This window comes from Pinus tabuliformis, chromosome 8 (assembly GCF_031772625.1).
Source record: "Pinus tabuliformis cultivar Carrire ecotype Pingquan chromosome 8, CPIR1, whole genome shotgun sequence".
NCBI lineage: Eukaryota > Viridiplantae > Streptophyta > Pinopsida > Pinales > Pinaceae > Pinus > Pinus tabuliformis.
In genome coordinates this window covers 1,541,717,653-1,542,006,010 of record NC_142294.1, presented here as the reverse complement: position 1 = coordinate 1,542,006,010, position 288,358 = coordinate 1,541,717,653, and positions in this window count along the sequence as shown.

Below are 288,358 nucleotides of genomic sequence, written 5' to 3'. Positions count from 1 at the left end.
ATTAATTTAAAATACACACAGTGATCTACTTTGCTTCTGGTGAAGCTAAGTCCCCGTATAAATGTTTCAAATTTCTGATACCACATCCTTGGTGACTATTTTAACCCATATAGATACTTATTTAACTTACATACTAGTTCTTTCTTACCCTTCACTGCAAAGCCTTCAGGTTGCTTCATGTAGATCTCCTCTTCCAGATCCCCGTGAAGAAATGTTGTCTTCACATCCATCTGTTCTACCTCAAAATCAAAAGCAGTAGCAACATATAAAAGTAATTTAATAGAAGTTACCTTGGCAACAGGAGAAAAAATATCACCAAAATCAATTCCCGGCACTGAGGAATAACCTTTTGCTACCAACCGAGCTTTGTATTTCTCCACTTTTCCTTCTGCATTTGTCTTCTTTTTGAACACCCATTTGCTGCCAATGGGTTTCCTTCCAACCGGCAACTCCACCAGATCCCAAGCCTCATTTTTGTGCAAATATGCCATTTCATCAACCATGGCCTCTTTTAGAGTTTTCCATCCTCTGAATCCACTGCTTCCTTCATAGTTCTGGGATCATCATCAGTAACAGACAAAGAAAAATTTGAACAAAAAGAAGATGGACTATACCTTTCTAGCTGCCTTCTTTCTCTAACTAATCTTCTCACAACCGGAGTTTGTGGCTCTTCTTCTTCTGATTCCTCCTCTGCTGTAGAGTCTGATTCTTTCTCCTTTAGCTCAAACTCTATATTTTCAGGTTCCATTGGTTGGACTTCATGTCTAATAACATATTTCACCTCTGTGAACACCACATCTCGGTTGTACACAACCTTCCTTGTTACTGGGTTCCAAAGCTTATAACCCGTTAAAACATCCTTATACCCAATAAATATGCACTTTTCAGATTTACTATCCAACTTGGTTTGTTTCTCCTTTGGAACATGTACATATGCATCACATCCAAATACCCTCAGATGTGAAAGAGAGGGTTTCTTACTAATCCATACCTCCTGTGGAGTTTTATCCTCCAACGCCAATGAAGGTGATCTGTTGACCAGGTGACATGCAGTATCCACCGCCTCTGCCCAAAATTCCTGTCCTAACCCGGCACCACTGAGCATGCTTCTTGCCCTTTCCATCAACATCCTGTTCATTCTTTCTGCAACTCCATTTTGTTGAGGGGTATATGGAGTAGTCTTCTGCTGTGCTATACCACACTTCTTAAAAAAAAATTCAAATTCTTTGCTGCAAAACTATCCACCATTATCTATCCTCGGCACCTTTATCTTCTTCTCTGTCTGATTTTCCATGAGAGCCTTAAATTCTTTAAACCTGTCAAAAACTTCAGATTTCTTCTTAAGGAAATATATCCATGTATTCCTTGAGAAATCATCTATAAATGATACATAGTACACAGACTTACCCAGTGATGGAACCTTCACAGGTCCAAACACATCACTGTGCACAAGCTCTAATATTTGTTTCGCCCTCTTACTACCAGAGGGGAAACTCACCCGATTCTACTTCCCATATACACAATTTTCACAGAAATCAAAATCCACAGAGCTATTACTCATACCTTCTACCATACCTTTACCATGAAGTATTCGAAGACCCTTCTCTCCAATATATCCAAGCCTTTGATGCCACAACATGGTCTTCTCTCCAAATACCACTAGATTTTTTGCTCCACTTTCAGGAACCATAGAACTATTGCACCGATCAACAACAGTGCTACCTTGCAGCTTGTACAGAGTTCCAATCCGAACTCCCCGCATCAATACTAGTGCTTCCCAAACCATCTTGCAGGTATCCTTCTCGAACACTATTTTTACACCTACATCATCCAATTTGATTACAGAAATCAGATTTCTGGCCAATGCAGCAATATGCAGAACACCCAGAAGTGTTCTAACCCTTCCACCTTGCAACTTCAACTTTACTTTGCCGCGACCAATGATTCTAGCCTTCTTGTCATCCCCCAAGAAGACATCACCACCATCATATTTCTCATACTTGCAGAACCACTCTCTATGGGGAGTGAAGTGAAAGGATGCACCTGAGTCAATCAACCATGCCTCATGATCTACATGTGTACTTGAAGAAGCCAAGTACACATCCCCACCTTCATCTAAGGTGGTTTTTGCCTCTGCAAAAGGAGCCTCATCAAATCCCTTTCCTTTGTCAAGAGCTTTAGATTTACAGTCCCTTTTGAAGTGGCCTTCCTTTCCACATTTCTAGCACGCCACCTTTATAGGTTTTCCTGGAGATTTAGATCTCCCACTCGATGACTTATTTTTGTTTCTGTTCTGGGACCGTCCTTGTACAGACAAGGCATCACCATTTTGGCTCTCCATATTTTTTTGTCTCATCTCCTTCGTTAGCAAGGCTGAGACTATTTCATCAAACTACAAGGTAGTTGCATTGCTACCTATTGCAATAACCAGACTATCCCACGAATCTAGTAGAGAACACAACAAACTGATGCACTTATCTTCATCTGAAATTTTAATATCAACAGATGCTAACTAACTTACCACAGTATTAAATGCATTCAGATGCTTTGTCACCGAGTCTCCATCTTTCATCCTCAAGTTATACAGCTTTTTCCGTAGGAACAGTTTATTCACCGGAGACTTAGATTGGTACAAATTCCCTAACTTGTCCCACAAGGCCTTCGCCGTAGCTTCCCCTGATACATTCAGCAATACTAAATCTGAGACACACAATCGTATTGTGCTCTTTGCCTTTCAATCCAACTTCTTCCATTCTTCATCGGACACTCCCATTGGTTTAGTACCCAAATCTACCGCGATCCACTGATCTTTACCCACCAACAAATCCTCCATCTTGAGTTTCCATAACTCAAAACTCTGACCATTAAATTTCTTGATCTCTATCTTTCTACTGCTCGCCATCTTCTTTCACCACCAGAATCAATCTTGCAGATCTCCCACTGAATAGGGTCTACCATAGGCCCGAGCAAAACCCCTCAGCAATAAAGGCGTCCCCTTGAAGCCAAAACAGCTCTGATACCAAATGTAGGTTGTAACCCCGTACAGAAATTACCTACATACGAATTCTAAAACATAAAAAATAAATAATGCAAGAGCAGAACACATAAAACACATATACACAGAGATTTTCTCCTAGATCCCAAAATCAGGACTACCAGCTTGATTTTTCGTTATGTTTCTTTCAATGTTACAATACATATTTATACATGCCGAAGCATCCAATACCATGGACCGAAAACCATCGCGTCCAAAACCATGGACCGAAAACCATCGCATCCAAAAAACATGTGCGAAAATCATGCACAAAACCATAGGTGGGTCTGCCCATCCTAACATATTGTCCAAAACCAAAATTTTCTGGGGCGCTGCCCCAGACCCCATAAAGTGGGGTTACAGGTACACCTCAAACCCCTTGTGACCTCCCCCCCTCTAACCCTCGGTTAACTATGTGGGCTAGTCATGGAAAGAATATAACACAACCCAACAGATATGCTAAGGATTTTGTTTGGAATGAGTCGTATTTTTTGTACATGCATCATCGCCCTTTATATATATTTGGGCCCAAACAAATAAGGAGACCAAAATTAAGTGAAGGGGCTTTGTTAGTTGTTGAGAAAGGAACACACATGAAACAAAATGGTACAGGTGTATGTAATGAAATGTAATAAAAAACAAATACCAATCAAAGATACAATAATGCATAAAAGTTTATGCATTGACCTGCAATGCAAGAAGATCTAAATGAAAGTAAAAGATGCAGAATGTCTATGCAAACAATGCAAAAAAGTACAACTACTCTAATAAAGAAATAAATGTAAATATACCTAAAGCCTAGTCAAATAAAAAAATAGGATGAGTTCAAGTGAAATAAAACTTCTAGTGCAGCCATTTAATTCCTCATGACCTACAAGTACCAAAAGATAATAATTTAATAGCAAGATGAAAAATGTACATAAATAAACATGTTTAACTGAACAACTTGCATAAGAAATTGAAGGTCTTTCCTATAGGAATAAATATGTGCCATAAATGCTTCCTTTAACCAGTCTACAAATTTACCTTGTTAGACAAGATGATGAGCATGCAAACCCTAAAAGAATCCCACACAAGTACCTCCATCCACATTTCCATTCTTAGCAAACATCAGGTATATTAAAACTTATTATTGACAAAAGAGCTTACCAGAAAAAATTCCTCTAGCCAATTAGACATTTAATCATGAAATTCATGCAAAGAGGAGCTCTCAATCAGTACAATCAAACTATGGAGAAAATCCTTTGAGGGAAATTTGACTGGATATTGTCCAAAAATATTGTTAAGGTTGTTAGGTCCTGACATAACCATCAACAAAAGTTAAAGTCCCTCAAATTCTTGACAAGTATCTGAACAATGAGACGATGAATCATAAAAACTTATTGGGTTGATGAGATCAATATATGTGAGCAATAAACCATCATTTGATATATTGGTGGGAAAATGATTAACTGGATGATAGTTGTTGAAGCTAATAAATCAATCAGATTTTTTAGTTAACACATAATATTCCTCCTTACTCAAATATTGAGATGAGTTGATTTGGAAAATATCATAAATGATTTAGATTGTAAAAGTCTAGTCTTCGCATGTTGATCATCAGACATCATTGATTCATTTTCTTAGGTACACGAAATCATTACCTTGTATCCGATCACAAACTTGACCAACAACACAAGAGATTAGGGGATCAAATATGATTATTGGCATAGTAAATCTGGAAACCGAGTTAGGATACAAAGAATAATGAAACCAGGCAGGAAAAATATTAGAATCATGTGTCAAAATAGATCCAATATTCATATCAGCATGGGAAATCAATTTTTCAACAGAAGGATTTTGATTTTCTAAATGATTCAAGAATTCACTAATAATCATTCACTAATACTCAAGAGGATAGATTATGCTAGAACGAAAATGATTAGCTTCATAGAATACACAAGAAATATGATAAGTTGGTAATTCACATAGGAGTTCAACAGGAAGAAGTATTTCATTCGATGATAAATGTTGTCTTGATAATCAGAATGGTTGGTTTAAAAGCTAGGTACATTCGTGAAATATATGCACTCCAAATATGGATTTATTACATGAGGCTTGTATGGAGATGAATTAATTGAACATGTATCTTCCACCCGATTAGGAACCCAATTTTGAGAGCCAAGAAAACTAACTTCAAATTGCTAAAAATCCTTTAAGAGTGAGCTCACATCTAGTGCAACAATGCTAAGAAAGGAATCACACGAGAAAATGCATATATGACCTAGGTCGGGGATCTCATGAGGCTCGCAAGAATATGACATAACCATCACTGAAATTTGAAGTTCCTTAATTCCCTAAAAAGTCCCTGAAGTTTCAAATGTTAGATAATTATATTTTGGAAGCTAAGTTAGATCATGAATTGTATGTGGACAACTACTATAATTTATTTCAACAATATCATTGTTTTCACTCCAAGAAACTCTCCTAGGTTGTAGCTCGGAGATGCTCGGGAACATACAAATTCAACTTATTATTGCAAATGGATGAGTGGAGGGAATGATGCTTGTTCAAGCCAGATAACGACTTCTACTTTGCTTAACTCTAGACATGTGTGAGCACCCCCAGACTACAAGGCTTTAGACTACCAATTACTCACAGTTTAAGGATTGGGTGAATATGGAGAATAATGACCACACCAACAGATGCACAAGACCATGTGATGGCTGGCTGCAACTATTAAAGAAGTCTGCAAATCTAATTCCCTAATGCACAGATAGGATGACATCTCTCTGGTGTTAGGTGAAAATAAACCTGAATAACTCATTCACTGATACATACAAGACTTTAACACAAAGATAGGATGACAACTTCTCTAATGCTAAACATCAAGAGCTCGAAAATATAGCATATCAGGCACAACTTAAAATAGAAGAAGAATGAAAAGTGAGAAATCAATAACAAAAGAAGCTTGTATTAGCTGAAAATGAAGACGAGACGCTGTAAGTATTAAAATAGTTACAGTCTCCAAAAGTTGAACCTTACATCAAAACGACAACCATCCACCCTGATTACATCTTGTTTCTGGGTATATATAGAGTTTGAATACAAAGGCACTTGGCCATTCTAAGTATGGAGGGGTCATAATTGACCACCAATTGCATTTAGTTGCCCGATGGAGCTTCAGAGTGCGCTTGCTTGCTGCAGTGGATGAATCTAATCCGTTTCCTTCACTCTGCTATCCTCTCGGGCAGTTAGAGTGTCGTATAGGATGAAGCTCCATAACTGTTAAATGTAGTTACACGCTCAAGATCTGTCCTTTTCCTCCTCGGCCATGCTGTCTGTTAAATGTGGTTGTTGAGGAGCCACTGCAACTGGTACTGGTGAGCCGATCACTTTCGTCCTTCAGGTGCATGGAACGGTCAAGGGACGTGGACTGCGTGGTGGATGGACAAGCTAGATGATGAAGAAAGGTTGGCCTTCGGATCGGGAGGATAAACGGTGGAGATGGATTAGCAAGGGATATCGGAAGAAGCGAGAGCAGAATGAGCATGGGCCGCTGGATCTTTGCGGAACTGATCAGACGGCGGAGGAGTGATCGGGCGAGTTGCTTTATCGAGTGCGATGGGAGTCGTCGGATCGAGGTTTTGGTAATTTTGGTCCTTTACATATGGCGATGTACGATTGCGATTAGATCGCATCGCAATATCGCATCGGTGGAAGCCGAGGGGCGCAGCCTTTATACACACATGGATGCGACTTGCGATCAGATCGCATCAGCGGAAGCCGAGGGGCACGGCCTTTATACACACATGGATGCGACTTGCGATAGTGAATAAACCTGAACACAACGAAGGAATTAATCGTTTTTAGGACTGATGAAGGGAGAATGAGTGATGCAAGGGAAGGAAAAAATGACCATTGTGAGCTTCTTTTTAGAAGAACCAAGCAGACCAAGATCATCTCTGACTTTAGAAAATCATCGTTATATAGAACAGCTAACACTGGCTCCTTTTGGGGATGAGATCCTCCCTGTGAGGTCTCAAGAATTGTAGACCATTTCCTTCTCCATAAAACAAGATTAGAAACATTGCCTAGTATTCCATTGAGCATGGAGTCTAATTAAGTCTATACCGAAACTTGTAGAAGAACATATTTAGAACATTAAGGCCTGAAAACATTAAACAACATAAATTTTCGAAACTTCCCATTTACTGGGCCATCAAAATTGTTTCTCCTTCTCTTGGTCAATATGCTTGTCAGCCAGTTCATCGAAGATTTGCAAAATCGGATTTGTTTGATCATCTACCTCAAAAATTTTAGGGAATTTGACGTTATTAGGTAGAGATGGTTTAAATTTCACCCCTTCTCTGTATGCTCTCAACCTTGGATGTTCTTCGGTTGTTACTCCCTTTATATTAGTGAACTTAGGCATATATTTCTGATACTCTCCTACAGGCATGGCATTCAAAGGAATAGGAAATACCAGGGGTCCATACCTAGCAGCTATGATTCTTTCCATCTTTGTGGGTGCTTGCTGGCCTGCCATGACTGGGGTAGGTGGGAGGGTACTGGCAGTTTGAATGGTAGGGAACAGTGAAATAGATGACAGGGACAAAGGAATGTGATGGACTGTATGGGAGACTTTCTTTGGACTAAGATCCAAAGGGGAACTAGATGAACAAGGAGCTTTATGAATCTCGGCGGGTATTCCTTCACTAACAATGCTAGGCTCTAGATCTTCAAACAGAATATTCTCAGCTATAATCTTCTCTTGTAGAGATACATAAGATTTCTTAGGCTTACCTGATCCTAATGCTCCTTTCTGTGATGTTTTCCTTTGCTTAGCAATCTTCTCAGGATCAGGCACTGGGTCACCTAGTGATTTCTGAGGATTTCTCCAGGTATGCCTTACAAACTGAGCTAGAACTGTAATGTGGAGTCACCACTAGGTTGGTACTCCAGTAGAGTCACCAAATAGATGATTACAACTAGAAATGTGTCCAGACTTTGTCTATCATCAAAGCTGGAACTGTGTTGTTCTCCCAGGGAAGTTGAGCTTCAGTATCCTCTCCCCGACAACGACGCCAATTAATGTTGTCACCCCAAGAAACTCTCCTAGGTTGTAGCTCAGAGATGCTCGGGAACATACAAATTCAACTTATTGTTGCAAATGGATGAATGGAGGGAATGATGCTTGTTCAAGCTAGATAACCACTTCTACTTTTCTTAACTCCAAATATGCATGAACACCCCTAGACTACAAGGCTTTAGACCACCAATTACTCACAGTTTAAGGATTGGGTGAATATGGAGAATACTGACCACACCAGTAGATGCACAAGACCATGTGATGGCCGGCTGCAACTAGTAAAGAAGTCTACAAATCTAATTCTCTAATGCACAGACAGGATGATAGCTCTCTAGCATTAGGTGAAAATAAACCTGAATAACTCATTCACTGATACATACAAGACTTTAACACAGAGATAGGATGACAGCTTCTCTAATGCTAAACATCAAAAGCTCGGAAATACAGCATATCAGGCACAGCTTAGAACAGAAGAAGAATGAAAAGTGAGCAATCAACAAAAAAAGAAGCTTGTATTAGCTAAAAATGAAGACGAGACACTACAAGTATCAAAATAGTTATAGTCTCCAGAAGTTGAACCTTACATCAAAACGACAACCATCCACCCTGATTACATCTTGTTTTTGGGTATATATAGAGTTTGAATACAAAGGCACTTGGCCATTCTAAGTATGGAGGGGTCATAATTGACCACCAACCGTATTTAGTTGCTTGATGGAGTTTCTGAGTGTGCTTAATTGCTGTAGTGGATGAATCTGATCTTTTTATTGCACTCTGTTGTCCTCTAAGGCAGTTGGAGTGTCGTATAGGATGAAGCTCCATAACTGTTAAATGTAGTTACACACTCAAGCTCTGTCCTTTTCCTCCTTGGCCATGCTGTCTATTAAATTTGTTTGTTGAGGAGCCACTGCAACTGGTACTGGTGAGCCAATCACTTTCGTCCTTCAGGTGCACGAAATGGACAAGGGACGTGGACTGCGTGGCGGATGAGGGAGAAAGGTCGGTTGTTAGATCGGGAGGATAGACGGTGGAGATGGCTTAGCGAGGGATATCGGAAGAAGCAGAGCGGAATGAGCGTGGGCCATTGGATCTTGGCGGAACTGATCAGATGGTGGAGGAGTGATCAGGCGAGTCACTTTATCGGGCGCGACGAGAGTTGTCGGATCGGGTTTTTGGTAATTTTGGGCCTTTATGTATGGCAATGTGCGATTGAGATCAGATTGCATCGCAATATCGCATCAGCGGAAGATGAGGGCATAGCCTTTATACACATATGGATGCAACTTGTGATCAGATTGCATCGGCGGAAGCCGAGGGGCGTGGCCTTTATATGCACATGGATAACTTGCAATAGTGAATAAACCCAAACCTGACGAAGGAATTAAACATTTTTAGGACTGATGAAGGGAGAATGAGCGGTGCAAGGGAAGGAGAAAATGACCGTTGTGATCTTCTTTTTAGAAGAACCAAGTGGACCAAGATCATCTCTGACTTTAGAAAATCATCGTTATATAGCATAGCTAACAATCACTATTAATTAGATAATAGTTGTCTACATCACTGGTTTGATCATATTTTTCAACCTCAACAAACAAATTATTCAAGTCATAAGATTCTTCTAGATGTGTATCTGAGGATGCGTAGATAATAAATATTTTTTTAATAACCTAAACTGAAGGATTAATTCTCTCCAAGGTTGGAGATTTCAAGTCAATAATTACATTGCTTTGTTACTTGTCATGGATGACCTTACCACCTTGTGTCACTTCAAAATTTGGCTCATCAGATTGTGAACTCGAAGAGCATGGAATATTTTCATTATCAATTAGTTCATTAAATGTGGTAGGACACAATGGATAGTGGGTTGAGGAAAGAATTTCCATGAGAGATTCTTCTTTGATCAAATTAGTTTCCATATCTAAGCCTTGCATGTCCAAGCCTTCTTGATAAATTGAGATATTAGCCGATGTACCTAGGTCTTCATCACCATATATAATAATGGAATAATTTTCATCAGGATGATGGTTTCCTAAGCCTTTATCTTGGTTAATAGATTTGCTTTCTTTCAGCTAATTACTATGATCAAAAGATCCTTGATCAACAAAGAATGTAGGAACACTATCTTGACATAGAGGAATTTTAAAGAGGGAAGAGAGATGGAATGTGTCTTCATCCTTATACTCCTCAACCTATGAAGTGTAACCATATTCTACCTAATCACAACTTGAACCAACAAAACGAAAATTAGGAGTATTTGAAGCAATTGCTGCTGGAGTGGGTTGATCAAACGAAGTGAGGTACATGGAGCCACAAGGTGTAAATGATAAAGGATGAAATATATCCCTTGAAGAAATATTGTTTTTATCAATTCATATTCATGGTTTAACTTATGCTCAGTAATTTCATCTTGAGGAATCAAGGGATCAATCTTCACCTCAATATCCATGAATTTATCAGAACATTCAAAGTTCTCTTGGAGATAGTCTTGATCATGGAAAGCAAATGAAGGTGGAAGAAATGGATTATAAATTTTATTTTCATATTTCCCAACTCCAACATCGGCATAAGAGACCACTTTATTTGGTGATAAAAGAGGAGGAGACGGCATAAAAGAGGGTAGTAGATTCCTCCTCTATAAATTGAGGGGCCTAATGACTGTGAGAGGTTGGAAAAATGAAACATGGGACAATATTTGTTTGATTTAAAATTTGGATATTACTATCATTATAAGATGACCAATTGTCGATAGGGAATTCATATTCAAATTGTTTCAAAGAGATTTGAACTAGATGTTGAAACTTTTCAACCTTGAAATTCCAATCCACATCTTCTTTGGAAAACAAAGGTGAAGAAATATATCAACAAAATCCTCTAATGATTCACCAAGTTTCATTATAAGTTGATTGATCCTTTACATACATCTTGATAATCATACCTATCAAAAGCTTCATGAAGCTCCTTGATGAGTTGCTCAAACAAATGGATAGAAGTGGTTGGTAATGTGTGGCACTCTTGGTGCATATAATATTTCCTTTTAGAGCTCCTAAATGCCTCACATTAATTATCGACCTGGGTAAGTCTTTTGTTTCAAGAGTGTACACAGTATGTGCAGGGGATGGAAATCGTTGTACCTATAGAAATTAATGCTTTAAGATAACTTATTGACTTCAATACAAGAGTAAACGGATCAAACCATAAACTACCAAACTTGTAACTTCAAAGAAATTAAATTATTTAAGCATCAAAACTCAATATTAATCAAAAATCTCTAATTGCAATTACAGGCCATAAGCACATCAACCGAGTGCACTATAGCAGTAACAGAGCTCTTTCAGCTAAATAGAAACTTCTGCATAATAGTAATACACCTGATCTAACCAATAATACTCTGGCTCTCAATTAACAAGAAATAACTCTTATCTAACAGTTGAATCAATCTACAACACAAATAAATGAAACCAATAAACAGTAATAAGAAATAATGTGCAGAATGCACAAACTCGACACCGGTGATTTATATATCAAGTAGATCAATTGTAAAAATATAAAACAAATTAATTAGACTTGCAGTAAAAAGGTAAAAATATAACACGGGGAAAGCAGTGAAATCCACTAGTGACCAGGCCCAAGCCGCCAGTGATTACTACCTAGTTACTTAGAATATCGCGAGAAAACATATACACAAATTATATATTACTCATTAACTCCAAATGTCATTACAATAACAATTTTTCTTCAGAGTAATACTCTGTCTCTTAAAATTACAGCCGAAGTAAAAAGGAAAAAGTTGCTCTATTCTATTCGCTCTTTCCCTCTTATAGTCAAAGAGGAAAAGAGATAATTGCGATTCCTCGGGATCAAGAGATCCTAAGGAATTCATGACCAAATGCTATTATCAGAACAATATTACATCCTGCACTGATCCTTCTGATTCACTTCTCAACTGACCACATAAGACATGCTCTTTTCTCCTCGTTTAGCCTTTGTTGTTCAATAGATTGAACAGCAATTGTCACATTCGCAAATCTCTGCATAAAAAGAAACGAAAGTTAGTTCTGACAGCCAAATCATATCAAAAGCAGTTTTGTTCACTTTCTATCGAAATTCTATCAAAACCTTATTACATCATGGCACAAATGCATAAAAAGGAGGAAAAAGATAATGTAATCAAGGGTAAATTTATACTTGTTGCGCGGCCCAACATACTCCCCTGCTTACCTTGTTTCATGTCCTCATGAAAATAAGTAGTTATTATGTAATGCAATTAAATAGTAAGCAAGAAAGACTTCTTCCTTATACAACCTAAAAACGTGCTTTTTTTATTAAATTTGCGAAGGCTATCCCTTCATGACCGTCACGCAACTCGTAATTAGAATAGTATCCCTCAGGAGGGTACCAAATAATAGGGCTCCTAAATCGACATCCTAGCCAATGTGGTCCTTCCCTCAAGGTAATATTACTGTATGTGACAAAACAGCCTGCGACAGCTTTAAAATTCCTATAGCCAAATGGTTCTCTGTTCTTGACACTATTGGTGGAGACTATCCACCTCTGTTTGGATGCAAGTAAGGACCTTTCTTGTATGGATAAGAAATACGCCCTTACCTTTTTAGGTTAGCTCTTCACCTGCATCTTTGAAAATCTTCACTGCATCATGCAACATTACATGCCTTTCTGACCACACTGCTCCTTCTACCGATAGCCCAGAAACCTCAGCTATCACATCTTCTGATACTGTTATTCTTACACCTTTTACTGTGGACTGCCCATTCTGTAAGTGCTGTAAAAATTCAAGAGCTGCTAGAGGCCTGAAGCCTGGTGAAATATGAAATCCATCCTGCGAGCACCAAGATTTCCCTAGCTCTGTCAGAAATTCCCAACACCGAGGGTTCTTGGCGAACCGATTTTCCACCCATAATGCTCGAATTCTTTCAATATTTGCTCTACAAGTTTCAAAGATTAACACAGCAAAACGTAGTAGAGAACAACAATTGCTTTGGTAAACTAGAACGAGGAGTAGACATAACAACTAAATTCCATAATGTCAAGCGGAATTTCCATGATAATTAATGATATTAACTCTAAGACTACCATACTGCCACATGCCATTTGATCATGGGATATCATAGCAATCAATCTAAAACATATCAAGTCCAGTAAGCAGAATAAATACAACGCATGCAAAGGTGTAATGGGAATCCTCCCCCTCCATAAAAAGAGAGGTCGCCCACGACCGAGTAGATAGGGAAAGGGTTGTTCTGACGTCAAGGCAAGGGGAAGAACAATACAACATTAAATGAAACAGAGTACACATATAAATGATAGGATGGCAAGAGGTATGGTTATAATGAGAGCGGAGTGTGTAAAGATAGTTATGAATAAAAGATAAGACGCCTAGATTGATGATAAGTTATGTGTGAAAGAAAAGGAAAGCAATGTGCCAAAAAGATGCTATGCTAACGATATTATAGCTAAGAATGATGCAATTGATCTGAAAACAATATCTCATGAATAAAGGTTCAAGACGGGGAAAAATTAAGGAATAACTTCTCCGATAAAAAGAAAGAATAAGAAGAGGGTAATATAGTAATAATTGACGATAAGATATAACTTCAATACCATAAGTAGAGCCTCTGCTGCCACCAGGCGTCCATAGCCTTGACAAGGTTTCTTTTTAACCCATATGAGCCAAGATCCTCAATTTATAAATGGAGAGTTATAGTGTTGTTCTACAGAAGAGATTAGTGTGCTAGTGTGGTAACCAGATGACCACACTGCCATTCACTGGGATGTAGCAAAAGTGATCAGGTTGGCTCGTGATGAGACCTCATGTTCCGAGGTTATTCTAGCTATCCAATGGATCATAACCCTGGTGTGGTGGCCATAGTGGGAATGCCACTTTGCTACAGCCTTATGAACATGGTAGGTTAGTTCATAATGAGACCCCCTCTCCTCCATCTGAAAACAAAATTTTGTTGTTATTACACATTTTTATGATAAATAGAGGGAGGCACAATACTCCTTAAGAGTAAGGATGGTGGAAGAAGTTTAACATGTCAATAAAAAATATACCAATAGTCTTATTTATTCAAGATAGGGAAGATTATAACCAGGAAGGATGGAACCAACATGGTATTAAGATGACCAATCAATATCAAGTACAACAGAAAGCTATGTAGCAAAGAAATATATAAATAATTGTGTCCCTTTCTTTAAAAGAATCTATCATCAAGAAGTTGTCATGTTAAAGATCATAACATTAATGGTATTAACTCCCCTTAATAGAATCCATAAATTCTTGTCCTCATAAAAGTAGTGTACTTCATGCCATGAAAAGAAAACAAAATGAAAAACAAAAGAAAAATGTGGCTGAGAATTTGAGTAAACATCAATCATTCAGACAAGAGAACAACAATCACAAAAAAGAAAAATTTTGCTGTTCAATTGGAATTGAACAGCAGAGATACACAAAAAGTGTTGTTCAATCATTTGAACAGCAATAACTGCAAAGAGAAAAAGTGTTGTTCAATTGGGATTGAACAATAGCTGTTCATTTGAATGAACGACAGCTGTTCAATCAAAGGAACAACAAAGCACGCACTGGGGATGTAAAAGTGGTGTTCAATTGTTTGAATAGTAGCTCTTCAATTGAATGAACAGCAAAACACACCAAAAAGAAAGTGTTGTTCAATTGGATTGAACAACGGCTGTTCAATTAATTGAACAACAAAATCACGCCAAAAAGAAAGTGTTTCTCAATTGGATTAAACAACGAATGTTCAATAGATTGAACAGTAGTTGTTCAATTAATTGAACAACAAAATCACGCCAAAAAGAAAGTGTTGTTCAAATGGATTGAACAATAGTTGTTCAATAGATTGAACAACAATTGTTCAATTAATTGAACAACAAAACAAGTAGAGAAAAAGAAAAATCAAATCAAATCAAATCAGCAATCATATTTACATATTTTATGAGAAGAAATAAATTTTTTAAAGATGAAGCTGCCGAAGGATTGCCTTCTACAAATAAAACTTGCATGGTGGGGTCCTCACGTATCTGCTAGTTGAAAGATTCTCTGGTAAGTGGTTTTTGGTAGAGGGGCACCCGATGCCCATTCACTTTAAAAGAAGAACCTGACCCATAAATGGTGGTCAGCGTAAGAGTGCCATTGTTGTGTACTTGCTTTATTTCATAGGGGCCTAACCACCTAGTTTGCAGTTTGCAAGGGAAGTCATGAAACCTGGAATCATAAAGGAGTGCCCAGTCACCCTCATGAAATGTCTTTTTCTTAATCAAGGAATCATGTCATTTGGCTCTCTACTATTGAATAAGTTTCATACATTGTAGATCCAGTAGTCGAACTTCATCTAATTCATTTATCTGCTGTAACCTGTTAACCTAGGCTTCAGTTAAATCCAGTCCCACTTCTTGGGTTGTATCTGATGCATCTGATGAAATATAGAAAGGTATATCCCAATTCAGGCCTTGTAATACTGGTGCTGTCAATACTAACTGTTTCAGATCTGTGAAAGCAGTGTCACATTTATCAATCCATATAAAATCAACATTTCCTGTCAAGGCATATAAAGGTGCAACAATTTGTGAAAAGTTCTTTATAAATCTATGATAATATCCAACAAATCCCAAAAAACTATGTACCTCTGTTTGAGTGCAGGGAGTAGCTAATAAGAGGATTACTTGTATCTTTGTTGGATCTACTTGAATTCCAGCTGCTGAAATGTAATGACCCAGAATCAGGCCCTCTATCATCATCATATGACACTTCTCATGACTTAAGCATAACCTAGTAGCAATACACTATTCTAGGACTTTCTCCAATGTTTGTAATGTTTGATCAAAGTCATCCCCATAGGGTGTGAAATCATCCATGTACACCTCTAATCTTTCATTTATCAAGTCTACAAAAATACGGAGTATGGCTCTTTGGAATGTAGCAGGTGCGTTGCACAATCCTAAAGGCAATACCCTGTAAGCAAATGTTCCCCAGGGGTAGGTGAAAGTAGTTTTATCCTGGTCTTCAGGGGTAGTTTGAATTTGGTTGTAGCCACTGAACCCATCCAAGAAAGAGAAGAACTTCTTTACTGCTAGTGTATCAAGGACCTGGTCGATAAATGGAAGGGGAAAATGGTATTTTTGCGTCACTTTGTTGAGTTCTCTGTAGTCAACGTATATCCACCATTTTCCATTCTTTTTGGGGACAGCTACTAATGGAGAAACCCATTCACTGTCAGATATAGGATAAATAAAATTCACATCTAACAGTTTTTGAAGCTCTTCTTTCACAATATCCTTTAGATGAGGATTTAATCTATGTTGTGGTTGTCGAATGGGTCTTGCATCTTTTTCAGTGTAGATGTGGTGCATGCATAACTAAGGGTCAATTACTTTCATGTCTAGGTAGTCCCATGCAAAAGCCCCTTTATATTTCCTAAGGACTTGGATAAGTTTCTGTTGTTGGTCATTACTCAAATTACTATTAATGTTCAGGATTTTCCCTTGCTTGATTTCGATAGGCTTGATATTATAGATGGTGGTTGTTGGTATCAGTTGGTCATTGAAGTCTCTCAAGCAATCTTCTTCAATCTCATTGTCAAGGACTGCTTCAATCATGTGACATCTCAAATTAGACACTACAGTAGGGTGACTGATAAAGGTGTTAATGGCATCATCTTCTGTTTGACTTTTGAATTCAAGCACATCTGCCACAGTCAACAGTGAATGAATATTTTTTTTAAATATGTTGCTGGTTGTTTTAAAGTTTTTACAATGGTCAGGCTTGGCTGAGCAGAAGGGTATAAAGCTAGATTCTTAATAGCATTTCCTCTAGTTATGGTCATACTTCCTGTTTGGCAGCCTATATAAGCATCATTTATTGCTAGCCAAGGCCTTCCCAGTATTAAGGGATGTCCATCTAGCCGATTTTTGGGGTTGATAATCAAAAAATCTGTCGGATATTCCCAAGAGTCCACAGAAACCATCACATCTTGTAATGTTCCTTCTAGCTTAACGACTGAACAATCGAAAACTTCCAGCAATGTAGTGGTTGGTTCTAAGGCTGTGATGCCAAGCACTTCGCAAGTTTCTGTTGCAAGAATGTTAATGGCTACCCCTAAGTCAACTAGAGCATTGGGAAAAGAGCGGCCATTTATTTGGATTGTGACAATGGGATTCCTCGGGTCTTTGTATTTTACAGGTGTCTCTTTACCTAGTAATAAATCAGACAAAGTTTCAACAACATGGATGGTTGGTGTTATTTTTGTTTTCCTCACAGACTTCTTTGCACACAACTCTTTAATGGTTTTAGCATATATCGTAATACCTTGAATGGTCTGGAGGAGGGGTATTTTTATATAGAGATTTTGAGTTCACCCAGAAGATCAAAGTCAGGATATTCAATTGGTCAAAATCTTTCTGGGAATGGGGGAGAAGTAATTATGCTTTTTTCGGGATCTTTCTGCCTGACTGTATCTTCTCCCTGTTTTGTTTGCTAGTTATCTGCAGTCGAAGACTTATTCAAATGCATTTTTTCAACTTTATGTTGCAGATTTTTGTCCTCATCTGGAGCAATTACAAGTCCATATCTTAAACTAAGTTCATTACATTCTCTCAACTCAACTTCAGGATCCAGACTCTCAATAATTTGTACTAACTGGATAGGTTTGTTGTTAGGATTCAGATTTCGTTGAGCTGGGAGTTGTGTCCGTATATTAGTGTCATGTGGAAAGAGTCAATTTTGCGGACAAAACCGACCTCCCTAGAAGCTAAGGCTTTCTAGTGACAAACAAGACAATTAAGCACTATCTTTCCCTAAATATGCATTTAGAATACAAGCAACCAGGTGTTTAAAACATACCTTTAGTCCAACGCTTTGTAGCAGTCCAGCCTCACCGATCCAGATGAGCTCCTCCTTCTCTTCGAAACCTGCATTCACTAACAAGCAAACGATTACATAGCACCTGAATAACTCATAAAATAAAACATATTCATCATAAAGACCAAGGAGTATATGAAACAAATTATATATAACAACTTGTTGAGAAAAATGAACATAATTGTATTAAGTGGAAACAAAAGAAACCATTACAACCAGTGCCTTGGTGTTGTGCAGGTCCCTCCCAGGGTCCAGCAAGAGTTCTCCTTTACTTTGACAGCTCACCCACTTCCAAATGAAGCTAAGAAAGGATGGGAATCTCTCCTCTCAAGCTCTATAAGGGAGTCCTAATTTCAGCATATACCCTTAGGAATGTTCAGCTTTCAACCTCCCCTCCCTCTGGCCCAATGCCTGTATTTATAATGCTTTGGAGGAAGTTAATTAGGTCCACCATCAATGGGATAAGCCCCTCTTTCAATGGGATAGCTCCCCTCTTGATGGGATAAGTTCATCTTTCATAGGGATACATGAACCATCTGGAGGCGCTCAATACACGTCAAACCATCTTCTAGAATGCTCTAGATTCGACCACAAGTAACTTTTTTGAAGTAAAACTCGCGCCTTTTGATCTTTACAGGAGTACGCACCCACCCCTTTACAGACAGAGCGTACAAGTATGTAGGTATTCTGAACTTGGGGTGCGTACACGCAGGTAAGGATAAGAGAAACTATGTAACCAGAGTTATTTGACTTTTTAAGGACTTTCTCTCTTTCTTGGAGTTTGACATGAGGGCCTAGAGCATTCTAGAAGATGGTTTGACGTGTATTGAATGCCTCCCTCTGGCCCAATGCCTGTATTTATAATGCTTTGGAGGAAGTTAATCAGGTCCACCATCAATGGGATAAGCCCCTCTTTCAATGGGATAGCTCCCCTCTTGATGGGATAAGTTCCTCTTTCATAGGGATACATGAACCATCTGGAGGCGCTCAATACATGTCAAACCATCTTCTAGAATGCTCTAGATTCGACCACAAGTAACTTTTTTGAAGTAAAACTCGCTCCTTTTGACCTTTACAGGAGTACGCACCCACCCCTTTACAGACAGAGCGTACAAGTACGCAGGTATTGTGAACTTGGGGTGCGTACACGCAGGTAAGGTTAAGAGAAACTGCGTAACTAGAGTTATTTGACTTTTTAAGGACTTTCTCTCTTTCTTGGAGTTTGACATGAGGAGCAGAGGTATAAGACTTGCCAAGGAGGATAGTATGACAGTTGATGGAGGCATACTAACTGTAGATAGTCATGGTGACAAATTTTAGCGTAACAGATTGCCCCCTAAAGTGCGAAGCCTGTAGTGGATTAGGGTTTCATATTATCTAGGAAGGGTGAAGTACTTTATCATTTCAAGGATTATCTTGTGGAGGGCCCAGTCGGAACCTACAAATATTCAACACAAAATACATATGTAAGATCATATCATCACTGAGGTAGGCATTCCCATACTCAGATTGAAAACTTTAACTAACAAACTAACTATTGCTCTGATATAGGAATGATTTCGCAGTACATCATAATCATAGACTCTTGTAGACACAGTATGGACGCAGCCATCTGTTTATAATTAGTCTACTGTATAATGAATACAAAACTCCTCGCAGCCTGGATGGTGGAGACTAGATCCAGGGTCTTCATTTCTACTTCCCGAAATGGTACGATTCTATCCATGCAAATAAATGAGTTGAGGTCGAACATGGTAGAAACCACTTGATTACCAATCGATGATGTAAACTGTTAACAAGTGTGAGAGAGACCACCAGTGATGTCAATGGTTCTCAAAGTACCCAGTACAATCCATGAGATGTGAATAAATGTGTTGATGTCGAACATGTCACGGAATCCTTCGATCGAAAGTCAATGATGTAAACTGTCGTCAAAGGCGAGAAACCTTCATTCCCCAGTGGAGTTGCCATTTTGTCATGCGGAAAGAGTCAATTTTGCGGAAAAAACCGACCTCCCTAGAAGCTAAGGCTTTCTAGTGACAAACAAGACCCTAAATATGCATTTAGAATACAAGCAACCAGGTGTTTAAAACATACCTTTAGTCCAACGCTTTGTAGTAGTCCAGCCTCTCCGATCTAGATGAGCTCCTCCTTCTCTTCGAAACCTGCATTCACTAACAAGCAAACGATTACATAGCACCTAAATAACTCATAAAATAAAACATATTCATCATAAAGACCAAGGAGTATATGAAACAAATTATATATAACAACTTGTTGAGAAAAATGAACTTAATTGTATTAAGTGGAAACAAAAAAAACCATTACAACTAGTGCCTTGGTGTTGTGCAAGACCCTCCCAGGGTCCAGCAAGAGTTCTCCTTTACTTTGATCAGCTCACCCACTTCCAAATGAAGCTAAGAAAGGATGGGAATCTCTCCTCTCAAGCTCTATAAGGGAGTCCTAATTTCAGCAGCATCTACCCTTAGGAATGTTCAGCTTTCAACCTCCCCTCCCTCTGGCCCAATGACTGTATTTATAATGCTTTGGAGGAAGTTAATCAGGTCCACCATCAATGGGATAAGCCCCTCTTTCAATGGGATAGCTCCCCTCTTGATGGGATAAGTTCCTCTTTCATAGGGATACATGAACCATCTGGAGGCGCTCAATACACGTCAAACCATCTTCTAGAATGCTCTAGATCTGACCACAAGTAACTTTTTTGAAGTAAAACTCGCGCCTTTTGACCTTTACAGGAGTACGCACCCACCCTTTTACAGACAGAGCATACAAGTACGCAGGTAATGTGAACTTGGGGTGCGTACACGCAGGTAAGGTTAAGAGAAACTGCGTAACCAGAGTTATTTGACTTTTTAAGGACTTTCTCTCTTTCTTGGAGTTTGACATGAGGAGCAGAGGTATAAGACTTGCCAAGGAGGATAGTATGACTGTTGATGGAGCCATACTAACTGCAAATAGTCATGGTGACAAATTTTAGTGTAACATATTGCCCCCTAAAGTGCGAAGCCTGTAGTAGATTAGGGTTTCATATCATCTAGGAAGGGTGAAGTACTTTATCATTTCAAGGATTATCTTGTGGAGAGCCCAGCCGGAACCTGCAAATATTCAACACAAAATACATATGTAAGATCATATCATCACTGAGGTAGGCATTCCCATACTCAGATTGAAAACTTTAACTAACAAACTAACTACTGCTCTGTTATAGGAATGATTTCGCAGTACATCATAATCATAGACTCTTGTAGACACAGTATGGACGCAGCCATCTGTTTATGATTAGTCTATTGTATAATGAATACAAAACTCCTCGCAGCCTGGATGGTGGAAACTAGATCCAGGGTATTCATTTCTACTTCCTGAAATGGTACGATTCTATCCATGTGAATAAATGAGTTGATGTCGAACATGGTAGAAACCACTTGATTACCAGTCGATGATGTAAACTGTTAACAAGTGTGAGAGAGACCACCAGTGATGTCAATGGTTCTCAAAGTACCCAGTACAATCCATGAGATGTGAATGAATGTGTTGATGTCGAACATATCACGGAATCCTTCGATCGAAAGTCAATGATGTAAACCGTTGTCAAAGGCGAGAAACCTGCCATTGATGCATGCAGATTTCAAGGTACTGACGATTTCTAGGTCATCTTTCTAGATAATGTGCTGATGTCGATAGAAAGCGACCCGTTGCAGGCAAGCCCACAACACGAAATCATAGATCAAGTTGAAGAAATGTAGCTGTAAGGACTGACTCAGGGATGGTCGAGATGGATGACAAGTATTTTGCAGATGAATGGTTTATTTGCAGTGACCTCTTGAACACATAACGACATGACAGATGGCTTGGTCACAATTGACCCAAAGTTAATACCTGGAACCGGTTGATGATTTTCAATGTGGTTTGATCAACTGTTAGGCAAAGGATTTCCCAACCCAGGTGAATGAAAAAGTGTCATGTTCAAGAGTGGTGATAAGGTTTCTTCTGAGACAAAGGATAACAAATAAGCTCATTTTTCTCTCTTTTCCCCCACCATTTCTGGCAAGTACCTCTTTATTTTTTACAAGCTTGAGGAGGATAACATATGCTTGATTATAAGCTCATCCTTCGGATGAGTCCAACTTAGTTTAGTTTCGAACCCTAAGAAGGAGTGGTCCGTTCCTGTTTGTAATCGAACAGGTCCTTTACTGTGAAATTTTAACGAGTCCAGTATAGGAGAAACTCGGCGTTTTTCAATTTTAGAGAGTCTGAAAAACTTAAGAAGACTCCAGGGTTGGACTTTTTCGTAAATTTGTGTCTCCCAAGCCCGAAAAAGTATAAAATAATACTTGAGAGAACCGCTTGATCTTTACGACCAAGGAGTACTTTCATGATTAGTGTCTTTGACCTGAAAAGTAAAAAGCGGTCAAGGACACGTCGTTTTATTTCCAATATCGAATTTGAAACGACAAAAATCCGACAATCTTTTCATGTTTTTACGGTCAGAAAAGGGCTATAAGAGGACCGTCTTTTAATTCCATTTTAACGAGTGTAAAAGAAACGCTCGGCAATCTTTTCATATTTTAGGAGTCTGAAAAGGGCTTAAAAGAGAACTCCAAGTGTTTCACTTTTTTGTAAGTTTTAACGAGTTCGAAAAAATGATAAAAATGTACTCATGGTTTTCATTTTTTCATATGTTTTAATGAGTTCGAAAAAATGATAAAAATATACTCATATGGCCGACTTTCAATTTAATTTACGAGTAGGAAAAGACGGAAAGAACTCGGCATTTTCATTTGTTTTACGAGAATGAAATATGGCAAAATAATCTCAGGATTTTCATGAGTTTAACGAGTCTTGAAAATAACTGAAATTGACTCGAGATAGGTTTCATTTTTACAAAATCTTGAAACAGAGAAAAACTATGCTTCAAAGTAGTTTCATTTTTACACAAGCTTGAAACAGAGAGAAAATTGTGCTTGATGCCCCCTAAGCGTAACTGCTAGAGCGCATAGAGAAAAATGAGCCTGTTTGTTATCCTTTGTCTCAGAAGAAACCTTATCACCACTCTTGAACATGACACTTTTCATTCACCTGGGTTGGGAAATCCTTTGCCTAATAGTTAATCAAACCACTTTGAAAATATTCAACCGGTTCCAGGTATTAACTTTGGGTCAATTGTCACCAAGCCATATGTCGTGTCGTTATGTGTTCAAGAGGTCACTGCAAATAAACCATTCATCTGCAAAATACCTGTCATCCATCTCGACCATCCCTGAGTCAGTCCTTACAGCTACATTTCTTCAACTTGATTTATGATTTCGTGTTGTGGGCTTGCGTGCAACGGGTCGCTCTCTATCGACATCAGCACATTATCTAGAAAGATGACCTAGAAATCGTCAGTACCTTGAAATCTGCATGCATCAATGGTAGGTTTCTCGCCTTTGACGACATTTTACATCATTGACTTTCGATCGAAGGATTCCGTGACATGTTCGACATCAACACATTTATTCACATCTCATGGATTGTACTGGGTACTTTGATAACCATTGACATCACTGGTGGTATCTCTCACACTTGTTAACAGTTTACATCATCGACTGGTAATCAAGTGGTTTCTACCATGTTCGACCTCAACTCATTTATTCGCATGGATAGAATCGTACCATTTCGGGAAGTAGAAATGAAGACCCTGGATCTAGTCTCCACCATCCAGGCTGTGAGGAGTTTTGTATTCATTATACAGTAGACTAATTATAAACAGATGGCTGCGTCCATACTGTGTCTACAAGAGTCTATCATTATGATGTACTGCGAAATAATTCCAATATCAGAGCAGTAGTTAGTTTGTTAGTTAAAGTTTTCAATCTGAGTATGGGAATGCCTACCTCAGTGATGATATGATCTTACATATGTATTTTGTGTTGAATATTTGCAGGTTCCGACTGGGCTCTCCACAAGATAATCCTTGAAATGATAAAGTACTTCACCCTTCCTAGATAATATAAAACCCTAATCCACTACAGGCTTCGCACTTTAGGGGGCAATCTGTTACACTATAATTTGTCACCATGACTATCTACAGTTAGTATGGCTCCATCAACTGTCATACTATCCTCCTTGGCAAGTCTTATACCTCTGCTCCTCATGTCAAACTCCAAGAAAGAGAGAAAGTCCTTAAAAAGTCAAATAACTTTGGTTACGCAGTTTCTCTTAACCTTACCTGCGTGTACGCACCCCAAGTTCACAATACCTGCGTACTTGTACGCTCTGTCTGTAAAGGGGTGGGTGCGTACTCCTGTAAAGGTCAAAAGGCACGAGTTTTACTTCAAAAAAGTTACTTGTGGTCGAATCTAGAGCATTCTAGAAGATGGTTTGACGTGTATTGAGCGCCTCCCTCTGGCCCAATGCCTGTATTTATAATGCTTTGGAGGAAGTTAATTAGGTCCACCATCAATGGGATAAGCCTCTCTTTCAATGGGATAGCTCCCCTCTTGATGGGATAGGTTCCTCTTTCATAGGGATACATGAACCATCTGGAGGCGCTCAATACACGTAAAACCATCTTCTAGAATGCTCTAGATTCGACCACAAGTAACTTTTTTGAAGTAAAACTCGCGCCTTTTGACCTTTACAGGAGTACGCACCCACCCCTTTACAGACAGAGCGTACAAGTACGCAGGTATTGTGAACTTGGGGTGCGTACACGCAGGTAAGGTTAAGAGAAACTGCGTAACCAGAGTTATTTGAATTTTTAAGGACTTTCTCTCTTTCTTGGAGTTTGACATGAGGAGCAGAGGTATAAGACTTGCCAAGGAGGATAGTATGACAGTTGATGGAGCCATACTAACTGTAGATAGTCATGGTGACAAATTTTAGTGTAACAGATTCCCCCTAAAGTGCGAAGCCTGTAGTGGATTAGGGTTTCATATTATCTAGGAAGGGTGAAGTACTTTATCATTTCAAGGATTATCTTGTGGAGAGCCTAGTCGGAACCTGCAAATATTCAACACAAAATACATATGTAAGATCATATCATCACTGAGGTAGGCATTCCCATACTCAGATTGAAAACTTTAACTAACAAACTAACTACTGCTCTGATATAGGAATGATTTCGTAGTACATCATAATCATAGACTCTTGTAGATACAGTATGGACGTAGCCATCTGCTTATAATTAGTCTACTGTATAATGAATACAAAACTCCTCGCAACCTGGATGGTGGAGACTAGATCCAGGGTCTTCATTTCTACTTCCCGAAATGGTACGATTCTATCCATGTGAATAAATGAGTTGAGGTCGAACATGGTAGAAACCACTTGATTACCAGTCGATGATGTAAACTGTTAACAAGTGTGAGAGAGACCACCAGTGATGTCAATGGTTCTCAAAGTACCCAGTACAATCCATGAGATGTGAATAAATGTGTTGATGTCGAACATGTCACGGAATCCTTCGATCGAAAGTCAATGATGTAAACTGTCGTCAAAGGCGAGAAACCTGCCATTGATGCATGCAGATTTCAAGGTACTGACAATTTCTACGTCATCTTTCTAGATAATGTGCTGACGTCGATAGAAAGTGACCCGTTGCAGGCAAGCCCACAACACGAAATCATAAATCAAGTTGAAGAAATGTAGCTGTAAGGACTGACTCAAGGATGGTCGAGATGGATGACAGGTATTTTGTAGATGAATGGTTTATTTGCAGTGACCTCTTGAACACATAACGACATGGCAGATGGCTTGGTGACAATTGACCCAGAGTTAATACCCGGAACCGGTTGAAGATTTTCAAAGTGGTTTGATTAACTATTAGGCAAAGGATTTCCCAACCCAGGTGAATGAAAAGTGTCGTGTTTAAGAGTGGTGATAAGGTTTCTTCTGAGACAAAGGATAACAAATAGGCTCATTTTTCTCTCTTTTCCCCCACCATTTCTGGAAAGTACCCCTTTATTTTTTACAAGCTTGAGGAGTATAACATATGCTTGATTATAAGCTCATCCTTCGGATGAGTCCAACTTAGTTTAGATTCGAACCCTAAGAAGGAGTGGTCCGTTCCTCTTTGTAATCGAACAGGTCCTTTACTATGAAATTTTAAGTCCAGTATAGGAGAAACTCGGCATTTTTCAATTTTAGAGAGTCTGAAAAACTTAAGAAGACTCCAGGGTTGAACTTTTTCGTAAATTTGTGTCTCCCAAGCCCGAAAAAGTATAAAATAATACTTGAGAGAACCGCTTGATCTTTACGACCAAGAAGTACTTTCATGATTAGTGTCTTTGACCTGAAAAGTAAAAAGCGGTCAAGGACACGTCGTTTTATTTCCAATATCAAATTTGAAACGACAAAAATCCAGCAATCTTTTCATGTTTTTACGGTCAGAAAAGGGCTATAAGAGGACCGTCTTTTAATTCCGTTTTAACGAGTGTAAAAGAAACGCTCGGCAATCTTTTCATATTTTAGGAGTCTGAAAAGGGCTTAAAAGAGAACTGCAAGTGTTTCACTTTTTCGTAGGTTTTAACGAGTTCAAAAAAATGATAAAAATGTACTCATGGTTTTCATTTTTTCATAAGTTTTAATGAGTTCGAAAAAATGATAAAAATATACTCATATGGCCGACTTTCAATTTAATTTACGAGTAGGAAAAGACGGAAAGAACTCGGAATTTTCATTTGTTTTACGATAATGGAAGATGGCAAAATAATCTCGGGATTTTCATGAGTTTAACGAGTCTTGAAAATAACTGAAATTGACTCGAGATAGGTTTCATTTTTACAAAAGCTTGAAACAGAGAAAAACTATGCTTCAAAGTAGTTTCATTTTTACACAAGCTTGAAACAGAGAGAAAAATGTGCTTGATGCCCCTTAAGCGTAACTGCTAGAGCGCATGCCCCCCAGCTTCCGCGCATGCCCCCCAGCTTCATTTCATTCAGCTAATTATTAGCTGGATGGAATGAAGGTTCAGTTACGAGATCATTTGAAAGACTCGACTTAAAACTGTAAGAAAATTATGCAAAACACTGAAATAACTAACCTAAATATACAACTTAACATTTATGAGATCTAGTCAAACTCTCGACTCAATTAGAGGAGGATTTGTTTCATTTTTTAATGAGCTTGACACAGGAAAAGAACTATGCTCAGATTCGGTTTCATGTTTACGCAAGCTTGAAACGAAAAACTATGCTTGTTATAAGTTCACATGCCCCCAGCATAATGACGCAAATCAAGGTACATGCCCCCCAAGCTTCATTGCATGCAACCAGGTGGATGGAATGAAGCTTTACTTTCAAGATCTTATAAAGATTCGACTTGAAAAGGGAGTTGTTTCATTTTTTAACGAGCTTGACACAAGACAAGGAACTATGCTCATAACTACTCTCTACAATCTACCTAACAAAAACTCTACTCTAAAAACCTTGATTCATTTTTTAACGAGCTTGACACAAGACAAGGAACTATGCTCTAAAAACCTTGATTCATTTTTTAATGAGCTTGACACAAGACAAGGAACTATGCTCATAACTACTCTCTACAATCTACCTAAATAACCTATCCTTGTTTCATTTTTTAATGAGGTTAACACAAGACAAGGAACTATCCTCGAGAATCCTTGATTCATTTTTTAACGAGCTTGACACAAGACAAGGAACTATGCTCTAGAATCCTTGATTCATTTTTTAACGAGCTTGACACAAGACAAGGAACTATGCTCTAAAAACCTTGATTCATTTTTTAACGAGCTTGACACAAGACAAGGAACTATGCTCATACTCACTGATTCATTTTTTAACGAGGTCGACACAGTAAAAGGAACTTTCCTCGTACAACTGATTCATTTTTTAACGAGGTTGACACAGGAAAAGAACTGTCCTCGTACTCACTGATTCATTTTTTAACGAGGTCGACATAGTAAAAGGAACTATCCTCGCTACATCCAATTTCATTTTTTAATGAGGTTGAGATGGGAACAAACTATCCTCGCACACACTTAGTCGCCATTTTTTCATGCGGAAAGAGTCAATTTTGCGGACAAAACCGACCTCCCTAGAAGCTAAGGCTTTCTAGTGGCAAACAAGACAATTAAGCACTATCTTTCCATAAATATGCATTTAGAATACAAGAAACCAGGTGTTTAAAACATACCTTTAGTCCAACACTTTGTAGCAGTCCAGCCTCTCCGATCCAGATGAGCTCCTCCTTCTCTTCGAAACCTGCATTCACTAACAAGCAAACGATTACATAGCACCTGAATAACTCATAAAATAAAGCATATTCATCATAAAGACCAAGGAGTATATGAAACAAATTATATATAACAACTTGTTGAGAAAAATGAACTTAATTGTATTAAGTGGAAACAAAAGAAACCATTACAACCAGTGCCTTGGTGTTGTGCAGGTCCCTCCCAGGGTCCAGCAAGAGTTCTCCTTTACTTTGATCAGCTCACCCATTTCCAAATGAAGCTAAGAAAGGATGGGAATCTCTCCTCTCAAGCTCTATAAGGGAGTCCTAATTTCAGCAACATCTACCCTTAGGAATGTTCAGCTTTCAACCTCCCCTCCCTTTGGCCCAATGCTTGTATTTATAATGCTTTGGAGGAAGTTAATTAGGTCCACCATCAATGGGATAAGCCCCTCTTTCAATGGGATAGCTCCCCTCTTGATGGGATAAGTTCCTCTTTCATAGGGATACATGAACCATCTGGAGGCGCTCAATACACATCAAACCATCTTCTAGAATGCTCTAGATTCGACCACAAGTAACTTTTTTGAAGTAAAACTCGCGCCTTTTGACCTTTACAGGAGTACGCACCCACCCCTTTATAGACAGAGCGTACAAGTACGCAGGTATTGTGAACTTGGGGTGCGTAAACGCAGGTAAGGTTAAGAGAAACTGCGTAACCAGAGTTATTTGAATTTTTAAGGAATTTCTCTCTTTCTTGGAGTTTGACATGAGGAGCAGAGGTATAAGACTTTCCAAGGAGGATAGTATGACAGTTGATGGAGCCATACTAACTGTAGATAGTCATGGTGACAAATTTTAGTGTAACAATTAGGTTGGGATTTTTCTGCAATGTGTAAGGTGCTGGTAAGGTTGGTTGAGGCAGAGGAACTGTTCCCATGGGCTGGTTTGTGGATCGTTGCCAATTTGGTTTCCAATTCTGATTTTGTGAGGTAGAAGGAGACCATTGAGAGGAATAGGGGGTGTTCTACCAGAATGGTGGAGGGTAAGAGGAATTTGGCCAATTATTGTTTGGATTTGATTGGTTGGGCCATGGTGGCATAGAAAATGCTTGAGGTGGCCAAGTAGAGAAAGGTGGTTGGTTCTGCCATGCTGCCCCTGAATATTGCTGAGAATTAAATTGCAAAGAAGGAAAGAACGAAGATGGTTCTATAGGCATACCTGTCGAACGTGCTTTCCATTGACGATGCTGGTTCAACAGATATATTGGTTCCACTTCCTCTTCTGCTTCCTTGAAAACTACTTTTAATCCAGGAAGCGATGGACAACTTTCCGTAGCATGATCCTTAGTGCAAATGGCGCATGTTTGTATCATATCTAACATACATTCTCTATGATTGTGTTTCTTTCTGCAACATGGATAGAAAATAGCCAGATTTTTTTATGCTTCAGCCTGCTTTTGTTTGGCTTGCATGATATCCAATTGTGTCGTCAAGGTAACCAAGATATCAATCCTGAAATCTTCCAGTAGATTGTCGATTTCAACTCTTGTAATGCTTCCTCTTGAGGCTTTGTTGTCTCTGGTGATTGCATCATGTCTGGTTGGTTTCAGCCTTGTACTGCCTCTAGAGCACCTGATGCACAATTGTATAATATCATCATAATCCTCTTGATAAATAGCACCCTTCCCCATTAAATTCAGTCTTTCTACCCATTGGTCTTTCATACCTTTGATCATCTTAGTTTTAAGAAGTTCAAGAGGCAAAGTTGCATAAGGAGATCTTTGACGATTATATTGAAAAAGTTCTACATATTCTTCAAGAGTCTCATTAGTCTTAGCTACCATTTGAATTATTTCATCCTTCAATTCTCTAGTTCAGCAATAATCTTGGTATTTTTTTAGAAATGTTATTTTCATTTGGTCCTAGTCAGTAATGGTACCTCCACCAAGCCACTTAAACCAACACAAAGCTGCTCCCTTTAGAGAAGAGGGGAACAGTTTCAGCTTCTGGGGGTCAATAGTGTAATCATATCCCCTACATAAAAAATCATATTCAAAAAGGAATGCATAAGGATCCTCTGAAATTAGCCCATGAAAGGTAGGAATATTATGTAATGGAATAGCTTTCATGGGAGCATTGATAGCTGTATCAACAATAGGATATTGTAATGTAGAGGTCTGAGGCTGTCGCTGATTATGAGCCATTTGGTAAAAAATGTGCCAATATCCTTCAGGGATATCCAGAGCTGGAGATTTATTCCTGGGGGGTTTAGAATAGACTTTTAGAATGATTTTAACAGCACTACCTTGGTCCGGAATACTGGGTGTCCTCTATTCAACCACTACTTCAGGATATTTGGGTTTTGATGATTTAATCTTTTCAGCGCTACCTGTTTCTTCTTCTCCTTCAAGGAGATTGCAAGAATTCCCTTCTTGTAAAGGGCTAGGCTATAAATTTTCAGTGTTCTAAAAAATCTATTCAGACCCTTCGGTCTTGCTGTGAATCTCAGCGTCAGCTATAGATGGTGATACTGCGGCCTAAAGGGTTATAAGTAGGATTTCTTGTAGAAACGGTTCAGGGTCCTACTGATGACTGAGACTCAGCTTTCTTATGATTTCGTCAATGAAGGTTGATTGTCCAAGGGTCACCGATCCCTTAGATTTTTCAGATCTTGGCAAAGGAATTATATCTTTTTCTACTCTTTTCTTCTTAGTCATTCATACAAAAATACAAAAATTTATTTCTACTTCAATTCCTACGCAATTTTGCTGAAAAGCGGGCAAAGGAGCAAGCACTTTACTTGCTAGTATGTAGGTTCTTACCTTCCATTTTTAATACCCAATTCTTTCACAGCAAACAAACATCAAACATTTATTTCTACTTCAATTCCTACACAATTTTGTTGAAAAGCAGGCAAAGGAGAAAGCACTTTACTTGCTAGTACGCAGGTTCTTACCTTCCATTTTTAATACCCAATTCTTTCACAGCAAACAAACATCAAACATACATCACCTTTTGTGAAATAGAAACACTCTCCCCAGCAATGGCGCCAAAATGTTGGCACATATAAGATGTCCTTTTAGAACTCCTAAATGCCTCACATTAATTATCAACCTGGGTAAGTCTTTTGTTTCAAGAGTGTACACAGTATGTGCAAGTGATGGAAATCGTTGTATCTACAGAAAGTAATGCTTTAAGATAACTTATTGATTTCAATACAAGAGTAAACGGATCAAACCATAAACTACCAAACTTGTAACTTCAAAGAAATTAAACTATTCAAGCATCAAAACTCAATCTTAATCAAAAAGCTCTAATTACAATTACAGGCCATAAGCACATCAACCGAGTGCACTGTAGCGGTAATAGAGTTCTTTCAGCTGAATAGAAACTTCTGCATAACAATAATACACTTGATCTAACTAATAATACTTTGGCTCTCAATTAAAAAGAAATAACTCTTATCTAATAATTGAATCAATCTACGACTTAAATAAATGAAACCAATCAACAGTAATAAGAAAAAATGCGCGGAATGCACAAACTCAACACCGGTGATTTATATATCAAGTAGATCAATCGTAAAACTATAAAACAAAGTAATTAAAGTAATTAGACTTGCAGTAAAAAGGTAAAAGTATAACACAGGGAAAAGCAATGAAATCCACCAGTGACCAGGCCCAAGCCGCCAGTGATTACTGCCTAGTTACTTAGAATATCACAAGAAATCATAAACACAAATTATATACTACTCATTAACTCCAAATGTCATTACAGTAAAAATGTGTTCTTCAAAATAATACTCTGTCTCTTAAAATTACAGCCGAAGTAAAAAGGCAAAAGTTGCTCTACTATTCGTTTCCCCCTCTTATAGTCAAAGAGGAAAAGAGATAACTGTGATTCCTCATGATTAGGAGATCCTGAGGAATTCACGACCAAATGCTATTATCAAAACAATATTCCGTTCTGCACTGATCCTTCCGATTCACTTCTCAACCGACCGCACAAGACACACTCTTTTCTCCTTGTTTAGCCTTTGTTGTTCAATAGATTGAACAACAATTGTCTCAGTTGCAAATCTCTGCATAAAAAGCAACGAAAGTTAGTTTGACAGCCAAATCATATCAAAAGCGGTTTCATTCACTTTCTATCAAAATTCTATCAAAACCTTATTACATCATGGCACAAATGCATAAAAAGGAGGAAAAAGATAATGTAATCAAGGGTAAATTTATCCCTGTTGCACGGCCCAACAGGCACCAATGCTTGACACGACCTCGAAGTGTGAGTGTAAACAACTTGAAAATAATGTCTTACAATGTATTCCATTAGAATTATAGAGTTGAAGAACTTGAAATATATTTCCAAGTACAATTATTCGACCCTCGCCATCCAACTTAAACTGAGAGAAGTTATGGATTATTTCCACAAGGATAGAAATATTTAATATTTTTGAAAAACATTTAGGAATTAATATTTGGGGAAGAGCCATTTCAATATGAAGGCTTCAGACCAAACTGCACAAAATTAGCTTGTCATCTGGCCCTCATTGTAGTGCCAAAATGTTTACAGTGTTGGAAGTTCGCCAACACAAGGGGGTCTCCCCGGTATGAAGTCCCAACTAGACCTCACACCATTTGGGATAGGAGCCCCATCTGGGAAATTGGCTTGAGTGCCATTATAATGATCTTAAATATTTTTTTTGGGTTGAATAAAAAAGTTAAGAGGGCATGCATATACTTATGATACAAACAAGTATGTTAGCCTTTTAAACACGCAATTGCAATGTGTATAAAGTAATTTCACGGATGGGAAAAGATAAATTGAGTCTTTAGAATAAAAGTAATAGTACCATTCTAATAAAGACACACACATAAATAGAAATAAATTTTAAATAATCTGCAAAATAGTTCGTAAAGTAACAATGATCATGAAATAAAGTAAGGATGAACAATTCAATAAGATGTATACCAAAGCCAACGAAATAGTTCATTTTATTTAGCACATATTAACACAAACATACATCAAAAACACGAAATAATACTCTTACAACATTCATGATACATGCATGAAAGTATGCCTAGCTCTGAGAGCTTCAAAATATTAAGTGAAAGTGCCAATATACACAATTACAATGATGCATCACTAGCCCCAATAGTGGAACATAAAGCCACCACTTTCTCCTCGAAAGAATGATCTCTCTCTCCAATGCTAAGATTGAGAATACAAGGCTAAAAGGTGCACTTCTTGAGTTATGAGGGCTTATTTATAACAAATGAGGTGACCTTTGACCTCGCATGTAACTGTTGACCACCCTCATGACTCTTGAGCTCCAATATGACTTTTGAGATCCCACATGACCTTTGCACTTCCTAGTGACTTTTCAAATTCCATGTGTAACCCTTGGGCTTCAAGACATTTTACATTTTCTGATTTTCGAAATTAAAAAATTACATTCTAAATTTTTTGGGAAAAACACATGTTTGCATTCATTCTTTGGAAAATCCCAATTTGACAACTGTGACATGAGGTTCCATTGCAATGAATCAATAGTAATATCGATCCTCTACTATTATGCCTTTAACTCTTCATGATAGATATGGATTGCACTTCATATTTATCCTCCAAAGGATCTGGATATATTATTAGGGCCTTCTAAATCATCGTGGGTTGTCATCTATCTATCATAGTCCAAAATTTATTTATTCATGCATGATAGTATCTATGTGCCTTATCTCCATAAGTGTATTCCTTAAGCCTCTTCTTGTTGAGCTCCTTGAATGTTATCTTCCATGTTAAAGTGGTGGACTAATCGGCTCTGGCTCAATAGTACCAAAAAATGAATCTCACTCATGGCAAGACAATATCAATCCCAAAATTACATATTCTAACTTGTTTTCTCATACAAGATGCCAACTATGATGGGACAACATGCTAGTACTGAGAGAGGATATTTCTTGGGCATAGGGTGCGAGTTTAGAAGGTAAGGGTTGGAAGTTCAGGCATTGGAAGTGGTCATTGTGCCACCATAGAGTAAGGTTCTTCAATTTTGGTGCAAGTACCATCTTCAAGAGGAAAAGGTGACATTCACTGGCTATTAGAAGTGCGATCTATGTTAAGGCTTGGAAGAAATACTTGTCTTGAGCATAGTTCGTATCAGCAAGAGACATTGGTTAGGATTTTGGACTCTATAGCTACGCAATACGCTCTTACTAGAAAAGAGGATCCTCTTGTGTACAAGTCACATCATTAGTGGACAAGAAGATACATGCTTGTTGTCTAAGAATGTGATATGCACTACATGAGGCAAGCATATCAGTGTTAAGCACAGGTCGCATGTCTAGTGGATAGTAGATTGGAGGTTGTGGCTTGGAAGTGCTCTCTCTGCTCTGAAGGATAGGCAAGCCCTTTGATGGGCGCAGGTTGTAAATCAAAGAAGAAAGGACTCATGAGTTTAGTGTCTAGGAGAGCGCAATGCACTAGGGAAAGATTGAATAATTGGGAGTTTTTGCAATACATGAAAACAAATATCAACTCAAGAAAATCAATTAAGTGTTTTCTAGAGAGAAAGAAAGGATCAACATATGGATGACAATACTAACATGCATGCTCATATATACAACTGTAATCATGATTGGAAATTATGTGAAAAACCTTTAGAATGTGATTTATGCAAGAACTAAAGTGACACTTGTAAAGCTAAAACTCAATGTGCGACCATTAAGAAATCTTAGCTAGAACATGGTGCACTAGAAACCAAGAGTGGAGAACACTCCTTGTGCTCCAAAAAATTGCAAATCTCAAAAGTGAAAGATAAGTGTGAGGAATCATCTCTAGAATAGGATCTTTATATAGGGAGAGCACAAGTTATTGTTTGAGAACATACTTTTGCATGTCGCAAAAATAGAGGGATAAGGATAAGACAACTAACGCTAGAAAAAGTGATAGTGATATCTTTAGAAAAAATGCAATGACTATCTTTGGAAAGTGTGCAATCACTATCGCTAGAAGATACACTCATATTGTCACTAAAAACTATGCTCTTACTATTTACAAGGAGTGCACTCAGACTATCATCAAGGAGTGTGCTTGGCTTGTTACCATAAAGTGCACACTAGCTATCGACAGTAAGTGTGCACTCACTGTTGACAAGGAGTGCACTCCACTGATATCATGAAGTCCGCTCCACTATCTCCAAGAAGTGCATTAAGACTATGTTGGGAAAACGTGCTACGAAGGGAATGACACTTAGGATTGTGAAATCATGGTGCAATGACGCTTAGGTTTTCTATGGAAAGACTTGGAAACTTAGAAAAATATGACCACACATGACTTCAATGACTTGAAATGATAGTTCACATGATAATTATGGGGTTCCAAAATTTAAATGGAGGAAATTTTTTTAAGGAGGGTTGTAGCATCTGCAATAACCTCTTAGATCATACCGGTGATATCCCATCTCACTGAACTTGAGGCATTGTAGTTATGTAATTTTTTCCTTTGCTACCTTCAAGCTCTTACGGCTATATGATCCTCTTTACAGAGAGAGAATGGGCCATGGATATTTCTTTGATTTCTGCAATGATTCAGACAAGCCTACGCAAAGCTGGTAGCCAAACTCTTACATAACCACTTTATCTATCGCAAATAATGGCATGATATGTGGACTTTTATATGATCCATATACTCTAATGAATGTTCCTTGAGGTGATGCAAACCAGTCCGTGACATTTGTTATCGATTCCCTGGCCTTGTCTGTCATACAAGGTGCCTCCATGCCAAATATCATCTGATATAAATTGCAATGAACTGCTTCTTTATCCTTGTGTACATCCCCCTGTAACTAGTTTCCCATCATATTTTGTAGTATATGTGGAAAAGAGGTGTTTCTTTAGAATCAGTACACTTCCACTCCAAATTTGGGAATTCTTTCTTAGCACATATTTCATCTAGAAAATAGGATGACATATAAAACTTTGGTTGTTCGCCTTGTGCCAAGTTCTTCACCTTTGCAACACATTTCTACAATTCCTGACCTATGAGGTCAAACCAATTGAAAATGATTCCCTTGGTAGCGCATGGGTGTACCATATAGACCCATCCTTGCTCGAAAAAAATTGTGTTCTTACATCCATATAACTTGCAGCAAAAGGCCATTAAATATTGGTACACTTTGTTCAATGCCTTGGTTATGTAAATACCATCGGGATTTTGGTTAAATTTTCTCGGCTCTTGACACCAATTTTCAAGAATATCCTTCACGGGTTGTCCAAAATCAACATAAACTCTCAAGTTGAGATATTCTTCAAAATTTGGGAGCTTATAGTACATAGGAATGACATGAGGTTGATATGTGGCAAGCACTTCTCCCTTTACACTTCTTACAATCATGCTTTGAGAGTCAATGTGTTGAAATATCCATGCTATGGTCTCTACACAATGTATTACTAAATAATGGAAAGCAACTCTATGGAATTTGGACCTATTAACATTTATGTATCCTCTTTGGCTTCTAGATCTTTGGAGATTTCCTTCTTGGTGAAGTCCTTAAAAACCTCTTGTCGGGTTAGCATAACAGATTTTTCTATGAAGCATGTTGTGTTTGTTAGGATTGGTACTTTAGGTTTCAGACTATCCACAACACCCTCAACATTGCTTTCAATTGTCTCTCTTACTGGTCATTTCCTTATAACTAGATACATGTTGTCAGTAGAGGATGATACATTAATATGTTGATGATTTGTGGTACCTAGAAACTAAAAATCATTCATGGAAAAATATACAAGATTAATTTCATAAGATCCCTACTCTATCTTGTTCAATTTGTGTAAAATATTTCCTGTGGAGAAATAGTGTGCTAGGGTTGGGAGTAAACAAAGAGGCTAGAGACAATGTTGAATGAACTGAGATCTAGGAGTGTGAAGTGCGCTCAAACAAGGTCAAAGAGTGAGTTGGGAACAAGCACATAAGTTAAGGATGAATCTTTGGTTGGACTGAGTGCTAGAAGAATGCAATGTGCCAAAGAAGAAAGAACATATGTACAGGGTGCAAGTGCATTGAGCAGGGATAGAGGACTCAAGACTAATTCTAAGAAAATTTATGGTGCAATGACATGGACAAGGGCTCAAGGTAGTGTTATCATGCTTTCCAGGATTAGAGCTTCATTGTCATACTCATGTCCTGCACTGATGGAATAGGTAAAGGGGTAGGCTTGACTAGGGCATAAGCATTCCCTTTAGAGGCACGTCACTGAGGTTCTAACTTATGCAAGTGTGCCCAACTCAGAAGGTAACAAGGAAATCACAAAATTGACTAAGTGTGGGAAGAATCGTGGTGAGAGAGCATAAGAAAACTTCATAAAATGAAATCTTATTACAAGCGCGCATGCACACACACACAGATATCTATATATATATATATATATATATATATATATATATATATATCACATATATCAATTTGATAATTAAATAATGTGAAAGGTCATGGTATACGAAGAGGTAAAAGTGACAATGTCAAGGAACTTAACTGATAGAACATAAGCATAATTTTTAGCTGCGAAAGAGGAGCTTACCCGAAAGAGCGTGCACACGATCGTAGATAGAGGGAATTTCTTTGTGCTGAAAATACGTGTGAAGCTCTGACCAGACTAAATGAAACAATGAAATGAAAGACGGGGTTTGAATCTATATATAACTTGTTCACACGTGTGATCTAGTTAGGGTTTTGGAGTGCGTCGTAGCACCAAAATGTGCACCAAGTGTGCTTGACTGTCACTAAGAAGTTCGCTTCTGTTGGGCTTAATAAGTGCGTTGGTGCTAGGTTGAGGAAGTGCATTTAGCTTGCTGAGAAAATTGTGCTATGAAGGAAAAGTGTGCTAAGCTTGTGAGGAATAAGTGTACTAAGACTTAGATATTTTCAAAGCAAAATCAAATGACTTTAAACACTTAGAAGATCTCAAACATTCTTAGGATTAATTGGATCACTTATACATACAGAGAAAACAATTAATAGGGGCTCTAAAACTATATGAAGTAAAAAAAATTGGAGGGTTGTTGTAGCAAGTAAAACACCAAGAAAAATCCCTATAAGTTTTTCAAAATATGGAAATCTCCAAGAAGGAAGTGTCATAGGGAACTTGTGAGGTTAGAGAGATGAATTCCTAAATAATGTTCATTCTTCGAGCTTGATAGTCTAGGACACTATTAGCTTCAGGAAACTTTAATAGTTTATTTGGCTATGGAGATTTGAATATATTTTTTAATGCTTTAGGGGTCAAATGAATTGGATTCCTCTTCACTCCTACTCTGATTCTCTTTGACCTTGGATCAAAAATGTCATGCAAAAATGTAGAATATTTCTTTGAATTCAAAAAATTCAAGAATGCATGCAACATTTGCACCATTGGTCCATATTTTTTTATTCTTCTTTTGTTTGGATAATAAATTTTCATACCATTGATATGCAATTGACTAGTGAAGGTTTTATACTAGCAAGAAACAAAATTAAAAGTATCACTACAAATTGCTTCATTGTTTATTTTGGTAGCCATCCTCACTTTGTACTTAGGAATATGTGAGTACTTATCGATGTTCTTAGTTGGTCATAGCTATCATTTCTTCGTTCTTTGATATAGTTACTAGTTTCATTGTTTGGTGTGTAAATTCCTTTGGGTAGAACAGACCAATAAATAAGGGTTTAATACATTGAGGCAGTCATTTGTAGGAGGTGATAAAAAAAAATCTCAATTTTTTAGAGCCATCACATCCTTTTAACTCATTTATTGATCTACTTTAAATATTATTTATAATAGTATTGATATTAGTACCATGAGAAACCACAAAATTGATGACTTAACATGATTATTTTGTTACGAAATATTTTATGACCATGATAGGTAGTATACAAGTAATTAATTTTGTGGAGCAGAGGGATGTGCGAGGCGAGGATGTGTGCAAAGTGGAGGGATGTGTAGAGACGGCACAAGTTTAATTTGTCTAAGTATAAAAATGTTCAAGAAAATGGAGCTTTGGCGGTCAACAAAAAAGAGAGCTAACATTCTCTTTATATCAATTGTAACTCACATGCTCAACTTAAATCATTATTGCATGATGCATATAAATGCACATTATTAGTTATACTTTTCTATATCCAATTGAAGACCCATAAACATCTATCGCCCTCTTTTAGCATTATTTTTTATCCTCGAGTAAGTGCTACCCTTCAAGTGACTCCCTACATGTTCTAACCCAACATCATTGTGAACATATGTTTGTCATAGTTATTTAGCCTCCTAGAAATCATTATCCCATCACAAGCCTCTCATGTAGGAATATCTCTTTCTTGGTAATTGAAGTTGCCTTTGTGCATGTAGAAAGAGGTGTTCAAATTGGCCCATACTACCTGTACTCACTTTTACATTTTCATGAGCATGGGAATTCCAACCTCATTTCTAAAGGATATCATATGTGTGTGTGTGTGTGTGTGTATGTGTTTGTGTGTGTGTCGGAGGACATTTTTTTTTTAGTTTTGTTAAGTGTTGTGCAGGTGACTGTGTAGAAAATAGTGTGGTGCAGGAGAGAAGCAGCTGGTGTGTAGCAGTAAGATCTGGTGTAGAAGTAAGAGACAGGACACATGGAGGTACCACGTGTAGGAAACATCAACATCCAGTCCACGTGATGCATGCTATATATATATTTGTGTATGTGTGTGTGTGTGTGTTGGAAGCCGATTTTTTTTTTTGAATTTTTGTTAAGTGTTATGCAGGTGACTATGTAGAGAATAGTGTGGTGCAGGAGAGAAGTAGTTGGTGTGTAGTAGTAAGAGCTGGTGTAGAAAGAATAGACATGACTCATGGAGGTACCACATGTAGAAGACATCAATGTCCATTTGACGGGATGCATGCATATGGATTTGGTAGTTAGCATTTTGAGGATGATCGCGAAGAGAAGGAGGATTGTTGTGGCAGGAGACACTGTATATATTTACAGAAAGGATAATTTTGGTGAAGTTGTGATGATCAGGTAAAAGATATTTCCAACATACAGTTCATAGGCATGGGACAACTAGAGAAAGGATGTGAGAACATATCCCAAGAGTTAGCCAACAGGGAGGACAGTTGGAAGAGTGAAGAAGTGAGTTAAAGGAGATTGAGAACCTATGAGGAATCAATATTAGGACTCTTCCTAGACAGATTGAGGGTTGGTAGATTGGACTGTGGGCAGAAAAAGAATAATAATTGATGTGACTATGTTTCTATGTGTTACAATGGTTCTAGATGCTAGTGTTTGTGTTTATAGCTTCTATGTAGCATACATGTAAAGGAAATAGTATATAGTGAGGTTTGTATGTTTTTTCTTGAATTGGTTGTCCCATTATACTCTAAGCAAGTAATGAAGGTCGGTGATCTGAGTTATGCATGGTCTATGTTGTAGCACCTTGAGCCTCTTTTTATTTTATGATGAAGTAATAGAAAGAACAATGGGTTTCCTCCTTTATATTGGTATATGAATGTGTTTCTATTAATATGGTTTGTTCACTTATCATTTTTTAATAATAATACACCATAATTAATTTCTTATAATATCTTGAATGGTTTAGCAAGTTGATAGTCAGGTGATAGTTTAATATGTTAAAGAATTATTGGGGCAAATGATATTTCCCTTTGTTGATGTCGAAAAAGGGACAAGATGATCTGCATTTAAACAAGAACGCAACAAATTACAGATATAATCATACATATAGAGATGCAGCAGAAATAATACTTCATTTCATTATTGTAAAACATTGAAATATTCTTACAAACATAATGGAAGTAAACTAGCTAGGGTGATGGTAACTTATCTTTGAGAAGAGATGTGGCGGCTACATGCCTTTGAACTCTATTACAATGAGGTTCGAATGCCTATTTATTGTTCAGAAACAATGGAAAACCCTAAACATCCAAAAACCTAACCCTAGAAGATGGAACACCAAACTGTGGCCCCGTTTGGGCAAATTGGTACATCAACTTCTCGAGGTCGTAACTTTGGCATACGATCTTTGTTTGACACGCACAATATCTCGTTAGAAAGATCTATCCGAGAACTACAACTTTGGGAAGAGCAACATTGGTCCATGAACCCATGTTTCTCCCATTTTTCCCAAAAAATGTCATTTAGGGCCTCAAAACAACTCCGAAAGTTCAGGACCCAAAAAACTGCTAAAAGCAGTAAACTGTGCTACAATTAAGGAAACTGAAAAGATGAAAGAAACAATGGTGGGGATCCAAGTGGACTTGGTGGGTGGCCACCAATATCCACCTGGATCATTCCTCCCCCCTTAGGAAGCAATGGTCCCCATTGCATTGAGTTCCTCCATGAGACGAGGAAACTTTTGCTGAACTTGGTCCTTGGTGAGCCACTTGCCCTGGTGAAGGAGTTGACCTGATTTCAAAAATCAATATAGTTGGATATTTTGTTGGTGAGTGTGCTTGATCTTTGTGTCCATGATCCGATAACTTGCATCTTGTTCCATGCAATCTGGATTTAACTCTATGGGTGTGAGTTGTTCTGAAATGTTGGGTGTGTCTAGTAATGGTGGAAAGTATGGTCGAAGGCGGTCCACATTGAACACTAGGTGTAGGCCAAGGAATGGGGGAATGTTGAGCTCAAATGCATTGTCTCCCAAAACCTTGGTAATGGTGTAAGGACCATATCGGAGTGGTCTGAGTTTCCGATATGCTCCAGTAAGGCATTCCTTTTGTAAATGCAACCAGACTTTGTCGCCCACCTGAAACTTGTGTGGCACTCAATGTTGATCATGTCGTTGCTTGTACTTAGCATTTGATTTCTCCAAAATGTCATGGACCTGCTGGCAAATATGTTGGATGTGCTCAATGAAGATGTTTGCCTTATCTGTTTCGGACTGGACATGATCCGAATCTGCGTGAGTAGCTGCAAATGGCATGGCCACATCAATGGGACATAGTGGTTGGAATCCCAAGCCCACCTGAAAAGGGTTGTGGCCAATCGAGTTGTGGAGAGCCCGGTTGTAGCTATGCTGAACATAAGGGAGGCTCTCATCCCATGTGTGGGGATGCCTTGAGTTGTACATGTGCAGAATGTATACAATCATCCTGTTGACAACCTCTATCTGGCCATTAGTTTGATGATGGAAGGCTGTTGACTTAGTGAGATTGGTGTCCAGCATCGACTAGAGACTAGACCAAAATGTACTGAGGAACTTGATGTCCCGATTTGAGATGATATAATGTGGGATCCCAAAGTGTATCCACACTCGTTCAAAGAAGAGTTTAGTAGTGGCTTCTGCTATGATATCCTTCTTGCAAGCCGCCATAATGGCCATCTTCTAAAACCTGTCGACGAACACAAAAACACAGTCGTTTCCATGCTTAGTAGAAGGAAGGCTCGACATGTAATCCATGTAGATGGATTCCCAAGGTCGACTAGGGGTAGGAAGCGGGGTATAGAGGCATTGCTTCTTGATGGTTGGTTTGGCAATGGCACAGGTAGTGCATGATCTGATGTACTTCCCGAAATCCTGTCAAAGATTCAACCAATAAAAATACTTCTACAATACTGCCACCATTTTCTCAACCCTGAAATGCCCAACAACCCAACTGTAGTGTGCTTCCCAAATCATCTTGGCACACTCACTTGAACGAACCCAAAGGTGACCCAGGTGGCATAACAGGGTATCCTGGAGGTGAAAATCCAGAACATGCTGACCCTCCAAGAGTGTCTGGTATGTGTAGCCGAATTCTAGGTCACTTTTGTAGAGAAGTGGCCAATCAGAAGTCTCGTGCCCATAAGAGTTGAGCATGATGGTTAACGCCATGATTAGTGGTTGACTGAGGCAATCTGCCACAAACTTTTGAATATCCGATTTAAGGCCATCCCAAAAAAATTCCTTCTTAACCCTGTGGTAAGTTTTTAAAAATCCTGAGTGCCCTCCTAAGGGAGAAGTGTGCAATTCCATAAGAATCTTTTGTTTTAGCTGGGAATTCTTACAGAGGTGTAAGCGATCTTTGTACCATAACGAATCATTTTTCCGACTAAATGTATCAGATGTACTGGAATCTTGTTGTAGCTTTCGAATAAGTGCCCACACTTCTTCATCATTCTTCCATTCCTCCCTTGCTTCGTTTATCCAATCTGGTTGGATAATAGAAATGGCGCACAACAATGCTTCCACATCCTCATCCTTTCTTGAGAGTGCATCTGCCACCACATTTTGCTTCCCTTTTTTGTAGATGATTTCAAAGTCATAACCCAACATCTTTGTGACCCACTTTTGTTGCTCTTCAGAGGATAATCTTTGTTCTAAAAAGTGTTTAAGGCTATCATGATCCGTTTTTACATTGAAGTGTCTTCCCATTAGGTAGGGTCGCCATTTCTTAAGTGCATGGAGTATTGCCAACATTTCCTTCTCATAAATAGCTTTGCTTAGAAACTTTCCCTTGATTGGACAACTTTCAAAAGCAATGGGTCTTTCATCTTGCATTAGAACAACACCAATTCCATTTCCTGAAGCATCACATTCCACAATAAAGGTTTTTGTGAAGTCTGGTGTAGCTAAGACTGGTGCTTGGCACATTGCCTCTTTAAGATGTTCAAAGGTCTTTGTTGCTTCCGGAGTCCATGAAAATGCATCTTTCTTCAATAATGTTGTTAGAGGTGCTGCTATTCTCCCATAATTCTTAACAAATTTGCGATAATACCCTGTCAACCCAAGAAATCCTCGCAGATGCTTTATGGATGTGGGGATTTTCCATTCCTTAATGGCTTTAATTTTGCTAGGGTCTACCTTAACGCCTTCATGAGATACAATATGACCCAAATATTCCACCTCCTGGACTCCAAAGAAACATTTGGATCTTTTTGCATATAATTGTTTCTCATCCAATAGTTGTAGCACCTTGTCAACATGTTCAACATGATCCTTCCAAGACTTGCTGTAGATTAGTATATCATCAAAAAATACTAAAACAAATTTTCTAAGGAATGGTTTGAAAATTGAATTCATCAAACCTTGAAATGTTGAAGGTGCATTGGTAAGGCCAAAAGGCATGACCAAAAATTCATAATGACCCTCATGAGTTCTAAATGTCGTTTTTGGAATGTCTTCAATCTTCATTCTGATTTGATGATATCCCGAACGAAGATCCAACTTGGTGAAGTAAATTGATCCATGCAATTCATCCAGTAATTCATCAATGACCGGAATGGGGAACTTATCTTTAATAGTGAGCTTGTTGAGCTCCCTATAATCTGGACACATGCGCCATGATCCATCCTTCTTGTCCACGAATACTACTGGAGCAGAGAAAGAACTTTGACTTGGTTGAATTATACCAGCCTCTAGCATTTTTGCAACCATACGTTCAATTTCACTTTTTTGGACATAGGGATATCTGTACGGCCTGATGTTTGGAGGAACACTTCCTGGAATCATATGGATAGCATGATCATGATCACACATAGGTGGGAGACCTTTGGGAGTCTCAAATACCTTGGAATGATTGTCCAGGAATTTTTGGAGATCTGGAGAAATATATGATTCCGATGTGGAAACATCTAGCGAACATAATCGTGCAATTACACCTCTTTGCTCCTTTTTTAGAAGCTTTGTCATACCATTAGAGCTGATTATCTTTCCTGGTTTCCCTGCAATACCCCTTAATTCAACTTCCTTTCCTTCCATAGAAAATTTGATGAAAAGTTCTTGAAAATTAAAAGCTATTGTACCCAAGGATTGTAGCCATTGGACTCCTAGTACAACATCAGCACCTCCTATTGGAATGGCAAGCATTGGGCTAGTCAATACATATTCTCCCATGGATAGCTTGATATTATGGCACCTTCCAGAGCAATTTATTGTTCCTCCATTTGCAATCATCACTTGAAACTCTGGTGCTGGATATAGGAAGCAATTCAATTCTTTTGCTACCCTACAATGAATAAAATTGTGGGTGCTTCCTGAATCAATCAACACTATTACCTTTTTCTTCTTGATTTGTCCTTCTATCTTGATGGTTTGAGGAGTGGTAATTCCCGCCAATGCATTACAAGATATGGTAGGATTTATTTTTTCTTCATCTAGGCTTTGTTCCTGGAGTATATCTTCTTATTTTGACCTTTCTTGCTCCTTTTCTTCTTCCTCTTCACAATCTATGTAGAATAATTTCTTCTCAGCACACTTATGACCTTTAGTGTATTTGCTATCACAACTGTAACAAAGCCCTTTTGATCTTTTTTCTTCCAATTGTTGTGGTGTCAACCTTATAGGTTATGGAAGACTAGGGGCAATAACACTTCCATCTTTATAGTTGTGAGTGGTATGCTTCCTAGTTGCCATAATTTTGCTTTCCATTTTTCTTGCTAACCTGAATGCCTTCTCTAATGAATCAGGTTCCCAAAGGCGAACATGATGTTGGATATTATCCTTTAAAGACCCTATGAACACATCAATCCTATGCTCCTCTGGAATATCTTTTACCCTTATGTTCAATTTTTGGAACTCCTCAATGTGCTCCGTTACTGAACCCTTTTGTTTGAGACTTATCAATTGGCTAAAAAAAGTGTTGCTTTTTGTATCTTCATAATGTGCTATCAATTCTTCCATAAAAATTGCCCAAGTGATAAATTGTTTACAAGAGCAAAGCCATTGATACCATACAAACTAATTTGGTTCCAAATATACAGTTGCCATACGTACCTTTTGTGTGTTTTGCACATTATTGAGATCGAAGAACTGCTCCATCTGTAATATCCATGTGGTGGGATCCTTGCCATCAAACTTCCTCATATCGATTTTTGGAATATGGTGAGTCTTCAATCCAAAATTAGCATCTATGGAATCTGTTAGTGCTTGAAATTTCACCTCAGGCTGAGAAAGGCAAACTTCAAGGCAACATCAAACCACTTAGCCTCGTAGCTAGCCCTACGGGGCAGGAGAGGGCTCTCTCCGATCTATCTCGGTAAAGATCTTCAACGGGCGAGATAACCAATAAGGAAACATTGATTTTAGGCTAGTAAACTGATAAAAAGGTTTGAATTGGAAGTTTTAAGATTTTGGTGGAAAGTTGGGGAAAGGCAATTTTGGGTGCGGGGATTGGACACAGTTTTTGCAAGGGGTTCTTTGGGGCAAGGTAGGAGACTGTATTGATGCCTTTAAGTTAAATGAATGGGTAGGAATGACCGGTGAGGAGCTAAGGAGAGCAAGCAGTCACCTTGAGTTCTCCTTAAACAGATGAAAACATTGATATTAAGCAAATTTAAAAGCAGAGCATGGAAATCATGAATTCTACTTTAACACTTCATTTGCCTAATTTCAGAAGAAAAAGAAAGAGGATGATTTCACATAACACACTTACAAGTACAAAGAGAAGCACACCATCAGTACATGTAACCACAGGAATCCCAAAAAGGACTGCAAAACCCTGGTCTTTCTTCCTTTGCCAAAATTGCAGAGATACAATGAATAATATAATAGAGCTTTCTCCCTCAACAGTCCAACCATGAAAATGACCAAGAAAGTACATAATATAGGCAATCTAACATCTTTCCTTGCCTCTAGGGGTCGAGCTCATCCTTCTAGGAGCTGTTTCAACTAATTCTAAACTGAGCACTAAAATCTAGGCAGTCAAAACAACTTGCCTCTATAAGCTAGGAAACCAGTTCATTCATTAAATGTTTGCTATTTCATGAATGAATCTTCTATAATAGGCAAATAAGTGTCATATCAACATGAAAATACATTAATTACATCAAAGAGGGTGAAAAATCTCATCCCAAGTCAAAACTGGCCAAAGCTGGGTGAATTCCTGAGCTGTAGGTGAAAAATTATGAAAATTGCCTGATAGGTCGCGCCCCTAATCCTGATAGGTCGCGCTTCTTTGGAGCTCTGTTTGAGGCACTTCTAGGTGTCCAAATGAGGCAAAAGTGGGCTTGTTGGAAAGGTCTGGATGTCTACTTTCCAACCCAACTGGAATTTCTGAATTTGGTGGCCAATGGCCCCTCCAAAATTACAATCTCCCAAGACTGCTTCCTGTTTGTCAAAAAGGTGGCAGAAAGTCAATTTTTGCATGTTTTTTGACCTTCTGGAGGCTCAAAACTTGATGAAATCTCTTGGTAATTGCTGAGCAGGTGTAACTTTGCAGGAAAAATCCAGAAATTCTGAGTTTTCCCAAATTGAAGTTGCCCATCGGATAGGTCGCGCGCGGCGCGCGACCTATCAAGGAGAAAAACCTGTTTTTTGCCCAAAAATTCATAAAAGACCAAAAATGCTCAAAATTTTTTGATATTTGTGCTGTAGTGAGGTCATTTAATATCATGCTCCTTCAAGGAAGCCTCAACCAAGATGTGAAGGGGATCAGGCCTTTTTCGTCGTTTTAGTGCCTTGGCCAACCGCCCTTGAATCACCTTCATTTTTGCCTTGCATACGTGCATTCGGGCCCAATAGTGATTTTTCATGTTCCTGAGCAAGTCCTTATCTTGGTTGGCCTTGGCCAGCAACCTCTCCAAATGAGCATTGACCCGGAGAAACATAGCCTCTCGAGAGATAAAATCCTCCCATGGGATACCCTGCTGTTTTGACTGTTTAAATGTTGTTTCAAGGGGACAAATAGCACAAGGGAAATGTTAGGGAAGGAAGACTTTGAAGGGAAATTGGGAAAAGATATATGAAATAGGGAAATAGGGAGTTAAGGGGAAGAATCATGACATACATATCATCATACAATTTCATTTCCAAGGATGTTATGGGAAGTAGGGTTTAGGGTTTGATTCTTGATTTTTAGGAATAGGGATAGGGTTTTAGGGGCTTTTGATATTTTGGTAGGGAGATTAGGTAGAAATGATATAGGAGGTGGTAAAGGGGAGTGGGAAAAAGTGGGGGTGACAAGGATGACCTTGAATCAGCAAACAAACCATAGTTCTACAAGCATTTTGACATTTTTAAAGCAAATATACATGAACTTCTCCTTTCAAATTGATGGCATTAAAACAGATTTTCATGCTCATGCAAGCTTTTGCAAGCAATAAACCTTGATGATTAGAGGCCTACCTGCAATCTTGAAGAAGTTTGGGGTTGTTTGGCAGTTTACAGGCAATTTTTTGTGGATGAATTCCCAACAGGTCGCGCGCAGGTGCTGATAGGTCTCGCGCGCTTGATAGGTCGTGCCAGTGTAATTTTTCAACTGGAGTAACCCCCCTGATAGGTCGCGTGCACTCAATAGGTCGCGCGCAAGTGTTGACAGGTCGCGCGCGGGCTCAGCTTGCCAATTTTGCTAAATTTCTCTCCAAATCGCCCAAATCGCTCTTCACTATTGCTTTGAGGCAAATGATGATGAAATAGAAGGAGAGAGGAGCTTTATAGGCTTGATTCAAATTAATTTCTCCTCAAACCCTCTTTCTAATGTTTTTAACTTGACACTTTTTCAAAATTTAAATGATGCTGACTTTATGGTTTCCTTTTGTCCAGAAATTGTTTGAACTGATGCTTTGTCTTGAAAATTTCTTGTAGGGATAGCTTCTGAGGATCTTGGCAAAGGGGACCAGGGCCGTATGTTGTCCTTTGAAATTTTTTGAATTTTTACAATTTTTTTTACAAAAATGAAAAAAAGACCTTGTCTTTAAAAACAGGGTTTTTAAATCCAAGGTTAAAATTAACTGTACAAGATGAAATCTTTGAAGAAATCTTTGAAGAAAAACTTGGATAGTCATCCCTCTAGCCTGCTGGGCATTTATTGACCTTTAAAGACATGACCTCAAAGACAAATTGGACCTAAACCCTAGAGCTAGGACTTTGACAAGACAAGGAACCTTGAAAGAATTTATAGACTGAAACAACTTGATCCAGCAGCGCCAAGAGGGGAATAAAGACACCAGCTCCTCCATCAGGGTTATGGCATGCCTAATGGAATGCAATGAAATGACACTAATGAGACACCTACTTATGCAAATGCAAAGAGTTTTGATCGCTGATGGAGGGCTACTAGACCGACTCTAACATTGGCTCCAATGGGGATGGTAGCTCCTTGGAGGTACCAAGAACCTTAGACCTCTGGGAGAGCAGACCAGTGCCTTTCGATCATTGGGCAATGGAGTCATTATTTGACAAACAATACAAGACTTTGACTCATTTATTAACTGAAACTTGATTCAAACCGACTCAATTATGAAACCTACATGACTGAAAACTGACTCACAAATGACTCATGACTGACTTAACTAAAACAAGAACTTACAAAGCTTATTGAAGGGCAGTAGTCCATCAAGATTTGAAATCATGATGACAACCACATGTGTTTATTACAAGACAATATACATCAAACTATATCAAAATGCCAATGTAACCAATCAAGCAGATGCCTTCTTGACTGATTCTCCCAATCAGATCTCATGATCAACAATAGATACTGGTAACTGGGCATCCAAAAACATAGCTGACCATATTCTCCTTCATCACTGAACACAACAATAATCGCTTTCACTGCTGACTGTAACAAATCTGCAATTGGATCCTCGAAAACATGAAGACTTGACATTGCCACCTCCTGCTGAAAGAACAAGGTATCCTTTGTTTCAAATTCTGATCTGCCTTCATCATGTGCTTCAGAAAGAGTATGTTCCTGGTCCTCAAAAAATTCTGAACAAGTAGATGAGCAGATCTCCTCTTGAAATAACATTTCAAAACATGAGACATATGAGGAAGAATCTGAAATGGAATCCTGAATGGTCTGATCTTTTGTAGTTTGAATATACGGTAAGTCATCCTCATATGATATGATAGCCAGATTCTCATTACATTCATCAATCATGAGAAAAGAAATTTCAGATGTTTCGTGAAACCTAACACTAAAATTTCTATCAGCTATCATAGATTCATCCAGAGAAACCTTTTCACTTACTTGAACGAAGATCTTGTCTTGTTTTTCACAGAGGCAATGAACTACCTCCTCATGAAGATCTAGTGTTGGTGAAATGAGAGCATTTAGGTTTGCTACTCCATTTTCTTCATTTGAGGCAGCCGCGACAATACAACTCTCTTTTATGAGATCCGGAACAACATGTTTTGCCTCATCACAATTTGTCTCTCGATCTGATTTATCATCATCACTTTCTGAAATTGGAACATTACTTTCCTGCGTTACCTACATGCTGTCTTCTTCTATGGACAGATCTGAAACAACATTTTCTCTTTCCTCATTTTCAACCATATGGAAATCTTCAGCCTGCTGATCTTGACAAGTATCCTCTAAAATTTCTGTGTGCTGCTGAAATGGATTCTCATACAGAGCCTCCATGATCTCACCATCCATAAAAGTATCATCTTCATAATATTTCTCAAGGCTTTCAATAAAAGTTGAAGCATGCTTTCAATAGTCTTGAACTAAATTTAATGATGGATAAGAGTCCTCATATCTTTCAATGAACATAGCATGAAAATCCTTTAAACAGTAAATACAGGCTTGCGGCAAATTTTCATACCATGATTGGGCTTTACCTTCTAGAGTGGCCAAGAATATCTTCATCAAGCAATCTTCAGGAAAATCCACCTTCAACTTGCGAATATGCATGTGAAATCTAACCAGATGTAGAGCAGCGTCCTTCCTACCATCATCTTTAAATGTAGGCAAATTCCTTGACCAATCTACCTTCGGAATTTTATTCGGAAAACCTGGAATGTGATCTCGGCTCATGGGAGCATATCTTCTTGTGATTTGGTCCATCTTGAAAAACTCAAAGCTACTGATCTCTCTGCAGTGAAGTCACCATGAAGCATTGATCTCTGGAGTTTTCAGTGAAGGAGTCGCCAGTGAATGATTTCAGCCTTGTCAGTGTCTGATCGTTGTCCACTATCAATAATCAGATCTGAACTTGATACATGTACTGGGGTAAAATGCAAATGAAGTGTTGTATTCAAAAGCTCACGGAGATGGACTGAAGCAGCGTTTATCTACTTCCGCTAATGCAAAGCAAAAGCGTTTCGAAGGCTACCTGGCATAACTTCAGGCTCCGTCTAAGTCTTATGAAACAAACACATCAATCCACAGACAAGTTGTTCTCCCCAGTATGGTCGCCAATATGTTAGCGCTTGAAATTTCACCTCAGGCTGAGAAAGGAAAACTTCAAGGCAACATCAAACCACTTAGCCTCGTAGCTAGCCCTACGGGGCAGGAGAGGGCTCTCTCCGATCTATCTCGGTAAAGATCTTCAACAGGCGAGATAACCAATAAGGAAACACTGATTTTAGGCTAGTAAACTGATAAAAAGGTTTGAATTGGAAGTTTTAAGATTTTGGTGGAAAGTTGGGGAAAGGAAATTTTGGGTGCAGCGATTGGACACAGTTTTTGCAGGGGGTTCTTTGGGGCAAGGTAGGAGACTGTATTGATGCCTTTAAGTTAAATTAATGGGTAGGAATGACCGGTGAGGAGCTAAGGAGAGCAAGCAATCACCTTGAGTTCTCCTTAAACAGATGAAAACATTGATATTAAGAAAATTTAAAAGCAGAGCATGGAAATCATGAATTCTACTTTAACACTTCATTTGCCTAATTTCAGAAGAAAAAGAAAGAGGATGATTTCACATAACACACTTACAAGTACAAAGAGAAGCACACCATAAATACATGTAACCACAGGAATCCCAAAAAGGACTGCAAAACCCTGGTCTTTCTTCCTTTGCCAAAATTGCAGAGATACAATGAATAATACAATAGAGCTATCTCCCTCAAGAGTCCAACCATGAAAATGACCAAGAAAGTACATAATATAGGAAATCTAACATCTTTCCTTGCCTCTAGGGGTCGAGCTCATCCTTCTAGGAGCTGTTTCAACTAATTATAAACTGAGCACTAAAATCTAGACAGTCAAAACAACTTGCCTCTATAAGCTAGGAAACCAGTTCATTCATTAAATGTTTGCTATTTCATGAATGAATCTTCTAGAATAGGCAAATAAGTGTCATATCAATATGAAAATACATTAATTACATCAAAGAGGGTGAAAAATCTCATCCCAAGTCAAAACTTGCCAAAGCTGGGCGAATTCCTGAGCTGTAGGTGAAAAATTATGAAAATTGCCTGATAGGTCGCGCCCCTAATCCTGATAGGTCGTGCTTCTTTGGAGCTCTGTGTGAGGCACTTCCAGGTGTCCAAATGAGGCAAAAGTGGGCTTGTTGGAAAGGTCTGGATGTCTACTTTCCAACCCAACTAGAATTTCTGAATTTGGTGCCCATTGGCCCCTCCAAAATTGCAATCTCCCAAGACTGCTTCCTGTTTGTAAAAAAGGTGGCAGAAAATCAATTTTTGCATGTTTTTTTACCTTCTGGAGGCTCAAAACTTGATGAAATCTCTTGGTAATTGCTGAGCAGGTGTAACTTTGCATGAAAAATCCAGAAATGCTGAGTTTTCCCAAAATGAAGTTGCCCATCGGATAGGTCGCGCGCGGCGCGCGACCTATCAAGGAGAAAAACCTGTTTTTTGCCCAAAAATTCATAAAAGACCAAAAATGCTCAAATTTTTTTGATATTTGTGCTGTAGTGAGGTCATTTAATATCATGCTCCTTCAGGAAGCCTCAGCCAAGATGTGAAGGGGATCGGGCCTTTTTCGTCGTTTTAGTGCCTTGGCCAACCGCCCTTGAATCACCTTCATTTTTGCCTTGCATACGTGCATTCGGGCCCAATAGTGATTTTTCATGTTCCTGAGGCAAGTCCTTATCTTGGTTGGCCTTGGCCAGCAACCTCTCCAAATGAGCATTGACCCAGAGAAGCATAGCCTCTCGAGAGATAAAATCCTCCCATGGGATACCCTGTTGTTTTGACTGTTTAAATGTTGTTTCAAGGGGACAAATAGCACAAGGGAAATGTTAGGGAAGGGAGACTTTGAAGGGAAATTGGGAAACGATATATGAAATAGGGAAATAGGGAGTTAAGGGGAAGAATCATGACATACATATCATCATACAATTTCATTTGCAAGGATGTTATGGGAAGTAGGGTTTAGGGTTTGATTCTTGATTTTTAGGAATAGGGGTAGGGTTTTAGGGGCTTTTAATATTTTGGTAGGGAGATTAGGTAGAAATGATATAGGAGGTGGTAAAGGGGAGTGGGAAAAAGTGGGGGTGACAAGGATGACCTTGAAACAGCAAACAAACCATAGTTCTACAAGCATTTTGACATTTTTAAAGCAAATATACATGAACTTCTCCTTTCCTATTGATGGCATTAAAACACATTTTCATGCTCATGCAAGCTTTAGCAAGCAATAAACCTTGATGATTAGAGGCCTACCTGCAATCTTGAAGAAGTTTGGGGTTGTTTGGCAGTTTACAGGCAATTTTTTGTGGATGAATTCCCAACAGGTCGCGCGCAGGTGCTGATAGGTCGCGCGTGCTTGATAGGTCACGTCAGTGTAATTTTTCAGCTGGAGTAACCCCCCTGATAGGTCGCGCGCACTCAATAGGTCGCGCACAAGTGCTGACAGGTCGCGCGCGAGCTGAGCTTGCCAATTTTGCTAAATTTCTCTCCAAATCGCCCACATCGCTCTTCACTATTGCTTTGAGGCAAATGATGATGAAATAGAAGGAGAGAGGAGCTTTATAGGCTTGATTCAAATTAATTTCTCCTCAAACCCTCTTTCTAATGTTTTTAACTTGACACTTCTTCAAAATTTAAATGCTGCTGACTTTATGGTTTCCTTTTGTCCTGAAATTGTTTGAACTGATGCTTTGTCTTGAAAATTTCTTGTAGGGATAGCTTCTGAGGATCTTGGCAAAGGGGACCAGGGTTGTATGCTGTCCTTTGAAAATTTTTGAATTTTTACAATTTTTTTTACAAAAATGAAAAAAAGACCTTGTCTTTAAAAACAGGGTTTTTAAATCCAAGGTTAAAATTAACTGTACAAGATGAAATCTTTGAAGAAATCTTTGAAGAAAAACTTGGATAGTCATCCCTCTGGCCTGCTGGGCATTTATTGACCTTTAAAGACATGACCTCAAAGACAAATTGGACCTAAACCCTAGACCTAGGACTTTGACAAGACAAGGAACCTTGAAAGAATTTATAGACTGAAACAACTTGATCCAGCAGTGCCAAGAGGGGAATAAAGACACCATCTCCTCCATCAAGGTTATGGCATGCCTAATGGAATGCAATGAAATGACACTGATGAGACACCTACTTATGCAAATGCAAAGAGTTTTGATCTCTGATGGAGGGTTACTAGACCGACTCTAACATTGGCTCCAATGGGGATGGTAGCTCCTTGGAGGTACCAAGAACCTTAGACCTCTGGGAGAGCATACCAGTGCCTTTCGATCATTGGGCAATGGAGTCATTATTTGACAAACAATACAAGACTTTGACTCATTTATTAATTGAAACTTGATTCAAACCGACTCAATTATGAAACCTACATGACTGAAAACTGACTCACAAATGACTCATGACAGACTTAACTAAAACAAGAACTTACAAAGCTTATTGAAGGGCAGTAGTCCATCAAGATTTGAAATCATGATGACAACCACCTGTGTTTCTTACAAGACAATATACATCAAACTATATCAAAATGCCAATGTAACCAATCAAGCAGATGCCTTCTTGACTGATTCTCCCAATCAGATCTCATGATCAACAATAGATACTGGTAACTGGGCATCCAAAAACATAGCTGACCATATTCTCCTTCATCACTGAACACAACAATAATCGCTTTCACTGCTGACTGTAACAAAACTGCCATTGGATCCTGGAAAACATGAAGACTTGACATTGCCACCTCCTGCTGAAAGAACAAGGTATCCTTTGTTTCAAATTCTGATCTGCCTTCATCATGGGCTTCAGAAAGAGTATGTTCCTGGTCCTCAAAAAATTCTGAACAAGTAGATGAGCAGATCTCCTCTTGAAATAACATTTCAAAACATGAGACATATGAGGAAGAATCTGAAATGGAATCCTGAATGGTTTGATCTTTTGTAGTTTGAATATACGGTAAGTCATCCTCATATGATATGATAGCCAGATTCTCATTACATTCATCAATCATGAGAAAAGAAATTTCAGATGTTTCGTGAAACCTAACAATAACATTTCTATCAGCTATCATAGGTTCATCCAGAGAAACCTTTTCACTTACTTGAACGAAGATCTTGTCTTGTTTTTCACAGAGGCAATGAACTACCTCCTCATGAAGATCTAGTGTTGGTGAAATGAGAGCATTTAGGTCTGCTACTCCATTTTCTTCATTTGAGGCAGCCGCGACAATAAAACTCTCTTTTATGAGATCGGAACAACATGTTTTGCCTCATCACAATTTGTCTCTCGATCTGATTTATCATCATCACTTTCTGAAATTGGAACATTACTTTCCTGCGTTACCTGCATGCTGTCTTCTTCTATGGACAGATCTGAAATAACATTTGCTCTTTCCTCATTTTCAACCATATGGAAATCTTCAGCCTCCTGATCTTGACAAGTATCCTCTAAGATTTCTGTGTGCTGCTGAAATGGATTCTCATACAGAGCCTCCATGATCTCAACATCCATAAAATTATCATCTTCATAATATTTCTCAAGGCTTTCAATAAAAGTTGAAGCATGCTTGCAACAGTCTTGAACTAAATTTAATGATGGATAAGAGTCCTTATATCTTTCAATGAACATAGCATGAAAATCCTTTAAACAGTAAATACAGGCTTGCGGCAAATTTTCATACCATGATTGGGCTTTACCTTCTAGAGTGGCCAAGAATATCTTCATCAAGCAATCTTCAGGAACATCCACCTTCAACTTGTGAATATGCATGTGAAATCTAACCAGATGTAGAGCAGTGTCCTTCCTACCATCATCTTTAAATGTACTCAGTTTCCTTGACCAATCTACCTTCGGAATTTTATTCGGAAAACCTGGAATGTGATCTCGGCTCATGGGAGCATATCTTCTTGTGATTTGGTCCATCTTGAAAAACTCAAAGCTACTGATCTCTCTGCAGTGAAGTCACCATGAAGCATTGATCTCTGGAGTTTTCAGTGAAGGAGTCACCAGTGAATGATTTCAGCCTTGTCAGTGTCTGATCGTTGTCCACTATCAATAATCAGATCTGAACTTGATACATGTACTGGGGTAAAATGCAAATGAAGTGTTGTATTCACAAGCTCACGGAGATGGACTGAAGCAGCGTTTATCTACCTCCGCTAATGCAAAGCAAAAGCGTTTCGAAGGCTACCTGGCATAACTTCAGGCTCCATCTAAGTCTTATGAAACAAACACATCAATCCACAGACAAGTTGTTCTCCCCAGTATGGTCGCCAATATGTTAGCGCTTGAAATTTCGCCTCAGGCTGAGAAAGGCAAACTTCAAGGCAACATCAAACCACTTAGCCTCGTAGCTAGCCCTATGGGGCAGGAGAGGGCTCTCTCTGATCTATCTCGGTAAAGATCTTCAACGGGCGAGATCCTTCCTCCATAATGCCAACAATGCATGATATGCTCCCCCTGAACCTGTGCCGTTCGATCTTTGACCAATCCACAACCCAACACATGTACGCATATAATTCAGATGAACCTTGCGTACAACCAACAATCAGAAGAGATTCAACAACAAGATGATGCATCAAAAACCCCCAGCTTTTGCCTGAGGTATTCAAAGGTCTCCCTAGGCAATCGTTTGGTGAGTATATCAGCAACCTGTTCCTTAGAAGGAATATACTCCAACTTGACCTTTTGTTCAAGCACTTGTTCTCGGAGAAAGTGATACTTGATTGGTATGTGCTTGGTTTTTTAGTGCATGACTGGGTTCTTTGAAATGCTGATTGCACTTGTATTATCACATAAGATGGAGATGGGTGGTGTACAAGTGATTTGAAAATCCTGCAAGGTCTGCATCATCCAAAGGAGTTGAGTGCAGCAAGATGCAGCAGCAACATATTCTGCTTCAACTGTAGACAAGGCAATCGAACTCTGTTTCTTGCTGAACCAAGATACTAATCTGGAACCCATAAAGAATGCACCACCACTTGTGCTCTTCCTGTCATCCACGCTTCTGGCCCAATCTGCATCAGTATAAGCATGAAGTGTGAGATCTCTATCTCTAGGATACCATAAGCCATAATTTTGAGTCCCTTGAAGATATTTGAAGATTCTCTTTACTGCCTGAAGATGAGTTTCCTTTGGATTTGCCTAAAATCTTCCAACTATTCCCACTGCATGCATGATGTCTGGTCGGGTACCTGTCAAATAAAGTAGACTTCCAATCATAGATCTGTAGGTTGCTTGATGTACTGCTGCTGATTCATCATTTGCACTGAGGCTACCTCCTGTGACCATGGGTGTACATACTGGTTTTGCATCTTCCATGCCATATTTCTTCAAAATCTGCTTGAGATACTTGGTTTGAGACAAAAAGATCCCTCCTTCCTTTTGTTGGATTTGCAGGCCAAGAAAATATGTTAATTCTCCAAGCAAGGACATTTCGAATTCTTTCTGCATCACCAAGGCAAAGCTTTGACTCATAGATTCTTCATTGCTGCCAAAGATAATGTCATCTACATACACAACAAGTATTAGCAATTTGTCATTTTCAATTTTTATATAAAGATTGCTATCTGCTGACCCTTCTGAAAAACCTTGTTGATGAAGATATTTGTCCAAACGATAGTACCAAGCCCTTGGAACTTGTTTAAGACCATAGAGAGCCTTTTTCAGTTTGCATACAAGATTTGGATCATTTCCAAGAATGAAACCATCTGGCTGCTCAATGTATACTTCTTCTTCTAAGTCTCCATTTAGAAAGGCTGATTTCACGTCCATTTGAAATACTTTGAACTTTTGAAAGCTTGAGAGAGCAAGGAACATTCGGATGGCCTCAAGTCTTACAACAAGAGCAAAAGTTTCCTCAAAATCTATTCCTTCTTGCTGCGCATACCCTTTACAAACAAGTCTTGCCTTGTTTCTAATTACTTCCCCATTTTCATTCAACTTATTTTTGAAGACCCATTTTGTCCCTATAACATTCTTATCCTTTGGTCTAGGAACCAACTCCCAAGTGTTGTTCTTTTCGATCTGCTCAAGTTCTTCATCCATTGCTTTGACCCAACATTCATCTTTGCATGCCTCTTTTACATTTTGTGGTTTAGTGGAGGAGAGTAATGCCAAATAGCTTGAAGCTTCTGCAATTTTTCTTCTTGTTTGTACACCTGCTTCTTTCTGCCCCAAAATCTGAGATTCTGGATGATTCTTTTGAACGTACCGGGATGGAGTCTTCTCTTCTATCCTTATCTATTCCTCTGGTGCTTCTTGAGGTTCTTCTTCTTCATCATTCTGTCTTTGAGGGTAGTCTTCATCTTCTTCGATATTTTCATGATTTACTTGCCTAGGAATGTATCCCTTTTCATCAACCACTACATCAATGCTGTCAACAATTCTTCCAAGTCTTTTATTGTAGCACTTATATGCTTTGTTGTGTGGAGAATAACCAAGAAGAATGCCTTCATCTGCTCTAGGTTCAAGTTTGCCAAGTTGCTCATCAGTATTCTTAATATAGCATTTGCTCCCAAAGATTTTGAAGTGCTTTACCGAAGGAGTCTCACCATACCAGAGCTCATGAGGAGTTTGATTGTTGTTCACTCGGACAATTTTTTTGTTGAGAATAACAACCGCAGCATATGCGGCTTCACCCCAGAAAGTTGCGGGAGTTCCAGACTCATCCAGCATAGCACGAGCCATTTGTTGGACTGTTATGTTCATCCTTTCCACCACTCCATTTTGCTGAGGAGTTCTAGCTGTAGAGAATTCTCTTCTTATCCCATGTTCTTCACAGAAATCGAAAAATTCATTTGAGGTAAACTCCCCACCTCTGTCAGACCTGAGGCACTTAATTTTGTAACCTGATTCATTTTCAACCAAGGCTTTGAAGGATTTGAATTTCTCGAATGCTTCGTCTTTGTGCTTCATAAGTCCTAACCAAACAAACCTGGAGAAATCGTCAATGAATAATATCAAGTATTCTTCTCCTCGAGGTGTCCTTTTCCTAAATGGACCACATACGTCTGTATGGACTAGCTCAAGAGGCATGCTAGCTGATCCTTCCTTCTCTGGAAAGTTAGTTCTGGTTTGCTTTCCAAACTGACATGATTTGCATATGGTGTTGTCTGGAATTTTGATATCTGGAAGACCACGAACTGCCTGATATTTGCATGCTTTCCTTATTTGTGAAAAACTTAGATGCCCCAACCTCCGGTGCCATAACCAGTGTTCATCATCCTTGCTCAAATAGCATTATTGTTGTCCTTCTTCAAATATGTATAGATTATTTGGAGTTCTTCTACCTTTGATCATTGTTTCACCTGTATCAAGATCATGAACACGACATCCGTTTGATCTAAATATCACCTCGGTTCCTTGATCACACATCTGGCTGACACTTAGAAGATTATGCTTCAATCCATCAACATACAAAGCATTTCCAGCTTTGACCTTTTCTTTTAACTGAGCAGTGCCTTTTCCTTTTATAGCTGCAGGAGTATCATTTCCAAAAGAGACTTTCTTTCCCTTTTCTAAAGCAGAATATGATTCAAGTTTTTCTTTATCACCTGTCATATGTTTCGAACATCCACTGTCAATGTACCATAGATTTTCTTGTCCTTCTGCATAAAATGCTATCCCACATCTTTCTGTTTGTGGTTCCTTTATTCTCCATGTTCTGGTGCTTGAGGCTTGTTCCTTTGTCTGCTGAAACCTGCTCCTACATTCAGAATCTTCATGACCAAAGTTATTGCAAATAGAACATTCAACTTCATTTTCAAGAGCCGAAAAGTTGTTATAGGTCCTTTTTGTAATCCCGATCATACTTCTTTGTTTTTGAGCTTCTCTAGTCATGATTGTTTTATATGCAACACATTGAGCTGCTTTGTGACCAAAGTTATGGCAAGAGAAACATTGCCCATTGAAGAAACTTCTGCGATTATCAAATCTACCGGCCAAATGATTGTAATTTCTATTGTCATCCATTCTTGAAGCAAATTGAGAAGATTTTACCTATGGCTGGTTGTAGCTTTTGTTCATCCTTAAGACAGATTGCCCCTGGTTTACCTGATAGTCTTTGTTCGTTCTTGATGTAATTCGTCCCTGCTTTACCTGGTGATCTCCATTGTGCTTTTGCTCATTCCTTCTTGCTGCATCAAGATAACTCTTTGAGGTGGATGCTTGAGATGTTTCTCCATTATACTGCAGACCTGTCTTGTTTAGCAGAGAACGATGTACATTGATGATCTCATCCAGAGCTTCAGATCCTTTGACAAACTTAAGATTAATAGCCTTTGTTTTCTCAATTTCTTTTCTAAGGCCAACAATTTCACCTTCTAACTTTTCAAGATATTTTTCTTCTATACATGTCTTAAGCCTAGAAATCTCTTCATAAAAACTATCCACATCTATAGCATCCATGTAATCATCTTCTTCAAATGCCATTAAAAGTTTATAGTCATTACCTCGTTCATCTTCATCACTATTTGATAGACCATCACTGTCTTCATGAGTGTAGTAGCTTTTCTTATTTGCATTTTGTTTCTTGTTCCATCTGGCAGGTTCCTTTCCTTTGTCAATCTTATCCTTATGAGGACATTTGGCAGCATAATGACCTACTCTTCCACAAGCAAAGCATTTAAAAGGTAGCTTACCTCTGAACCTTCCAGTACCCCGTTGAAGATTTCTGACAAAATTTGATTCTTCTTCTTCTTCTGGCACGTGACTTGATTCATAGTAGTCTCCTTTTCCTGAAGCCTTAAAAGCAGCTTCTCTCCTGTCTGATGGACCTCCTTTTCTCATTTCATAAGCAGTTAGAATTCCGTGTAGCTGAGACATAGTAAGAGTTCGTAGATTTTCCTTTTCTTCTATCGCAGACACTTTAGATTCAAACTTGGGGGACAATGACTGTAGTGGTTCCAGCTAGGGTACTAGACTAGACTCTATATTTAATATCGACCGAGGTGCGTAAGCTTAGAGGCGTGGTCTAAAATATATAGACATAAAGAATCTCTGGCCAAGTGATTATGATGTAGGTTACAATGCTTCTTTACGGAAGACCGGAATATGTAGCCTATCATTCACACACCTAGATTACCCTACTGATATGCTTGATTACAGTGCTTGTTATGAGATGCATCTATCAAATCAAACCATGAACCTAAGTACTGTGTATGACTGTAACAATGATTTTAACCTCCTTACAGAGATATCACCCAGAAAACCCTTGTTTGGTAAACACACACAGCATGCAAAGATATTTACACTATCAAACTATATAAAGAGAACATAAATGAACTGTGAAACAAAACAGAGTTTATGATAATGTCTCTATAAGTCACACGGGATCGAATCCCTTACAAGACTCCCTTCCAGATCCTAGTGCTGACCATTCAACATAACCATAAACCATTCATAAGCGCACACCATATACATGCAATGAAAATCAAAGGCTATGGAAATCGAAAGCTATGTAACTGCTATGCAAACCATAGGCTATGTAAATCGAAAGCTATGTAATCGTAACTGTGATGCAAACCATATGCTATATAAATCGAATCCAATATAAACACTGTGCGAACATGTGATAACCGAAATGTAACAAAACAAATGAACAGTATACCAATCGAAGAACGCAGGGCCCGTCCGCGTCCTAAGGGTACACTGGCTATAACCGATCAACTATCAAATCAATGCAAGAGGTATACACACGTCGTGACTGTGAATAGGTATTTTGTATTAACTTAAAACTCTGTTCTGAGAAAACAATTCAACGATTAACCCCTCAAACATTAACCTGACTGTATTTACATATGCGTACGCACAGCCATGTCATCGATACAATGAATGTACATTCGGCTGTTGTCGCTTTTATTACAGGATGTAGGTACTTCCTATAACCATGTCATCAAAAACTTCTAATTCTTGAACATGAAACCCCTAAATTAATTTCTATGCAATTTAATAACTATAAAACGATTAATAATCAATATTCAAGGATTTTGAGGGATATATGATGAAAATGTATGGATAAATGATATGTTTTTGGGAAGGAAAAAGGGTCTTGGGATGATACCAACATCTCTCCCCGACTTAAGGACTTAGCATGTCCTCATGCTACCCCAGAAGTACTCCCCTTGAACTCTGTCCCTGCATGGATCTCTGCTGCCTTGAGCAAGGTATCTACATTCTTCTTCACCTGGTGATCTTTCTGTCCCTTGAACTCCTGCTTTAACTTTTTATATTTTTCTTTAAGAGCCTTCTTCTGATTGTACCACTTAGTGGCCCAGTTGGAAATCTCAGTTTGCTCAGTCTCCAACTCACTGATTCTTTCCTTTAGCTTTTCATTTGTTTTCTGTGTTTCTTTTCTTTGCGCCCTGAGCATTTCATTTTCCCTTTTAATAACTTTTTCCAACATGTTAGCTTCCATGAGCTCTTCCTTCAATTCTTCAATTTGTTTTTCTAATTTCTTCTGTCTTTTGGTGGGAGGTGGTGAATATTTTTCCTGTTTGTTATGGCTCTCTACCTCCATGTCAACTTCTGGTGCTGGTAGTGAATGGTCACCACTCTCAACATCCATTTGTGCAGGTGCATGAGATTCAAATTGGTCTTCTTGCAACTGAGTTTTTGGTGTCCTCCTTGTTCTTCGTGAGTAGGTGGTAAAATTTTTGTCTTTCTCAGCCCTCTTGGCATCCTCTTTTTGCATGTTCCTGGTCCTTATGCTGCCCACAGGTAGAGGTGCTCTGCTGGCTTTGGACACTGGAATTTCCTCATCAATGTCCTTCATAAACCCTGAATCTTCTTGCACTTCCTCTTTTTCCTCCTCATCTCTGATTTGATTGACAGCTAAGAATTCTTTCCATGGCTTCCCTCGCTTCTGCAACTCATGTTCAATGAGGATTTTAATTAGGCCAAAATGGTACAGGCTTTTGTCTTCATTCCCCTTTTGCTTCTGGATAGTTTTGGCCATCTTTGTTAAACTTTGCAGCAGAAAATATGGCACACTGATTACACATTGTTTCTTTAAATGGAGGAGTAGCTTGATGTGGTATAGATAAACAATACTATACCTACCTTCACAAGTTATGAACTTTTGAAGAATGTAAACCATTTCATCCCAAGGATGAACTAACCAGCTTCTTGGAACACCCTTCTTCTAGTTTACTGAGGAAACTCTAGATCTGGACATGAACTGTGTCCATGATTTCTCCTTAAATTGTTTGGTTTTAAAGTACTTCTCTCCTTCAGGACTAATTCCAATTTCCTGAGCTATAGTATCCTCTGAGATTCTGAAGGAGAAGTTGCCTATTAGGGCCTTTTCTCCATTAAAGGTGAAGGCAAATTGCTTGGTGATTTCCTCATTACTCCCATGGAATTTTTCCAGAAAAGGTAACCACTGTGTTTCTCTAAGAATCCCAATGCAATCCTCATGGTATTGTGAGCTGTCGAATATACTGGGTTCGACCCTATTAGTCATGGTGATGGCAGAGGGTTGTGCCTCTAACCCTTCTCTGTCTATACTCTTTAAAATTTAAACACAGAAATGTCGAGTTGGTTACCTGGTATATATCGCTTCCTTCAGTCTTCAATATGGTGCTTGGCCGGTCGATATGACTATGATGGGAGTTAGAAATAGAATGGTGATGCTTTCCCTTTTCGGCGCTCACTGGTTTCACTGTGTAAACTGACCCCAAACGTTGATACTCTCCTCGGCGCTCCTTGCTTCAGATTTTCACTTTGTAACTCCACCCAAATGATAATAATCTCCTCGCGCTCCTTGCTTCTGATTCTCACCTTGGAAGTTATGGGAATCGAGGGTGGAAAGGATGGTGAAATAACCCTGTACTCACTTCACAATGTAATCATTCATTTAAAAAACAGAGTGTTGTACGCTTGCATGCATGTTACCACAAGAACGCTGAGAGCGTACCCATAGTGCTGGGCTATAATGCTGGGTGGCGAAGTTATGATTCGGCTGTGTGTGGAGTAAAATATATATAGGCCACTTATTATGATTTGACTGTATGGAGTGAAATATATATATAGGCCGCTTCCACATCTATCTCATCCTTTGTATTTAAAAATACACAGCTCACCACGTGCCCTTTTCAATTAGTATTCGGTCATATAGAGAATGTTGGTATGCCTGTAGGGTATATGACAAGGTGGATGTGTTGGTAATGGGTTTTAGGGATATGAATAGGTTAATGTAGGGGAATGATGAGAATTGGTGGGATAAGGGTGATAGATTGATGTATATAGGTGTCCTTGAAATCAATTACAACAGCTTATAGTCACCAAAGTTACATTAAAAACCAATCTAGGAAATTAAATGTTTAAGAACAGAAATACATTACTCCTTTGTTGATCATTTGACATGCTGAGTTGCTAATCCTTTTTGACTGTTCTTTTTGACAGGTCCTCTGAGGGAGATTGAATGCACAGGTCTTTTGAGAAAATTTTTTGAAGATGTAACAGGTCCCTTTGAAAAATTTGAATGTACAGGTCCCTTAGAGAACTGAAGATGTAATAGGTCCCTTAAGAAAATTTGAATGTACAGGTCCCTTGAGAAAACTGAATGTAACAGGTCCTTTGAGAAAACTGAAGATGTTCATGCAGCTCTTTGTATTGTTACAAGTTCACTGAGCTTGCCATTTGCTGAAGTGTTGGTGCCCAAATCCTTGTAAAATCTTGGTGGAAGTCTGTTGAAGTAGCCTTTCGTGTCAAAAACATTTTTTTAGCAAGTCCCAACTGAATGTTTTAAACAGGTCCCATTACTGCTGGTTGGAATGTCTTAACAGGTGTCAATTGCTTTAACAGGTCCCTTTTGAAAATCTTAAACAGGTCCCATGACTGCTGGTGTTGGACTACTGGTGTTGGTAGCATAGATGTCTGAACAGAACAGGTCCCCCTGCAAAATATTTATAACCAGGTCCCTCTGAAATAAAATCATGACAGAACAGCTTATTTGTTAAAGTCTGGAATTACTGCTGGTAACAAGCTGCTGTTGGAAATTTACAGTGAAATATAGAATAAGAAATCTGAAGAATTTACAAGGGAGAGATAAAAGTAACAGAACAGATGCCTCTCTCCCCGACTTAAAGTTTGACTTGTCCTCAAGTCATGATTCAACTGAGAAATGAAACAATGAAAGAGAATTCATACCCGCCAATAAATTGGTTTTCAGGTAGGAATTCGGGGTTAGATTGTGCCAGATACTGGTTTTCACATCTAACCCATTATTATTTTTTTTGTTTTTGTTTTATTTATTTTTTTTATTTTTTTTATTTTTGTTTTTTTTTCTTTTTATTTTCTTTTTGATTTTGAAATTGAAAGGAAATGAAACTAAGGCAGTGATACTGCAGCTGAGGGCTGCAGTATCTCAACCTCTTCTTGCTGAGATAGTGTATGGAGAAAATCTTGCTTGCTGATGGGCTTGTTGTACAGCTTCAGGCGATGACCGTTGACTGTGAAGGAATGACCTTCGCCATCAATAGTTTGGAGCTTTACTGAACCATTGTCATAAGCCTGAACAATTTCATAGGGGCCCATCCAATGGGTGGTGAACTTAGCTTTATGATCCTTGAATTTTGAATCAAAAAGCAGAGCCCAGTCACCTTCCTTGAAGTGCTTCTTATTAATGTGTGAATCATGCCATTGCTTCCTGTGCTTTTGCATGAGGATGGTGGTTTGTTCTACTTGCTCCCTCATCTCATCCAGCTGGTTCAACTGCTGGATTCTCTCTTTTTGTGCTTGATCCAAATCAGTTAGTAAATCTGCAGCTAATTTAAAAGTGTGAATTTGGAATTCAATAGGAAGCATGACATCCTTACCGTACACCAATTGGTATGGTGTAAATCCGGTGGTATCTTTCCAAGTAATCCGGTAAGCCCAGAGTGCCTCTTTGAGCTTTTCTTCCCAGGTTGATTCCACCTGCCCATTGGCCTGTGGATGGTAGGGGGTACTTTTCCTATGCTTTATTTGGTACTTGTCTGTGATGTCCTTCATGAGCTTTGAGGTGAATTGAGTACCTTGATCAGTGACAATTTCTCTTGGCACTCCATACCTCACAAAGATCTCCTCAAAAAGGAAATTGACTACTGTGTGTTCGGTTGCTCTTACCAGTGCTTTTGCTTCTGCCCACTTTGTGACATAATCAGTACATACTAGGATGTACTTCTTACCATTAGAGGCTGGGTTGATAGGTCCTATGAAGTCCAGAGCCCACTTATCAAATGGTTCTAATTGAACTTGGGGCTGAAGGGGCATCTGATCGGTAGCTGTTGGTCTGCCCATTCTTTGGCAGCTGTCACAACTCTTTACATACTTCTTGGCATCCTTGAAAATGGATGGCCAGTAGTATCCAAGAGTAAGAACTTTGAAGGCTGTCTGCTTCGCTGCAAAATGCCCACCACATGGTTCATCATGGCAAGATTTTAAAATGTCAATTACCTCATCATTTCGTACACATCTCCTAATGATCATATCAAAACCAGTGTAAAAGAGATCGCCATTAAGCCATGAATATCTAGCACTTTGTTTGATCAGTCTTTTCCTTTCCTTTGCAGTGAAATGTGGAGGTGTTCTACCTGTAGACAAGTAATTAGCTAAATCAGCAAACCAAGGAGTTACTATGGAAATTGAAAATAAGTGCTCATCCGGAAAAGAATCCTCAACAGGAACAATCTCACCTGGATTTTGCAGTCTAGACAGAAAATCTGCCACCTGGTTTTCTTTGCCTGGTCTATCTAACACTGTGATGTTAAATTCCTATAACAATAGTAACCATCTGGTAACTCTGCCACTAGTTATTGGTTTATTCATGAGATGTCGAATGGCAGAATGATCAGTATGTACAAAGACTTCATAACTAGTTATGTAATGGCGGAATTTATTCACATCATAAATGATGGCAAGTGTTTCCTTTTCTGTAACTGTATAGTTTAGCTCGGCAGGTGTGAGATTTTTACTAATGAAATAAATTGCATATGTACAAGATTCTTCTTTTTTGCCTAAGGATGCACCTATTGCAGTGTCAGATGCATCGGTAAAAATATGAAATGGTAAACTCCAATTAGGCCCTCTCAGGACTGGTGCGGTAGATAGTTTCTTTTTGAGTTGTTCAAATGCATGTTGGCAGTTCTCAGTCAAATTGAAAAGTACATCTTTGGCTAGAAGTTTAAACAAAGGTAAGGCTATCTTGCTAAAATGTTCAATGAATCTGCGGTAATAACTAGCATACCCAAGAAAACTTCTTACCTCTCTCTGATTCTGTGGAATAGGCAAATCGGCAATAATCTGGATCTTGGCTGGGTCAACCTGGATGCCTTGAAAAGAGATATAATGGCCCAACACTATCCCTTCATTTAACATCATGAAGCACTTTTCGTTGCTGAGGGACAGGTTAGCTTCAATACACCCTTTCAAAACTCTCTCTAGATTTTCTAATGCATGTTCAAAAGAATTGCCATATACTGAAAAATCATCCATATACACTTCAACACAATCATGAATCAAATCAGCAAAAATAGCTAACACAGCTCGCTGAAATGTAGCTGGAGCGTTACAAAGTCCAAATGGCAAAACATTGTAGGCATAGGTGCCCCAAGGACAGGTGAAGGTGGTTTTGTCCTGGTCTTCAGAGGCAATCCGGATCTGGTTGTAGCCACTGAAACCGTCAAGAAAGGAAAATGATGATTTGCCGGCTAGGGTGTCTAACACTTGATCAATGAATGGCAGTGGGAAGTAGTCTTTGAGCGTTGCTTTGTTCAGCTGTCTGTAATCAACACAGATGCGCCACTTGCCATTTTTCTTGGGCACAATAACCAATGGGGATACCCACTGACTGTCAGAAATAGGATATATAAAGTTGACTCTCAAAAGTTTTTGCAACTCCTCTCTGACAATGTCTTGGAGCATGGGGTTCATTCTTCTTTGTGGTTGCCTCACCGGTTTAATGGTGCTATCTGTGTAGATGTGGTGAGTGCATGTGTCGGGGTGAATCCCATGCATGTCAGTGTAATCCCAAGCGAAGGCTTTTTGGTACTTCGTCAAGAGTCTAATCAATTTCTCTTGTTGAGATGAGTCTAGGTGGTTGCCTATGTTCAAAGTTTTCCCTGGACTGATCTCTATGACTTGACTCTGTGTATTGGTGATGGATTGAACTGGAAAGATGTCATGAAATGTAGATTGCAAGGAGTGGATAGTGCATGTTTCTTGAAATTTTTGAGCCAGAAGTACATCTGCAGCATTATATTGTTCATTTCTCAAATTTTCAGATACATCAGGTTGAGAAAGAAATAGTTCTACCAAATCATTATTGTCTTCGTGGAAATCATAGATCTGGTCAATGCTAAAAACAGATTGTACTTCCTCTTTGTCATTAAATTTATCATCAAGCCACAAGTTATGTGTTACTGCAGGTGATTGTGCCGATGGATAGAGGGTGAGTTGTTTCCTTTTGGTCCCTCTAGAGATAATCATGTTACCTGATCGGCATCCAATAAATGCATCAGCAGTCGCTAACCATGGTCTACCTAGAATGATAGGATGTCCTCCTAGATTGGATTTGGGTTGAAGGACTAGGAAATCCACTGGATACTCCCAAGAGTCCAGTGAGACAATGATATCTTCCAAAATCCCCTCAGGAATGACTTTGGACCTATTAGCTAGTTTAAGAACAATCGTGGTATGTTGCAAATTCATAAGCTGGAGTGTTCTCATGGTTTCAAGGGTCATGACATTGATTGCGGCTCCTAGATCTATCAAAGTGTTTGGAATCCGTATGTTGTTAATGATGGTGGTCACTTTTGGAATGCCCGGATCAACATACTTCTCCATGGAGATGGTATTGGTCATAAGGCCTGCTAAATTTCCTAAAACATGAATGGTCTGAGGATCAATCCTCTTTCTAGCAGGTTTCTTGAGACACATGTCTTTGATGGCTTTGGTGTAGATAGGAATGTCCTTTATAGCTTGCAGCAAAGGGATTTTTATGTAGACATTTTTAAGTTCATCCAAGACATCAAATTGTGGTGGAGGCAGTGGTGGTTTTACTTGGACCAAACGGTCTGGAAAAGGTGGGTGCAGTGATTGCATCTGTTTGTCCTTGGTTTCACTGCTTGGTTTTGTTTGAGTTGTCATTTCATTTTCTTTTTCTAAGTTTTCTTCTTGCTGATCTATTATTGGAGAATCCTTTTGAAGCACCCTACCAGACCTCAGATTAATGTTTTGCAAAGGCAGTGTGGAGTAGGAGGTTCCTTCCTCTACATTATAGGCTGGCCTCTCTGCTCTATTGTTCGGATTTGGGATAGTTTGAGCAGGTATTTGTGTGGGTCTGGGAGGTTGTGGGTTAGTTGGAAATTGAAGTTGTGGTACATTTATTTGTGGAGGAGCAGGCAGTGTTTGTTGAGCAGGTTGGGGCTGATAAACAACTTGTTGAGGGTGCTGCTAATATGGCTGTGAATGTGATGGATATGGCTGTTGGTACTGCTGATATGACTGTGAGTAAGGTGGGTATGATTGAGGATATGGATGGTAGGATTGGGAATACTGTTGAGACGGTCTCCATTGATTTTGTTGTTGGTTTCCATGCTGCCATGGCATAGGTATATTCCATGAGTTTTGTGCATACATCTGATCATTCATAGGAAATTGCATATTTTGATTAGCAAACATACCTTGGGGTGCTTGCCTTGGCTGCCATGGTCGCTTTGCACCCATGTATTACACGTTCTCCATCTCTGTGCTGGCTACCATGTTACAGTTCTGCAAAATTTTAACTTTAGGACAGTTAAACATATCATGATGCTCAGTACAGAAAGCACATACTTGGATATTCTCTAGAAGGCGGTCTTTTAATGCATGTTTCTTGCGACACTTGAGGCAGAAAATAGCCATGATATTGTCTTCTTCCTCCTGTTTCTTTTTGGCTTTTAAGGTATCAATTTGGTTTCCTAGAGTGCTCAACAAATCTGTTTTGAACTCTTCTAAAAGATTACCAATTTCAGCCCGGGTGACACTAGCAGAGGCAGTTTTTGTGACCCTAGATGACAAGGTTCTCTTTCCCATTTTGGCTTTACTTCTTGAATATTTTTCACACAGTTCAGCTATTTCTTCAAAGGGTAAGGCAGAGATGTCACCTTTTCCCATTAAGTTGAGATCATCCATGTATTCTTCCCGGATACCTTTCAAGAATATTGTGCGGACTAGATCAGGAGGCATTGTTCAGTGTTTAGATTTTTGCAAGTTATAGACAAACCGTTCTAGATATTCTTCTAAGGTTTCATCCTCCTGCTGACTCATTCTAAAGATGTCATCTTTAGAGTCTTTGGATCTGCAATAAGGCTGATATTTCCTCAGAAATATTCTCCTCATGCCATCCCAATCTACTATGGCATGCTCACCTAGCCCCATAAACCATTTCAAGGCTGCTGCCTTTAATGTGGCTGGAAACAATCTGAGTCTATGAGCATCATCCGTATAGCCATAAGTTTGACATACAATGTCAAACTCGAATAAGAATGAGTCCGGATCCTCTGAAGCCATACCATAGAAATTGGGTAGCACGGATGGGGGTATATTTTTCATTTTGATCTCCTCATCCTCCTGTGGTTCTTGTATAGGGAATTTAAAAGTTGATTCCTCCTCCTCTTGATGGGGAACTGATCCAGATCCCTCCTCAGCCATTCTAATTGGTCTCTTGGTGTCTCTTGGTGGAAAACAGAGAAAGGAAGATTGCTTGGTAATGGTACTACTTTTCCCTTGTGTAGAAGATTTAGGAAAGGGTTGCTGCTGTGATTTATGTGCAAATAGAGTTTCCCTCTCAGCAAGAGTAATGTGCTGTCCTGAATAAAATCTTTCTGCCAATGTTTGAATATCCTCCTCAGATGGTGTTGTATTCCCTGGAGAGTCTGCTCCTGATGATGATGGGTTAGTTTTGAGATGGTGGGGGGTTCTTACAAATCTCCCTTGATTGTCCCTAAGTCTAGACATAAATGAACATGATTTCTAACTGTGTTTTTGTTTGTTTTTGTGTATTGAAATTTTTTTCTTTTTGTTTGAATCCTTTACGTACGCCTCCCCGGCAACGGCGCCAAAATGTAGTGGTTCCAGCTAGGGTACTAGACTAGACTCTATATTTAATATTGACCGAGGTGCATAAGCTTAGAGGCGTGGTCTAAAATATATAGACATAAAGAATCTCTGGCCAAGTGATTATGATGTAGGTTACAAGGCTTCTTTACGGAAGACCGGAATATGTAGCCTATCATTCACACACCTAGATTACCCTACTGATATGCTTGATTACAGTGCTTGTTATGAGATGCATCTATCAAATCAAACCATGAACCTAAGTACTGTGTATAACTGTAACAATGATTTTAACCTCCTTACAGAGATATCACCCAGAAAACCCTTGTTTGGTAAACACACACAGCATGCAAAGATATTTACACTATCAAACTATATAAAGAGAACATAAATGAACTGTGAAACAAAACAGAGTTTATGATAATGTCTCTATAAGTCACACAGGGATCGAATCCCTTACAAGACTCCCTTCCAGATCCTAGTGCTGAACATTCAACATAACCATAAACCATTCATAAGCGCACACCATATACATGCAATGAAAATCAAAGGCTATGGAAATCGAAAGCTATGTAACTGCTATGCAAACCATAGGCTGTGTAAATCGAAAGCTATGTAATCGTAACTGTGATGCAAACCATATGCTATATAAATCGAATCCAATATAAACACTGTGCGAACATGTGATAACCGAAATGTAACAAAACAAATGAACAGTATACCAATCGAAGAACGCAGTGCCCGTCCGCGTCCTAAGGGTACACTGGCTATAACCGATCAGCTATCAAATCAATGCAAGAGGTATACACACGTCGTGACTGTGAATAGGTCTTTTGTATTAACTTAAAACTATGTTCTGAGAAAACGATTCAACGATTAACCCCTCAAACATTAACCTGACTGTATTTACATATGCGTACGCACAGCCATGTCATCGATACAATGAATGTACATTCGGCTGTTGCCACTTTTATTACATAAGCCTTTTCAAAATGTTTCCATGCTAAGTGTTTCAAAAAGAACAAAAACTAAAATGAAAATGGAACGATGCTGTTGCTGCTTTTGTCTGTCAGAGTGCCCTGCTTTGACTTGAGTTGACCGCATACATAGGAGGTTCGATTTGGCTGGGAGATAGGTGTTTGTCCATGCTTGGACATTCTGCTTTTCGCCCATGCCTTTCGTTCTAGCTCATCTGCTGCGCCACATGTCAAACGATAAGCTCATTACAGGATGTAGGTACTTCCTGTAACCATGTCATCAAAAACTTCTAATTCTTGAACATGAAACCCCTAAATTAATTTCTATGCAATTTAATAACTATAAAACGATTAATAATCAATATTCAAGGATTTTGAGGGATATATGATGAAAATGTATGGATAAATGATATGTTTTTGGGAAGGAAAAAGGGTCTTGGGATGATACCAACAATGATCTTAGGACATTTTCAACCACAACAGCCTCTTTTATTTCTTCACCCAAGTTTTTTATACAATTAACTATCTCATCTACCCGAAGGAAATAGTTAGCCACACTTTCATCATTATACATTCTGAGATTCTCATACTGAATCCTGAGGGTTTGAAGTTTTGCACGTTTTACCTGTTCATCTCCTTCGTAGCTCAAAACAATCTTGTCCCATATTTCTTTTGCGGATTTATATTGCATAACCTTCACGAATTCAGATTGAGATAGACATCCTAGAAGAGTATTAACCGCCTTTGCATTTGTTTCATATTTCTTCTTCTCAGCTGAATCTGTAGGAGTAGCTGATGGAAAAGTATACCCTGTTTCTATAATGTCCCATACTTTTGTACCCAAATATTGAAGATAGGGAGTAACTCTTACCTTCCAATATACGAAGTTTGTTCCATCAAAAATCGGTGGCCTGATTGATGCTTCCCTCTCGTAGTTGCTCATGATGTCAGATCTTCCTTCAAGCGATCAAGCTTCTTCAGAAGGACCGGATCTGATACCAATTGTTGGAAATAATACTGAGAGGGGGGGGTGAATCAGTATTATCAAATTCTTTTCAATCTATCTTCCTTATTTATACTTTGAATAATTCTTCAAATATTGATCATTACTTTGTATGTCAGTATCATAAAATAATGAGCAGGAACAAGAAAAGGAAAATAGTCACACAAAAGAACACCAGATATAAGGTGGAAACCCAATGTGGGTGAAAACCACCTACTGCAATATGTCTCTATTTTCTTTCAATTAGAAACTCCTTTTACAATGATTTTGTACTGGTGCAGTCCTTTACCAGTACGCAGGCTACAACCTGCAGAGAGCTACAACCCTCTCTTGTTCTCCAGCTTCTCCTGGAAGGGAGCTACAACCCCCTTAGCTCTTATACTAGCCAAGATACTAGTACGTAGGTGCTGGCCTACTGAAGGCTACAACCTTCTCTTTCTTCCAGGGACCACGTTTCATAAATTTTCAGACTGGATCCATGAACATCAATCAATCATCAAGTATATCTGCATCAAACAATCTCCTTTTCCCAATTAGCACTGAATCAAGTAAACACTTCTCTGACAGCTGTACCCAAAACACAGTAACAGTAACCACACACCAAATTCTGAACCCAGAATATTGCAGCAATAGATAGAGGCAGCTAGATCATAATTTAAAGATATACGCTACTTCAACAACCTGAAACCTGCGTGCAGATCTATAAATGATAATTCCTTCTTTCAAATATTCAGACACTAATTAACCCAGATTGTCAGATTTATAGATCAAGCATGCGCCTCATATAACAGATCAAAATCATGCAAAGATACTATTATTAAAGCATAAAGATTATGACCCATCAATAGAACTTATCCTTCTTTATGCGCTAAGGTTCCTCCTTCATTCAGATCCAGATCTGCACCATAACCCAATCACAAATATTTCAGATCTAGCACTTATTCAATTTATTCGATGATACTTTGCCAAATGGTCTCCTTCCTCTTTTATAGTCTTAGGCCTTCCACAATACCACGGTCCAAAACCATAGGATCAAAAAATCTGTTGGACTAATACCATGAACCAACCATGAAAGCGCGTGAGATCAACACTTTTGGATGCAATACCACGAGCCAAAACCATAGGATCAAAAACTATAGGACTAATACCATGAACCAACCATGAAAGTGCGTGAGATCAACACTTTTGGATGCAATACCACGGACCAAAACCATAGGATCAAAAACTGTCGGACTAATACCATGAGCCAACCATGAAAGTGCGTGAACTTTTCTCTTCATGAAAGGGACTTTTCTCTGCATGAAAGTGCGTGAACTTTTCTCTACATGAAATAAACTTTTCTCTGCATAAAAGTGCGTGAACTTTTCTCTACATGAAATAAACTTTTCTCTGCATAAAAGTGCGTGAACTTTTCTCTACATGAAATAAACTTTTCTCTGCATATAAGTGCGTGAACTTTTCTCTTCATGAAAGGGACTTTTCTCTGCATGAAAGTGCGTGAACTTTTCTCTACATGAAATAAACTTTTCTCTGCATAAAAGTGCGTGAACTTTTCTCTACATGAAATAAACTTTTCTCTAACTTTTCTCTGCATATAACTGCGTGAACTTTTCTGCACTATAATTTATCATCTGAGATGAGTGGGTTGCCATCAAGTACAACATATGTATCATAATGCCAACACATAACTTTTGTTGCCACAGTGTTTAGAGAACCTATTGGATGTGGTGGAGGTGCTCTTCCCAACTCTGGTTGAAGATCAAGATGTCATACAAGTGTACCACTACAAGTGAGTTGGTGAATGGCCACAAGATGTCATCCATTAGCCTCATGAAGATTGCAGGAGAATTTGTCAATCCAAAAGGCATAACCAACCTGTTATCACTCAGGTTGTTCCCTTTGACTCCCAAGGGAATACGGCCGAGGTAACCACTAACCAATCTTTGGGTCACAGGTTCTAGCCTACCTATGACCAGAGAGGGCTCTCTCTTTATGATTTAACTTTGTTTGTACCATATTTTAGGCTAGTTATGATGCTCAAGATTTTGTTTTGAAATTTGTTGGATGATGACTTCAGTCAAGATATATATATGATTACCAGGGTGTTCTAGGCCATTGGGCATGGAGTCAGTGATGCTTAACTTGCTTGATATGTCTGTGCTAATACAATAGTGATGCTGCAAAGCCAGATAAGTGTCTAAGAAACAATTCTTTAAATCTGTGATTGGGGTGATGTGATCAGGGCATGAAAGGCAATTAAGGATCTTTCAACAAACTGATGTGGAGAACGGTGGGAATATTATTTAGAAGCAGTGAAGAATTTCTATATAACATTCATATTTATAGAATTAATGAAAACATGAGCAATTAAGAATTCATGTTCATGATCAATTCTGAAGAAAACATTTTCAGCAATAGAGATTGAGCACAAGGTGTAACCAAACATTTCCTGTACTATTCCTTTTCTCTACTGTTAGATTAGTGAAACATGTGTATGATTCAAACAAACATAAGAAGACAAAACATAGATTGAGAAAACTTATTGTTCCATTAGACAGCACAAGAATTCTGCAACAGCACGCATAGCATCACCAAGACATCAAACATTCAGGAAATCACTGAGTGTTCCAGCTTCTTTGCATTAGATTATCTGAAAATATACAATAAATTTGCCTCAGAATGAAAATCACCAACCCCTAATACGTTGCCAGGGGAGGTATATATACAAAATTTACATCAGAAAATATCTAACAAATGAGTTAATGGCTCATTAATATTGTGCCAACTCCTGGAGCGTTGTAGCTGAGAAAGTAAATGCTGTAGTAACTTCTGATTGTAATAGCTGTCCAAAATGGTCAGAGAATGTTGACTTTGTGACCGTTGGAGTCGGCTGAAGATGCGCTGCCCAAAATTTGCGCATTTTTTATATTTGGCTTGCTGCCGCTGTCTTTATGCTGAGTCATCCTTCGGCTGCCTTGTGTGTTGTCTTTATTCTTCTTTTTGCTCTTTGCTAAGTGGACGCTGACTAGGATTGATCAACTGAGATCACTGAGGCAAAATTTGCAGCATTGTCTGCCACCAATCCTCTTTGGGCAGCTGGTGCCTTCGAATTTTCACCAATGTTTCATCTGCCTCTATATATCTATAAAAATTAGGAGGAACCTCAAAAAGGTGGTGGATTTCATTTTCAATAAAAAACAGATTTTCAAGTTTGTCATAAAGGCCCTGCCCTGTTGGAGGCCCTGCTTCGTCAGAAGTACTGGCAGATGCAGTGATATGATTTTCAATAAAAGTTGACATCCTGGCAGCATATTGCTCACGGGGGAGTAGTCTTCCCGTGCTCGTTAGTAGGCTGGGCAATCCCTTTCCTTGCAGTTCTCCCATTTTGAGCTTGTATTCATCCACCTCAGCCTGTATTTCATGGCATTTTCTCTCTACAATCTGTACATAATTCCTGAGAGTCAGCACCTTTTTAGCTGTAAGGACAGCCTCTGTTCTGTTAACAATGTTGATGGCTGCTAGCTCCTCCTGGGTCTGATTGTTCAAAAAGTGTATCATTCTATTGGCCTGCTCAGGCCTATTCCCCAGTACTGTTCTGGCTTTCTGGATCTCGATCTGTGCTTTGCCAATTAATTCCATTTGTTCATGCACAGTCTTGATTGACTTCCATTGTCTAGTAATGGATTGGTCAATCCGGGCCCACAAAATTCTCTTTATTTCTGCCAGAGCACTTTCTAGCTTGAGCTCCTTTTCTAAGGCCTTTATTTTGTCTTTCAGGGCCTTAATTTCTCTAGACTGCTCAGCTACAGTCATCTTGGACTTGTCATATTTGGCCTCTAGTTCTGCCAATTTTTCCTTGGCCTCTTTGATCTCAGTAGCTTGGAGCTCCAGCTCTTTGATAGCCTTAGTCAAATCTTCCATGTTTAAACTGGACTCTGGAGCTGTTGTTGTTGCTGTTGCTTCTGTTGTTCTTGTAGTTGTTACAGGGGCTATTGCTGCCTCTGTAGTTGTTGCAGTGGTTGAAGTAGTTGGAGGATCTTGGGATGTAGATTCTCCCTGCTTGTCTTGCAGTGCTCCTTCTAGTTCCTTTTCCAAATCAAGGACCTTCTAATTGAGCTGCATTATTAGATCAAGCTGCTCATCAGCCTCCTTTTCCTTCTGCAATTCTGTTGTTTGGGGGTGCTCGGTGGGCAGCAGCTTCAACCTTTTCTTCAATGCATTAAGATCATCTTCTTTCTTTTTCATGAGGGCCCTCATGCCCTTTAGGTCATTAGGATCATGTCCTAGGTCTATGATGATGTCATCTAGTGATTTGATCCTGTTGTCCTTGGACATGGAGGACATTCTCTCAAAATCCAACTGAATGTTGGTATTCTTTAGTGATTCTTTCAGTTCATGGGCCATTGTGGCCCTGTCTACCAAGGTGGCATAGACCATTTCCCCCGTTTGTTTGTGCAGTTCAATTTGGTCCATGGGGTGAATGTCTTTTGCCATGATTTCCACCCTTGTTCTTACATAATCTGCAGCTGATTTAGGCTACGGCACCTTGGGTTTGAAGTGGCTGAGGATCATTTTCTCCTCTTGTATGTCATATACAGACATCAACCTTTCTTGCTTGGCTGGTGTTGCTTTGAGAAACTGCTTGTATACTTCTATTCTCAGCAAGTCATTCTGTGCCTTTATTTGTTTGAAGGAAGCCTTGGTGCTTGAAGGCTTCTTGCTCTGCTGAGAGGAGGAGGACACCTCCAAGCCAAGCTGTAATCCCTGCTCCTGCTGAAAGGAGCTTGTACCCGTTTGCTGGCTATCTCCCCCTTCTTTCCTTGGACTGTCAAGGACTTCTTCACTTATTTCTTCTATTACTGGGGAGTCAACCTTTTTCCTCTTGGCCTCAGGTTGCTGGGAGGATCCACTAGCAGGAGTGGACTCTTCTCTGTCTCTTTTCTTACCCCTCTCCTCATGTGCGGGAGTCTGCAATATAGGTGTTGTTGGTTGTTCAGTTTGCGGTGGAGGGGTCTGCTCTTGTTGCTGCCCAATTGAGGAGGCAGGTTGTTCTTTTACTGTCTCTTGTTCAGCACCCATTATTCCTTTACCCTTATCTGTACCTGATGCTGCTGTAGATGGCGCTTGGGTGGCTGGTGCAGTAGTTGTAGCTGAAGTCCCTTCTCCCACTGGATGTGGTTGCTTGAAGATTACCTGCTGCACAGAATCCAAGTCAAGAGTTTTTTCCAAATCCTTGACATTCTTTTGCATTATCTCTTCTTCAGTTAGTTTTTCAATTAAAGTATCTTGCAGCCATTCTTGCTGGTTGGCATACTGTTCAATATGTGGAAATTTACAGTGCTCATAGACTAACAGCCTGTACTTGACCCTCCTAGCACAGATGAAGCCTTCAGGGTCATAAGGGACCCACAGGAAGCTTTTTGATAGCTTGTACTTGTCTTTGAGGATTTGCTCAGCATCTTGCCATCCCTCTTTTTTGTTCATGATGAAGGGGCCCAGGTGGTGCTTAAACTTGAGATGGGCTTTCTTTTTAGCACTTTGGAAGTGGGTGAGGTCAGAGTGAATGAGCTGCCTATAGTACTCCAAGGCAAACAGCCTCATTGGCACATATTTTGGGAGCCTGTATGGACAGAGCTCACAGCCATAAATTTTGATGACTGTATGATCTTGGAATAGGTACCAATCACCTATTTTATAATTTTTAGAGAGTTGCAGCGTTTTCTGTATTTCAAATGACACTCTGGGAGGAGGGGACCTCATTAATAAGCAAGAGACTAGGTAGACAAACTCATCGATAAATTCACAGTATGAGTATGGTGAATCTTGGACTTTGTGATAAACTGATGTCCAGAAGATGACAGACCTTCTTTCCCCCTTAGAATCCAGCTTTTTGATGGAGCATTGAAAGGCCTCGAACTGGTAATACATGAACAAATGGTAGATGTATGATGAGTATTTGAAAATGCCCTCCCTGTCTACTTTGAACAGCTGGTCATGTATCTTGTTGGCTATGAATTTGGCAAAATTATATTTGCAGGCAGGGGGTTGGCCTGGGCTATAAGCAGCTAAAAACACCAGCACAGTCTCATCAACAAACTCACTGGTTTTATAGCCCAACACATAAGCAATCATGTCCAGCAGAAGTTTGCCTACATCAGTAAAGTGGACATACAAGTAGGGAGGTGGCCCTGTGGGCTGGCGGTCAGGCCTCATAAATGTCTGGGTGATCTTCTGAATGTCAGCAGTGGACATCTTGGCACCTGTATCCAGCAGATAGTTCATGGAGAAAGGAAACAACAACTGAGTTTGCTTGAAGTTGAGCATCTGGTTAATGGACTCAGCATTAATGTGAAAGAAGATGCTCCCAGATGGAGACTTGACAGCTCTGTGATTTGCATCATAATTCTCAGCACATAGGCGAATAATCTCTGGAAAAATGTTAACAGATGGGAGAAAGTAATATGGCAGATTTGATTCCCATATCCCATATGTATCATTGTTGTTCAAATAGTCATCTCTCAATTCCCTGAAGGTCTGCAAATGGTTCCTATCACCCACAAAGTCTTGGATGAGGTAATCCCTGTCAGCAAGAGGCAGGGACTCCAGCTCTTTATTTGGTGGATTCATGGGGGCAACACTGAGAGCTGTGGGTGCAGGAGTAGCCATTATGTAGTTTCTGAATGGAACAAGGTAAGTGCAATAGGTTTCAAGGCTTTTCTAGAAGTCAATTGGCAGATTGAATGCAGGTGCTAGATATGTTCTTCAAAGAGGAATAGGCAGGCTAGGCAGGCTTGCCTCTGCTCTGCTTTGGAAAATTCACAGGAATTGTGAATAATGAAGATGAATTGCAGAGGAGGGGGTATAATTATAGTTTGGTAAAATTTGGTCCTTCAAGTATGTACCCGGCAAAAGGGAACAATGCCGGGCGATTTGGGAGTCAATTTGCGATTTTGAGACCGCAGATTATTGTTGTAACATCGATTTTTAGAGCAAGGGGCAATGCAAGTTGCTTTGGTCCAGAATTGACTAAGAGACAATCTTTAATTTGGGAATTAGCAGGTGTTTATGGACAATTTGCAGAGAAATGGCATAAATATGGGTAAAACAGGTGAATTCTGGCAAATACCTGGATAAACGATGCCGAGAGCCTCCGAGTTGAACAGTGGATGAATAATGCAGCTAAATTGGTGAGTTGCCGCGTCTGCAGCTTTGAATTTAGTGGCTTGGAGGCAAATTTCGCAATGAACGCATAGAATAGCGACTCTGTCTTTTTCGAGTGAAAATGACACAAAAATGACTCTTTTGCGCGTTTTTAACGACCATTTTGGAAAATATGGGTTATTGGCGCTTTTCCGCTGATGACGTCAGCATGACGTCATGGCGGGCCCAGGTACGGAAAGTGACGTGGGTGCTGAGCTGGAGGCCAGCATGGCAGGACACGGTGGCGGATGGTGTGGGGTGGCAAGGTTACGTGGAGGGCCACGAGGCGCGGGGGCAGGGGCCGGTGACATGACGTCACGATGACGTGGGGGTGACGCGACATAAGAGGGGCGGTAAGCGGGAAGGTGGTAAGCGGTCTCCCTGCACCGCTTTTGGGAGAAGGCGGTATCGGGGAGGGGGGCTCCAAACACCTCCGCCGGCTGCCACGCGTCCAGTGTACGGGGGCCAAAACCACTCACTCCCCGGACGCTAAAGCGCGGCGGGTTCAAAACTCAGATCGACCGCCCACCGTTAGATTGGGGGCAACGGGAAATCAAGGGCTGGCGGGCGCCCCGATCCATCGTGCAAGTTTGGGGGGGACCCGCCGGCCAATAAAATATTTATTTAATATTTTTGGGTTTAAAACTTTGGTTAAGGGGGATTTGGAATATATACAGATTAATGTGGGCTAATATGTCAGGGTTAAAACCTTTGAATGCTGGTTTCGAGCGGGCGGGAAGGGGTTTTTCATGAATTTTTCGGGAAAGAGGGGAAATGAGGGTTTAGTATAGGTTATTACTCTGACCATAGGTTAGGGTAATCCCAAAGCAGGGTTGACTATAGTCCCTGGTGGGCTAATGTCTCCCATAGAAGTGTTATTTAGCTATAATGCTAAAGGGGGGATATTTATACATTGTTTGGGGTTTATACACCATGGTTTTATAGTAGTAGGGGAAAGGGGAACATAGGGGATTTAGTGTAGATAGAGTTAGTAGTTAGCACTGGAGGGAAATGTGAATGGGAAGTGAAAGACACTAAGCTTTTTAGGAAATAAACTTAGTTAGGGAGTAGATCAAAATGAAAAGAATTTTTACACAAGAAATGTGGCTGCTCTTCAAAGAGAGAAGTCATTTCTGACATGAAATTTTTACAAATGAGGAGTCTAAGGAGGACTAATCAGGCAGATCCTGCAGTCCTCATGGGGACGTTAGTAAGAAACTTTTGAAGGGGATGAGGGAAGTTAGTGATAGTTTAGTAGTTTGCCCAATAGGCCATTGCTCTTGCCTTTCTCCTGCTGGTGCCATCATTCTGATTTTTCCCATGTGATATGCTTAGATCTTGTTTTCTACAACCTTCAACTGCCTACCCTGCCTAATATGCCTAACATTTTTTCTTCCTTTGGATGGGTGCACTTGGCCTTGCAAACCCTGATAATTCTCTTTTCTTTTTGCTGCCCTCCTATCTAAGTCTACCCTTATGGCTTCCGAGGGCCCAGATTACGCAGTTGGGCTCCTTTATTTCTCTATCCACCTAGTCATCTGTCAAGCTTGAACTGTTTGAACAGGTACTTCCTCTCTAGTCTACAACATGCAATTCAAAACATGGTGAGGCCCAGCTTGAGCTGTTGGACCACCCATCAAAGTAGTAGTGGCAATTTGGACTAGCCACTTTCATGGTCTTTGTTTGGGGTTCATTTCTTTTATTTTTTCTTTGACCAATTCATTTTCTTGCCCTTTGATTTTTCTTTTAAGGCATACCCTCTTTACATTTTTTAATTGTCTGCTTCTTTCACAAAAATGGAACCTTAGCAGCATGGAAGGTGAACATTTTTGGCCCTTCCACTGTCAATCATGAGAGATGAAAACCTATTGGTATAGGAGGCTAACAGTGGCTCCACTTGGGGATGGCTTTTCCAGGTGAAAAGCCAAGAACAGCAGGTCAGATTGCCTGAGTTTCTGCTTTCTTGCTGCAGGCTGAATTTCTCTGTTTGTTGGAGACCATTGGCTAGGATCCTAGATAGTTGCAGGCAGCACCCAGTGAGCTGATTTGCTGTGAATTTGCAGATCTGTTTTACCTGTTTCTCAGACTTTCTCCTCATCACTTGATAGTTATCCTGTGTTTTTCTTTGCTTTCCAAATGCCAGGATCACATATATTCAAAAAAAGGGAAAAATGCAGCACCCTGGTCTTCTCAAAATATGCTCCACTCGGTGCTTTATTTATCTGTTGTAACTGAAAATACTGGAAATACAAATATTTATGTACAATATATGCCTGTTCAGTGTTTGATCAAAGGGAGTCAAAATAATGCTTGAGCATTCTCCCATTGACTGGGCCTTCCTCAGTGTTTGAGCCATCCAAACTTCTTAGAAAATAGGTATTGTTTCCTTGTATGGCATAAATGACATAGGGTCCTTTCCATAAAAAATCAAACTTACCATGTTTGCCTTTGTCCTCCCTTCTGGAATCCCATCTTAACACTTTATTTCCTATAAAGAAATCTTCAGCTTTGGTTCTTTTGTCAAATATTCTTTTGAGCTTTTCTTGTAGAACTTGGGTTCTTTGATAGACTTCTTCTCTTGTTTGCTGTAAATGAATTGTTTGATTAATTCTTCTTTGAATGTCATTTGGCTCAGCTTGTATTTCTTGCAGCAACTTGATCACAGGAATTGCTAGAGATGTAGGAAACTTTGCTTCTAGCCCATAAACCAGTTCATATGGACTCATGCCAATTGATCTCTTGGTGGTCAGTCTATCTGCCCACAGTGCATTTACCAGCTTCTTATGCCAATTCTTTTTGTTTTCTTCCAAAACTTTCTTAATGATATTAATGAGACTTTTATTGGAAGACTCAGCTAGGCCATTACCTTGAGGATAATAGGCAGTGGAATGACCTAGGGTCATGTGATACTTGTGACAAAAGTTGATCATTTTCTTGGACTTGAAAGCAGCAGCATTGTCTGTAATAATTTTGTCTGGACAGCCAAACCTGGACAAGATGTTGGTTTCTAGGAATTGTATAATAATGGAGTCATTGGCCTGCCTGCAAGGGATGGCCTCTATCCATTTGGTGAAATAATCTGTGGCAGTGAGAATCCACCTATGCTGGCCAGAGGATGAAGGGTGAATTTCACCAATGAAGTCTAAACCCCATTGCTGGAATGGTCTTTCAGTTGAAACTGGTTTGAGTGGTAAAGGTAGCAGCTTCCTCTTGCCCTCAAAAATTTGGCATTTGTGGCAAGACATCACAAATTTCTTTACATCAGCAAACAAGGAGGGCCAATAAAATCCAGCCCTTAGGATTTTATCAGCTGTGGACTTCCAATATAAGTGTCCTCCACAGTCACCTGCATGAAATTCTTTGAGGACATTGTTAGTTTCTTCTATTGTTAAGCAATTGAGTAAGATTCCTTCATGATTTCTCCAAAACAAAATATTGTCAATAATACAAAACTTTGATGCTTTCATTTTTAAGAATCTTTTCTTGGTTCTGGACAACCCTGGAGGAGCTTGCAGGTTTAATAATACAAAACATATATCAGTATACCAGGGAGATTGCATAAAGGCTTGGTTGATCTGTGGAGTCGCCATCTCCTGTTCGCTGTCCAGTTCATTAATGTCAAGGGCTTGAAAATTAGTTTCAGTCATTAGTTTAGCTAGGCCTTGTCCTTTTATCAGTTTGGTAGGTTTAATCTCAATGTCATATTCTAAGATATTGGCAATCCATTTGCCCCTCTTGCCTTCAATTCCTTCTTGGGTTAGAATATCTTTGACCACTGCATTAGGTACATAGGCAATTATATGAGAGTAACGGATATAGATTCTGAATTCCTTGATGGCTTTTACCAATGCATAGGCTTGTTTTTCCATGATCTGATATTTCAAAGGAGCCTCCCTAAGGGCTCTGCTAAAAATGCAATGGGTTTTTCACGGCCTTGGTCATCTTTTTGTAACAGAACAGCAGCAATAGTATGCTCTGAAGCAAAAGAAAAAATGATGATCAAATCTAGGGCTTGTTAGGACTGGTGTGTTTGTCAATGCTCTTTTGATATCCTCAAAGGCTTGTCTAGCTTCCATGGTCCATTTGATCTTGGAATCCTTTTTCAGCATATTATTTAACATTCTTATGAGTTCAGCCAGATTGGGAATGAACCTCCTCAAGAAGTTGATCTTTCCTAGAAAGCTTTGTAGTTCTTTGATGTTTCTTGGATGTGGTATTTGTAGGATAGCTTGAATTCTGTCTGGATCAATCCTAATCCCATCTTTTGAAATTATATGCCCCAAGAGTTTACCTTCCTCCAGCCCAAACAGTGACTTCTTTGGGTTCAAAGATATGCCATACTTTCTACAAATTGTGAAAACCTGCCTCAAGTGTTCTAAGTGTTCTTGATCTGATTTTGAAAAGGCAGTGAGATCATCAAGATAGATAACTAAGAAGTCATGAATTTCCTTGGCAAAGGCAATATCCATTGCTCTTTGGAATGTGGCCCCTGCATTTTTAAGTCCAAAAGGCATTTTGACATATTTGAATGTTCCCCAAGGTGTTGTGAGGGCTGTTTTGTCTTGATCATCCTGGTGTACTAGAATCTGATTGAATCCTGAGAAACCATCTAGTAAAGAGATCCTAGCAGCTCCCACTACTCTTTGCAAGATGTGGTCCATTTTAGGTAAGGGATAATGGTCTTTGAGAGATACTTTGTTCAGATTCCTAAGGTCAACACACAGTCTGATTTCCCCTGTCTTTTTCCTAGTAGGCACAAGGTTTGAGATCCACTCTGAGAATCTAATTGGGGCAATGATCCCAGCTTCATACATACGTTTGACCTCTTTTTCAATAAGGGGGAGGAGGACTGGATTGACTCTCCTGAGCTTCTGTTTAAAAGGCTTTTGATTTTCTTTTAGAGGGATAGTGTGCTGGATAACTGATGTATCATAAGATTTAAGGTCCTCATAGCTCCAGGCAAAGACATCTTGAAACTCTTTGAATAACTCAATGTATTTTAGTTTCTGCTCCGGTGGTAATGCTTTGGATAGCTTAACCATTTTGGGATTTTCAGGGGTCCCAATGTTACAATCTTCTATTTCAGCATTCAATGGTTGCATTTTTGGTTTTCTTGAGATATCATTTGAATCAAACAGATCCTCCAAAGGGGTTAGACCTATGGGCAGAAAATTATCCTTCAGCTCAATTACCTCATCTTCTGTTTCAACCATTTCCTCTTCATCCGATTGTTTCAACTCCCGTATGGTTTCTTTGTCAAAGGTGGTAGGATGCAAAACTAGATCAGCTATTTCAGCTGATATTTCCTGTGTAACTATGCAGACCTGTGGTTGATCATCTCTAGTGCTAGTGTCAATGTTCATGCCCGAAAATTCTTCCTTTAAAGTGAGAAAGTTTTTTATCTGAGTGTTACTCTCGAAGACTTGCCAATTCTTGATGTTATCCGGAACTGAAGGTCTGTGTTTGATTTCAGCAGTAAATGTATGATTGGTTTTGAAAGGCAACTTACAAGTGCTGGCAAAAGTTGCCAAGCTGTGAGCATGTAGATTGAGTTCTCTGGAAATTTTAGTCAACTGTGATTGTGAGAAGCTCTCAAGTATTTGAATAGCTGCCCCCTTGTATGCTCTCAACCTCAGATCATTTGTGGTGAAATTTCCCTTCATCTGTTGTATGACCAGATCTGAATCTCCCAAGATTGAGATTTTGGTTGCACCTAGATTTTTTATGAGTTTCAGACCTAACAGGAGGGCTTCATATTCAGCCATGTTGTTTGTGCATCGAAAGTTTAGTCTGTATGCATGGCCCTCAGCTTGGTCATTGTGCATATTGTGGATCCATACTCCTGCCCCAGCTCCTAGCTTGTTTACAGAGCCATCAAATTCTAGATACCATAAGGTTTCATGATCAAGATCTGGATTGAAATTTTTAGTGAGTTGGATCATGGGCAGATTTGTTTCTTGCAAGTTACTTGGTGCATCCTGTTCCTTTGTCTTCTTATCAGCTATACCCACAGTCCCTTGGTCTTTGAAAGTACATTGTTCATCTGACTCCTCGGTCTCTACTGTCATCAATAGTTCAGAATAAGCTTTGTGACAGATGTCAGCATTGTAGAGAATAAATGAATCCATGTCTGAGTGTATTGAGTAGATTGGAAAGTTTTGGGGCTTCTCTTGACTGCTTACCACATATTTCATCAAAGTTTCCCGGTACAATCTCTTTGGCTGCCCAAAGACTGAGATAGTTGCATAGGACATATCTAATTGCAGAGATCCTTGAAGTTTGGCCCCCCAGGATCTGGACAAGAGCATGCCATACTTAGGGGGTATGTCAGCTACCACTACATCCATCAAGATAGTTTTGGTTGGGTATTGAACCAGGGAGACACATAAGTCTTTAATCAGGCCTAAACACCTGACTTGGCTTGAATCAAATGAGAACAGATCTTTGTAAGGTCTTGTGATGTCCAAGTCAAGTTTTTCCATTACAGATTTGGGGATTAAGTTGTGTGAGGCCCCAGAATCAAACATTGCATTATGTAGGACCTTATCATGAATGTTTAGACTGACATAAAAGGGTGGAACCCCTCCATTTTCTGTTTTTCCATTAACCTCAGGTCCGAACAACAATTCTGGTTGGTCATCTAGGACATTAACCGCATCTTTGTTGTCTGATACTTGGAGTGACTTGTTGATCTACTGTCTGTATATATCATGTTTGGCTAATTCCGAAAGAGGAACTGATATCTTTAGCTTACTTATTTCTGTTTCCAAGTTAAAAGGTTTTTCCTTTTGAATTTTGGCATTTAGTGCAACAGATTTTTCCTTTTCAGCTGAGTTATCAAGTGTCTTTTGCTCATAGTTAGGTCCATTTTGAGTAAAACTGGTGCCATGTTTGTTTCCTGGGGGATTATCTGCCTTTGTCTTTAATGGTTGGGGTGGACCTGGCTGATTTTGAGAGGACTGTTGCTCTGAGATGTCCTCCACAGTCACCTCTGTGGCAGGTGAGTTTGAGCTGCCAGCTGATTGGGGAAGGGTAGTATTTTGATTGATCTTTTTTGGCTGCTTATTGTCCTTTGGTTTGAGGGGTGTAGGTACATCTATTGTTCTACTCCTTAGTTTGTACTGTTTGTGTACCTCATACACAGCTGCATCATACCCTTCTTTAAAATCGAATGATTCTCCTGACTTAGTGTGGAATTGATTGTCATTGTAAACCTCTTGGTCTTCTTGTGTCAAAAAGACTTGATTTTCACTGTCCAAACCCATTAGGTTGATGTGAGGGTCTTCATTAGGTTCACTAGATGTTGAAGCCTCGGCATAATTCTCTTGGAAAGGAGGTCTGACATGCTGGTCAGGATCAGTCCTTCCAACATTAGGATTTTGATTCTTTCTGAAGTTTGGGTTTCTAATATTGCTTGTTTGACCTTCCCATGATGATTTTCTTTCTATGGTTTCCACCCTGTCTCCAAGTCTATCCATCCCTTTCATGATTGCATCTAGCTTTTGCTCAAATTATGAGGGTTCTTCTTTGAAAGTAGTTCTCCTTTCAGTCCTTGCCCGGTTTCTTTTGGCAATTAGATTTGCCTCTACACTAACAGCTATGTTTTGCATGTCTGCTAGAGTTGCAGGGGCTCTTTCTCTTAGTTGATATGCCATATCAACATCAAATCCATCCGGGAATTTAATCAATGCTAAATCGGGTGGAGGCCTAAGATTTTGAGGAATGGCATTATAAATAGTGTTGAATCTAGTGCAATAGTCCAAGACAGCTTCTTGTGGGCCTCTTTTTATGGTATCGTATTCAGATAAAATGTGCAGAGGGTCCTTTTTCTTTTCCCATCTGTTGAGGAAGGACTGATAAAGGGCACCTGAATCAGCTATAGAATGTGCAGCCAGTGCCCTGAACCAGGTTCTTACTTCACCTGTTAAACTTTGGACAAAGATTTTCATCCTTACATCATCATCATCTATCTCATAGTTCTCAAAGTAGTCTTGCATTTTCTTAGTATGTTGTAAGGCAGTGTACGTACTGGTTCCATCAAAATAAGTAATTTTGCCTTGGTAATCCTGAGGCATGGCCCCAGGATTGCCAGGAAACTGAAGGGGTGCATAACGATTAGCCATATTTGGTGTGATAAGTGGGACAACAGGTAGAAGGGGAACAACTAGGACAGCAACAGCAGTTTGTGTGTTGGCTGTAGACAATATGTTTTGTGAAGTAGATGATGAAGAGGGGGAGGAATGAGTTGTATGGAGGTGAACGGCTGGCTTAGAAGGGGTTGGAATAAAACTTTGCTGAACTGCCTCAGGGCTAGTTTCAGGGGATTGTTCGGGTTCCTTCTGGTTCCTAAGAGTTTTATGGATCAAATTTGGATTTTCGAAAACAGGTGGGGGATTTGGGTCAGGATTTGACCTGGTGTGCCTAGTTCTCTTCTTAGGAGCCAGCTTCTGAACTTGTTTTTGGTATTTTTGAGGATATTTTTTAGAACTATTTTAAGGGACTGATCAGGCTTTTGGAACTACTGTCTAAAAACAGACAGCAGCTGAAAAATACGCTCTGTCCCCAGTGGAGTCGCCAATTATGTTATCACTCAGGTTGTTCCCTTTGACTCCCAAGGGAATACGGCCGAGGTAACCACTAACCAATCTTTGGGTCACAAGTTCTAGCCTACCTATGACCAGAGAGGGCTCTCTCTTTATGATTTAACTTTGTTTGTACCATATTTTAGGCTAGTTATGATGCTCAAGATTTTGTTTTGAAATTTGCTGGATGATGACTTCAGTCAAGATATATATATGATTACCAGGGTGTTCTGGGCCATTGGGCATGGAGTCAGTGATGCTTAACTTGCTTGATATGCCTGTGCTGATACAATAGTGATGTTGCAGAGCCAGATAAGTGTCTAAGAAACAATTCTTTAAATCTGTGATTGGGGTGATGTGATCAGGGCATGAAAGGCAATTAAGGATCTTTCAACAAACTGATGTGGAGAACGGTGGGAATATTATTTAGAAGCAGTGAAGAATTTCTATATAACATTCATATTTATAGAATTAATGAAAACATGAGCAATTAAGAATTCATGTTCATGATCAATTCTGAAGAAAACATTTTCAGCAATAGAGATTGAGCACAAGGTGTAACCAAACATTTCCTGTACTATTCCTTTTCTCTACTGTTAGATTAGTGAAACATGTGTATGATTCAAACAAACATAAGAAGACAAAACATAGATTGAGAAAACTTATTGTTCCATTAGACAGCACAGGAATTCTGCAACAGAACGCATAGCATCACCAAGACATCAAACATTCAGGAAATCACTGAGTGTTCCAGCGTCTTTGCATTAGATTATCTGAAAATATACAATACATTTGCCTCAGAATGAAAATCACCAACCCCTAATACGTTGCCAGGGGAGGTATATATACAAAATTTACATGAGAAAATATCTAACAAATGAGTTAATGGCTCATTAATATTGTGCCAACTCCTGGAGCATTGTAGCTGAGAAAGTAAATGCTGTAGTAACTTCTGATTGTAATAGCTGTCCAAAATGGTCAGAGAATGTTGACTTTGTGACCGTTGGAGTCGGCTGAAGATGCGCTGCCCAAAATTTGCGCATTTTTTATATTTGGCTTGCTGTCGCTGTCTTTATGCTGAGTCATCCTTCGGCTGCCTTGTGTGCTGTCTTTATTCTGCTTTTTGCTCTTTGCTAAGTGGAGGCTGACTAGGATTGATCAACTGAGATCACTGAGGCAAAATTTGCAGCATTGCCTGCCACCAATCCTCTTTGGGCAGTTGGTGCCTTCAAATTTTCACCAATGTTTCATCTGCCTCTGTATATCTATAAAAATTAGGAGGAACCTCAAAAAGGTGGTGGATTTCATTTTCAATAAAAAATAGATTTTCAAGTTTGTCATAAAGGCCCTGCCCTGTTGGAGGCCCTGCTTCCTCAGAAGTACTGGCAGATGCAGTGATATGATTTTCAATAAAAGTTGACATCCTGGCAGCATATTGCTCACGGGGGAGCAGTCTTCCCGTGCTGGTTAGTAGGCTGGGCAATCCCTTTCCTTGCAGTGCTCCCATTTTGAGCTTGTATTCATCCACCTCAGCCTGTATTTCATGGAATTTTCTCTCTACAGTCTGTACATAATTCCTGAGAGTCAGCACCTTTTTAGCTGTAAGGACAACCTCTATTCTGTTAACAATGTTGATGGCTACTAGCTCCTCTTGGGTCTGATTGTTCAAAAAGTGTATCATTCTATTGGCCTGCTCAAGCCTATTCCCCAGTACTGTTCTGGCTTTCTGGATCTCGATCTGTGCTTTGCCAATTAATTCCATTTGTTCATGCACAGTCTTGATTGACTTCCATTGTCTAGTAATGGATTGGTCAATCCGGGCCCACAAAATTCTCTTTATTTCTGCTAGAGCACTTTCTAGCTTGAGCTCCTTTTCTAAGGCCTTTATCTTGTCTTTCAGGGCCTTAATTTCTCTAGACTGCTCAGCTACAGTCATCTTGGACTTGTCATATTTGGCCTCTAGTTCTGCCAACTTTTCCTTGGCCTGCTTAATCTCAGTATCTTGGAGCTCCATCTCTTTGATAGCCTTAGTCAAATCTTCCATGTTTAAACTGGACTTTGGAGCTGTTGTTGTTGTTGCTGCTTCTGTTGTTCTTGTAGTTGTTACAGGGGCTACTGCTGCCTCTGTAGTTGTTGCAGTGGTTGAAGTAGTTGGAGGAGCTTGGGATGTAGATTCTCCCTGCTTGTCTTGCAATGCTCCTTCTAGTTCCTTTTCCAAATCAAGGACCTTCTGATTGAGCTGCATTATTAGATAAAGCTGCTCATCGGCCTCCTTTTCCTTCTGCAATTCTGCTGTTTGGGGGTGCTCGGTGGGCAGCAGCTTCAACCTTTTCTTCAATGCATTAAGATCATCTTCTTTCTTTTTCATGAGGGCCCTCACAGCCTTTGGGTCCTTAGGATCATGTCCTAGGTCTATGATGATGTCCTCTAGTGATTTAATCCTGTTGTCCTTGGCCATGGAGGACATTCTCTCAAAATCCAACTGAATGTTGGTATTCTTTAGTGATTCTTTCAATTCATGGGCCATTGTGGCCCTATCTACCAAGGTGGCATAGACCATTTCCCCCGTTTGTTTGTGCAGTTCAATTTGGTCCATGGGGTGAATGTCTTTTGCCATGACATCCACCCTTGTTCTTACATAATCTGCAGTTGATTTAGGCTGCGGCACCTTGGGTTTGAAGTGGTTGAGGATCATTTTATCCTCTTGTATGTCATATACAGACATCAACCTTTCTTGCTTGGCTGGTGTTGCTTTGAGAAACTGCTTGTATACTTCTATTCTCAGCAAGTCATTTTGTGCCTTTATTTTTTTGAAGGAATCCTTGGTGCTTGAAGGCTTCTTGCTCTGCTAAGAGGAGAAGGACACCTCCAAGCCAAGCTGTAATCCCTGCTCCTGCTGAAAGGAGCTTGTACCCGTTTGCTGGCTGTCTCCCCCTTCTTTCCTTGGACTGTCAAGGACTTCTTCACTTATTTCTTCTATTACTGGGGAGTCAACCTTTTGCCTCTTGGCCTCAGGTTGCTAGGAGGATCCACTAGCAGGAGTGGACTCTTCTCTGTCTCTTTTCTTACATCTCTCCTCATGTGCGGGAGTCTGCAATATAGGTGCTATTGGTTGTTCAGTTTGCGGTGGAGGGGTCTGCTCTTGTTGCTGCCCAATTGAGGAGGCAGGCTGTTCCTTTACTGTCTCTTGTTCAGCACCCATTATTCCTTTACCCTTATCTGTACCTGATACTGCTGTAGATGGCGCTTGGGTGGCTGGTGTAGTAGTTGTAGCTGAAATCCCTTCTCCCACTGGATGTGGTTGCTTGAAGATTACCTGCTGCACAGAATCCAAGTCAAGAGTTTTTTCCAAATCCTTGACATTCTTTTGCATTATCTCTACTTCAGTTAGTTTTTTAATTAAAGTATCTTGCAGCCATTCTTGCTGATTGGCATACTGTTCAATATGTGGAAATTTACAGTGCTCATAGCCTAGAAGCCTGTACTTGACCCTCCTAGCACAGATGAAGCCTTCAAGGTCATAAGGGACCCACCGGAAGCTTTTTGATAGCTTGTACTTGTCTTTGAGGATTTGCTCAGCATCTTGCCATCCCTCTTTTTTGTTCATGATGAAGGGGCCCAGGTGGTGCTTAAACTTGAGATGGGCTTTCTTTTTAGCACTGTGGAAGTGGGTGAGGTCAGAGTGAATGAGCTGCCTATAGTACTCCAAGGCAAACAGCCTGATTGGCACATATTTTGGGAGCCTGTATGGACAGAGCTCACAGCCATAAATTCTGATGACTGTATGATCTTGGTATAGGTACCAATCACCTATTTTATAATTTTTAGAGAGCTGCAGGGTTTTCTGTATTTCAAATGACACTCTGGGAGGAGGGGACCTCATTAATAAGCAAGAGACTGGGTAGACAAACTCATCGATAAATTCACAGTATGAGTATGGTGAATCTTGGACTTGGTGATAAACTGATGTCCAGAAGATGACAGACCTTCTTTCCCCCTTAGAATCCAGCTTTTTGATGGAGCATTGAAAGGCCTCGGACTGGTAATACATGAACAAATGGTAGATGTATGATGAGTATTTGAAAATGCCCTCCCTGTCTACTTTGAACAGCTGGTCATGTATCTTGTTGGCTATGAATTTGGCAAAATTATATTTGCAGGCAGGGGGTTGGCCTGGACTATAAGCAGCTAAAAATACCAGCACAGTCTCATCAACAAACTCACTGGTTTTATAGCCCAACACATAAGCAATCATGTCCAGCAAAAGTTTTCCTACATCAGTAAAGTGGACATACAAGTAGGGAGGTGGCCCTGTGGGCTGGCGGTCAGGCCTCATAAATGTCTGGGTGATCTTCTGAATGTCAGCAGTGGACATCTTGGCACCTGTATCCAGCAGATAGTTCATGGAGAAAGGAAACAACAGCTGAGTTTGCTTGAAGTTGAGCATCTGGTTAATGGACTCAGCATTAATGTGAAAGAGAATGCTCCCAGATGGAGACTTGACAGCTCTATGATTTGCATCATAATTCTCAGCACATAGGCGAATAATCTCTGGAAAAATGTTAACAGATGGGAGAAAGTAATATGGCAGATTTGATTCCCATATCCCATATGTATCATTGTTGTTCAAATAGTCATCTCTCAATTCCCTGAAGGTCTGCAAATGGTTCCTATCACCCACAAAGTCTTGGATGAGGTAATCCCTGTCAGCAAGAGGCAGGGACTCCAACGCTTTATTTGGTGGATTCATGGGGGCAACACTGAGAGCTGTGGGTGCAGGAGTAGCCATTATGTAGTTTCTGAATGGAACAAGGTAAGTGCAATAGGTTGCAAGGATTTTCTAGAAGTCAATTGGCAGATTGAATGCAGGTGCTAGATATGTTCTTCAAAGAGGAATAGGCAGGCTAGGCAGGCTTGCCTTTGCTCTGCTTTGGAAAATTCACAGGAATTGTGAATAATGAAGATGAATTGCAAAGGAGGGGGTATAATTATAGTTTGGTAAAATTTGGTCCTTCAAGTATGCACCTGGCAAAAGGGAACAATGCCGGGCGATTTGGGAGTCAATTTGCGATTTTGAGACCGCGGATTATTGTTGTAACATCGATTTTTAGAGCAGGGGGCAATGCAAGTTGCTTTGGTCCAGAATTGACTAAGAGACAATCTTTAATTTGGGAATTAGCAGGTGTTTATGGACAATTTGCAGAGAAATGGCATAAATATGGGTAAAACAGGTGAATTCTGGCAAATACCTGGATAAACGATGCCGAGAGCCTCCGGGTTGAACAGTGGGTGAATAATGCAGCTAAATTGGTGAGTTGCGGCGTCTGCAGCTTTGAATTTGGCGGCTTGGAGGCAAATTTCGCAATGAACGCATAGAACAGCGACTCTGTCTTTTTCGAGTGAAAATGACACAAAACGGCTCTTTTGCGCGTTTTTAACGACCATTTTGGAAAATATGGGTTATTGGCGCTTTTCCGCCGATGACGTCAGCATGACGTCATGGCGGGCCCAGGTACGGAAAGTGACGTGGGTGCTGAGCTGGAGGCCAGCATGGCAGGACACGGTGGCGGATGGTGTGGGGTGGCAAGGTTACGTGGAGGGCCACGAGGCGCGGGGGCGGGGGCCGGTGACATGACGTCACGATGACGTGGGGGTGACGCGACATAAGAGGGGCGGTAAGCGGGAAGGTGGTAAGCGGTCTCCCCGCACCGCTTTTGGGAGAAGGCGGTATCGGGGAGGGGGGCTCCGAACACCTCCGCCGGCTGCCACGCGTCCAGTGTACGGGGGCCAAAACCACCCGCTCCCCGGACGCTAAAGCGCGGCGGGTTCAAAACTCAAATCGACCGCCCACCGTTAGATTGGGGGCAGCGGGAAATCAAGGGCTGGCGGGCGCCCCGACCCATCGTGCAAGTTTGGGGGGGACCCGCCGGCCAATAAAATATTTATTTAATATTTTTGGGTTTAAAACTTTGGTTAAGGGGGATTTGGAATATATACAGATTAATGTGGGCTAATATGTCAGGGTTAAAACCTTTGAATGCTGGTTTCGAGCGGGGGGGGAAGGGGTTTTTCATGAATTTTTCAGGAAAGAGGGGAAATGAGGGTTTAGTATAGGTTATTACTCTGACCAGAGGTTAGGGTAATCCCAAAGGAGGGTTGACTATAGTCCCTGGTGGGCTAATGTCTCCCATAGAAGTGTTATTTAGCTATAATGCTAAAGGGGGGATATTTATACATTGTTTGGGGTTTATACACCATGGTGTTATAGTAGTAGGGGAAAGGGGAACATAGGGGATTTAGTGTAGATAGAGTTAGTAGTTAGCACTGGAGGGAAATGTGAATGGGAAGTGAAAGATACTAAGCTTTTTAGGAAATAAACTTAGTTAGGGAGTAGATCAAAATGAAAAGAATTTTTACACAAGAAATGTGGCTGCTCTTCAAAGAGAGAAGTCATTTCTGACATGAAATTTTTACAAATGAGGAGTCTAAGGAGGACTGATCAGGCAGATCCTGCAGTCCTCATGGGGAGGTTAGTAAGAAAATTTTGAAGGGGATGAGGGAAGTTAGTGATAGTTTAGTAGTTTGCCCAATAGGCCATTGCTCTTGCCTTTCTCCTGCTGGTGCCATCATTGTGATTTTTCCCATGTGATATGCTTAGATCTTGCTTTCTGCAACCTTCAACTGCCTACCCTGCCTAATATGCCTAACATTTTTTCTTCCTTTGGATGGGTGCACTTGGCCTTGCAAACCCTGATAATTCTCTTTTCTTTTTGCTGCCCTCCTATCTAAGTCTACCCTTATGACTTCCAAGGGCCCAGATTAAGCAGTTGGGCTCCTTTATTTCTCTATCCACCTAGTCATCTGTCAAGCTTGAACTGTTTGAACAGGTACTTCCTCTCTAGTCTACAACATGCAATTCAAAACATGGTGAGGCCCAGCTTGAGCTGTTGGACCACCCATCAAAGTAGTAGTGGCAATTTGGACTAGCCACTTTCATGGTCTTTGTTTGGGGTTCATTTCTTTTATTTTTTCTTTGACCAATTCATTTTCTTGCCCTTTGATTTTTCTTTTAAGGCATACCCTCTTTACATTTTTTAATTGTTTGCCTCTTTCACAAAAATGGAACCTTAGCAGCATGGAAGGTGAACATTTTTGGCCCTTCCACTGTCAATCATGAGAGATGAAAACCTATTGGTATAGGAGGCTAACACAACCCTTCAAAAAGGCCCTCCTTGGCTTTGAAGCCAATCTTCCACACATCGGAGGGTTCGATTGGTATCTGGTGATATTCCGACTTCAGATCGACCTTGTTGAAATATTTTTCCCCTTTAGTTGCTCCAGGAGGTCATCAATCCATGGGATCGGGTACCTATTACGAACAGTGATCTTGTTTAGCGCCCGATAGTTAATGCAGAGTCTCCAAGTCCCATCCTTCTTCTGTACCAACACGATCGGGCTCCCATAGGGTGATGAACTTGGAAATATGTGACCTTTCTGTAGTAACTCCTAAATCTGCCTCTTGATTTCATCGTTCTCCAAAACAAAGCACTTATAGATTGGTCCATTGGGCAGCAGCGCACCTGGGGTTAGATCGATGGAGTGCTTGACATGATAGTGTAGAGGAACCTCTGCAGGGGAGGTGAAGATGTCCTCGTACTCCTCCATGACCTTGTCCATATGTAGTTGTCGTGTAGAGGGGCCCTGTCTAGAGGTCATGGCCACCGTCTTCTTCTTTCCTTGAGGGTGTATCATCAAGAAAACGAATTTCCCAGTTTTGGAAATGAGCTTACTACATTGTTTTGCAATAATAAAAGAGATGGAGGTAGGTGGTGCTACCTTCGGTATCTTATACAACTTATTTCCCAAAGTAACAATAACATCACAGGGCCTTGATTCATACACAACATGTCGCTTCCACAAGTATGGTTGTCCTAATAATACATCACAAACATCAAGGGGAGCAAAGTCACACAATACCTCATCTGTGAAGGGCTTGATGTTGTATGGAAGGCGACACTGTTGACTCACGCGAAGATCTTGTCCTTGGTGAAGCCACCTGATGGTGTACGGTTGTGGATGTGTTGTGGTCGATAAGCCCAGCCACTTCACGACCTCTGCCGAAATGAGGTTCTTTTGTCTCCCGCTTTCGACAATGAATTGTAGTGGGGAGCCCTTTAACCACATCTGGGAGTGGAAGAGACGCTCCTCCTCCTCTGGATCTTTGGGTTCCTCCTTCTGGATCTTCGTGGTGGTAACGGTGGAATTGGGCTCCGCATCGATAATCTACTTCCTTTTGCCATTCCCCTAGTCGGGTTCTGACTTAGAGTCGAAACATGCATTTGATTCTGAAACCTTTAGCTCGGCTACCATTGACTGCTTGGCCCAACACTCACTTATGTTGTGAGTGGAGCTCTTATGGAACTCACATCACTTTCCTATGTCCTTTTTCGGCTTCACGACATTGTTCTTTGCTTGCAACTTTGGCAGTTTGTCTTGGGCCACCCCGCCTTAGCTTTGTCCTTTGTTTTGTAGTTTGGGGGCACCTTTCCCTTGCTTCATATTCACAGATCCAAAGTCTCACTTCTTTTGTTTAAACTTTTGCTTGATTTTGATGACATATCGATATGTTGTGTTGAGCGAGGAGATGCTCAGGAATTCTATTTCTTCCTGGATGTATTTTTGTAGGGAGTTGTGGTATTTGAGTGCCAAATGCTACTCTGAATCCTTAATACCCAACTTTGTGCGAAGGGTATGGAAAATATTGGTAAACTCTGGCATGTCTTGGTCCCTTCCCTGCCGCAATGTGGTGCACTTTATGTATTGATCCTCATAGCTTATAACAAGGTAGTACTACTCCTTGATGGCAGTCTGGAAGGAATTCCAAGTGGGTGCAGCTGAAAACTATAATGTTGTACTTTCATCCTTCTACTCGCAGTAGGTTTCCCACTAGTCCTTGACATGGGGGGTGGCTTTGAGAAGAGAAAAAGTAATCTTTTCCTGACCAGAAAAATCATGAACATAAAAATACCCTTCTAGCACATTTAACCATTTATCTATGGTGTCTGCATCTATTTGACCCTCAAATATGGGAATGTCAAAGTTAACTTGTACCTTAAAGGGCATGGTGCTTCCAGAGTAGCTGCTGGAAGTAGATGTGTCGCCCCTGGGTAGTTGTTGAAGGATATGGGCAAAGTTGTCCATCATCACGTTCCTTTGTCGCTCGAGGGCCTCTTCGAGCAAGATTTGATAGGATCTCCTACCCCCTTGTCTTTCTTTTCATTTGCCACGGGAGGCCGTTGGGATTTGCGAGGCTGGTCTTGCAACGGTTCAACCAGTTCAAGCCCTAACTCCTTATTTCCCAACCTCATTGGGGACATGCAAAGAAAGACAAAGAAAGAGCAGAACACTCTGATACCACTGATCTGGATTTAAACAGGAACAAAAAAAAATTACAAATATAGCCATACATATATAGATGCAATAGAAATAATACTTCATTTCATTACTGTAAAATACTAAAATATGCTTACAAACAGAATGGAAATAAACTAGCTAGGGTGATGGTAGCTTACCTCTGAGAAGAGATGTGGCGGTTACATGCCTCTAAACTCTGTTACAATGAGGCTCTAAGGCCTATTTATTATTGAGAAACAATGGAAAACCTTAAACATCCAAAAACCTAACCCTAGAAGATGAAACACCAAACTATGGGCCCTGTTTGGGTAAATTGGTACATCAACTTCCCGGGGTCGTAACTTTGGCATACGATATCCGTTTGATGCGCACAATATCTCGTTAGAAAGATCTATCTGAGAACTACAACTGTGGGAAGAGTAACATCAATCCATGGACCCATGTTGCTCCCAGTTTTCCCAAAAGATGTCGTTTAGGGCCTCAAAACGACTCCGAAAGTTCAGGACCTGAAAAACTGCAAAAAATAGTAAACGGTGCTACAATTAAGGAAACTGAAAAGCTGAAAGAAACAATGGTGGGGGTCCAAGTGGACTTGGCGGGTGGCCACCAATATCCACCTAGATCACAAGAAGAGTAATATACCTTGTCCATAGTCTTACTGTTGATCATAACCTGTGCACTAACTAGTGAGTGAAAGAGCCAGTGAAGTCCTATGCAACGTCCAGTCCAAGAATGAAGGATAAGTCTCTGAGTCTTGCATTGTAAGTCAAAGTTCTAGTATCTAAAGTTTGTAATAATATGATCTGAATGTGAAAACCTAGTTCTAGTAGTCCCCCATTAACATCTCGAGTGAGACTTCATCAACACTATGGGTGATGCCGAAAGGACCAATGATGAGCAGGTTTGTTAGCAAATTGCGTCATAAATCTCAGGTCTGATAAAATCCCGTGCACCAACAAATGGTTTTGTTTCCAGGACCAGGATCATTGTATGATGGGATTATTCTATGATAGGCATTTGGAAACCATGGAATCCCAAGAGGGAAGAGATCACTTAGTCGCTTAAGTGTAAGGAGAATGAGTTTGCAGTGAAAGAGATTGGGAATAAAAGACATAGGACAGAGAAATGGTTGTATAAGTACATCTTTACTTAATTCCATGAAACCTTCTTTGGATAATTTTTGAATGTCCTGATAGAGTCGGTTTAGCAGTTAAAGGAAAATAATCTGATGTATCACCATGATGAATTGAGGCAATGGACTCCAGAGGAGGTATGACAACTGCAAGTAGTAAGTAACAAAGTTTCAAGTGTTGTAGATTTTTGGTTTGGAATTAACTTGGATGGATATATTGTTGAATTTATGGTAGAAGTGATAGTGTCTTATAGTGTAGCACAAAGAGAGTTCCTGAAGGGGCCACAAGGCATATATATGGTGAGTGACATTATCCATTAAGACGTTATTGTGTGACCATAGAGTTCTACATTTGGAGTCAAACAACATGAGTGGATAAACCGCTTTCACACTAGGGGAAATGGGGGAGGACTAGGAGATAGTCTAAGAGGAAAGAAAGGAGAAAAGGTGGGAATACTACGGTAGAGGCTAACGGTGAGTAAACAATTGCATAGTTGAAGGTGAAGAGATAGTATGGAGATAGAGCAATTTTAAGGTGGCACCTTGAGGAGTGGAAGGATATTTTGACGAGGTGATGCGGGAGGAGGTCAGTCTTCATCGATGCCTACCGAGAGGAGAAGCCTAGGGAGAGGGGTGATTAAAGGCCACTGAAGGGTAAGGAGCAGTTCAAGTGATCATAGTTATAAAGGAATGCAGTTTGATGCCCCATTAACCGAATAAAATGGAGAAGAGTAGCTAATTCCATGCAACATGGAGTCCCTAGACCTTGGACAATAGAATCAGACTGTGCCTAGTGTCAAACCCGTGACCCCATGCATTTCTACAAATATAGAGATAAGTACCCAACATATTGCCATGAATAGTGTAGAAGGTAATTACAATTAGGGGGTGGAGGTATTAGTAGAACTAAAATTGGTCAAGCAGTATTAGGATTGTTGCAAGGTGCTCAAGTTCGGTTTGGTATGCAAATAAGTGCATATTGTTTTAGTAGTTCAATGGGAGCATCGGGGAGTACTTGATTAAGAAGTATTATGCAGAGTTCAATGGAAAGTGTAGAGTGAGGAATTCTTATGTTCCATGGTGTTAGGAATGAAGACCCAGATAACCATTTATTTGTGTGTGAGGTCGTCCAGATAGCTAAGTAGGTCCAAGGTAAGGCAATAAATATTGTACAGTTGGAATAAACCTTCAAAGAATGCACATTAAAATGGTATAAGCAATTTAAACCAGCAACCCCCACTGGGCAGAATAGAACATTGAAAAATATTAAGTAGGCTCTGATTAGGGAATTCCATAAGCTAAAGTTTGAATCTCAGTGTATTACTGAGCTAAAGGAGATCAAGCTAGGGTCAACTAAATCTATGTGGGATTTTAACCAGTGATTTCATATTTTCAAGGACATGCTAGAGTTTAAAATTATGGACATGAAACACAAGGAGTGGTTCATTATGGGACTACTGCGCCAAATCATAATATCGTTGACGGAACAACGAATTGGTTTGTAGTCAAAAGCATTGGAGCCTATGCTAAAGCTAGAAACCTTGCCAGCCAAAAGTGGAGAGATAAATGGTATGGCTCAAGTATAGTCATAGTTGGCTACACTAACTCTGCAACTACACGATTTTACCAAGGGAAAATATAAGCGAGAGGAAGTGTGGTGCACCATCTATTAGACAAAGGTTCACCATGAAATGAATGCAATCTCCTCATGGACTACATGGAAACCTTCAAAGTGAATCCACTTATGCAAGAAAGAGGGTTGTGGTGTGAAGTTTTCCAATTGTGGGGCCACACTCCATAAAACTGTATGATGATGCAAAAGTATGAATCCATGACCCTCACTATGTTTTGTGATTTCTATAAACTTGTGGGGCATGATATCCACTATTTCTGCACCTTAGATTTGATGTGTGAATGGAAATTTTATTCGTTTTGAGTGCAAGGACATAAAGGATTTGAAGCAGTGCCAACTGGTTTCAATCGACCAGGATACAATCAAACTATACAATACAATCATCCTGGTTGAGGATAATGACTAGATTCTAGAGGCTTAGCAGGACCATCATGAGGAAGAGGAGGATTTGGATGAGGTCAAGGAATAATTATTTTCTATAATTGTGGTTAGTAGAGACACTTCTCATGACATTTTCCTAATCCCTGTTATACGTGTACCTATTGTAAAGTGTTGGACCATTCGACTTAGAACTGCCTGCAACTGTTTACCAAATGGCAAGATAAGAAAGGGTTGAATGTGCAGATGATAGTAGTCGAGCCCCATAGAGCCCAACAATAGGTTGGTGTAATAACTTGAGGAGGTTTCATAACTGGAGAGGATGTTCTAAATCCTAGAGCTCTATAATTGCAATGGATTAGAAGGGTGCCTGAACCTCCTCCAAAATTTGGTCCTATCTAGGAAAAATAAACCTATAAGGACGCGCGTAGGGAGATATTTTCTACGAAATGGGACAGATCATAGAAGTTTCATGAAGCAGCCATGTCAGTTTTCTACGATGATACTATATACAGAGAGCCTACAATAGAGACAGGTACAGTCTAAAACCTGCTCCAAAGTTGTCTTGAGATGGTGAGGGATGCATAGGCACTCGAGAAATTTTGGAATCTGGTTGGACAATATGCCAAGGAATTTGAAGTAGCTACCATGCAAGCATCATTGTGCATTGTAAATCAAGTAGATCGCAGGAAGAGAAGTAAGGAATTTAGATTTGGCACACAGGTCAGAGAATATGAAATTTAAAATATCATATTAGGCTTGGGGTCTGGTGTAAATATTTTTCCAAAGAGTACCTGGAATATGATGGGAAAGAAAAAGTTGACCTAGTCTCCCATTCAGTTAAGATTAGCTAATAAGCACCATATCTTCCCCACTGGTAAATTGACGGGAGTGCCAGTAGATATTGATGGAGTTGTGAGTACTGTTGATTTTTAATTTGTAGAGATTATCGATGACACTAATCCATACCCTGCTTTACTAGGGATCGATTGGGCTTTCGATAATCAGGTGATTATTAATTTGAAGAAGAGATAGATAAATTTTGGAGGGAACATTCGAGTTATAGTATCTATGGATCCACAGGAATGATATTGGTATATTGAACCAGGTAGAGGTAAGTTGAGTAGGGAAGAGATGTGTTACATAGTAATTTGTCATTGTCTTCACTCTAGTCTTCCTACTGTGTCATGTTTCCAAGTTGCACATGCTCATGTTTGGCAGCATCAAAGAGCATTTGTCTAACATGAGCATGTACAACTTGGACACATGACACAGTAGGAAGACTGGAGTGAAGATAGTGAAAAATTACTGTGTAACAAGATGGATAATATACAATGTGAAAGATCACTGAGAAGATTATGCGAACCCTAGAGTGGTTGGATTATTGAGTTGGTGAAGTGTCAGGTCATGTACATCTGATTAAGAAGAAGCACTCGAAAATTGGCATAAGATACCACATGAGGTCAACACAAGGAAGTGCACACACATGAACAAAGTAGCTAGATAGGGACCAAGTTACATAATCCACTTCACTTTGATGGACAGCTTGAGGTGACTATTTTTTTTGCAGGATTTGGAGGAAAAGATACCTGAGCATATGGGGATTCCCATGCTAGATGTTGTGTTGTGTGGAAATCCATCCAAATTGTGGGTTGTGCATAAGGACCAAGTTGTGGGATGGAAACAATGTAGACATTTGATGTGCATCAGGTTTGGGAACAACTCTAGGGTCCATGGGGAGAAATATTCTTCCATGGAGTGTCCAAGGACACACTTAAAGCAATGTGTCATAGCATGTACTAGAGAACAGGTGCCACAATAGGAGTGGGTACATAGGTTTGTAAATATGCTAGACATTGTTCCTATGAATTGGTATATTGAGTTGAAGGTGTGTAGGGAAACAAAGGATTAGAATGAGATGGGATAAATTTTTAAAGCCACATTCATTTTTTAGGTGGAAGAGCTAGCACTTGATGAGGCTTTGAAATTGTTGTGACAAAAAATATTCACCATTGAAGAACTGACAGTGTTGAAAAGTATATTGTTGTGTATTGCGCACAAGAATTAACAAAAAATACGATAGTTTATGGAGTGTTATCATCCAGAGTCATCTCATTCATGTTTTTGTAATCGATGTTTCGAACCAACCTGTGTGGTTCATCATCAGGATTAGATCCATGAGTGAATAAGTCAGAACTTAAAGGGTTAATAAATAAGGCTAGGGTTGGGATGGGAATGAATATTAGCTGATAGGTTTGATAATGATATAATTCAGTTTTAGTTATAATTAATTTATTTTTAATTTAATAATCTTAGTAATAGTTTTTAATTTTTAATTTAATATCTAGTTTTATTTCTTAAATATCATTAAAAAAATTTGACAAACCTATCGACTAATATTCATTCCCATCCCAACTCTAGCCTTATTTATTAACTCTATTAATTTCTGACTTATTCACTCATGGATCTAATCCTGATGATGAACCAAAGAGGTTGGTTCGAAACATCGATTACAACAAACATGAATGTGATGACTCTAAAAGATAACACCTCACAAAATATAGATCGCAAAAGTCTCAAATCAATAGTTTATGGAGTGTTATAATATAGTGGAATAGGTTGAAGACAATGATGATCCCAGGAATATACAAATTCTGGAGGTTCAAGGGAAACATATAGTAGGTGGACTGGAATTGCAATCCGTTGAGTATGCGCAGCCTACCAAAACTCAGAAAGTAAACATTGGGATAAAGAAAATCCTCAATATGGATACCATATGGGTATACTAGGATGATGAAACAATAGAGAAGGTTGTAGACATGTTAAGTGAATACCAAGACCTATTCCCCAACAAAATCAAGGAAATGAAAGGGATTATTAGGGAATTAGGCGAGATGAGGATTTCATTGTATCCTGATGCCAAGTCTATGAAAAATGTCCCTATTGGTTAAATACTATCTATAAGGAGAAGTTCAAGTGGGATATGGATAACATGTTGCAAGAAGGAATTATTAAACTCATTGAAGAGTCCAAGTGGATAAGTTTGATGGTGGTGCAGGGTAAGAGGCAATAAAGTTTGAGATTTGTCTAGACTTCTGAAAGATAAATGATGCAGGAATCAAATGATATAAACAATTCTGCACTTTTGTATATGATTAAAGTGTGTTTCTTGTATCTTAAAGTTAAATATTTGTTGTTTTCTAGAGGTAATAGTTAACAGTAGCTAGTATTGCAAAAGCTAGTTTGGCACTTGCATGATAAAATTCCACTATGTTCTAAAGTGGAATAATGTGTTGTAGAGGGAGTTTTGTGCAAGGATGGTGTTGGAAAAGAAAACATGTAGTGTTCGAGGAATTACAGTCAGAGAAAAATTATGAGAAGAGTTTGAATAAGGAATAGGAGATCATATTTTTAATTAGGATGTACAATTGACAACATATGATAGAATTGTTCAGATCAAGGTTCATGTAAGAGTCAGGGTGATGTTGAGGTATTGTCATTGATGGAAAAGGGATATCTCATGAATGTTATGGAATGGTTTGTAATGTCATCATGGTTATAGTTGAAGCAATATTGTGATCATGGTTGTATCGTAGGCAATACTAATTATTTGCAACCACCTCCTATTCAAGCATAAGACCAAAAGATTAGTTGTTGAACCAACAGGAAAGAGGTTGCAAAACATTGAGTAGAAGTTCAATGTTTGGGCAAGATGGTCACTTATGTCAGTGTAGTTATTTTCTTATTCCATTGCAACATTTGAGTTTATGAAACTTCATAGAAATGTGAACCCAACAAAATGATTATTAATAATAGTTGTGAATAGTAATTATCGTCCTGAAACTTTCCTATGTATTTAAAGGCACAACATAATATAAATGATTGATCTATATATTCTTAGAAATTAATTAACGGAGCAGTGAAATACACAAAATATTTTTGAAACGCAAATACAAAAACACATAAAACAAGAGAGACACAGATATACGTGGTTCACCCAATTTGGGCTACATCCACTTGGAAACAACCAGTCATTCCTTTTATATTATCTAGAAAAATGAAAAGATACAACATACAACAGATCTACTATAATTTCTTCTTTTCTCTAACACAACCTCCTCTCTCTCTCTCATGCTCACAATAATATTACACATCTGCAATACAACTCCCTCATATAAACCAAGGGTTTCCTTCTAGGGTAAAAAACCCTAAATTAAAAATAACCTCCACTATGAAATCATCTGCCTAATGAATGACCCGGATTGACTAAGAAATTACAATATTTTACAAGGAGATTTTTCAACTATTTTTTGCTTCGGGGGAACTGCCCCCAAACCCCCGCCAGGAGGGGGGCTCATAAAAATCTTCATCACCCCCCACTAGACCCCCTTAGGGCAATTAAATGGTTGGTGTTGCTTCCCTGTTATTAACATGGATCCCATGCAACTGAAACAAAAAGCCTTTGAACAATCAGGAATAAATCAGGGTCGACACCCAACATTCTTCCACATGGAGACTAATTATATAAACTCCATCGTTGCTTCATTTGCTGGACAATGCCTTCACTTCGGACTTGGTTGTTTCTCATCTTCATCATCATACTTGAAGACCAATTGAAATTGAGCATGATCTCAGTCAAGGAAAATTTTAAGATGGAAATTTTTCTTGAAGTTTAAAAACATTGGCCAATCTCACTAATCCCTAATATGAAAAATATAAAATATTTATTGATATAATTGTAAAATTATTCAAATTTATAATGATTTTATGTATAGTCTCTCTATAATCTTGGCGATTTTTAAGGTAAAACAATTTTATATTCTAAAATTTGGGTGAATCATCTTTTATTAAAATTGGAAATTGGCGAATCTTTTTTGAGGAAAAATCATGGAAAATTAGCCCACTAGGCGAACATTAGCCCCTAAAATTTTCCATGATCTTAGTTTCTTCTTGGTTACAACTTCTTTTAACATGTTTGCGAGATTCTGTCTAGTGTGTATCTTTTCCATCTTCAACTGTCCATCTTCCAACACTGAACATATGAAATGATAGTTGAGTCGTATACGTTTAGTCTTGGAATGAAATTTTGAGTTCTTTGTAAGATGAATGGAAATTTGGTTGTCACTGTATAACCTACCCATCTCCTGCTTCTTACCCAACTCATTCATAAACCTCTATAACCAAATAATTTCTTTACTTCTACTGTTGAAAGTGAAACAATGTTTTGCAACTTTGAAACCCAACTAACGGTTGTTCCACCTACAGTAAACACATACCTCGTGGTGCTTCTCTTGTTATCTCTATCACATTCCATATCTTCATCAACATATCTTTATAGAGAAATGTTTAAACCACCAATGCATAATTATTGATTTGTGGTACCTCTCAAATGCCGGAGAATCCACTTCTCTACCATCCAATGCTCTTTTCCCAGATTATTCATATACCTTCTTACAACTCCCACTACATGTGGAATATCAGGCCCTGTGCAGACCATTGCATACATTAAGGTTCCAATTATTGATGCATATGGAACTTTACACATATAATCCATCTCTTCTTGAGTCTTGGGATACATATCCTTACTTAGTTTGAAATGGCTAGCCAAAGGTGTACTAATTGGTTTTTCATTCTGCATATTAAACCTTTCCAACACCTTTTCTACGTACTCACTATGAGACAACGTTAATTTGTGATTTCTCTTGTCTATAGCTATTCTCATACCAAGGATTTGTTTTGCAACACCCAAATCCTTCATTACAAATGAATTTAACAAATTTTCCTTCGAGCACATTTATTTCTTTCATGTTAGACCTGCAACAAGCATGTCATTTACATACAATAGCAATGTAATATAGCTTCTGTCATTATGTTTCTTAAGATAAAAAAAACGGTGATCAGAATGACATCTAGTATAACCTTGTTCAAACATAAACCTATCAAATTTTAGATACCATTGCCTTGGAGCCTTTTTTAGGCCATACAAGCTCTTCTTCAAACTACCCACTAATTTATCCTTCCCTTTGAACTCATACCCTTGTGGTTGTTGTGTATATATTTCTTCCTCTAAATCCCCATGGAGAAAGGTTGTCTCTACATCTAACTACTCAAGATGCAAATATTATGTTGCCACTAGACTTAAAAATAGTTCTAATTGAAGTTATTTTAAAAACAGGAGAAAAAATTTCATCAAACTCTATACCTTTATTTTGTGCAAACCCCTTCAAACCAAGTCTAGCCTTGTACTTCTGTTTAACTCCATCTTCTTCCTTCAACTTGTAAACCCATTTATTCTACAATATTTTTTTATCTGCAGGTAGCCTGACTAAGTCCTAATTCTGGTTATGTGTCGAGGAGTCCATCTCTCCTTTCATGGTTTGTTATCACTTCTTCCTAGTTTCTACCTACATTACTTCTTCATATTTTTCCGATTCGTCAGAATCAGTTAACAACACATAATATAATGAAGGAGAGTATCATTCCGGCGGTCTAATTATCATGGTAGATATTCTAACACCACTTTCAAGTGTTTTAGGTGCCTATTGTTGTTGTGGTTGTTGTTTTTCTGGTGGTTGCTGATCATTATGATCTTTAGGTACTTTTACTTTTTCTATGATCTCATCAAGCACTGCGTATTCTTTGTTTTCTTTATCTTGTTTCTTTCCCTGCATATGATCCTTATACAAGGTATTTTTATTGAATATGACATCTCTGCTCCTAACGAGTTTTTGTTTTTCATAATCATATAAGCGATAACCAAAATCATTAAAACCATATCCAGTAAAGGTACATTTCTTTGATTTTGCCTCAAGCTTTGTTCTATTTTCTTTATTAATGTGAACAAAGGCTTCACAACCCAAAGTCTTTAAAAATGAGCAGTTTACCTTTTTACCTATCCATGCAAGGAACTTGAAGTCCCTTTTTTAATTAGATAAACAACAATATCTACAACATCTACCCAAAATTGTAAGGGAAATCCTGCATGCAATATTATGCACATTGCGCGTTCCATGATTGTCCCGTTCATCCTTTATGACACACCATTTTCTTGTGGCATTCCTGGAACTGTCTTCTCTCTACGAATTCCATGTCTCATTCTCAAAATTCTCAACCAAAGATTTTGTTTTCTTGAAAGTATCAAATACATCAGATTTATTCTAAATACAATAAATCTAGGTTTTTCTAGTTGCATCATCAATGAAAGTAACATAATAGTGAGATCCACGGAGAGATGATACCTGAGTAGGTCCCATACATATGTATGCACAAGATCTAATTTCTCACTCTTGTTTTCCTTCCCAACTCTGATAAATCAGACTCTCTTATGTTTTACATAAACAAAATTTTCACATAAATCCAAATCAACATGCTTCATACCTGGCAACAAATTTTATGAGTGAAGAATATGCAACCCCTTCTCACTTATGTGCCCAAGCCTATGATGCCAGAGTGTTATATCTTCTCCTGTGGAGGTTAAAGAATTAACAAAATTAGAAATACTATTTCATAAATACAATGTACCAACCTTTTCTCCTTTTGCTATTACCAGGGCTCCTTTAGTGATCTTCCAAGTTTTGTCTGTAAAAGTAGTGACACAACCTTCACCTCCCAACTACCTTGTTGAAATTAGATTTTTATTTAGATCTAGAACATGCCTTACCTCCTTCAAGAGCCATTTGTTTCCATTATGTTTCTTTATAAAAACCTTAACCATTCCAACGATTTTATAGGGTTTATCATCACCTAGACAAACCTGTCCAAAATCTCCTTGAACATAGTTATGGAAATGCTTCCTATCTGTTGTGGCATGGAATGAAGCCCCTGAATATGCCACCTAATCATCAATAATATTCTCTAATGAAAGAATCAAATAATTTTGCAACACGTCACCTGTCACATTCGCTTCATGATCGTTCTCGTGTTGTCCATTTCCTTTTTTTCCCTTCTGATATTTGCAGTCTTTCCTCAGGTGTCCTTTCTTCCCACATTTCTAGCACACTATTCCTAATCTAGATTTGGATCTTCCTTTTCTTGACTTTATGTGATTTCCTAGGCTCCTTCCTCTTTCCATTTTTCTTCCCCTAGTCTTTGCAGTCAAAGCATTACATGATGTCTCACTTGAGCTTTTATGTTGCATTTCCTCACTAAGGATAGCACCAACAACATCATCAAACTTTAAAGTGCTAGATACAAAGGCAGAGTTACTGATAGCCATAACTAAGCCATTCCAAAATTCTGGCAATAAGGACAAAAACAATAGAGCCCTAACTTCAACCTCAAAATTTACCCCTACATAACTTAACTGACTGGTAACCATGTTAAATTCATTTAAATGATCAGCAACAAATCCACCTTCTAACATGTTTATATTAAATAGATGCTTCATAAGAAATACCTTATTTGAGGCCGAGGGCTTTTCATATAGTTTTTCCAATGTCCTCATTAAACCTTATGTTGTCATTTCCTTTGAAATGTTGAATGCCACGGATGCTGTAAGACACAACCATATTGTTGCTAGTGCCTTTCTGTTGAGAATCTCCCATTCTACGTTTGTCATACTCATCGACTTCTTTGTTTTTCCACTAAATTGAAGGTATAGATCTTTCTTATACAAACAATATTCCATCTGCATCTTCCATAACTAGTAGTTTTGATCGTTAAATTTCTCGACCCTAAACCTACCATCTTCTACCATTACTCCCACTCAAACCAGGAACCCTTCTCTCCTGTGATTTTATCAACAAAATAAACCTTTGGCTCTGATACCATTTGTTAGAAATTAATTAACGAAGCAATGAAGTACAAAAAATATTGTGGAAACACAAATACAAAAATGGATAAAATAAAAGACACAAATATATGTGGTTCTCCCAATTTGGGCTACCTCCATGGAGAAACAGCCAACCCTTCCTTTTATATTATCCAACAAAATGAAGAGACACAACCTACAGTAGATCCATTGTAATTTCCTCTTTTCTCTCACACAACCTCCTCTCTCTCTTTCGCTCATAATAATAATACACAGCTGCAATACAATTCCCTCATATAAATCGAGGGATACCTTCTAGGGCAAAAAACCCTAAGTTAAACCTAACTTATACCTTCATATCATTCGCCTAATGAACGACCCATATTGACTACAAAATTACAATATTTTACAAGGAACATTTTCATATATTTTTAGCTTCAGGAGTGCTGCCCCCAAACCCCCCCAGGGGTGGGGGGCTCATAAAAGTCATCATCATCCCCCCTGGACCACCCTGACAGAAATTAAATGGGTGGTGTTGTCACCCATTAGGAACATGGATCCAATGCAGCTGAAACAAAAAACTTTTGAACAATCAGGAAGATAATCAAGTTACACACCCAACAATCTCCCACTTGGAGATTGATTATATAAACTCCATCATTGCATAATTTGCTGGAAAATTCTTCCACATTGGACCTGGTTGTTTCTCGGCTTCATCATCATACTTGAAGACCAATTGAAACTTAGCAGGATCTCAGTTTCTCCCTGGTTACAACTTTTGTTAACATGTCTGCAAGGTTCTAGCTAGGGAAAGTTTTAAGGATGGAAAATTATCTTGAAGTTTAAAAACATTGGCGAATCTCACTAGTCCTTAATATGCAAACCATAAAAAAATTATTAATGTATTTATAAAATTATTCAAATTTATAAAGGTTCTATATATACTCTCTATATAATTTTGGTGCTTTTTAAGGAAAAATAATTTTATATTGTAAAATTAGGGTGAATCATTTTTATAAAAAATGGAAATTGGCGAATCCTTCTTTTAGAAAAAATCATGGAAAATTAGCCCACCTACGAATATAAGCCCCTATAATTTTCCATGATTCTGGGTAGTGTTTGTATTTTCCAACTTCAACTATCCATCTTCCAACTCTAACCATATGAAATAATACTTGAGTTGTATATTTTTAGTCTTGGAATGAAATGTTGAGTTATTTGCAAGATGAATGGCACTTTGGTTGTCACTATATAACCTTCCCAACTCCATCTTCTTTCCCAACTCATCCATAAACCTTTATAACCAAATCATTTCTTTACTAGCCTCTATAGCAGCAAAATACTCTGCTTTTGTTGTTTAAAGTGCAATAATGTTTTGCAACTTTGAAACCCAACTGACAGGTGTTCCACCTATAGTAAGAACATCATGTAGTGCTCCTCATGTTATCTCTCTCACCTACCATATCTGCACTAGCATCCCTATAGAGCAATGTTTGAACCACCAAAGAATAAATCTTGATTTGTGGTACCTCTCAAATACTTGAGAATCCACTTCACTGACATCCAATGCTCTTTTCCTGGATTATGCATATACCTACTTACAACTCCCACTAAATGTGTAATATCAGACCTTGTGCAGACCATTTCATACATTAAGCTTCCAACTGTTGATGCATATGGAACTTTATACATATAATTTATCTCTTCCTGAATCTTGGGACACATCTCCTTAGTTTGAAATGGCTAGCCAAAGGTGTGCTAACTGGTTTTGCATTCTACATGTTGAATCTTTCCAACACCTTTTCTATGTACTCACTCTGAGATAATGTTAATTTGTGATTTTTCTTGTCTCTAGTTATTTTCATACCAAGGATTTGTTTTGCAGCACCCTAATCCTTTATTGCAAATGAATTTGTCAATTTTCCTCTGAGCACATTTATTTCCTGCATGTTAGACCCTGCAACAAGCATGTCATCTACGGAAAATAGAAATATAATATAGTCTTCATTATTTTGTTTCTTAAGATAAACATATTGATTAGAATGACATCTAGTATAGCCTTGTTCATACATAAACTTGTCAAAGCTTAAATACCATTACATTGGAGCCTATTTTAATCCATACAAGCTCTTCTTTAACCTACACACTAATTTCTCCTTCCCTTTGATCGCATACCCTTATGGTTGTTTCATATATATTTCTTCTTCCAAATCCCCATGGAGAAAGGATATATTTACATCTAACTACTCAAGATGCAAATCTTCTACTGCCACTAGACTTAAAAATAGTTCTGATTGAAGTCATTCTAACAACAGGAGAAAACATTTCATCATACTCTATACCTTTATTTTGTGCAAACCCCTTCACAACAAGTCTAGCCTTGTACCTCTATTTAACTCCATCTTCTTCCTTCAAGTTGTGAACCCATTTATTCTGTAATGTTATTTTACCTGCAGGCAACCTGACTAAATCCCAAGTCTAGTTATGTATCAAGGATTCCATCTCTTCTTTCATGGTTTGCTCCCAATTCTTCTTGGTTTCTACTTGCATTGCTTCTTCATCTCTTTCTGGTTCACTAGAATCAGACAAAAACACATAATATAATGAAGGAGAGTATTGTTCGAGGGGTTTACTTATCCTGGTGCATCTTCTAACACCACTTTCAAGTGTTTGAGGTGTCTGTTGCTATTTTGGTTGTTGTTATTATTGTGGCTGCTGACCATTATGATTTTCAGGCACCTTTATTTTTTTAGTGATCTCATCAAAAACTGTGTATGCTTTGTTTTCTTTTTCCTATTTCTTTCCCTGCATCTTATCCTTATACAAGGAATTTTCATTGAATATGACATCTATGCTCCTAATTATTTCTTATTTTCATAATCATATAAGAAATAACGAAAATCGTTAACACCATATCCAATAAAGGTACATTTCTTTGATTTTTCCTAAATATTTGTTCTATTTTCTTTATTAATGTGAACAAAGGCTTCACAACCGAAAGTCTTTAAAAATGACTAGTTTACCTTTTTACCTGTCCATGCCTCCTCTGGAATACCACCATCCAAGGAACTTGAAGGCCCTATGTTTATTAGATAAACAATAGTATCTATAGAATCTTCCCAAAATTGTAAGGGAAATCCTGCATGCAATCTCATGCACCTTGCATGATCCATGATTTTCTTGTTCATCCTTTCTAACACACGATTACCCAGTGTCATTCCTGGAACTGTCTTTTCTATGTGAATTCCCTGTTATGAAGAATAGTTATCAAAATATTTGTTGCAATATTCACCTTAGTCGTATGAACTGAAACACTTCAACTTATTTCCTATCTCATTCTCAACCAAAGCTTTCCATTTCTTGAAAATATCAAATACATCATATTTATTCTGAATACAATAAATCTAGGTTTTTCTAGTTGCATCATCAATAAAAGTAACATAATAGCAAGAGCCACCAAGAGATGATACCTGAGTAGGTCCCCATACATCTATATGCATAATCTCTAATGTTTATCTCTTTGTTTCCTAGCCAAGTCGGATAAATCTAACTCTCTTCTATTTTCCATAAAACAAAATTTTCATAGAAATCCAAATCAACATGCTTAAGACCTGGCAACAAATTTCTTGAGTGCAGAATTTGTGTCCCCTTCTCACTCATTTTCCTGAGCCTATGATTCCAAAGTGTCATATATTCTCCTTTGGATGTTAAATGATTAACAAAATTAGCAATAATATTACATAAAGGCAATGTACCAACCTTTTCTCCTTTTTCTATTACTTGGGCTCCTTTAGTGACCTTCTAGGTTTTGTCTATAAAGTAGTTACAAAACCTTCACCTCCCAACTGCCCTATTGAAATTTGATTTTTCTTCAGATCTAGAACATGAGTTACCTCCTTCAATAGCCATTTGTTTCCATTATGTTTCTTTATAAAAACCTTTCCCATTCCAATGATTTTACAAGGTTTATCATCACCCAAACAAACCTATCCAAAATCTCCTTGAACATAGTTATGAAAATGTTTCCTATCATGTGTGGCATGGAATGAGGCCCCTAAATCTATCACCTCAAAATCAATAATATTCTCTAATGAAAGAATCAAAGCATATTACAACACATCATCTGTCACATTCCCTTCATGATTTTTCTCTTGTTGTCCATCTCCTTCTTTTTCCTTATGAGATTTGCGGTCTTTCTTTAGCTGTCCTTTCTTCCCCCAGATTTTCAGTACACTATCCCTAATATGGATTTGAATCTACCTATTCTTGACTTACTGCAATTTCCTGGGCTCCTTCCTCTTTCCATTTTTCTTCCCTAGTCTCTGTAGTCAAAGAATTACCTGGTGTCTCGCCTGAGATTTTCCATCACATTTCCTCAGTAAGGATATGACCAACAACATCAACAAAATTTAAACTAAAAGATCCAAAGATAGAGTTACTGATAGCCATGACTAAGCCATTCCAACTTTATGGAAATGAGCACAGAAATAATAGATCCCTAACTTCATCATCAAAATTTACCCCTACAGAACTTAACTAACTAGTAACCGTTTCAAATTCATTTAAATGATCAGCAACAAATCCACCTTCTGACATCTTCATATTAAATAGATGCTTCATAATAAATACTATTTGAGGCCAAGGGTTTTTCATACAATTTCACCAATGCCATCATTAAACCTTTTGTTTTTGTTTCCTTTCAAATGTTGAATTCCACTGACGCTACCAGACACAATCATATTGTTCCTAGTGCCTTTCTGTCAAGAATCTCCTAGTCTGCGTCTGTCATACTTGTCGACTTCTTTTTTTCCACTCAATGGTAGGAAAAAAAAATTGATACAGATCATCTTCCATCTACATCTTCCACAACTGGTATTTTTTGCTGTTAAATTTCTCGACCCTAAACCTACCATCTTCCACCATTTCTCTCACTCGAACCAGGAACCCTTCTCTCCTGCGAGTTTATCAACGAAATAAACCTTCAGCTCTGATACCAGTTCTTAGAAATTAATTAACGGAGAAATTAAATACACAAAATATTGCGGAAACACAAATACAGAATCACATAAAACAAGCGAGACACAGATATACGTGGTTAACCCAATTTTGTCTACGTCCACAGAGAAATAGCCAGTACTTCCTTTTATATTATCCGGCAAAATGAAGAGATACAACCTAGAGAAAATATGTTGTAATTTCCTCTTTTATCTCACACAAACTCCTCTCTCTCTCTCACTCAGAATAATAATACACAGCCACAATACAATTCCCTCATATAAATCGAGGTTTGCCTTCTAGGAAAAGAAACCCTAAATTAAACATAACTTCTACCGTCAGATCATCTCCCTAATGAACGATCCAGATTGACTACAAAATTACAATATTTCACAAGGAAATTTCTCATATATTTTTAGCTTCAAGGGTGTTGCCCTCGAACCCCCACCAAGGGGGGCCTCATAAAAGTCATCGTTGACCCCCTTAGACCCCCTTGATGGTGATTAAATGGGCGGTGTTGCCACACTGTTAGGAACAAGGATCCAATGCTGCTAAAAGAAAAAACCTTTGAACAATTAGGAAAATAATCAGGCTCCACACCCAACATATATTGATGTCAAATCTACTTTACAAGCCTCCAAAAATAGTCTAATATTCTAATACTTTAAATTTCTATTACCTTTTGTTTATGTATACCCTTGTAAGTTTTACCAATATAATTTATGTTTTCCTTTAACCATGTCACGCATTAAACAAAAATTGGTTGTGACTATAATTGGTTTGTAACTTCGGTGTGAAATAGGTCTCTTCCTTCACACGTTGCACATGCATGGACCAATTAAAAGAAATGAAGTTTCCTTTGCATTTGCCTATAAAAACAATCCAAGCCAACCCTAATGTTGGCCCTATCCAAAATAGTTCTACTTATCTAATGGACATGTTTTTAAACATGATTGCACTTGTATAAATATAACCTCATTTGACCTCATTTGGGCATCCAACTCGGTATACAAGAAGGAAAAAACAAAAGGTTTGGACTTGAAGAAAAGGATAAGTTTATAACTCATAAACTTTGTAACAAATAATAAGAAGAACTCATGATTGACTTCAGTGGTTTGAATAGGTTTTCTTAGTATATATCTGATTATTTCTTGGTGGTTTTTTCTCAAGTTTTTGGTAAAATTCTTGTTGGATTCATCGCCCTCCTAAAATAATAATAATAATAATAATAGCCCTAGGATATTAAAGTTTGGACCTGTGAAAACTTGTAAAATTTCGGCCTTGAAGCATGCACATGAATTTTTGGCCCTGAGGCATGCTCCTAAATTGTAGACCTTAAGGCATGCTCCCAAAATTTCAAACCTGAGGTATACTTCTGTAACTTTAGACCATAAGTATACTTTTGCAACTTTGGATCTGATGCATATGAACCTATGGTTCATATTTGTGACATATGGCTCAATAATTTTGAGGTACATATTTTATGTTTAGTTTGAGGAGGACACTTGGTGAATGTTGATTTTAGTAGACAATTCAAACAATCTTGGAGCTTCTGTGAGTTGACCTGGAGCACCCTTTTAGACAGATTTATAGTAGACCATGGAGAGAATATTGAAGTTGATCCTATATAATTTGTGGTGTAGCATGGTTTTGAGCAATCATTGAAGGTTTTACGATAGTCATTAAAGACATTTGTGGGAGAAACTTGTAGAAGACCTATTGGGAAGACCTTGAAAACATCATTGAAGCCTTGGTGATGTAGCATTAATGAAGAAGATGTTGCAAAGATTTTTTGTAGACCTTTGAAAGTACTATGGAGCATTATTGAAGACTTCTATTAAGCAACCTTGTGGCAGTCTTGTTGAGAAATGTGAATCATACCCCTAGTAGAATATTTGAAGAATTTATGAGCATAACCTTGAATATTTATTAAAGACATCTTTGAATTTATTGAAGCAATATTATTGAAGAAAACTGGGAGGGTAAGATCCCTAGAGGATTGGGGTCATCATACAGGGTTGGAGCCTTGTGAAAAACCAAGTTGGAGCCTGGATTGAGATTTGAGGATTGGAGTCCTTAAGTAGACCAAGTTGGACCTTGGATTCGTAGTGAGAATTGGATTCCTCACCCAAGGTTGGAGCCTTGGAAAATTTGAAGAATGTATTCTACAGGTTGGAGCCTAGTTGTTTGTAAGAGGATTGGAGTCCTCATCATTCTTATTAATAATATTATTTTATTGTTATAGATATCGTGTTCTATTTTAACTAAATATCTTAACTGGCATAATATAACAATTTTAAAGAAATATTGATTCACCCCCGCCTTATTATCTCCAACAATTGGTATCAGAGCCAGTATCTTCAAGCACAACCTAATAGCTGAAAGGTAGATCCTAAGAACAAAAATGGAAAATTCCAAGAGTAAAGCCTCCAAACCTTCTAAAGATATATCCTCCTCATTCATGAAATCAGATGTAAATCAAGTTTTCAAAACCCCTCACTCGATGGAACAAACTATGTGTCATGGAGAAACATAATGGAGTTTTTTTTATGGCTTTCCGTTGTGAATTTTGGGAACTAATTGGTACTAGAGATACAACTACATATGTGTCAAAAGAATACAATACAAAATCAATAGAATCAATCTTGATTGGCCTATTAGAATCTATAAAGGGAAAGGTGGGTCAGTATTCTTAAGCTAAAGGACTTTGGGAAAAGCTTCAAAAACTTCATGAATAATTTTTTTTGTCCATACTAATTCAGAACTAGAGCATGTGGAACAAGAGCACAAGGGTGAAAATAAATCAAAGGAAGTGGATGAAGGCACAAAAAAAATGAAAGATAGTGAAAAAGACATTGAAGAAAAAGCTGAAGAAAACCCTGAAGCAGAAATAATGGTTTCTCTAGAAGAAATATTTAGATTAAGAAAACAAAATAAAAAGCTTGAAGAAAAGAATCAAGACCTTGACTATACAAATAATAAGTTGTTACCATAAACCATTCTTGGTTCAAAAGGTATTTCGATTTGCTGATGTTGAAAAAATGGACGAGAGGAATAATATATCTTGGACATAGTCTTACTGTTGATAATGACCCACACACTAACTAGCGAGTGCAAGAGCTAGTGAAGTGTTGTGTGACATCGAGTCCCATAATGACTGTTAGGTGTTTGATTCTTACGTTGTAAGTCAAAGTTCTAGTGTCTCAAGTTTCTAACAATCCCATCTCACTGTGGAAACCTAGTTCCAGCGATCTTCCATTAACATCTCAGGTGAGAATTTGTCCACTCTATCGGTGGTGATGAAAGGGTCGATGTTGAGCAGATTTGTCGGCCAATTGTGTAGCATATCCCAGGTCTGATAGAATCTCGCACATCAACAACATCACATGTTTTTTTGTTTGTCTTGTAGGTGGTCCCCATCTCCTCTTCCTCGTAATATTTCCTCCTTGTTTATCCCTATCTATCTATATTGGTTTCTTATACAAATAAGCATTAGGTAAGAAATGCATAATGTATTTCGACTATAAGAAATGTTTCTAACCTCACACATAAGGGGGAACTATCGTCACCTTACTTTTGATCATTTACAACATTTGGATGATCATATCAAAACATGTCCCAATTCATATATAACTTGCATGATACATCATATCAAATTAGTCCATGGTTATTAGCATGTCATCAAGTAGGTGAAGCTCTTAACTAATTAGTTCTAGAATCAAACAATTGCTCATTTATTACCCACATGAATAACACAAAATCCATGTTAGGGAAAATGGAGAAAAAGTGATTGGCACTATTATCTTGAAAAAAACTCATTTTCCTAAAATCTTAAGGAGGTTAGGTATTTAAACATAGTTTTATTTTTCCAAAGCCTAGATATCCAAAAATGTTTGGATATTATTGTATGGATAAGGCCTTTTGGTTCTAATAGTCAAAGATAGATACCTTGGCCTCCTCTCCATTGATGAATGAATAATATCACCCATTAAAAAATCCTAGAATTATTCTACTATTTGGAAATCCACAATAAAACCCTTCCCTCCAATTGGGAATTGGTTGATATGGAAAGTAGGAAATGGGGATAAGGTTAGACTAGGTCTTGACCCCGAGATCAAGAGCATGAACTCGTATAATTTTCGTTTATCTCTCATCCAAGACCTCTGTTGAAAAGGATATTATATTCTTCATTACATTGAAATTAATTAAGTGGTAAATAATGGATAACAACATTGGATATCATGGAGATATGTTTAGCTTAGAGAAGATGCAGTGAAGGATTGGAAACCTTATACAAACTCTCTCAATAAATATTGTATCATACTCATTGATGCAATAGATGAACTCCTTTTTTCTATGAATGACTCAAGAAAATATGAGGCTAAAAATGGTTGCAAAAATATAGCATCTAAAGGAAACAATCAGCCTTTTATCTTATGGTGGAAGCAATTATGAAAATACAACTACCTAGTAAAAGAAAATTTATTTATGTTTCTTCTCTTAAGTACCAAAACTTTAACCTTAAATGTTCTAAAAAAAGGGTTGTCAATTAACAAGGAGGCGTGTGAAGTATATTTGGAGACTGGAAACCATCTTATTCTATCTTTCCTTTTCACAAAACAAGTTTGAAAATAAATTGGAAACCTTATAGAATTTAGTAACTTTTGGAAAGGAAATTATAATGAGGGAGATTTAAGGAAATGACATATAACAAAAATAGAAAAACATCTAAATAGTTTACAATTACTGTGGCCTAGTGAATATGGTTTTTTAGAATCACAAAGCTCTTTGAGGGTAAGGATAGTCTACCCTTCAAGTGTGCCTCTCAAAGCCTCAATATTTTAAGTGTTTTTCCTAAGTACTCGTCAATCCCTCCTCGTGCTTATATTTCAAGATGCCACATAAATAAAGCCTTACCCTAGGATTTTTTGAAGGATCCTTGAAAGATGCTCCTCCAAAGGGAGGGACTAGAGGAATCATCTTCCTTTCCCAAAACCACTTTTGTAAGTTCAAATTTAGGATTGGTCATGTTAAAAATAACTAAGAGAACTTACGACACTCAAACTAGTCCACACTTTTTCCCTAACGAAAGGAGTCTCACAAACCCAAATTCTAGGTGATTCCATCCTAGTGATATAATGTATCAAAAGGATGTCTACACTATGGAATTTCATGATTCAACCATTGATTAGAGACATCAAAAGATTGATATCTTCTTGTTATCACATTGCCTTTGCACATATATACTGGGACAAAAACATTGAAGATAATAAATTTTCCAAGGAGGACCTCGAGCTACAAGAAGGAAAATGAGAGACGTTTGAGTCCTAATGGGGGTAACTTAATTCTTATATTAATGATTCTTGGTTTTAGCTTTCACACTTATTCTTATCTAATGGTTGAATGCCCTAAATGTATCTAAGATCACTGTTGACACTTTTTTTGGGACCATTTAGTGTTTTTGTACATTGTGTATATTATTTTGAGAGTTTCCATGGGATTTGGGTAGCTTCTTAATCTACTTTAAGATAGATAATTTTCTTTTCATTTTTTCTAATTCAACACATAGTCATAAAAATATGTATTTGCATAATAAGGTCACAGCAAAGTCGAACATTAAATTGGTGTATGAGAACTCCTTGTCTGTGGGAAAAGGAACACCCCTCCATACAACAATTTGATGCTAAATTGTATGGAAGTGTGCATACTATACCCCAGTTTATATTTGAACCTAAGATCTGTTTGCAAGAAACATATGTTCTTAATCATTGGGCCCATTCAAGCTACAACTATAATCGTTTAGAGATAGACTAAAATATCTTATGGTATTCCACTATTTGTAAATTTTTTTTATCTCAAATATATATATATATATATATAATGCCTAGGACCATATTCTACCCCCTTTTATATTTGAACCTACAATCTCTTTGGAAGAAACACATGTTCTTCATCATTAGGCCCATTCAAGTTGCACCTATAATTCCTATGACCTTATAATTCGCAATGGCACTATCAAGTGCCCAAACTCCAACCAAATGACTTGTATTCATGGGGTTGGAAGTAATTTCATGGATTTTTTGATATCTGATATCCTTTTTTCTAGTGAAATTGTAAACATTTACCTCTTAAACGACCATGAATTTAACTCTGGTCATATAGCTTTAAGTTCATGGTTAAAGTTACATGATCATGGAGTTGGGTTACACTTTTTGGCAAAGTGAGGACACGTTTTGGTGAAAAAGGTATAATCAATCGAGTAATTTTAAGCGCTTGATCGAGTTGCTTATGCGCTTAAATATAGCTCGATTGATCTCCTTTCTAACTTGAGTTAGAAGCTCGATAAAAAGTTAGGGCTTAATTGAGCTATATGGTTCGATTGAGCTCTATGGCTCGATCGAGCGTTATGGGTCGATCGAGCCCTATTTCTTATTAAAAAACCGAGGCCGCAGTTTGTGCAAGCCATTTTGCGCAAATCGTGAGGAAAAAGGAGTTTGACAGAAGATTTCTACGCTCAACCGAGATGGAGGAACTCAATCCAGTTGCCCATTGACCCCCCTAATGACCTTGAGGCTCAAGACAAGGTAGGTAACCTGTCTTTTTTGTCTCTTTTATTTAATTTTTCTTGCAAAAAAAAATAAATTAATTTGGAAAAAAAAAACATACCATACAAAAACCACAAAAAACAACTACGAAAACTATAAAAAAACCGCTAAGAAAACCCTTGAAAACCACCGAAAAAACTATAATTAAGGTTTTTTTTCTCCATCGTGTAAGTTATCTGCAACCGTAAAATGTTTATTATGAATATTTTCTATGGTAAAAATATTGTTTAATTATTTTAGGTTTTTAAAAAAATTCTTAGGAATTTGGTGAAATTAATTTTCAAAAAAGGTTTATTTTTCGTTATTTTAAATGCATTTTAAATTTTGAACAAATTTGACTAGAAACATGCCCAAACAAATTCCAAAACAGAAAACAACTAAATTATAACCAATAAATAAATAAATTAGGAGCTTTAGATTGACATGATGAATATGGTTGCTCATGGTGAACCTCTATTAAATCAAATAAGAAATTTTATTTCATTTTTTTATTTTAAATTTAAATTAATTTATATTTTTAATTTTTTTTAAATAATAAAAGTAGTAATTTGTTTTAAAAAATTAATTGTACTTAAATAAAATATTAACTAAATTAAAAGTCCAAAACAAGAAAACTTTGTTCTTTAATTAAATTATATATATATGTTCAAGTTTCAACCATGCATCATTGATACATACATTAAATCCATGATGAGAAGTGTATGTAAAGTGAATATAAGCATTTTCACTATTTCTAATTTGTAGTATATTGTTTCACTATGTAGTGTGTTGTACAAGAAACATTATATATATATATATATATATGTTCAAGTTTCAACCATGCATCATTGATACATACATTAAATCCATGATGAGAAGTGTATTTATAGTGAATATAAGCATTTTCACTATTTCTAATTTGTACTATATTGTTTCATTATGTAGTGTGTTGTACAAGAAACATTGTCTTCATATATTTGTCCCTAGTACATGTCATGTGTCAAAGTAAAACATTATAAGAACTTGTATTATGGAGTATTTGGTTGGCATGAAATTTTATTAGTTTTTCAAATAAGGTTATTTCAATTTTTTACATATATTTATATATTTATGCTATATGAATAAAATGCATTATTTAGAAATGGGAAAAGGTGTAAGTTAGATTTGATGACTTCTTTTGATTGTGTTTACATGGAACTCAATACTTTGGTTAATAATTTATCAAAAAATAGACTCTAAAGTTTAGGTCGCCGACCTAGATTATTCTACATCAACATTTTTTTTAGATTAGTTTATATGTATTGTATGTAATGTTCAAAGCCCTCTCCTATACGCTCCCCAATGCAGACCATTAGAGTGTTTGGGGATCTACTATACATGTCTAGACTCATGATAAATCATGTAGCCCAACTAGAGTGTGTGTTCCACTCATAGATCCTCCCTCTAACACTAGTTGGAGTGTGAGAGGTAGTGTTTCTACCTCTGTTTATGATCTTGCTACTAATAGTCGTCCTTCCTCACCTGTTGAAGGTACACCTCTTGCATTTTAAATCCTCTTTAAACTTTATTTGTTAATGTCTTTGAATTTTCTTTAATTTTTAAATCGTCTTCAATTGTTGTGTTTGAATTTAATGTATATGTTATTATGCTTCTAGTTTGTTATATATTTTAAATTATGTTTATGATTCGTAGACCCTTAGTAGGGAAAAGATGAGGGATAAAGTTTAGCGTCGATCCCTCAGGGGAAGGATGTTATAGCTAGTATCATAGTTGAGGATGTTAGGGACCAACATACATGGATCACACGAGAGTTGGATAAAATCTTTGATGGTTCACCTACTAGGCATAGTTTGTATTTGACGCTAGATAGCATCAATAGGTTGATCGAGACATACCAAAGGGCTGGCCCACAGAGCCACCTCCTATATTCCATACATAGAATTAGAAAGTTGGAGGTTCAAGGCCACATACTTGGAAGGCAATGAAATACACCAATGAGAACATTAATGTTCGTGGGGAGTTGTTTGACATTCCTTTGGACTGTCATGGTGAACATGCTAGTTTGATTCTTCTAAAATATTTTAAGAATGTTGATGTGGCCCCTTTTGTTTTTGATCGATTCATTGGAGCTTGGGGTTAGTTCCCCCACCATGAATAGGTTCCCATTTACTTTATGCATATATATGAAAAAATCATGCCACATATGAGGCTAGATTACAGCAGCACCGGATCTAAGTTTTATGGACTTAGCTAGGGATGTAGCTATGATCGTGGCGGGGCTTGTAGGGACCCTGTACAGGTAGCACCACCTCTGAGATTTTTTCCATGATCATCTTGGAGCGTCGTATTACCGACAAAGCTAGAGCAATCATCACAGATCAATGCTCAGAGCATGCATACCATTGCAGGCAGCTTGTAGAGGACATTAGCCATTACACATGTCGCATTGCGTGGAGAGATGAGCCGACCACCTTCTTTGCCTTGTGACCCACCAATTCCATTCAATGATGATTCATACATCGATATTCTAGGGTGTGACTAGCTTTTATCATATGCACGTATGTGTCATGATACCATCTATGACACTTGGAGGGTGCACGACCCACGTGACATGAACCAGGTACATATATACACAAATTTTGACTCTTATCGTCAATTATACATTATTTATAATAATAAGTTTGTATCAGATTTCATTTATATTAATAAGTTCATGATAACATGCATACATATCCCAACTACATAGATAAGCTTCTAATGTCATTTAAGGAGGAAGTTTACTAGCTAGATTAGCCTCCTCTAGTGCATGTTTCCATGGCTCAACCTCCTCCACCTCCACCTCATAACACTCACGTGTAGGAGAATCACTATGTACAACCACATTGACCAATAGTTGTGGTAAAAAGAAATATTCCTAATATTTTAACAACAACAAAATTTAAGTTAAATGTATGCATGTTAATTAATTCATAGATTAATTATAATTTATCTTTTCCATTATGTACACAGGCCCAAATGTAGAGGTATCGATGCCGCAATTAAGTGGACACATGAGTGGGATGTTGGGTGTGGAGGCACTGAACCACGGGTAGGGGAGCACCAAACCCAAATTTATCAGACCCCCATCCCACCTGACTTCTATTTGCATTTGACTAAGCCATAGGTAGGGTACTAATTAAATTCACAATTCAAAATCATTTATTTCCATATTGTTTATTTTGTACAAATAATGTTCTAAGTAATTTGAATTTGAATGTGTTATATTGCAATACCATATTATGGACGCTTACTCTATGCAGCGGAACACAAATAAGAGTTCTAGAAGTGATACTTTATAGAGTGGATCATATATAGTTTGTATATTTTCAAGCCCATTTCATATCGCACATTCACATGTGATAGAGACTTTGTATATTTTCATACATGGACAGTTTATGGATGCATGAACATTATTTCAGTTTATGGATGCTTATTATTTCAGATTATGGATGTTTGTGTACAATGTAATTTGTATATATTTTCATATGGATAATTTATTATCATACATTCATTATTTCATCTTATGGATGTTTATTAATCTTGTTTATGAATTTTTATTTAATTTTAGTTTATGGATTTGTTAATTATTTCTCTAGTTTAAATTTTTTTCTATAATATACTTTTCATTAAAAAAGATAACCATTTTGAGGGGAGGCAGAAGTAGCAAGGTTCCTCTATAGCCTTGAGGAACATTTAGAGACCGAATATGCATGGGGATTGGGAGTGACCACCAATACCAACGTAGGGCTCTTAGCCTTGTGGAAAGGCCTAGATCTCACTATCGCTCTCGGAATAAAGAGAATAAACATAGTGGGGGACTCCACGTTGGTCATACGAATGTTCTCAAATGGACAAAAGCTCACACATTGTTAAACGAACTAACCACCAATTAGCAAAATTTGAGCAACACTTACTTTTCCATGTTCTACGACGATTGAACTCGATTTTCGATGAAAAGAAAATTGAGGGGTTTTTTTGGGAGTCGTGAGATATGAGTTGGACAGGAGAACCGACGGCTACCTCTTTATCCCTTGAATTAATGCAATACAATCTAGTAATATCTCTCAGTAGGGCTCCTGATGCTGGTGGAATGATGCAAAGGCGAGGTCGCAGATGGATGGACAGGTGGAGATTGGGCAAGACGCATAGTGATCACTCGGATCTCTATGACAACACATCATATAGCTTCAAGTGGATGTCAAAGTGGATTTGGGAGGATGTGAGGATCTCGTCATTTTAGAAAATTTTCAAGATCATGAACAACAAGAGAGAATTAATGGCAAGGAGGAATTCTGCTACAAATTAACTAAGGACATGGTTCGTGATATCCTTAGGATAAAATGTGTATTTAATGGGATTGTAGCTCAAGGACCTCCATGGGATAATGGCATGAGTAGTGGAATTTTGTGTGACAGGAGAGCGGGGATTATATAAGTCACCATCACCCTCCATTATGATGCTCGCAGTTAAAGGCCTAGTGTGCAATGGTGATAACAACGAGATTTGGGTGAGCGTAGAAATGATTACGTTGGAAGTTCATGGTGGGAATCCTTCTAAGGAGGAGCTAGCGTGCTGGAAACAACCCATCGAATTCATGTTCAATTTAATCATGGGGAGACTCAACCATTAGGGGAATTTTGAAGAGTCTAAAATGGTCCTCCTATGAAAAATGTACAACCAAAATAAACTTTATAAGAACCAATAGGAGTCAAGATGATGATGTCAACCATAGGGGATGATTCATTATTTTTGGAGTAAAAAAGTAAAAAGTTTAAAAAACAATAAAATAATAAAACTACTTTTTCAACTCGTATTTTCCACTTATCTCCCTAAGGTTTTACTCAAGTTTTTAGTGGGAGTACTCATTGGATGCAAAATTTGATTCCTCATCCAAGGAGTACCCATGTTGCATATTTTTTATGGAAATTGCGACACAAAAAATGAGAAATACATGAAGAAACGTAATTGCAATCACGCTTTTCATGTATTTCTCATTTTTCATGTAACAGGGTTCATCAAAGGTATGCAACATGGGTACTCCTTGGATGAGGAAGCTAATTATGCGTCTAATGAGTGTTTCTACTCAAAATTTGACTAAACCCATAGGGAGATAAGTTGAAAATACGAGTTGAAAAAATAGTTTTGTATTTTTCCCATCTAAAATTTGATGACGTAATCTAATATTATTTTATTATTTCCTCTATTATTTTATAATTCCCTCAGGAAGCCCAATTTAGACCTCAAAACTCCCCTAATGCTCGTCACCCATTGAGTGGAAATGTTGGAAAAGGATCGTGTTGTTAATGCTGAGAGAATCAATTTGAAATTTGAGGTTGTGGAGGCGACCATGAAGTCAAAAATCGTAAAGATGGAAACATATCTCCTCATTGCCAATTCAGAGATGGTTAGTGACAATGTATTCACCAAGATCAAAGAGATATTTGTAGGACTCCAAAGGAGGTTGTAGCCCAAGTTCAGAGCAATGGAAGAGTTGGCGATTCTGGTGCAGGACTAAGCAGCCGAGGCAATACTGTAGTGAGGACGAGGGGAATATCAACCTTGGATAATGTTTTCTTATGCTTTGTAGGTGTATTTTGTTATTAGGACTGTACTTCAGCATCTGTGGTAGATTTTAGTGTTTTTTAATAGTATATAAGGCTACTAGGAGAAAGAAAATTTCTTCAAGACTATACTGGGACATGGAAGCATATGATAAGTTTGAAGCAAGTTTTGCTATTCTAATGTAAAATGGTTATGGTCATGAAATATATATTTTGAATACAAAGTACCCATTCTGTTTAAAAAAAAAAAAAAAAAAAAGATAACAATTTTGACTTCTCAGGAAATAAATTAAGAAAATAAGTACAATCTTAGACTATGATTCAAGTCACTTTGATACTTAAAATGAACTAAGATATATCATGGTTCAATTAAAAAGCACAAATAGGACTGAAATAGATTTTAAATTCAATTTAAAAGATGTCTTCAACCAGTAAATAACAAATAAATTTTATTTCTTTTGAGGTCATCTACAAGAGCTTAGTCATAACATGATATAAGTCGTATGGATTGGAATTTAATATACCAAAAAACAATTAATGAATATGTTTTTAGATAATTTTATATAATTTTATGAACTTTCCTAAATTTACTTGTCTATCCAAATACTTCAATCAATTCCTTATCTCAAGACCTTCAATTAAGAACATTCAAGAGATAAAATTTTACAAAATAGAAAATTTAATTTCTATTTTCATAGACTAGGGAAATAAGTACTTGATCTTACTATGATGCAAGTCATTTTTATAGTTAAAATGAACTAAAATATGATCTTGTACATCAATTTAATATTGAACTTGTAAAAAGTGTCTTTTAGTGCAATCAATATATGTTAATTTAAATAATTAATGATATGTTTCTATAATTTTATGAAGTTTGCTAAACTTAATTGCCTATCCACGTATTTCAATCAATTCTTTAACTTAAGACCTTCAATTAAGAACATTCAAGAAGTAAAATTTTACAAAATAACAATTTTAGTTGTTATATTGGCATATGGAAAGTGTATTTTAGTGCACAATCAATGTATGTTAAATTACAATGATTTTAAAAGATGTCAAGATGTAAACTAAAATAAGTTTTACGTGATTTTATTTCTTTTGAGGTTATCTAAAAGAGATTAATAGCCATAACGTGATATATATATATATATATATATATATATATATATATAGTCATATAGTCTAGCTATTGCACTTTTTATAATCCAATATGAATCATGTGTGTAACACTTTCCATGTTTTATATCAAATTGACATGTGACATTTATTAATAACATATAAATATTTTAATGTTGTTCATAACCAAAATAGTTGAATTTCCATTTTAAGTAAAGTAATATTACGTCAACTTGGTTGTTACACATTGAAATGGATTTTCTAAAAATCAAATGTATGACATGTATATAGATCTATAATATTTCTTCCATGCTCAACATGAATACTATACATGACATTTAAAAAGATTTAATATCAAAAAAAATAATTAATTCTAAATTTAAATCCCTATTGATTCTAAATTTTAGATTTATGTGGTTCACATAGGGATCCTATCTTTAAAAATAAAACCTCCTTGAAATTTGGAAAACTTTATAAACTTAAGCACCTCAAGGAAACTAAAGCTTATATAACATATATGTACACTATTATGAATCCATCATAGACTAGAGGGAAACATTTCTCTATTCAAAATTAGAAAATTATAGAAGTATTCTACTATCACATTTATAAATTACAAAATTCATATGTTGATCTCTTATACTAGATTAGATTACACTTGAATGCTATAGACTTGGCTTCAAGGCTTGCCATTTGTATCATCTACTCATCTGGCCAATGGCTCATAGGAATACAAGTCTCCGTAATACGTTCATGGTTTGATTTTTTCATATTCCATCACCTTGGTTCACCTTTGTTTGTTTTTTATTTCTATGAGATCGATCCGAGCTTCAATGACTAGATGACGGTATTGTCAAGATATATATTCAGGCATAAAATCTCTATAAATGATATGATCAACCTGTTTTTTTAATTTTTCAAAAAAAATCCCATCACAGCCATGTCACCAATTTGGTATGTCAATTATCCATCTTCATATGGTCTCACCAACCTACTTTTCACCTGTGTGCATTGCATCTAATAGTAGGTCACATTCTCTTTGTTTCCTGAGGGAGCATTAACAACAAAAGCATTGCTTACAACCAAAATACAAAATATACATTAGTTAAATGTATTCAATATTTCAATTTATAGATGAAATTATTAATGATAGATGGGACACATAACTTCCCTTGCAAGATCAGAGACTCGATCATGATTAAGTGAAACGATGACCTCTTCATCATGCATCTCTTTCCACGTTGGAATTGGATGAGATCCCTTTGGATTAAGAGGGACATATTTACATCCTTTCACGAACTCGTGTTTTTCATAGTGATCAAGTCTACATCCATCAACACCAATACAAAACTCACAAAAACATGAGAGTTTTCTTGTCTCGATGGAAAATATTCCCCCATGTCTTTGTTTCGCACGAAGTATAATTCCTTTGTTTCTTCTACAATATTGCAATACCAAGGAATGGATCCATTCACATTGCCAAGTTCAACATTCCAGAATAACCTACACATAGGCCTAATAGATTCGTGACCTTCAAGTCCTAAATGGGATCTGCACTAGTTGACTACCTCTAGTGATGATTTGAGTTTATTTGCATCATGACTCATTTGGTACCTCCTAAGTACTTACTTCACACAAGCACCTGCACCATCATGCTTACCCTTTCTAAGTCCTATTTCAAAATAGCTCCAAGTATGCTGAATTATTATCTTCTTGTGTAGTTGTCTCAACCAATAAAAGCTACATGTTGACTTGCATTGCCTTGTACAACCATCTGACCATATCCAATGCTTGATGAATGATATATCATTTTTCTTTAATGATTCATAAATCAGGTCAAAGAAATGTCTCACAAACCATGTGTCATTCTCATGATCATCACTGATGTAAAAGTGATACTCCTTAATCACATCACGTGACTCGTCAATGTTATCCCTGCCATCAAGATTCAATTGTGCATGTTTGTACAAAACATGTATGAAAATGGACACTCGAACTAAGTGATAGTACTCACTCTGGATCTTTTTATGAGGAGAAAATGTGTAATTCTCAGCAAAGTCTACCACTTATAATAATTTTCTTGGTTGGAATACTTCACGTGAATGCCTAAATTCATTAGCTTTCCACCTGGACCTATGTAAGTGTTTGATATATTTATAGACCTAGTTTTGAAACACCCCCATGAACTATAAGCTAGGAATCTCCTCCTCTACATAGTTTATCCTCTTAGGCACCAAAGTTGAAGAATATAGTTGATTTCCCACAACATACTCATATCGCTTCCATGTGATAGTGACATCTGACATCCCAGACTGGTTGAGATAAATAAGAAAGTTCCTATGGAACAATTCCAAATCACCACATTCACTGCATCTTCTCCCACCTATACATATTTTATTGTAAAACAACTCTTCTGGCTCCCTTCTACAAAATATTGATGAAACAAAATCATGCATTGTAGTAGTAGGAGGGTCGTCGTGACATTTCTTCTTGTAAACTTCCTGAAAAGTGTGATAATGAAGTTGAAATTCAACAAGATTCAGAAACAACATGTGCCACAGACTGTATTAGGCCTAATAAACCATGGTTTGAATTTCTGAAATATCCTTATGGATATCTTCACATGGTAATTTCTTTCATGAAATTCCTCGAATAGTGAAACTTCTGTCATTTCTACAACATGCTTAGCATGATCCATATACTCACCTTTAGCTATGTGATGTCGTACGACATGATTTCTATCTAGAATAACGCGGAAAGAGATCTCCCAAAACTCTACCAAAAGTGCTAAAATTCTTGTTGTAAGTCTATCTTGGTAGGTTATCCTAGTGATTAGAGCCCAACAAGAAGATTCATCATTTTTATTTACTCGAACACTAAATCTGGTATGCTTGTGCAATGTTTTTCTCGAGACATGGAACAATTTTGACATTGTTGCCAACTTTTGTTGTCTTGATGTACTTGGTGCAATAATAGCAGTTGTAATTGTCCTGCGTGCAACTTGAAGATCGATTTTTCTTGATTTTCCCAACATAGTGAATACCTGTTGAGAAATGGAAACAAGAAATTCCAGTTTAATTTTTCCTTGAATTAAAGCTTGAATTGAAATTGAATTCTATTCTCATAGCAATTTGTAAATAGTTAATTAAGTTTAATTAGCTTACTTGGAAGTCTTTTTGTAGTCATGTATATGTTCTCCCTAAATTTTAGGGGTCCAGGATGAGTTTATTTGACTTGTAATTAGATTAACTCATTCTACTGAGTTATGGTCAGTTAAATTAGCTCTAATTGTTTGCGGAACTAATAGAGGACTAACAACCAGTTGGTGCACTAGTGCATCCACAAGTGTTACTCCAGTTAACTAAAGATTCCCTCATGAGAAACTCATGCATGTTAGTTCAGAAGAAGACCTAGTTGAGACTAGAGTGTAGGGACAGTGTACTATCAATTGTATGATTTACTGAGTTGTAAATATCATGCATGCAATTAGAGAAGGACCTATGTTTGGATTGTGCAGTTTTAGAAGCATGAATTCCCTTTAAATACGAGTTATTCATCCTATGAATTACACAAGGAAATAGGGGCTTGGAAGGCAGTGGAAATTGGCTAAGTGTTGGCTAAGAGTGGGCTTGTGAGGCAGTGAATTGAGCATACTTTTGCGGAATTGTTCTTGTGAGAAAAAGATTTGTATCTTCACTCATATTTTTTATTAATGCAATATAGATAAGAGGGGTTTTGAGAAGTGGCTTTCCCTAGGAAAACTTATTGTGTTATGTGCCATTGATTTGTCTTCTTCTTGTTCACATTGTTTTCATCGATTTATTGGCTTCCGTTGGTTGGAAGTAGAAGTAGATACTTGTCTTGTGCTTTGGAAAATTGCATGAGCTTGTGAATCTACAGGAAAATTCTAGATGGTATTGGAGCTAAATTCAATATACCAGAGGAGATTTCAAAGTTTTGAGTTTTGGGTTACAAGTGAAATTCAAATTTGCAATACATACTTCGGGATCAACAAATGGCATTCTACGGTTTGCAGCTTGAGTATGCCTTGGAAGGAAGCTCAAATTTTATAGCTTGGAGGGACAAAATGGAGGCTGTGCTGGTGGATAATGGCTTGAAGGAATTCAATGATCAAGACATTCCTAAGCCAGTAGCATCAGATGCACAGAATTTGGCCAAATGGAAGAAGTGTGTGGCGAAGGTGAGGCAGATAATCCTTGAGGGAGTTCGAGACCACATTGTCTCGAGTCTCCATAGTAAGGAAACTCTGTATTATATGTGGAAAGCATTAATAGACTTGTATCAAAACAAGAGTGACCAAAGGAAATTGGAACTGAAGGGAAAACTTCGAAAAATCAAAATGGAGAAAGGCGAGACTATTCCAAAATACTTGACCAAGTTCACTCAATGTCGTGATGAACTTGGAAGTGTTGGAATCACGGTTGTCGAGGATCATATGGTGAGTCTCGATCTTCTGGAAATCCTGAAGAGTTGGAATAGTTATCAAGACTCTGTCAATGGTCGGGAGAAGCTACCAGATTGGGAATGATTGTGGTCGGATTTGATGCAGGAGGAGATCATGAGGAACACCGGGGATGGCTCTTTATCAAAGACTGATGATGAAGAGAGTTGTTCCTTAACGATTAAGGCGAAGAAACGGAAATTGAAAGCTTCCCATTCCAAATCATATTCTTTCCATGGAGGTAAGAAGAAGGACATGATGAAAGTGAAATGCTTTCATTATCAAGAGCTGGGCCATTTGGCTACAAATTCTCCACTCAAGAACTCCAAGAAGAAGTCCTTAAGAGGAGCAGTGGGTGAGGCTTTGGCCTCTCAATTCTAATTGGAATTTTCCCTCATTGCATGCATGGTGTCATTGATGATGGGAAGTATATGGTACTTAGACAGTGGAGCTCCATTCCACATGATTGTCAACAAGGAGCTATTAAGTGACCTGGAGGAGAAAGATCTCCAGATGCATATCAAGATGGGTGACGACGGGAGGTATAGTGCTACAGGATTGGGCACGGTTACTTTTCAGAGGGAGCATGGGGCTCCACTCACCTCCAAGAATGTTATGTATGTGCCTGGGCTGAAGAAGAATTTGGTATCCATTGCCATGCTCGAGGATAGAGGATATGATGTGATCTTCTCAAAAGGAAAGGCGTTCCTTCGACACATAGCCATGGGTTAGTTAAAGAAGATAGGGATTCAGGTGAAGAACATCTATAAAATGGAGGTAGAGGATTTTGTTTCTTTGAGTAGGAAAGAATAGAAGGTGCAGAGTCAAGACGTTGGCAAGTTGTGGCACAGGTGATTGGGCCTCTTGAATCATGGGTCTTTGAAGATCATGTAGTAGATCTCCATCGGTTTTCCCAAAGCTACACTAGAGCCACTTGATACATGAAATGGGTGTACTTTGGGTAAATACACCAAGTCTTCCTTTCACGACAGAGACAGTCAAACAGAGGCTATTCTAGAGAGAGTTTATTCAGATGTGTGGACCATTCTTGACAACATCCATGGCTAAAACAGGTATTATGTTATATTTGTTTATGATTTTTCTCGTAAATGTTGGATATTTTTCATGGAAAAGAAGGATCAAAGTTTCACAATTTTTGTGAATTTAAAGCATTGGTTGAGAAAGAGTCAGGCTAGAAGCTTAAATCTCTATAGAGTGATAATGGGGTGAGTATGTCTCAAATGAGTTTAATAACTTTAGTGTAACATAAGGGATTAAATTAGAGTTGACGACACCCCATAACCCAAAACAAAATGGGGTGGCCGAGAGGAAGAGCATAAGCATAGTAGGGGTAGCAAGGGAAATGTTGCATGATTAGGGTCTCCCAGTACAATTAAGGGATGAGGCATGCAACACAATGGTTTATCTTCAGAACTGTAGCCCTCATCAGATACTTGGGATGAAGACACCGGAGGAGGCTTATTTTCGTAAGAGGCCAAACGTTGGTCACTTCAAGATTCTTGGGTCATTGGTATATTTCCATATGGCCAAAGATGCATGGAAGAATCTTGAGCTGACAGCAAATTTGGGGATATTTTTGGGGTACACTGATACACCTCACAACTATCGAGTGTACTTGTCAACCACCAAGATGACAATGGTTTGCAGAGATGTCAAATTTGATGAGGAGAAGGCCATGCGAGTTTCCCTTGAGAGGGAGCTTCATCCACATGCAGTTGAGGAGATTTTAGCTCCTAAGGTTGAGGAGCCTCATATTGATGTGGAGCAGCCACATGCAAAGGATTCAGGAGTGGAGACATCCACTTAGGCAGAGTCTTCCAGAGATGGGAGAAAGCGCACCAAAGAGGCGGATAGATTGTTTTCGGATGCTAGAGAGAATGTGGGAGCACCCACATCACAGCACAAATAGATGAGGTCACTTGACAGGTACACTAGATACATGGCTCTTATGAGCGAATGTGTTGTGACAGAGCCATCTTCCTTTGAGGAAGCAGTGCAGCAACTGACCTAGGTTGATGCCATGGTGGAGGAGTATTACTCCATAGTTTGTAACAGTGTTTGGGATGTGGTTCCAAGACCAGAGGAGAAGTCCGTGGTGAGCTCCCATTGGCTTTACAAGGTAAAGCCATCTACAGATGGTAGTGTGGAGAAGCATAAGGTTATCTTTTTGGCCTATGGATTTTCACAGGTAGAGGGGATTGACTATAATGAGACGTTTTGTCTTATTTCAAGGTACACATCGATCAGATCTATATTGGCACTATCAACACACGTGGGTTGGAAGATACATTAGATGGATGTGAAGACAACCTTCCATAATGGCACGATTGAGGAAGAGGTGTACATAGAGAAGCCTAAAGGTTTTGAAACCTTCGACCGTGAGTCACATGTGTGTTGGATCAAGAGAGCGTTGTATGGGCTGAAGCAAGCACCTCATGCTTGGTACAACATGACAGATAGCTACTTCACCAAGTTGGGCTTCACGAAGAGTGAAGTGGATGTGAACCTGTACCATATAGTGGTGGAAGGTAAACTGTTGATCATTGTAATTTATGTTGATGATGTCATACTGACATGTGATGATCAGTTGATCAATTATTGTAAGGAGGACCTTGCAAGAGAGTTTGAGATGAAGGACTTGAGGCTCATGCATTACTTTCTGGGCATGGAAGTATGGCAGAGTGATGGATAGTTTTTTATGTCTCAAGGCAAGTATGCCAACGAGGTACTCAATAGATTCCGCATGGAGAGCAATAAACCCAAGGAAAATTTTAAGGATAGATATTTATCTTAATGTTTATAAACCTTGGTGAATCTTACTAGTCCCCAATATGTGAAATGTAATGTGTTTGGTGATATTCCTCTAAGAATATTCAAATTTCTAATGATTTTATATATAGTCTCCATAAAATAATGGTGAATTTTATGGTAAAATAATTTGATCATATAAAATTTGGGTGAACGATTATTAGGAAAAATGGGAATTAGCAAATCTTTCTTTTGGAAAAGGCATGAAAAAATATACCGCTTGCAAATATTAGCCCCTAAAATTTTCCATGAATAAACCCATTGAGACTCCTCTACCTGGTAACTAGAGGAAGGAGGATGCTACTTCGGGAGAGGTAGTGGAAGTTGTTATTTATAGGAAGCTTATGGGTTCACTCATGTACTTCATGAAAACACGACTCGATTTATGCTATGCAATTAACCAACTGAGTCAAGCGATGGTTAGGCCCACCAAGATGTATTGGAAGGTGGTAAATCATGTATTGAGATATCTCAGGGGCACTACTTAGTACAGATTATGGTACAGACAGACAGAGGGAGTGAATCTTCTAGGCTTCACAGATGCAGATTGGGCGGGGAGTCCATCCGACTGGAAAAGCACATAAGGAGGGATTTTCAGTATTGGGTCAATGGCAGTTTTTTGGTACATAAAGAAACAGAGATCAATTGCACTCAGTCTGGCAGAGGTAGAGTACATGGCGGAAAGTCAGGCAACATGTGAGACCATCTGGATGAGGAAGATCATGGTTGATCTATTTGGTCAACAGATGGATCTGACAGTGAGTTTGTTAGGTCCCTATAATACTAATGATTCCCCCATTACCTTTTTCATTGTATCCCTTATCGTTATTATTGTGCCCCTATTGTCCCCATATTGTGATTAGTGTGCCCCATAGAAACCCACTATTGTTATTATTGTGCCCTTATGTTATTACTATTAGGTCGGCTTGATTATATTGTGACCCCTTAGACTCCTATATATAGAAGGGAGGTTTAGTCATTTTTATCATCCAAGAATTGTTCATTTGTGTAATGTAAAGGAGGTTTCCCCCTCGAAGAGGATAAATTCTAAGGCATTGATCTATATTTTCTATCTTTTTGTGAGTTGGCTTCCTAACATTTGGTATCAGAGCTTTGGATTCTAGGGTTTTGCTGCTCCAAACAGGTCATCATGGCATTTTTGCTATAATTTTTTTTCTGCGATGTTTCAGAAGCTAAAAAAAACCCATTTGAGCCAAAATCGTTCTAAACTTCAGGCCTAAATTTCAGAGCTTTTCTCGTTATATTTTCGGAGATATGATCTGAGGAAGTTAGGGTTTTTGTAGACTCATGAATTACATTCCAAGCAAGTGACCTGGGGAAAATTATCATAATGTTTGTTCTGAGTATCATATTGAAATTTCATAAGAAGTTTCAGAAATAGGACGGCCTGTAGTTTTCTGTATATCAGTTTTAGGTACTAAGGTCGAAACAGTGACACATGGCACTTCGTACAAGTTCGCTCTACTGAACTAGTCTATAATCAGGTCACCGTGGGAGATTTGACATAACTCTTCCTTGGAGAATCCAATATTGATCAAACTTACGGGGTTAGAAAGAGGATTCAAAGGGATACTGCAAGACACAATTTCAAATATTTGAGATCTGCAGTTACAGAGATACAACAGATTCAATATCGAGCTCTTACAAAGTGAAAAAAAGGTGTGTAGTTTTTTTAAATTTTGCATAAGATTGGTTTGAAAAATTAGTTTGAAGGAATTCAAAGGGAATAGTGAAGAATTATTAGCATTAATTGATGCCCCGAAGAAAGAAAATGTAAACACCTAGTAAGAAACCTGAAATCTCTAGCATGACTCATGAAGAAGAGGAAGAAATGCAACATGATATATCAAAATTACAAGACTAAGTACAACAAATTTCACTCTCACAAAAGGTAACTTAAGCCAAGATGAATGGTGTGGAAGCTAATATGAATGTCATGCAAGTTAAGATCAATGGCATGGATGCTAAGATGAATGGCATGGACGTTAAGTTGGAAGAATTGAAGATAAATTTGAATAAGTTGCTACAAGAAATGGTTACTAATGGTTATCCAGGAACATGGATACTACAGATGGAGCAATTTTTCGATCCCCATAATGTGAAAAACACACAAAAGGTATGTATTGCAACTTTATATTTGGAACCAAATCAGTTTGTATGGTATCGATGGCTTTGCTCTCGTAAACAAATTGTCACTTGGGCAATTTTTATAGAATAAATGATAGCACATTATGAGGATATAAAAAGAAACAACTTTTTTAGCCAATTGATAAATCTCAAACAAAAGGGTACAATGATGGAGCACATTGAGGACTTACAAAAATTGAACATAAGGGTAAAAGATATTCTAGAGGAGCATAGGATTGATGTGTTCATAGGGACTTTAAAGGATAATATCCAACATGAGGTTCGTCTTTGGGAACCTAATTCATTGGAGAAGACAATCAGGTTAGCAAGAAAAATGGAAAGAAAAAATATGGCAACCAGGAAGCCTACCACTCACAGCTATAAACATGGAAGTGTTGTTGCCCCCAGCATTCCACAACCTACAAGGTTGACACCACAACAATTGGAAGAAAAAAGAGCAAAAGGGCTTTGTTACAGTTGTGATAACAAATACATTAAAGGTCATAAGTGTGCTGAGAAGAAATTATTCTACATAGATTGTGAAAAGTAGGAAGAAAAGGAACAAAAAATGTCAAAAGAAGAGGATATACTCCAGGAAAAAACCATAGATAAAGAAGAAATGAGTCTGACCATATCTTGTAATGCATTGGCTGGAATTACAACTCTTCAAACTATCAAGATAGAAGGATATATCAAGAATAAAAATGTAATAGTGTTGATTGATTTGGGAAGTACCCATAATTTTGTTCATTGTAAGATAGCAAAGGAATTGAATTGCTTCCTATATACAACACCAAAGTGTCAAGTGATGGTTGCAAGTGGAGGAACCATAAATTGCTCTGGAAAGTGCCATAATATCAAGATATCAATGGGAGAATATGTATTGAATAGCCCAATGCTTTCCATTCCAATGGGTGGTGCTGATGTTGTACTAGGAGTCCAATGGCTATAATCCTTGGGTACAATAGCTTTTAATTTTCAAGAACTTTTCATGAAATTTTGTGCAAAAGGAAAGGAAGTTGAATTAATGGCTATTGTAGGGAAACCAGGAAAGACAATTAGCTCTAACGGTATGACAAAGCTTCTAAATAAGGAACAACGAGGCATAGCTTCACAATTATGTTCTCTAGAGGTTCCCACATCGAAATCATCTATTTCTCCATATCTCCAAAAAGTTTTGGACAATCATTCCAAGGTATTTGAGACTCCTAAAGGCCTCCCACCTATTCGTGATCACGATCATGCTATTCATTTGATTCCAAGAAGTGTTCCTCCAAACATCAGGCCATACAAATATCCCTATGCCCAAAAGAGTGAAATTGAACGTATGGTTGTAGAAATGCTAGAGGTTGGTATAATTCAACCTAGTCAAAGTTCTTTCACTTCTCTAGTAGTATTGGTGCACAAGAGTGATGGATCATGGCGCATGTGTGTGGATTATAGGGAGCTCAACAAGCTCACTATTAAAGATAAATTTCCCATTCCTATCATTGATGAATTATTGGATGAATTGCATGGATCAATTTACTTCACCAAATTGGATCTTCGTTCACGATATCATCAAATCAGAATGAAGACTGAAGACATTTTGAAAACAACATTTAGAACTCATGAGGGTCATTATGAATTTTTTATCATGCCTTTTGGCCTTACCAATGCACCTTCTACATTTCAAGGTTTGATGAATTCCATTTTCAAACCCTCCCTTAGAAAATTTGTGTTAGTATTTTTTGATGATATACTAATCTACAGCAAGTCTTGGATGGATCATGTTGAACATGTTGACAGAGTGCTCAAACTATTGAAGGAGAAACAATTATATGCAAAAATCTCCAAATGTTTCTTTGGAGTACAAGAGGTGGAATATCTGGGTCATATTGTATCTCATGAAGGTGTTAAGGAAGTCCCTATAAAAATTGAAGCCATTAAGGAATGGAAAATCCCCACATCCATAAAGCATCTACGAGGATTTCTCAGGTTGACAGGGTATTATCACAAGTTTGTTAAGAATTATGGGAGAATAACAACATCTTTAACAACATTATTGAAGAAAGATGAATTTTCATGGACTCCGGAAGCAACAAATTCCTTCGAACATCTTAAAGAGGCAATGTGCCAAGCATCGGTCTTAGCTATGTCGGACTTCACAAAAATATTTATTGTGGAATGTGATGCTTCAAGAAATGGAATTGGTGTTGTTTTAATGAAAGATGAAAGACCCATTACTTTCAAAAGTCATCCAATCAAAGAAAAGTATTTACACAAAACTATCTATGAGAAGGAAATGTTGGCAATACTACATGCACTTAAGAAATGGTGACCCTACCTAATGGGAAGACACTTCAAGGTAAAAACAGATCATGATAGTCTTAAATACTTTTTAGAACAAAGATTATCCTCTAAAGAGCAACAAAAATAGGTCACAAATATGTTGGGTTATGACTTTGAAATAATATACAAAAAAGGGAAGCAAAATGTTGTGGTAGATGCACTCTCACGAAAGGATGAGGATGTGGAAGCATTTTTGTGTGCCATTTCTATTATCCAAACAAATTGGATAAATGAAGCAAGGGGTGAATGGAAGAATGACTAAGAAGTGTGGGCACTCATTCAAAAGATACAACAAGATCCCAGTACATCTGATACATTTAGCTAGAAAAATGATTCATTATGGTACAAAGATCGCTTATACCTATGTAAGAATTCCCAACTCAAACAAAATATTCTTATGGAGTTGCACACTTCTCCCTTAGGAGGAGGGCACTCTGGATTTTTAAAAACTTACCATAGGGTTAAGAAGGAATTTTTTGGGATGGCCTTAAATCGGATATTCAAAAGTTTGTGACGGAATGTTTGGTTTTCCAACAAAATAAAGTTGAAACAATTAAGAGACTAGCTCTATTACAACCTTTATCCATTCCAAGCCAACATTGGGAGGAGGTTTCAATGGATTTTATCACAGGTTTACCAAGTCCGAAGGAAAGATTGTCATCATGGTGGTAATTGACAGAGTTACCGAGTATGCACACTTTTGTGCATTATTGTATCCATTTAAAGCCAGTACAATTTCTACTACATTTATGGAAACAATTCAAAAGCTACATGGAAACCTAAAGATTATTGTAAGAGGCAAAGATCCCATTTTCACTAGAAATTTTTGGACAGAATTATTTTCTTGTCTCGGTACTCAGTTAGCTCATAGCTCATCTTATCATCCTCAATCTGATGAGAAAACTGAGATAGTAAACAAATGTTTGGAAGGATATCTTTGTTGCTTTGTATCTGATAAACAGACACAATGGGTCAAATGGTTGCCTCTGGCTGAATGGTGGTATAACACTTCCTTCCATACTGCAGCAAAAATGACCCCATTTATGGCACTTTATGGATATCATCCACCATCCATCATATCATATTTAAGAGAAAATTCTAAGGTTCAAGCAGTGGAACCTCACATTGAGCATCAACAACAAGTTCTCCAACTCTTAAAGGATAACCTCACGTTGGCGCAGAATAGAATAAAAGAACAGGTAGATCAACATCGCAGCGAAAGAAGCTTTGATGTAGGTGACTGGCTATTCCTACTACTACAACCATATAAACAAATGTCCCTCGAGCAAGCTAAGAAGGATAATAAATTATCACCAAAGTATTATGGTCCATACAAGGTGTTGCAAAATATTGGTATTATGGCATACAAATTGGATCTTCCTGCAGCTTCCCGAGTGCACCCAGTTTTCCATGTTTCATGTTTAAAGAAGGTTATAGGTGACAAGCTCCTAGTTCAAACAATATTGCCAAAATTTGACAAGGAAGGAAAAATCATATTGGAACCGGAAGCAGTCACAGAAACAAAAACTCGATAGCTATGAAATCGATCAATTTCGAAGTATCTCATCAAGTGGAAGAACTTATCCGTTGAAGATTCCACATGGGGGGATGAGAATTTTATACATAAGCATCCATGACTACTCAAGCGTTGAGTACAACGCTTTTCGAAAGGAGAGGAGCATGTTAGGTCCCTATAATACTAGTGATTCCCCCATTACTTTTTTCATTGTATCCCTTATTGTTATTATTGTGCCCCTATTGTCCCCATATTGTTATTAGTGTGCCCCATAGAAACCCACTATTGCTATTGGTGTGCCCTTATGTTATTACAGTTAGGTCGGCTTGATTATATTTTGACCCCTTAGACTCCTATATATAGAAGCGAGGTTTAGTCATTTGTATCATCCAAGAATTGTTCATTTTTGTAATCTAAAGGAGGTTGTCCCCTTGAAGAGGCTGAATTCTAAGGCGTTGATCTATCTTTTCTATCTTTTTGTGAGTTGGTTTCCTAACAGATTTACTGTGATAATCAGAGTTGTATCAAACTATCTGAAAATCTAGTTTTCATGATATGTCCAAGCACATTGATATCCAATATCATCATCTCAGATACTTTGTATCGAGTCGAATCATGTTGTTAGAGTGCATTCCCACAGAGGAGAAAGATGCTGACATTTTGACAAAGGCATTGTCAAGATGTAAATTCTAGTTTCACAGAGACAAGATTGGGATAGCAGATAATCCCTTTCTTTTTGAGAGGGAGTGTTGAGAAATGACAACAAGAAATTTCAGCTTAATTTGTCCTTGAATTAAACTTTGAATTAAAATAGAATTTTATTCTCATAGCAACTTGTAAATAGTTAATTAATTTTAATTAACTTAGGAATTTCAAGTTAGAAGTCTTTTTTCACTCATTTATATGTTCTCCTTAAATTTTAAGGGTCCAATATGAGTTTATTTGAGTTGTAATTAGATTAACTCAGTTTACTTTGTTATGGCTAGTTAAATTAGTTCTAACTATTTGTGGAAATAATAGAGGACTAACAGTCAGTTGGTGCACTGGTGCATCCACAAGTGTTACTCCAGTTAACTGAAGATTCCCTCATGAGAAAATCATGCATGTTAGTTCAGAGAAAGACCCAGTTGAGACTAGATTGTAGGGACAGTGTACTATCAATTGTATGATTTATTGAGTTGTAAATATCATGCATGCAATTAGAGAAGGACCTATGTTTGGATTGCACAATTTTGGAAGCATGAACTCGCTTTAAATATAGGGGATTTATCCTAAGAATTATGCAAGGAAATAGGGGCTTGGTAGGCAGTGGAAATTGGCTAAGTGTTGGCTAAGATTGGGCTTGGGAGGTAGTGAGTTGAGCATACTTGTGCAAAATTGTTCTTGTGGGAACAAGATTTGTATCTTCACTCATATTTCTAATTAATGCAATACAGATAGGCGGGGTTTTGAGCAGTCGATTTCCCCATGAAAACTTATTGTGTTATGTGCCATTGATTTGTCTTCTTCTTTTTCATATTGTTTTCATTGATCTATTGGCTTCTACTGCTTGAAAGTAGAAGTATACTCTTGTCCCGTGCTTTGGTAAATTGCATGAGCTTGTGAATCTACGGGAAAATTCTACAATACCTTTGATATATTTTCAGTGACATTCATATGTGTCTTCTTGCTTTTAGCATCTTGGACACCCAAAACCTTTGTGGCATGTTTTTGTAGGTTTTAACCCTATATATAAATTACCTGCAAACGAATTCTTAAAACATAAAAATATACAAACCAAGAACATAAAAAAATATATACACAAATATTTTACCCTAGATCCCAAAACCAAGACTACCATATTGATTTTTCATTATATCCTTTTAATGTTACTATGTGTGTGTGTGTGTGTGAGGGAAAATTTTAGGGGCAAATATTTGCCCATGGGCTAATTTTCTATACTTTATCCAAAAAAAAGATTCGCTAATTTCCATTTTTTTGTAAAAATGATTCGCCCAAATTTTATAGAATGAAAATATTTTACCCTACAAATCACCAAAAAAATATGTATAACTATATAAAAATGCTATAAATTTGAATATTTCTACCAAAATATCTCCAAACATTTTATAGATTTCATATTATAGACTAGTGGGATTCACCAAGGTTTATAAACTTTAAGATAAATTTCCATCCCTAAAATTTTCTCATGTGTGTGTGCGTGTGTTAAACCATTCATAAATCCCAATCCACTAACCTTGGATTAGAACATAACCGTATTTCCCTTGATCAGATCTACAAAATACCATGGGCAGAAAACCATCATGCCCAAAACCATATGCAAAAATCCATGGGTAGTTCCACCCAAATATTACTGGGTCTATATAAAATGAAATAAAAATATGGACCCCATTATGCGCGGAAATAATATAACACACACCCAACATTCTCTCACTTGTTGTTTTCTTTCCACACAGGGGGGTGCAGGAGATCTTAGTCATTGGTCTATGGATGCAATTCCCATTGTTTCCCTACACCAAGAGAACTTATCAATGCTCACGGAATTTTTCAACGCATTTGAAACATTCTTCAAAGGGTCCACCTTTACCAGTAACACCTTTTTGTCTTCAACCATATCCCTCACAAAATAATATTTAACATCAATGCGCTTTGTCTTCGAACAATAAGAAAGGTTATTTTCCAAGAAAATTGCACTTTGGTTATCACATTCTATCCTTATAGCTCATTGTACCAACACCATACTTGTACACAATCTCTGCAACCAAATTTCTTCCTTGATTGCAGAGTGGCATCCATGTATTCAACCTTTGTAGTTGAAAGTGCCACTACAAATTGTCGCTTTCTCATCCAACTGACCACTCCTCCAAATAGGTTAAATGCATACCCACTTGTAGATGTTATCTAATCTAGATTTCCAACCTAGTCTGCATCAGCAAAGCCATGAATGTCCAAAACTCTATCCAATCCTAGTCTTCCTTGGTAGCACATACCATAATCACTAGTGCCACACAAATACATGAAAACTCACTTTCACAGCTGTCCAATTTTCCTTCCCTAGTTTTGACATAAACCTGCTCAATACTCCCACTACATGTGAAATGTTAGGTCTAGTGTAGACCATTTCATACAACAGGCTACCAACTCCACTCGCATATGGAACATGTGACACGTCCTCTCCCTCTTCTTGTGTATTGGCACAGTGTTCAACATATAACTTTACACCTATAGGAATAGGAACCTTGATTAGTTTACTATCTTACATATTAAACCTCTGCAATATTGTCTCCACATATTTTCTTTGGTTTAACCAAAGCTTCCTATTTTACTAATCTTCTTTAATTTCCATGCCCAAAATATAGTTTGCAACAACAAGATCCTTCATATCAAATTTAGAGGACAATTGGGTCTTTAAATCTTGGATAATTTATTTTTCATTTTCAATCAACAACATATCATCCACATACAATACCAAATAAATAACATGATCACCAATTAATTTAAAATACACAATGATATGCTTTCCTTCTTTTGAATCCAAGTCCCTGTATATATGTATCAAACTTCTAATACCACATCCTTGGTGACTGTTTTAACCCATACAAAGCCTTCTAGTTGCTTCATGTAGATCGCTTCTTCCAAATGCCCATGAAGAAATTTATCTTCACATCTATCTATTCTGCCTCAAAATCAAAAGTAGCAGTAACAGATAAAAGTAACCTAATATAAGCTAACTTGGCAACAGGAGAAAAAATATCACCAAAATCAATTCCCGACACCTAGGAATAACCTTTTGCTACCAATCTAGATTTGTATTTCTCCACCTTGCCTTTTTCATTCATCTGCTTCTTAAAATCCCATTTTCTACCAATGGTTTCCTTCTAACCGGAAACTCCACTATATCCCAAGCCTCTTTTTTGTCCAAGGATGTCATTTCTTCAACCACGGCCTCCTTCCAAAATTTTCCATCCTCTGAATCCACTGCCTCCTTGATAATTTTGGGATCATTATCAGTAATAGATAAATGAAACTTTGATCAAAATGCAGATGGTCTATACCTCTGCAGCTTCCTTCTCTCTCGAACTAGCCTTCTCAAAACTGGAGTGTGTTGCTCTTCCTCTTCTAATTCTTGTTCTGTTGTAGAGTCTAATTCTTCCTCCTTCAGTTAAAACTCTATCTTCTCAAGTTCCTTTGCTAGGACTTCATGTTTAATAACATCTTTCACTTCTCTAAACAACACATCTCAGTTATACACAACCTTCCTTTTTTCTAGGTTCCAAAGTTTATAACCTTTTAAACCATCCTTATACCCAATAAAAATGCACCTTTCATATTTACTATCCAAATTGGTTCTTTTCTCCTTTGGAACATGTACATATGCATCACAACCAAATACCCTAAGATGTGAGAGAGAGGGTTTTTTACCAGTCCATACCTCATGTGGAGTCTTATCCTCCAACGTTCATGAAGGTGATTTGGTAACTAGGTAACATGCAGTATCCACTACCTTTACCCAGAATTCATTCCCTAACCTAGTGCCACTAAGCATGCTTCTTGTCTTTTCCATCAATGTCATGTTCATTGTTTTTGCAACTCCATTTTTATGAGGTGTGTATGGAGTAGTATTCTACTATGCTATACCACACTTCTTATAGAACTCTTCAAATTTCTTCTTGCAAAAATTTCCACCATTATTTGTCCTCAACACATTAATCTTCTTATCTATGTGATTTTCCACCAGAGCCCTAAATTCTTTAAACCTGACAAAGACTTCATATTTCTTCCAAAGGAAATATATCCATGTATTCCTCGAGAAGTAATCTATAAATGAGGCATAGTACATATATTTACCCAGAGATGGAACCAAAATAGGTCTAAACACATCACTATGCACAAGCTATAATATCCCTTTCCCCCTCTTAGCACTAGAGGGGAAACTCATCTGATTTTGCTTCCCATATACACAATGTTTACAGAAATTGAAATCTAGAGGGAAATTATACATACCTTCTACCATACCATTACCATGCAATATTCAAAGTCCCTTCTCTCGAATGTGTCCAAGTCTTCGATGCCATAGCATGGAATTTTCTCCAAAGACCACTAGATTTTTAGATCCACTTTCAGGAACCACAAAACTATTACACCCATCAATAATAGTGCTACCTAGAAGCTTGTATAGAGTTCTAATCATAACTCCCCAAATCAATACCAGTTCTCCCTGAACCATCTTGCATGTATCTTTCTCGAACATTGTTTTTACACCTGCATCATCCACATTTCTTAAAGAATCATATTTCTGGCCAATGTAGGAATATTCAGAACACTAGGAAATGGTCTAATCCTTCATAACTTCAGCTTGAATTTTCTATGTCATGTTATTTTGTCCTTCCTTTCATCTCCTAGGAATAAATCACCACCATCATATTTCTCATACTCGTAGAACCACTCCTTATGGGGAGTAAAGTGAAAGGATTCACCTGAGTCAATCAACCATGCCTCAAGATCTACATGTGTACTTGAAGAGGAATCCTAGTACACATCCCCACCTTCATCTTAGGTGGTTTTCGCCTCTCCAAAAGGAGCATCATCAGATCCCTTTCCTTTCTCAGGAACTTTAGACCTACAATCCGTTTTGTAGTGCCCTTTCTTTCCACATTTCCAACATAACTTCTGTTAGGTTCCTATACCAATAGGAGTCATAATTTCGAATGACTAGGATTAAGCCTTATAATATCGTACATACCTTTGCTTTCTATAAATGTTTTCCATATTAAAAAATTAAAAAATGTAAAGAGGGTATGTCCTAAAAGAATAAACAAAGGACAAAAAGAATAAGAATAAGGTCCAAAAAAAATGAAAATATATGAACCCCAAAAGACAAAAAGAGACCATGAAAGTGAGCAAGTCAAAATGCCACTACTATTTTACTTTCTTGCATAATAAAATATTGTGTGTAGCTTGTGACTCATGCCACAATCCATGATAGTCAAATTGTTTAAACTTGGCTATTTCATGTTTTAAATTTTATGTTTATAGTTAGAGAATAAAATCTGACCAAACAGTGTAATCTTGGCAGATCATTAGATAGGTAGAGTAAATAAAAGGTGCTCATTAGATTAATCTGAGCCCTTGGATGATATAAGGTTAGAATGAGATATTCTATGTTGTAAAGAAAAGGAAAATTTTGATAAGGGTTTGCTAGCCTAAATGCACCCAAATAAAGCAAGAAAAAATGGTAGGTTAGGTGAATGGGTAAGCAATAGAAAGGTTGCATGATTACAAAGATCACTTGATAAAAGCACATCCATTATGCTTAAATGATATGTTTCGATGTACAAAAATCCTTTACAAAGGCAAAAGCAATGGTTCACCAGTTCAAAATGATTAATTCCCCATCATTCATTTTAACCCCTATAACACTCACTAATTTCCCTTTCATAATAAAAATATTAATACCTATAGTTCTTTAAGTCAAAGAGGCTCAGAGCCTTTCTCTGAATTCTGGTGGGACCGGGCCCTCGGCTTGATGAATTAAGAAGGAAAGGTGTTAAATTCCCTTGCAATTCATTCATCCCCCTCACAAAACCCCTTTTCGTAAGGTTAAATTCTTTTTTCCTAAGAAAACCCCATGATAAACATATTTTATGCAAAAACCCATCACATACATTTATCCTAAGTACTAAGTGTATGGAAAGTGCATAATATTTTGTATACCTAAGTACAATACCCCTTCTACTCATTTCACCTCATATTAACTTTTTAATTAAATATATAAAATTCCCGAAAAACCCATTGGCTCATATATGTTTAACTCCTTTATATAAAGTAATTCCACCCCTTAGTTTATTTATAAACTATATGACTACCCCATATCCCACAAAGTATATTAAAACCCCTCCCTCAGTCCTTAATCCTATATTAAATTGCCCCCGATGAGATTAAGTTTTAATTTAATCCTATACTGCTAGTGATTAGACCCATGGGCCCCCCGAAAACATTTTGTGTAAATCGCCATGCAACTCCATCGCCTAACTCCCATACGATCTCCCCCCCCCTCATCCTACGGCTCACGTCCATATCGGTCCAGCTTGATGTCCATCCTTTACCCACCCGATAAGGCGATTTTCCTCGACCTCCAGAATGGTACATGTCACGCGCTCGACTAGATCGGGTGAGCCCCCCTCAAAACCACTTCCCTCTCAAAAGCGGTGCGATGACCCCATTAAACCACCTTCTAGTATAACTGAAAAGACTACCCACTTTTCATCAATTAATGAACCTGCCAAAATTAACGTTTTTTCTATATAAGACCAATTATCCCTCTTTTCACTCTTTTCACACATTTGCTATTGAGAACTCAGAAAACCGTTGCGACCCATGCAAACAGCGAATTTTCTCATAGACCTCCACCATTGCTCCACAAACGCTGCAAACAGCCCATCTCATTCATTAGTCTGTACCAGAACCGTACGAACCTTTGTAGCCGCCATCAACCACCATTTACAGTCGACTTCGCCCCATTCCAGGTATTTAACTGTGGAATACCAACTCCATTATCAAATTCCAAGTAAATTCACCCTCATAGCACGGTTAATTAAGTAAAAAATATCAAATTTACTCTAATTTTAACACTCTGAGCCATAACCATCTGCAAGACCTCCATTTACTTAAAACCCTCTAAAAGTCCCAAGAACCTTTGTTGAAACCCGAAGAGCATAATTCAAATCCACAAGAACTGAATTATGGTTGCCCCCATTTCCATGGACATTAGATCAATTACAACTCCCCATTTGGACCTGGACCACCTTCCCCTAGCTGACAGGGACTTCCAAATAAAAGACATTACTACCCTAGAGCCCCTGCTCAAAATGCATTGCCAAAGTAGGGGCAAATTCCTTAACCATGCTGATGAGATTGGCCTTTAGGAGTCAAATTTTCCCAAATACCAGTTCCCCCAAGTTCACATCTTTCTAGAAAGTGTTCATATGTGCTATGCATGCTACGTCCCCAGCCATAGAGCCATAATGTATTATGACCAGAAGGTCCTATTCACTATCACAGCTGAGTCCATTAATGAAATGTTGTAGTTCCAACCAGGGCCAAACCTAACCCCACTCTCAATTGGAGACCTGTTTGACCAGTATCCCAAGCTTAACCCTGCAAAATTGGCCCAGTTATTCCAAACCTTCATTAGAGAGGAAAAACACATCCTCAAGACTCCCCTCCATATGTATCAACCATTTTCTCTCCATGGGGCCAAAACATTGTAGCCATGATATAATGTGTTTTGGGTTACACCACAAGTGAGTACATTGATGAAATTATTCTTGCTTTCATGTCCATCTACACCCTAGGACAACCTCCTGCAACCATATATGGCTTTGCCACATTCGTAGCTGATAGAATGCATGAGTAGTTCACAAGAATGGGAAATGAGAGGGTGTTCAAATACTCCTTTGTATTATACCATCTATTTCTATATTATTAGTCAAAGAAGTTTCCTTTTACCCTCCAAAATCTTAACACCAGGGGCCAGCCTAGATCTGTTATTTTTTGGACCCCACTTTTCCATGAGTTTGGATCACCATATACCTACACAGACTTTGTAGATTCTTTTGTGCGTCCTGTTAGAGTCGGTCTAGTATCCCTCCACCAGAGATCAAAGCTCTTTGCATTTCATGATTAGGTGTCCCATCAGTGTGATCATGTTGCATTCCCTTAGGCATGCCATAACTCTGGTGGAGGAGTTTGTGTCTTTTATTCCCCTCCTGTTTGGCACTGCTGGTTCAGGTTTGTTTAAGTAAATAAAATCTTCAAAGGGTCATGCATCTTGTTTTAAATTTCGAGGTCTTAGGTCTAGGGTTAAGTCAATTTTTGTCTTGAGAGGTCATAAAGGACCAGCAGGCCAGAGGCATGTCCTTCATAAAACATCATTTCAATAATTCTCATTATTGTACAGCTAAATTTTCACCTTGTTTTCAAAACTCTGTTTTTGAAAAACAAAGGTCATTATCTCGTTTTTGTAAAAAATTGTCAAAATTTCAAATTCTCCAAATGTTGAACCGCAGCCTTGGTCTCCTTTGCCAAAGCATCTCAGAATCCATCCCTGCAAAAAATTTCAGAAGAAATCATCATTTCAACCAATTTTTTTCAAAAAAAGGAAACCAGAAGTCAGAGCCAATTAATTCAAAAAGTGTCAACACTCAAACATTATAAAGTGGGTTTTGGGCAAATAAAAATAAAAAAGGAGCCTATAAAAGCACATCACTCTTCTTTAGCAACTCATTTTCCTCTCACAAGCCAAGTGAATCCTTGCAAAGGCTATTTCAGGAGTCATTGAGCAAATTGGGCAGTTTCAGGGGCGCGCTACGTATCAGCTGAGGTGCGCTACGCACCCAGGGCGCGCTACGCATCAGCGCGACTTTTCCAGTGCATTTTTACTCAGGCGCTACACACCAGAGGGGCACTACGCGTTGGGCCAGGTGCGCTACGCGTTGGGTTTTTCGCCCAATAAACTGCCAGCAAGCTACCAAATCCTTTTTTCTCTCAAGCAAATTTCAGGTAGGCCTCTCCTCCATGGCTAGTTTTGGTTTTGCAAGATGAATGAGAAATTAATATGTTAAAAATGCCATGAAAATGAGAAGTTAAAACCCCACATTGCTGTGGAAAATTTAAAGACTTAGTTGTGCTAGGGTTTCAAAGTATTTTGCTGTCCAAGGTTGCCCATTTTTGATCCCTCTTTTCCCTCATCTTCACCAACATTCTCCTTCAAATTTTCCCATAAAATTTTATAATCTTCCTCTCTAAAATCCCTAAAACCTACTAAATTCCCAAACCGTACTTCACCTTAAAATCCCAAAATATTATGATTTCCCATGTTGCCTTCCCTAAATTCCTTATTTATGTTTATTGTCCCTAATTCCCTCATGTTCCCCTTTCCCTAACAATCCCCTTGTATTTATGTCCCCTTGGTGACAGCATTTGAAAAAGTCAAACAACAATTAATTGGGTGCAAAGTCAGCAATACATTTCAGCCATCTTGCCTTCAAAACCATGTTAGAAACTGAATCAGATTATGAGCAGAGTTATGACAGTGATTCGACACCGGAGATAGAAGTGCCAAGGAGGCATCATAAGGGTGGTAAAGGTGGTCGGCATGTCAGGGAGGAGCCCACTTCTTTGGCTCAGTTGCAAGGTTGTCCACTTGCAATGACATGTTTTCAGTATCAATCATGCTTTGGATATTGTGAGCGGATCTCGCAAATTCAACATCACAGAGAACTAGTCCGCTTGTTTGTCCTACATTTGCACAATGGTCAGGTGAACCTTGCAGGAGTGGACTTCACCCTATCACCCGAAATTGTTGCTCAAGCCACCGGGATACCAAATGTTGGGGAGGAGTGGAACAAGAGCCAGCAACTAGACAGATTTCATTATGAACCATATATCAAACCTGGGTGTATGAGACACCTAACTACTGTTTTTCCCTTCAGATTCCTAAGGGATGAGTATGCACCCTTGATGAGGCTCATTATGCGCTATTTCACTTGTGAGGGCAGATTTTCACGTTTATATTCGTACCACATCCGTTTGTTGATGCATTTCACCCAGGTACGAATGATGAACATTCCATTTTTCATGTGACGAAATATAGAGAGGATGGTGCCCTTAGTGCAAAGGAAGAACCCCGCACAGCAACACAAGAGTATATATCATTATGCACTGATCGAGATCATAGTGATGCATCAGTTGGCACAGCAGGGTATTGCTTGGGAGGATTTCATCTCTCGCGACTTCTTCACGGTGCCACAGCCACCCCCTGAGATTGTCCATGATGAGGGAGGGCCTTCACATCAGTTTCACATTCCAGAGCCCGAGCATGTCAGCACTCCAGCATGTGTTACATATCAGAGAGGCCACATGGCCTTATTTGCATCTGCACGGCGAGTATTATCTCCACACCAGGTGGAAGGGGTCTCGCTTTCTTCAGCAGCACAGCGAGTGTTATCTCCACATCAGGTTGAAGGGGCCTCGCTTTCGACAACAGCACAGGTACAGGAGAGAGGCAAGCAGCCCATGATTGATGAGGGACCATCAGGTGATCCGGACATAGACATTATTGACCTTGACATCAGTTCTCCTAGCTCGGAGCTAAAGGAGATCATTCAGCAACAGAAGTCTGAAAATCGCTTGTTGCAACAGAAATTGGAAATGGCCAATTGGAAAATCAACTACTTGGAGCAGCGTAACAAGCAGCTAGAAGATGAACACACTTTTGATGAGTTGCGGCGAATCCGAGAAGACCGAAACTTGGCCCGCAAGAGACCCGGTGATTTGACACCTATTGAGCAAGGGTCTATGCTCATCTGGGTGAACACTCATTTAGAGAAGTTGCTGGCCAAGGAAAATAGGGACAAAGATATTCTCCGCCACATGAAGAATCATTATTGGGCCCGCATGCATGTGTGCAAAGTGAAAATGAAGGTACTCAAAGGACGATTGGCCAAGGAACTAAAACGGAGGAAAAGGCCCGATCCACTTCAGATTTTGGACGAAGCCTCCTTGAAGGAGCATGGTGCTCAATGATACACCCCCAGCTCAAAATTCAGAAAATTTGGAGCAATTTTGGTCAATTTTGAATTTTTTTTTGCTAAAAACCGGTTTTTGCCCTCAACGCGTAGCGCGCCGCGCGCTACCCTGAAGATGGGGAAGTCCATTTCACAAAAACTCTACATTTTTGAATTTTTCATGACAAATTACACTTGCTCAGCCACTGCCAAGACATTTCATTGAGGTTTGGGCCCCCAAAAGGTCAAAAAACAAGCAAAAAATGACCTTCTGCCACTTTTTGGACACACAGGAAGTAGTCTTGGGAGATTGCATTTTTGGAGGGGCAAATGGGCACCAAATTGAGAAATTCTACTTGGGCTAGAGATTAGACATCCAGACCTTTCCAACAAGCCCACTTGAGCCTCATTTGGATTCTGGGAAGTGCCCCAAAAGTAGGCTCAAAGGCGCGCTACGCGTAGAGAAATGGCGCGCTATGCATCAGGGAAATTTGCCAGTTTTTCATCTACAGCTCAGGACAACGCAGCTTTTGACTAGTTTTGACTTTTCATGGGATTTTTCACCCTCTTTGATGTAACTAATGTATTTTCATGATCACATGACATTTTTTTACCTATTCTAGAAGATTCATTCATAAAATAGCAAAAAATTAAAGAATGAATTGGTTTCCTAACTTATAGAGGCAAGTTGTTTTGACTGCCTAGATTGTAGTGCTCAGTTTAGAATTGGTTGAAACAGCTCCTAAGATGATGAGATCAACCCCTAGAGGCAAGGAAATGTGTTAGATTGCCTATATTGTGTACTTTCTTAGTCATTTTCATGGTTGGACTCTTGGGGGATAAGCTTAGACTGTATTACACATTGTATCTCAACAATTTTGGCAAAGGAAAGACCAGGGTTTTGCAGCACTATTTGGGATTCCTGTGGTTATTTGTGTTGATGGTGTGTTTCTCTCATGTACTTGTAAGTTTGTTATGTGTATCATTTTCCTACTATTCTCTTCTGCAAATTAAACAAATGAAGTGTTAAGGTAGAATTCATAATCTTGTATGCTCTGCCTTTAAGTTTGTTTAATATCTATGTTTTCATCTGTTTAAGGAGAACTCCTAAAATTTTCTCGCTCTCCTTAGCTCCTCACCAGTCATTTCTATCCATTCAATTCCTTTAAAGACATCAAGACGATTGCCTACCTTGCCCCAAAAAGACCTCTGCAAAAACTGTGTCACATCCCCGCACCCAAAATTGCCTTTCCCTGTTTTCCAACAAAACCCTAAAAATATTAAATCAAACTATCTTATCAATTTACTAGCCTAAAATCAGTATTCATATCGGTCATCTCAGCCCCTTTGAAGACCTCTTGCCGAGATAGACCAGGAGAGAGCCCTCTCCTGTCCTCGTAGGGCTAGCTACGAGGCTGAGCTTGGTTTGATGTTGCCTTGAGTTTCGCCTTCCTCAGCCTGAGGCAAATTCGAGCGCTAACATGTCCAGTCATGACCATGCTCACTGGGAATCCTCCACCTAGGATAAGCCCCGAAATAAAGAGAGTCCTCCAGCTTTCCAAGCAGACCAAAGTGGGTGATTGGTACCTTTATCAGAGCCACACAAAAATCAGAATATATGGTTGCCTGCTTGCACCATATAAGTTGCCAAGATAGCTCCCTATGAAGTTTTTTGCCTTAGAGTATTACAGACAAATCATCAATGCAGATGAAGTCAACTTCATCAATGCCAAGAAGAATTCCTATTTTAAATCAAAGATCAATTAGGTCCCTTCATATACAATAATAGAGTGGCAAGGAAAGAGGCAAACCTAATCCTGCAAAGAATGAAGTTCCAAAGGAATTTTGTATGGAAATATGACCCTTTGGAATTCATTACCAAGAAGAGGAAAAAGGTCAAGCTAGGACCCTTCATCCACCACCCCATACCAGAAATAGAGACATATGCCAATCAAAAAGAATGGGTGGAAGGTACTCTAGTAGACAGAGATAACACCAGAGTAAATGTAGAAAATTCTCTGATTGATTTGGAAAAGAAACTTGATGACAACTCTTTTCTGCAAGTAACAGAAGAGCAAGAAAGAACCATGAGTACCCCTCCAGTCATGCAGACTCCTCAGAATGAGGAGAAAATTCCAAAAAGAATGAAGTTCCAAAGGAGTTTTGTATGGAGATATGACCCTTTGGAATTCATTACCAAGAAAAGGCAAAAGGTCAAGCTAAGACCCTTCATCCACCACCCCATACCAGAAATAGAGGCATATGCCAATCAAACAGAATGGGTGGAAGGTACTCTAGTAGACAGAGATAGCACCATAGTAGATGTAGAAAATGCTCTGATTGATTTGAAAAAGTAGCTTGATGATAGCGCTTTTCTACAGGTACCAGAAGAGAAAGAAAGAACCATGAGTACCCCTCTAGTCATGCAGACTCCTCAAAATGAGGAGAAAATTCCAAAAAGAAATAGAGAGGGAGCTTCCACTTCAGGAATGGACACCTCAAATTTGCAACAGGAAACAAGCAAGAGGCAAAGGCTCAATCCAGCCTCTGAACAGGAATACACAGAAGAATCAACACAAGTTACAAACAGAAGTAGAAAGAAGTAGGCCCACTACTCCATCTGAAGGCATGCAAGAGCTTTCCACATCACAAACTCAGATGTTGGAAAGGCAGCTTAGTGTGGAAGTGTGGTCCTTCAGTAGGTCTGCTGATAAAGACCAGGACATAAAAGACAGGTACAAAGAAATCAAAGCGAGAAATTAGAGGCTTAAGGCCCAAACATATGCTCAATACCTAAAGCTAACTCCTACAAATCAAACAAGGCTAATGTCAACCTTTGACATTAAAGAGGGAAAGCTGCAGATGTCTTTCATCAAACCTACAACTCAGCAGCCCAAGACAGCATTTGATTTCAAAAAGGTTGACTTTGAAGTGTTGGCCAAGGATATTCATCCCATAGACCAGATTGAACTGAACAGGTTGGAGAGATGATATACTCCACCCTGACAGGTAAAGCCATAGCTGGTCATCAACTACAAAACTATTTAAACAACATCTCAGCACAATTTCAGTTAGAGAAGGCCTCCTCACAGGCAAAGGATACAAGGATCAAGTCCTTAGAGGACTTACTGATTGAATTAAGACATGATCCCAAGGATATAAAATCTACAAAGAAGCTTATAAAGAAGAAAAACGATGATATTGCTGCACTTAAGAGGCAATTAAAAATACTACAGCTACAACATCCTCAAACTCTAGAAGTTGTATAGATCCAAACCAAACATGAGGAGTTGATCGACTTGGTCCTAAAGTTGAATGATCAATTAAAGGAGACAGAAAAGGAGTTGGACACTTTAATTCAATTGAAGCAAAGCGACTTGGCCATAACTTCTAAAGATGACACCCCTACAATATTCATAGCAGTCCCTTCTACACTGGCAGCTTCACTGGCACCTACTGCTCCACCTGCCACAGCATTGCCAGTCACAGCACAATCTACAACAATAGGTGCATCAGGAGAGAAAGCAATAGAACTGGTTAAATCCATGGAAGAGATGTCTATCCAGGCACAGAGATGAACATGCTGAGAGAAAAGGTGGAAAGTTTGGAAACTGACTACAAACTTGCCCAACTTATGCAAAAGCAAGAAGCACAAAAGGCCCAAAGAATGAGTGAAAGAATAAAAGTCTTAGAGAAAGACTTAACACTGGAGAAACCCCTTGGGAAAACCAAGGAAATTTTGTGGGCCAATATCATTGAATCTGTCAATGATATTTGGCCATCAATCCAAGTTATTTTTGAACAAACTGACTTAATAAAGATAGCTACAGAAGTTATCCAAAAAGTAAAGGAGGAGTTGGGAGATAAGCCTGAGGAATCTAATAGACTCATCCACTTCCTCAACAACAAGAATAGATATGAGCTCCAAGAACTCAATATAGAAGACAGAACTAAGACCATTTTGGAAATAAGGAAGGTCCTTTCCAAAAGGAATCTTATGGTTAACTTAGAAGAAAAGTGCCACAACATGCAGGTAGCCATTGATAGGTTCATGGCTAAATTCTGATTTTTGCAGGAGAAAGGTCTTCCCAGTACTTTGGTTATCAATGACAGACTCATGACACAGTTAGACTATGGTAATAAACTCAGACAGTTGGCTAAGGAATAAGCTAGCACTTCATCAATAAAATCCCTGCCAACCGGCAAAGTTTTGTACAACACATTTGAAAACTTGTTTTTTCTTGAGCATGAGATAAAATATTTATTCCTCACCAAGCCCAATTTTTCCAAATATACTGAAGTCGATGAGATCTATAGGAGGATGATGAATGTCAAATTACCTAAGGCAGAATGGTGGGAAAATATGACTGATTTACTATTATAAATTTATAGCAAAAAGTTACTACATAGTAAAAATGATAGCAGCCAGGTAAATAGATGAAAACAGAGAAAAATGGTCAAAGAGTATCAGGTGAAAGATAAAAATTGAAGAAGATTCCAGCGTGAAACATCACAACTGCAAGCCAGCACAAAGGGCTACAAACCCAACCATAAAAGCCAACAATACCAAATAAAAAGGGACAACATGAAACAATTCATTAGCTGTCTCTATCTTCTTGCAAGAAGATATTTGTATTTCCTAAACTAAATCTCAAGTTAGTTTGAGATATTTTTTAATAAATTTTTGCATAAATACTTCACAATTTGAATTATGTAGTGTGGATTCTTAGACATTTCTATAGACTTTCTTGATCAAAGACTGTAATCTATTATATCATTGTTTGGACCAGCGAGCTGGATTAATGAATAAAGCCAAGACATTTCATAGGATTCATGTGTAGTGCGAAGTACAGACAAGTATTTTCTCTTGTGTTGTTATCTTTCTTTAAAAGTTTTTCCATAATCTTTAATGTATCTGAAATCTGAATGCTATAATATGGAATGATATCTCAAAATTTTCTTCATTGCACTCTGTTTTAACTATTATGCATTTTAATGTTTTCTGCTAATTATCTAAGTTAAGGAATTCTTGATTGCTCCTTAGTTTAGGTAGTTTCCCTCTAATCTATAGTAAAGGATTCTTAATTGCCCTTTGCTCATGATTATCCTTTGTTCTTCATTTTAATCCCGGTCTAAGAATTCTTAAGTGCTCTCTCACCCTGGTTAAGATCATTTCACCCATCCGACCTAAAGACCTGTACTTCATTCTGCTATCTTGCCCTTTGAACACTCCCTTTAATGGGTTAATCCCAATTCTACTGTCCTTCTTTAACTCCATAGCCCAATGGTCCAAAGACTTCATTCTATCCATCTGGTTTAAGGATTCCACCATCCAACCTTCAATACAAATCAAAACCCCCTAAACTTTAAGAACTAGCCTAAAATCCCAGCAAACAAAGCTAAATCATATAGAGAGAGCCCTCTCTAAGTCATAGGTTGGCTAGAGCCTATACTTAAAATATTTGTTTGTGGTTACCTCAGTATTTTCCTTCTTCTGATAACTTCTAGGGAAAAATTTTGAGTGATAACATAGTGGCGACCATACTGGGGAATCAAACCCTCAATCCTAATAAATCTTTAAGAAATTTTTGAATCTGTATTTTGAGCCTCTTAAAGTAATTTATTAGAAGTTATTTTAAAAATATCACGAAAAGAAAACAATTAGAAAAAAAGTTTAAATTTTAGCTTCAAGGAGAACTCATTATACTAGGGCTAATCGAGATACAAACCCTGCCCCAGTAGTTGATAATCCCAAACTAATTTCAAGAAAATCCAAAAAAGAAGAAAGTTCAGCTAGTTACACACCCTTAGTTAAAGCTAATTCATGTCCTAATGAGTGGTTGTTTTTAGAAGATCTTCCCTCTGATGAGCAATTTGATTTGTCATTATTTAAAGCAAAGTCTGAAAGTGAAATATATGATACTGTTCTAGACCCTGATTTCATTGTAGACCTTGAAGTCCAAAAGGCCAACCAGTCAATTGATGAATACATTCTGAATTCTCCACAATCATCCCTTAGTATTGCTAAGATCCTTGAGCTTTTTGAACAATTGTCAACCACTCTTAGTTCACCATTGTTCCCTTCAAGTTCTGAAGTCCATTCTCCACCCGCATTTGTACCTACTCTTCCTCCCCAACCTATTATATCCCATTCACCACCTACTAGTCCTGGTTCTTCATCCATTCTTCATCCACATCTTAACCCCTCCCAGCCTACAGCCATGGAAAACAGATGTGCTCCTCTTTTTTTTCCTGCCCCACTCGGTGCTATGCCAGAAGACTACCAAAGTAAAATTGTTCAATTTGATGGCATAGGACATTACATTGCACAGCACCATGTCAATAAGATGACAGATTATTTTGAACTACATGAAATTGATATTGTGGATGTTCAAATGAAACTATTTGCTCATACTTTAGCTGGTGATGTTAGGAAATGGTTTAGAGCATTGCCTGATAATAGTATTGATAGTTTAGAAGCATTACATTAGAAATTTTTGAACAGATGGGAAAAGAAGAAAAATCCCCAACAAATCCTTTCAGAATATGAAAATATTAGAAGGGGGCCTAATGAAACTGTCCAAGATCACTGCACTAGATTTAACAGTATATATAACGCAATCCCAGTTAATCTTAGACCCCCACCTAACTTAGCATTAATAAAGTTCCCTGATGGTTTTGACACAGATATGGCATTCCAAATTAGGGAAAGAAACCCCCCAACATTAGAAGAAATGGAAAGTGTAGCTATTAGTGTTGAAGCTAATCTGTTGGCTAAAAGAGCTAGAGTTAGAAATGAAAAGAGGGGAACTACTAAAGACAAAGCTTCACCATCGGACATCAAAATAGATAGTTTAGCCAAAAGTATGGAAAGACTAATGGATAGAATAGATAACATAGAAAGGAAACCCCAATGGGACAATCAACAAGCACCTCCAGTTAGAAACCCAAATTTTAGAAAAAATCAAAACCAAAACACTAGAAAAAAATGGACCTGATCAGAATATTACTCCTCCTTTTCAAGAAAATTATGCAGAAACATCTCAGCCAGATGATCCAAAACAAGATACACAAATTAACCTGATGGGATTAGATGATGAAGATATTGTTTTTCTAACCCAAGATGAGCAGGAACTGCATATGCTGTAGCAATTGCAAATCCAATCCGGAGAGTCATTTGATTATAAACAAGGATATGATTCTGCCATCTTTGAAGTGCATAAACAGTATAATATAAGGAGTAAAAAGAACTCTGGTATACCTGATCAAACCAAGAAAATAGTGTCAAATCAACCCAAGAAAATTAAAGAAGCCCCAATTTCCAAAATCCTCCAGATTCTCCCCAGACAAAACTAGAACCCTTCCAGCCCACCATTGTAGATATAACCCCTACTCAACCTTTTGATCATCAACCATCCACTTCAATTCCCCCTAAAGAACCAGTGGACAAACCTCAAAACACCAGATTTGGAAAACCACATAAAGAGTTCCCCAATAAAGGAAAAGAAGACCATCCTACTCAAATCCCTGCTATGAAAATTCAAAACCCTCAAACAGAAAAAGCTTCTTTACCATTTAATCTGGGAGCAGAGGTAGCCAAGCTAAAATTTAATAGAATTAATCAAGAATGAAACCTACAAAACACAGATAAACCAGACTTTAAACATTGTTGAAAATGAGGATTTAGTCAACTTGTTTGATGACCAACCAAACTTATATTTGGTCCAGATGTTAACGGAAAACCACTAGAAGGAGGAGTACCACCTTTCTACATTAGCCTTAGCATCCATGAAAAAATTCTACACAATGCAATGTTGGATTCTGGGGCCTCCCACAACTTAATGCCTAAATCAGTAATGGAGAAATTAAACCTAGACATTACAAGGCCCTACAAGGACTTATTCTCATTTGACTCAAGTCAATTAAAATGTCTAGGATTGATTAAAGACCTGTGTGTTACCTTAGTTCAATATCCTACCAAAAGCATCTTTACGGATATTGTGGTTGCTGACATCCCACCAAAGTATGGCATGTTGTTATCCAGATCATGGGGAGCCAAACTTCAGGGTTCTTTACAACTTGATATGTCATATGCTACAATCTCTGTTTTTGGACAACCTAAGAAGTTGTATCGAGAAACTTTAATGAAATACATGCTAAGTAGCAAGGATCGGCCTCAAAAATTTCATATCTACTCCATGCATTCAGACATCGATTCCTTTATCCTATATAATGCTAATCAAACACAAGAAACTCTTTTAGACGGTATTGATACAGAACCAAAAGAAATTGCAGTTTCTATTCAAAATGAAACTAACCAAACTTTAAGCCCCACGGGGGTAGGCAAGTTGGTAATCACAATGCAGTGAAGTTCGTTAGAAATGCGGGCTCCGTACTGAAGGTCATGAGTTCAAATCCCCTGGACTAGCCCGGAGCTATGGAGAGGGGCAGGCGTAGTTCCTAGGGGTTATAGTGGTAGCGGTCAGAATCGACCCCATGTAATGCGAGTTGTGAGGCTGCTCCAGTTGTCGATTCCTCTATAATCAAAAAGAAAAACTAACCAAACTTTAGAACTTTCCAATAAACAAGGTGGCCAAATTACTATAAATAAGGAAAATTTTGTTGCACCAGATGATGAAAATTATGAGCATGAGATATTATGGCATCTTGAGTTTGATGGGTCAGTCAATAAGTTTGGAGCAGGATCAGGAGTATGGATATACAATCTGGAGAATAATCACTCAGAAGGCCATGCATACAAACTGAATTTTAAATGTACTAATAATATGGCCGAGTATGAAGCATTAATTTTAGGTCTTAAATTAGTTATAAATCTAGGAGCTAAAAGATTCTCTATCATGGGAGACTCTGAACTAGTTATAAAACAGATTGATGTTGTACATATGACAAAGGACCCAAGATTAAGTTGTTATAGGCGAACCATTGTAGAAATACTTAACACTTTCTTAGAAACCAAGCTTGCAGTAATTCCCAGAAAGCACAATATGCAGGCTCATAGTTTAGCAATGTTTGCCAACACCTGCAAATTACCCTTCCAACCTAACCATAAGTACACTGCTGAAGTTTTGCACAGACTTGCAATTCTAGATAATTTGCAGAACTAGCAAATATTTTTTGATGATAAGAAGATAAATAACTTTTTAATCTCAGAAGAAGAGTTCGTAAATAGCAATATAGATACTGACACATCAATAGATCCTAATATTAAAGATGAGATAGAACTAAATCAGATAGAAGGTGAAGAAATAGATAGATTTCATCCTACTACATTTACTAAGTCAGATGTAGAAAACCTAGAGCAAGTTGAGATTGATGAAGTAATTAACGAAGACACTAAAGTAATTAATCTCAAAGATAATTTCTTACCTAACGGATTAACCCATTTGGAAGATTTGTTTGATTCAAATGATGTTCCTAGGAAACCTAAAATGGAACCTTCGAAATCTGATATAGAGGAGTGTAATATAGGCACTGATGAAAATCCAAAATTAATCAAACTTTTGAAATCATTACCTCCAACTGAAAAGGTGAAATACATTGAATTATTAAAACAATTTCAAGGTGTCTTCGCTTGGAGTTATGAGGACCTCAAATCCTATGACACCAACATCATACAACACACCATTCCTATAAAATAAAATCAAAAGCCTTTTAAACAAAAACTTAGAAGGATTAATCATGTCTTATTACCTGCAATTGAAAAGGAAATACAAAGGATGTATGATGCTAAAATAATTGCACCAATCATATTTTCTAATTAGGTCTCAAACTTGGTACCAACTAGGAAGAAAACTGGTGAGATCAGACTCTATGTGGATCTCAAAAACCTCAACAAAGTGTCACTAAAAGACAATTACCCTCTCCCAAAAATGGACCACATTTTACAGAGAGTAGTTGGATCATCCAAAATCTCATTATTGGATGGTTTTTTTGGTTACAATAAGATCTTAGTTCATCCTGATGACCAACCCAAAACTGCCTTTACTACTCCTTAGGGCACATTCATGTATGTGAAAATGCCTTTTGGACTAATGAATGCAGGTGCCACTTTCCAGAGGGCTATGGATATATCCTTTGCCAAAGAAATTCATGAATTCCTTGTGATATATCTAGATGACATTAATTTATTTTCAAAATCTGACAACCAACATTTGGATCATCTAAGGCATGTTTTTATTAAATGTAGGAAATATGGAATTTCTTTGAACCCCAAGAAGTCTTTGTTTGGGTTAGAAGAAGGAAAGTTATTAGGTCATATAATTTCAAAAGATGGTATCCGAATAGACCCTGCAAAAATAGAAGCCATCTTACATATACAACATCCCAGGAACATTAGAGAATTGCAAGCTTTCTTAGGAAAAATTAACTTTCTTAGAAGATTTATTTCTAATTTAACAGAATTAATTAGATCACTAAATAATATGCTGAAAAAGGATTCGACCATAAAATGGACTGTTGAGGCTAAGAAATCCTTTAAAGACATTAAACTGGAGTTAACTAAAATACCAGTGTTAATCAGTCCGAAATTTGACAGAGATTTCATTTTATTTTCCTTTGCTTCTGAGCACACAATTGTTGCAGTCCTACTACAAAAAAAATGACCAGGGCTATGAACAACCTATTGCTTTCTTTAGAAAAGCCCTGAGAGATGCCCCCTTGAAATATAACATAATGGAAAAACAAGCCTTTGCTTTGGTCAAAGCCATCAAGGATTTTAGGGTATACGATTTATATTCTCATATAGTGGCCTACGTTCCTAATTTAGTAGTCAAAGACATCCTAACTCAAGAAGGTCCAAATGGTAAGAGAGGAAAGTGGATTGCTACTATTTTAGAATATGACATAGAAATCAAACCAACTAAGTTAATCAAGAGCCAAGGTTTAGCCAAACTCATAGCTGAATCAAATTGTCAGGTCTTGGATATAAACTTCATTACAGCAATAGATGAGGAGGAGGAGATGGCGACTCCACTAATCAACCAGGCATTTATTGAATCACCATGGTATGCTGATGTTATATACATTTTACTGAATTTATAAGCTCCTTCTGAATTATCCAGGACGTAAAGCAAGTTTTTAAAGATGAAATCCTTAAAATTTTGTATATTAGACAATGCTTTGTTTCGGAGAGATCATGAAGGCATTCGTCTCAATTACTTATTAAAAGATGAAGCTGACAAGGTGTTGCAAGAGTTTCATGCACGTGACTATGGAGGACACCTTTATTGGAAAACCACTGCAAATAAAATTCTTAGCGCTGGTTTCTACAAGCCTACTTTGTTTTCTGATGTCAAGAAATATGTGACCTCCTATGACAAATGTCAAATTTTTTAGGGAACGAAAAAGCTTTTACCTTCACCCCTAAAGCCAATCTCTACTGAAATACCTTTTCAACAATGGGGTTTAGACTTCATTGGCAAAATTCACCCACCCTCCTCTTCCCAACACAAATGGATCCTTACTGCCACAGACTACTTCACAAAATGGATAGAGGCCATACCTTCAAGGCAAAACACTGACACTGTTATCATAACCTTCCTTGAAACCAATATTCTGTCAAGATTTGGATGTCCAACTAAGCTCATTACTAATAATGTAGTAGCCTTTAAATCCAAAAGAATGATAGATTTCTGCAAAAAGTATCATATAACCCTAGGACATTCCACAACCTATTATCCTCAAGGAAACGGACTGGAAAAATCCTCAAATAAAATCTTGGTAAACATCATCAAAAAGTCGTTACAGGACAATAATAAAACATGGAATAAAAAGCTAGTCAATGCATTATGGGCAGACAAACTAACCACTAAGAAATCAATTGGTACTTCTCCCTATCAACTAGTTTATGAGATGGAAGTTGTTTTTCCATCTTCCTTGGGAATACCAGTGATGAAGTTGCTTCAAGAAATGTAGGTTGAACCAAATGGTATCCAAAGAAGAATCAACCAAACAATTCATATTCAACAAACCAGGGAGGAAGTATATATCAGGTCTCAAGTTGTGCAGGAAAGGATTAAAAAGATTTTTGATAAGAGAACCAAGGCTGAAGATTTCTACCTTGGTGACAAAGTCCTAAAGTGGGATTCAGGGACGGAAGACAAAGGTAAACATGGGAAATTTGACTTCCTATGGAAAGGTCCATATGTCAGTTATGCTTTCAGGGGTAATAATTCTTTCTTCCTAAAGGAAATGGATGGTACAGAAGCAAAAGGTGGGCCAGTGAATGGTCGAATGCTAAAACACTATTTTGAACCTGGTTACTAATTTTCACTTTAAATTAGAGCATATTTTATTTTCAAAAGTCTAGATTGGATTGGAAGGTGATTTTTTGAAGCTAAAGCGCAAAGAGAAGGCCCTAAGCTTTGAAAGATTCACTATCATAAGTATTAAGAATGCAAAAGCATAGAGGAATATTTTGCAAGGTAACATCAACAACAATTCAAAGGCTACTGATCTACAAAGTTCTTGAATTTCACTAGAAAATTCCATCCCCAAGTGGAGCCACTGTTAGGTTCCTATACCAATAGGAGTCATAATTTTGAATGACTAAGATTAAGCCTTGTAATATTGTACATGCCTTCACTTTCTGCAAATGTTTTCCATATTAAAAAATTAAAAAATGTAAAGAGGGTATGTCCTAAAAGAATAAGAATAAGGTCCAAAAAAAATGAAAATATATGAACCCCAAAAGACAAAAAGAGACCATGAAAGTGAGCAAGTGAAAATGCCACTACTATTTTACTTTTATGCATAATAAAAGATTGTGTGCAGCTTGTTACTTATGCCACAATCCATGATAGTCAAATTGTTTAAACTTGGCTATTTCATGTTTTGAATTTTATGTTTATAGTTAGAGAATAAAATATGAACAAACAGTGTAATCTTAGCAGATCATTAGATAGGTAGAGTAAATAAAATGTGTTCATCAGTTTAATATGAGCCCTTGGATTATATAAGGTTAGAATGAGACAATTTATGTTGTAAAGAAAAGAAAAAGATTGATAAGAGTTTTCTAGCCTAAATGCACCCAAATAAAGGAAGAAAAAATGGTAGGGTACGTGAATGGGTAAGTAATAGAAAGGTTGCATGATTACAAAGATCACTTGATAAAAGAACATCCATTATGCTTAAATGATATGTTTCTATGTACAAAAAACATTTTCCAAAGGCAAAAGCAATGGTTCACAAGTTCAAAATGATTAACTCCCCATCATTCATTTTAACTCATGTAACACTCACTAATTTCCCTTTCATAATAAAAATATTAATACCTATAGTTTTTTAAGTCAAAGAGGCTCAGAGAATTTCTCTGAATTCTGGTGGGACCGAACCCTTGGCTTGATTACTTAAGAAGGAAAGGTGTTAACTTCCATTGCAATTCATTCGTCCCCCTCACAAAACCCCTTTTCCTAAGGTTAAATTCTTTTTGCCTAGGAAAACCCCATGATAAACATATTTTATGCAATAACCCATCACATACATTTATCCTAAGTACTAAGTGTATGGAAAGTGCATAATATTTTGTATACCTAAGTACAATACCCCTTCCGCTCATTTCGCCTCATATTAAATTTTTAATTAAATATATAAAATTCCCGAAAAACCCATTGGCCCATATATGTTTAACTCCTTTATATAAAGTAATCCCACCCCTTAGTTTATTTATAAACTATATGACTACCCCATATCCCAAAAAATATATTAAAACCCCGCCCTCAGTCCTTAATCCTATATCAAAGCGCCCCCCATGAGATTAAGTTTTAATTTAATCCTATACTGCCGGTGATTAGACCCATGGGCCCTCCAAAAAAAAATTGTTTAAATCATCGTGCAACTCCATCACCCGACTCCTGTACAATGTCCCTCCCCCTCATCCTACAGCTCACATCCATATCAGTCCGACCTGATTTCCATCCTTTACCCACCCAATAACGCAGTTTTCCCCAACCCCTAGAATGCTACATGTCACGCGCTCGACTAGATCGAGTGAGCCCTCCTCAAAACCACTTCCCTCTCAAAAGCGGTGCAGTGACCCCATTAAACCACCTTCCAGTATCACTGAAAAAACTTCCCATTATTCATAAATTAATGAACCCGCCAAAATTAACGTTTTTTATATATAAGCCCAATTACCCCTCTTTTCACTCTTTTCGCGCATTTTTTATTGAGAACTCAGAAAGCCATTATGACCCCTGCAAATAGCGAATTTGCTCACAGACCTTCGCCATTGCTCCACAGAAGCTGTAGATAGCCCAGCTCATTCATCAATCCGTACCAGAACCATACGAACCTCTACAGCCACCATCAACCACCATTTATAGTCGAATTCACCCCATTCCAAGTATTTAACCGCTGAATACCAACTCCATTTTCAAATTCCAACTAAATTCACCCTCATAACACAGTTAATTAAGTAAAAAATATCAAATTTACTTTAATTTTAACACTCTGAGCCATAACCATCTGCAAGACCTCCGTTTACCTAAAACCCTCTAAAAGTCCCAAGAACCTTTGCTAAAACCCCCAGAGCATAATTCAAATCCACAAGAATTGAATTATGGCTGCCCCCATTGCCATGGACGTTAGACCAATTACAACTCCCCATTTGGACTTGGACCACCTTCCCCTCGCTGACAGGGACTTCCAAATAAAAGACACTACTGCCCTAGATCCCCTACTCAAAGTGCATTGCCAAAGTAGGGACAGATACCTTAACTATGCTGATGAGATTGGCCTTTGGGAGTCAAATTTTCCCAAATACTGGTTCCCCCAAGTTCACATCTTTCCAAAAATTGTTCATATGTGTTATTCATGCTACGTCCCCAGCCATAGAACCATAATGTCTCTCGACCATAAGGTCCTATTCACTATCACAGCTGAGTCCGTTAATGAAATGTTGTAGTTCCAACCAGGGCCAAACCTAACCCCACTCTCAATTGGAGACCTGTTGGACTAGTATCCCAAGCTTAACCCTACAAAATTGGCCCAGTTATTCCGAACCTTCATTAGAAAGGAAAAACACATCCCCAAGGACTCCCCTCCATATGTATCAACCATTTTCTCTCCATGGGGCCAGAACATTGTAGCCATGATATCATGTGTTTTGGGTTACACCACAAGTGAGTACATTGATGAAATTATTCTTGCTTTCATGTCCATCTACACCCCAGGACAGCCTCCTGCAACCATATCTAACTTTGCCACATTCATATCTGATAGAATGCATGAGCAGTGCACAACAATGGGAAATGAGAGGGTGTTCAAATACTCCTCTGTATTATACCATCTATTTCTGTATTATCAGTCAGAGAAGTTTCCTTTTACCCTCCAAAAGCTTGACACCAGGGGCCAACCCAGATCTGTTATTTTTTGGACCCTAATTTTCCATGAGTTTGGATCACCATATACCTACTCAAACTTTATAGATTCTTTTGTGCATCCATTCATGACCATGATTACTGGGAATCCTCCACCTAGGATAAGCTCAGAAATAAAGAGAGTCCTCCAGCTTTCCAAGCAGACCAAAGTGGGTGATTGGTACCTTTATCAAAACCACACAAAAATCAGAATATATGGTTGCCTGCTTGCACCTTATAAGTTGCCAAGATACCTCCCTATGAGGTTTTTTGCCTTAGAGTGTTACAAACAAATCATCAATGCAGATGATGTCAACTTCGTCAATGCCAAGAAGAAGAACTATTTTAAAATCAAAGATCAATTAAGTCCCTTCATATGTAATTCCAGAGAGGCAAGGAAAGAGGCAGACCTAATCCTGCAAAGAACGAAGTTCCAAAGGAATTTTGTATGGAAATATGACCCTTTGGAATTCATTACCAAGAAAAGGAAAAAGGTCAAGCTAGGACCCTTCATCCACCACCCCTACCAGAAATAGAGGCATATGCCAATCAAACAGAATGGGTGGAAGGTACTCTAGTAGATAGAGATAACACCAGAGTAAATGTAGAAAATTCTCTAATTGATTTGGAAAATCAGCTTGATGACAACTCTTTTCTGCAAGTAACAGAAGAGCAAGAAATAACCATGAGTACCCCTCCAGTCATGCAGACTCCTCAGAATGAGGAGAAAAATCCAAAAAGAAACAGAGAGGGATCTTCCATTTCAAGAATGGACACCTCAAATTTGCAACAGGAAACAAGCAAGAGGCAAAGACTCAATCTGGCCTCTGAACAGGAATACACAGAAGAATTAGCACAGGTTACAAACACAGAAGTAGAAAGAAGTAGGCCCACTACTCCATCTAAAGGCATGCAAGAGCCTTCCACATCACAAACTCAGATGTTGGAAAGGAAGCTTAGTGTGGAAATGTCATCCTTCATTAGGCCTGTTGATAAAGACCAGGACATAAAAGATAGGTACAAAGAAATCAAAGCAAGAAATGAGAGGATTAAGGCCCAAACATATGCCCAATACCTGAAGTTGACTCCTACAAATCAAACAAGGCTAATGTCAGCCTTTGAAATTAAAGAGGGAAAGTTGCAGATGTCTTTCATCAAACCTATAGCTCAGTAGCCCAATACAACATCTGATTTCAAAAGGGTTGACTTTGAAGTGTTGGCCAGGGATATTCATCCCATAGACCAGATTGAACTGCACAAATAGGCTGGAGAGATGATATACTCCACCCTGATAGGTAAAGCCATAGCTGCTCATCAGCTACAAAACTCTTTAAACAACATCTCAGCAAAATTTCAGTTAGAGAAGGCCTCCTCACATGCCAAGGATACAAGGATCAAATCCTTATAGGACCTAGTGATTGAATTAGGACATGATCCCAAGGATATAAAAGCTACAAATCAGCTTATAAATAAGAAAAACGATGATATTGTTGCACTTAAGAGGCAATTAAAAATACCACAGCTGCAACATCCTCAAACTCTAGAAGTCATAGAGAGCCAAACCAGACATGAGGAGTTGATGGACTTGGTCCTAAAGTTGAATGATCAATTAAAGGATATAGAAAAGGAGTTGGACGCTTTAATTCAATTGAAGCAAAGCGACTTGGCCACAACTTTTAAAGATGTCATCCCTACAGTATCCATAGCAGTCCCTTCTACACTGGCAGCTTCACTGGCACCTATTGCTCCACCTGCCACAACATTGCCAGTCACAGCAGAATCTACAACAATAGGTGCATCAGGAGAGAAATTAGCAGAACTGGTTAAAGCCATGGAAGAGATGTCTATCTAGGCTACAGAGATGAACATGCTGAGAGAAAAGGTGGCAAGTTTGGAAATTGACTACAAACTTGTCGAGCTTAAGCAAAAGGAAGAAGCACAAAAGGCCCAAAGAATGAGTGAAAGAATCAAAGTCTTAGAGAAAGACTTAACACTAGAGAAACCCCTTCGGCAAACCAAGGAAATTTTGTGGGTCAATATCATTGACTCAGTCAATGATACTTGGCCATCAATCCAGGTTATTTTTGAACAAACTGAGTTAATAAAGATAGCTACAGAAGCTATCTAGAAAGTAAAGGAGGAGTTGGGAGATAAGCCTGAGGATGCCAATAGACTCATCCACTTCCTTGACAGCAAGAATAGATATGAGCTTTAAGAACTCAATATAGAAGACAGAACTGATACCATTTTGGAAATAAGGAAGGTCCTTTCCAAAAGGAACCTTATGCTTAACTTAGAAGAGAAGTGCCACAACATGCAGGTAGCTATTGATAGGTTCATGGCTAAATTCTGAGTTTTGAGGGAGAAAGGCCTGCCCAGTCCTTTGGTTATCGATGACAAACTCATGACACAATTGGACTATGGTAATAGACTCAGATGGTTGGCTAAGGAACAAGCTAGCAATTCATCAATAAAAGCCCTGCCAACAGGTAAAGTTTCGTACAACACATTTGAAAACTTGTTTTTTCTTGAGCATGAGATAAAACATTTATTCCTCACCAAGCCCAATTTTGCCAAATATACTGAAGCCGGTGAGATCTATAGGAGGATGATGAATGTCAAATTACCTGAGGCAGAATGGTGGGAAAATATGACTGATTTACTATGATAAATTTACAACAAAAAGTTACTACACAGTAAAAATGAGATCAACGAAGTAAACAAACAAAAACAAGGCAACATGGTCAAAGAGTATCAGGTGAAAGATAAAAATTGAAGAAGATTCCAACGTGAAACATCACAACTGCAAGCCAGCACAAAGGGCTACAAATCCAACCATAAAAGCCAGCAGTACCAAATAAAAAGGGACAACATGAAATAGTTCATTAGTTGTCTCTATCTTCTTGCAAGAAGATATTTGTATTTCCTAAATTAAATCTCAAGTTAGTTTGAGATATTTTGTAATAATTTTTTGTATAAATACTTCACAATTCGAAGTATGTAGTGTGGATTCTTAGACATTTCTATAGACTTTCTTGATCGAAGATTGTAAGCTATTGTATCACTATTTGGACCAGCAAGCTAGATTAATGAATAAAGCCAAGACATTTCACAGGATTCATGTGTAGTGCGAAGTACAGACAAGTATTTTCTCTTGTGTCGTTATCTTTCTTTAAAAGTTTTTCCATAATCTTTAATGTATCTGAAATCTGAATGTTATATTATGGAATGATATCTCAGAATTTGCTTCATTGCACTCTATTTTAACTATTATGCATTTTAATGTTTTCCACTAATTATCTAAGTTAAGGAATTCTTGATTGCTCCTTAGTTTAGGTAGTTTCCCTCTAATCTATAGTAAAGGATTTTTAATTGCCCTTTGCTCATGATTATCCTCTGTTCTTCATTTTAATCCTGGTTTGATAATTCTTATGTGCTCTCTCACCCTCGTTAAGATCATTTCACCCATCCGACCTAAAATTCTTGTACTTCATTCTGCTAGCTTTCCCTTTGAACACTCCCTTGAATGAGTTAATTGCAGTTTTGCCATCCTTCTTTGAATCCATAGTCCAATGGTCCAGAGACTTCATTCTATCCATCTGTTTTAAGGATTCCACCATCCAACCTTCAATACAAATCAAAACCCCCTGAACTTTAAGAACTAGCCTAAAATCCCAGTAAACAAAGCTAAATCACATAGAGAGAGCCCTCTCTGAGTCATAGGTTGGCTAGAGACTATACTTAAAATATTGGTTTGTGGTTACCTCGGTCTTTTCCTTCTTCTGATAACTTCTAGGGAAAAATTCTGAGTGATAACACCTTCACATATTTTTTTTGGAGATTTGGATCTCCCACTAGATTTAGATCTCCCCCTTGAGGACTAATATTTGTCTCTATTCTTGGATGGTATTCTCACAGACAAGGCATCACTCATACAAAATAGCTAATTAGTTACTAAAAAAATGACTAAATTTTGCATATAAATGACCATTTTCAGTCGGTGACCAATAGTGGGTAATTTATAGTATCTTATAATGAGACCAAATTTTAGTCATATTTAGCTTAATCATTGGTTGTTTCAATTTTATCGTCTAGTAGTATATTTAGTCATTGATTTATTCATTAATTTTCACAATTAAGGACCAAATACACAACAAAATATACTACTACATGGTCACCTAAGAAAACCAATTGATGACCAAAATATTTGTTGTGTTATAAGATACTATAAATTAGCTACTAATAGTCATATATATGCCAAATTTAGTCATCATTTGAAACCAATTAATGACCAAAGAAATATGACTAAATTTCGGTCGTGTTATAAGATATTGTAAATTAGCTATTAATAGTCATATATATGCACAATTTAGACATCATTTGTAATAAAAAATTAATCATTTACAGTTGTAATTTATCCTTTATGGTAGTTTCATATTCATTATATAAATCATTGATTAGTAGTTTATATTGATTTCATTTACTTTCATTAATAATCATTATAAACAACTAATTTAGTTGGTGTATATCCATTTTATTTGCATTCATCATTACTCAATATAAACTACTAATTTATTATTACTAAATCAATTTTATGTGTTCATTATTAATCAACATAAATTAATTAGTATGATTTTGAGACTAAATTTAAAAAGTTTCATACAATGTGCATGTTCATCTAATATAAAAATGCAAAGTTACATACGTTAATTACAATACTAAATAATTTCAACCATAAATTATATTATATGAAATGTCAGGTATTACAATATGACTTTCTAACATAATATTAGTTGGACTACAATTTACATATGAAATATTGTTTCATCACTTCAAAACATTATCATTGTGTTTTGAAGGCATTACAAGTGAATTCACCAACTCTAAAGACTTGACCATTAGTTTGTATGTTTGTGTCTCATGTAGGATATTGGCTTTAAGGGTATCACTAGACTAGTTCTCTTCTCTCTGTCTTTCAACATTTGTCGCTTCATTTTTATTATTCTCCTCTTTCTTCAATTTATGCTTCTTACCATTAATACTTAGTTCTTATTCCAAAAATGAAAGAAGATACAATGCAATGTATAAGACATGAAAGATGGTGAACATTGGAATATAAACTAAAGTAGACTATAAAGGATTTATAAAACATTATATACCTCAACATCAGGAGTGTCAATGCCATTTTTCTTCGGAAAAGCAAGAAACTCGAACAAGTTTTCTTCAGTTGGGCGATAGTGGCCATTATGTGACCAGATGATCTGTATAAACAAAGAAAATAAAATGTCAGCATAGAAAAGAACACCTTAGGAACCTAATATTCAACCTTCATGAAAATATTAGGCATATTCAACCATGTTAAACCATTCATGATAAGATATAATCGTAGTAATGTAGGTAAATTTTAGTAGAAATAAACTTACATTATCCAAAAATTGATAAATTACAGGCTAAACCTGTAAATTGATAAAAAATCCAATTTTGGTTCCCCAAAAAAACTTGGGAAAAAGCATGGAACTTATGAAGTTTGAATGATCAGGGCTATACTATGAATTGATGTGTGAAGATGGTTGCAATAGCACCTCAAATATGATGTTGGGCACATGAAGTCAATAGACTTGATATATCAAATTTTCCATTGAACAACAAAACTAGAAAGGATTAGGTAAATAAAAAAATTATATATACCACAAAAGAGAAATGAAAAATATTAAAAGGAGAGAAAAGTTGTGTGTTATCTTTTTCATTCTTATTATTAAATCAGGTCACTTCAGGGCAAATATAATTAAAAAAATAATTAAGTAGAAAACATGGCAATACTATACTCAGAGATCATGAATGGAAAAATGACCAACAAAAACCGAAAGACAAGACTCAAGGAACCAATTTAGCAATCATTTGAGGAATTTGAATTTTCAAAATAAGTTGCCATTAATTCATTTGGTGAATTTAAGTGCTTAAAGAAAAAATGTAATGGAAAATATGCTTAAATTGTCGAAGAATTTCTTGATCCTTTTGTCTAAAAATCTTGTTTCAACTTTCAAATTCTTTCCCCCATTATTCAAGGAACATACTGAGAAGAAATGTAGCAAGACTCAAGAGATATGCAAACTCGAGAACTAAAGAGCTAAATAAAAAAAGGCAACTCAACAAACAACAAAAATTCACCCACTAATATATTATGTAAGTTATGAAAAAAGAAAGGGGAGACAACATTGTTCGACGAATCAATATCGATATGTGATTGACAGTCCCATTGGCACCTATCTCCTTGGGTGGGAGAGATGATGTTATGATAGCCATTATAGGTTGCAAATAGTGGTATTTTAGATAAATCTCAAAGTTGTCCATAGAGGCCTTGTACCTTTAGTTAGAAAAAGCCCCAAGATGTAAATTCAAAAGTGCTAACAAGCCTTTTTAGATGGAAAACCAATATAAACTTCCACCCTTAAAAAATGCAACGAGAGTTATGCCAACAAAGGTTGACAAAAAACATGTTTTCCACTCAATTGGAAAATATAAAATCACTTGTCTCAGTAGTAGACAACTCATATAACAATAGGAAACTTTTAGGATATCTTTGTAACAGGATTAGCCAGAGTCAAAACTTTCAATTTTCTTCTCGTAATTGTTATACACTTAATATATAGCATTTTTTAGAAGACAATGTTTATATTCCTAGAAATATTGGAGAAAGAGGACATTTATATTAAAGAAAAGAAAATTTGTCACATTTCTACTTATGACAAATGGGCCAAACTCAAAATCGTTGAAGATTTTATCTATTAGTATGAAAATTTTCTCAAACAATTTCCTTCTTAACAGATAAGGTGGAAAAGTTAAGTATGAGTAAAAAAATTTAACTTTTTCAAGAGTCAGCATCGTTATGTGATTAAAAGTCCCATTGGAACCTGTGTATCCTTAGGCGGGAAAGAGGTTATTTACAATAACCATTACAGGCTGCAAAGAGTAGTATTATGAATAAATCTCAAAGTTGTCCATAGAAGCCTTATACCTTCAGTTAGAAGAATAAAATTCCAATATGCAAATCCAAAAGTACTAACAAGCCTTTTTAGATGGAAAAACTAGTATAAAATTGCTCCTTAAAACAATGCAACAAGAGTTGTGCCAACCAAGGCTGACAAAAGCCACATTTTCCACTCAATTGGAAAATCAAAAGCATTTGTCTTGATGGTAGACAACCCATATACCAACATGACTTTTTTAGGATGTCTCTGTAGCAGGTTTAAGAGTTGAACCTTTTCATGTTTTTGTGGTAATTCTTATGCACAACACTTCATATTTAGAATTTTTAAGAAGGCAATATCTATATGCCTTGCAAAACCAGAGGAATAAGGCATCTATATTAAAGCAAGGAAAATTTGTCACATTTCCACTTGTGACAAATGGGTTGAACTCAACATTGTTGAAGATGTCACTATTAGTATGAAAATCTCCTCAATAGGTATATGTAACATTTAGGCAAAATCTACTAATGTCTCGAGAAGATTGCACCTAATGAAAAGGGCATAGGACCCTAACGCACAAGTAGAAATTGTGATAATATGGTTTTGGACATATTCCAATTTTTTCTTGGGGAATTTTTCACCATATACACTTAAGAAGTAATGAGAACATAGCCAATCTGAAAATATTAACAACATTTACATAACTATTTGGGTCTAAAATTATTTTTAATAATTTTCCATAAAAATGTACCAATAAATGTTACAAAACATTAATATGAGAGATTCAATCCCTTAAATGTGGAGAATATTAATTGTTTTCCTAGTATTGAATTTGACCTACATAATATGATTTTATGTTTACAAGATAAAAATAGACATTAGGATGCTATTGACTAGTTGGTTGTAGGAAACTTAAGAACTAATCTTGGCGTTAATAATTTCATAGACATATTATGCGCCAAGGAATGTTTTTGAAAGAGGACATCAAAGACTTATAGTAGAAGACTTTTCCAATAATGAATTTGAGGATCGCAGAGAGGAGGCATAGTTTATACAGGAAAAAGAATAATAATTTGAGGCATGATTAGTTATGGTGGGTAAGGTTGCACCAAAAGAACCAAAAAAAAGGGGTGTAAAATGTATAGGTAAAACTAAACACAACATTAAAAATCCAAGAAATTTCGATCAAAAACATGTTGAAAACTAAGAACCTTCCAAGTGTCCACTATCAACCAAGTACCCATAAGAAAACCCACCAAGCATCCACCAAACACTGAAAAGAACCACCAAGTGCTTATCAAATTCTTATTTCAAGTCCAACGTGGGGGTAAATGCACAACGAGAAACTATGACAAAGGATATGTAAAGGTAGACACTACCATATTCTTGTTTAATCGATTGCATGAGGCTTATGAGACCCCTGTAAGTATCAATAATATCATATAACATAATTCACCACAACATATTATGGAAACTAGAAGACACTAAAGACTTGGTGGAATATTTTTTTGTTATGGAAAGAAGAAACTAAAGACTTGGAGGAAGACTTTTCTATTGCACTATTTGAGGAGTAAGCAGAGGAGGAATGGCATAAATAGCTAGAGACATAATAAATTTTCCTAATGATTTATAGATGGGTAATATGTATGGAAGACAAATTATGTGAAAAGTATAGGTAAGACTCTATACCATACTAAAATTTCAATGGTTTCCATTAGTAATTTGTTGAGGATTGGAAACCCATCAAGTGTCAACCAAGTTCCCATAGATAACACATAAAAGTACCCACCAGTGCTACTGGGAACCACAAAGTACCCGTAAAATTATGACTTAAAGACATCCTATTGCCAAAGAATACTCAAGAGATACATTTTAGCACTGGTGAAGGTACTTCAACATTTTTAGGAAATGAATCTAGAGAATTAGTTGTAGATAATATGAACAATTATGTCATGAGAATCAATCTCAAACAAAGAACTGTTTTGAACGAGAACTAGTTTGAAATGTTGATTCCTTTGTTGTAGTTCTTCTTGTTGGAGCTGTGACTTGAGGAAAAAGAATAATAATTTGAGGCATGATTAGTTACGGTGGGTAAGGTTGCACCAAAGGAACCAAAAAAAAAGGGGGATGTAAAATGTATAGGTAAGACTAAACACAACATTAAAAAGCCAAGAAGTTTCGATCAGAAACATGTTGAAAACTAAGAACTTTCCAAGTTTCCACTATCAACCAAGTACCCACAAGAAACCCACCATGCATCCACAAAACATTGAAAAGAAGCACTAAGTTCTTATCAAACGCTGACTTGAAGCCCAATGTGGGGATCGATGCACAATGAGAAACTATGACAAAGGATATGTAAAGGTAGACACTACCATATTCTTGTTTAATCAATTACATGAGGCATATGAGACCCCTATAACTATCAATAATATCATATAACATAATTCCCTACAGTATGTTATGGAAACTAGAAGACACTAAAGACTTGGTTCAATAATTTGTTGTTATGGGAAGAAGTCACTAAAGTCTTGGAGGGAGACATTTATATTACACTACTTGAGGAGTAAGCAGAGGAGGAATGGCATAAATATCTAGAGATGTAATTAATTTTCCTAATTATTTATAGGTGGGTAATGTGTATGGAAGACAGATGATGTGAAAAGTATAGGTAAGACTTTAGACCATACTAAAATTTCAGTGGTTTCCATTAGTAATTTTTTGAGGACTAGCAGTCGATCAAGTGTCAACCAAGTTTCATCCGGTAACATAGAAAGTATCCACCAGTGCTAATGGGAACCACAAAGTGCCCATCAAATTCTAACTTAAAGCCATCATGTTGCCAAAGAATGCTCAAGAGATACATTTTAGCACTGGTGAAGGCACTTCAACATTTTTAGGAAATGAATCTAGAGAATTAGTTGTAGAGAATATGAACAATTATGTCATGAGAATCAATCTCAAACAAAGAATTGTTTTGAACAAGAACTAGTTCAAAATGTTGATTCCTTTATTGTAGTTCTTCTTCTTGGAGTTGCAACTTGAGGAAAACGAATAACAATTTGAGGCATGATTAGTTACAGTGGGTAAGGTTGCACCAAAGGAACCAAAAAAAAGGGGGATGTAAAATGTATAGGTAAGACTAAACACAACATTAAAAATCCAAGTTTCAATCAGAAACATGTTGAAAACTAAGAACCTTCCAAGTGTCCACTATCAACCAAGTACCCACAAGAAACCCACCAAGCATCCACGAAACATTGAAAGTAACCACCAAGAGCTTATCAAATGCTGACTTGAAGCCCAATGTGGGGGTTGATGCACAACGAGAAACTATGATAAAGGATATGTAAGGGTAGACACTACCATATTCTTGTTTAATAAATTGCATGAGGCATATGAGACCCCTGTAAGTATCAATAATATCATATAACATAATTCCCTACAATATGTTATGGAAACTAGAAGACACTAAAGACTTGGTGGAATATTTTTTTTTTATGGGAAGAAGACACTAAAGACTTGGAGGAAGACTTTTCTATTACACTACTTGAGGAGTAAGCAGAGGAGGAATGGCATAAATAGTTAGAGATGTAAGAAATTTTCCTAATTATTTATAAGTGGGTAATGTGTATGGAATACAGATGATGTGAAAAGTATAGGTAAGACTCTAAACCATACTAAAATTTCAATGCTTTCCATTAGTAATTTGTTGAATACTGTCATCCCATCAAGTGTCAACCAATTTCCCACTGATAACATAGAAAGTATACACCAGTGCTAATGGGAACCACAAAGTGCCCATCAAATGCTGACTTAAAGCCATCTTGTTGCCAAAGAATACTCAAGAGATAAATTTTATCACTGGTGAAGGTACTTCAACATTTTTATGAAATGAATCTAGAGAATTAGCTGTAAAGAATATGAACAATTATGTCATGAGAATCAATCTCAAACAAAGAATTGTTTTGAACAAGAACTAGTTCAAAATGTTGATTCCTTTTTTGTAGTTCTTCTTGTTGGTGCTGTGACTCGAGCTGAAGAAACTAAATTTTATCCTCTGCATCTTCTAAATAGGTTCGAACATAAATACGAGTGCCTTTAATGATTTTGACTATGTAACAACCCCAGGTTAAAAGTTCATGTAATAAAGTTAATAAAGGAAAAATAAGACCAAGGTCAAGGGACAATTATTCCATGTTGAATGTTGGGAAAAATATCCTAGTGGGCATCACTTGTTGTGTATTATGGATTAAGGGAAATCGGAAAAGGCAATGGAAAAGGCTTTGAAAAGGAAAAAGGGTATTATTGGCATTTTACTTATCAAACTAAAGGAAAATAGGAGAAAAGGGAGGTGGAAGGTCATAGGTTTCATGTGAGGAGGAAATTGAAGGAAAATTAAGGGAAAATGAAGAAATTAGAGGCATCAATAATAAAAAGACATCAAAGCATAAGTTTGTAGCCTTTTTTCAGTTAAGTTTTGGAGTTGGTTTTTCAGAGAGGAGAAGAACACCAAGAGGATAAGGAAAGAAAGAAAGAAAAGGAAGGACAAGGAAATAAAAGGAAGGCAAGGATCAAGCAAGGAAAGGTTGAACGAAGTGGCTTTGTCAGGAATACTTGTGGGTAACAGGTTGCATGTATGATTTCCTATTTGGTTTTGGCATGCATGGTATGTGCATGTGTATATTTGGTTTCATTGTTGTCGTTGGCATGGATTTTTTCATGTTTTTATAGTGGTTTTTCTTAGCCTTTCCATTTCCAGATAGACATGGTGTGATGGGATTCTTTCTTGGTTGAGATTTTCGATTTTTGTAAGGTTTTGGATCCAGATGAGGTGGTCTCAGGAAAATCCCAAGGATTGGGGGTGGAGATGGTTTTCTCCAGGAAGCCATCAACAAGTGGGTGGAGATAGGAAAATTCCTCAAGGGATGGAGAAGGAATTCTTAGGCATCCAATCTCAGTTTGTTTTTGTGATCTCAAGACCGGTTTAGGTGAGATCACGGTATGGTGAGGGTGGAGCTGGTTTAACCTTTGGATTCCCTTGGTTGTTTATGGATTTATTTATCCGATGAGATCCCACATTCATGCTTGGAATATGCAATGGAGGTGATTGGTTGAAAGAAAGATTTGGTTTAGCCTAATATATGGTTGGGTGGTACATGGAAGTATCTAACTTGGTTGGATTTTTCATATGGTTAATAAGAGCTAAGTTTCTCTTGTTTTTTATGAGTAAATGTACTTTTATTATGGGCTTTATTGGTTGTTCTATCATTGTTATTTATATGGTTATATGTTAGTTATAAGCATGGTTATTTGATAGATCTAAGTATGGCTCTCGTCACATTTCAATTAATGAGTGTATGGTTAATGAATGCATGACCTAAATGGTGTTATGATAGCTATTGTGAGAAGGCATTATTCCTTCTTGTTTAACCTCAAATAAGTTTTCATATCTGTATGTTCAAATATCCATTCATGACATGTAGGTTGCATGTTTACGATGTGTTTGATGGAATGTCAATCCTGGTTGGGAAAGGTCAAGTCAAGTCCTAGTTTACTTTTTGGTTTATAAGATTTTTTTTCTATGTCATTCACCATTTTCGGAAGTTTCACTAAGTTTTGGGCAAAGGCATGAATTTTGGCCCTAAAAAGTGGCTTAGAATTTTGGGTCGCTAGCATAGAACTGACTGAAAAAGTCCATAGTCACTGGCAGGAAGGCCTATGGGAGCGACTAGAGTCTCACAGTTTCTTGCATTCCTTGGAAAGCGAGCGGCGAAGGCTCTATATCAGTGAAAAAGAGAGTTATCTTGGGGTTTGGATACCTTGAGGGATTGGGTTTCTCATGGAGGTCTTGTAGAACCTAAGGGAAGTCAGTAAGGTCTTAATTTGTTGACTCCATTTCCTTAAGGTCACATAGGAGGTTGAAACTTATCATAGTGACCCTCAGCTCATGTTTACCTAATAAAACTAGTGAAAGTGGATAAATGTGGGACGAGGCGGTTACAAACTATATTGTGAATAGTAGAGAGTATTAGAGTATTAAATAACTCTAATAATCCATATATTTTTTCCATTTTCTCAATAAATCAAGCAAATCAAGGATGTTGTCTTATTTGAATATAAGACTAGCAACCTTCTCACTAGTTTTGAAAAACTATGATAAAAACTTTCCAGAACTTTAAGAGGTCTGATATAATGACTATTATTGGACTACAATCCAGGAAATATGAAAACTCCCAACTTTAATAGGTGTGTACAAACTCAACAAAATCATTTAACTCTATTGTTTATAGTATCATTTCAGTTCTTTGATTCTAGAGGATGTTGATAACCAATGCCTACACTCAATGGAAAAAATTTCATTTCCCAAGACTAAGAACAAAATGGAACACAACAACCAAGTTTCATTAAACATTTCTACAATGTAACACATGTCTTACCTACAACTTCTTAAGCCATTAACCCAATAGCTAAACTTTATCTCACTAAAAATACTTGTCACCCTCCATAATAATGCTCTTTTAAAGAAATATGCATATTCATAATGTCTAGGGAATTAGAATGTGCATTAAGGAGAACTTGGAAAAAACGATCATATCGAAAATAGTTGAGATAAGGATTTTGATCAGTGATTTCTCAACAAAGATTTCAAGCATTAGATATGGAGGTCAAGCTTCAAGAAACTATAGAAGGCTTGTTATCACTTTTGAGCATTCAAACATCCCAAACATTAACTCCGAAGTTGAATTGAGTTCAACCTTCAATGTCACCCAATATGTCATAAAAGTTCAAAAAACACAACATTATCAAGCACCCATAGGCCTAATTTTATAATATTGTATTTCATCCCAAGTTGCTTGTAGACAATTTTGAACTGTTCCAAAATAAAATAACATCCTCCAGCCTAAAATCCTTTTGTTGGGTTGTGTTATATTCTTTCCACGTAGTTAACAGGGGGTTTGAGGGATACCCATAACCCCACTTTATGGGGTCTGGGACAGCGCCCTGGAAAATTTTGGTTTTGGACCCTATGTTAGGATGGGCAGACCCACCTATGGTTTTGTGCATGCTTTTCGCACATGTTTTTGGACGCGATGGTTTTCAGTCCATGGAATTGGACGCGATGGTTTTTTGGTCCATGGTATTGGATGCTTCGGCATGTATAAATATGTATTGTAACATTGAAAGGAACATAATGAAAAATCAAGCTGGTAGTCCCAGTTTTGGGATCCAAGGGAAAATCTCTATGTATATGTGTTTTATATGTTCTGCTCTCGCATTATTTATTTTCTATGTTTTAGAATTCGTATGCAGGTAATTTAAGAAAATTGCACTTTGGCCGTCACAGTCTATCCTTATAGCTTCCTGTACTAACCCCATACTTGAACGCAATCTCTGCAACCAAACTGCTTCCTTGCTTGCATGAGTGGCTGCCATGTATTCTGCCTCTGTAGTTGATAGTGCCACTACAGATTGTTTCTTACTCATCCAACTGACTGCACCTCCAAATAGGTTAAACACATATCCACTTGTAGATCTTCTCTGATCCAGATCTCCAACCCATTCTGCATCAACAAAGCCACGAATATCCAAAACTCTATCCAATCCTAGTCTTCCTTGGTAGCACAAACCATAATCACTAGTGCCACGCAAATACCTGAAAACCCACTTCACTGCTGTCCAATGCTCCTTTCCTGGTTTTGACATAAACTTGCTCAATACTCCCACTGCATGTGCAATTTCTGGTCTAGTACAGACCATTGCATACATCAGGCTATCGACTGCACTTGCATATGGAACACGGGACATGTCCACTTCCTCTTCTTGTGTCTTGGGGCACTGTTCAACGGATAACCTCACACCTACAGGAATAGGAACCTTCACCGGTTTACTATCCTGCATATTAAACTTCTGCAATATTGTCTCGACATACTTCCTCTGGTTTAACCAAAGCTTCCTCTTTGCCCGATCTCTTTTAATTTCCATGCCCAAAATATAGTTTGCAGCACCAAGATCTTTCATGTCGAATTTGGAGGACAATTGGGTCTTCAAATCTTAGATATGGAGGTCAAGCTTCAAGAAACTATAGAAGGCTTGTTATCACTTTTGAGCATTCAAACATCCCAAACATTAACTCCGAAGTTGAATTGAGTTCAACCTTCAATGTCACCCAATATGTCATAAAAGTCCAAAAAACACAACATCATCAAGCACTCATAGCCCTAATTTTATAATATTGTATTTCATCCCAAGTTGCTTGTAGACAATTTTGAACCGTTCCAAAATAAAATAACATCGTTGAGCCTAAAATCCTTTAGCGAGATGTATAGGGGTAATGGCCTGGGGGTGCTTCCCATTAAGGACAAAAACAAAAAGTCATGTTGCCTGAGAAATCCTTGTTAAGGATCATTTCAACAAAATACTGCCATGATTATGGCATGATTACCATCACTCAAGTGTGCATTAAAAATTGTTGGGGTTTCAATACCCATAACCCACAATAGTGAGCTTAAAGCTTAGGTAATTATCTTGCACACGAGGTTCAAGTTCCTTCCAAGAATATTTATGCATAGTTAATTTACCTTTCACTGTTGAGCTAACTGTGTTTTGAACAACTGATGTAGTGTTTACAAGTGCCTCAACCAAGTCATTTTGTAGCAATGACCAAATCAAATAGACGAGTCCAAGAGGCTTAATATGAGACTATTCCCTAGTATTATATTGTTGAACTCCGAAAACACACAATAGAACCACTTCTTTAAGCATCAATGATTTCCGGGTTCAAAATAGAGCCAACACCTAGATGTCCTCTATTGAAAATAGCAACAAGAAATGATAAAAATAGAATCCAGTATATTCCAATGTTAATTTGTCCTTGAATTAAAATTGTGAATTAAAATCGAATTTAGTCTCGACAGCTGCTTGGAAATAATTAATTAATTCATTATGGATTAATTAGTTGGATAAATTCAAGTTAGAAGTCTTTTTGAAGTCATGCAAGAGTTATCCCTTAAATTAAGGAGATAAGATTGAGTTATAACTGAGTTGTAATTAGTTAGCTCAGCTTACTGAGTTAACTCCAGTTAAATTAGTTCCAAACTATTTGAGGAACTAATTGTGAGTTATCAGTCAGTTGATGCATGCATGCACTCAACTAGTGTGCTCCAGATAACTGAAGATTCCTTCATCAGAAACTCATGCATGTATATTCTGAGAAAGACCCAGTTAAACTAAATGTCAAGGATAGTGTACTATCAGTTGCATGTTTTCTCCTGTAAAGGAAACTCATGCATACAGAAGGAATAAGGTTCCTTGAGGATTGCACAGTTTTACAGTGTGTAAGAGCAGTGTTCCACTTGGTGAGGTGAGAATCATCCACAAGGAATAGCGCAAGGAAATAGGAGCTTGGAGGGCAGAGAGGAAGGCTTGTGAGAAGCTTTGATTGCTTGTGAGCATCTGAGGATTGTACTGAGAGCTAAGGCTTTGTATAATTCCTATGTATTTCCACCTTGTATGATAATACAGATAGTGGGGTTTTTAGCTGAGGCTTTCCCCAAAGTATTTTCATGTGTATTGTGCATTGATTATTCTTCTTCTGGTTATATGTGCTCAGCTCGATCTTGCTCAATCTTTAAGCTTTTGTAAATTGATAGTAGAGGTAGATTATAGTATTTTTCTTTGGCATATTGCATTATCAGGTTAATCTACAGTCAAATTTTCTATATGGTCTCAGAGCGAGATTTGTAGAGAATTTGCAAAATTTCTACATGGTATCAAAGCCTAGTTTATCAGAGCTATGAACAGTATATGGAGAAGAGAATTTGAAGTTTGAAGTTCGGATTTTCAAGTGCAAATCGAATTCATATCATACTTCAATTAAGATGGGACATTATGTGACTAATTGCCCATCGAAGAAGTCCAAGAAGGGATCCTCGAATGGATCAGAAGGTGAGGCATTAGCCTCTCAGTTCGAAATGGACTTTACCCTCATCGCATGCATGGTGTCATTGAAAATTTCTACATGGTATCAGAGCCTAGTTTATCGGAGCAGTGAACAGTATACGAAGAAGAAAATTCGAAGGTTGAAATTCGAGGTTACAGGTGCAAATCGAATTCATATTATACATCAATTGAGACGGGACATTATGTGACTAATTGCCCATCGAAGAATTCCAAGAAGGGATACTCAGATGGATCGGAAGGTCAGGCATTAACCTCTCAATTCAAAATGGAATTTACCCTCATCACATGCATGATGTCATCGCTCATGGGTTGTGGTTGGTATCTTGACAGTGGAGCTTCATTCCACATGACCAGCGATAAAAGTTTATTCAGTACCATGGAGGAGAAAGACCTCAATATTCGCATAGAGATTGGTGACAATGAAAATTTTAGTGTTTCAAAAGTGGGCACGGTTTCTTTTCAAAGGGAGCATGGAGCTCCTATCACCTTGACAGATGTGAAGTATGTGACTAGACTGAAGAAGAACTTGGTATCAGTCACATTGTTGGAGGACAAAGGCTACGATGTTATCTTCAGTAAGGGAAAGGTTTTCCTTAAACACATCACCACGAGACAAGTGAAATAGATCGGTTCATGAGTCAAGAACCTGTATGCTCTTGAGGTTCAAGATGCATGCAAAGCCTTGAGGAGCAAGGCAGAAGTTAGAGACTTGGCTGTTGAGAGGGAGAGTAAATTACCTCTCAACATGCAGTCCCAGAAGAATTCTCAGACAATTGTGGAGGAGCCACAATTAGAGTCAATAGAGGGATAAAATGCAGCCATAACTCTAGGTGTGAGGTGGGGTGATGTGAAGCGATAGTTCCATGAAGGCTGAAATTGGGCAGGGTCTATTGAGAGGTTTTATCTCATGGATCGTACCTTGCTACGGGAGCCCAAAGTACATAGTAGAGGGAGGAATCAGTGGGATTGATGCATTCAAAGATCAAAGTGACAGTGGCTAGAGTAGTCAGATACTGAAGAGCACAGAGAAGGATTGACAACAGTGCAAAAAGGCAGAGTCAGCCGAAGCGCAAAGTTTTTAGTTGACAGAGGCAATAGCAGTTAGATACTTTGATGACAGATGCATCATACTGATTCAGGTTGGAAGTTTTTTTGTTTCTGAAGTTGTTGGAGCAACAACACTAGTGAGAAGTGTTGCATGCATAACATTCCAAAGGTTCACGATTGGGATTGAGTTGAATCCCTGTCTTGTTGAGAGGGAGTGTTGAAAATAACAACAAAAAATGATAAAAATAGAATCCAGTATATTCCAATTTTAATTTATCCTTGAATTAAAATTGAATTTAGTCTCACCAACTGCTTGGAAATAATTAATTAATTCATTATGGATTATTTAGTTGGAAAAATTCAAGTTAGAAGTCTTTCCGAAGTCATGCAAGAGTTATCCCTTAAATTAAGGAGATTATCCCTTAATTAAGGAGATAAGATTGAGTTATATTTGAGTTGTAATTAGTTAGCTCAGTTTATTGAGTTAAGTCCAGTTAAATTAGTTCCAAACTATTTGAGGAACTAATTGTGAGTTATCAGTCAGTTGATGCATGCATGCACTCAACTAGTGTACTCCAGATAACTGAAGATTCCCTCATCAGAAACTCATGCATGCCTATTCTGAGAAAGACCCAGTTGAACTAAATGTCAAGGACAGTGTACTATCAGTTGCATGTTTTCTCCTATATAGGAAACTCATGCATGCAGAAGGAATAAGGTTCCTTGAGGATTGCACAGTTTTACAGTGTGTAAGAGCAGTGTTCCACTTAGTGAGGTGAGAATCATCCACAAGGAATAGCGCAAGGAAATAGGAGCTTGGAGGGCAGAGAGGAAGGCTTGTGAGAAGCTTTTATTGCCTATGAGCATTTGTGAGGATTGTACTGAGAGCTGGCTAGTTGTGAGAGCTAAGGATTTGTATAATTCCTATGTATTTCCACCTTGTATGATAATACACATAGTGGGGTTTTTAGTTGAGGCTTTCCCCAAAGTATTTTCATGTGTATTGTGCATTGGTTCTTCTTCTTCTGGTTATATGTGTTCAGCTCAATCTTGCTCAATATTTAAGCTTCCGCAAATTGATAGTAGAAGTATATTATAGTATTTTGCTTTGGTATATTGCATTATCGGGTTAATCTACAGTCATATTCTCTATATGGTCTCAGAGTGAGATTTGTAGAGAATTTTCATAATTTCTACATCCTCCAACCTTTTTGGCATCTATTATAGTGGGAACTACCACTATGTGGGTTGAAAATCCTCTTGAAACTATAGTACCTTCATTATCTTGAACATAAGACAAGCATGTAGATGTAGGATGGTCACTAAAAAGTTTAAGAAGCCAAAAATGAGTATGTGGAATAATAACAGACCGAATCAAGGTGAAGAGATTGCCAAATATTACCCAACTTGTGAAAGGAGGAGAGAGAGGGAACCACAAATGGAGATGTGGAGAGAATTACACAGATGGTTCCAACCATGAATATACCATGTTAGAGGTGAGAGGAATTATTGTACTTCGCAGAATGGAAGAAATTCATGTATGCAAAGGTCATAGAGGCTAGGACTTAAGCCTTCTCTGATGCTATTATTAGACTCATGAGAATGCAAAAGACAATTAGGTAAATCTGAGATAAACTTTATTAACTGATATGCATATCAACACATGATGTGTGACCCTTGGATCATATTTCAGGAGGTCCCTTAGACTTCCTGTGGTTGTTCATATTCCTTCACACCAAGCCTAATGGATTACGTGTCCAACAAAAACCTTAATACAACTTAAGAGTGCTTGATGTGGAAAAGACAATGGAAAACTATGTTTTGTTGGAAGTGTAGGTGCCAAACAGGACCTATTTCTTTGTATTCTTGCTAGTTGTGGATCTTTGGTGGAACAATCAGCGTTGGATGGGAGCAACTCCTAGAGCATGAATTTTATATGCTTGTATTACATTTTTGGTATGTAATTATAACTTCATCTTATGTATATATGAAGTATGCTTTGTTGTCCAAACATTTTATCATTCCATATCTAATTTTTAGCTTATGTTCGCATGAATATTGAGTAGTTTCTAGTGTTGGTTATGCATGTTGATTTTACATAACAAGTGCCAATTTTTATTAAGTGATTTGACAAACATGTAGAAGCTATGTGGGAATATTTATGGCCATAATAAATCTGTTGTAATAAGTATTGTTTAGATTTTTTTATATGATCAAAGGTATGTTGTAAGGGTTGTAAGCATTATACCCTTAAACTACAATTGTTGTGTATTTATTTTCTTGGGCTACCAAGTGTATTTTATTAGATATAAGTGAAATATACACTACTGTAATTTATTTTTTAGATTTAGAATTGAGGCAGAAAGTTCACAGGAAATAGATCAATTATATTTTTAGAATTATGCCCTAAGAGCTATAAGCATTGTTCCCTTGAAGTACAATTGTTGTATGTTTATTTTCTTGGGATATCGAGTGTATTTAATTGGATAGAAGTAAAATATATACTATTGTAATTTACATTTGAAATTCATCCCTAAGACTAAAATTTCACAAGAAATAGATATGGGGATCCTCGAGGTTAGAGTCAGATTTCTAAATTTGCATTGAAACTAATTTCCAAGAAATTTCAACATGTGGCCCTACTCCTTGAATGTGATGGTAGGTTTTGGCTAAAAACCCCTAATTCTCAACCCTTTAGTTTTATAAGAAGGGAATAGTCACAACTAATGATTTGTTTCACACCCTTTTTTAGGAGTGGCCCTCAACCCCACTATGCTTGATGGTGACACAAGAAGTGGGACAAATTCAAAACCTTCCCAAATACAAGCATGTCAACAACTACAATAGGATTTGCACCAGACCAATTCTTGATGGCCATTTCAATCATATCTAGCACCTCAGATCCAAGCAAAATACATGACTCTTCCCACTATGATGCATGTGGAAGGCAACATTAGAAACCAAGAAAGATTTATTCATTTGGTCATTAGTCGAAGTTGGGTCTATCTATAGATATAAGACTCCCTTATCTTGGACTCTTGAGTTTAAAATCTATGTTATCTCCTCCATAGGAAAGTTGAAACCTCAAAATGCCTTTTTTCGTTTTGTCCCTTAGCCAACTCTTCATGGCCCTGAGCAGACTCCTTGTGTGGAGAATACCCTCTCATCTTCCATTTCTTGGAAAGCTTCCCAATTAGGATATTTTCTTCCTTGGGCCTTAGAGTTTCAATATGCTTAGAGAATTTTTTGTGTTAAAATTATTTTATTTTTGTGGAAGAAACACAATGAGTTTTACTTGTCAACGGCTTAACATGAGAGTGTCTTCTTTCTAAAATTAAGATTAAGATTCCAAGAGGGTAAAATAGGGAGTTTTCATTGATTGGAAAGAACATCGTGCATTCCCACATCTTGACAGCTAGTCATGTGCATTACTCCTCCTTTATTCCGCAATGACTCCAAGTAGTACAAACTTGATAAGGTCCTTCAAAATAATCCATGGGACATGCAAGAAGGGTGGAGAGGCTTACCTATTGTTTCTTGGTAGATCTGTAAACTGGATAAAGAACATGAAAACCTTAAGCTATTAGATGTTAGCACCCAAGGCTTTTGTTTTAGTAGAAAAGTGGTTAGGACGATAAGTGGGAATTTTGCATGGAAAAAGCAATGAGACATCGTATTATTTTTCCCATGATTATTTTTAGTCTCAGAGCTACATTTCTCTAATGGATAGTACTGAAGAGAATTACCAAATTTTGATTCTTGTCCAATCATACCTTTTCACATGAGTTAGAATATATGGGGATTTATAGATGGCTTGAATTTTAGTAGCAACAATATCCGGTGTTCTTGGACTACTTATGGCTCTCTTGTCTCACTTCTAAAGTTAGATAGCAGTTTCCTCTTAATTAAAGGACATTGTAAATGGAACGAAATATGAGGCCCAAATCAGATTAATTAGTTTGCATGGAAATATATTTCCAAGAATCTGATACATAGTAAGAAGCAGAAGATTGATTACTTGGAAAGAATCAAAATGTTTGAAACTCATGGCAGACTTAAGGTAGCCATAATAGGCTTTGATTCAATTTGTAAAAATAAATTTTGAAGTGTGGCATAATGATCAATCTATATTATACTTTAACTTTCATATGTCATACTATCATTCGAACCCCAAGCCCAATAGTATCATTGCAACATTTAATTCTAGATGGTCAGGTATAATTGATGTTGCAAACACTAGCATCAAGATAATATCAGAGAGAGAGAGAGAGAGAGATATCAGTAAAATTAAGATTCCACCAAAATATCAGTAAAAATCGATAAACATCAGCCAATCCAAAAAATCGTGATTTCACACATTTTTCATGATAAAATTGAGATCTTTGCAACACAGGCTATAATGATGAAAACTCATGGTTGAAAAGAAAATAATCCTAAATATTATATGCTCAACACTAAATATTTTAATATTAAAATACTTTTTTGATGAGAATCGATTTTAGGGCTACCTAAAAATTATAGAATTCCTAGAATTGGTCTTAGCAATGGTTTGTCTGTGCACTGTGGAGAGAGAGAATTTAATGGTCTCATATCAATTGGTGGTTTTCAAAATATCTTATCTAGCTATTTTCATTGGAGGGAAGCTAATTTCAACAACCCTTGGTTGCATAGGAATCTAACTCAGTGGTCCTGGTCTGTTGTTAAATGCACTTCTCTCTTATATGGAAAGTAAGTTGCAGTGTGACTTTTGATAATCCAAAAAGTTCCTTAACATGAATTTTAGTTTTTTTGGTGAAAAATATATGCGATCAGTTTTTGAAAAGGTATCAACATTTGTGAAAGATAGTCTACCAAGGAGTACAAAAAGCATACAAAATATTTGAGATTCTATCTTGTAGGAAATTGGCCAAACCAATCACAAGACTATTTTGAAGGTTTCTCACTATGGCAATATTAAACAGGTTTTATTTTATAGATGTTTGGAATTAAACAAGTACATTTATGGTCAATATAGTCAGCTAAATTATCTAATGCTTGTCCATACAAAACTTGGAGAAGTTAATAGAAAACTCAATCCTACCTCCATCTTCTTGCAAATTAGAGGTCCACAAAGTGAGATTATCCCTCAAGAGTTGCATGATTAAATTGTTATCTTTGTATGACTCTTCACTCAAGGTGTCAAGTTCTAAAATAGATTCATCAAAAGCTTGCTCGGCCAGATGACAAAGCCTACAACACACATAATATATATGAAAAAATGTCATGGAAAATTTGGTATATACTCACTTCTAAAACTTTCTAAATGCACTAGGCTACTTAAGAATGCTTTTTGTATCAGTACAAAAAGGGAAACATGCATACCTTTTAGGTGAATTCATTATTTCATAGTAGATAATAGAAAATTTCAAGGCCAATCCAATCACAAAAATAAGAAAAAACAAAAAATAAATGGTTAATTTTCCCTTTAATTTTAATGTGTGAAACAATCAACAAAAAAAAATTGTGATGTTTTGCGTATGAGAAAAATTCCTAAAAATAGCTAACATCCTTCTGCTCACTTCGTAACTTGGCCTTATGAATATTTTAGAATATGGTACTGGGTCCATGTCATAAATGTCAATGACGACACTTCCAACATCCAAAAAAACAACCAAAGTATGGAGAGGGTTATAATAACCAGACATACTAGGGATACATCCCGAAAGAGTTGGCAACACTTCCAGTATCCTAAAAAAAATCTCCTCATGTCTAAGTTCTCCTGCAACTCAACCTATAGGGAAAGATGCATTAATATTTGGCCACTAATTTACCTACATTCAGTGGGAATGGATGAATATCAGCTTTCGATTGTCATTTTTGGACCCAGAACCCCTACCATGTGACGGGATACAACATGAAGGTTCATGATAATCCACAACCTAAGGCTTACCCCCTTCACGGATTTCTTTCCATGTACTGGATTTGTCACTAGATGGTGCAGGATTTTAAGCTCCCTGAAAGACAATTGTCTATGTTTTAATAAGAAAAACAACCATGATGGCTTATGTGTTTCTTATCAGCATGATCCTAGCCTGAGCTATAAATTATTTTATGGCCCTTATGGGGAATTTAGTCTGTTTAGGTTAAGGTTAATTTTAGAAAGCCTTTGCTTCACTTACAGTGTGCAACAAAATATAAGCTCAAATAAACTAAGTACAAAGATTTTGGAAAGAGGATACCCTTTGAACAAAGTTTAAGTGAGCTTACTGTGTGAGGTGAGTGTGTGCGCAAGTGAAATTGTGAGCATACAAAGTTTGAATTGATGTGGATATGTTGTGATCCTTTATAATTCCCCTAATTGCATTATGTGATGTTTGTTCCTTGCAAGAAAAGAAATTATGTGTGGATTATGGGCCACTTACTTATTTCCTAATTATATTGTGTGAGCATATAGGGAGATGGAAGCTTTAGTGTTTTGAGAAAGTGTCCAGATGCCACCAAAGGCTTGCCACAAGGACACAAGGGAGGTAATTCCTAATTACTTTCTTTACTAACACAAAGTCCTGGTCCCAAAAATAAATGAATGGAATAAAAGCTTTGGTTAGCAAAACAAGTAAAAAATATGTGTGGATGATGGGCCACTTACTTCTTTCCTAATTGTACTATGTGATCATATAGGGAGATGGAAGCTTTAGTGCTTTGAGAAAGGGTCCAAATGCCACCACAGGTTCACCATAAGGACGTAAGGGAGGTAATGCCTATTTTCTTTCTCTACTAAAACCAAGTCCTGATCTTGAAAATAAATGAATGAAATAAAAGTTTTGGTTAGCAGAATAAGTAAAAACGATTTGTGGATTTAGGGTCACATACTTTCCTCCTATCTAAGCTAGGCGTTTAATGAATTGGAATGAACAAAACAAGTAAAAAGATATGTGGATTAGGGCCACTTACTTAAATCCTTCTAGTTTTAAGCTATGTTTGTGTGCAAAATTTCAAAGTAAAATATAAGCAATTACTCTACCTGTAATGGTTAGTAAAGAAAATTGGTTAGTAGTGATGGTGTGTGCAAGGTGAATAGTGCACGTACATAGTGTTTGAATTGCAAGAATATGGATATGTGTTTCATGAATCCTTTAATACAACTCCCCTAATTGCACTATATGATGTTTGTTACTTGCAAGAAAATAAAAGATGTGTGGATAATGGGCCACTCACTTTTCCAAATTATGTTATATGTGAGCATAATATAGGGAGATGAAAAATTAGTACTTTGGGAAATATTATATTTCCATTACCAACTAAATTGAATTATGTAACTTGATTTAATTAAACAACTAAAATTTGTTGCTCATGCATAAATCATGATTTAACTTAAATGGATGTCACAATTGAGAACACCAAATAGAGGAACCCCCATGTAAAGGATAAGAAATTTGAAAACTTGTTGAAGGTATGCAATTTGTAAAATATTTGCACTTAAAAATTTATATTTTATGTTTTAAATATGATCATATGTTAACAATGAAAAAATAATTATTTTATATATAAATTTTAATGATAAAAAGTAAATTTATATTTTATGTTAAATCATGACTATGTTGGAAAAAAATAATAATTAATTATATCTAAATTTTAATGATATGTTATAATTTAATTGTTTAAAAATTTTCATTTGAAATATGTATTATATAGTTATAATGTGTGGTTATATATTTCTATAAACGGTTAATAAAATACAATATTAAATTTTTTTTAAATAACTTTTCTTTTTAATTTATTTTTATCATTTTTCCAATATCATAATTCAAAATTGTTAATATATTTTAATGTTCTTTATATAAGACTATTGTATTTAATCAATTATTTCAAGATCATGTACCATACTAAAAAAATTGGAATTGTTTTATTCATGTAATAATGTAATAAAAAAAAAATCATAAATATATATATATATATATATATATATATATATATATTTCAATATTTTAGATTTTTTAATATGTCTACCTCCATCTCTCTATTTACCAAGTGAATCATTTGACCTTTTTCAAAATTAGTTCATCTTAGTAACAATTTTTTGTTTCTTCAAGAGACTATATATATCCTAAACTAAAAGTGATCTATACAATAAGGATGGTGTTATATTTTTGTTCATACATCTCATTCACCAAACATTTGAATTAAAATCGAATGCCAACGAAAAGGGATTATGAGAAAAGAAGGAAAGAGAAAAATTATTTAAAAAGAATAGGTGGTAAGAATAAAATTAGAGAAATTGGAGAGTTTGAAGGTTTGTTTGGTTTCACAAGTCACATTTACCAAGTAAAGCATTTGACCTTTTTTCAAAATTATTTCTTCTTAGCAACAATTTTCCATTTCTTCAAAATACTATATAAATCCCAAACTAAAAGCGATCCCGATTGTAACAAGGATGGTATTATATTTTTGTTCATATATCTCATTTACCAAACATTCCGATTATTTAAATCCAATTTCAACTAAAAGGGATTATGAGAAGAGAATAAAATATATATTAAGTGATTAAAAACTAACAGGTGTTAGGAATAAAATTAGAAGATTTGGAGGGTCTACAAAAGAAGCCAAAGAGAGTGGCTCAAAAATGAGAAGAGGGTGAATATCTTGTAAAGTTGATGAAGAAGATATTGTATAATAATTTGCAAGGTTCTTGAACTAAAGACTAATAGAAATTAAGTTTAAATTCTTATGTAGGAAGTCTAAATACATATTTTAGAGAGAATTATTACTAGCTTAATGATATGGTGAATCTTTTGAATTTGAGAGAATGGGAGATTCTTGAAAACTCAAATGAGTGATTACCAAATTAAAGGGTTGAGTTCATTTCATGAGAGAAAACAAAATCTATATCTATAAATTTATACAAATTTAATCAACTATAATACAATTTGTGATTGAAAAACCATACAATACATAAATACACACTCAGTGATACAAGAAGGGACCTATTCAACTAGTTTTTACGTTAATATTTGAAAGCCTACTATACAATATCAACTTCGATGGAAAAAATAAATAAATAAATAAATAAAATCTTCATTATAAGTGCCATATCATTTAGCGTTTTAAAACATTTAAATAAAATTACTATAAAACAATAGTAACAAGAACTTTCTTAAAGGAAGAAATTATCATAACTACATAAAATTTCACAATTCCAAAAAAAAATGGAAGAAATGTAGGATGACAAGTATGAGAGGGCCAATGAAATTGTTGATAAGGAAACAAAAAGAAATCAATAGATAGAGGTTTTAGTGGATTTAGATAACAAGGAAGATGCTTCAAGGTCTTATCAACAATGAATGTACATTGTTATCATTTGTGGTGAAGAGGAGCAGAAATGATTTGACTATTTTTTTGGGAGAACGTACATGGAAATTTTAGCACAACAATCAAGTAGGGAACAAGGAGGGGTAAGAGGATTTAAAAAACTATATTCTTCTACAAGGAACCTTTTTTATGCACATGCAAAGATGGATATCCAATGTCTTTTATGTTTTCAAATTTTTCATCAAATCTTGACACAGTTTAAAACAAGGTTCCTCTTTTTTACTTTTGAACTATACTTTGCAATATATTTCACGATCACATGTTGAGAAACAACTAGATGAATTTAATCGACATTAGATTGCCACAGTCTAGGAACATTAACATTGTAAACATTTCTAGCATATCATTAATATGTGCAAGCTAATTTATTTCTTTTGCATTTATTGTTTTTGAATTTAATATTGATTAATCACATGAGAATTCCATGGATAATTATAGTGATATGAAACAATACACTCTTTTTTGTGCAAGCATGAATCTACACTACGCTTTGTATGTATTTACAAAACTTGTTCTCTTTAAAAAATTCTTATAAATTTCATGTGAGAATTGAAAGAATAAACTTGTGAGGTTTTCAAAAGTAGGGATAATCATTTACGTTTCAAGAAACCACTAAACGTCATATATGATGATGGATGTCACAAAAATTTAATGTTGCTATATATGTTTAACAAAGAATGTATTCTCAACATGCAATATGGAAGGAGGGATACTCTTGATCCTTCTAGATCTTGACACATTTTATCTCTTTTAACCCCTGCAAGGATATCAAGCATCAATCAAACTAATGTTTATAGGTTTTGGAGCACTTATGTGACAACCATTTTTGTTAATCCTCTTGTACATGAATTGTAATTCATGTAAATAATATATGGAAATTATGTTGCAATGGTTTTATTTCGTTAAATCACATCCTTAGTTTTTGTGGCTTATCCTAAACCATTACTATTTAAAATTAGTTCATAATTTGCATGAATTCAAGTGGTTTTAGAAAATTCCAACAAACCATGGTTTCAAGTTGTTTTCTTTAGTTGTTGTTACATCTCAATTTTTAACTAAATGGTATTACTTTCAATGCTTATTTTATCTTAGTTTTATTGTTTCATTCTCCATTTGTTTCTTCTTTTCAATCATATTTCCTAATGCATAAAATATGGAGCAAGTAATATGAGAAGTGAGACAACTCGAATTACCAATATTTGCATGAATTTCTTGAATTGCATGACCTTCTTTTTCTCTCAATGCCTGTCGTCTTTTTCTCATCCTTTCTCTAGATTTTTCTTGCATTTCATCTATGATTAGAATTTTTTTTTTCTTTTCTAGATCCAAACCTCCAATTTCCCACATTTGTTGTGAATTCTTGTGTAATTTTCATACTATGATATTTCTCTATGAATGAATGTTTGTTTTTATTTTTTCATGCATTCGAATTTAGATAATTTTATTTTTTTAGGTTGACAACAAACGCTCGATCGAGCTGCTACTCCGTAGCATTTAACATCAACAGCATTAATAAAAGTTGGTGAGTGATTGGTGGGTTGTTAGATTTCTAATGGCTCAATCGATTTATTTTAATTTCGAACTCAGATTCTTGATAAAGTGTTTTAAACACTCGATCAAGGTCCTAAGGTCCTAAAAATCATAGTTTTAGCACCCCTTCTGCAGATTTCTTGCAACCCCATTTTGTACCCTAGCGGGTTTAGGGTAGAATTCGTCATTAAGTGGTGGAGTTGATCATGTTGGATTCATGAAAGAATCCTCTATCTAATGGTATATGAGTTTGACACTTTCAAATTCATATGATATTTTTCATCTAATTTATTTTAAACATAATGCTTGAAATTTTTTGGACAAATTCAAAGGGGTTGAATAACAAATCAATAACATAAAATATACAGAACAAAAATTTTCAAAAAATACCACTATCCTTTTTTATGAATCCTCTTCAAAAAGGCACCCTTGGTTTTTCAATTTATTTAAAGAGTTGAAAAAATATTACGCAAACACACGTGTCTACAAAATGCAATTGAAATATTACTTCCCCAACATCGAAAAATAAAAAAATATATAATTTTGCATAAAAAAATAATTTTTTAATATGAAAAACTTAGTTCTTTCCATGTATATCATGCTTTTAATTACACATTTTAGACTAAGTTATGATATGCTAACACATGCATACGTCTTAAGATGTGCGAAAATTTGCAAAGACAAATATTGCATTTAATGGAAAATTAAGAGATTATACGACACTAATTTTTTTTATAAAAAATATTGATGACAATGAGTATTGCAACAAGAATGTTGCAACTCTTGGGGCTACCATCGTTTCTTTATCAACTCGGGGTTCGTACAAACTTGGAGGTGACAATGTTGTATACACAAGTAAAAGTGATGGTTACGCCTTTTTTCATTGTTCAGCTGGGGAGAGACCACTAGGGTTTTCAAGCCAGACTTCTATGGATTCAAAAGAAGCTTGATTACTCACAAAAGAAAGAGAAATCTACTCTAGGAGAAATCTTGTCTACTGCAATGAGGAAAAGGATTGAAATTCAATGCTAAAAACACACCATTTCCTAACTAACTTCTGAGAAACTATGCTTTACAAGAATGCCAAGCTAACATGTATGAAATGCTACTGTCCTAAGTATGGAAGTTCAAAACATCAAACATCACTACTGTGCATGTAAAGGACTGAAATAAATCAGTTTTTTTCTTTTTATTCTTTTTATGGAAAAACAAGTGTGAAAGCTAATCTCTTTTGGTGATGTGGCAGGTGGCTTAGGGATGCTGGTGGATGGTTAGAAGGTTTGGGAAACCCTTAGGTGACATCGTGTGGCTTCCAGGAGGATTTCCCTCAATTCGGACTCAAAACAAGCCACTACAGGAAAACCTACAAGATGTCCTAAAAACCTATAGGATTCCCTGTATTTCTACAGGATACAACCGAGAGAAAAATGATGGGTGTTGAAGGTGATGGAAGGCTTAGGGAAGGTGTTTGGTGGATGGAATGGAGTGATAAAATGCCTAGGATCACTCAGAACTCAAAACCAAGGTTGGGAGATGGTTGGATTTTCTCAACATGCTTGAAGAAGTTTCCTTGAAGAATGATGAAATTGGTGAGGGTCTTAGTGAAAGTGAGGAATGATCATGGATGGATGAAGTTGGAAGGAGGTTGCTTTCTATGAAATCTTTCTCTACTTATGAAACACCTGCACTACATCAAAAAATGATATTTGCCCAAAAATCATGTAAACAATAAGAGTTTCAATGAGCTAGAAAATAGAGTTTAATGAGCTAGTTGTCTACTTCATGCATGAGGAAAATTTGCAGAATTAGATGAACTCATTGATGAGATATACTGTAAGACCAAAGATGTAAGAAATGATGGCTAATTCCTACACTTGAAAACTGATCAAATGCTGGCTTAAGCACAGTAAACTCTAGATTCTATGAGAAAGTAGAAATCTATCTTTTTGGGGCTGCATAGGGGTCCTTTCCTCAAATCATGATCCCTGAAGGAAGTAGTGAGACCAAGACACCTATTGACAGCTTTTTGGTGTTCATTTTATCCTTTATAACCTACTGTTGAAGTAAATCACAAATGGAAGCAAACTGATAAACAAACTAATCAAATCTACACTACTTGCAATAAAATACTTCTAAGGACAATTTAACCATGAATCTATGAAACTAATCTAAGCATACAGATACAAGAAGAGGAGCCTTTGCTGCTAGGGTTGGGCCCTAACCCAAGAGATTCAACCCTCTGAGTTAACTCAGTATTGGATCATGAAAAAGTTCATTCTCATTATCAAAACATAAAATTACATAGTAATGCCTTCCATAAGTCTGGAGCTCAAAAATAACTAGTGTTTTTTCAAATCAATCTGAATCCTAATGAGGCTCTAGGCCTCTTTTTTTATACAACTTCAGCCTCCAATGACTTCCTTAAATCTAGGGAGGATCAGCTCCCAAACTGAAGATGAACTAACTCTTTCACTATCACTTGCTCAGCTGCCTTTTGATCTTCATGGCTTGGCTGCTTGTAATCCGAGCTAGTGTGATTGATGGAGGAATATTCAAATGAGGGAGAAGTAAATGAGGAGGATTTACCTCCTACAATATCTCTTCCTTGTCCCATTCGAGTTTCAGCCTTTAATCTTGCCAAAATTCCTTGATTTTCTCTCACAAAACTGCATTCAATGCACATTAGTCCACTAGGCATAATATCTCACTTTAACTCATCTCATTAAACAAAATATAATCAAAACATGTAATAAATTGTGAGAAGAGTTGATTTGACTAAGCTAGGAGGTGAATTAAGGTCCATATATTTATCCAATGATGAGGCTCATCATTACCCCCCTACTAAAAGTGTTTCTCATACTATGAGCAACTCAATCAATATCCATGTCTTTCATAGCTCTAGTGGCTTCCCTGACATCCCATGCTTTTGTTGTGGTTTCTTCTTCTTGTGCATAGAATCCTGCCTCCTTTTCTATATCCTCCCACTGCTTTCTTTCTTCCTCTTCCTTCCTTCCTTCTAACATCCACAAGATCAATGGTGGACTGAGTCTCAATCCAATCCAATTGACTTTGAGCCTTTGGATGGTTTGTTTTTACATGGGTGTCATGTTCAGTGCTTCTCTCATCCTTTGAGGAGAATGGTACTCTCTGATTTTCAAACTGTATGGCAAAGTATTCTGTCTCCTTTGGAAAGCTTACATGTTTTCATCCCCTAACAGTCTGAACATATCCTCAAATTGTGTAATTGCTTACTCTTGGGCGGTAAGATACCTGGGTGCAAGTTGAGGATCATTTGCAATTAAATTATGTGTTTTGATGATAGCCATTGGATTATACTGCTCAGCTCTTATCATGAGAGGCTTTGTTTGTTCCCTTGCCAATATCTTCTTCATTTCTGCAGCCCTTGCTTCCTCATGGTTCATCCATAATGCCAAATCCATCAACTGTAAATCCCCTAGCTTTGCATTATAGTCCCATACATTCAAATATATCAAGGCCATGTTATGCAAGTAGAACTCAGACTTATTAGCCCTATCCGCTAATGTACTTTGATCACAAAGATCAATGAACTGTCTATAATCTGGAATGGCATAGTGCCTCTTTGTGCTAGGGTCTTGATTTGGAACTGCAGCCATTATTCCTTAAGGTATAATTCATAGGACTTAGCTGGCATCCTACATTGGATTGCTTCCAAAGATAGACTGGCCATGGATTCCAATTGATTCTCTCTTTTTTTTAGCTGTCCTTTCAACCATGCACTTTTTGCCTCCAACTAAGCCTTCATTATGGCCTCTCTATCCCTTAGACTACTTAGTTCTCTGCCCATCTCTTTGAAATTTTCCTCCATGTGACCAATGTCATCCACTCCCTTGGACTTGGCAATCTACATCCATCTATGTGTTCTCGCTCTTTGTTTCTCAAGCTCAAAAAATAATGGGATGGAAAATTTTTGTGGAATGACCCTGCCCCCTTCAATAAATCTGTAGTAGGAGTCAAGGTTAGGTTGAGAGCTAGGTTCCATTAGCTCTGGGTCCTCTCTCTTTATTTCTTGCTGCATACTTCCTGCCTTATCCAATTTCTGAGTTTCCTGTAGGTTTAGCAGAGTTTCCTGTAGGACTTCCTCTGCTTCCTGTAGGTCCTATTAGGTATCCCTTAGGATGTCTTTTCCTTTGGATGAGGTAGATCTAGTCACAGTGCTCCTCTCATAAGTGATAGGAGACTTAGGGGAGGTTTGTGCTGAGGATTCTTCTCCTTGAGTTTTTGTAAGAGGATCCATCTTCTACTACTGTTTAGGTGAGTCTTCAAAAACAATGGGAACCTTGGTTGGAGTTTGAGGTTTTCCCTGCCTTATCCTTGTACTTTTTCTTGTTTTGAACTATAAGGGGGTTTTCCTCTGTCTTTTTCCTTTTTGTTTGATAGGGGTACTAAGGGCAATGAGGGAAGGTGTTGCCTCTTTCTCAGTGAGTTTTGGAGACACTCTGGGTTACTCCTACTTGTCCTCTGCCTCCTCTTTTCCATCGCCCTTTTCACCTTTGTCCTTCTCCTCTTCTTCTCCCTCTAGATCCTCATCATGTTTATCAATTTCCTCCTTGACATCTCCCTCTGTTTCTTCATCACTTCCCTTCTCTTTCTCTTCCTCTTCCTCCTCATTTATTTCCTCTTCATCCCTCTCTACTTCTTCTTCATCTGTTTCAGTCTCTTCTTCATCCTTTTCACTAACAGTAGGGCTTCTATCATATGTGAGGGCCTTGATATCCTCCTCTACCGGCATGTCTCTGAAAATTACCCAAGTGATAGGAATTCTAAGGTTTTGGAAGGAATCTTCTATGATGATTCTAATTAACCCATGGTGGGATAGTTGTTGTTAGTTTCCTTCCTGCACCTTCATGCTTGTATCTATCAGTGATTTCAGAAGAAAGTATGGTATGTTGAGCCTGTGGTGAGGAGGTGTTTCTGCTCCAAACCTCAATTCTTCAAGAAGCTTAAAGTGATATCCATATACCACACTATACCTACCTTCACATGATATGTATTTTATAAGGTGGTAGCTTACCTCATCCTAGGGGTATGGTAGGCTTGCTCCCCTCACTCCATTTTTGTCTTCAATGTGCTCCTCTCCCTCTAAAGAATTTCTTCTTTGCAGTTTGGTTATTTCCCTTGTCTTCCTTTCTCCAAGGCACTCCTAAGGGAAGTGTGGTAATTATGATTACGAGTTCAAGGTTGAGCTCTATGGAGATGCCTCTCACCAAAATAGTGGCATGGGTTCTGTTCAGTGGAATTAGGGAGAGAGCAAAATCTCGTGCCACTTTATCATCATACCTCCTCAATTTCTCAAAGTACCCCATCCAATTATGCCTTGTGAATATTTCTAGCATAAGAGGGTGTTGGTGAATCCTTACAGTGTTAATGGGCTCCCTTCTATTAAACCCCCCTATCATTTTGTCTGGTGAATTTGAGGAGCAGAGATGTATGATACAAAATTTTAATGAAGGAGGAAATGGGACTGAAATTTCTGTGGATACAATTCCCTTATACAACTATCAATTTCAATCAAACTAGGATATTTTTCTATTCTTTTTACTTGGAAAAATGGGAGGAAATGTAGAGCCTACCTCCTCATAGTGCTTGATGTAGCCAACCCCTGTGTTTCCCCCTCTAAAATTGCTCTTTGCCAATCCTGTAGACTGCCTGACTGTATCCTGTAGGATTCCTGTGTGATCCTATAGGAAGTCCTCCACAAGAAAAAATGAAGTTTTCCTCTCCTGTAGGTTGCTTGGGGATGAGAGCGACCTTGCTAGAGTGAGCCTCGAGAAGATGAATGCATGAGTGCATGGGGATCAACGTTTATTTCCTCTTATGGTTGGGTTGAGTGAGGTGGTGTTCTGGCATCCGGTACGAATTTCTATTTTTGTACCATTGGTCCCCACTACCACACAATCATTCCCCTCACCTCGTAATCAACTCCCACTTCGGGCATCCATAGTCTCAACTACTTCTAACCTCATTCTCCTTTTCTTTGACTTGAATGTTGCCATGTATGTGAGGACTAACTGTTTTGTCCTCGTTGACTGAACGAAGGTGGCCAAGTTAACTGGCCACTTTTCGCTTATAAACTAACTCGTCCACAATCTTTACATATTTTGATTACATTATGCAAATGTGAGAGTGAAGCGAGATACTTACATGTGGTAACAATACCTTGCTGTAGTTTGTTGAAGAAATGAGGTTTTTGTTGTATGTTGGTTGCATGTGATCTCTCCTTTTTTTTATTGTCCTTTGATGATTGCCTTGATATGCAGGTACCTGGTATTGAAGATGATGGTGTTTTTTCTGCTCTGGAGCTTCTTCTACCCTTGGATCTCCATGCTAGAAACTTGCTACAACTTCTGATTTTTATTTTGTGAGATAGGCTACTACAGGATGCCCTGTAGCTGCTTCTCCATCAAAAAATTTAATCATTTCTATTGCTGGGACTTGAGGATGATGAACATGGACAGAGAGGAGGTCTAGGGGTGTGTGAATAATGAGAAATAACCTTCAAGTGTTGTTCCCCTTTTCTCTCTGTCTCATTTTTTCTCTGTGTTTTTTTCTTGAAGACTGTATTTTTTTTTAAATTGATTTTTTTAATGATGAATGCAAGGGTGATCAAGGTGGAGAGAGGTATTGTAATGAAGTGGTGATGTAGGGATTTTATTTCTTTTTACATGGGTAGGTCATTTCCTTTCCCTAGGGTTACTTCCTTTAGGATTCCCAAGCCACTGTAATTCCTATAGGATCATCCTATAGGTTTTCAGGGGATCCTGTAGGTTTACAGAGAATCCTGTAGAAAACACAGTACCCTTGCAAATTGAGGCAAATGAGTGAAAAAATAACAAGAATGGTGGAATGATGAAGGATAATGGATGGAGAAATAAAAATATGAGTGGAATAGGTCCCTTTTTATTCTCCTTTGATCTTTGATCGTCCTCCCACTTACCTGCAAACAATTTTCATGATTTTTCTTTTCTCCTTTTTTTTTTAAAACAACTAGTCTTCCTCCAAGAGGTTTTCATCCTTGCTACTTTCCCTGGGCGCCTCAAGAGAGGTTTTCATCCAGAGATCTTTTTATTTCTCTTGTTTTTTCTTGACACCATTGCGCTGCCTCAAGAGGTTTTCAACCCAATAGTGGGACTCAAGCACCTCATGGAGGTTTTCACCTAAGTTCCCTTATTTTTTCATTTCTCAGTGACTTGATGAGGTAGGAGCTGAGACTTTCTCCACCACCATCATTGTTTTATTGATATTATCAATGAAATCTTTCTTTAACAATGGCTTTTTGTAAATTTTCAATCTTTGCCCATTAACAAGTAAAGGAATGGCCTTTGCATCTATGGTTCTAATCTACACTAAACCATTATCATGACATATTTCTATAACATAAGGCCGTAACCATCTTGTCCTTAACTTTCCCTTAAATTTTTTATACCTAGAATCATATAACAAAGCCCAATCACGTTCTTGAAATTTCTTATCCTTGATGTTCTTATCATGCCAGATCTTCCTCTGAATTTGAGTTACCTCTATGTGTAGGAGAGCCTGCATTCTGAACTCATCTAAACCATTCAACTATAGTAATCTCTCTTTTTGTGCACTGTTGAGATATAGATCTAGCTGGGCTACCATCCTCAATGTATTATACTCAAACTCAATGGACAATAGGGCCTTTTTCCTATAGACCAGCTCATAGGGTGTGAATCCAGTGGTGGTCTTCCAAGTGGTATTATAGGCCTAAATGGCCTCAACTAGTCTATCTGCCCAATCTTTCATGTTGCTGCTAACCACTTTGGTCAGGATTCCCTCCAACGCTATGTTGGTCACCTCCAATCGCCTATTAGCTTGTGGGTGATAGGGAGTGGAGGTTCTATGCTTGATCTTGTGCTACCTTAGCAAGTCTTCAATCATGTTGGAGGTAAATTGGTTGCCTTGATCAGTGACCAGTTCTCTAGGGTACCCAAACTTGTAAAATGCATTCTCCCTTAAGAAGTCGACCACCTTCTCCTCTGTTACTGCCTTGATTTCCTTGGTTTCAGCCCACTTAGTCAGATAGTCAATGCATACAATGATATACTTCTTTTTCTTAGAAGGAGGGTCAATAGGTCCAATGAAGTACATGCCCCACTTGTCAAATGGCTCGAAAGTCACTTGAGTTTGCAGAGGCATTTCATCTCTTGGAGTAGGCTTTCCCATCCTTTGGCACTGATCACACTGACTAGTATATCTTTTCACATCCTGATGAAGAGTGGGCCAATAATAACCAGCTTGTAACACTTTAAATGTTGTCCTCTTTGCTACAAAGTGACATCCACAAGGTCCATCATGACAAGTCTGAAGGATGTCAAAGACTTCCTCCTCGCTAACACATCTTCTCAGAATTTGATTTGTGCCTAGTTTGAAGAGGTTGCACCCAATCCAATTGAATGGGGAACTCTTCCTCACAATCTTATTTTTCTCTTTGCAGGACAAATTCGGTGGGAGTTGTGCAAATACAAAATATTTTTCTATGTCAGCAAACCATGGAGAGAGAACTAAAATGGAAAATAAGTGTTCATACGATAACTAATCATCAACCATTCCTTCCTCACCTACAGGCAAAGTTAATCTGGACAAAAAATCTGCAACAACGTTTTCTTTGCTAGGCTTATCAACAATAGTTAGATCAAACTATTGTAATAAAAGTAACCATCTAATAATCTGGGCATTCACATCAAGTTTATTCATTAAATACTTGATTGCAGCATGGTCAGTATGTACAAATTTTTGATAGCCTATAATATAATGCCTAAATTTATTCAATGAATGCACAACAACCAGGAGCTCCTTTTCAGTCACTGTGTAGTTCATTTCGGCCTTTGATAAATTCTTACTGATAAAGTAAATGGCATAATGAAATTTTTCATCTATCTAGCCTAGGACTACTCCTATGGCTTTGTGTGAGTCATCAGCATGTATATGAAAATGAAGGACCCAATTTGGGCCTCTAAGAATCAATGCATTGGTTAACTTGTCCTTCAGGGTGTCCAGGGCCTCTTGACAACTTTTTGACCATACAAACTCAGATTCTTTGGCCAACAACCCAAATAAAGGAGAAGCCAACTTGTTGAACCCTTATATAAACCTTCGGTAGTATCCAGCTAACCCTAGGAAACTTCTGACATTTCTCTGCTTTTGTGGAGGTGGGACCCTTTGGATGATAACTATTTTGTTTGGGTCCACCTGCAGTCCTTGCTTGGATATTGAACGACCTAGCACAGTCCTTGCAGTCATTAAGAATTCACATTTTTTAGGACTAAGAGATAGGTTCATCTCAATGCATTTGTGCCGCACCTTACCTAAGTTTGACAGAGCCTCCTGGAAATCACATCCATAAGGTGTAAAATCATCCATATAAATCTCTACCGCATCATGGACTAACTCGGCAAAGATACTCAGGACTGCTCTCTGGAAAGTGGCAGGAGCATTGCATAGGCCAAAAGGAAGGACCCTATAGGTGAAAGTACCCTAAGGACAAGTGAAGGTGGCCTTATCCTAGTCTTCTGGGCTGATCTCGATTTGATTGTACCTGCTAAATCCATCTAGGAAAGAGAAAAAAATTCCCTGCCAAGCCATCTAACACTTGGTCGATGAAAGGTAGAGGGAAATGGTCCTTATTTGTGGCTTTGTTTAACTCCCTGTAATTGACACAAATCCTCCACTTACCATTTTTCTTTGGAACCAACACCAAAGGAGAGACCCACTCATTGTCTGAGATAGGGTAAATGAATCCTGCATCTAGCAGCTTTTGCAGTTCTTCTTTGACTATATCTTTAAGAGTTGGATTCATCCTCCTTTGGGGTTGTTGGACTGGCTTGCAACCTTCTTTGATATAAATGTGGTGAGTACACACCGAGGGGTGCACTCCCTTCATTTCTTTGTAACTCCAAGCAAACGCATCTAGATGTTTCTTTAGAAAGTTGCACAACTTTTCTTCTTGTTGAACAGAAAGAGATGGGTTGATTTTCAAAGTTCTCTCGGGGTCGAATTCTATGGTTTTGACATGGATAGGGTTGGAATCGGCTAAGCATAGATCAATCTGATGGTTGTTATGGGTTTCCTTTACTACTTATTTTAAGGAAAATGTATTGGGAGTTGGACTTAGGATTATGTGTTCATTCAAATCATATTCATCCTGTTGTCCCCCTCCCATGGTTGTTTCTAAGGTATAGAGTTGGGCGGAATAAACTTCATCTTCCTCCTCCTCTTCCAGCCACAAAGTTAAGTCATGTTCTAGATATGGTTGAGCAAGAGGGTAAAGGACTAACTACTTGGACATATGCCCATTCTTGATAGTCATATTTCCATCCCTGCAGCTAATATAGGCATTGACAGTGGCTAACAAGGGCCTCCCAAGGATGAGAGGGTAACCAGTAAGCTTAGCCTTAGGTTGGAGAACTAGGAAATCTGTAGGGTGTTCCCAAAAGTCAATGGAGACCATCACATCTTCCATAATCCCCTCAAGGGTCACTGTGGAGCAGTCTACAAGTTACAGAACTGTTGTGGTCTTTCTCAATGAACCTTGGAGGTTGAGCTTGAGCATGGTGTCCTTTTTCATCGCATTAATGGCAGCCCCAATATCGATCAGAGTGTGTGGGACAATGGTTCCATTGATGTTCACATCTACTATAGGGCTTCCAGAGTCCAAATACTTCGGACAGCTTACCTGCCCCAGCATTAAGTCGGACGGTTGTCCAATGACATTAATGTTAGGGGCATCTCTTCTTCGCCTCCCTAGATTCTTGAAGCACTTCTCCTTAATAAACTTGTTGTAAATAGGTACATCTTTAATAACTTGGAGAAGTGGAATTTTGACACATAGTTTTTTCAATTCTCCTAGAATTTCAGTCTCTTCTAGGCTAGGCTGGAGTGGTTGGGTTAATCTCTTAGGAAAGGGTGATGGATTTACTTTAAGCATGCTTTCCTCTCTTTCTTCCTCAAGCACCCTAGGTGGAGGTAGAGGTTGGTTTTCCAGGAGTACTCTCCTAGATCTCAAGTTGATTTCCTTAATTCCCATAGCATAAGCGAGATAGGATGTCTCTCCATTGTATACTTGTTGTTCCAGTCTGTTGTTCAGGTTTGGATTTGAATGGGTAGGCATCTGGGGTTGTTTAGGTGGAGCAGAGTGTAGAAGTTGTGGTTGATCAAGTGGTGAAGGCAATAAAGCTGGGGCATTGTTGTATGGGGGCCTCCACCCTTGGGGCGGTGCGTTCCACTGAGGTTGTGGTAGAGCATATGGTTGAAATGACTAGTTGTTTGGTTGGGAATGATACTAAGGTGCAAAGGACCAAGGAGGAGGTGTAGACCAGGAAGGATGAGTTGGGGGGGGGCAAGAAGGTATGGATGTGGCCTGGTTGGGGTTGTAATATGCATGGGATGACACGTGCATGCCCTGCTGGTATGGCCTAGGCCCATGGGGTATCCTTTGGTTTATGTAGCAGAGCTATTCATTTACCCCTTCTGCTCCTTGATATATAACTTTTAGTCCAGGTAAAGAAGGGCACTTGTCTATGGAGTGGTTTTCTTCACAGACCGAGCAAATGGCTAAGGCTCTCTCTTCTTCCTCCTGTTTTCTCTTAATGTGCATAGTTTCCACATGTAGGGCAAGGGTTTGTATCATCTCACTCTTGAAATTCTCCAACATGTTTCCAATTTCACCTCTGATGGATGAATTGGAAGAGGATGGACTGACCATAGGTTGACTACCTCTACCCTTTTTCCTAGATACCCTAGAATGGATTCTAAAGACAGTATTAATATCCTCATAGCATAACTAGTAGATGTCCCCTCGTGCTAACAAGTTTAGGGTATCCAAAAGATCTTCCCTTACTCCTCTAAGAAGGACTAACTTTAGTGACTCAAGATCAAGTGTACACCTGGCCCTTTTGTAGCTAAGATGGAATCTTTCTTTATAATCTTCTAGGGATTCATCATTGCCTAAGGTCATCTTAAAGATTTCCTCTTTAGTGTCTTTAGACCTACAATAGTCTCGATACTTGTCATTGTCATCTCCAAGTAAACCCATGAACCAGCGCAAAGATGCATCCTTCAGAGTGGATGGAAATAGTTTCAACTTCTGCTCATCATTGGTGTAGTTATATGTTCGGCATATGACAACAAACTCAAATAAGAAAGTGTCTGGATCTTCTGAGGTTAGGCCATGGAAATGAGGAAGGGTAGAGGGGCTTATATTTTTCATCTTAGTATCCCCATTGGTTTCCCTAATGGAGAAGGCACCCTCAACTCTTTCCCTATTTCCTCTGTAATTTATGTTTTCAATTATTGGTTCAGTAGGAATGGGTTCTTATTCTTCTTCTTCCCCTGTAGGTTCTTCAAATATTTATGGTTGCTCACCTAAGGGTTCCTCCAGTTCACATCCACTGAAGAAGAGGGAAGGTTGGTTGTTTGAAGCAGTGGGGGTATTTGGCAAAAATTTCCCTAAGTTATCCCTATTCCTACGAGGCATGAAAAGATGTTTTTGTTGTGTTTTGTGTTTTTTTCAAACTTTGAAAGTAATTGCAGAGTTGAAATTGTAGACTGAATGAAAACTACTGACTGAAAGAAAAAATAACTGCTTGATTGAAATATTACTTGCAGAATGGAAAGTAAAGCAAAAAATGCAAAATGGAAAAGGAAGCAAACTAAATTACTTTTGCAGAAATGAAACTACTAGAAGAACATTAGAAACAAGAAATGGAAGAAAGAAAGCAATAATCACATATTACTTAGACACCTCCCCGGCAACGGTGCCAAAAAGTGATGAGCACCATTATTACAGCAAGAATGTTGCAACTCCTGGGGCTACCAGCTTTACTTTATCAACCCGGGGTTCGTACAAACTTGGAGGTGAATGTACTGTATACACAAGTAAAAGTGATGGTTCTACCTTTTTTCATGGTTCAGCTGGTGAGAGACCACTAGGGTTTTCAAGCCAGACTTCTATGAAATAAAGAGAAGTCTACTCTAGGAGAAATCTTGTCTACTGCAATAAGGAAAAGGACTGAAATTCAATGCTAAAAGCACACCATTTCCTAACTAACTGCTACGAAACTATGCTTTACAAGAATGCTAAGCTAACATTTATGAAATGCTACTGTCCTAAGCATGGAAGTTCAAAACATCAGACGTCACTACTGTGCATGTAAAGGATTGAAATAAATCTATTTTTTTTTCTTTTTATTCTTTTTATGGAAAAACAAGTGTGAAAGCTAATCTCTTTTGGTGATGTGGAAAGTGGCTTAGGGATGTTAGTGGATGGTTGGAAGGTTTGGGAGAACCTTAGGTGACATTGTGTGGCTTCATAGAGGTTTTCCCTCAATTCGGCCTCAAAATAGGCCACTATAGGAAAACCTATAGGATGTCCTAAAAACCTACAGGATTCCCTGTATTTCTACAGGATACAGCTGAGAGAAAAACGATGGGTGCTAAAGGTGATGGAAGGCTTAAGGAAGGTGGTTGGTGGATGGAATGGAGTGGGAAAATGCCTAGGATCACTCAGAACTCAAAACCAAGGTTGGGAGATGGTTGGATTTGCTCAACATGCTTGAAGAAATTTCCTTGAAGAATGATGAAATTGGTGAGGGTCTTAGTGAAAGTGAGGAATGATCCTAGATGGATCAAGTTGGAAGGAGGTTGCTTTCTATGAAATCTTTCTCTACTTCTGAAACACCTGCACTACATCAAACAATTATATTTTCCCAAAAATCATGTAAACAAGAAGAATTTCAATGAGCTAGAAAAACAGAGTTTAATGAGCTAACTGTCTACTTCATGCATGAGGAAAATTTGCAGAATAATATGAATTCATTGATGAGATCTATTGTAAGACTGAAGATGGAAGAAATGATGGATAATTCCTACACTTGCAAACTGATAAAATGTTGGTGTAAGCACAGTGAACTCTAGATTCTATGAGAAAGTAAAAATCTGTCTTTTTGGGGCTGCATAGGGGTCCTTTCCTCAAAACATGATCCCTGAAGGAAGAACTGAGGCCAAGACACCTATTGACAGCCTTTTGGTGTTCCTTTTATCCCTTCTCATCTACTGCTGAAGTAAAGCACAAATGGAAGCAAACTAATAAACAAACTAATCAAATCTACACTACTTGAAATGAAATACTTCTAAGGACAATTTAACGATGAATCTATGAAACTAATCTAAGCATACAGATAGAAGAAGAGGAGCCTTTTTCTCTTGGGTTGGGACCTGTTGTGCTCTACAACAACCCCCCATTTCATATTAAGTTTATTCTCAAAACTATAATATGAAATGGGTCCCTTTTTATTTTAATTGGCATCAACTTAGTGTTATTCAAAAAGATCCGAAAACAAAATGAAAACATTACAAAACCTTTTTGATAAACCAATTAATTAATATATAAATGAGTAATCTTTTATCATTGCGATAAAGCGATCACAAGATTGCATGTCGCAATGACAAAGGAGGCATAACTTAAAGACCCATTGGTTTTCTCCGACGCGACAACACGCAAAAGGCTATCGGATATCGGCAATAATGAGTTATCATAACAAAAGTCCCTTTCGCTCCGATGCGATGCGATATCGCTATCGGCGATCGAAGATGTACCATGCATGCTTTTCAAAGTTCTCAGTTAATACTCCCGATGCGAATTGGCGATATCGCTATCGGCAATCAGGGATTCCAAAAGGAACCAATATAACGATTTAAGTTTTCCCTGACAGCTGATTGTGATAAAGCTAAAAGCGCGAATTTCAAAAAAAATTGATAAAGCAGGGATATTTCGGTTAATTCGTATTAAAGGCCTTATCTTCCCAATAGCGATTCACTTGCGCTCAACCGCCAAAACATCCAAGACACGCTTAAACGAATCATTCGGCCAATAAACGATATGATGGGCATTTAAAGGATTGACAGGTTTTAACAGCCATTTAATGAAATAGTAAGTCTAAAAAATCTTTTCACAAATTGTATCCGCGGCCACTTTAAGTTAATCCTTCATCATGCATCGATTAATATATCTCGCTCATATTTGGTTTGCACTACCAATTCTCTGTATTACGTTCATTTTCACTCCTGTGCAGATCTCTTCCGAAGCAGTAGATTTAAGCAGAATGGGGAAGAAGTCTAAGAAGACTGCAATAGCTTCCGCTTCGCCAGCCACAAGACAACTCATCGCTAATCCAGGAGCTAAAAGAAAAGGATTGATATCCGACACTACATGTCTAGGACTCGGCAAAACTACTTGGCAAAGTACCTATAATTTGATTGAGGTCGAAGAACCCGAGGTGACAGCAGTACAAGCCACAGCAGATACGACTCGAAAATCTGATGCTACTATAAAGGATTTAGCCGACTCTTTCCTTCATCGGATAGCAGCCCGAGAACAAATTCTCCCATATACGGATGTAGTGAGGTGGGCAATTGAAGAAATCCCAATTACAGACAGAACCTTTTGCACCATGGATGGGAGAATCTTCGGTTCATTTCAACCTAATGATTTGAGGCAAATGTATCATTTGCCTGTACCGGAGAAGAAGTACAACAAGGCATTCCTGGAGAAATTCAGAGATGAAAACGAAATTGAATCCGAACCCATTCGGGATTGGAGGCAAAATCTAGCAAAACACAAGCATGAGTCTTCGGGTAAGTACTCTGTTGATTCTCTATGTTCTCCTTAATGTTATGCTGGGATAATGATGTGTAGATTGTGGGGGTTACATGATTCCGCAAATTTCACCATAGAAATGGTTCCTTTGATGGAGGCAGCATGTAATAGTGAAATAATGGATTTGGCAACTGTACTGTCGGATAAGTTAGCAACCGCAGTTCTTGATTTTAGAAGCAAAACCCGCATAACTGAAAGGTTTATTCCCCCATTCTACTATAGTGCTTATATCTTGGACACCCTGTGTTTTAATTCTGAATTTCCTGTGCTTGGATGGAGGTGGACTCCACAAGATCCCATGCCCATTCATATATACCATCAGAAGTTGTGGAAAACTTACTATAAACACCATTTATATCAAGTTTTCAATGGTTTTATGTTACCCATTCACTACTCTATTTTTGATAAACCTGCTCCTAAGATTTCCTACCAAGCAGGAGTTGATTTGACATCCATAGGAAGATGGTTCGGAGAGGAAAAATTTACCTATGTAAGAATTTTCGGCAGCCAAGCCAAACCTCATGTCCTCCCTTTGTACATACCTGATAAACTATTGGCTAGGGAGATAGCCTATCAGATTACATCCGAAGGAGTGACACAAACTCTAAAGAACAAAAAGAAGCAGGTTTGGCCCTCTTTTCCTCTAAGATGTGGTGTCTACGCTCTGCATGACTTTAAACATGCAGAGAAGGAAGCTGAAAAAATGAAGGCATTAAGTCTAGCAACTCTTCCTAATAGGCGATTTGATCCAAACAAAGTCGCCTATAATGCACTTGAACAGGCAAAATTGACAAAATTTGATCATAAAGAAGATATGTTCGATGACTTTTTCTCCTCAGCTGAGTCAATGTCCCAAGTTAAACCACTGGCCAGAATGGAATATAAGGATGACGGGTTAGTTGAATTCAACAGACTTAGAGAACAGAGGTTGCAAACTCTACCTCTAGATCTGTTAGCAACAACCCCACCGACAGAATCAAGCGAGCCTGAGCAGCGACTCACTAAGGAACCTCCTGTTACATCAAAAGAATAGGAGGAAGTGCATATGGAAAAACAAGAGGAAACCCAGACAAAAGAGCAGGAACAAAGCAGCACAGAGGTGAATGTAGATGCCTAGATTGACCCGAAATTGCTCCAGGGTTGGCAGCAATTCGACTCAATCATTAGCAATCTTGAGTGCTCGAAGGAAGCCGAAACATCAAAAGCGGCCGACACACAGGAGACAACTTCAAAACAGGTTCCAAGTGGAACCAGCGGCCTACCCAATTCTAAAGAAGTAGAGATAATCCCTAAGGATCCCTCCGATCAGATTATTTTGCAAGTAGAAGAAATTCCTCCCTTAGATGTCTTTTACAGCCCAAAACACAAGGCTGTGGTAAAATGACAGCGGAAAAGGAGAAGGACTGATCAACCTTCCCTATTCCCTGAACAAACAGTGAAGGGCAACGTGGTTTGGAAAGAGGAATTTGATCCCTCTGATGACCTAACAAAACTATCCCAATATGTTGGAGCCTATTCGGCAGCTACAATAGACAAGGCATCAGAGGTGAGTAATTTATTAAAAGGAAAAGACCAGGAGATCTTTTCACTACAAGCACAACTATCGGAAGCACAGCAGAAGGCAGAGCAAGCAGAGCGGCAATTGTTTACACAGCAACAAATAAATAATCAATTAAATAAACAATTGCAGGAAGAGAAACAAAGGATTGATTACAGTGCAACTCAAAAGCAGAAAGAGCTGTCTGAGGCATTGGCACAACTAAAAGCAGCGAATGAACAAATGCTGAAGTCGAAAGATGAGCAAATTGCTCAACTATCAGCCCAGCTTGAGAAAACAAAGAATCTTCCACAGATAGATGAATTCAGAGCAGAGGCATTACAGATAAACAAGGCATTGATAACACAGATAAAGCTTTTATGTCAACAAATCGCCCAGGCGGAACCTTTATGCGACTTGACGACATCAATAGGTGAAAATCGGAAAAAGCTAGAACAGACTTGGATCAAGCCAATGAAACACTAACTAATGTTCTTGAGTGGCAAGACACTGATGAGGGACAGGCGGCTAATTTGCCAAAAATCCTAGAATCACATAACGAGATATTATTTACGGAATGGCAGTCCCAGTTAATGAAAGCAGAGAGAGCAATTTCAATATGCAAATTAACCACAAGTAATTTGGTTGAATTGGTTAATGATACTCTCTACTTGTATAACATGATTTCTCAATGTACCCTAGGTAAATTGACAGCGGCTAAAACATTGGAGCAGTCATGTTATCCGGAACTAGAGAAAAATGGGAGATTAATCGCAGGAATTAACAGTTTGACATGGGACACCTATTGGTTCTTCTTAGTCAAACCATACAGCCAGAGAGCTGCCCTCAAATGCCTCACAGATGCAATCGGGTATATCATTCCCGATATACAGGATGCCACCTATGCTGCCCAACTCAATTCTCGTCTCAACAGACCACCAGAAGTGGAACCAATGCTTGCGATATGCCAGCTCAGGGTTAAAGGCAAACAGCCTAAGTGATGATTCATGCCAACGACTGCCAGATTTCCATGAAGGAGATATTCAAAATCAAGTTATACCAATTAAGTGGGATTTTAGTTTCATAGGTAGTTAGCTTAATCAAGTATTTATAGACCCTTTCATGTATTTAGAAAGGGTCGTAAGTTTTGTATATGACTTAAAACATGAAGTTGCACTACTGTACTTCAGGTATATTCTTTTATAAAACCGGGCCGATCATTCTGATTTTGACAAAGAAGCTTTTATGCGGATGTGCACTACTGTCTTTGTCTGAAAGTATTTCTGAGTCGGAAGAAGAATTTCAAATAGCGATTGATATTGGGAGTGATTAGCAGCTCATATGGTACTATTATCTGTGTCTGAGTTCATTCTTTTTATATGAATTGTTGTTTGATCGCTTTTGCTATTATCGGATATATGCATGTGTTTTTAACAACATTCTTTATTCCTTCCACTATTGGATGTTTACAGCATGCTTTTCTTTTGATCATATATATATCGATAATATAAATGATAAGTGTAGCAATATTGTGTTAATCAATTTGTTTAACTATTTAAACAAAGTAATCATTGAATGAATAAATGTCTATGTTTATTAGATAGAGTCATCTATATGCCTGTCAATAAACAAAGATCATCAAGCGCTACATTTCAAAGAATAATAGTTCCCGGGATTAGTAGTAGTTCTTTTATTTTTGCTGATAGATTAAATTATTCACCTATCGTTAGATTAGATAATCAATTGTTCATCCACCCCTTTTATTCATTATAGGGAAACTGGTCCCATTATACCCAGTCGGAGCCACCATTCCAAATGGAAAAGGAGTTGTATTAAGGTCCGGACCGGGTGGTTATCCCCCAATGTTGATACAACGATTTTCGGGGCATCAACAGGACCTAACCCAAGAGCTTCAGCTGTTGACTTTTTGGGGCCTGACCCAGGTTCGGAGTTAGTTAGCCAAGCAAATCCCTGTACTACTAGCCCTTTCGGCAACAGTCCACGGAGCACAAACTGAGGTCTCACCCGAGGTAGTATGGGGGGGGGGTGTTGGAACCAGGTTTCTGCACCATTAAGATGTTTGAGGGGTTGGTTCGATCAAACTGTTAGTCCCTTCGCCCAAGTTATTCCGCGCACTTCCCTGTCCCTCGTGCCCTGATATACTTGCCTTTGCACAACCCTAACTAGGGGTTGTGGGGCTTTCGCATTGTTGTAGCGGCGCTCTTCACTATTTCCCTAAGTCGCACCTGAGATCTTACTTATCTTCCTACACCAGTTAGTTATCTTCGCGTAAATGGATGCCTTACGTTATATTTATTTATACAACACATTCGTATGAGTTCGTGCAGCAAATAAATAGTAAACTTGTAAACTATACCCAACAATACATAAAACAGGAAAAGATACACAGAATTATGATAAAACTTCTCTTTATTAATGCTTCCAACGGTTACAGACTCGACCTACCCTGCGCACTCAGTTGCAGGGACCCGCGCACTCAGTTGTGGACTACTAGGCCTCTACGCACACAGTTGTAGAGCCTTCTCCTACTCTCCGACCCAAACACAACTTACACTTCGACTCAATCCCTTAGACTCATCATACCTCTTCCTCTTATCTTCTTGATTGATTAGCTATCTTAGAGCCTCGCTCTATCTATACAATATCACGGTCCATGGACCATGGGTAGGTCTATCAAGCCGACATTACATTACAAAAACAAAGGCGGACAACCCTGTGACTCTATTATGACTTCGCGCTCTGCGCCCCCACATCGTGGATCCTTTACAATGGACTTGGTCAAAACTTGGGCTTTAAGCCCCAAAACATGCCTTGGGGGGATTCCATGCCCAACAGACCCCCAACACAAACATCATGACTCGCCCTCAAGTCACTCTGTCGGTGTGGAGATCTTCGCGTGAAGTCCCTCCAACTCTATTCAAACGGCTGCAAGGTCGACAGTGCACTAAGCAACTACCTGTTGAATCTCTTGTACCCTTTGTTCCGAGACTGCGATGTTAGAACTGCTTCCTTGGACTTGTTCGTGCATCCCCTGCCTCCATTTATAGTCCCGCGCCTTCGTCTGATTACTTGGAGCGCGATGACTGTGCTTCTGTCGACTAGTTAGATAGTCAGGCCACCCGTGTAGGGCTTTAATCGACTGTCATTTACTTTGCTTGGGAAAGGTTCTCCATTTAGCTTTACCAGCTGTACCGCGCCTCCATATATGACCTCCTTAACAACGTATGGTCCTAGCCAATGCATTCTGAACTTTCCTGGGAATTTATCAAAATTACTATCATACATTAACACTAAATCATTTACCTTGAAGGTGCACAACTTAATATGGCGATCGTGTCAGGCCTTTTCGCGCTTCTTTTGTACCTACTGATGAAAGTCAGCCAGGAACCATTCCTCTTTGAGTTCCTCCAACTGCACAAGCCTCTCTTCTAGGGCTTCGCGATCTGTCATACCTATGAGTGTTGTTATGCCCGGACTAGGCACAATATACTCCATTGGCATGACAACCTTCATGCCATAAAACAATCAGAAAGGTGTCTGTCCCGTCAATTTCTTGCACGTTGTCCTATAAGCCCATAGTACTGCAAGTACGCATAGGTCCCAATCACTCCACTGCGCATTGCAGACCTTGTTCAGCGTAGTCTCTAGAATTTTGTTAAATGCCTCTACTGTCCCATTGGCTTGGGGGTGATACAGTGTGCTTTTCTGATGATACACCTGAAACTCTTCTGTTAGTGCACTAATTGTTTCATTCAAGAAATTTGTACTACGATCGCTCATCAAGATCTTTGGACATCCAAATCGAGTCACTACGTGTTCGAACAAAAACTTTATAGCTGTGGCGACCGTGCAATCTTTTACTAGTTGTGCTTTGGCCCAACGAGTCAAGTACTCTATCATGGTGATAATGTATCTCACACTCGTCTTTGCTTGAGGTTTGATAGGTCCTACAAAGTCAATTGCCCACTTTTCGAAGGGTTGTAGCATCATTTGTGGATTCAAAGGCATCTCGTCCCTTCGCGATGGTTTACCTGTTCTTTGACATATATCATATCCCTTACAATGTGCTTTTGAATCCTGATGAAGGGTTGGCCACCATAACACTGCGCGGAGAATATTTTACGCGATCGCTCACCCTGCATAGTGCCCCCATGCACTTCCACGAGGATCTGACTTCGTTCAAATTCAGGAACATACCTTCACAGTATCTCGTCATTTCCCATCTTATATTGGTGCCCCACGATGACAGAAAAATCACCTGCACACACCACCAGTTCCTTCTTCTGCTAGATGGAGTATTCTTTCAATGCAGCCCCCCTTGTTAGAAAGTGGATTATATCTTCAAAGTGTTTGTTCGCTACGCGCATAGCATGTTAGAAAATTATATATTACGGAGCAATGGAACACATAAAATACTGCAGAAATATAAACATAGAAAATGCATAAAACAAGAGAGACACAGATATATGTGGTTCACCCAGTTTGGGCTATGTCCATAGAGAAACAACCAGTCCTTCCTTTTATATTATCCAGCAAACTAAAGAGATACAACCTAGAGCAGATCCGTTGTAACACCTTCTTTGCTCTCAATCTCCTCTCTCTTCCTCACTCAGAATACAGATATGCATAGACGCAATACAATTACCTCAGATATAGTGAGGGGTTGCCTTCTAGGGCAAAAAACCATAAATTAAACATAACTTCTACCGTCAGATCATCCACCTAATGAACAGCCCAGATTGACTAGAAATTACTAAACTTTTACAAGGCAATTTTACATCTATTTTTTAGCTTCGAGGGACCACTGGCCCCCGGACCCCCTAGACGTGGGGAGATTAGCCCCCCCAGACCCCCACGGGGGGGACAAGTCCCCCCCGCGTGGAGGGGTGTATAGTCTTCCTGGGGTATACATCCAGCTGAAGCCTTTGAATACAAAAGATAATCAGGCTCCACACCCAACATAGCAAAGAGTTGTGCATCTGGTAATCCTTCCTCCAAACTAGTATTTTCCTCTCCCGTCTCAATTTGTGACAAGTGATCTAGTCATGCGTTCAGGCATACAGGCTTCACAATGACCTCAAAACCATATTCTTGGAACAATAAGATCCACCTGCATATGCGCCCCCCCCAACACAGACTTATTGACCAAGTATTTTAGAGCGGAATGGTTTGTATACATCTTGAAGTGTCCCCCTAGCAAATAGTGCCGATATTTTTGGAGCACGTACACCATAGCCAACCCATCGTGTTCAATTGTGGAATAGTTATTTTCTGCTTTAGACAATCTCGGACTTGCAAATGTGATAGGGTGATCCAAGCCCTCTCCACCCTCTTATGTTAGTACCACTCCCAACGCTATACATGACGCGTCGACATGGACATGAAACTCCACATCCCATTTTGGGAAGACCAGGATTGGCGCAGAGGCCAATTTCTCTTTTAGTACATCCAGGCTCTTCATGCAATCATCATTCCAGCAGAACGTGACATCCTTTTTCAACACTTTCTCCATTGGCGCAGTGATCTGGGCATAGCTTTTGATGAACTTCCTGTAGTACCTCATATGTCCCACGGTCGCATGCAGTTGTTTAACACTTTGTTGTGCTTCCAAATTTAGAATTACTGCAATCTTCATGGGGTCTACTATCAGTCCCTTTTTGCAGACCACATGTCCCAATAGGTTGCCAAAGGGAACAAGAAATGTACACTTCTTAAGGTTTAGCACGATTTGGTGTCATCGACAAGTATCCAGCTTCAAGCGTAAGCTCGCTACATGGTGCTTAACCAATCCAAATATAGTCCAATCATCTAGATAGACCTCCAGGAATTTGTGGATATATTCTTTGAATGCTACAACAACTATGTGCAAAAAGATGGCCAGCGCGTTCTTCAACCCAAATGGAATAACTGTGTATTGAAAGCAGCCCCACTCAGTTGCGAAGGTGGTCTTTCTCCTGTGTTCTGGTGCGATTTTGATCTAGTGGTACCCTGAGAACCCATCAGTAAAAGAATATACTTCTTGCCCGTCGACATTTTCTAATACTTCATCTATGAACAGAGTTGGGAATGGGTCGTGCAAAATGCGTCATTCAATTTCCTGAGGTCCACGCATATTCTTATCTCTCCCTTCTGCTTCTTTTCTTACACTACCATAGGGTTTACCCAGTCAGATTCTTCCACTGGCTCAATGATTCCAACTGCAAGCATTTTTTCTAGTTCTACGCAGACCTTTTCCTTCAATTTCAAATTCAAGCGGTAAGGCCTCTACTTAACTAGCTTCACGTCGAGTTTTAAAGTGATCTTCATCATCCCTAAATTGCCAACGATTCCCTTTAAGTCTGTGATCTTGGTCGGGAATAAGTCTTGGCACTCGCGGAGTAACTCAGCGACCTTATCCACTGTCTCGTCATCCCAGTAGTCACTGAGCGTTGCATACTTAGGTTTGGCCCCGTACCAATGCTTACCTGCTTTGTCTTTACCAGCGTGGTTATGTCAAGGTCCTCAATCAATGGCCCTTGGACCTCGCGATAGCCTTCAGTTTCTGGAATTTTAACTTTTTGCAGATCGTCGTCATCTTCTTTAGTATTCACACTGTAACACTCCAACGCGAAGCTCAGCTGGGTCGCCCATTCAGGCTGAATCACATCTATTGGCTCCTGGGGTATTTTAAAGATAGTTTCTTTTACTGCTTGTAGCTCATCATCAACAGTATTCCACCAACGATCCTCAAATGTGAAGGTTAACAGGAATCCTTCATGTAAGATATCCCATTCACTCATTCCATGGGGGAGCTCCATCTCTATATACCAGTTCATGGGTATAATATCTAGGGTATGATAGAACAGGTGCACCCACTCAGGTTGTGGCTCTTCCCCATAGACCTTTGTCCATTTGGTGAGGTGCGCGCGTGGATCATCTCATCCATAATATTTGTCTTTTAATCGCATCTGACGCTTCCTAAACCACATGCGAATCATCCTCCTGCATTCGCGCTAGTCCTCAAAGCTTCTTTGGTGCGTACCCCACCACCTCACGGGCGTGGCGTGTAGTACCCATTTCAAAGCTTCGAAACATTTTTGTTCTGGCACCTCTCTTTCAAATCTATTCAAGAAGTCATCCACCTCACTTAACCCATCATACATAGGCAGATCCCTTACCTCCGTTGATACACAACGCATCGATCTCGTCATCATGTTATAGTTCAACGTGGTTACCTCATGTAACCGATTCTGCCATTGTTCTATCTCCTCGTCAGAATCCGATGTGCAGGAGCTTTCGCGCTCCCATGAGATTCATCCATCCGTGGTTGGATTCACCCAGTCTTGTTCTCGCGCAATTATCTTATAGATGCAGTCCAAATCGTCGTCGTTATCGTAGTCATGCACTGGCTCCATGTAGCGCGATCCTTCTATAGGGTCCAAAGGTACAACTACGCACAAAGACTTTTTCTCAGAAATCATCTTGCACTTCTTCAGATTTATCACCGCATTCATGTCAGTGGCTCAATCTATTCCTAATAATGTATGGTAGGGATTGCTGTCATCAACAATCTTTATAAATTCGAAGTCTACTAGCATGCTTGCCCCTTCGATATCCACTGTGATTCCCTGTAATCTTCCCATAGGTAGGATCTTTTGCTGGTTCACCATTCACAGTTGGATAGGAGACCATTGCAGCGTAGGCCTTCCCATGCGCTCCCATGTTTGCTTCGGCAAAACGTTCGCGTCTAATCCCAGGTCCATAATCACTTGGTCCATATCATATTCTCCAATCTACACAGTCAATCTCATCTCCCTTCCTGTCCTATTGTGTGCTGTCAGAGCTTCCGAACTACGCGCGGTTCTCCTGGTGTGGTCCCATCACATCTATTTATGAGTTCCTGCAGCCCCTTTACAGCCTTGCTGTCATGCAACAGCTTCATGCATGTTTCCAAGAACATTGTGAGCATTGATGGGTCCATTTCTGGCTCCGGTCTGTCTTTGCTTCCTGAAGTGGAGGCATCAACAAAGCTCTTCCTAGCTTCCATGAAGGTTTCCTTAGCGCACTCCAAATCAAACTCTAGTTTTTTCGTCGAAGCCTTGTGAACCTAAGTACTCTCTTCATGCTTCTTGCCTTTATCATCGCTTGTTGTAATTCCACTTCGGAGCACAATATTCACATTAGAGTCTTCCTCGTGTGGCTCAGACCTCATCATTTGCAGGTTCTAAGTCGGGGGAGGTTGGAGTGCTCCTTTTTCGCGTAACCTCGCTATCAGTGTGGGACAATCCTCCATCTCATGATCAAATAATGCACAATACAAGCATGATGGCCGCGTTGGATTCTCACAATCACAGGCATAATTTCCTGGCCCTCCGTAATTGTAACATATCAGTTATCCATGACCTCTTCCAGGTCCTCCTCCACCTCGGCTTTGTCCGCGCCCATGAAATCCAGTTCATGCCATCGCTGTGTTTTGGTCAAGGGGCCGCGTTTCAGCCTAAACTCTGTAGGTAGGAGTCTGATCCATCATCAGCTCATAACTTCTACAGGTGCACTCATCATGTCCCACTGATCTATAGAAATTACAAAACAACTGCTATGAATTCTACGTGTACTTCTGCAATAAATGGCAGTTATTTGTAGCATGCTTTCCTCCTATTTGACAAATCGCGCACCACAATGTAGGCGTTGCGCTAGGTCCTACTTGTGCCTCTGGTCTCAATGGCATTGGTCCTCCTCCCGCGAGGTAATTCACGAACACTAGGCAGTGGTCCTTGTCATGTCCCTGACCCTTGCACTTTACGCACCATACCTCGTCGCGCACTTCTGGGCGAGCTATCCTGTCTTGTTTCAAACTCTACATCTCAAGGCATAAGTTTTTCAACTGCGCGTGAATCTATTGAACTCCTAGGTTGGGATCCTGTATTGGGGTCTCATGCAGTCTCATCGCGATCTCCAAGGCCTCGGCCTAAGTTGTTAGCCTTTGTTGTGACAGCGCGTTCCTTAAATGGAATGTCAACGATGCTATAAACCATTCGCGGTGTTGTCCATCCGTAAACATCACGTTAGCTTCACGAATTGTGAACTTCAGCCTCTGATCCAACTCCCAAGGGGTCTCACTTGGTAGCATTTTGATTTCCTTAAACCTAATGATTGACTGCACCTCTGACTTCAGCCTGCTAAATTCTTTGTTTAGCGCAGTTTGGATATCCATGATCCCTGCATTTGGATTGTCATTGGAATGCTTAATGTACCAGGTCAGCGCGTGATCCTTTAGAGCATTGACCAATGTTGCCTTCTTTATATTTTCATCCGTAACTCATTCTGCTTCCCATACAACTTTTATCATGAACCAAAATTGGTCCGGATCTTCATTTCCTACTCCCTTGAACACCGGTAACTTTATCGCGCTTGCCATATTGACTCGCGGAAGTGGCGGAGGTGGTATGGGTGAAGATGGGGATGAAGATGGTGAAACTAGTGGTGGTGTGGGTGGGGGTGGTATGCATGGAATGCTCTGCCTTATCAAATTGATCGCACTTCTTGATGAGACCTTCGCGATCTCTTCCTTGTCCCCTCACGGAGGTCAAATCAAGGGGCTAGTTTCTAGTTCTGCACTACCTTCGTTTTTGTAAATTCTCCCACTCGTGGTCCTTTGAGGAAGCATCGTTGTGCCTTGCTATAGTTGACTAAAGTGTCTACCGCGAACACAGTGATGAATCCTCCTATAATTCGATCGAGCCAGTGATTAACAGCGTGCATGATCTTATCCTTTGATGCTTCCAATCTACGCACCAATTCTAGAGTCCACACAATAGGTTTGTCGAGCTTGCACCTTCCTTGGCTATCTTCTAGCCTTGCGATCCACTCGTATAGCTCAGTAGGGAAAGATGCAAAGAAAATTTCATGGATCTATGTGTATAAGTAGTAGTCTAAGCACTCCTCTTCTGATAGTCGCAGATTCCTCTCTTTCTGCGCCACGAACTTGTGAATCTTCCCATCCAACCAATCCTCAATTCCTTTCTTAGTTGGATTCCAATGATACGACATCAGACATCTCTATGCAGATCCTGGTCCCAGAAATGGAACCATTTGTTCGCTTGTTGGGGTCTGACCTAGGTTTGGAGTTAGTTAGCTAAGCAAATCCTTGTACTACTGGCCCTTTCGGCAACATTCCATGGAGCGCGGACTGAGGTCTCACCTGAAGTAGTATGGGCGGGTGTTGGAACCTAGTTTCTGCACCCTTGAGATGTATAAGGGGTTGGTTCAGTCCAACTGTCAGTCCCTTCACGCACTTCTCTCCCTCGTGCCCTGATATACTTGCCTTTGCACAGCCCTAACCAGGGGTTGTGGGGCTTCCGCACTGCTGGAGTGGTGCTCTGCACTATTTCCCTAAGTCGCACCTGAGATCTTACTTATATTCCTACACCAATTAGTTATCTTCATGTAAATGGATGCCTTACGTTATATTTATTAATACAGCGCATTCATATGAGTTCGTGCAGCAAATCAATAAACTTGCAAATTATACCCAACAATACATAAAACAGGAAAAGATACACAGAATTATGATAAATCTTCTCTTTATTAATGCTTCCAATGGTTATAGACTCGATCTGCCCTCCGCACTCAGTTGCAGGGGTCCACGCACTCAGCTACAGACTACTAGGCCTCCACGCACACAGCTGCAGACCCTTCTCCTACTTTCCAACCCAAAGACACAACTTACACTTCGACTCAATCCCTTAGACTCATCATACCTCTTCCTCTTATCTTCTTGATTGATTAGCTATCTTAGAGCCTCACTCTATTTATACAATTCCATGGTCTGCAAACCATGGGTAGGTCTATCAAGCTGACATTACATTACAAAAACAAGGGCGGACAACCCTGTGACTCTATTACGACTTCGCACTCTGCGCCCACACATCGCGGAGCCTTTACAATGGACTTGGTCAAAACTTGGGCTTTAAGCCCCAAAACATGCCTCGGGGGGAATTCCATGCCCAACATTGGCCCTCTAAGTTAACTCAGTACTGGATCATGAAAAAGCTCATTCTCATTATCAAAACAAAAAATTACATAGCAATGCCTTCCATAAGTCTAGAGCTCAAAAATAACTAGTGTTTTTACAACAAAAAATTGAATCCTAATGAGGCTCTAGGCCTCTTTATTTATACAACTGAAGTCTCCAACGACTTCCTTAAATATAGGGAGGCTCAGCTCCCAAACTCGAGATGAATTAACTCTTTGACTATCACTTGCTCGGCTGCTTTTTGATCTTCATGACTTGGTTGCTTGTATTCTGAGCTAGTGTGATTGATGGAGGAATATTCGAATGAGGGAGGAGTAAATGAGGAGGATTTACCTACTACAATCTCTCTTCCTTGTCCCATTCGAGTTTTAGCCTTTAATCTTGCCAAAATTCCTTGATTTTCTCTCACAAACCTGCATTCAATGCACATTAGTCCACTAGGCATAATATCTCACTTTAACTCATCTCATTAAACAAAATATAATCAAAACATGTAATAAATTGTGAGAAGAGTTGCTTTGACTAAGCTAGGAGGTGAATTAAGGTCCATATAGTTACCCAATGATCAGGCCCATCAAATATCATTAAGACAACAACATAATTCTCCACATATTGTATTTTTACTCAGAATCAAAATTTAAAATTCTTATATGAATTTTGAGGGCTTTAATTTGATAAAAGAGGAAAATTTTGAAATTCCATCGCCACGTTTAACCCAAAAGTGTAACCCATCTTCACGCATTCACCCATTAACTCTAAATTTTCCATGCAAAACAAAAACATCCATAAGAATTATGAGAATAGAATCCACCTTCTTTTTGACACGAGTAAAATGGATCTATTCATAAAATATTTAAATAGGGATTTACACCCCTTAACTTATAAGGATAACATTTAGAGCCTCTCACATAATATTATTACAACCCTCTCCACTACCATTAGCAAGTTCTCTACCATGGTGTCATATAAAAATAATAATAGAACTTTCAACCCTTGGTACGATAATGATTGTAAAATTGCTAGAAAAGTAATTAGGGATGATCCTAACAAAACGTTAAAAATTGATAAGATATATATGTACAAAGCTCTTTTAAAGGAGATAAAAGATACTATATATGTAAAAAGCAAGAGCATTTATTGCACCTACCTAAGTCTAACCTAAAAAATTTTGTAGAAATATTATGGTTTGTAAGATTAAATAAAGTCATTTGATTCCATTGAAGAACTAGAATATTTTCCTTAAAATCCTTTATGAATCCCCTAACACCTTGGATTCCATTTTCAATGCCCCTATAAAGGATGATATATACTTGGAGTAGCATGATCCGGATTATCCACAGTATCATGTTCATTCTGTCGACGTTTCAAACCCTAAAGGGGGTCCATCATCAGGACTAATTTTAGAATATGATTGATAGTTCCTTGAGAGAAGAATCTTGATGGACCCCCTTTGGGGTTTGAAATGTTGACAGAATGAACATGATACTATGGATAATCCGGATCATGCTACTCCAAGAAACAACCACAAAAGCTTAAAATCTAACATGATATATACTCTTTAGAAGACATTGAGTTTGGGATTAAGTAGCTCGCCAATGGGAAATCTAAGGACATTGAAGGCTACCAAGCTTAAATTTTTAATATGGGAGAACCTATTCTCGTCTTGCACATACACAAGCTCTTTAATTTGGTAGTGAAACAAGGATTCCCTAAGTCTTGGATGCGTAGTCTTATTGGGATTATGTTTAAGAGTGGGGATAAAACCATTCCCTCTAATTACAAGATTATTATTATTAGCCACATTTTAGCTAAGTTGTATGGGGTTATTTTAGAAAAGAAAATTAGCCTTTGGCTTGAAGCCATGGTAAAAGAGCTAAAGGCCAAGCTGATTTTAGGAGATATCAATCAACCATGGACCATATATTTAATCTTAGGATAATTTAAAAGGAATATTTCAATAATAAAACTAATCCCTTCTATTGTTTCTTGACTTTAGAAAAGCTTTTGACATCATTCCTAGAACAAGGTTATGGAAGAGGCTAGAAGAGATAATGGTTCCTCTCATGTTGAGGGTTTTTGTGACAAGGTTGTATGAGAATGTTATTTCCAGGATTAGGATCATTGAGAGTTGGTGGGAAGAAATTAAATGCAATATTGGAGTTAAGAAAGGGTATTCCTTAGCACATACCCTTTTTGGTATATACATTGATAAGATATAATAATGTTTGGAAGATGCAGGTTTTGCTGACCCCATGTTCACTGGTATAGTCATAACTCTTCTCCTTTATGTTGTTGATATTGTTATTTTGGAAATGAGTCATTACAATCTTGGCAAGAAGCTTAGAATCCTCCAAGATTTCTACTCTAAGATGTGTATGATTGTTAATACCCAGAAAAACTAAAGTCATAATAATTAAATCCAAAAGATCACCTATGATACTTTCATATCTAAAAACAACTCCTTGGAGGAATTTTCTTCATACAAATATTTGGGAATCGACATCCATCATAAGTTGAATTGGAATTATAGCATTGAGAAAAAGATAATTGGAATATGGAAAACTTAATATGGGCTTGAAAACAATTGTAGGTTGATAGGTATTTGGATTTGAGATTTTAAAAAACTCCTCTTTGAGACTCTTGTCACTCCTATTAACTTACATGGATGTGAGGTTTGGAATTCTAGTATATCCAGAGAGTTGTGGAGGGAGATCGAACAAAACCAAAACCAATTTATAGCCTACAACTTCATGATTAAAGGAAATAATACCAACCCTATCCTCCTAATTTAAGCAAGTATTCCCCCCATTGGAGACATGGATATGAATAAGTATCTTATGTATAAGAAGAAGTATACAACATGGATGCTAGGAGGTTTCCTAAAATTGCGCCCAACTCTAGCCAAAACCCCCACCTTCGACTCAAACGAGGGTGGAATAAGGATGTGTTGCCTTCATTGTACCATTGGGGAATAAAGGAGGAGATCATCTTACATAATATGGATAATATAAAAAATATTATTACTTCCACATTTAACGACATATTGTGGGACAATAAAGAGCTAGATGCAAAAGGGAAACTATGATATTATAAGGAGGTGATAAACCCCAATCTTGAAAACCAAAATCACATTTTTGTCTTGACTAATGTTAAGAAGAAAATGAACATTTCCAAGATAAGAACTAATTCTCATGAGCTTCATAATGAAACTAGGTGTTGGTCACAGGGAAATGAACCAACTTTCCGACAGTCTATCCAAGGAAGCAACACAATAGGTATTTCATTATTGGTTGATCACAAAACATAATGGTTTAGATCACTATCAGTATTATCACAAAACTTTTGCTAAGAACCAAACACAGGATGCAGCTCCTACATAATCCCTCACATGCATATTCAAGACAGTTACTATTTTTGTTATACAAATGTAATTATTATTAGCTGATAGCATATGTATATTTTTTTATGTTTTTTTATCATGGACTTGGTACTTGGACCGTCATATCATATTGGATATTATTATATGAGCGTGATCAACCATGGTCACCCTTTTTGATATATGTTCATTGAAGCATCTACAATATGTAATTTTCAATATTTTATATAATGAAAGTTATGATTTTTCCTTGGGGAAAAAAGAAACTAGGTGTTGGTATGTTCCTAAAACACCATGGGATAAAAGAGTTTATCACATGTGCAATCCTAACCAAGTTGAAGATAAAAACACTTTTACTTAGAGTGTCCATATTGTACTCACATTCAATCAAAATTTCAAAATATTTGTCATACTACCATCTTTCTTGACCTTTTAAGTTAACAAAACTATGAAGATTTGATCTCACTTCTTTTTAAGTATAAAAATAAAATGCTAAAGAATTCTAGATCATCATTTACTTTTTTAAGGCCCAATAAACCATATAAATCTTAATAGCCATAAATCATTGCCATCAAATATATATTGTTTTAGGAATTTTCAAATAATATATATAATAATATTTTCCAAAACTGACAAGTGATAATGCCATATCGCATTAGACAATTCATTTAACTTCCTGCAATGTTTAGGTGTATGAATTAACATATGTCATAGGAAATAAAAAAAAAATATTAAAATACATCCATGTTTTATATGAATAATCAAAATTATATTGAAATGTTAGTATTATTTAATAAATTTATGAAATTTCTTAAAGATTTATAAATGAATAGTAGTAATTAGGAAGTAATAGTGTAACCAAATGGATAATAAAAAATATATTATATTCAAATGATCAATTTTTTAAATGTTTTTTTAATAGTAATTAAGAGATTATTTTAAGAAGAATAAAAAAAATAAAGTTGATAAGCACAGTTTTAATATAAAAAGGTTACATTTTCAAGATTCTTAGGGGACTTATCACAACTTAGCAAGTTTATTTGTTACCTTTTGATTATCCTTATAACGAAGTAACTAATTATTCTTGTATAAACTTTTATGGAGCAACTCAAAAACATTGTCTTTACTTGCATTATCTCTATTGAGATTAATCATCAATAACAATTATCTGGGTCATCTGCCACCTAATTCAAATTTGAGATAATATGGGATATTGAGTTTGTTAAAGATATGTGAATTGATTGACTTTGATCTTGGTGTAAATTCATAAAAATGTAAAATTGTGTTTAAGGGTATTCGCATCTTGTCTAAGCTCAACAATCAAGGAACCATTCGCATGCATCATGTTGAGTGCCATGTCTAACTAGTTGGATAGTTCAGTAATCATTTGAATGAGATTGCACACATTCATCCTTAAAGAATTCATAATAAGGTTTCTAGTTTTTGAGAGATATAGCCAATCTCTTAAAATATGAAAGTGGTTGAAATTCCCCTCAGTCTTCCTGAGATCTCAATGTATTTTCCCAAACACAAGTCCCAAATTCAAGTCAACAACAACATCAGTCAGGACAATTTTGAAATTTGATATAAAGACCACCCAGAGGAGCTACAACATCTTTAAGTATCATACCCCTCTTTCTTCGAGTGGACCCACTACCTTATAAACAACAACGAGACCTCTTGCATGAGCTCTTCTAGCATCAAATACATAAGTCACCTTACATCTATACTTTTCAACCAACAATTTCACAGACCATTTACCCCTAGGAGAGACCTTGGTTCTAAATTCGAAGGATATGGGATCATTAAAATCCTCAGAGAGTGGAAATTCTCTTACAAAACCTTACGACTTCCCCGACCAACACAACCAAGACAAAATGCACATGCAACCTCTAACAGGCTAGACACTCCAAACTAGAACATACTAGGGACTCAAATCTATGTAAAGGCCCGACCAACTCCACGCAAACGAGAAAGATAAGTAACAACCTTGGGGCATAAAGTAATCAAGGAGTTCCCCAAAGTTGACTAAGGAATTAGAAAAGAGGAAAAAAGCAACAAAAAATTACCTTGTTGACAAGCATATGTTTGAGAGAGCTACACAAATAAAACAATCAGAAAGTATAAATCAAAATCCCCTGCAAATCGTTCCAAGGAGTCCGCCACCCAAAGTTCCACCACTGTTGGTTCCAAGACAAAATCCAGATTGGGAGTCCCATGAAGTAGAGCCCAAACTCGTCATGGGTGGTTAACATAAGTCGCATATTGGAGTACAGAGTCTATCATTTGCCTTGATTTCACATAAATGTGTTTGATACAAGGAAAGGGGAGCATGTATGAGGGAGGTTCCTTCCCAAGTAATTACATTGATTTCCATTTCGGTTCGACATAATTTGAAGGGGAGGCCATGTGTGTCCCCCATAAAAAAAAATAGATGTAAAATTATAATATTGATTATGTAGTTCATAATAGAATATTAAGGGATGGGGGACTCTATAAGTGACCAATTAATAATGTTCCCTAAGATAAGAGAGTAGCCTAGCTTTCCATTGAATCCATTGTGGAGCTATGTTCTCTAAGAATGTGAAAATCTTTGAACCTACCAAGGGAGGAGATCTAAAGTTTAATATTGGCTAAGATTGAAGCAAGTGCCAAATTTGAGAGCATGGTACTAAGAGCAATGTGTTGGATAAGATTTTGAGAATCCCCCATAACTATTAGAGAATTGACTTCCCTTTCTGAAGCTAGGCCAAACCCCTTAAGGAGCCCAGAACATTTTACTTGATTGTTTGTGGTCATTCCTAAACCCCATGCCAATACGATTTGTCCTTCACACATCCACTCCCTCTCCCCTCCCCCAAATGGTAAAATGTTATTTTAATATAATACACACGCACACACACATATAAATAACAAAAAATAATTAAATATGTATTTTTAGTTGAATGTGAATATAAAAATTATAATATATTTAAATTTTAAGATAAATGTGATTTTTATAAGTAACTATGAATTATTTGTTTAAGTAAGTAGACACCTTCAATTTTATTTGAAATAAAATTCTATATTAAATTGTATATGAATTTTGTTGAAAGCTATAGTTTTTTAATTGATTAGGAGTTTTGATTATAAATTTTGATTCATTGTGCTGAGAGGCACTCTCTAGCCTAGTATGGAAGAGATGTTGTAATGTTATGTAAACATTTTGACTCAGTGAAATTACATTAAAAAAATAAAAAATAAAAAATTTAATAATTAAAATAAAATTGAGATAAAATAATCAATTTAACATTCATGGTTTTTGGGCTTCAGGTTTTGACAACCATAGTTTTTCCGATGGTAAAATACACACACACACACTATAACAACCCTGGTGAAAATTCCATGTAATAAAGGTGAAAATAATAACCACGGTTGAAGGGACATTATTCCAAGTTGAATGTTGGTCAAAACATCCTAGAGGGTGTTGATTTGGTTTATTATGGCTAAGGAAATTGGCAAAGGAAATGGCTAAGGATTCGGAAAGGAAAAATGGCATTTTTGGCACATTTATTTATGAAAATAATGGAAATTAGGAGAAAGGAAGGTGAAAGGTCATAGGTTGCATGTGAGGAGGAAAATGAAGGAAAAAAATGAAAAATGAAGAAAATAAAGGCCTAATTGATGAAAACAATTATGATGATCAGTTTGTAACCTTTTGTAAATTTAATTTTGGAGCTCTCTCATTATTCTCTCTCTCTTTCTCACTCTTTGACACTTGGAGTTTTCTTGGAGCACTTTGGCATTGGATCAAGAAAGGCAAAGAAGGCAAGAGGAAGGAAGGAGCAAGCGCAAGAGAAGGATCAAGCAGCTACAACAGTATTCTTTGGTTCTCATGTTTTGGTTGAGCTAGATTTCTAGATGGATTTGAAACTGAGTGAGGTGGATCTCTAAATGATAGAACACATGTCCTAGTAACCCCTAAAACAGATAGTGGGTTCCGGTAAAGCCGGATTTTGTGTTGCCTCAATGGGCCTAGGAATCCCTGATGATGATTGGCATGAAATACAGTAAAGCTAAGAGGTGGATTGCTCTCCATTGGGCCTGGTAATCCCATGTTGGAATATGCAGTAAAGCCTGGAGAGTGGGTCTTGGTTTAGGGCCTATTGATATGGTGTTGATTACGGTAAAGCCCAAGAGACTAGGAGACAGGAAAATTCCTCACGGTGTAGGTGGATAAATCTGGTGGCATCCATGCTTGTTTGGCCTAGTGATTAGGTGGATATCATGGTAAAGCATGCTATTACATGTTTGCGGTATTTGCCTAGTGATCTGGGATGGATCATGGTAAAGCCCGGTTTCTATTTATGAGGGTGAGGTGGTTTAGCCTCAGAATCCCCCGGTTGGTTATTTTTGTTTGAGGCCCACATTCATGCTTGGAAGATGGCACGAGGGTGAATTGTTGAAGAGGGATTTAGCTCAGCCATTCTATGGTCCGGTGGAATGTGGTAGTCCCATCCCAGGTTTTGATTTTTCATCTTCAATATGAGGTTATTTATCCTTGTAATTCTATGAGTATTATATTGGTTTATATGTGGATCACCTGGTTTTGATTTCCTTGGTATTTTTGTTGCTATTATGCTAGTTATATATATGTTTGATGACAGTGACTATGTATGGATCTCATCACGGTTTTACTAGTAAAGGAATGAACAATGCATCTATGACCTCATAGATGATAATGTAACAAATGACATAAGGGAACAATGCGTCATTGTGATTCTCAGATAAGTATGAGATACATATGCTTAAATATGTTGTTTACACCTGTAGATTACATATTTGTGATATGTTTGACGAAATGCCTTTCATGGATAGTATGGGTCTGATTAAGGGTTTTTTCAAGTATTTGCATTTGTATATTTCCTTGCTATCTTTCCGTTTTGGATGTGTCATTCAATTCTGGGCAGGGACCTGGGCTTTAGGCCTAAAAAAGTGGCTCAAATCACGGGAACACTCACACAACATTGAGAAAAATACTCCCTGGATGCTGGCATGCCTTGTCATGAGAGCATCCAGAGCCTCCTGGATGCTATCAGGTCCATGTATCATGGGAGCGTCTAGGGGTCAAGTGGTTTAAACTTCAGTGGGACCCAGGGGCTAGCTACCTTAGTGGTTGAGATGGTTCTTGTGAGTCCTGTAGCTGATGTGGAAGGTGTGTATGTTGTGTTTCCATCGATTCCATTTACTTAAGGTCACCTAGGAGGTTGAATCCAATCATAGTAGCCTCTCGTCACATGTTTACCTTGGTTAGTTGGTTACTTGGGTAGATGTGGGAGGAGGGTGTTACAGAGTGGTATCAGAGCATCGTTCACCCATCGGACTGGATGGGTGGTGTGTTGTTCATGCATTCATGTTGTTTCCACGTGTGTTAATCATCCTTGTGGTCTATTTCCTTGTTTCATATGCATGTTGTTGTTCATGGTTGTAATGATGTCTCCTTGTGAAAGAGGATGTTGTTGTTATGAAGTATGTCGTCATGAGTGTATGATTGGTTACATGTTTTTTATGCTTGTGTATTGTCAGTGTACATTGGTATGGTTGTGTTGTCATGCATGAGGTCATGGTACGTGTAGTTGACATACATGTATTATGATGATTGGTTATTCTTGCAGATGAGATATCCTCCCTGAATTTTGCTAAGGTACATTAGTTTTTTTGTGATTTGGTTTAGCTGACATAGTATGCCTTGCAGGAAAGAGATCAAAATTACTAGCAAGATGGTAGACTACAAAGACTCTCCCTATGAATCAAATGAGTAGCGTGGTGTTGGGCACTCTTCTGATTTGGCAGACACATTGAGTATCTTGAAGGAATAAAAAAGGATTTGTAAGGCAGACAATGACAAAAGTATGCAAGCACAAAAGAAACAAGCAGAAGTTAATGCTACACTCCTTCAAAGTTTGTCAGAATTACAGCAACAAGGGCCACTTCGGATCAACCATGGATAGGAGGACAGAACTAATGGGACATATGGCAATAGGTCTCATTGTGGTCATAGGTCAGATAGAGATGACACATTTAGAGACGACAAATTGTTAGATACCCGATAGGAGAGGTGATGGATACAGGTATTATTCTAGTTCTAGTTCTGACAGGCATCATCATCGTCATCGTTATCATCCTTACAGGAGAAGTGATAGGGGATTCTTTCCAGATGAGTTTAAGAAAGAAAATCCACCTACTTTTGATGGATATGTGAACATATGGTAGTAGGTCTCATTGTGGTCATAGGTCAGATAGAGATGACACGATTAGAGATGACAGATTGTTAGACATCCGATAGGAGAGGTGATGGATATAGGTATTATTCTAGTTTTGGTTCTGATAGGCATCATGATCGTCATCGTTATCATCCTTATAGGAGAAGTGATAGGGGATACTTTCCAGATGAGTTTAAGAAAGAAAAGCCACCTACTTTTGATGGAGATGTGAAGAAGTCGAAAGATGTAGAGGATTGGATACTTGGGATGAAGAATTTCTTTGAGTTTCATGAGTACAAATATAATATCAAGGCCAGAATAGTTATTTTCAGCCCGAGAGGTAAAGCAAACATCTGGTTAGAAGATGTGAAGCAGGTTAGAGACATGAATACATATGACTTGACTTGGCATGAGTTCAAGAGGATTTTAAGGAAAAAATACTTGTCAGAAAGGTACTACGACAGTAAGGCCAAAGATTTCTATGAGCTAAAGATGGGATCAATGAAAAATGAAGAGTACACGACCAAGTTTATGGAGCTATTAAGGTATGTATGGTATCTTAAAGATGAGAAGACTAAACTTCAGTGATTTGTCAGTGGTTTCCCATTTTAGAGATCAAATTGAGTATGATGAACCTAGGTCTTGAGGAAGTTATCGGGAAATTGAAGCATTGCTATGAACAGTCAAAGAATAATAATGAATCTCAGCAAGGATGGAAAGGGAAAGGTAAAGGTAAAGGTAAATGGCAGCCGAAAATAACAAGGCCTCAAAACGCAAAGAGAAATAAAATGTGGCACCACAAAAGAGGTTCAATGCAACTAGATAGGGACATGGATCACAACAACAACATAGAGGTGAGGGAACTGGTTGGTTGGAGTGTTGGACATGTAGTAAGGAGCATCTTAAGGGAGATTATCCATAGAATCAGAGTGGTAGGCCTCAAATATAGTGAACAGGAGGCACAGACAGTTGGGGATGTTGGTCAGAGTGTTCCTCGTATTTATGCAGCATTGGATAACAACGAGGCATCTATCATTGAGATGGACTGTAAGCTTTGTGATAAAGTTATTTCTATTTTGATTGACCCTGGATCTAATTATAGTTATGTTAGTTCTAACTTGGTGGATAAGTGTGGTTTGAGTAAGGAATTGCATGCAGAATCTTGGTTAGTGTGGTTGGCTATAGGTACAAAGAAATCATTTCATAATTAGGTAAGAGCTTATGCATTTAATTTGAATGGTATGCCTACAGTAGCACATTTGAATGTATTATCGTTGGAATCATACAGTATGTTGTTGGTCATGGATTGGTTGTACCTTCATAGGACCAAGGTGGATTGTTATGACAAGGTCATTGAGTTCTTGGATGAAAATGGGGAATTGAGAGCGTTACAGGGAAATAAAAAATCCACATCAGTTAGGATGGTGATAACTATGCAAGCAAAGCGTAGTCATAGAAAAGGGCGTGTTTCATTCGCAATGCACATTTCTGGTGACAAAGGTAAGGAATTTGAGGATGAAGATGTTTTGAGCAAGTACCCAGTTCTACATTAGTTTCAGGACATCTTTCCTGAAGAGATTTGACAGTTTCCACCTCACAGGGAAGTAGACTTTTCAATTGAGTTAGCGCCAGGGTAGCTCCAGCATCAAAAGTACCTTACAGGATGAGCACACATTAGTTGGTAGAGTTGAAATTGCAGTTGAAGGAAATGTTGGACAAGGGAAACATCAGGCCAAGTGTATCATCATGGGGCGCATCGGTATTGTTTTTGAAGAAGAAGGATGGTACTCTCAGATTGTGCATTGACTACAGGCTGTTGAAGAAAGTGACCATCAAAAATAGGTATCCATTGCCAAGGATTGATGACTTGTTCGATCATTTGAAGGGAGAAGCAGTGTTCTCGAAGATTGATCTGAGATCATGATACCACCAAGTACGCATCAAAGAGGAGGAAATTTACAAGACAACTTTCCGGACCAGGTATGGGCAATATGAGTTTGTTGTAGTTCCATTCGGTTTGACTAATGTTTCAGCTACATTTATGTGCTTGATCAATACTATGTTGTGTCTGTATTTGGATAAGTTTTCTATTGTATTCATTGATGACATATTAGTATAGTCTAAAAATGAGGAAGAGCAAGTTGAGCATTTAGCAACAGTGTTGAGGTTGTTGAGAGAGCATCAGTTGTATGCTAATCTCAGCAATAATAGTTTATTTCAGACTAAGGTACACTACTTGGGACATGTTGTTTCCAAGGAGGGGATAACAGTGGATCCAGAAAAGACAAGGACCATCATGGAGTGGGTAGCTCCCAAAAATATGGATGAGGTGGGATCTTTCATGGGGTTGGCAGGTAATTACAGAAGGTTCATCGGGAACTTCTCACAGATTGCTTATCCTATTACATCATTGCAGAGGAAAGGTAAGAAGTTTGAATGGACAGAGGAGTGTGAGGCTAGTTTTGAGCAACTTAAGTAGTTGTTGACACATGCATCAGTGTTACAAATTACAAATATGAACAAAGAGTTTGTAGTATGTACAGATGCTTGCAAGAAAGGACTTGGTGGAGTCCTTATGCAAGATGGACAGGTGGTATAATATGAGTCACGAAAACTAAACGAGCACGAGCAGAACTACCTGACATATGATCTTGTGTCAGCAGCGATCATACATGCATTAAAGATATGGAGGCATTGTCTTCTTGGCAAGAGGTTTGTGTTGATGAGTGATCACATTGGGTTTAGGTATTTGTTTAAACAAGAGAATCCGAACACTCGATAGGCTAGATGGTTGGCCATGATCAATAAGTTTGAATTTGAGATCAGATACATCAAAGGAAAGGATAACAGGGTGGTAAATGCTCTTAGCAGGTGGGTATAGGTAAATCACTTAACAGATATGAGCTCCTATGGGACAGGCTTACAAGATAGGATCTTGCAGGTAGGTCAGCAGGATGTCAGGTATATGGATATTGTGCATAGGTTGCAGCAGAGTACAAGTACAGGTAGTGGTATAGGTGCAGGTGCACAGGATGTGGACTATTGTCTTACAACAATGAAACCATATTCAAGTCACCCAGGCTACCAGAAGACATTGACCGCAATGAAGAAAGTTTATTATTGGTTGAATCTGAAGAAGGATGTAACATAGTTTGTGGCTAGGTGTTTTGATTGTCAATGTGTGAAGGCAGAATGTGAGCATCCAGGTGGACTGATACAGCCGATTGTGATTGCAGAATGGAAATAGGAGGTCGTTTCCATGGAATTTATCACAGGTTTTCCAATGAAAGTGAGACAACCTGATTCCATCATGGTTGTTGTCGACAAGTTGACAAAGTTTGCGCACTTCATTCCAATGAAGTCTACATTCTCAGCAGTGATGTAGCATAAGTATTCATTAGAGATGTGATCAGATTGCATGGTGTTCCAAAGAAGATTGTGTCAGACAAGGATGCAAATTCCAAGTTTTGGAAAGATTTGTTTGTAGGTTTTAGCACAGAGGTGGCCTTTAGTACAGCTTATCATCTGCAGACAGATGGAAGACTGATAGGGTCAACAAGATATTGGAGGACATGTTGAGTATGTACTCAATGCATCAGCAATGAAAGTGGGAAGAGTATCTTCCACTGGTAGAGTTCGCTTATAATAATGGGTATCAGGAATCTTTGAAGATGAGTATGTTTGAGGCATTGTATGCGCGGAGTTGCATACTCCTATCAATTGGAACGATCCAGTTAATAGGGTGTTGATTGGACCGGATATTTTGTCGAGCATAGAATAGGAAATGCATATTATAAAGAAGAATCTAAAGGAAACACATGATAGGAAAAAGAGCTATGTAGATCGGAACAAGTTGTTAAAGGAGTTCTAGGTTGGGGTACAGATGTACTTGTGTATCAAACCAAAGAATAGTTCCTTACGAATTCGATCATGTGCCAAGCTAGCACCACGATTTTATGGACCCTTCAGTATTATTGAAAGGATTAGACCAGTAGCCTATCGACTTACATTGCCTTTGACAGTGAAAGTCCATGATGTTTTCCATGTGTCATTTCTTAAGAAGTATGTTAAAGATGTTGATCATGTGATTGATTGGTTTGTATTGCAAGTGGAACCAAATGGAGAATTCTCGTCAAAGCCTCATTGTATATTGCAGAAAAAGGTGCTCATGCTTCGGAACCTAGCAATCGAACAGGTTAAAGTGCAGTGGAAGCACTTTGGGCCAAATGAAGCTACATGGGAGATGGGGAATCAGATGTGGGCCATGTATCCTTCATTGTTTTCCGTTTGAGGCAAAGAAGTTTTGGTATGGTGTTTTGGTATATGTCTTTAATACATGTTTGATGATGTTTTGGTATGTGTACATATGTGTATGGATGTAAATACCGCCATGAGTTGTGTTATAAAGCTCCAATAAGAGGTATGGGTGTCATGTCATTATAGTTTTCATGTTGTTATGTTGTCATGTTGGTTTGCTTTTCAGCAAGGTGATCATTGTAAATATTCCATCGAGCTATGTTATAAAGATCCATGAGCAGTATGTTTTCTTTTAAGTGGTTTTGCTTAGGTATAGGTGTGGTTGAACATCAAGGACGGTGTTCCCAAAGGGGGAGGGTTTTGTAATAGCCCTGGTGAAAACTCCAAGTAATAAAAGTTAATAAAGGCAAAAATAATAACCACAGTTGATGGGACACTTATTCCAAGCTGAATGTTGGGAAAAAGATCCTAGAGGGTGTTCATTTGGTTTATTATGGCTAAGGAAATTGGAAAAGGCAATGGCTAAGGCTTTTGAAAGCCAAAATGGCATTTTTTGCACATTTATTTACGAAAATATTGGAAATTAGGAGAAAAGGAAGGTGAAAGGTTACAAGTTGCATGTGAGGAGGAAAATGAAGGAAAATAATGGAAAATGAAGAAAATAGAGGCCTAATTGATAAAAATGCTTATGAGGATTAGTTTGTAACCTTTTTTCAGTTTAGTTTTAGAACTCTCTCATTATTCTTTCTCTCTCTCTCACTCTTGGACACTTAGAGTTTTCTTGGAGCACTTTGGCATTGGATCAAGAAAGGCAAAGAAGGCAAGAGGAAGGAAGGAGCAAGCAAGGAAGAGCAAGATCAAGCGGCTACAATAGTATTCTTTGCAGGTATCGATTTGCATGTGTTTTCCTTTCTAGATGTGGCATGCATGGTATTGCATGTGGTTCTTTTGTTGTTATGGCATGGGTTTTTCCAAGTGTGACAGTGTTTTCAGCCTACTCTTGCCATTTCTAGATAGCCATGGTGTGATGGGCTTCTCATGTTTTGGTTGAGCTAGATTACTAGATGGATTTGAAGTTGAGTGAGGTGGATCTCTAAATGATAGAACACATGGCCTAGTAACCCTTGAACTGGATTGTGGGTTGTAGTAAAGCCAGATTTTGTGTTGCCTCGGTGGACCTAGGAATCCTTTGTTGGGTTGTGTTATATTCTTTCCACGACCCTATATTAGATGGGTGGACCTACTTGTGGTTTTTTGCATGGATTTCGCGCATGCGTTTGGGCGCGATGGTTTTCGGCCCATGGTATTTTGTAGATCTGGTCAAGGGAACTACGATTATGTTCTAATCCAGGGTTAATGGATTAGGGTTTATGGATGCTTCAGCATGTATATATGTATGGTAACATTGAAAGGAATATAATGAAAAATCAATTTGGTAGTCCCGATTTGGGATCCAGGGAAATCTATGTGTATATTTGTTTTATGTGTTATGCTCTTGCCATTGTTTATTTTTTGTTTTTAGAATTTGTATGCAAGTAATTTCTGTGCGGGGTTAAAACCTACATCCTTGCCAGTGATTGACACGATATATAATAAAGCCAAGAGGTAGATTTATCTATGTTGGGCCTACTAATATCGGGTCAGGATATGCAGTAAAGCCTGGAGAGTGGGTCTCGGTTTAGGGCCTAGTGATCTAGCGTGGATTGCGGTAAAGCTTGAGAGACTAGGAGACAAGAAAATTCCTCAGAGTGTAGGTGGAGAAATCTGGTGGAATCCATGCATGTTTGGCCTAGTGATCGGGTGGATATCATGGTAAAGTCTGTTATTACATGTTTATTGTATTGGCCTAGTGATCCGGGATGGATCACGGTAAAGCCTGGCTTCTATTGATGAGGGTGAGGTGATTTAGCCTCAGGATGCTTTGGTTGATTCTTTTGGTTTTAGTCCCGCATTCATGCTTGGAATATGGCATAGGGGTAAATAACTGAAGAGATATTTGGCTCACCCATTCTATAGTCAGGTGGAACGTGGTGGTCCCATCCTGGGTTTGGATTTTATATCTTCAATATGAAGTTATTTATCCTTGTAATTCTATGAGTATTATATTGGTTTATATGTGGAACATATGGTTGTGATTTCCTTGGTATTTTTGTTGCTATTATGCTGGTTATGTATATGTTTTATGATAGTGGCTATTTATGGTTCTCATCATGTTTTTACTAGTAAATGAAAGAACAATGTATCTATGACCTAATAGATGATAATGTAGCAAATGATATAAGGGAACAATTCTTCATAACGATTCTCAAATAAGTATGAGATCCCTATGCTTAAATATGTTATTTACACTTGTAGATTACATATTTGTGATATGTTTGACAAAATGTCTGTCATGGCTAGTAGGGGTCTGGTTAAGGGCTTGTTCAAGTATTTGCATTTACATCATTGTTTCCTTGTTATCTTTCTATTTTGAAGGTGTCATTCAATTCTGGGCAGTGACCTGGACTCTGGGCCTGAAAGAGTGGCTCAAATCTCGGGGATGCTGGCACAACACTTAGCAAAATAGTCCTTGGACACTGGCATGCCTTGTCACGAGAGCGTCCAGAGCCTCGTGGACATTGTCAGATCCATATCATGGGATCGTCCGGGGGTCAAGTGGTCTAAACCTCAATGGGACCTAGGGGCTAGCTACCTGAGTGGTTGGGATGGTTCATGGGAGTCATGTAGTTGATGTGTATGTTATGTTTCCATCGATTCCATTTCCTTAAAGTCACCTAGGAGGTTGAATACAATCATAGTAGCCTCTCGTCATATATTTACCCCAGTTGGTCGGTTACTTGGGTAGATGTGGGAGGAAGGTGTTACACACACACACAGCTAGTCTAGATCTATTTTAATTCCAGATCTACCAAGTGTCGAGAAAGATCAAATCTCTTAAGGTCTAAACTTTTATTAAAATGAAAAGAAATTTGATCTCTTAATGGTCGATAGATCCATAATTAATATAAATTAAAACTGATTTAAAAAAAAAAAAAAAAACAAAAAACAAATCACCAAAATCTTAAAAAATAAAAAAAACAAAAATTTATATTTTCCAATTTTAATGATAATTTTTTTTTACCAAATTTCAAAAAATAAAATAAAACTTTATCCCAAGTTTAGAAAACATAAAAAAATTCAAAAAAATAACTTTGCCCATTTATTAATTTATTTAAATTAAAATTCCTTCTTGATAATATTATCGTCTTCACGTTTTTTTAGATTTTTTTTTATTATTAACTAATACATTTTTTACAAAGCCTTAAGAAACTCCACACCACTGGATATCTATAATAAATTCTATATCTCCTGAAACGTATTACATTATTAATAATATAATCATCTTCATGTGATTTTGATTTTTTATTTCCATCATTATCAACAAATATGTTTTTCACTTTTTTTTTCGAATGCATAAGAAATCACCCCACGCCACTAGACATTTATACTTAATTCCATATCTGAAGCTCAGTACCTCTTAAAGTCCCACAAGACCAACACGGCAAACATAAATATCATGTGAACCTACCATGAAATCTTCAAAGTGACATGTTTCTATTAAGTTCAATCTTGAGTAGGGCCCATCAAATCTAATAAAGATGCCCAGAGAATCACACAAGCATATCCTCAAAACCAAAAATTACCAGGGGCTATCATTTCAAAAAAATCATGACCCATTGTTTAAGTATTTACTTTTCCTCGTGAATTGTACTTACGTGACGTATTCCTTGGGATCATTGGGATCAGTGTGAGTTAGAGATTGTATATGAATTCATAATTAAAGGGTGTTTTTTTTGCCATAGTTTAACTAGTTGGAGGAATTGTTCTGAAAGTTATGGAAATTCTGGTTATATTTAGAAAAAATCCGGCAATGATTTTTATAAATCCAGATTATAGTTGTTAAATTTCAAAATTTTAGGTGTCCTAGACATTTTTTATGATGCTGAATCCATTTCCACAATTAAAAACACGATTCAAACACTGTCGCTACAAAATTTTTTGAAATTTTTTTTCCCTAGATTCCAGCCACTTTCGGTCGCCCGGGCAATTCCTCTGCCTTGGTAGACGATTCCTTTTTTTTATGATTGAGTGGTTGGTATTTTTTATGCTCATTTTTAAATTTTAGGAAATATTTTGACCCATTATGATAAAGGAGTAGGCTTCTTCACTCTTATGTAATTTCGGTTCTTATTAAGTCATAAATTCCTGATAAATCTGACTTATAGATTGTTGATGTATTTTTTATATTTTAATAGCAACAGCGAGATTTAATCTTAAATCTCTACAATTACTTTAAAAAAATATCAATTAATAATAATGATGAGAAGAAAATGAATGATAGTAAAATTGTAGTAACTCTTATTTTCACTGAAGAATAAAAAACAACCCAATTCACAACGTTATTAAAGGTTACAAATAAGTTACAAATAGGAAAATAGCAAAAATATTTTAATGACTTGAAGTTTGAATGTATGTACGTATCTCCTTCATGAGGATACCTCCAATGAGAACAACCCTTAAATATGCTAAATGTGAAAATATGTGGAAATATTCCTGGATGTAAACAAATGGATTTTGAAAACAATTACCATATATGCACATATTTGTGCATACTCACGATTTTCTTTTATTTTAAGAGATAGATAATCTAATCGAGTGAATGGTTTGAATCTAATGAAGAATTATAAGTGGTTTGAATTTGATTATAGAGCTAGATTTGGTAGGGTAAAAGGGATGGCTCAAGTGTCAAGGATTACATTTTACATGGCTATATATATTTTCTTCTCTACTGTATTCTAGCAGGGATGAATATGACGATGATTATTGGTAGGTTTTGGGTGAGTTTATGAAAATGTTTGTATACCACATGATGAGCAAATCCTTTTTCATTAGAACAGATCTAAAATCAAGTTAATTGTGAAAGTGCTCCTTTTGAGAAGCCCTTGTAATTTCCTTGGCTATAACTTCGAGCATAACAATGCTCTATAGATTCCCTCAATGACCACAAGATTATTGTTTTCTTATAACGATGAAGGCCCAAAACATCCAATCACTGGTGGTAGAGAGAGGGTGTAGGGGCCCTACTAGAGGTGTCATTGGTAGTGGTACGATGGATGGCGTGCTAGGAAAAATTGGCTAAGGGTGCATAACAAGTCCATACAATTTGGTAGTCTTGGTAACCTACTTGCAAGTGGCGGATTTAAGGTGGTTAGGATGGTGTACTAGCTCATAGGATAGGAGGATGAAGAATGTTTAGCTTAGTAGGGTATACAACTAATGAGGTACCACATAGCACACTTCAACAAATAGTGTTGCAATTTAGCAATGGGACAAATCTATGTTATTAATGGTAAGGAAAAAATGTTGAGAAGTGTACTAAAGGTATGTAAATGCTTGGTGAATCAAGGACATGATTTTGAGGGATTATCAAGTGTTGGGGTAGATGGATGATAACTCACTCTCACATTAGCGATCAATAGTTCAAGTATTGCTAGCTCAAGGGAAGTAATGGTGCAATGTTTCCTATGGTTGCATAACAATGATGTAGCATCACCAATGGTGAAACAAGAACTTCAACATTTCTTGTTGGCATTGTTGTCATTGATGAAAAAGGAGCAACAAAGTATGAGGGAAAAGGATGTCAGTTGATGTATAACAGCAAGGTATGTTGCAAAGTAGCTCTTATGTTGATTGGCGTTGAGTAGGTGTTGTTGATTAGAGGTGGATTTGAGTAAGTATGTATCTCTTATTGTTAGATTTTGCTTACATATGTTGCACTTGCATATGTTGTGATGTTTCTTGATTAGAGGTTGATTTCTTATGTTGTGATGTGAGGTTGATTGTGTGTATATGATGGTTGAGTTGATTTTCTTGAAGAGATGTTGTTTAAGATGCATGAAAAATTTGTGATGCAAGGCAATGGAAAAAGTTATGTTGTAAATTTGAATATTAATTTGAAGTTTGATTTATGCATTGTGTAAGGGACTATATTAATGCATAATAATCGAATATTTTGAAATTTATCTTATGTATTTATAATATTCAAAAGTTGAATGAGTTTGGAAACGAAGAGACAACCTTGGAATGTGAAGATGCAAGATTGTTCAATTCATATTCTTGTGTGGAATACTAACAACCAACAAACTTTGTTTATAAAATATGTGAATTTGGAAGGCTGAAATGTTAGATAGTATGATGGAGATTTGAGTTGTTATGAGTTTTTATTACCTAGCGCAAAGAAGAGAAGATGTGAAGCAAATCCGAGGATGACAAAAGGCAGAGATAGACATGGAGGTATTCATAATTATTTTCCAGGTAAACCAACACATTATAATTTTTATGTATCAGGGGATTGTAGTCTCCTTTCAAGTTGTAGCTTGAAAAAGTACAGGGTGGAGCATGATGAGGTTGTAGCCTCCTGTGGGTTGTAGCCTACAAAAAATTTATGTAACTGGGATTAGGAGATTCCCAACAAGTTGTAGCTTGCATAATAGAAGAGAGGTTGCAACCTCCAAACTTTGATGTAATAGAGGAAGTAGGAGATTTCCTTTGCATCACAACAATAACAAAGTTGTGGTTTTCTCCCTTTATGGGTTTCCGCTTATATCTGGTATCCACGTGTTGATTTTGTGTGTTGATTTTTATATTGTGGTTTACACCTTACATGTTGTTTGTATTTTAAATATGTTATTCATAAGGTGTTACGTTTCTTATTTAATGATTTAGACAAATATTTAAAGGAAAAGTAAATAGAAAATTTGATGTCCATGAATGCACTAAATTGATTCACCCGCCCTCTCAGTTTAGTAAATTTCCAACATTTCACACACTCTAAAGTGTGTGGCTTGAGTTCGATCAAGACATGTAAGTTAGCTATAGTCCTAGTAAAACAAGTAGTGGATGGTCCTACCCAACTAGCAAGGTAATGTTGGTGTTGAACAATGACTAGGGTCCTTGACTGGTATGTGATATTTTATCAAAACAAACATTCAAGCCTAATGACAAATACTACCAAATCTACATTTGACTGTGGAAATTGTAGAATCATCTCTTCACCAACAACACCATTTCATTAAAGGAGTTAATAGAACTGTGTTGGCAAGGATGTAAACAATTCAAGTAGAGAAGAATGTAAGGACCTTACCTGAGGTACCACTAGAAGTGGCATGAAAAATGGCTTGCTAGTGAAACTTAGTTAAGGGTGCTTAGTGAGTCTATACATTTTGGTGGCATTGGTGATTGACTTGTGGGTGGAAACTACAAGGTGGTTGTCATGATGTACTAACCCATAGGCTAGAAGGACCAAGGATATCTAGTAGAGTAGGATAGGAAACCAACAAAGGGTTGCATGGTAGGCTTTGACAAAGTATAGCACAATATGGCAATGTGATGGATTGTGTGTTATCTATGGTAAGGCAACAATGTTAATGAGTGCACTAAAGGTATGTGAATGTCTAGTGAAATAAGGACATGATATTTAAGGTTGATCAAGTGTTGGATTAGATACATCATAACATGATCTCACATTAGGTAGTGGTTTGTTTAAGAATTGCTAGCCTGTTATGTAACCAGGTCACAAAATAGAAGAAAAGATAGATCAATGACTTCAAAATCATCCTCTTTGAGGGGGAAACCTCCTTTACATTACACAAATGAACAATTCTTGGATGACACAAATGAAAAAGCCTCCTTTCTATATATAGGAGTCTAAGGGGTCACAATATAATAAAAGCCGACATAACAATAATAATATAAGGGCACAACAATAAACAATAGTGGGCTTCTATGGGGCACAATAATAACAATATGGGGACAATAGGGGCACAATAATAACAATAAGGGTTACAATGAAAATAGTAATGGGGGAATCACTAGTATTATAGGGACCTAACGTGCCCCTCTCCTTCAGAAAGTGTTTTCCTCAACGCTTGAGTAGTTATGGATGCTTATGTATAAAATTATCATCCTCCCATGTGGAATCTCCAGCGGGTAAGTTCTTCCACTTGATGAGATACTCCAAAATTTATCGATTTCATAGCTGTCGAGTTCTTGTTTCTGTGACTGCTTCAGGTTCCAATATGATTTTTCCTTCCTCGTCAAGTTCTAGAAATATTGTTTGAACTGGGAGCTTGTCACCTATAACCTTCTTTAAGCATGAAACATGGAAAATTTGGTGCACTCGGGAAGCTGCAGGAAGCTCCAATTTGTATGCCATAGTACTAATCTTTTGCAACACCTTGTACGGACCATAATATTTTGGTGATAATCTATTATTCTTCTTCGCTTACTTGAAGGACATTTGTTTATATGGTTGTAGCTGTAGGAATACCTAGTCACCTACATCAAAAATTCTTTCGCTGCGATGTTGATTTGTCTGTTGTTTCATTCTATTCTGTGCCAAAGTGAAGTTATCCTTTAAGAGTTGGAGAACTTGTTGTTGATACTCGATGTGTTCTTCCACTACTTGAACCTTCGAATTTTGTCTTAAATATGATGTGATGGACGGTGGATGATATCCATAAAGTGCCATAAATGAGGTAATTTTTGCTGCATTATGGAAGGAAGTGCTATACCACCATTCAGCCAAAGGCAACCATTTTACCCATTGTGTTTGTTTATGAGATACAAAGAAACGAATATATCTTTCCAAACATTTGTTTACTATCTCAGTTTTCCCATCAGATTGAGGATGATAAGATGAGTTATGAGATAATTGAGTACCAAGAAAAGAAAATAATTATATCCAAACATTTCTAGTGAAAATAGGATCTCTGTTGCTTACAATAATCTTTGGATTTCCGTGTAGATTTTGAATTGTTTCCATAAATGCAATAGAAATTGCACTGGCTTTAAATGGATGAGATAATGCACAAAAGTGTGCACACTTGGTAAGTCTGTCAACTATCACCATGATGACACTCTTTCCTTCGGACATGGGTAAACCTGTGATAAAATCCATTGAAACCTCGTCCCAACGTTGGCATGGAATGGATAAAGGTTGTAATAGACATGGGGTCTTAATTGTTTCAAATTTATTTTGTTGGAAAACCAAACATTCCGCCACAAACTTTTGAATATCCGATTTAAGGCCATCCCAAAAAAAATCCTTCTTAACCTTGTGGTAAGTTTTTAAAAATCCTGAGTGCCCTCCTAAGGGAGAGGTGTGCAATTCCATAAGAATCTTTTGTTTGAGTTGGGAATTCTCCTTTGCTTCGTTTATCCAATCTGGTTGGATAATATAAATGGTGCAAAGAAATGCTTCCACATCCTCATCCTTTCTTGAGACTGCATCTGCCACAACATTTTGCTTCCCTTTTTTGTAGATGATTTCAAAGTCATAACCCAACATCTTTGTGACCCATTTTTGTTGCTCTTCTAAATATAATCTATGTTCTAAAAAGTATTTAAGACTATCATGATCCGTTTTTACCTTGGATTGTCTTCCCATTAGGTAGGGTCGTCATTTCTTAAGTACATGTAGTATTGCCAACATTTCCTTCTCATAAATAGCTTTGTGTAAATACTTCTCTTTGATTGGATGACTTTCGAAAGAAATGGGTCTTTCTTTTTGCATTAAAACAACACCAATTCTATTTCCTGAGGCATCACATTCCACAATAAAGGTTTTTGTGAAGTCCAGCGTAGCTAAGATCAGTGCTTGGAACATTGCCTCATTAAGATGTTCAAAGGCCTTCGTTGCTTCTAGAGTCCATGAAAATGCATCTCTCTTCAATAATGTCGTTAGAGTTGTTTCTATTCTCCCATAATTCTTCACAAACTTGCAATAATACCTTGTCAACCCGAGAAATCCTCGCATATGCTTTATGGATGTGGGGATTTTCCATTCCTTAATGCCTTTAATTTTGCTAGGGTCTACCTTAACGCCTTCATGAGATACAATATGACCCAAATATTCCACCTTTTGTACTCCAAAGAAACATTTGGAGCTTTTTGCATATAATTATTTCTCCTCCAATAGTTTGAGCACCCTGTCAACATGTTGAACATGATCCTTCCAAGACTTGTTGTAGATTAGTATTTCATTAAAAAATACTAACACAAATTTTCTAAGGAAGGGTTTGAAAATGGAATTCATCAAACCTTGAAATGTAGAAGGTGCATTGGTAAGGCCAAAAGGCATGACCAAAAATTCATAATGACCCTCATGAGTTCTAAATGTTGTTTTCGAAATGTCTTCATTCTTCATTTTGATTTGATGATATCCTGAATGAAGATTCAACTTGGTGAAGTAAATTGATCCATGCAATTCATCCAATAATTCATTATTGACGGGAATGAGAAATTTATCTTTAATAGTGAGCTTGTTAAGCTCCCTATAATCCAGACACGTGCCATGATCCATCCTTCTTGAGCACCAATACTACTGGAGTAGAGAAAGAACTTTGACTAGCTTGAATTATACCAGACTCTAGCATTTCTGCAACCATACGTTCAATTTCACTCTTTTGGGCATAGGGATATCTGTAAGGCCTGATGTTTGGAGGAACACTTCCTTGAATCAAATGAATAGCATGATCATGATCATGAATAGGTGGGAGGCCTTTGGGAGTCTCAAATACCTTGGAATGATTGTACAAGACTTTTTGGAGATCTGGAGAAATAGATGATTTCGATGTGGGATCCTCTAGCGAACATAAATGTGCAATTACGCCTCATTGTTCTTTCTTTAGAATATTTGTCATTCCATTAGAACTAATTATCTTTCCCGATTTCCCTGCAATACCCCTTAATTCAACTTCCTTTCCTTTCAAAAAAAAATCATGAAAAGTTCTTGAAAATTAAAATCTATTGTACCCAAGGATTGTAGCCATTGGACTTCTAATACAACATCAACACCACCCATTGGAATGGAAATCATTGGACTATTCAATACATATTCTCCCATGGATAGCTTGATATCATAGCACTTTCCAGAGCAATTTATGGTTCCTCCTCTTACAATGAATAAAATTATGGGTATTGTCCGAATCAATCAACACTATTACCTTATTTTTTTTTATATGTCCTTCTATCTTGATAGTTTAAGGAGTGATAATTCTGACCAATGCATTACAAGATATGGCAGGATTCATTTCTTTTTTCTCTAGGGTTTGTTCCTGGTGTATATCCTCTTCTTTTGATATTTCTTGTTCATTTTCTTCCTCCTCTTTACAATTTATGTAAAATAATTTCTTCTCAACACACTTATGACCTTTAGTGTATTTGCTATCACAACTGTAACAAAACCCTTTTGTTATTTTTTCTTCTAATTGTTGTGGTGTCAACCTTATAGGTTGTGGAAGGCTAGAGGCAACAACACTTCCATCTTTATAGTTGTGAGTGGTAGGCTTCCTTGTTGCCATAATTTTGCTTTCCATTTTTCTTGCCAACTTGAATGCCTTCTCCAATGAATCAGGTTCCCAAAGGTGAACCTCATGTTGGATGTTATCTTTTAAATTCCATATAAACACATCAATCTTATGCTCCTCTGGAATATCTTTTACCCTTATATTCAATTTTTGGAAGTCCTCAATGTGCTCCATCATTGAACCCTTTTGTTTGAGATTTATCAACTGGCTAAAAAAGGTGTTCCTTTTTGTATCATTATAATGTGTTATCACTTCTTCTGTAAAAATTGCCCAAGTGACAATTTGTTTACGAGAGCAAAGCCATCGATACCATACAAACTGATTTGGTTCCAAATATAAAGTTGCAATGCGCACCTTTTGTGTGTTTTTCACATTATGGAGATCGAAATATTTCTCCATCTGTAGTATCCATGTTACGGGATCCTTGCCATCAAACTTCCCCATATCGATATTTGGAACATGGTGGGTCTTCAATCTAGCATTAGAGTCTATGAAATCATGATTAACATTTCTTTTTTTCTCATCGTGAGTTTCCTTTACTACCCTTTCGCCATTAGTGAGCATTTCTTATAACAACTTTGTCAAATCTGTCTTCAAATATTCCATGTTGCCTTTAAGTTTTTCTTCTATACCATCCATCTTAGCTTCCACGTCATTCATCCTAGCTTCCATGCATTTCTTTAAACCATCCATCTTAGCTTCCATGTTTAAACAATCCATCTTAGCTTCTGTTACTTTTTGTGAGAGTGAATTTTGTTGCACTTGGTCTCGTAATTTTGATATATCATGTTGCATTTCTTCCTCTTCTTCATAATTCATGCTATAGATTTCAGGTTGGTTACTAGGTATTTCCATTTTCTTTCTTCAAAGCATCAATTAATGATAATTATGCTTCACTATGCCCTTTGAATTCCTTCAAACAAATTTTCCAAACCAAACTTATGCAAAATTTAAAAAAAATACACCTTTTTTCCACTTTGTAGGAGCTTGATATTGAATCTGTTGTATCTCTGTAATTTCGGATCTCCAAGGTCAGAAATTGTGTCCTGTGGTAGCCCTATGAGTCCTCTTTCCAACCCCACAAGTCTTATCAAGATTGGATTCTCTAAGGAAGAGTTATGCCACATCTCCCACAATGACCTGACTATAGACTGGTTCAGTAGAGCGAACTTGCACGAAGTGCCATGTGTCATTGTTTCAACATTAGGACCTGAACCCTATACAATGAAAACTACAGGCTGTTCTATTTCTGTAACTTTTTACAAAATTTCAATATTAGGCTCAGAGAAAAGGTTATAACGATTTTCCCTAGTCACCTGTTTGAGATATAATTCGGGAGCCTGCAAAAACATAACTTACTTGGATCATATCTCCGAAAATATAGCGATAATAGATCTAAAATTCGTACTTGAGATTCATCATGATTTCGGCTCAAATGGGTTTTAATTTCAGCTTCTGAAACGTTGTAGAAAAAATTATATAGCAAAAATTCCATGACGACCTGTTTGGTACAGCGAAACCCTAGAATCGAAAGCTCTAATACCAATTGTTATGTAACCAACTCACAAGATAGAAGAAAAGATAGATCAATGACTTCAAAATCAGCCTCTTCAAGGAGGAAACCTCCTTTACATTACATAAATGAACAATTCTTGGATGATACAAATGACAAAACCTCATTTCTATATATAGGAGTCTAAGGAGTCACAATATAATCAAAGCCGACATAACAATAATAATATAAGGGCACAACATCAACAATAATGGACTTCTATGGGGCACAATAATAACAATAAGGGCTATAATGACAATAGTAATGTGGGAATCACTAGTATTATAGGGACCTAACATAGCCTAGGGAAGGCAATGGTGCAACATTGCCTATCATAGGGTGGAGATGACACAACATCACCTATGGTTAAAAGAGCACTTTGATATTTTGCACATTTTAAGGTGTTGAGTTTGGGTTTAGTCAAGACATGTCGGTTAAGCATAGTTGAAGTGATACAAGGAATTGATGGTCATAACAAACTAGTAAGGCCATGTTGGTGTTGCACAACAATTAGGCTTGTTAACTCTTGAGTGATAAGGGATGCTCAAGAAAAATGAAAAGTCTAGCCTCATGATAGAGGGAAGATCCTAGAATCACTCTCTAACATTAGCCAAGAGAAAGTGCAATTATTAGATTCACCCTCTTCCATCACAATGAAAAAGATTGGTTCTCATAATCATCCTCTCTTTCTACTAGGATGGAAGAGGGTGATTCTCATAATCACCCTCACACTTAGCCAACAATGAAGGAGGTTAATTCTTATAAATTTCCTTTCTCTTTGCAACTATGAGAGAGGTCTATTCTCATGATTGCCCTCTCTTTGTAAGGATATAAGAGGGTGATTCTAATAATCGCACTCTCTCTTTCTATTAGGAATGAAAGATAACAGAGTGATTTTAAGGTTTACCAACAAAGGAAAAGCATGATTCTCAAAATTACCCGAACATAACTCAATTGCATATTGTAAAATATTCTATAACATAATTCAATTGCAGATTCTAAAATATTCCAGAAATGAACATAAATAAAATCAATATTTGATTTAGTCCAAATTCGTTATATTTCCAAAATACTCCATAATTTACAATCAAATTTACAAATGTAAAATAACCAAAGATGATGAAAAATGGCAATGATAGGAATCACGACTCTAATTTATATAATACATCCATAATTTCCATAAGAAGATTGGGAACGCTGAATTATTTTTGTTGGAGGGCTTGGTAGGGGAATTGACTTCGCACAAGTCATAAGTTGAATCCTGCATCTAGGTGCTTAAATGCTTTCATGATGTGCCCTTTTAATCTTAAATTTTTTAAAGGACAGTTTGACTTCTAACGTAAACTATTATACATGAGATCCAAGTTTAAGATAATTTTTTAAATTTACTTTTAGGTTAAATTATGAATTAATTTATATTGGTTTTTTTATTAGTGAAATTACATGTTGTAATTTGTTTTTTTTTTTTGTATGTTTGGAAGGACTATATCTTCATCATGTTTAATATATCACTCCAATCAAGGCAGGAAATTGAACATGTGACTTCATATCAAGGAGGGTACTAATAGAACACTCAATCACCATCTATCCAAGACCCCATGGACTTTGCAATTTGGTTTTTAAATAGAAAAAATTATTAATTAAATTCATGTTAGAGATTAAAGAAAAAATATTGTATTGTGATGTTACAATTGTTGATGATGATGATGATGGTTAACGTCCACTAAGACCAAAAGTCACGAATTATTTAGTTTGATTTAAGATTTTATTCCTATGCTCAAAAAGCTTGGAGAGAAGCCTCCCAAGCTCACTATAATTTTGACATCATAAAAAGGAAAAGGCGCTCACTATAATTTTGACATCATAAAAAGTAAAAGGCTAAGAAAGTCAGTATTGCAACAAAAATGTTTAATGAAACTGAGATCTAATGTGGTTGTATGCCCGACACTCTAAGAAGAAGATTCTCACAAAGATGGCAAATCCTTTCCATCCATGGTGTTTTAGGAACGATGACCCGTTTCACTATGGAGCTCATGAGAGTTCCTTCTAATCTTGACTATATTAATTTTCTTCTTTGAGCTAGTTATATCTATGGCAACATATATTATGCATTTAGTTTACGCTGGCTTTGAGTTAATTGAGTCAAAAATAACAAATATTTTTCTATTTAGTAAAAATATGCTTTATTTTTTTAAATTTTCTTTATTCATATTTATCTATTATCTCTGATTTATTTACTTGCCATTACTTGGAAATCTGTATCTACTTTTATGTTCAAATATTACATGGGTACAATCCAACAAATTCATAGGTTTTTTAACATGTACACATACATTAACATGTATGCGTTTTCTCATGCATATTAATGTATGCGTTTTCTCATGCATACAGGTTAATGTAATCTTCGGTCATCCTTTCACACCTTGTTTTCCATGTATTCATCTAACAGATGCCCGAGATTGCTGAAACAGACATACTTCAAATAGATGGTAGCTGTGGATATTAATGGCGACTGGAACAACCCCGTAGTGCGCCCTTCGGTCATCCTTTCACACCTTGTTTTCCATGTATTCATCTAACAGATGCCCGAGATTGCTGAAACAGACATACCTCAAATAGATGGTAGCTGTGGATATTAATGGCGACTGGAACAACCACGTAGTGCGCCCACGCTTACAATGGAGAAGCAATGAAATGGCTTGCATTTTCTATTTTGATGGAGGAACATTCCAGTGACCTAGAATGGAAACCATCATAATGTGGATTTCTTAGGAAGACTGATTGTCCAGATTTTTCAGCTCAGAGAGTCGAAGCAAACTATTGCATTTTACAACTTTATTGAAATGCACGTAACAAGCGTGGCTACTGAAACTTACCCAGTTGTCAGAATTATGATAGAAAAGGTTAAAAAAATTTATGACTTTTGAATTTGGATTGATTTTTTTAATGACAAAAATTCATATCAGATTTTGAGGAAAAAAAATCACATTATTAATCGATCATGTTAACTCATTCCATGTTTTTAGATTTTCAGGAATTAAATGGTTTTGGAACTTCAATTTTCCATGAACGTTGATTTTATACTATTTTTCCAATGATATAAATTTATTTAAAATTAAACAAAATAATTAAAACTCTTAAAAATAATAAAAACATTTAAAAAAAATTTTGCAAATCATGATAAAATTCTAAATATGGTTATAATTGAAAATTATTAAATATATGAACAAATTTCGAAGATAATCACATCAAAATTCATTTATCGACACGTTTTGAACCAACCAATATGATTTATCGTCAAAATTATTAAATTTATCAAATCAAAAACTTATTCTAAAAAACTTATTATTTGAATGATTAACTTGTTTCTTAGCTGGAATTTTGAGACTTCAAAAATTACCGCAATTTTAAATTATAATTTTAAAATTTAATTTTTCCTTCGCGAAGTCTTTACATTGCATATTTTCATAATTGTAATTAAAATTCAATGTATTGAAGTGACGTTTGTGTAAGGTTGGTTGTAATCAGTTATTTTCTGAATTTATTTATAATTTTTTTTAAATAATTTTAATTTAAATTCTTGTGTATTTTTTAATTTTATTTTTCAAATTTTATTTGAATTATTAAGAGTAGAGGCATTTTTTCATTTTCTTTCCCTATTGTATTTATTGAGCTAAAATTTCACATTTTACATGGGTGTATTGTATTTATTGAGCTAAAATTTCACATTTTACATGGGTGTATTGTATTTATTGAGCTAAAATTTCACATTTTACAGGATGTTTTTAATGTTTGTTGTAAACAGTTATTTCTGATTTTATTTAACTTCTTTTATTTTTATTATTTTAATTTAACTCTTGTGTGATTTTTTAATTTTATTTTTCAATTTTTGTTTGAATTATTAGGAGCAGAGATTATTTTCATTTTGGTTCCCTATTGTATTTATTGACCTAAAATTTCACATTTTATATGGTGTTTTTATAGAGATATTAGAATTAGCTATAGCTATATTATTATCAAGTTGACATTATGTTAACAAATTTCTTACTATATTTAAACTAAACGACACATATTAATTACTATGTACCAATTATTTGAATTACATTCTATTTTTATTTTAATATTTTTATAAATTTATTTGGATTAGTTTTTGTAATAGTATTTTTTTACTTGGATTTTAAAATTATTATAAATTTATTTATATTAATTTTTATAATGATTAGTAATTAGTATGGGTGTAAAATGAAAATAATTTTTTAAAATTTTTATATTTATATTAAATTTAAATTTCATAATATTTATAAAATTAATCAATAAATATATATATATATATATATATATAGAAAATTGAACCTAATTTATTTTTAAACTTTCATATTTATATTAAATTTAAATTTTAAAATATTTATAAAATTAATCAGTGTTAATTAACTCAACTAAACTATGTTAATTGAGGAAAAAATCTAATGTCAAAGTAAATCAATTGTTTGTTCATAATTTTTTATAAGATTTATTACTTTGAAATCGTCTTAAATGCATGTTATATAACCTCATTTACTTTTGGTAGTTGATTTTAAAAGGTATAATTTTAAATCTAATGTCAAAGTAAATCAATTGTTTGTTCATAATTTTTTATAAGATTTATTACTTTGAAATCGTCTTAAATGCATGTTATATAACCTCATTTACTTTTGGTAGTTGATTTTAAAAGGTATAATTTTAAGCATAAAGTAAAGTGTGGTGCTAATAAGATTATTTTTTCAATAAGGTTTTAAAGGAAAGAATACTAATCATTAAAGATATATTTTTAAATAAAATTTTATTTTATTTTTGAATTTAAAAATGTGTAATTAATAAATTTTAAAATTTTAATATAATAAAATTTGTTTTTTAAATAATTTTTTCAACGAGTTGTAATTTTAAACCCAAAAAATGATACTACAAATAAACTAGTTTTTTATTTGATATTATTTAAAGATTTTATTTATTTATTAATATTATGAATTTTTATAGGGATGGCAGGAGGGGAGGGGTATTGTATAGTCCTAAAGAAAAACTGGTAAAACTACATGTATGGAGTTTGGAGCACATGAACAACAACCAGGGAGAAATGCATAGCCTATTGCAAGGTCTGCTTTTGGTCAAAGCTATTGGAGTGACCAACGTTAACATCATAGGGGACACGTTCATTACTATTCAACATTTACATAAAAGAACTTGGCTGAGAGACAAACACTTGGAAAACCTCCCGAAGAGAATAACAGGGCTTCTAGAAGAATTTCCTCACATGTTTTTTTCCATATTCCAAGAAACCAAAATATAGAAGCTAACCAGAGTGCTAATCAAGAATGCTAGTCCCAAGTCGAGCAACTTGAAACCAATGAAGAACAAGGATGGTGTAGTTTACTGTAACCCCTCCTTAACAATCTAATGAATAACTCTATGGCCTATGATAAAAAACAAAAAAAAAACAAAAACATCCTCCATAAGGGGATCACTTAAATAATACCATATTGTTTATGAGAAATATCAATAAAAAAGGAGGAAGGGGGCTTGAGTGATCTTGTGGCACTCTATATTTATTTGCAACATGCAGATGACACAAGACCAAATCCATCGCAACAAAGCAGTTTAATTAGGTGGCCACAGTATAATTATAGAGCAAGGAACTTGCTTCAAATGATGATTACAATCCATAGGCAATAGATTATAAAGAGTGGTGTGGCCATTACTCCTCTTATGTGGGTTAGAGAGGCAAAGGCATAAATTCATGGATCATAATCATACAGACAAAAGGGTATTTCCAGCTTTGTTTTTACATTAGTGAGGAAACGATGTCTGTTATGGAAAATTTTGTGGCCTCCATGGTGATGTTAAGCAAGTGATATGCAACTTGTAATTGAGATTTTTATAGTTGATTGAGTTTTATAGTTAATTTTGCCTTGTGTTCTGAGTTGAATTTTGTCTTTGAGTTTGAAAATTGCACCAATGGGCCAGTATTCGAGCAATTCCCAAATTTTGTTTCTCTGGCTCAACGGGGAAGGATTTTTTCGCAATTGGGCCTAGGCTTGGCCTTTAGAACGACAAACATATGGAATTTATGCACATGCGAGTATGGCACTGTGAAGGACATGTTGAATTGGGCAACTCTCGATGTAAGTGTATTAGTTCCAATGGCTTACCCACTTGCAAACAAGCATAGGCTTATTATTGACTTGGAAGGGATATGTGTCCCTGGGACGAACTCCCAACAACAATTGAGGGGATGAACCTGCTCAACCAGGGACTTGGGGCTCTCCATTCATGATGCACCTCATTCCTTTAGGAAGAAAGGATCTAGTAGAGGGGTACAACCATGTGAAGCTAAGAGGATGGCAGGAAGCATAACATGGAGAGGCCAAATAGGAACAACATGTAATAGCAGTGGAATTAGGCATACCAATTGTGGTTTCCTAGATAAAGTCAATCAATTGATGAAGAAAATAGATGTGCTCTAGGTGTACTTGATTGTAATGAATCTGATACTCAAGGATCAAATTATGACCAAGGTGCAAGCACTGGAGAAGAGCCAAACTTTGACAACAAAATTGGCTTGGCACGAAGACAAGATGGAATGTCTCCACGACCAAATAGTGGATCTCCAAGAACAGGTTAATCTTTTGAATACCAAACTCAAAGACAATGAAATGAAACTTGGAGACAAAGTGGGCAGTGTCTAGATCTCAACCAACCGGCAATTGGGGAAGAAGACAATTGTAACTAATACATGTTATGCTGCAGATTTTATTTTTTGTTAAGTAATTTTTGTAGAACTTACGCCTTCATGAATATATTGAATTTTGTCATAATATGCAGTCCTATAAAAATGTTATTAGAAATTTTCAATCCCAAAAACTCACAAAGCAACCACATTGTAAAATATCCTATATATTTATTATGACTAAGCACAAATTTAATAAAAATTATATTCATTCCTGTTAAAAAAAATTATTATTGCGAAACCATTTTACAATTTAAAATTTGATTTTTCAAGTTTTTTAATAAAAAACATAAAGTAAATTTTCTCATTCGAAAATGACAATGAAAAGCATTAAATTGATGAAAACATTCCATAAAATTCATAAGTTCCAATTAATTATGATTAAATAGAATACTTCAACAAAAGAAAATGTCCATTGTGTGTTGTCCCCCGCGGTCGGGATGGTCGGCTTGCCGCCTCCCCATCCGGGTTCTATTCCCCTCGCTGTATGTTTACGGCGGCTCCTGCAGCTATATGTTGTTGATACTTGCTCGCTCCACTGCTCTGCAGCAGATATTTGTATTATCTCGCTTCTATAAAAATGTCACTGGTGTGATTGAGATAGCTGTATATAATGTAAATATGTACTCTGGGCCTAATACAACTTCTAAAGAGACTAGCCCCCCATTTCCTTTTAACTCCATAAATTTTTCATGAAAAAGTGTGACAGGGCAAATTTGACACTTGAAAGTGGTTTCCTAACTCAATTCTCAAGTGTGATAAGAAAGGATTAATCTAAAAGTGTACTGCCTCATGCTTTAAAATCATTGTTAAGATCGATAGGAGTGTAAGTTTGAGGGTCAAATCAAATATCAATTAAAGGCATAGTAGTTATACTACTCTAGTACTCATTTTAGGCAATTAATGTCAATTAAAAGGTAGTTGTTATACTACTATAGTACTCATTTTAGGCAATTAATGTCAATTAAAAGGTACATCATATATCAATTAGTGTCGACCTCTTATAATTATTCAGGACCAAGACCAATGGTAAAGTGGCATTTGGCATTACAGCATAGTAGTATTCATTATGAAGAGTTAACCTTAATAAAAAGGAACATGTAAGTTATGAAATGGTATAAAGCTCCATTAAATTTGCGGTAACCAAGGTTTCTTGAAAATTCGGGCTTTTGTTCAAAGCTCATCAACTATACCACTATTGTCCTGCCGCTAGCAGTATATCGTATTAGATAAATACTTTGACCATGAATTATTATTAGTTGTTTATAAATTATTAAACTGAATTTTAAAAGGTTTACATTAGAGAGAGAAATTATTTATTTTTAAAATTATTATTTATTTGATTTTTATTTATTTTATTGGCTGAAATCGTTGGAGTTTTATTTTCTGCTCATGACATCTAGATATGGTAATAGGTTTATATTGAGGTGGCTTGGATCTGGTATGCTAGAGAGAAAAATGTTTTTACTATTTAAAATTTAAAGTAACATTTTTAAATTCTAATAAAAAGTTTATTTTAAAAATATTTTAAACCATTACTTCATTACCTTGAACGTTGCGTAAATTTAGGGAGTTGTTGAGAGGCCTTTGCAGCGGCCGAGGGAAGACTAATGACAATCACATGGAAGATTTTCAAGTAGCCAACGACTATTCAAAATCACCATCAAACTAAACATCAAATTTAAATTTTTTTTAGTAGTCAACAAATAAATGTCAATGTCTATCATATTTTTAAATTTCAATAAATATCGAATTAAAGAGTTTTCTCATTTAATATACATCAATTGGTTCGATAGAGGATCGAATTAAAGAGTTTTTTCATTTAATGAATCATTAATGGAAACACATTCATTGAAATTTGATTAAATTATAATTGTATCATTAATGCAATGACTTATTAACAACCTAAATACAATATAAATTTGAATTAATTAGTCACTGGTTTGAATTTTTTATTTTAAAATATATTTTCAAAAAATATCTTAAACATGCCTTGCTAGGCTGATAGGCCTTCTTTTGAATCAGTTTAATAGTCTATACTTTCATTTTCTGATTGACATCTAGCATATGATTTTATCTTTGACCTCTGGCTACCGTATTTATGTTGAAGAGGACCATCTCCTTGTTATGCTATCACCAGTTCCTAACAATTTCTCCCTCTCCAAAATCGCATGGATACATTTTAGGCCGGTAGCCATAACCATTTCTGTTGTGCACATGACCTGTTTCTGGTTTTTGTTGTGCACGATCTGCTTCCATGACAATGAACAATTATGCTGTCGTCTGGCCTTATAGCTCATTAGCTACCCAACCCTTTATAGACCATGTTCAGTATAGCAGAGCGGCCCGTGTTCAGAAGTTTAGTGCTCAAAATCTCACAGACAACCCAGGGAGACCAGAGAAGGAGCCCGTGTTCAGTATAGCAGATTCGCTGGAGGCGTTAAAGCTCTTTAGGTAGGCGCTAAAACATTTTTCTCTCAGAACTGTTGAAGAATCCAACTTTGTTGTGTTAGTTGCAAATGACCTCTTCATATTTTATCTTGAAAACAATCTTCTTTCCGAGGGTGCCAAAGTAGAATAGATCCCCTGTACTAGATTTGTTCATGTAACATGAGACCAGTCATGTTATTCTTTTGCTTCCTTCCAGAACAAAGCATTCGGAAGCCAAAATTAAGGCCCATCTTATAAATTGAATATTATGCAAATAAGATCCATTTTATGTCTGTTGGGATGTATTCTAGGGCCAAGTTAGAGCACTTGTGAGGATGACCCAATTTCAATTTCTAGTGGCCAGGCTCCTATAGAAAACTGCATTCAAGACCACGTGAAAGTCCCAGAAACATTGACAACACACAGATGCAAAGATTTAACACTGTTATTTTGCAGGGTTTGTCTGCAACATTCTCGTTCGGTATATTTAAAAATTTACAGTTAAAGAAATACATAAATTATTTTAAATTTCTTGCTAATCATTATTGAAAAAGCAGTAAGGATCAAGTTAACATGTGATTCCTCCCCAAAATCAATCATAATGAAACATCTCAAGACTCCGGGCGTGTTTGGCATGTTCTATTTTAGTGTATTTGGATAATCTTGAAATTCAAGAAAGAAACCCCAACAATTCTAGTTGATTCCAATTTTCCAAAAACCCCAATGATGTTGCATTATGGATATATCTTCAAATAAAATCTATTCACGTAAACATAAATTATTTTAAATTTATTGCTAATCATTATTGAAAAAGCGATGAGGATCAAGTTAGCATGTGGTTCCTCCCCAAAATCAATCGTAATGAAACATCTCAAGACTTCAGGCATGTTTGGCATGTTCTATTTTAATGTATTTGGGTAATCTTGTAATTCAAGAAAGAAACCCCAACAATTTTGGTTGGTTCTAATTTTCTAAAAACCCCAATGATGTTGCATTATGGATATATCTTCAAATAAAATCTATTCAATAAATTGGAGCGAATACGATTCTTATTCCTTTCGAAGTCATTTCCTCTGAATAATGACGGTTGAAGTATTGGAAAGAGAAAATGTAAATTATAAAGCCAAAACATAGCAAGCTTAGAGAAATCTAGTTTTAAATCAATGAATAAATTAGAGAATTAACATCATCAAATTTCCCTCATTAACATTTCTTTTCTTCTTACTTTTCTCAATTTTATGTCTAAATCGTTGGCTTTGTAGTCATGGCTACACCGCCATTATGTACACATTTTTTATATCTTCCTTCCGTCGAAGTGGTGGCGGCTGGGAATTGAACTTGAGACCCAAATTCCCAGGGTTAAAATGAAATTCTATCCTTATTAAGGACACCCACATCTTCTCCGAGGTACAAACTACAATTTAAAGAGAGGTCCTAGCTGTAGTCTATATGTTAGTTTCTAAATGGTCAAGTAAGTGGTCAAGTAAGGTAGACTAAGTCTGAAAGTCCAAATTATAGTTTTATACTTTACAAAAGGCCAAATTTACAAAAGTCCAAATTGTAGTTTTATACTTTAGATGGTAGGTTCTTAAGTGCTATGTTTCACTAGCTGGAATATGAATATAATCTTACATATTATAAAAACTCAATTCACTGATTAACTATTTTGAATTTAACAATCACAAATCACACCCAAAGATGTTTCAGCGCAACAATCTTATCTACAATCTCTATCTGAACTGTCATGCATATGCAAGCATTCGAGATAAAGCAGCAGGATTTTAGATAACGACCTACACCAGTAACCGTACCACCTGTTCCGATACCAGAAACAAAAGCATCTATTTGGCCAACAATGTCTTGCCAAATCTCAGGTCCAGTAGTTTCATAGTGAATCTGCAGAGCCACCAAAATTCTTTTAATAAGACATGTTTTCTAATTTTAGCAAAGCTTGTAGTTTATATTCAAGTGATCAAATTACCTTTGGATTAGAAGGGTTCTCAAATTGTTGAAGCATATAAGCATTAGGAGTTTTTTCTACTATTTCCTCTGTTTTTTTGTACAACACCTTTCATACCCCTGGCAGGATTTGTAAGGACCAATTAAGCTCCTTATAAGAGTTTTAACTGTTGGGATGTATTCTATGGCCACATTAGAGAACTTGTGAGGATGACCCAGTTTTAATTTCTGGTGGCTAGGCTCCCATAGAAAACTACATTCAAGACCAGGGGAAAGTCCCCACAACCTTGACAACACACAAATGCACTACAATTGGCCACCATAGAAAACTACATTCAAGACTAGGTGAAAGTCCCGACAACCTTGAAAACACACATATGCACTACAACGTTGAAGAAATATAGTTGTAATGTGAAATATACCAAACACAAAGATTGGCAACCATTCGTATAGGTATCTCATGGGAAATGCTAGCTAGAAAAAGACAAATGAAGCCTTCAGTAGTGAGTTACTTCGTCTCTTTCTCCATGGCATGTAAGGAAAATCGCATATCTGGCACATACCATGGAGGGAGATTGTTGGGTAAAAAATTATGTTGTTGTTGTTGTGGTGATTTTCCTATTAATTTCTGCTGCATAATTTTTATTGAGAAGTTAAAAATACTAGCGAATTTATTTTCCAGCAGTTTTTAGAATTAATTGGAGTAAATAGTTTTCTGAGAATAAAATAATTGATGAGGTAAAACTGATATTAAAAGTTAACATACCTGGCTTGCCTCCAGATATAACAACACTCTCAAATGGCTCCACACCATAGATCTGCCAAAATACGCAGCAATTATTATACACGACTCAATACATAGTTCAAAACAAACAAGGAGAGAGATGATCTCATGTTTATGATCCCAACATGGAGTTGACAGTGATAAACACATAACACTTTAGGTTAGGCTTTCATTCCAATTTATGTTGGAGTAACTAAGGTACCATGTATTGCAGGCATCACCTGATCCATCACCACTGTTATTTTTCATAAACAATTGTAGTTACCCCACCATCATATAAACAAAAAATAGAAAAATGACTAAACTTGTTATTCAGGTATTTTATAGTTTTAGAAAATCTTGTAGTTTAGTTTCAAGTGATCAAATTACCTTTGGATTCGAAGGGTTCTCAAATTGCTGAAACATATAAGCTTTAGGAGTTTTTTCTACTATTCCCTCTGCTTTATGTACAATACCTTTCATACCCTTGCCAGGATCTGTAAGGACCAATTCAACTCCTTATAAGAGTTTTAGAAACATCGTTATAGTTTTGATAAGGTTATACACGTACCTTACATACATAGCATGGAATTTACATAAAGCAGTTTTGATTTATGCAAAAACATGTTAAAAAATTATGTGCTAAAAGGTTAGCCCATATTTAATAATGGTGTGAATGACAATGTGACTCTCATGTCCTATGCCCTTATTATTGTTTCACCATGAAAATTTAGCCTTGTTAGATTACATTACACATTCACATTGCTTTAAGCAGGTTTTCTTTCCTGAAGATAATATATAGCTAAAAGTAGTTTGCCTTTTGGGAAATCGTTAAATAATACTAATAAATAGTTTGTGGTATCGTTCTACACCCAAAATTTGTTGCCACAGTTCTCCTTGTTGGTTTTGAGGTAGAGGAGTTCCTGAAATGGGATCAACTATATTTGCTTCACTATTTGAAGACAACAAGCCAATCGTCCCATAATGTCTACTTTCATCTTGACTGTCTGTGGATGCTCCTACTCTCAATGTAATTGTTAGCCTACAGCCCTGCAAGATTTCATGTAACCTTGAGAAAAAGCATAACCTCGTTGTAAGCCTTTAGATGGATATCCTCCAATAATATCCATGACGTCCAAAATGCACAAAGCATGATTGGTGTAGTTGTAGATTGCCTAAAACTGTAATTTTCAGTGAAACATAGTTACGCTCAACTTTGACATCTTTCTTTACTAGAATTTTGTGCTGGGCGGAGGTAGATCAATTCTAAATTTGTAATTTGTTTAATTCAACTGTATGAGAAGTAATTCTAATGCCATGAATTTATGATTATAGATTTAAGTCTTCAGGTTCTATATGAATTTTATTATCAAATTGATATTATAGATAATATTTCTCTGTTGTAACTAACATTGCAAAGAAAGTCATTTTAGTTAACTCCATTCACTCAATGAACAGTGCAGGATGTAAACTTAATGTTGATTGTTGATAGATAGAATTACCTTCACCATTCAATTATTGAGATCATTTCCTCTTTCATGGATTCTCTAAATTTATCCGATCAAGTTTCTTGACAACTCTTATACATGTAACTATCAAACTTGCAAATAGAAAATTGCATTCAAGACCAGGTGAAAGTCCCGACAACCTCGACAACACATAGATGCACTACAACGTTCAAGAAATATAGTTGTAATGTGAAAGATACCCAACACAAATATTGGCAACCATTCGTATAGGTATCTCATGGGAAGTGCTAGCTAGTAAAAGACAAATGAAGCCCTTGAGTGAGTTCCTTGGTCTCTTTCTCCATGGCAAGTAAACCAAATCGGATATCTGGCACATACCCTGCTGCTTCCATCTGCAGTTGCAATTTCTCCAACATGGGATAGATTCTGCCAACCAGTGGATGGGATCTATCTCCTACCACAAATATATGCACCCTCTTTTTGGTTTTAATCCAACTACATCCTGGCTCCTTTTTCACCCCCCGTCTTTCATCATTTTCCTCACCTTTACTACATCATCCCACTTTCCAGCAACAACATACATGTTTGAGAGCATCACACATGTTCCAATGTTATATGGTTCCATATCAATGTGGTAAGTTGTTTAAAGTTCTTTGCCTCATCCATGTTCCAGACACGAGCATGAAGATCAATCAGGCAGGTATAGTGGTTTGTATTTGGTTTAACCCGTGTTGGGCACATGCACAAATCATAGTTGTCCATGAGACAACATGTTCAGGCAAATTCTGAGCACTTTATAAGAGTTTTAGAAAAATTGTTATAGTTTTGAGAAGGTTTAGACACATACCTTACATACATAGCATGCAACTTACATAAATAATTTTTAATTTATGCCAAGTCATGTTAAAAATTTATGTGCTAAAAGGTCAACCTGTCTTTAATAGTGATGTGAATGACAATGTCATAAGCTCATGTGGTAAGTTGTTTATTAAGTTCTCTGCCTCATCCACATTCCCAACACGGGCAAGAAGATCAATCAAGCAGGTATAGTGGTCTGTATTTGGTTTAACCCGTGCTAGGCACATGCACAAATCATAGTTGTCCATGAGACAACATGTTCAGGTAGATTCTGAGCATATTATAAGAGTTTTTGAAACATCATTATAGTTTTGAGAAGGTTTAGACACATACCTTACGTACATAGCATGGAATTTACATAAATCATTTTCAATTTATGCAAAAACATGTTAAAAATTTATGTGCTAAAAGGTTCGCATCTCTTTAATAGTGGTGTGAATGACAATGTCACTCTCATATCCTATGCCCTTATTATTGTTTCACCATGAAAAGTTAGCCTTGTTATATTACATTCTACATTCACATCACATATTTTTTTACTAGAATTTTGTGCTAGATGGAAGTAGGTCAATTCTAAATTTGTGATTTGTTTGATTCAACTATGTGAAGAGTAATTCTAATGGCATGAATTTATGATTATAATTTTAGGTATTTAGGTTCTATATGAATTTTATTATGAAATTGATATTATAGATGATAATTCTTTGTTGTAACTGACATTGCAAAGAAGGTCATTTCAGTTAACTCCATTCACCCAATGAAGAGTGCAGGATGTAAACTTAGTGTTGATTATTAATAGATAGGATGACCTTTACCGTTCAGTTATTGAGATCATTTCTTTTTTCATGGATTATCTAAATTTATTAAATTAGGTTTCCTGTCAACTCTTATACATGTAACTATCAAACTTGCAAATGAGGTGAGGAGAATTATCATATTTATAATGACCATGATTTTTTTAATACAACCCATCCCCAATGAGGAAACATTGTTCTACAATTTTAACCATGTTTCCTTATAGATTCTAAATTGAAAAATAAAATTAGATGATCTATTACTATCCTTCCAACTTGGTGAATTTGGTGAATTACAGGTATTACTATCACGGAAAAAATATTTCCCTTTGCTAATATTATGGAGCCAGCCTTGACTATGAATGCCATTCATTTGTTGCTGAATGGTTCCACTCAGACTCAACCACTACTCCAGATAATCGATATTGGTTTTGTTACCTCATTAAAACCTACATCCACACACTTCCACATTACTCTCTTTGATGGAACACATTAACACAAGACTCTGCTACCATCTTCATATAGCCCACAAGTTTCATTTGAAGACATCTAAATTGGCTCAATCATTCTGCTTAAAAAAGTAGCTTGCAAAGTGCTTCAAAACTCTTCGTACGGCCCAACATTTGAATTTACCCTCTTTTATTTTTTGTCTTTTATACTCTTCCTGCATTACAAAAATAAAAAATAAGAAATGGAATCTACATTAATTCCTTTCTCATGTGTTTACATAAGGTCCATCCGAGTTGTTGAGCTTGAAGTTGTGATGTGTAAAGCAGTGTTGACCAGGGACTCATCAACACTACTACATGCAAAGGCAAGTACATCCCATTATAGCTCTTCATCAGCACAAGAGAACTTTCCCTCTGTAGTGACTCCACTAATTATGATGACAACTACAACTATTTCATTCAAGGCGCTCAATCCCTACCGAAAGTATTGGTCAATCCAAGGTAGAGCATCTGCAAAAACAACATTGAAGACTTACAACAACGTGTGAGGCTCAGGAAAAGTTTTTGGATTTGACCTTATCAATCGTGATAAAGAGGAGATCCACCTTTCCGCATTTTCTAAATTGGCCGAATCTCTTTATAATCGAATTCAAGTTGGCCAACTATACATTGTTTCGAATGGCACAGTTAAAGAAGAAAACCCAAACTACAACCACCTAAAGAAAAAATGGGAAATTTACTTGTTTGTTGCATCCACTGTCAATCCATGTTTCATAGATGATCTAACCTTTCCTTATCATAGCTTTCACTTCAAAACTATTGCTGAAATACAAAATGAAAGCCCAAATACAAATGTGGATGTCATTGGTGTTGTTACCTCCACCTCACATGCATCAACAATTTGACGAAAAGAAGGAACTGAAACACTAAGGAAAACAATCATATTAAAGGACAAGTCAGGTTTTAACATTGATGTAACACTATGGGGAGATCATTGTGAATCATGGAAAATTTTAGGGGCGAATGTTCGCCCTTTGGCGAAATTAAGGGGTTTTAAATTTTGAGTGGGCGAATATTTTGTATCATAGTACATTTTTACAAATCACCTCAAATAGCCCACCTTATTTTAAGGGAGAGGGTAAAAAAGGTAAATTCAGCCCTTGAAATTAGGAGTTACAACCTTCCATTGGCCCTAATTTTCAAGAATATGTTTTATTTAAGTGAATCCTATGGGCCAAATACCATATTTATAAAAGAGGTATGATAAATTAATAAAAATATAAATAAATGAGAGGTATGGTAAATAAATAAAACATTTTTTATATTTTCTCCATAAGTCACCTTGTATACATGCAAGGGTGTAAACAAATAAAAATATAAATAAAGTGGAGGTATGGTAAATAAATAAAACCTCTTTTTATACTTACTCAAAAGGTATGGTAAATAAATAAAAATATAAATAAACTAGACGTATTATAAATAAATAAAACCTCTTTTTATATTTAGTTCATAACCCTCTTTCTATTTATGAAGGCTCAAAACAGAGGTTTTATTTAAGTGAATCCTATGGGCCTGTAAAAGAGGTATGGTAAATTAATAAAAATATAAATAAACAAGAGGTATGGTAAAAAAATAAAACATTTTTTTATATTTACTCCATAAGTCACCTTTAAAATTCATTATATTTAGGTGAAACCTATGGGCAAAATACTATGGGCCAAATACAATGGGCTAGATTATTATTAATAGCATGCAAAAAAACATTATTAACCCTAATATTAGTATTAATAAAAATAAAAATGGCACATGGTATTCACGTGGAATGTAGCCTATTTAAATGAGGGAATTAAACTAGCATAGATCGATCTTTACTCTGGATCTACTAAGCCCGGAGAGGTATCAAATATCGTGATATGCAAACTAGCATAGAGTGAAAAAATATTTGATCCCTCTCGTGGCTTGGTGGATCAAGAGTAAAAATGGATGTTGTAATTTAATGTATGTTAAGCATTTTAACTTGGTTAAAATAAAAAATAAAATAAAAATCAATTATTAATTTTATTAATTTTTATAAATTACTAATAGTAATTTTTAAGCTCCAAGTTTATGATAACCCATGGTATTGACCCATGGTAATACCATGGTATTCATGTGAGCATAGACTATTTAAAGGGGAAATTCTATCATCTTAGATCCATCTTAATTCTGGGTCTACCAAGTGCTCAGAGGGATAAATAGATTTCATCCCCCTAAGAGTGGTAGATGTGGAGTTAAGATGGATATAGGTTGGTTTTTATGATAATGAAGATATTAAATAGAATTAGGAAATTATATTGTAAAAACATCTTAAGGTGAATGGTTAAAGCTACATTTAGTCACCTCACAAAATTTAGTAAAAAATACCAATATCTCCATTAATATTGGTTTTTAACTTTTTTTGATTTAACAAAAAAAATTCAAAACAATGAAACCTTATCACTCTTTTTGCATCACCCTCCTAGAAGATTTCTCACCATTTTTCAAACACTCTCAATATGATATCTTCATGAAAAATTTTAGGTGCTGATGTTGGATTAGTTGTTTGAAAAATAAGTTGGTTTGTACAACCTTTCATCTTATGTGCTATTTTTAGTTTGTCCTAATGATCTGTAGGGATTGGAGCCACTGCACCATATTTTTCTAAAAGGTGGAGATTGTTCACCAAAAAGGAAATTAATCTACATGTTACAATGTTGTTAAAAAATGCGAGACCTATGAGGGTAGTGAATTATGCTAATAAGCAATTTAGATTGGGAGAGATGTAATTAAATTTTTTTATTTAATTGAAGATTTCCAATTAAAATAATAATAAATCTACATTTATATATTCATATATTGATTGGAAGGATTCTCACAATGGTCACTTCTTTCAATTAGATCCCCTTCAAGCCCTTGGGATACCTAATACTTTCTTATATAATATAGTTGGGGCTTGCTATTTGTTGGCATGTTGGGGTAAACAAACTTGATGTGTTTTTTTTTTATCTCGCAATTGGAGTCTATGGAATAAGAAAGAAATTTGATAACTTGAAAAAAGTGGTAGCTTGACAAAAGTTGTAGAGAAAAGATTAATCTCTCCTACCTTGACAGAACTCATTGTCAATATCAACACCTACAAGAACTTTGTTGTGGAATATTATCAAAACTAATAGAAGGATATGAAAGAGTGTATTGTAAGAACCTTGACAAACACGGTCATTGAAACTTGGAACATTGTTTGTAGGAAGAGAAAATTATGTTTCTTTTTCCAAACATGTATTTTAGTATATTACAGTTTAATGAATATGTTTTGTTATTATCATATATGGTTTCATACTTTAACAAAACATTCACCAATACTTCACAATGTTTTATTATTTAGTAAAAGATTTGCAAAGATCTTACAAGATTTTATAATTCAGTGAAGGATTCTCCATCGCTGTACAAGATAATATAATCTGGTGAGAGATTCGCCAAAAAATTATATATACATATTATATTATTGATAAAATCGCCTCCCATTTTTCCTATGTAACATGGGGATTAGCCCATTTATTATACATATAAATTTAGGGTGGTTCTTAAATTTTTCCCTATTGTGAATCTACAGGACAAAACCTTGTTGAATTCTACTCTTCTAACAACCCACCAATCCTTGCAATCAAAGGAGGTCGTGTATATGAATTTAATGGAACCACGGTAGGGACCATATCAACTAGCACTCTCATCATAAATCCAGAAATTGAAGAAACTCATCAACTGCATGCATGGTTCCGTGAAACAAGTTATAGCTCTTCCTCTCCATCTTTGAGTAGAAACTATGGTGTTGCTTCGAAACAAGCCCTAGCACAAAAGACAATTCATGAAATTGCTTGCATGCAAGCCTATGAGAAAGCAATATGGGTTTCATTTCATGCAATGATAACTGCTCTTCACATGGACGACTTCTACTTTCTTGCATGTCCATTAGATTTCAATGGAAAACAATGCATGAAAAATGTTATGCACCATTCTAACAATCTTTGGCATTGTACAAAGTGTAATGACGACTTCCCAGAATGTGACTACCATTACAAACTTAAGAATTGAGTTCCATGACTACACCGACCACTTATAGAATGTCACATATTTCAATGATGCAAGAAATGATACAAGAAATTTGTGGTCAAATTTCAGGGTGATGCTTCCTGCTGATGCTTTCCATTAAAACAAACTACTTCAATGGTGTTGAGTGCTTGCAACCAATACTGATTAATTCAGAAGAAATTCAATATGACTCTGCATGCAAATAATACTCAAAGACATTCAAGCAATGCCCACTTCAAAACGACCTGTTGTTTGTCGCCTCTGAATTTTTTTCAAGGTTTCAACAAATGCTACTATTTTGTAGATAAATTGTAAATTACGTTTGTGTTGTTGTGCTACACACTTTCTCTGGAAATACTCTTTTTTAGTTATTCCAAAATATGTATGTTTACCCCTTCACAATTTACATAATATAGATATCAACATCTGTAAAAACTTTAATTCATTTTTTTTCCTTCATTGTTTATATGGTTATACATTGATTTCTTTCTTGTTTATCTATTCATGCTATCGTTCAATAGTGTTCAAAAAAAAATAAATCCAAAACTTGGTTATCTTTCTCTTCTCCTATCAATAATTGATGCCATAATAACATATATTTTTGTAATACTCTACTAATTTCAACATATGTATGCTTACCCCTTCAAATTTTACATAACATATATATCAGACTTTGCAAAAAAGTCAAATCATTCTTACTCCCTCATTTATGTGTCTATGAATTGCATGTTTGTCCTTTTACCTATTCTTCCTATACTTCAACAATGTTCAAATTAAAAAAATGGAATTCTAAAACTTGTAATACATTCTCTATACATGCAAAACTCGTTTATGATTCACTCTAAGTTGGTTATGTATCCAAACTAATAATAATTATTTTTACTTTTTTAGATATGCCAAACAATAGTCAAAATGCGGATAGAAACGAACGATGATGTCTTCTTTATTCAAAACACAAAGATACAATAAATGCACGTCGATGACTTCTTTATAAAAACCGCAACAACCCTAGTACTTCTACTACATCCCTTCCCACCTCAAGTGCTCTCCCAACTATGAAAGCCAACCCACCTCACCTTCATCCAATCCAATATAGTCCTCCCTTAATGATGAACATCGTCGCTTTCGACAAAGGATCGATAGACTTTGTACCATGCATGTTTGTACAATATGCAAATAATCATACCCAAGAATGAAAACAAGGCTTTTACATGGTAGCCTTTCTTGCTTTCGTTGTGCATCATCTAAATCTACTAATCATTTTTCTCATCTGAACAACATGGACGCTGGTGAACAACCATATTTCCTTCAACATTTAACACAAGTTGATGAAATCCTCATTGCACATGTGAACCCCATTCTACAAGTCATTCATGCCCGTGGTGGTCAATACAAATATAGTAGCCATACAATTAGCTTCCCTCAAGACATCACTACTATTTCCAAATACTTACCCCGAATGGTTTCTGACTAAGACATCCTCATTGTGAAAAGGAACAATCCATCTGAAAAGGCTTATGAATTCTTTGTTTGCAAATCACATATACTTGCAACACTTGAATACAAAATAAAAGAATGACCCTTACTACAATGATGTCCAATTCAGCTCATCTGCAATTTCTACTCTACTAGATCACCCTACAAATATTTCTTCTCTTCCTCATAAGGTAACCGCCTCCTCTTTTGAACCCCATCAAACCAATATTAATTACACTTATGATACTCATGTCATGCTACCTCCATTAGAAATCAAAACCCCTTCTTTCGTTCCATTACTCCCAAATTCATGTAATGAAATTGAGCACATTTGTGATTATTTGCACTTGACCCATTCAAATTCAACAAGCTCAGTTGATTGGCCTCCAATATCTTTAACAACTATGAATGAATACAACACCAAGGGTCTCTTTTCCATGGCATTCCCCACACTCTTTCCTACAGGCATTGCCATGATCACGCAACCAAGAATTACAAAAGTTAAGATGCATGAATATGCTTTGCACTTGTTTAACTACCATGATAACTGATTTGACTAACATTAAATATTCCACTACTACCTTTATAACATTCTAATGTGCCACCATAGCCAAAAAACTGCTACTGCTTTTGGGAAGAAGTACATTGAGAACAACTTTCCAACAACTTTTTCAGACCTACGACAATGTCTTCGTGACTTTCCATATTCAAAATTACTCGAGCAAGTAATGTGGTTCGGTTCAGGCCTACAAGGAACACGATATTTCTGGAACCAACGACGATATGAGCTAACTGACATGATCACACAAATTGGAAGTCTGACATTCTTCTTCACTCTCAGTGTAGCTGATACCAAATGGCATGGCTTGCACATGATCATGCTTACCAATGTTCCCTCTAGTTTAGGAAACCACTTCCAATGAAGAATTCAAAACATAATTAAAAACCCACATCTAACATCCCAATATATGCATTACAGATTACAATTTTCCTCGAAGAAGTCTTGCAAAACTTCCTCCACGCAATAGATTATTGGTGCAGGTATTTTTTAATATCCATTTCTCTCTACATTGCATATATGTTTTAACCAACTTTTACTTTCATATTATATTCATATATGAATGGCAAGATAGAGGATCCACGCACATTCATTACTTCCTTCGGTTGCAAAATGAACCAAATATGGACACTATTGACTGGAAAAATGCATTGGAAGTTGTTGATGCTCAGAAATATTTTGATCACTATGTAACTGCCTAGAATCCACGACAGCCAGAACATCGATATCTTTCTCTTTACTAACCAACATTTCAAAACCCATGTCTTCTTGACACAACATCAATCTTCAGGTCAGCCCAATCTGAAGACTATGCAAAGCTTTTCAACTACGTTCAATGTCACACAAAGTGTCATGAATCTTCTTGTCTTCGCAAGAAAGACATTGTTCTTAGTTTTCAGTATGGAGTACCATGGGAGTTAAACTCCACATCTTTACTTTTCATTGATGATAAAGATCATAAAACATACGTCCCCACTCACAATTATGATAGATTGAATATTCACAATGTTGATCAACTTTCTATCTGGAGAGAAAGTGTTGATTACCAACTAGTTCTATGTTTCCATGTTGTGTTAAACTATATTTCAAAGTATGTAGCAAAAACAGAAACAAGATCTGAAAGCTACCGGTAAATTCTATCACGTCTTTCACAAAGTGCCACTCTAGAAGCACCTACTGTTACTGTTATCTAGAAACTCCTTACAGAAACCATTGTAGATAGAGACATTGGAGCGCAATAAATATGCCAGATGTTATAAAAACTACCTCTCTCTCTCTGGAGTCGTACATTTGTTTCTTTGAATCTTAACAAAAAAAATTTCAAATGTGTTTCTCAAGATACTGAGAATCCCCTTTCGACACCAAACTTTGTCCTTGCGTACACGAACATTCTTATTTCATTAGAATCATTGCCCCTCCTTGAAGTTGCATGCTCTTGGTCATTTTCTGCCCGTCGGTAAAAAAAAAAACCAATGTAAACACATATTCCCTCTAATTATTTTACATGTCTTGCCACGATACAATGTCATTCCTTCCTTTGATGATCCTTGTTATGCCACTTTTTTTTGGAGTGAATTACTATTGTATTTCCCTTTCCACGCACTCCACAATGACATTGGTTCAACTGATGCAGAAATAATTGCACATTGGGAACAAAAAAAAGGTACATATACACCATGGCATGTCCACTAAGAAATTGAAAACCCACAAACCCCACTTATTGAAGATCCATCTACCTCTGACACCCCTCTTGATTCCATGCAAATGAATGAGTGGAAAATCCTCTCTCAACCTAGGTTACAATATTGAAATTGATGACCTCGAAATGATTGGCTACCACGACTTCGATGCTAACCACAATTGGTCACATACTTGTATCCCTATCCACTTGCAAGAAACTGCCATAAATTTCATTGAATTCAACTACTCAAATTTTCAAAACCAACATCATGCTTTTTCCAGCCTTCCCCAAGATCATAGATTATCTCCTACCCAAAACACAACTTTTATCATTATTTTTTCTCACTTGAAAACCCCTTCACCAAAACCCCCACGTAGAATCATCATAGAAGGAACAACTGGGACAGGAAAATCTCATTTAATTAAATGTCTACACCATGCATTTATGGAAAACTCACCAACAAACAAAAACCCTTCTTTGTTACTTGCACCGGCTTGCATTGTGGCTTTCAACATAAATGCCCTCACAATCCACTCTACCCCTTCGTATCCCTATCCAATCAATGCATCCTCTTGAAGGATAGTCACTCCTACACTTGCAAGATAAACTCCATCATGCAAAAGACATCCTCATTGATGAAATGAGCTCCATCAGTCCAAAAATGTTTTCTCGCATTAATGATCATCTAAGAGAGGCATTCCCCCTTCATTGGAATACACCATTCAATAATCTCTTGATTATCCTTGTCGGAGATTTAGGCCAGCTACCACCTGTAAAAGAAATTCCTCTATACGCTGGGACATCATGTGGCACTACACTTTGGTGCAACTTCGTTGGGTCCCTATAATACTAGTGATTAGCCCATTACTATTGTAGTTATACCCCTTATTTATATTGTTGTGCCCCTATTACCCCCATATTGTTATTTTTGTGCCCCATAGAATCCCTCTATTGTTATTTTTGTGGCTTTATATTATTATTGTTAGGTCGGCTGGATTATATTGTGACTCCTTAGACTCCTATATATAGAAAGGAGGTTTTGTCATTTGTATCATCCAAGAATTGTTCATTTATGTAATGTAAAGGAGGTTTCCCCCTCGAAGAGGCTGAATTCTAAGGCGTTGGTCTATCTTTTCTATCTTTTCTTGAGCTGGTTTCATAACATTTGGTATCAGAGCTTTGGATTCTAGGGTTTCGCTGCTCCAAACAGGTCATCATGGCATTTTCGCTATAAAGTTTTTTTGTGTGACGTTTCAGAAGTTGAAAAAAAAACCCATTTGAGAAGAAATCGCGCTGAACCTTGGGTCTGAATTTCAGAGCTTTTCGCGCGATATTTGCGGAGATATGATCTGAGGAAGTTGGTCTTTTTGCAGACTCCTGAATTACATTCAAAACAGGTGACCTGGGAAAATCGTCATAACTTTCTCTCTGGGGATCAGATTGAAATTTCGTAAGAAGGAACAGAAAGAGGACGGACTGCAGTTTCTTGTGTGTGTGTTTCAGATTCAAAGGTTGAAACAGTGACTCGTGGTATGTCATACAAGTTCGCTCTATTGAACCAGTCTAAAAGCAAGTCACTGTGGGAGATTTCAAATAACTCTTCCTTGGAGAATCCAATTTGGCTCAGACTTGTGGCATTGGAAAGAGGACGTAGAAGGCTACTATAGGTAGCAATTTCAGAACTGGATGATCCAAAATTACAGAGATACATCAGATTCAATATCAGGCTTCTATAAAGTGAAAAAAGGTGTGTAGTTTTTTTTTAAATTTTTGTGTAAGCTTGGTTTAACGGAATTCAAAGGGCATAGTAAAGCATTATTATTGGTAACTGATGCCCCGAGGAAAGAAAATGCAAACACCTAGTAAGGAACCTGAAAGCTCTAGCATGACTCATGAAGAAGAGGAAGAAATGCTACATGATATATCAAAATTACAAGAACAAGTGCAACAAATGTCACGATCACAAAAGCTAACAGAAGCTAAGATAAGTGGCGTGGAATCTAAGATAAATGGCGTGGAATCTAAGATAAATGGCATGGAAGCTAAGATGGATGATTCGAAGACAGATTTGAAGAGAGACATGGCAGATTTGAAGATAGATTTGAAGACAGACATGGAAGAATTGAAGAAGTTGCTACAAGAAAGGGTCACTAATGGTGAAAAGGTAGTAAAGGAAACTCATGATGAGAACAAAAGAAATGTTAATCATGATTCCATAGACGCTAATGTTGGATCGAAGAATCACCATATTCCAAAAATCGATATGAGGAAATTTGATGGCAAGGATCCCGCCACATGGATATTACAGATGGAGCAATTCTTCGATCTCAATAATGTGCAAAACGCACAAAAGGTACGTATGGCAACTGTATATTTGGAACCAAATCAGTTTGTATGGTATCAATGGCTTTGCTCTCGTAAACAATTTATCACTTGGGCAATTTTTACGGAAGAATTGATAGCACATTATGAAGATACAAAAAGCAACACTTTTTTTAGCCAATTGATAAGTCTCAAACAAAAGGGTTCAGTAATGGAGCACATTGAGGAGTTCCAAAAATTGAACATAAGGGTAAAAGATATTCCAGAGGAGCATAGGATTGATGTGTTCATAGGGTCTTTAAAGGATAATATCCAACATGATGTTCGCCTTTGGGAACCTGATTCATTAGAGAAGGCATTCAGGTTAGCAAGAAAAATGGAAAGCAAAATTATGGCAACCAGGAAGCATACCACTCACAACTATAAAGACGGAAGTGTTGTTGCCCCTAGTCTTCCACAACCTATAAGGTTGACACCACAACAATTGGAAGAAAAAAGAGCAAAAGGGCTTTGTTACAGTTGTGATAGCAAATACACTAAAGGTCATAAGTGTGCTGAGAAGAAATTATTCTACATAGATTGTGAAGAGGAAGAAGAAAAGGAGCAAGAAAGGTCAAAAGAAGAAGATATACTCCAGGAAAAAAGCCTAGATGAAGAACAAATAAATCCGACCATATCTTGTAATGCATTGGCGGGAATTACCACTCCTCAAACCATCAAGATAGAAGGACAAATCAAGAAGAAAAAGGTAATAGTGTTGATTGATTCAGGAAGCACCCACAATTTTATTCATTGTAGGGTAGCAAAAGAATTGAATTGCTTCCTATATCCAGCACCAGAGTGTCAAGTGATGATTGCAAATGGAGGAACAATAAATTGCTCTGGAAAGTGCCATAATATCAAGCTATCCATGGGAGAATATGTATTGACTAGCCCAATGCTTTCCATTCCAATGGGAGGTGCTGATGTTGTACTAGGAGTCCAATGGCTACAATCCTTGGGTACAATAGCTTTTAATTTTCAAGAACTTTTCATCAAATTTTCTACGGAAGGAAAGGAAGTTGAATTAAGGGGTATTGCAGGGAAACCAGGAAAGATAATCAGCTCTAATGGCATGACAAAGCTTCTAAAAAAGGAGCAAAGAGGTGTAATTGCACAATTATGTTCGCTAGATGTTTCCACATTGGAATCATCTATTTCTCCAGATCTCCAAAAAGTCCTGGACAATCATTCCAAGGTATTTGAGACTCCAAAAGGTCTCCCACCTATGCGTGATCATGATCATGCTATTCATCTGATTCCAGGAAGTGTTCCTCCAAACATCAGGCCGTACAGATATCCCTATGTCCAAAAAAGTGAAATTGAACGTATGGTTGCAGAAATGCTAGAGGCTGGTATAATTCAACCGAGTCAAAGTTCTTTCTCAGCTCCAGTAGTATTGGTGCACAAGAAGGATGGATCATGGCGCATGTGTCTGGATTATAGGGAGCTCAACAAGCTCACTATTAAAGATAAGTTCCCCATTCCTGTTATTGATGAATTACTGGATGAATTGCATGGATCAATTTACTTCACCAAGTTGGATCTTCGTTCGGGATATCATCAAATCAGAATGAAGATTGAAGACATTCCGAAAACGACATTTAGAACTCATGAGGGTCATTATGAATTTTTGGTCATGCCTTTTGGCCTTACCAATGCACCTTCAACATTTCAAGGTTTGATGAATTCAATTTTCAAACCATTCCTTAGAAAATTTGTGTTAGTATTTTTTGATGATATACTAATCTACAGCAAGTCTTGGAAGGATCATGTTGAACATGTTGACAGGGTGCTACAACTATTGGAGGAGAAACAATTATATGCAAAAAGATCCAAATGTTTCTTTGGAGTCCAGGAGGTGGAATATTTGGGTCATATTGTATCTCATGAAGGAGTTAAGGTAGACCCTAGCAAAATTAAAGCCATTAAGGAATGGAAAATTCCCACATCCATAAAGCATCTGCGAGGATTTCTTGGGTTGACAGGGTATTATCGCAAGTTTGTTAAGAATTATGGGAGAATAGCAGCACCTCTAACAACATTATTGAAGAAAGATTCATTTTCATGGACTCCGGAAGCAACAAAGGCCTTTGAACATCTTAAAGAGGCAATGTGCCAAGCACCGGTCTTAGCTACACCGGACTTCACAAAAACCTTTATTGTGGAATGTGATGCTTCAGGAAATGGAATTGGTGCTGTTCTAATGCAAGATGAAAGACCCATTGCTTTTGAAAGTCGTCCAATCAAGGGAAAGTTTTTAAGCAAAGCTATTTATGAGAAGGAAATGTTGGCAATACTCCATGCACTTAAGAAATGGCGACCCTACCTAATGGGAAGACACTTCAAGGTAAAAACGGATCATGATAGCCTTAAATACTTTTTAGAACAAAGATTATCCTCTGAAGAGCAACAAAAGTGGGTCACAAAGATGTTGGGTTATGACTTTGAAATCATCTACAAAAAAGGGAAGCAAAATGTGGTGGCAGATGCACTCTCAAGAAAGGATGAGGATGTGGAAGCATTGTTGTGTGCCATTTCTATTATCCAACCAGATTGGATAAACGAAGCAAGGGAGGAATGGAAGAATGACGAAGAAGTGTGGGCACTTATTCGAAAGCTACAACAAGATTCCAGTACTTCTGATACATTTAGCTGGCAAAATGATTCGTTATGGTACAAAGATCGCTTATACCTCTGTAAGAATTCCCAGCTAAAACAAAAGATTCTTATGGAATTGCACACTTCTCCCTTAGGAGGGCACTCAGGATTTTTAAAAACTTACCACAGGGTTAAGAAGGAATTTTTTTGGGATGGCCTTAAATCAGATATTCAAAAGTTTGTGGCGGAATGTTTGGTTTGCCAGCAAAATAAAGTTGAAACAATTAAGACACCGGGTCTATTACAACCTTTATCCATTCCAAGCCAACGTTGGGAGGAGGTTTCAATGGATTTTATCACAGGTTTACCCAAGTCTGAGGGAAAGAGTGTCATCATGGTGGTAGTTGACAGACTTACCAAGTATGCACACTTTTGTGCATTATCACATCCATTTAAAGCCAGTACAGTTTCTACTGCATTTATGGAAACAGTTCAAAAGCTACATGGAAACCCAAAGATTATTGTAAGTGACAGAGATCCCATTTTCACTGGAAATTTTTGGACAGAATTATTTTCTTGTCTTGGTACTCAGTTAGCTCATAGCTCATCTTATCATCCTCAATCTGATGGGCAAACTGAGATAGTAAACAAATGTTTGGAAGGATATCTTCGTTGCTTTGTATCTGATAAACAGACACAATGGGTCAAATGGTTGCCTCTGGCTGAATGGTGGTATAACACTTCCTTCCATACAGCAACAAAAATGACCCCATTTATGGCACTTTATGGGTATCAACCACCATCCATCACATCATATTTAAGAGAAAATTCTAAGGTTCAGGCAGTGGAACATCACATCGAACATCAACAACAAGTCCTCCAACTCTTAAAGGATAACCTCGTGTTGGCACAAAATAGAATGAAACAACAGGCAGATCAACATCGCAGTGAAAGAAGTTTTGATGTAGGTGATTGGGTATTCCTACGGCTACAACCATATAAGCAAATGTCCCTAAAGCAAGCTAAGAAGGATAATAAATTATCACCAAAGTATTATGGTCCGTACAAGGTGTTGCAAAAGATTGGTACTATGGCATACAAATTGGAGCTTCCTGCAGCTTCTCGATTGCACCCAGTTTTCCATGTTTCATGTTTAAAGAAGGTTATAGGTGACAAGCTCCCAATTCAAACAATATTGCCAGAACTTGACGAGGAAGGAAAAATTATATTGGAACTGGAAGCAGTCATAGAAACAAGAACTCGACAGCTACGAAATCGATCAATTTCAGAGTATCTTATCAAGTGGAAGAACTTATCCGCTGAAGATTCCACATGGGAGGATGAGAATTTTATGCAGAAGTATCCAGAACTACTCAAGCGTTGAGGACAACACTTTTTTGAAGGAGAGGGGCATGTTGGGTCCCTATAATACTAGTGATTACCCCATTACTATTGTAGTTATACCCCTTATTTATATTGTTGTGCCCCTATTACCCCCATATTGTTATTTCTGTGCCCTGTAGAATCCCTCTATTGTTATTTTTGTGGCTTTATATTATTATTGTTAGGTCGGCTGGATTATATTGTGACTCCTTAGACTCCTATATATAGAAAGGAGGTTTTGTCATTTGTATCATCCAAGAATTGTTCATTTATGTAATGTAAAGGAGGTTTCCCCCTCGAAGAGGCTGAATTCTAAGGCGTTGATCTATCTTTTCTATCTTTTCTTGAGCTGGTTTCATAACAAAATTTGACACATTCATAACACTTTCAACTGTTTTTCACCAACAAGGATCTAACCCATCCTTGGTTGCTTTCCAGAAAATACTCACAAATCTCAGAAATGGAATATCTACTCTTGAATATTGGCAACTCCTAATGTCAAGGAGAAATTCCTCTCTTACGCATGAAGATCAGCACACATTTGAAGAATCCATGCACCTATATGCAACAAACAACTCAATTGTCTTACACTTAAAAAATTTAACATTCAGTCACACTTTTCTCTGTAGAACAACAAAGGAAACATACTTCTACTACAAAAGAAGAGGAGCATTTGGCCGCAAAAGTGCTCTTATGCAATGAACAAAAAGTTATACTCACCAACAACTTGTGGGTAAATCCAAGCCTTGTCAATGGCACACTTGGGAAAGTCATTTCAATATTTTATTCAATTGACTCAAAGCCCCCGAAATTACCATACTTCGTGGTCGTCGACTTCAACCAATACAAAGGAACACCATGGGATATTTCACACCCAACATATGTACCCATTTCTCCCATCACAAGGGGTACATGCCGAAATATACCACTTCGAATGGCACGGGCTTTAATGATACAAAAGTCACAAGGAATGACATTAGACAAAGCCACACTACACCGGCACCAAAGAATGGCAAGGTATAACATTCATTGCAATATCAAGAGTGTGGTTATTGACAGACATTCAAATCAATCTAGCATTTCCATTCTCATGCATCACACACATGCACGAGAATCCATATCTTAAACATTTATAACAAGAGGAATCATTGCTCACATCAAAATCTGTGCAAGAGGATACACTCTAGCCAATTGTACACCATGTCTTCCATATGTACCCACATGGTAAACACCACTTACTACTTAACCAAATTTCACATGCATTTGCTTGCTATTACATTTAACTTCATATTGTTTTATACTTATTTAAAAAATTGTTTATTTTATTTCATTTCTTAAAAAAAGATGTTTTTAGCAAAGAACAACAAGGTCTAACATTCACTGCAATTTCAAGACTAGTTAAGTAGCAAGAGGAGTCACTACTCACATCAAAATCTATGCAAGAGAATTCACTCTAGCCATTCTACACCCTATCTTCCATATTTACCCACATGGTAAACACCACTTTCTACTTAACCAAATTTCACATACATTTTCTTGCTATTATATTTAACCTCATATTGTTTTATACTTATTTAAAAATTTGTTTATTTTACTTCATTTCTTAAAAAAAGATGTTTTCAGCAAACACGTCCATTATCACTTACTATTTTTCATTTTTAATGGCCAACAGGTTTGGATACAGACTACTTACGCATGCTATATGAACATTGCCAAGAAATTCAACAACAGGAACTTACCTGTTGAATTTAAGTTTCTGTGATCCATATCAAGTTTTTGAGAAGATTTTTTGGCAGAAATCACATTATAATACTTTTGTCGATGCATTTCAAACCAACAAGTGTGGTTCATCATTAGGACAAGTTGAAGAATCAGATCATGGTTGCATGTTAAATAGGGAGAGCAGATCTTCCAATGACTATATTTGACTAGGAAACGACTATATTGGACTGGGCAATTTGACTAAGAAATGACTAAATTTGGCTAGCCAACCTAACTAGACCGAGGCAAAGGGACATGAAAAATTATTTTTGTTATAATTATTACCAAAATTATTGTTATATTTATTACCAACATTTGAATAAAGGTAAAGTTTGTATTTAATAATCAAGAGAATGAATCAATTAGTTATTACTAGGCCTTTTCTCCAATTATAATCATATAAATAAATGGTTAGTTAATTATTATGAAAGTTAGTTTTTGTTATATTTATTACCAAAAATTGTAATCACTAAATCAAACATTAATCATTAATAACCTTAAAATTATTAATATGGAATACTAATTAAATATATATGTATATTATGAATTAGCTATATATCAAAAACCTTAAATCATTAATATAATATGGAATGATATGTAAATATATATTTTCCAAATTAAATATAAAAATATAAATAAATAGTTAGTTAGTTAAGCTAGTTTCTTGTAATATTATTATCATAAACAAAAATTGTAAGAATTAACTCCCAAGACCCTAACCTATTAATAGACATATCTAAAATAAAAACATAAATCAATGATTAAAAACATAAATCAATGATATATATATATATATATATATATATATATATATATATATATATATATATATATATATATATATGTTAAATGAAGGACCAATAATTAAGATTAAGGAATCTAAAAGTATTGAGAAGAGGCACAATCTTTAAAATCCTTGAAGAAGAATAGGGTTGGTTAATTCATTTATAGAAAAAAAGGGTTTTGGGGCGGGGGGGGTGGTGGGGGTGGGGTGGTGGGAATTACTAGTGAAAATCAATGTTTAGGAATAGAAGGAATAGTCATACTTCATCTGTTCATATAATAAGGTTAAAAAGGATTATTCATCTCGAGGGAGTGAAAGAAACTAAAAATAGAGAGACGAGAAGGGAAAAAAGGAACTTACCTTACAAGATATTCAAGTAAGGATCCTACACCGACAATCATTGCCTCTTTACTGTTTGCGTCCAACTATTGAATTGTTAGGGAAGAAGAAAAATACAAAAAAAACAATTCACATCCATGAAAGGGACGTACACAGGAAAATGCGGAATCAATTGCAGGAACAACTCTCACAGTTTGGCACCACAATAAACATTAATTGATGTTGTCGATGCCATGCCCCATCATGTATATATGATCAGTTTCTCACTATCAATTACTTCTATATGTCATAGAATACTTTTATTGTATATACATTTAGATGCCATAGAATACTTTTATTGTATATATGTTTAGTTATTAACTGCCAAACATGTCTCTATGTATACACCATATGTAAAATTTCAAGAAAGGCATTGCATAGCATGTATAATATTGTTTCCACTTTTATGATAATACTCATCAACATTGTGTATGATTCAAATTTCATTTGCTCATCATTCTATATAAATACTTGGTAATGTTTTTAATTTTAATTATATCACTTAAAGACGTTTCTTGTACATCTTAATCAACCAAAACACTCAATTACGCCTTTGGTTTTAGATAATAATATATTATTATTTTATGAGGTAGATAATCCTAAAGCTTCTGTTGTTCTGGTTTGTTTCAACCCATTAATATATTCGCCCTTTTTGGTCATTTGAAAAATTTTAGGAGCCAAAATGAGGCTTTCTAGCTTCACTAGATTTCTATGCACGCTCATGCATGCTATACTTGCTATCAGTGTCACCAGTAATCCCCACATGAACATGATCCGTCCTTGAAATGATGGAAACAGTTAGCATCCCTTACAATTATTTCTCTCTTAACAATCTTGGAGATGAATTTAGTGACATTGTCGCAGTCACCATAGACTCGAATGTTTTTTGTGATCCTGATAGGGGTACCAGGGCTTGCATTTATAAGGCCAAAAGCTATGGCTAGCTTTTCACTATGACTATGCAACATGTCTTCCTTTGCCTCTTCCTCCACATCATGCAGTACAAAATTTGTGTTCGGGACATACCTTGCTTCCTCCATCTGCTTAGCCAAGCTGTTCAACATTGCATATATTTTCTCAGATTGAGGGTGTGACTTGTCTCCCACAATGAATGCATGGAATTTGTTTTTTACTTCAACCAGGCTTCAACCTGGCATATTTTTAATGCCTCGGTCTTTCATCAGTGTCTTCAACTTTGAAACATTATCCCACCTACCATCTGCAACATAAATATTTGATAAGAGTACATAATATCCATCTTTTTCAAGCTCCAGTTCAAAGAGGCAACCATGCATGCATAATGTTTCACTTTAGATGTGATGCAGTAATCTCGATTCATGCAATAAAATTATTCCCAACCCTCTTCTAGTAACCCTGCATGACTACAAGCATAAAAAACACAAATGAATGTGATGGAGTCTGGGTTGATACATGTTTGCTGCATTTTGGGAAAAAGACCAAGAGCATCTTCACTTTGCCCATGCATACCATATCCTGCTATCATTGTATTCCATGAAACAACATCTCTTGATGTTGGTAATTGTTCCCTAGTTGTCCTATTATCAGTACTGTATTGCTAATTTGCTACTATTAACTGTCTGGCCAGTATAAGCCTTACAAACTGGCCTAGAAAAATCACAAACTTGAAACACATCATAATATTAAGCATTTTTGTTATCATGCCCAAAGTGGGTTGTCCTTTTTCTTCCTACAACTGATGACACCATGGATAGGTCTAGTCTCCTAAAATGCTCAAAATGTTGTTCCACAGAGTCTTTGTCCTTTGCCACTGCTTCCTCTTGTCCAAAGGAAGTAATGAATACTGTTGGTGAGGCACAAGGGACCTCACATCTGCAAACCCAGGATGTTGCTCCAACTCCAAATGTTGAACTCTCTCCTAGAATTCTTGTATTAAGTCTTCTTTATCTTGCAGTTTCTACCTAATGCATACTTCCCCTACTTCCACAAGGATTATTTTATTTCTATGCTTGTCCAGCTAGGTATTTATCCTAAGAATTTGTTTTCTTGTTGGTTTTATTTCTTTTTCATAATTGTGCTTCCAATCCCTTCAAAATGTCTCCATTCTCCCCATCGCTTGTGCTAGAATTTGTTGATTGTTGTCACAAAGGCACTCACAACATCTAATTGAATAAAAAATGTGGCCTTGGTGATTTTCCTTTTTGCTTGATCCAAAGTATATAATTTGAGCATTAGCCCAAAATTCTTCTATCATATCAGAATGTGAAAAACAAGTATACCCATACAGGATCTCATGGAAGCAACTATGCAGACTTTGTAAGCACTTGAAGGACCAGCCCAAGGGAGAGTACTTGTAGGCTAGATTGTACTGCCTAAGAAAACATCCCTCTCTAAAAAACTCCACAAGGGAATATGCCTAAAGTTCCCTAGGAATTTCTTGAATCTTGTGAACAAGAAGGCTTGAGGTCGACATCCAAATTGCAACCAAGTCCTGTATTCCCTGCTCCTAAAGTCAAGCTTTCAGGTTCTCACAGCGAATCCCCACTAAAAATGTTCCAAATCCAACCTTCCAATTAGAACCAGACCTTCCAATTGGAAAATAAAAGAGAAGAATTGTAAGTCTTTGATCTCTACTAATAAACCAGAACTAAAACTTCCAAATGTCAATCAAAAGGTGAAGAAAAATCCTACACTCTTTGCCCCATCCCATCCGGACATTTTACCAAGGATAATAAAGAGTGTCTCTTGTCAGAATGAATTAATGATACAGCAGGCCACCCTTATGTCCTATGCAAATCCTTGTTGTAATTGAATTTCCACTTGTCAGCATTGTTATTATGATCATTAAATAAGAAGAGTGGGTAAAAATCTTGGGGAATTTTCCCACCCACTTTTCCAAATTTGACCAAAAGGAAAGGAGCAGGCC